This window comes from Geotrypetes seraphini, chromosome 1, assembly GCF_902459505.1.
Source record: "Geotrypetes seraphini chromosome 1, aGeoSer1.1, whole genome shotgun sequence".
NCBI classification, from domain to species: domain Eukaryota; kingdom Metazoa; phylum Chordata; class Amphibia; order Gymnophiona; family Dermophiidae; genus Geotrypetes; species Geotrypetes seraphini.
Window position 1 is genome coordinate 203267015 of NC_047084.1, and position 219986 is coordinate 203487000.

Below are 219986 nucleotides of genomic sequence, written 5' to 3' on the forward strand. Positions count from 1 at the left end.
ATATCACAACTAGCTGTTAGGAGAATATTCATGCCGCTGGCAAGCATAGTATGCTGAATATTCTCCAACCAGCTAGTTGTGATATGTTGGATTATACCCCCGTCCCTGAAGAAAGTTTTGAAACGCGTTGGAAGGGGTGGCGTTTTTTGTAAATACCAGAAATAACATAGATATAGTGAAAATCCAATAATATCAATATTTAACTCTTTCACATGGCAATGCAAGGTAAAAAGCAATGCTTATACACAGACCAGAACTAATGTGTCAAGGGTGGAAAAAGCCTCAGACGACAGACCCTCCCACTATCCACATAAGGGATTTAAGGTGTTCAGGCTAAACTTCATAGGCATAAAAAAAAAAACCACCCCTGACTATATAAAACTGGCTCTGTGTGGTGCAGAAAATAATTAAAGCTTTAAAGATAGATGAAAAAAAAAAATCAACTTATCTCACAAGACCGACCAGCTTGCCGACTATGCTTGAAAAGCCGTCCAAACCCCCAGACATCCTCAAAAGGAAATCTGGACGTCTGGTAATCCTATACTTATAGAATCTTGCCTAGATGTGCTTAGGCATTGCTAGGCATCATAGAGGTAGGCACCAGTACATTAGGCCAGGTTTTCCTTAACCTAATTCCTTAGCCTTGCTCTGCCGCCTAGTAACGCCTAAGTTAACCACACCTATTCTGCACCCTTTTCAGATAGACATCATTAGGCATCATAGGATGCACTGATTTATTTATTCAATTTTCTATAAAGTTCTCCCAAGGGAGCTCAGAATGGCTTACGTGAATTTACTTGGGCATCGCTAGGCATCCTAAGAATTCCATGCAGAACTCACTCTTAATTGGTATTTGTTTTCTGTTTTGGGAGATTTTTGTTTTGTTTTTTTTAGCTCTTTTGAGCAGAGACTGTCTTCTTTGTGACTCTATACAGTGCTGCGTATGTCTGGAAATAATTAATTGTAGTAGTAGTATTACTTCACGTTTATGTAGTGGCTCTCGGTGCTTGGGTACCAACTGCAGGTAGAATTAAGGAGCCCAGAGAAGTACACAGGAGGCACGCGGCCATGGGGACACTACCCATCTGTCTAGAACAGGGGTAGGCAATTCCGGACCTCGAGAGCCACAGGCAGGTCAGGTTTTCAGGATATTCACAATGAAGACGTATGAGATGGATCTGCATGCACTGCCTCCTTGAGATGCAAATCTACCTCATGCATATTTATTGGGGATATCCTGAAAACCTGACCTGCCTGTAGCTTCTCATTAGGTTTTCTGGTCTTTGGTAATAGCAGTTCTTCCCTATTTGCCATTGCAGCTTTCTTTTAACTGGTACTTATTGCCTGCATTGGATATCCTCTCTCCTGAAAACATTTTGTCATGTCTCATGCCTGTTTCTTAAAAAAAATTCTCCTTAGAACTTAATCTCTTGCTTCTTAGGAACTGGCAGTAGATGAGGTTCTCTTTCACTGAACTGTTATAACAACTCTTAAAGTCTAACGTATTTATTCACGTCAATTCGCTTCCTGTATAGATCACTATGAAAGGCTTTGTTTTCATAAATGATGTTGATATCTACAAAGGGACCACATACTCTATCAAAAGACATCTAGAATTTCAAATTGTCATCATGAGAAAGAAGTTTCAAGTTCTACTTGACTAACTTTCCAAATAAGAACAAAGTCATCAGTATACCTTCTCCATAGAAGAATCTTCTCTTGCTAATTTGACCCCTGAAAAAAAATCTTTCACAATCTGAAACATGCAAGTTAGCCACAGAGGGTACCATAGTGGCATCCATTGCTGTGCCTTTGATTTGATGGTAAAAAGTGTTTTCATAACTGAAATAATTCTTCTTATGAACTAATGATGCTAGTTTAACAATCAACATTAATAACAACTTTATTTTTCTATACCGCCAACACCCAAAGATGGTTTACAGGGTAAGAGGACTGAACAGGTCAGTGATACAACAATATACTTAAGAAAGCACAGTACAATATTCTTTTATAAAACTACAATATAAATGCTATGATGTAGCCATTGATCAAGTATCAAATTTTTTAAACAAATGTCTTAATAATAATAACTTTATTTTTATATACCGCAATACCACAAGCAGTTCAGAGCGGTTTACAGAGGAAGAGACTGTACATATACAGTGATGTTACAGAAAATATTGTCAAGTACATTGGTAAGCCGAGAGAGGTTAGGTATAACCAGAAATATGTCAGAGATATAACAAGTATAGTAAGATGCAGTCTGTCGAATCATATCATCTAACCAAGCTTGAACTTTACCTGCTTGATAGGCCAAAGATCGATCTAAACATTTTTTATAACAACAATTTTAGGATTAGGAAAAGTGAATAAACCAGAGCGTCGAGTAAACTTAATCAGACTATATAATTTGAAATGAGAGAAAAGATGAGATGGAGCTAATCCAAATAACAATTTATAGCAGAGAATTTATAGCAAAGAATGCGAGAATATAAGTTTTCTGCTCTTAATGCTTCTCTAATTACATGAATTGCTTGGTCCTGTGGGATGTTTGTATAAAGTGATCCTATATCCATGGTCAGTGGTGTACCAAGGGGGGGGGGGGGGCGGTCCGCCCTGGATGCACACTCTAAGGGGGTGCACAGCCGGCTAGATCTGGAACCTCCCGTGCTGCTCCAAACGGCACCTCAGTGCGGCTGCCATACTTATAACAGAGCAGAGTCAGCAGCTGCGCTGAAGTGAATGAAGGTCCCATGATGACTACACCATCTACCGCCTCTGTTCCAGAAGAGGTAAGTGACGTCAGAAGGGGGGGGGGGGGGACCGACAGCCGCAGTCATTGCGGGATCTTGCCGCAACTCCCTGCGTCTGCCGGCCCAGCCCCCTCTGACATCACTTACCTCTTCCATTCGGAGCAGAAGCAGTCATCGCGGGACCTTGCTGATTTGGTATGGAGAAAGAAAGGAGCATAGTAGGGTGGTGAAGTGAGAGAAAGGAGGTCAGGGTGTTATGGAAGGGTGTGGAGAGTGAGAAAGGGGGGTCAGGGTGGTATGGAATCATGGTGAAGGATGAGAAAGGGGGTCAGGGTGGTATGGAATCATGGTGAAGGGTGAGAAAGGGGGTCAGGGTAGTATGGAAACATGATAAAGGGTGAGAAAGGGGTCAGTGTGGTATGGAAGGGTGTGGAGGGTGAGAAAGGGGGGTCAGGGTGGTATGGAATCATGGTGAAGGGTGAGAAAGGGGGTCAGGGTGTTATGGAAGGATGTGGTGGAAGAGAAAGGGGGGTCAGGGTGATATGGAATCATGGTGAAGGGTGAGAAAGGGGGTCAGGGTAGTATGGAAACATGGTGAAGGGTGAGAAAGGGGTCAGTGTGGTATGGAAGGGTGTGGAGGGTGAGAAAGGGGGGTCAGGGTGGTATGGAATCATAGTGAAGGGTGAGAAAGGGGGTCAGGGTGGTATGGAAGTGTGGTGGAGGGAGAGAAAAGGGCAGATGCTGATGGAATTGCGGGGAAAGAGACATAAGGGGGAAGGATACTGCATGGAATTGGGTTGGAGAAGAGAAAGGGGGCAGATGCTGATGGAAGGGAGGGAGGGAAGGAGAGAGTGAAATGCCATACCATGTGGGTGTGGGAGAGGGAAGGGAAGAAGAGGAGAGGAGAGATGCCAAACCATTGGAGGAGGGAAGGGAAGAAGATAGATGCCAGACTAATGGGAGAAATAGAAGGGGGGTGCATAAAGTTTCTAGAATGGGAATAGAAAGAGAGAAGATGCCATATAGAAGGGGCAGAGAGAAGGTAGACAGTGGATGAAAGGAAGAGAGTGACAAAAAGATGAGGAAAGCAAAACCAGAGAAGACAAGGTAGAAAAAAAATTATATTTATTTATTTATTTTTTTGCTTTAGGTGAGATGCATCGCTGTTTCTGTGATGTTGTATGTAGAGTCCAGCTTCTTGGTGTTTCAGTTTAACCTTTGTTAACATATTTTTATTCTATCTCCCCATTTACAAAACTGTAGAGCGTTTTTTAGCGTTGGCATCTGAGCTGTTACCATCATGGCTAAAAATCACACTACAGTTTTGTAAAAGGGGGAGGGGTTAGTTTGTGATTACATACTAGGCGAAGGTGTTTTCTGTGTTCTGTGTGTTCAAAAAGACATGGTTTTCTGTTAGGATTGACTGTGTAGGATTGATCTGTACTAGTCTGGCTTGTTTAGTTTTACAATGGGTTTATTGATGTACTGCTCACTGCAATATGTAAGATGCTGCCTTTTCCTAGGTTTTCATATGTGACGTGGATTGTTACTAAAATCCATGTTTTTCATACAGATGAGGGGGGGGGGTCAAAAAATGATGGGCTCCGGGTGTCACATATGCTAGGTACGCCACTGTCCATGGTATCAAAATAGATTCTTCACCAACCTTCACAGCTTTCAAAATAGTAAGAACATGTGCAGAGTCCCTTGCATATGAAAGGATTTTTGGGATGAGGGGTCTGAGAAATTTATCCACAAAGTTTGAAAGTGGTTCAAGAATCAAACCAATTGGATGTTATTACTTTTTGCACACATTTTTTTACTTTCATTTGGGTTAACGTATGGTTTTTAAGGGCTGTACCACTTTTTATTGATTTTTTGTTTTGTTTTCTTCTACCTTTGTTGTCTGGATGTTTTATTTTTCCATCATATTGTTTCCAATTTCTTTTTTCTGCTTTTGTTTTGTTGATTTTTTTTAAATTGATCTTTTATTTTTTTGTTTTGTTTTAGTTCTTCTATATCATTACTTGTCTTTAAGCCCATTATATTAATGGGTGCTAGTATAGATGTGTGTGTCTTTCTTTCTTTATTTCTTTCTCTCTCTCTTTGGCCACTATCTGTCTGTCTTTCTTTCTTTCTGTCTCTCTCTTTCCTTAGCTGTCCACCACCATCCCTTCTCTGCTCCCCCTGTCCAGCAGCAGCCCTTCTCCCTTTGTTTTACCTCCCCCCCCCTGTCCAGCAGCAGGCCTTCTCCCTTCCTTTTACCTCCTCCTTGTCCAGCAGCACCCCTTCACTGATCCCCCTGTCCAGCAGCAGCCCTTATCCCTTCGTTTTACCTCACCCTGTCCCTGTATTTCTCTGTTGCGCCATGCCTGCCTGTCTCTCTATGGCCCCATTCTGTTTCCCCCCTCCCTCCCAAAGCAAAGCACTATTGCTGTCTGCCCCCCAGCACACCCCTCCCCCCCAGCACTCCCCTTCCCCCCAAAGCAGCCCCCTTTCCTTCTCCCCCTCCACTTCTTACTAGCACACCTCAGAGCAGCCGCACGACACCCTCCTGCCATTGTAGAGACAAACCGCTGCTCAATCCACGCCCCAAGCTTCCCCACGCACTGCAAGCGACTCCAAGCCAACACACGCACCGCATGCCGCCCCACATGCCGCAAATGGAATTCGGCACGGAGGCACAAATCATGGCGGCAGGGATCATGGCCTCCTAAGGGTGCATGCACGCTTAGGGTTTTATTATAGAAGATTATTCATGACATCAGTCTTCCTCCATATAAGCTTGGTTGTGTGCCCAAGCCTGCCTACTTGCCAGTTACTACTGACCCAGGACACTGTGAGTACACATTGTGGATATGTTTTTACTGTTGCAGCTTCAACTAAGTTTTTATCTGTATTTACTAGTGCTGCCCGATTCACCAATTCAAATCAATTCATTGATTCACTTTGGTGAATCGATTTGTTTTTTTAATAATTGGGCTTGCCAGTTTGTTGACCAACCCTCCTCCCTGTGCCTTCAGGCCTCCTAAAGCAGGAGCGGCAGCACTGCCTCATACTGACCGTCCACTGCCGCTGCCGCTCCTGCTTTAGGGGGGGAGGGTCAGTCAGGAAGTGCTGCATAGGCCTTTGTAGCATCCTCCAGCTTCCCCTCTAAACTATACAAAGCACACTCCTTAATGACTGAAGCATCCACTCCTGGTTAAATGGAACTCAAAGACATCACCAGGCTATCTGCCAAACTGCCATCCAGCTAAATAGCACTAAATATCAGGCCCTATATTTATAATGGACTATACTTACATCAGTCTTCATATAACTGTGCTGAGTTTTGTTTTGTTTTTAAACACATATATCTTCAAAATAGCACTGAGGACCTGATTCTAATAACTGCGCTGTAGGTTAGGTGGCGATGGGCACCCTACCATTGCCTAGCTTGTTTTAATTGGTTCAATTGTCACACTAATTGACTGCACCAATTAAAAACAATTAAATTGCTGTAAACCCCCTCCCCCCCAAAAAAAAAAACAGAGGCGCTGGAAATGTAGGTCTTTAAAACCCTGGCCTATATTTCTGGCGCCAACCTTTCATATAGCTATGATTCTTCAAACAGTGCCATTACATGGTTGACACACGATCAGCAACACTTTTGTACACAACATACCGAAAGCAGACAGGCTATATGCAAGAAACGAAGACAGGAAACTGACAGGGTTGAAGGTTAGTCTAGAAGAGGTATGCAGGCAGATTGATAGGCTTAAAAATGATAAATTCCCGGGACCGGATGGCATCCATCCGAGGGTAATCAAGGAACTGAAAGGGGCTATAGCTGAACTGCTTCAACTAATAGCAAATCTGTCGATCAAATCAGGAAGGATTCTGGAAGAATGGAAAGTGGCGAATGTTACGCTGATCTTCATGAAAGGTTCGAGGGGTGATCCGGGAAACTACAGACCTGTGAATCTGACCTTGGTACCGGGAAAGATGGCAAAGGCACTGATAAAGGACCGCATCATTGAGCACCTTGACGGACACAATCTGATGAGGACCAGCCAGCACGGCTTCAGCAAAGGAAGATCTTGCTTGATGAACTTGCTGTACTTCTTCAAGGGAGTAAAAAGGCAGATAGACAAAGGTGACCCAGTCAACATTGTATATCTCAGGGGTGTCCAATGTCGGTCCTCGAGGGCCGCAATCCAGTCTGGTTTTCAGGATTTCCCCAATGAATATGCATGAGATCTATTAGCATTCAATGAAAGCAGTGCATGCAAATAGACCTCATGTATATTCATTGGGGAAATCCTGAAAATCCGACTGGACTGCGGCCCTCAAGGACCAACATTGGACACCCCTGGTATATCTGGATTTTCAAAAGGCTTTCAACAAGGTTCCGCATGAACAACTACTTCAAAAAATTGCAAGCCATGGAATCGAGGGTGAAATACTCACGTAGATTAAAAACTGGCTGACGGATAGGAAACAGAGAGTGGGGGTAAATGGACAATACTCAGACTGGAAAAGCGTCATGAGTGGAGTGCCGCAGGTTTCGGTGCTTGGACCCGTGCTCTTCAACATATTTATAAATGATCTGGAAATTGGTACAACGAGTGAGGTGATTAAATTTGCAGACGATACTAAGTTATTCAGAGTAGTGAAGATGCAGGAGGATTGCAGAGATCTGCAACGTGACATAAACATGCTTAAGAAATGGGCCGCAACATGGCAAATGAGGATCAGCGTAAGGTGATGCATGTCGGTAACAAAAATCTTATACACAAATACAGGATGTCCGGGGCGGTACTTGGAGAGACCCCCCCCCCCTCAGGAAAGAGACTTGGGAGTACTGGACAAGTCAATGAAGCCATCTGCACAATGTGCGGCAGCGGCGAAAAGGGCGAAAAGAATGTTAGGAATGATTAAGAAGGGGATCACGAACGGATTGGAGAAGGTATTCATGCTGCTGTACCGGGCCATGGTATGCCCTCACCTGGAATACTGCATCCAGCACTGGTCGCCGTACATGAAGAAGGACACGGTACTACTCGAAAGGGTCCAGAGAAGAGCGACTGAAATAGTTAAGGGGCTGGAAGAGTTGCTGTACAGCGAGAGATTAGAGAAATTGGGCCTCTTCTCCCTTGAAAAGAGGAGGACTGAGAGGGGACATGATCGAAACATTCAAGATACTGAAGAGAATAGACTTGGTGGTGATGGGATAATCACGCGCCAGACGCCAGTGCGTGACAATCCAGCGCCGACAATTTGGCGCAAGACAGAAGCACGCGGGTGAAAAAATAATTTTTAAAGAGCTCTGACTGGGGGTTTGGGGTGGCAAACCTCCCACTTTATTGGTTAGTGTTCATGCTGCTGTTGCGGGTGGGGGAGGGGGGGTGAAACCCCCCACATTATAGAGAAAACGGAACTTTTCCTGAAAAAAATCAGAAATAGTTCGGTTTTCTCTATAATGGAGGTTTCCAACCCCCTGAACCTCCCTCCAACAGCAGCGCAAACACTAACCAATAAAATGGGGGGGTTGCCACCCCAACCACCCATCAGAGCTCTTTAAAAATTACTTTTTCCCCCGCGCGCTTCTGTCTTGTGCCGAATTGTCAGCGCTGGATTGTCAGCACGCTGGCGTCTTGCGCGCCATTGACCATGAACTAGAGAGTTGCGCGGGGACAGAAATCTCACCCATCCCCTCCCATCCCCGCCAGGATCCTCTCCGTCCCCGCCAGGATCCTCTCCTTCCCCACCCATCCTCGCAAGGAATTATCTCCATCCCCGCAAAAAGCAGCAATTACTTCTGACAGGATCATCAATTCCACAGTTTCTTTTGTGTTTGCGCTGCTGTTTTCCTTTTGGAATCTCTTTGGTGGAACCCTTTTTTGGTTTTCTGTTTAGGTAATTACCTTATAAACCCACTCTTTTACTAAGGCTGATATGTCCATTATATTATATGGATGAACCATGCTTCCAAAGCCTTCCATCCCCATAGGAGTCCCGTTGGCTAGAGGGGGGTACCCGTGGGAGTCTCGTGGGTTAGGGGGGGATTCCCGCGGGTCCCGTTCCCGTGCAGACCTCTACTATGAACCAGACTTAGTAGATAAAGACAGGTTGTTTACCCTCTCCAAGATAGGGAGAATGAGAAGGCACTCTCTAAAGTTAAAAGGGGATAGATTCCATACAAACATAAGGAAGTTCTTCTTCAGCCAGACAGTGGTGGAAAACTGGAACGCTCTTCCGGAGGCTGTTATAGGGGAAAACACCCTCCAGGGATTCAAGACAAAGTTAGACAAGTTCCTACTGAACCGGAACGTACGCAGGTAGGGCTGGTCTCAGTTAGGGCACAGGTCTTTGACCTAGGGGCCGCCACGGGAGCAGACTGCTGGGCATGATGGACCACTGGTCTGACCCAGTAGTGGCAATTCTTGTGTTCTTAAGTTAATTAAGGTGAAATTTAGAGAATCTGGCCCTGCATATATAAGTGCTTTGGGAATATTGACAAGTTTGTTACATTTGTAATTAGTTTGTATTGTTATATTGCAGTTTTCAATAAAACTACAGTTGAAAGATCTAATTTACTTGCCTTTTGAAATCTGAGCTCAAAGTGAGTTACCTAGTCAGACACAGTAGGATCCTGCCCTAAAGAGCTTACCATCCAAATTGTGCCAAAGGGAACAGAGGGTTAATCCCTCTATTACAAAACCACGGATGCAGTTTTTAGAGCAGGCTGGCACGTGGAATGCTGTGCGCTGATCCCGACCTTCATAGGAACTCTATGAGTGTTGGGAGCAGTGCAGAACATTCAGCGCACCAGCCTGTGCTAAAAACCACTTCTGTGGTTTTGTAAAAAAAAAAAAAAAAAAAAAAGGGGGGGGAGGAGGTAAACAACTTACTCAAGCTCACAAAGAGTATCAGCAGAAGTTCTGATTTTCTTGGTTCTCAGCCCACTGTTTTAAACTCCTCCTTTCCCAATCTTCCTAGGAAAAAGGTCTTTTTTGAATTGTCTGCCCTCTCATTAAAAAGCATCTACATTAGTCCTAATGTTGATGTAAACAATATCCATAGTTTAGCACAGGGGTAGGGAACTCTGGTCCTTGAGAGCCATAGTCCAGTCGGGTTTTCAGGATTTCCTCAATGAATATGCATTGAAAGCAGTGCATGCAAATAGAACTCATGCATATTCACTGGGGAAATCCTGAAAACCTGACTGGAATACGGCTCTCGAGGACTGGAGTTCCCTAACCCTGGTTTTAGCATTTCAAAACTCTGTTATTTTCCATGGCAAAACTAGGTATACATCTCTGCAGGTACTTTTCCCTAGGGCACGGATAGGCAATTCCAGTCCTCGAGAGCCGGAGCCAGGTCCGGTTATCCACAATAAATATGCATGAGATAGATTTGCATTGCAAGGAGGCAGTACATGCAAATCCATCTCATACATATTCATTGTGGATATCCTGAAAACCTGACTTGGCTCTGGCTCTCAAGGACCGGAATTGCCTACCCCTGCCCTAGGGCAATTTTCAAAGGGACAATATATTTACTCTTTGAGAACTGGTACAAAGTCTGCCAACTAAGCAGGTTCTTTTGAAAATTGCCCCACCTACTTCTCTGTGCCTCCTGAACTCAGTGAGAAAATAAAAGCCTTTCAGGTTGACAAATAAAAAGGTTAATTATTAGCTTGCATGAGAAATCTTTTTTTTTTTTTGCTTCCCTGATCTAGGCCATGCTTTTTTTCATATCTATGTTCTATTTTATTTTATTTTTCATTTTTAAACTCTCTTTTACTTTGAATCCACTAAATAGTGGCTAGACACTAGTTATAGGTCATACCAAAGAATATCAATCACTCAACAGCATCCCCGCATGTTAGCATAACCAAGTGCAGCAGTGCAGATCATATACAAAAGACTAGACCAGGGAAGAAATGAAGTAAAAAGAACCCTTAAATTTTCTCTATCTTCTCCTTTGAGACGACAGTTTTGAAATTGACTAATGATCAGTGAAGATGAAATTCACCATAATGGTATAATAAACTAAATAAGGGAAATAAGTCACTGTATTGAAGAAACTCAGAAGACACAAAATTACATTACATTGTGTCCAGTGGAGTAAACAAATGACTTCTGTACAAACCTTTGCTGAAACAGTAGCAGAAAGGGCAGCAGTGTTTGTGTTAGAAGACTGCTTTATGATAATTGTGCCTCTCTCATGATCTTGTGGCAGGCAGTCTAACGGCTAACAGGGAGTAAGTACAAAGAAATGTTGTCGCCTGGCGCCCAGCAGTCTAAAAAAGTATCAGACACTGTAATCCCTTTCCTGCTGATTGCTGGAGTTACAGGAGGTCTAAACAGTACTGCCACTCATAATCTGCAGAGCCGCAAGGAACACTGACTACAAATTCATGCTTCCCCAAGGATTTGTGCTAACAAAGTGCCATGATCAAAATAGATATTGCTACAAAATTGTTCAAATTATGCCCTGCCACAGAGACATCAGTGTAACACACACAACTGAAGACTTTTGTGCATCATCTGTAAGAGAAAATATAGAAGCCTCTTGACCTGCAAATAAAACTCCATTAGCTAATTAAGAGACACAGCCCTGGATACTGCTGTCTTCTGCCACTGAAAAATATCAATCCCTGGTTATCTCGCAATACTGTACCTAGGTTGATGTGTGAGGCTATACACAGCAAAACAAAGGTCAACAGACATTATGGAGACAATTCATCAAGTGGGAATAACTAGTGAAATAATTAAACTTGTTGATGATACATTGTCGGAGGCGGGTTGGCCTGGCGGGGATCCTGAGGCTGCCCGGTGGAACTGCATTTGGACTGACGCTGGCATCATCTGGGTGGAGAGATTGGGAGCACACAGTGAGCTGTTGCCAGGGGGAGGAGAGGAGCTGCTGGCAGGGAAGGAGGGAAAGGGAAGGGAGAAGACATACTCCTGGACTGGGAAGGGAGAGGTGCTGCTGGACAGGGGAGGAGGAATAGGGAAAGGAGAAGAGTACTGATGGACATGGGGAAGGGATAGAGAGAGGTGCTGCTGGACAGGGGAGGAGGGAAAGGGAATAGAGATGAGGTACTGATGGACATGAGGAAGGGAGAGGTGCTGTTGGACAGGGAAGGAGGGAAAGGAAAGGGAGAAGAGATGCTGCTAGACCTGATAGAAGGGGCAGAAGGGGAAGGGAAGGGAAAGGTGTTGCTGGATTTGAAGGGGAGGGAAGGAAGAGATGCTGCATGCTGGAGGGGAGGGGGAAATGGTGCATAGGGAGAGAGCATGTTTATTGTGAGTGAGGTTGGGGAGGAGGGAAGGAAGGAAAAGTTGCAGGAGGGATGACAGGTGAGAAGGAGAAATGAACATGAGGTGGAGGAGAGGTAGAAATGGTGCATCGGGAGAGAGCATGTTAGTTGGGACTGGGGAGCAGGAAGGAAGGGAGTAAGAAATGTTACACTAGGGGGGAGGTGACTCAAGGAAGGGAGAGATGTCAGGTATGGAGAAGGGTGAAGGAAGGAGAGTGTGGTGCATGGGGTGGAAGGGGATGTACACAGATGGATCAAAAATTGGTTGGCGGGTAGGAAGCAAAGGGTAGGGGTGAAGGGCCACTACTCGGACTAGAGAAGGGTCACGAGTGGTGTTCCACAGGGGTCGGTACTTGGACCGCTGTTGTTCAATATATTCATAAATGACCTAGAAACAGGGCTGAAGTGTGAAGTTATAAAATTTGCAGATGACACAAAACTTTTCAGTGGGGTTAGGAATAAAGAGGACTGTGAAGATTTACAAAGGGACCTGAACAAACTGGGAGAGTGGGCAGATAAATGGCAGATGAAGTTTAATGAGAAATGTAAAGTGTTGCATGTAGGAAACAGAAACCCTATGCACAGCTATACAATGGGGGGAGGAGGGTAATGGGTCAAAGTAGCCTAGAGAAGGACTTAGGGGTACTGGTGGACAAAACAATGAAGCCGTCGGCACAGTGCGCAGCGGCCTCTAAGAAGGCGAATAGAATGCTAGGTATAATCAAGAAAGGTATTACAACCAGAACGGAAGACGTTATCCTGTCGTTATATCGGACAATGGTGTGCCCGCATCTGGAGTACTGCGTCCAATATTGGTCGACGTAGCTTAAGAAGGATATGGCGATACTCAAGAGGGTTCAGAGGAGAGCGACACGACTGATAAAGGGTATGGAAAGCCTATCATATGCTGAAAGATTAGAGAAACTGGGCCTCTTTTCCATGGAGAAGCGGAGGCTTAGAGGGGACATGATAGAGATTTACAAGATCATGAAGGGCATGGAGAAAGTGGAGAGGGACAGATTTTTGAAACTCTCAAAAACTACAAGAACAAGAGGGCACTCATAAAAATTGAGGGGGGGACAGATTCAGAACCAATGCTAGGAAGTTCTTCTTCACCCAAAGGGTGGTGGACACATGGAATGCGCTTCCAGAAAGCGTGATACGACAGAATACGCTACTGGGTTTCAAGAAGGGATTGGATAATTTCCTGAAGGAAAAGCGGATTGAAGGGTACAGATAGAGGATACTATACAGGTCCTGGACCCGATGGGCTGCCATGTGAATGGACTGCTGGGCATGATGGACCTCAGGTCTGACCCAGTGGAGGCACTGCTTATGTTCTTATGTTCTTAAAACTACAGCATCAGCATCCTGAGGTTGTGGGTTCTTCAAATCCACACTGCTCCTTGTGGTCCTGGGCAAGTGACTTAATCCCCCCTCCCCCCATTGCCCAAGGTACATTAGATAGATTATGAGCCTGCCAGGACAGGGAAAAATGCTTGAGTTCCTGAATAAATTCATGTAAACCGTTCTGAGCTTCCCTGGGAGAATGGTACAGAAAATTGAATAAAAGTTGTTAAATTGCAATAGGATTGTGAAAAATTGCAAGAGTACCTTGGGAGTCTGGGCATCAAAATGGTAGATGACATTTAATGTGAGCAAGTGCAAAGTGATGCATGTGGGAAGAGCAACCCAAACTATAACTATGTTAGGAGTCACTGCCCAGGAAAAGGATCTAGGTGCCATTGTTGAGGATACGATGAAAGTCAGCTATGAATGCAAATTGATTAAGGAATGGAAAATGTTATAATGCCTTGTATCATTCCATGGTGCAGCCATACCTCAAATACTGTGCGCAATTCTGGTTGCCGCATCTCAATAAAGATATAGCAAAATTAGAAAAGGTACAGAGAAAGGTGACAAAAATTATAAAAGGAATGGAACAACTTCCCTATGAGGAGAGGCTAAAGTGGCTAGGACTCTTCAGCCTGAAGAAGAGATGACTCAGGGAGATATGATAGAGGTCTAAGCTGGCATAAGTACGGGTGCCTAAATGTGTCAGAGATGTGTATAACTTACGGTATTCTCTAAGTTATGCACATAAGTGAGAGCCTCATCTATATCATAAGAACAGCCATACTGTGTCAGGCCAATGGTCAATCTAGCCCAGTGTCTGGTTTTTAACAGTGGCCAATCCAGGTCACAAGTACCTGACAGAACCCAAATCATAGCAACATTCCATGCTACCAATCCCAGATAGGACAATGAGCCATCCATCTCCCTGTTTGGGAATTGAACCCCAGACTCCTGAGTGACAGGGCAGGGATACTCACCAGTATACTAACAAGGAGCTGATTTGACTAGCGCTGACCTTTTCTGCACCTCTCCTGAGCGGTGAAAGAGAAGGCAAGGGCTCATCTGGGAATTGAACCCAGGACCTCTCACACCTGAAGCGAGAATACCTCTAGACTAGTGAGCTATTGAGAAGGGCAAGTCTCCCTTGTACGCCAGAATGCCGCTCTACCACCTTGAAGCTACCCTGCAGAGCAAGGGACTTATCTGGGATTTGAACCCAGGATATCGTGCACCCAAGGCAAAAATCATACCCCTAAACCAACAAGCCACAGGGCTGCTGTGCTAAGAAAGTGCGGTGATGGAAGCAGGTTATTGTCTTTTAGTTTCTGAGCAAGTCTGCAAAGTACTGTGCATAATCTTTGCTCATGACTGTAGCAGTTAACTGACTCTGGGGCAGTGCAGGATGGGGTGAACTGCTTCCTGGGATGTAAACTGACTACCTCTGAATGTTGCTTTCTGTAACACTAGTCAATCGTTTACCCCCAGCACTTACCACATCAGTTTGAAATGACCCTCTTTAATTGGTACAGTCTTTAATTGGATCCGTGTTCTTCAATGCAAGGTGTGGGGGCCAATAGTGGCCCTCGGAGGCCTCTAGGGCAGTAGTTCCCAACTCTGCCCTGGAGGACCACCAGCCAGTCAGGTTTTCAGGATAACCATAATGAATATGCGTGGAGCAGATTTGCATGCCTGTCACCTCTCTCATGCATATCCATTAGGGTTATCCCCAAAACCCGAATGGCTGGTGGTCCTCCAGGGCAGAGTTGGGAACCACTGCTCCAGGGCACACTTATCATCATTTTGGGTTTATTTTTATGATACTTTCTGCCTCACTAACAAGTTCATGACAGAAAGGAGGAAATAGAGCCACATGCTTGAAGGACAAGGCATTTCTCAGCAGGTGAAGAGAATGCAATTGGAAATGTCCACCTGCTAAGGATATGCCCAATAAATAGTCTGAAGAAGGGTTAATGGGGTATATGTCACTGACACAAACTGATCAGCCATGCATGACCTCATATGAGAAGATAGTTGGCGGCTCTCCTTCAGCTCACTAGATCCAAAATGACCCCGACTTAAAAATTACTGAAGACCACTGCCCTAGATTCTCAGCTCTCCTTTTCTTCTATCATTAACAGGTCCTATTTTCAGGCTATCAGTTATATCCGCTTGCTACATAGCTATCTGGATGATTCTTCTTGTGCCACTCTCTTTTATTCACTGGTCTTTTTAAGATTAGATTATTGAAATATCATATGGCCTCTCTTAAGCAGCGACATAGTAAGGGGGTGGGGGAGGGGGGAGCAAACCACTGGCACCAACATACCTCTTTAAATATTTGCCAGCACAAGCAGCATTTTGCACCTGCTGCTTGCACTGGCCTCGGCTCCCTTAAGTTAGGTCCTAGTTGTGGGACGTGACGGCAGAAAGGAGCTGAGGCCGGCATGAGCAGCAGACGCTGCTCAATCCAGTGAACATTTCAAGAGGTACGTGGGGGCATGGGGCGCTCAAGGAGCAGGGGAAAGTGGGGGGCACACAGCATGGTGATGCCGTGCTACTGCCCTGGTGCCAACTAGAGAATGACACGGGGACAAAGTTTTTCCCCATCCCCCGCAGGAACTCATTTTCCTGTCCCTGCCCCATTCCTTCAAGCTCTGTCCTCATTTGCACAAGCCTCAAACACTTTAAAATCATACGTGTTCAAGTCTTTTACGGTTACAGCAGAGCTTACAGGAATGGGACAGGGACAGCAAAAAAAACAACAAAACAAAACCCAAAACTCATGGGGACGGGACGGGGAAACTGAGTTCCTGTGGGGACGGGGAAAAATTTGTTTCCATGTCATTCTCTAGTGCACAGGTGTCAAAGTCGGTCCTCGAGGGCCGGAATCCAGTCGGGTTTTCAGGATTTCCCCCAATGAATCTGCATGAGATCTATTTGCATGCACTGCTTTCAATGCATATTCATTGGGGAAATCCAGAAAACCCGACTGGATTCCGGCCCTCGAGGAGGGACTTTGACACCCCTGCTCTAGTGCCAACCTCCCTCGCTACGCCACTGCTTTTAAGCGCCTCCAAATTGTTCAGAACACAGCAATCTACATACTTTCTTATGCCCACAGGTCAGCCCATATTTCTCTGCTTCATGCATAACATTATTGACATCCTATATCAGGGGTGTCAAAGTCCCTCCTCGAGGGCCGGAATCCAGTCGGGTTTTCTGGATTTCCCCAATGAATATGCATTGAAAGCAGTGCATGCAAATAGATCTTATGCAGATTCATTGGGGAAATCCTGAAAACCCGACTGGATTCTGGCCCTCGAGGATCGACTTTGACACCTGTGTCCTATATCCTTCCACATTCAATTCAAGATTCTCACTCTTGCTCTCAAACTACTATTTTCTGGCAATCCTTCTTATCTCTTGTCCTTTATTCCCCATACCCCTCCCCCCCCCCCCACTAGGGCTCTGTGGTCTGCCCCAGCTTCCAGACTAACTCTGCCCCCACCCTGAGTCTTTAGTCCCTCCCTCCCACCTGCCCTTCAGCTTTTTTGTATAGCTCCCACTCTTTGGAATGGCCTCCCTGTTGAATTACACTCTACTCAATCCTATCTCACTTTTTGGGCCCTTTTAAAAACCCGTTTGTTTCTTTCAGCCATTCCTTTTTTATCACCAACCTGAACCGGTGTTGGTGCTTATCTTGGCCCAACTTACTGTTGTTTTTTTAATTTTCTCCCTCTTAATTTCCTTCTATGCTGTCCCCTTTCTGAACTTTCAATTATAGTTCTTTTCCTGATTTTTAATGTTTTTGTTGTACACCGCTCTGATTCTATTGAAGGGCAGTTTATCAGATTTTAAATAAACTAAACTTCTAACAACTAGGCTACCGTCACCCCCCCCCCCCCCAACATGTACACCAATCTTGCAAATATGCGTTATGTAAGTTCAGCAGGTATTTGGAGAATATTGCTTAGGTACCCTGCTAGAAGTGCGCACATGCTCAAGTATATGGCGGAATGCTAAACATTTATGTATGCAAAGGGCATGTAGGCCCGCATTCTCTAAACGGTGCCAGCTTTTTAGGCATCGGTAGACGCCCAAGCTCAGTGAAAAATTCATTTTAAATGATGTTCTTCACTGATCTTCAAGGCGCCTAAAAAAAATCAACACCAGAATCACACCTCCATAGGTGCTTTATGGCGCCTAGCGTGGCTAATGCCGGACGTGGCATTAGGCACCGTAAAGCACCTAGAGAGGCGTGATACACATCAAAGGAGCCAAAAATGTAGGCCAGGAAAACTATAGCCTACATTTCTAGCACCTACCTTTGTCGGAGGCGTGATTCTCTAACTAGCGCCATTGTGTGATTGATACGCAATAGAAATGCCCTTTTAAAAAAATATATATATATCTTTATTCATTTTAAAGCCAAAAATAAGTGCAACATATTCTACAGACATTTTACACTTTAACATCACTTAAATTCTATCAAATAATATTTATGACAAATACATATATCATCCCCCCCCTTTATATATATCCAACAATTGCACTCTAATTAAAAGTATCTCCCTCACCCACCCTGGACGTGTATGATCAAAGGGCAAAATCAACAATCACTCCTTACAAAATTCTGTCAATGGCTCCCAAACATCCACAATTTTCTTTGGGAAAAGTGTATACGTAGGGAAGGAGAGTACTTTGAAGGGGACCCAATGGAATAAATTGTAAGATCGTTTAATACATTTTTATAAAATCAGTCCTGGAACTTTTTGAACAGATCTCGTACTGTATAAGTAATAGAAGCTGTTTGCAAAAGGTATTACATTTGTCCAGTAAAAATATGACCTCATTGACTTGTACTCTGCATTATCTCAACCAAATCTTTTTTAAACATCATTATCGATCCCTAGGGATCCTCCCATATTTACTTGCGATACACTCAGGGTTATTTGTCCTCATTGACAAACAGCAAAAATTCCAGTTGTTCTAACCTGAAGCAGTCGAGATTTATGACCAAAAAGAGTTGAGAAATAAAATACTGCTAGGTACTCGCACAGTGTTATCATTAGGCGTCCATGCCTCATATATGCAGTACAGTTATGGTTAGCTTTATTTGATATGCTGCCTTCCTAAGCAGATATCAAAGCGGTTTACAATATATGGAATAGTAAGCAAGTACTCTAAGTAAGGATAAATATATATTTTATTGGTTAACACTATGATATTACTAACCTAGGGGCCCTTTTACTAAAGCTTAGAATGCACTAACAGAATTAGTGTGTGCCAAGTCCTAAGAAACCCGTAAGCATAAAATGGGCTTCTTAGGATTTAGCGTGTGCTAATTCTGTTAGTGCATACTTAGGGCTCCTTTTACTAAGCTGCATTAGGGCTTTAATGCACAGAATAGCGCACACTACAATGGCACGCCTGCTAGACGGTAACGCCAGCATTGAGCTGGCGTTAGCTCTAGCCGCATAGCGCAGGGTTAACGTGTGCGCGAATCTGCTGCATGCGCTGAAAATGCTTACACACCTTAGTAAAAGGAGCCCTAAGCATTAGCAAAAGGGACCCCTAGAGCTCAAATTCTATTGAAACATGTGGCAAAATATTTTACCTTGGGGTTTTATTTTTTGGTTGTATTCCTTTTTCTCCCTAATATCTTTGGGTGTGTATTTTCCTACAGTTAAGAAAAGAGATAACAAAAGGGAAATCCTTATAATTTTGTTGTACTTGCCAAGGCAATTTTCAAAGCTATTCAGCAGTATAAGTTAGCAGACTCAAAATTGCCATATCTTAGGGGTGTGCATTCGATAAAGTGATCATTCGGTTCATCTGCATGCCTTACAAAATGTAATGTGTACAAAATGGATTTAACGTGAGTTAACCTATTAATTAAATGTGTTGTTGATTTGTGCATATTGATTTTTTTTTTTAATTAAAATGAAGGTGTGAAATAAACAGAAGAATGAACCAAACCTTTTTGCCCTGGACACATTGTGATCCCCCTAATCTGGCTAAAAGCTATGTTGTCTTGTATAGTGTGTGCACTTTTGTTGAGACTGATGAGACATTCTCAGGGGCATGTTATAGGTAAAGGAAGGAAAAGAACTTGCCTAGATCTAATTTACAGATCTACAAACATCATTTTCTATTAAAATTGTACCCACATTAAAATCAGGAGCAAAGCTGGCAAATGCTTTCCCACTAAAAATTAGGTACAAAGTTGTACTCACAGACTTTGCATCTAGACCAGTGGTCTCAAATTCGCAGCCCACAGGCTGCATACAGCCGCCAGGTACTATTTTGAGGCCCTCGGTATTATAAAGAATGATTCTTTATGGAAAACGTATGCCTTAAGTGTCCGGCAGTCACTGTAACCTCACGCAAGCGCTTTCCTGCGTCTGTACGGGATTGAAAGGTGGAGTCCAATCACATGCAGACGCAGGAAAATGCTTGCGTGAGGTTACAGCAGTGAGGCGGACAATGTTCCAGAATGTAAGGTAACCATTGGAGGCAGTGCAGCTTGTGCATGTGTCCGGTGCTGGAAGAGGTGAGAGCTGAAAGCAGTTGCGGACATGACCGCCAGACACTTAAGGAACAAGTTTTCCATAAAGAATAATTTTATTTATTTAATCATTTATATACCACTTATATCCTAAATAGTTTACATTCAGGAACTTTATCATATTTCCCTATCTGTCCCAGCAGGCTCAAACTCTATCTAGTGTATCATTCTTTATAATACCGAGGGCCTCAAAATAGTTGGTCCAAAATTTTGTCTCTTGCAGTTAATACTTTGATAGATTTTCACTGTCTGCATGTTGCACTGCTTTCAGCTGTGTATAGTTGACTTATAGTTATAAGATTTATAAACTACTAGTGTTTAAGCTCGTTACATTAACAGGTGCTAGAATATATGTCTCTCTGTCTGTCTTTCTATCTCTCTCACTCCCACTATCTTTCCGTCTGTCTCTCTCCTTGGCCCCCTGTCTTTCTTTCTGTCTGTCTCTCTCCCTGGCCCGCTATCTTTCTCCATGCCCACTGTCTTTCTCCCTTCCCGCTGTGTCTTTCTTTCTTTCTCTCTCCCTGCCTGCTATCTTTCTCCATGCCCACTGTCTTTCTCCCTTCCCGCTGTGTCTTTCTTTCTTTCTCTCTCCCTGGCCCGCTATCTTTCTCCATGCCCACTGTCTTTCTCCCTTCCCGCTGTGTCTTTCTTTCTTTCTCTCTCCCTGCCTGCTATCTTTCTGTGTGTCTGTCTTTTGTTCTCGTGCGCTGAAAGCTCCAGGCCCCTTCTCCCACCTACCTTTAAATCACTCCTTTTGCCTCCTCCCCGGCCTGAACCACCACCAACCACAGTCTGAATGCTGAGCATCGGTATGCCTGCTTCCATTATTTTTGTGCTCTCCTTGGTCGTTAGACAGAGTGAGGGCAGGAGAGGGGGAATCGCAGCCACCGTGCATCCGTGCTTAAGTTGCCTCCGCATGCGCAGTAGGAGCCAGCGTCGCTGAGGGAGGGCGATGGGGAAACCGCTGCTGGCTCCTTCTACTGCGCATGCAGGGGCACGGCACCACGGAGGCGCTAAGGGTATTATTATATCGGATAGTTTAAACTTATGTTATAAAGTTCTATAAGTCAGCTATACACAGCTGAAAGCTTTATTATATTTATTATTATAAACTTATAGTTATAAGATTTATAAACTATATGACAACTTTACATGAGGTAAAACTCGTTATAGTTACTATAATTAGTTTTACTTCATGCAAAGTTGTCATTTCTTTAATAAGACATTAACTATTTTTTCAGCGGCCCTCCAAGTACCTACAAATCCAAAACGTGGCCCTGCAAAGGGTTTGAGTTTGAGACCGCTGATCTAGACCCTTGCTTTCCCAGTACTGCTGTCTAACGCAGCTGACTCTCAGGGCACTAAAAAGCCTCTGATCATCTAACAATCGTCGTTAAACCAGTTTGGCAGGTTTAGCAACCAATCATCTTTGCCAACCCAGTGCTCTAAATAGCTCACCATGTGGATTTTTGTGTGGCTGTACATTTTCCAATTCTGGTATGCAAATGAAGTCGTTAATATTAAAACAGGCATCCAATTAATGCCCTAACCTTGCATGCTAGAATCGGGTCGGTCCTAATCAACAGGTCTGCCTAGTTTTGTTTTTGTTTTCATTTTTTCCTGAGCTGAGAGTCAGTATGAGTGTAAGTGTGTGTGTGTCCAAAAAAAAAAATTGCTGTGCTGCTCCCTCCGATGACCCCCTCAGAGCCAGAATGGCATGAGGGATGCCCACTCCCTCCTACTACTGTGAAACCCTTCACCCCATGCCAGTCAAAATCGGCAGGAGGGATGTCTACTCCTTCCTGCCACCGTGAACCCCCCCAAGCTCCCTGAATCCCTCCCCCACACCCCTTAAAAAAAAAAAAAAAAAAAAATCGGCAGGAGGGAGAGAACACCCCTCCTGATCTTTTTTTTTTGGAAGGGGAGCAGGGGAAGTGGAGGGCTTGCAGTGGGGAATCAGTGCAGGGGGTTTAATGGTAGCAGGAGGGAGTGGGCATCCCTTCTGCCTATTTTGGCTGTTGTGAGGGAGTTCATGGTGGCAGGAGGGAGTGGGCATCCTTCCTGCTGATATTGGCTGGTACCGGGGGGGGGGGCTTTGTGGTGGCAGGAGGGAGTGGGCATCCCTCCTCCATTCTGGTCCTGGGGTAGGTTATCAGGGAGGGCCGTCATCGGCAGGGAGAGTGGGGGGGGGGTCAGCATGGCATTTAAAAAAAAATAAAAATGGGGCACATATTGTGTGTGTGTGTAACATACGCACATTTGTGCCATTAAAAAAAAGCCCCAACAGCTGAGTGACAGGAGGCTGCTTTGGGGTTTCCCCTGCCGCTCAGTTGTTGGGGCTTCCCCAAATCGGCTCTGCGCATGTGTCAAAGTAGCTTTCATAGCAACTGGTCGGACGGGATTACTGCAAACCTCCGTGCAAATCAATTGCATGGAAACTTGTTGGAACATCAATTGCTGTTCCATAATCAGTCAAAAAATTGGCCAACAGCAACTCGCATAGTGTTAGCAACCGTATTTAATGCTAGGTATAATCAAAAAGGGTATTACAGCCAAAACGAAAGAAGTTATCCTGCCGTTGTATCGGGCGATGGTGCTTCCATGTCTGGAGTACTGCGTCCAATATTGGTCGCCGTACCTTAAGAAGGATATGGCAATACTCAAGAGGGTTCAGAGGAGAGCGACGCGTTTGATATAAGGTATGGAAAACCTTTCATACACCGAGAGACTGGAGAAACTGGGGCTCTTTTCCCTGGAGAAGAGGAGAATTAGAGGGGACATGATAGAGACTTACAAGATCATGAAGGGCATAGAAAAAGTAGAGAGGGCGTGATAGGACAAAGTATGGTGGTATTAGGATATTGGACAATTTTCTGATGGAAAAGGGAATAGAGGGGTATAGAAAGAGGACTACTGCACAGGTCCTGGACCTGTTGGGCCACTGCGCGAGCGGATTGCTGGGCACAATGGACCTCTGGTCTGACCCAGCAGAGGCACTTCTTATGTTCTTATCTATCCCTCAGTCCTTTAAATAATCATTTTGACACATGAAGGATAAGTCTATAAACTTGAAGCTAACATTGATGCACATTACATGCATAATTGATTAGAATACTAGAACACATGTGTATGCCAATATTCTACCTAAGTATGTTCAATACTCATCTATCTTGCATTGGCAAAGAGAGCATATATATGGGTGTAGCATGGGCAGACTTCAGATTTATGCATGTAACTTATAGGATACTGTAAGATACGTGCATATCTGCCACACTTAAGCACTTGAACTTATACCAGCTCTATGGCTTACCTAAGTGTAGGCGCCTAGATGGTAGATGTGGCAATGCTGGGTTTGGTTTGTATTCTATCATTGAACCTAGGCAACTTGGTTCCATTATGTAGTCCTCTACCCTCTGTAGTCTTCTAGCCTCTTTACCCCTACATTCCTTTGTATTTTCCTACATGAGCAGTTTATATTGATTCACCATTTTGTGCATTGTGTCTGTCATAATTAGATTGTAAGCTCTTTCGAGTAGGGATCGTCTCTTGTGTGTTTAATGTACAGCATTGTGTATATCTGGTAGTTCTAGAGAAATAATAATAAGTAGTAGTACAACAACAGATTCTTACTGCGAGACTAGAGAATGACATGGGGAAAAAATCTGTCCCCGTCCCCGCCCCGTCCCCGTCCCCCCATCCTCTGCACCGCCCCGTCACCGCCGTTCCCTTCACCGCCCCGTCACCGTCACCGCCATCCCTTTCACCGCCCCGTCACCGCCACTGCCATCCCATTCACCGCCCCGTCACTGTCCCCGCAGCATTCATATAAGCCTTAGTACTGTAATATTTAGCTTATTCCTTTCTTATAAATCAAAGTTCCTGCTTCTGAACTAGAGAAAGAGATGTTCAGCTGGTAGGGCTTTGTTTATAAATTTTTATCAACACAATTAATATACTACTTTATCCTAAAGCAAAAAATAAATAAATAAATAGAATTTTTTTTTTCTACCTTTGTTGTCTGGTTTCTGCTTTCCACATCTTCTCATTCAATTCCTTCCATTCACTGTGTGTCTTCTCTCTGCGTCTTCCATTTGCTGTTACTGTGCCTCTCCCTTCACACCCCCCCCCCCAATTGGTCTAGCACCCATCTTCTTCCCTCCGCTCCCCCATAGTCTGGCATCTATCTTCTTCCCTTCCAGCATCTTTTCCCCACTCTGTCTTCCACATTTCCCTTCAGGGTCTGTTCCTCTCCACCCTCCTTCAATGTCTGTTCTATTCCTTTCCACCACCACCCTTCCCTCCCTCCTTTACCATCTGTTCCTTTTTACCACCCTTCAGCTCCTCTCATGTGGCCTATCTATCTACCTTCCTCCCTCTTATTTTCATGGCACGTTACAATGTAATTTGTGCAAGCCACTGGAGCCTGCGAGCTCGGTCCCTGTCTCATCCCCACAAACCATCTCGCTTCTGTGCTCCTATTTTCCCCATTTCTAATATCTCCCCTATATATGTGACATTGCCCCCCCCCTGTGTCCATATACCATCCCCATGGCATGTCCCCTTTATGTCTCTGTCCCTATGCCCCATGCACATAATTTCCCCTCTTTCTGTTACCTTCCTGTGTCCAGATTTCCCCTATCTTCCTCTTCCATACCAGTGTGTCTCTGCTTTTCAACCCCATCTAGCTTCTCTCCCTCTTTCTTCCCCCCTCCCCTGCTTCCAGCATCTGGCTCACCTGCCTGTCCTCCCCTTTCTTTCCTGCTGTGAGTTTTTCTTTCCATCTTCATCCCCTTGGCCCAGAATCCTTTTCACTTTCACTCCCTCCTTCCAGTGTGAGCTGGAACTGGCTGACAATATTATATTTTGAATAACTAATTTGTTTGAGGTGTTGGCTAAGGTTGGTTAACAGATCTTTGAGCAGGCCTGGTTCAGGACCTAAACGAGGAAAGCCTGTTCCTGCTTTCTGCTCGAACCCTCGTCTCACCATTATAAAGAGCACGTTGATTAGATAAAACTATTTCACAATAAAAAAAAAAAAAACCAAATACAGTACTGCTGTCACGCTGAGGGATGAAGGTCAGAGAAGGAATTATAGGATTCCAGAATCATTGGGGGGGTTATAAAAATCAGATCTCCAATCTGACCAAAATAAAACAACAAATTGGGACAACATACTCCTACAAGAAATGCTAAACAGAGGCAGTAACACGAGCGATCGCGCGGTCCCCACAGCCCCCACTCGCCCGATGGTAGCGTTTAGCCCGCTCACTCCCTCCAGCTCTCCTTAGTTTACAGGTTTTCTTTTTTGGCAACCTGCACGCTTTCAAAGAGCAGCGCACGCACGGCTGCTCAGTGTTCAATCTTCTGCTCTGCTGCAACTTCCTGTTTCCGGTTGCGTCAGAGCAGAAGATTGAATACTGAGCAGCCGCGCATGCGCGGCTCTTTGAAAGTGTGCAGGTCGCCGAAAAAGAAAGCCTGCAAACTAAGGTGAGCTGGAGGGAGGGAGCGGGCTAAATGCTACCATCGGGCGGGTGGGGCTGCGGGGGCTGCGGGGACCGTGCGATCCTTGATGCCTCACTGCGGAGACAAGACCATTCACCGCTCCATGGGGCGGTGAATGGCCTTGTCCCCGTCCCCGCAGCCACCACTATATTTCTTTCACCGTTTCGGCGGGTTACCCGTGGCTAAATGCGGTAGCCGCGGGTAAACCGCCACCGTGTCATTCTCTATGCGAGACCTCAGGACACTTAAATGGAGGCACCTCCATAGACCTTAGTAACCATATGAGGGGCTGCTGAAAAGTTCTCAGCCCAACCAAGAAGAGAATGATGTGGTCATGAAACTTACAAGTAGAGAATGACATGGTGACAAAATTCATCACCGTCCCCGTTCCCGCGGATAACCGCAGGAAATAATCCCATGTCATTTTCTAGTGTCTATTTCAGCCTCAGTCCTTCTACCCCAGCATTCTTCAAAGCAAAGCTTGCGGGTCAGTGGTTCTGGCCATTCATACTCTGATTCTTCCCTCTCTCCTTAAAGAATGACATGAAGATGGTTTCCGATGGGAACGGTGATGAATTTTGTCACCGTGTCATTCTCTACAAGTTACAAGTTATTCCATATTTTTCTCAACACTTTTCATTTCATATCATTGAAACAAAAAGTTTCAAGAAACGAGTGGGAGGACCTCAACTATCTAGTGCACTAGAAGATCCATGCTTCCCCAGCCCCTGCCTAGTACTAAAATGTGTAGCTGTCCCCTCGTCACCGAAGACCCAGACCCTTCTCTATCCCAGTCCTTAAAATCATAATATCTTGAGGGCTGTCCTCACCTGTTTACCTCACTGTCCCCTTCCTGGTACTTTGACTCGTGCATGTGGTTCAAAGATAAAGAATGGGAACAATCCTCACTTGTTCCTGCTATGGCAGTTCTCTCCAGCAAAATAGCAGCAGCCATTTTGATTGAGGAACTCGTTGTGCCATATATATAAAATGGAAAAAGTAATAGCTACACAGCAGGGGCATTTAAGGAAATTTCAAGATGTGTGGGAGCCGTTAACAAAATATTGTAATGAATAGATACAATTTTTCCCTTAAATTTATAAGCTCAATATTCAGGGAGGAGGATAATTTTTTTGTAAATTATCTAACTATATAGGAATGCTATGGAAAATTTTTTTTTTTTTATATGGTATTTATATTTTATATTTATTATGAAAGGGTGGAGAGGGAGATAATGTTATATGATATGAATTACCATTGAGTATTAAGTGATATATTTTGTTAAAATAACTTACTGTCACACTTATTGTAAGTTTTAAAATGAATAAAGATTTTATAAATATAATTAAAAAAAAAAGATTGAGGAAGCAATGGGGTAGAACAAGTGGCGATTCTTCCTGCCTCTCACTGGTAAGTTGGGATACTGGGTGGATGGGTAGGGAAGGGGCTGGGTCAGCCTTCAGTTATTGATGTAAAAGGTGGGATCTAGAGTAGTGGGGATGGGGATAGGATGGGGTTTAGCCTATATTAGGCTAGGGAGAAGAGGTTCCAGGTGACAATAGCCCACAGGACAGCTTCCATTTCAGGCCATGAAGGCCTTCTAACTAGAGAATGACATGGGGACAAATTTTTCCCTATCCCCATGGGAACTCATTTTCCCATCCCGTCCACGTGAGTTCTTTTCCTGTCCCTGCTGCATTCCTGCAGGTTCTGTCCTCATCTGCACAAGTCTCAAACACTTTAAAATCATAAGTGTTTCAGGCTTGGGCAGTTAAGGCAGAGCTTACAGGAATAAGGCAGAGCTTACAGGAATGGGGCAGGGACAGTGACAAAACTTGCGGGGACAGGACAGGGACATTGAGTTCCTGTGGGGACGGAGACAAATTCGTCCCCATGTCATTCTCTACTTTTAACTACCTGCTGCTGCCACATTAAAGGCTTTTATTTTTGATGCAGCTCTGAAAAAAATTACCTATACTACCACCACTTCTATCACTTCTTCTATCACCACCACTTCATTTTCAATTTTTAGCTATTAATGAGCATTTCTGCATGACTAGGCATCACAGCAGCTCATTAATGGCAAATTTAAATAAATTTTCGTGTCAAGTGGATTTTGCATGAAAGTTTTATTTCTGAAAAAACATACTTTTGTGAAGTAACTTTGTAAAAGTACACTTTGCACATAACAGAGAGCAACAGTGAAACAGTGGGTTTTTGGATATTTTACACAAGGAAAACACACTTTTGTGCAATCATTCACACTTCATGTTTTGTTGCCTCTGGTACCCACTTAAGATTGTGAATTCTTTGCAGCATTAACTTATTGCCATTGTACAGCACTGTGTACATTTAGTAACATTATTAAAAATAAGTATTATTACAAAATGAGTCATTTTATAGTCACAAATATGACCTATCCTAAGTATAGCTCTTGACCTCACAGATCCTGATCAAGTGCAAATGACAATGACTTTATAAAACAGGGTTAAGTATCAAAGTATGGTAGAAGCTCCCTTATCCGTCGTTATGGATTATCCAACATACCATGGCAACATCACAGCATTGTTACTGAGATGCATGCGGATGTCTGACTCTCTTTCCCGGCATCCTCCCCCCTTGGGGAGACAGTTATATGTATGCGGTCGGTGCCAGGAGCTGGAAAGCTTGAAGAAGGAAGTAAAGCGACTAGAGGACAAGATACAGGAGCTAGAAGGACTTCACACTACAGAGGACCCAATCAGGACAGCTATAGACTTCATGAATGAGAGACACATTGAGGAGGAGGTCAGGAAACTCGAGAAATTAATTGAAGAAGCCTACAGGAGGAACGAACTTCAAATGAACGATCAAGTTACACCAACAGTAACATGGAAGGGAGAACAAGAAGCAGATGACCTCATAGAAGACACCCACAGAGGAACATCGCACGAGGGGGAGAAAATGGCTAGTCGATGCCCAGGAGAGGAAGCAGCGAAGCACACCAAGGACATTGACCTCGGGCCTATACTATCGTCCACCTGGGCAAACCAGAGATATCGATGAAGAAATGGAAGCCGAGATGAAGCGAGAATGGAAAAGCGGTAACACAGTTATTATGGGAGACTTCAACTACCCCGGGATAGACTGGAGTCTTGGAAGCTCAAAATGCGCTAGGGAGACAGAATTCCTGGAGGCTATACAAGATTGTTTCATGGAGCAGCTTGTTAGAGAACCAACAAGAGGAAATGCCACTCTGGATCTAATCCTAAATGGGTTAAGGGGACCTGCAAAGGAAGTAGAGGTAGTGGGACCGTTGGGAAACAGCGATCATAACATGATCAAGTTCAAGGTTGAGGTAGGAATACCGAAAGGAAAGAGAACCATAGCGACAACTTTCAACTTCAGGAAAGGAGACTACAAAGCAATGAGGGAAATGGTAAGGAAGAAACTTAGGAACACTTCCAAAAAATGGCAAACGGTAGAACATGCCTGGTCTTTTCTCAAGAACACGGTGAGCGAGGTGCAAAATCTGTATATCCCCAGATTCAGAAAGGGGTGCAAAAAGAGTCGAACAAAAGACCCAGCGTGGATAACTAAAATAGTGAAGGAAGCGATAGGCAATAAAAAAAATTCATTCAGGAAATGGAAAAAGGACAAAACTGAGGGGAACTGGAAAGAGCACAGGAAGTATCAAAAAGAATGTCACCGAGTGGTTCGAAAAGCCAAAAGAGAATATGAAAAGAGGCTAGCCAGGGAAGCATGAAATTTCAAACCGTTCTTTAGATATGTTAAAGGGAAGCAACCGGCTAGGGAGGAGGTGGGACTGCTGGACGACGGAGACAGGAAGGGAGTGGTGAAGGAGGAGAAAGAAGTGGCAGAAAGACTTAATATGTTCTTTTCGTCTGTATTTACAAACAAAGACACATCCAACATACCGGAACCTGAGCAATTCTTCAATGGAAATCAAGCAGAAAAATTAACATCCATGGAAGTGAGCCTTGAAAATGTATGCAGGCAGATAGAAAAACTAAAAACTGACAAATCCCCGGGTCCGGACGGAATCCATCCAAGGGTTCTGAAGGAATTAAAGGAGGAGATAGCGGAACTACTGCAGCAAATTTACAATCTATCCCTGAAAACAGGCATGATCCCGGAGGACTGGAAGATAGCCAATGTTACGCCCATCTTTAAAAAGGGATCAAGAGGTGACCCGGGAAACTACAGACCGGTGAGTTTGACCTCGGTTCCGGGGAAAATGGCAGAAGCACTGATAAAAGAAAACATGGTTCTGCAAGGGGAGATCGTGCCTAACGAACTTATTGCACTTCTTCGAAGGAATTAACAAACGGATGGACAAAGGAGACCCCATAGACATCATATATCTAGATTTCCAAAAAGCCTTTGACAAGGTGCCCCATGAACGCCATGAAACTGAAGAACCATGGGGTGGAAGGAGATGTACATAGATGGATCAGAAACTGGTTGGCAGGTAGGAAACAGAGGGTAGGAGTGAAGGGCCACTACTCGGACTGGAGGAGGGTCACGAGTGGGGTCCCGCAGGACTTCGGTGCACAGGCCGCTGCTATTTAATATATTCATAAATGATCTAGAAACAGGGACGGTGCGAAATAATAAAATTTGCGGATGACACCAAACTATTTAGTGGAGCTCGGACTAAAGAGGACTGCGAAGAATTGCAAAGGGACTTGAACAAACTAGGGGAATGGGCGACGAGATGGCAGATGAAGTTCAATGTTGAGAAATGTAAAGTATTACATGTGGGAAACAAAAACCCGAGATACAACTATACGATGGGAGGGATGTTATTAAATGAGAGTGCCCAAGAAAGGGACTTGGGGGTAATGGTGGACATGACAATGAAGCCAATGGCACAGTGCGTAGCGGCCGCTAAGAAGGCAAACAGAATGCTAGGCATAATCAAGAAGGGTATTACAACCAGAACGAAAGAAGTTATCCTGCCATTGTATCGGGCGATGGTGCGTCCGCATCTGGAGTACTGCGTCCAATATTGGTCGCCGTACCTTAAGAAGGACATGGCGTTACTCGAGAGGGTTCAGAGGAGAGCGACGCATGTGATATAGGGAATGGAAAACCTTTCATACGCTGAGAGATTGGAGAAACTGGGTCTCTTTTCCCTGGAGAAGAGGAGACTTAGAGGAGATATGATAGACTTACAAGATTATGAAGGGCATAGAGAGAGTAGAGAGGGACAGATTCTTCAAACTTTCGAATAATAAAAGAACAAGAGGGCATTCAGAAAAGTTGAAAGGGGACAGATTCAAAACAAATGCTAGGAAGTTCCTCTTTACCTAACGTGTGGTGGACACCTGGAATGTGCTTCCAGAGAGCGTAATAGGGCAGAGTACAGTGCTGGGGTTCAAGAAAAGATTGGACAATTTCCTGCTGGAAAAGGGGATAGAGGGGTATAGATAGAGGATTACTGCACAGGTCCTGGACCTGTTGGGCCGCCGCGTGAGCGGACTGCTGGGCACGATGGACCTCAAATCTGACCAAGCAGAGGCATTGCTTATGTTCTTAAGTTATAAAGCATCAGTGCTAGGTAAGATTCTTGGGCACATTTTGAACTTTTTTACTCTTTTAATTTTTTGAAATATGCATTCAATTTTATTCTTCATCCACTTTTTTGTGTACGGGGGGGTGGGGGGTGGGTGCTGAAAATTTCTCAGCCCAATCAACCCACTTCCTAAATTTTGAGTGTTATTTTACCACTGTACCTGAAAAGAGTGTTATCTTATTTTGTTAAGTGCCAATTTGCAGAAACAAAATTCTATGTTTTGACATTGTTTCAGATCACTGACGGAACCGTGTCCACATCGTTCTCTTCTTGGTTGGGCTGAGAATGTTTCAGCACACCCCTCGTATTATTCAACTTTTTGATTATCCAACAACCTGTCGGTCCAGTCTACGTCAGATAATCGAGACTCTACTGTCACGGCCCTACCTTCACTGGACAGAACAAAAACAGCAGCACACCTTATTTCTCTGTCCCTTTCTATTTTCCTTTTTTGATTTCTCTTCCACTCCAGTAGGAACATGAAGCAGGCAGATAGCACAGTCTTCTGCCATCCTGAACATCAAGAGACTTCTTTGCAGAAGAACCAGGTGACTATACTGACCTGACGGGGTCAGCACCCGAAACACTCCTGAATGGCAGAAAATGGCACATATGGAAAAGTCCTGGACTCCAAAAAAATAGAAGGACCAGAATGTACTTACCATATTTCTTTCTATCCTATTCATTATTGTATTTCTACCCTCTAACCTACTGTTTCATACCGAGGTCCATTAATGTAACCATTTGTCTAGTATTGATACCAGTTTGTACACCCCGTAAATTTCATATTTAATCACTGTACGCTGCTTAGAAATTTGATAAGTTGGATTACAAATTTAAAATAAACTCAAAAACTTGAAACTTGAACAGGTGGGTAATTTGAGGGGTGGGGGAAAGAACAGAACTGATTTTTTTAATACACTGCTCTCTCTCCAATTACCAGGAGGGCTGGGGCCATTCTAAGTTGTGTCGCTCATGTCCCAGGAGGTGTCTGTGTTCCACGAAATGGCTTTTTGGATTCAGCCAAATGGCCAATGCAGCATACCAGTGCTTCCCCTAAAATGAGCCAGCAGCTGATTTGGGGCCAAACGCGATCAAGATGCACAAGTGTAACTCAAAATCTGTTGGCAGCAAATGTAGAACAACTTAGTGCAACGACTACATTCTGTCACACTTCATTACTTAAAAAGACACGCACACTAGAGCTTTGCAGTTCTTGCCCTGCAGGTCACTAACACTAGCATGTACTTGTCCTTTCAGATGAAATAAATTGATCGCTTTCTTTTGCAATGTCCGGGTCATCTTCTCTGTCCATGCATGCCTTTTCCTCCTCTCCACAATTCAAAGAATCTGAATCTTCGTACTGATCTTCACCTTTGCGACCTTCAAGACTATGTCTGATGCCATATGCAAAGTAAATCAGAAAACCTGAGAAGAAAGATAGCAGTCATTGTCAGTAAAACAGAAACACTAGAATAAAGGAATAAGGACTTATTAATGGGAGAAAGCAAGGAAAGATATTTCATACTTTAGATTGACTTATTGAATATACATTTTTAAAGTACAGTAAAACCTTGGTTTGCGAGCATAATTCGTTCTGAAAACATGCTTGTAATCCAAACTACTCATATATCAAAGTGAATTTCCCCATAAGAAATAATAGAAACTGCACAACCCAAAAAGTTTAATACAAAATACTGTATGTAACATAGAAACATGATGGGAGATAAAGGCCAAATTGCTTGTTTAGAACAGTCAGTACACTCTCCTGCAATGTCAGGGAGAGAGAAGAATCATCGGCTCAGTTGTGATGATGTGATGTGTGTATACTGTATGTACTTGTATTGCAAGACTTTGCTTGTATATCAAATTAAAATTTAATAAAATGTTTTGCTTATCTTGTAAAACACTTGCAAACCAAGTTACTTGCAATCCAAGGTTTTACTGTTTGTCTTCTGTTTTACAGCAAAGTCAGTTTTCATATTAGATGAGAGTCAAACAAAAACATTATAAAAAAATAAATACTCAAAACAAAGTACAAAAAGGTTAAGCTAAACCACAAAAATGTTCATAAAACTAGAGTACATACTGTATGCTGTCATCAAAACATCACAGAAAGCATATCAGAACTTAAGTGCTTCCTATGTGTGCACTGATATTCAAAGCTGCTCAGGCCTGAACCTTGTAACCATTTTTCTCTTTTTTCTCAAACATGTTAGCTCTCGTCTGCTTGCCAATGTTATTTATGTCAACTAATAAACATTGGTAAAGTGTCAGAAGCCCCTCATATAAGATTAACTGAGCACGTTCACATCTTTGCTATGTTGAGTTTAATGTTATTGACCAGGCATTCCGTTCACCATGTGGGAGTAATTTGGACCACATTCTTTTGCAGCATTCTTCAATACTTTGATCATTTTTACTGACCTACCGTATTTTTCGCTCCATAAGACACACTTTTTTACCACCCAAAATTGGGTGGAAATGTCGGTGTGTCTTATGCAGTGAAGATACTTTTTTTAAACACCCCGTCGTACCTTTTTAAATGCCCGCACCCAATACGGCTCTACCTAGCCTCTGTGAGCGCCCAGCTGTCTCAAGGTCCTTTGGAAGCCTCCTCTCACTCTCACTCCTAGTGTTCAGATCTAGCGTCCCGATGGGACCCTCGCAATGGGCGGGGCCTTACCTCCAAACTGATTACCGCACCCAGCGAGAGAGGTCGTCTCCGCGCTGTGACTGCCACTGAGCTAATTACGGCAGCCTACAGAGCGAACCTAGCAGGCTGCCATTGGCTTCCGAAGTATGTTGCCTCTGCTGCAGTCCTGCCCCTGACATCAGAGAGGAGGGACTAAAGTTCCTATATTGTTCTCCCTTTCTTCTCCAGAGAGTCTTTCTATACATTGGGAGCTAACATTTATGCTTGCCTTATGCGCATGGATGTTTAGAATACAAGTACATATGCAAGAATGTGCATACATGCCAAATTTCCATCTAAGGACTTTTCTGTACATACCTATGTTGTATAGTGGGAAGTTCACATCCTGGGCACAGCCTCAGCAGGTCTTACACAAATATATGTTATAGCAGAGGCTCTCAAGCAGATCCTCAGAACACACCCAGCCAGTCAGATTTTCAAGCTAACTACAATGAATATGTATAACATTAATTTGTAAGCACTGCCTCCATTTTATGCAAATTATGTCATGCATATTCATGGGGGGGGTTAAATCTTTATTATTAATGAAATTTTTTATTATAAAACAGCTCCTCCGAAACAGCTCTGGCTAGTTTTAACAGCTCACTTCAGGCTAAGGAGATTCAGCAAGTGGTTAGATGGTTTAAGAGGGAGACAGCACCCGGACTGGATGGTTTTGCTCCAGGATTTTATCAGATGCTGTCTTTCTCTTTGATCGCTCCGTCAAAAGCATACTATGATGCAGCTATAGAAAAGTGGGGTGGGGGCAGGGGCAATGTTTTGAAATTTATAGAAAACTGTTCATCGATGTTTGTTTTGGCTATAGTTTGTATTACATTTGAATGAATGGAATTTATGCCTTTTTCTTTGTACTATTTTTGTTTGAAGGAACAGAATAAAGATATAAAAATAAAAAGCTAAAGAGAAAGTACCATAACAATGTCTTTCTTATTAGACCACAAAGTCTCAAAGACCCTTGAGGGAAGGATGTTAGTCAGTAGAACAAGTAAATCCAGGTTATCTGATTGGAGTGTTTCAGTTGTGATCTGTGCTTCCACTTGATTTAGTGTTTTGTTCTCAGCTAAGCTCATTTGACCGTGCAGTGAGAAGCATGAGGAAACCCCCCACTCCAATCGGATGCATATTCATTGTTGATATATCTTGGAAACCAGGCTGGCTTTGTGTATCCCAAGGAGTAGGTTGAGAACCTTTGGCATTTAGGTGCTTCTAGTTACACCAGCTGTCGTGCCTATATACTGCATGGGTATCTACCTTGTTATGTAAGTATTTTATAAGGACTCCTATCAGGAACCCTGTTATACAACTGCCCTTAATATAACCAATATACAGTATTAAAAATGAGAAAACCACCTACCAAGTGCCATCCAGATGCTAAACCTGATCCATGTTTCACCATTTAACTGCACCATCAAGTAAATGTTCACCAAAATGCTGAACGCTGGCAAGAACGGCAGCAGAGGAACCTGAAAGGAGGGAGGGAAAACAGACAATGTAATAAGACATCGGGATATCATAAACATGGCACATCTTTCAAATTACACTAAAATGAAGACAGTTTTAAGAAAGATTTACTGCGTGCAAAACCCAGAAAGTGGGCTACACAAAATTCGCTCCCATATAAACATATAAAAGTCTATGAGGCAGGGAGAGCCAATGGTATGCTCAGTTACCCGAGAAGGGGCACAATGAGCGGGAAAAGGAGATAATATTGTCTTTTTATTGGTAAATAATGAGACCTTTTATTCAATACTTCGTTCAGTTCTGGAGACCATACCTTTGCTAAGGACATTAAAAGGATGGAAGTAGTCTTCCCTCATGAATTTACGGTTCGCGTATTGCAGATTCACTAATTTGAGGTATTCTCCGACCGCCTCTTCCTGTACTAAATTCAGGCTACACCAATCAAGAGCTGTGTGTCAAAGCAGCTCTTGATTGGTGTAGCCTGACTTTAGCAACAGGAAGAGGCGGTCGGAGCATACCGCAAGTGATTTTGCTCCTGCCTCTGCGCCCCAGCTGCCCTCTCCTGCCTATAAAAACCATATTCGTGGTTTGTCAAAATTTGCGGGGTTCTTGGAACTCCCCACGAATTTCGGGGGAGTACTGTAGTTCAGAGAAGAGCTATACAGAGTGTGCAATGCCTGTGCATCAAACTCTATAAGGGAGACCGAAAACATGCAAAATGTAGTCACAGGAGGAAATAGAAAGAGGGTCTAGATTCAGTCATGCCCTTGAGTTGAACTCACTCCTGGTAACCACAGAATGAGGGACACCATCAACCCTCTTGTGGTTTTCTTGGCTTGACACAGGAATGGTTTGCCATTACCTTCGCCTGGATAGTGTGAAGTCCCACTATGCTAATGTTAGGTGCATGACCCAGATTGGCGCTGCTGCTGAAAGCAGCCCAACAACAGACTCTATGCAATGGAGAGTTAAGTGAGTTGCCCAAGGTCACAAGGAGCAGCCATGGGATTTGAACCTGAGCCATCCAGTTTCTAGCCTGCTGCTTTGTAGTCCCCAGTTGAAATATATATCTAGCAGGATATATATTATACTACTCCATTATACTACTCTAGGATGAACAAGTTACCCATTCCAGAAGGGAAACACTCTGGCCAGTCCTGGATTTCTGCCAACCACATCTTGGTCGTTATGGGACCTGCAGCACTTATTTCAATTGATAGAATCACAGACTACAAATAGTACACTGCTTTGGGATGTAAGTTTAAAACCAGGACTGGTCAAAGTCTCCCTTCTGGAATGGGTAACCTGATCACCCTATACTACTTCTCTACTCCAAAGAAAGGACAAGATAAAGATTATTAAAACATTTTACATGTTAAATAATGAACATGAAGGTAAAATCTTCTACCAAAAAGGACAATCAAGGAAAAAAAATGTTATGATATGAAGTTTTAGGAAGGAAGGTTCATGAGAACCAGAAAAAATAATTCTTTAATAACAGAGATAGCATACCACCAGAGATAGACTGTGACAGATTTAAACAGGTTCAGGAGAGACAGAGTTCAAAGCAGGGGTGGACAACCTGCAGCCCATCACTAAATTCTAAGCAGACTCTGAGACCACAGGAAGTATACACAGAAAATGTCATTAGGCAGAGTTTTGGCAATTTTAAATACTGTATCTGCAAATATTTTCAAAATCAACTACTCCAGCAGTTTGTTCCCATCATTTTACTTACATTTTTACTAATTTATTTATCTGTGCATTTCTGGCTCCAGTGTTACATAATGTTGTGGTCCGCTAGGGATAGCACTGACATTCCTGCAGCCCTCTATTTGCCTATCACTGGTCTAGAGATTGGAATGGGTTGGTGGTCCACAGGCAGAAGAAATGAAGACAGCAACTTCAGTGTTGCTCAGTTACATGAAAGTTTAGAGCAGTGTTCTTCAACCTTTTTACACCCATGGACCGGCAGAACTAAAAGAATTATTTTGTGAACCGGCAAACTTCTAAGGCTGAAATTTTAAAAAACCATTTCCGCCCCGTCTCTGTGAGCTCGGTCCATGCAAACCATCTGATCCCATCTGCACAAGCCGCAGTTATGATTTTATATTGAACATATTTTATTAAAGTATAAAATGAAACAATATTATGTACAATTGTCATTTTATAAATACAAATATACAGAGCAATATACCAACAAAACCCCTGTCTCCCCTCCCCTTCACATATATCCCCTCTACTATCAAGAAAACTGAACAAGCCAAGTTATTACAGAATGCTACACTGAAATATCATGCTAACAGAATACGGCAGTCACATATGACAGGAATAGTGTTAGGGGGAGTGACCCCTGGTACGAGAGCACTCCAAGCCAGCTGGAAGCTAAAGAAGCACTGCCGCTTTGTAGTCCCCAGTTGAAATATATTTCTAGCAGGATATATATTTCAAATCTGATATATTCTAATGACAAAATAGAAATACAATTATTTTTTTTCTACCTTTTGTTATCTCTGGTTTCTGCTTTTATCTTCTTTTCACTCTTTTCCTTCCAGCGTCTGCCCTGTCTTTTCAATCCAGCATCTGCTCGTTCCATCCACTGTCTGCCCTCTCCCCCTTCCATATGTATCGGACTTCTTTCTATGCCCCTCTCCCCTTTCCATCCAGCCTGTGCCTCCTCTCTCCTTTTTACATCATTCATTCCAGCTTCACTGCTTTCTTCATTTTTATCTCTTCTACACCAGATCTAGCATCTTTATTCCTCTCTCATTTCTCTGCTGACCCCCTTTCTAGCATCAATTTCTCTACTTTCTCATTCCTCTCTCTCCCCTTTCCCTCATCTGATCTCTGCATTCCACCCTGACCCCCTTCCCCTCCTGTAATCTCCCTGCCAGCTGTTTCCTTCCTTTTTTCCTTCTCCCTTCCCTCCTCCCCCTATCCAACAGTAATTCTCTTCCCATCCCTTTCCCTCTTCCCCTCCCAGCAGCATCTCTCCTTCTACCTCCCTCCTTGTCCAGTAGCAGCTCTCCCTTTATCCAGCAGCTTCCCAGCCTCCAACAGCGGCTTACTCCCCTTCCAGCAGTTCTCAGTACTTGCCTGCAGCAGCGATTTACTTAGGCAGCCTTGGGTCCATTGCCGCCTCTGAGGAAAAAGGAAGTTGACAGTGAATCACTGCCCTGGCAAGTACGAGAGCTGCTGGGAGGGGAGACAGCCACTGTTGAAGGCTCCCTCTTGCTTCAGCGCACACTGATCATTTCCCTTCCACCTGCACCTGTACCTGCAGCTCTCTTCCCTTCCACCTGCACCTTCCCCACGGCCCTCTTCAGCGACTTGGCAGGGGCGGCTATCAAGACAGGCTGCCGATGTCCCTCTCTGAGTCCCACCTATTTTGTTTCAACTTCCTGTTTCCGAATAGGCGAGACTCACAGAGGGAAGGCCCCGACATTGGCAGCCTGTCTTGATCGCCTGAGGCTGGGTGGAACAACAGCCTTCCGCCAACACCACCGCAGTTGGCGGAAGGCTGTTGTTCCACCCAGTCTCAGGCGATCAAGACAGGCTGCCAATGTCGGCGCCTTCCCTCTGTGAGTCTCGCCTATTCGGAAACAGGAAGTTGAAACAAAATAGGCGGGACTCAGAGAGGGACATCAGCAATTGAAGAACACTGGTTTAGAGAGTCAGAGACGGGAGAATATAACTGAAGGTATGTCTTCCAATGCTGGGGTTACCAGCATGGAGCAACCATGGATGCAATCCTCACCACAGCATCACTACACACATAGGCCTGGATTCTATAAACAGCACCGTTTTTTTAGGCACCCAAGCTTAATGAAAAACGCCATCTAAATGACATTTTAAACTGATTTTGAAGGCGCCTACTGGCGCATAAAAAATGGCACCAGAATTGCATCTCCATAGATGCTTTACTGCGCCTAATGCATCACTAACGCCAGAAGTGGTGTTAGGTGTTGTAAAGCATTTATAGAGGCGCGCAGAAAATCCTGGCCTATATTTCTGGCGCCAACTTTGCACAGGCATGATGCTCTAAATAATGATTTGACATGTGATCAGCAGCCGCTTTTTAAGGTGGCTGCCAACAACGGCGCCGGTTAGAGAATCTGAGTCACAGGGCCTGATTCTGTATAATGCGACCAAAGTTGCACATGCAAATCCATGTGCATTGCCGATTTGCGTGCGCAACTTAATTTAACAAGTTAATTGGTGCCAATAATTGGCAATTAAATAATAACTGGCTATAATTAGAATTTATGCAGACAACTTTCTAAGAACCCCTTTTGCAAAGCCGTAGTAGCGATTCCCAAGCGGCAAATGCAACACATCCCAATCAATTCCTATGGGCTGCATCGCATTTGCTACGCCAGGGCTCACTACCATGGCTTGTAAAAGGGGCCCTAAGTGCATTCTATAAAATGGTGCATATACATTCTAGTGCACAAATCTCAAAAGGGGGCATGGCCAGGGGAAAGGCATGGGCAGGTCATGGGCATTCCTACAAGTTAGGTATCCTGTTATAGAATACACCCGATCCATGCACAACCTAGGTGCAGGTATATAGGTCTGGTTTTTAGGTTTTTATTAGTCTAAATGGGTGCATATACATGTTAGTCATGCATACGGCTGCTAAGCGTGATTCTATAGCGCATAACTTTGGAGGCATTTTATAGAATCACACTAAGCGCTGTCCTTATGGCACTGAGTTTTTAGGTATCTTATATAGAATATGGCCCATAGGGGGTAATTTCTGTACATTTAAGTTTGCAAAAAATGCACATCAACGTCAGTGTTCTAGTCATTTACTCATGTATATGGACACTAATTGGTGGATGATTTAACTTATGCAGTAAGATACAGACTTCCTCCTCTCTCCCTTTCAAAAGCCACTGCACAGTACACTTCAGTAGAAAAAGAAATGTTTTTAAATTCATGTTAATGACTGAACACTAGAACTCCAGAATACTAATGTAATCCCATATCGTCACCTTACCATAAAAGCAACCTTTTGTTGGTTTTGTGGCTGTCTCCAAATGATAAGTACTATGAACATTAAGAGTAATACAAATGCAGCAAGAAGGCCAATGCTCCATGGTTCTAGGTCAGCGATTGCTTGAACCCCAAAGGTCGCAAGGACGCTCAATCCACAAATTAGGAAAGCTGTTTAAAAAAATGCCAACAAGCAGGTTTAAGCTCTGTGTCAATTACAATCATGCAGTATCATCAATTACACCTCATAAATGCATAATCAGACAGGTGTGACTTACCTAGCAGACCAACCAAGAAACTAACTATAGAAGCAGACAATTCTGTAGGTAGAATGGAAGGATATAAAAGTGCATGAAGGGAAGAGCCAGATTCTTTAAATATACTTTGCGATTCACTTATCGAAGACTCTCTTTCAGATGCTGTCAACATCTCTTTCTCAGCAGAGCTGCTGGGTCGCTCATATATTAAACTGGGCTGATACCTTAGCAAAGACAACAACAAAAAAAACAACCCAAGTTGACTTTCCATCCACAAAATGATCTGACAACAACACATAACATGCACCAAGTTTGAAAACAATCCTAACAGAGTAATTCTATCACTGATGCCTAGAGGCCCGTGCCACTTATGTAGAAAGACACCATCTTTGGACAGTTAGGTGCCTATGTATACTGTGTGCTATTCTATAAAGGTAGCAACTAAGGCCCTGCTTTAGCGCAATTCTAATTCGCTTAGTGGTATCTAAAGTGGGCTTAGGCATCCTTATCTTAGGTGCACCCTGTTTATGCAAGGATTTTCTTGGCCTAAATGAGTGTACCTCAGTTAAGCGCCTACCAGTGCTAATGCGTAAAACAGGCACCTACATGACAAACACACCCACAATCTGTCCCCTTAATCATGTCTATTTTCTGGTAGGTGCCTTGGTCTAAGAGCCTGCCTCAAAGTGGTAGGCAACTACCTTCCAATTAAGTGCAATTTACATCACTTATAAGATGCTAATTGTTAATTATTTGTGCCAATTAAGCCTTTTAATTAAGTTAGGTGCTTATATCAGCTAGACACACTGATCTAGGCACCTAACTTTAGGGATCATTTATAGAATTAGGGCCCAAGTGCCATTGTGCCTAACTGCGATGGGACGTACACATGAGCGGAGCATGGACAGGCCAAGGACATGTCTCCCAGTTAAATGTGTAGTTTATAGAATAGTACAAATTATGTAAGACTCACAGACATGCCAACTTATGCCTGCCACTGGCATAAGCAGAAGTGCCTAAATATGGGTGCATCAATGCTATCTTATGTTATTATTTTATAACCATATCTTGGCGCCAAGATTCTATTATAGAATTAGTGCCATATGTAAGCATTGGGGCACCTAAACTGAAGTGCCAGTTTATAGAATTACCCAAGTCATTAAAAGAAAGAGGTTTTGCAATAATTGCTAATTTTGATGTGCATGGACAAAAAAGTAGGCGTAATCTGCTCTGGGTATTAAGAACTATTTAAGTAATATATAGAAATAAAACAAAAACAAAAAGGTCTACCTTTTTATTGGTCTCAATTCATTTTCTGACAAGCTTTTGAAAGCAGAACTTTTTTTCAGGGCAAGTATGAGCAAAAGATGACAATATAACCATTTATGTAAGTGAAACATGAAAATTATTCTAATAATCTCAAGAGGAAGGAAGAAGTAGAGAAAAAGTGGATGGGTAACCAGAAAGTGACAAGGTAGAATAATTTTATAGTTTATCTAATCAGGATTTCTTAATCGCACTTATCCAGTACAGGTTCAAGGCAATTTACAAGATAAGAGGCCCATGCAGCAACATGGGGGAAAAGTTACATCACATCCTACAGGAAGGTTACACTGTTACAATAGGGGAAAAAGTTACAGAGGGGAAGTAATTACATCATGTTGAGGAGGACTGTTTGAAACATTGTCATGGAAAAAGGGGGGCAGTTACTGAGCTGAAAGGAATTTATCAAATAGGAACGTTTTCAGTCTTTTCCTGAAAGTGAGGTATCAGTTCTGTTCTTATGGGTGTTAGAAGGGCATTCCAGGCTCTTGTAGTTTATAATATGATAGGAAACACAGATCCTTGTTAAGTCCTCTCAGGTGGGTGTCGAACTATTTCATCATTTTAACTTGAAAGTTACGAAAGGGTGCTGAAAAGTTCTCAGCCCAACCAAGAAGAAAATGACGTGGATATGGTTCAATCAATGATCTGAAACGATGTAAAAACATAGAATTTCATTACTACAAATTGGCACTTAATGAAATAAAATAACACTCTTTTCAGCTACGGTGGCAAAATAATACTCAGAATTTAGGATTTCATCGGATTTCATCTTCATACTTTTTATCTTAGATTTTGTCAAGATTTAAACCAATTCTTACAGTGGCCCTCTGGTCTCTTCTTTTGGTATGCCTAGATTATTGGAATTCTTTATTTCTGAGTTTCCCATATACCATGATAAAAGCACTACAAGGTGGTTGAAAATTCAATTGCAGGACTCCTGACTGGTTCTTCTTGTAATTACCATATTAGACCATTCTTTCTTCATTTCATTAGCTTCCTATTTATCAGAGTCACATTTAAAATCTTTTATTTGGTCTATAAGATTTTTTTCTGGAGAAGCTACAACCTATTTTATATCAACTTTAAATCCATATATTCTGGCCTGCTAATCACAATCACAAAATTCAAGAAGACTACAGCTTCCAAATACCCAACAGTGTCATCTTGTTCAGACCTCTAATTATCATTCTCAATGAGAAGCATACGTATTTGAATGGAAACAACTTATCTATACTTCCTACTGACATTAGAAAGATAGAAAAGTACTGTACTTTTAGGAAACAACTGAAGGTAGCTTTATTTATAGAGGCTTTTTTCGGTCTGATTCAGCCTAAATTTGATGTCTAAAAGAATGCAGATGTTAATGAATATTTTACAGAACTGGAAGCTTAATCTCTTTTTAGTGGTTCTCCATTGTTTAGTTTATCTGTATTGCTTTTTGATTTTAGGTTTTTATTGTTGTGTATGTTGAATTGTACTCTGCTTAGAATTTTGTGACAGTGCGGAAAATAGATTTTTAATATAACTATTACAGCTATTAAAGTAACCATATTTGTTCTGTTTTTTTCAAAGTGTTCATTTTTTATTATGCTAATGCTGCTTAAGACAATTCTAAATATACAAGGGGGTGCTGAAAAGTTCTCAGCCCAACCAACCAACTTCCTAAATTCTGAGCGTTATTTTACCACTGTAGTGTTACCTTATTTCATTAAGTGTCAATTTGTAGAAACAAAATTCTATGTTTTTACTTTATTTCAGATCATTGATTGAATCATATCCATGTCATTCTCTTCTTGGTTGAGCTGAAAACTTTGCAGCACCCCCTCTTAAGTCTCTCTTCACTCAATTATTTCAATGAAGAATAAGAGCATATCCCTATCCTCCCTCTCCCTTTTACTAAGCCACAGTAGAGGTTTGTACCAGGGCCTGGAGCACCAAATGCTATGATGCTGCTGCTCTGACACTCATAGCAATTCTCTGAGTGTCTGAGCAACGTTAGAACATTTAGTGCTCCAGGACTTGGTAGAAACCTCTACCGTGGCTTAGTAAAAGAGGGCTATAAGCCTTGCATATGGGATCTCTCAGAGAAAGAAAGAGATAATGGTTACTGCGGATGGGCAGACTAGATGGGCCATTTGGCCTTTATCTGCCATCATGTTTCTATGTTTCATACTAGGAGAGATCCAAGTTTCATTAAACCCAATATCCTGCTTTCAACAGTGGCCACTCCAGGTCACAAATACCTGGCAAGATCCCATAAGAGTAAAACAGGTTTTATGCTGCTTATCCTACGAATAAGTAGTGGATTTTCCCAAGTCCATCTGGCTTATGGACTTTTAGGAACTTGTCTAAACCTTTTCATAACCCTGCTAAACTAACTGTATTTATCACATTCTCTGACAACAGATTCCAGATTGAGGTATTTTAGATAGATTGTGAGCCCATCGGGATAGTACCTGTATGTAAAACTGCTTTGAGTGTGGTTGTATAACTACAAAAAGGTGGTATACAAGTCCCAATCCCAATATTTTCTCCAGTTTGTTGTAAATCTACTACTTAGAAACTTCATTATTAGGTCTAGGGGGCATGCATTTTTGGAAAGAGTAAACATGCAATTCACGACTACCCATTCTGCTCCACTCAGTATTTTATAAACCTCTAGCATATCTCCCCCCCACAGCCTTCTCTTCTCCAAGTTGAAGAGCCCCTCGCCTCTTTAGCCTTTCCTCACAGGGAAGTCATCCCTTTCCCTTTATCATTTCTGGCACTCTTCTCTGTATCTTTTTTTTTTTTTTTTTTTAATTCTTTATTCATTTTCAAAATTACATTAAGTGTTAAATATATTCATTAACATTGACAATAAATACATCACTTATAAACAATCATTGGTACATACATAAATTTTTATCCCTTCCCCTTTCCCATCCATATATTCCATTATCATAAAAAACATGTAATAATAAAATTTCCCCCTCCCTACACCTTAAATTGATAAATATAAGGGAAACAATTTCAATTAATCTTTACAATATTTTGTTAATGGTTTCCACACATCCTGAAATTTCTTAAAATATCCCCGTTATAATGCAATAAATCTTTCCATTTTATAGATATGGCATAAAGAGTTCCATCAAAAATTATAATTTAATCTCCTCCAGTCTTTCCAATTATATGTGATTTGTTGAATGGCAACCCCTGTCATTATAAGTAGCAATTTATTGTTGTTCGCAGAAATCTGACTTTTTGCTCTCATATTCATACCAAATATCACAGAATCATAGGATAATGCCACTGGGTTATCTAATAAATTATTAATTTGGTCCCAAATTGATTTCCAAAAATTCATAATAAATGGGCAATGAAACAATAAATGATCTAAAGTTCCTGCTTCCAGATGACAATGCCAACATCTATTAGACAAAGAACTATCTAATTTTTGCAACCTAACAGAGGTCCACAACGCTCTATGCAACAGAAAAAACCAAGGCTTCTCTGTATCTTTTCTAATTCTGCTATATCTTTTTTGAGATGCAGTGAACAAATTTCACACCGTATTCAAGGTATAGTTATACCATGGAGCAACATACAGGAATTATAATATTCTCTGTTCCTTTTTAAAATATAGATTTGGTGTACCAAAAAGATTCTGTGGCCTTAAGAAAATTGTTGCATCTGGAAAATCACAGAAAACAAGAACCCTGTTTTCATTTACTCTGCTTTAGTTTGCACAGTTTCTGATGAGAATGCAGAGGTGACTGGAGTAAAAGGAAGAAACGCTTTGCTATACTTCTTGCTCCATCTATACTGGAAAAGCATGGTAGCTATATATACCATATGCTTAGGAGGCACTGCAAACAAGAACTACAAGTCTTCTGAATACTTAGACAAAAACAAAAAAGCCATAAAAGACACCTACCTGAGAATGAGGACACATGCGGCCACAAGTGAGTAAGCAAGAAGTGTGCCAATAGACATCATGTCAACCAGAGCCTTTAGGTCAAAAAGAAATGCCATCAGCGCTACAAAAGAACAACAATTAGCTGAAACACCTTATTGAAGCAACAAGTAACATATCCACATTTTTAGAGAATTTAAAAGCATTAGTATGCATTAATCCAGTGAGGTCATTTACAATTAAAGACTGTAGTAGTATAGAATTCCAGTAGCTGTACTAGTCATTTAATACAGGATTCTTTGCAGCTTGTGATATAGTTTAGTGGTCAAACAACAGTTATAAAAAGCTGATGTTCTCATTGTGTCCAATTCCTACTGGGTTTTTTTTTTTTTTGGGGGGGGGGAATTCATCAAGTTAATAAATCTCAATAAATAAGGGGCACTGATGATTAGCACATGCTAAATGCTAAGATGCCCATAGGAATATGATGGGCATCTTAGCGTTTAGCACACGCAAACGTGGTTAGCACCTCTTGATGAAGTCCCCCCCTCTAGATTGTTAATTTCTAAAGTTTCTTTTTGTGCTTCAGTTGGAAATTGTTCCTCCATGATGTACTGGTGGTCTATGGAATTTCATGTGAAGTACAAATTGTTATTGATGGTTTATTTGAGCCTCAAGCAGCAATCACCAAAATATTTGCAAGATTGTTTAATGCCTTACGTACCATCAAGATTATTGTGCTCTGAGGCTCTTACAGGTCTGGTTGTTCCATCTCAGAAACAATTGCATTTAGAAGCAATAAGGAAGAGGGCAGGGCCAACAGAATGGAACAAACTTCCAGTGTCTCTGCAGCAGCAGAAAGACTTGTGTCAATTAAAAAAAAAAAACTTCTGAAGCGCCATCTTTTTTGCCAGATGAAATACGCACTCCAATGTCCGAGATGTTTGATTTATGTTATATTTGTATTATGTTTTAATTATATATGTTTTATTACAATCCACTTTGAATAAAAGCGAACTATAAATAATAAACTATAAACTATGATGTGGATTTGATGCTATTAAAACTGTAATTTTGAGGATGGGGAAATTTCTTTGTGTAGCAATATTTCTAAGGTTTGTTGCACTTATTATATAATGTACATATATGTGAATCATTATTGCGCATTTGTAGTTTGAAAATCAATTACTTAATTTTCCAATAGCATTTTCTATATGTATTGTGTATTGTGGGCTTGCTTCTCAAAATGGTACTGTTAGGCATAGAAGGATATAGGTGACTAAAAATTACGCCAGGTGTACGCCGCATGTGCAGATCGCCGGACTTGATGGACCGAAGGTCTGATCCGGAGATGGCGCTTCTTATGTTAGGCAGCAGTAGGGCACCTACTGTCACCTAAATAAACTGGTTTCATTGGTTTAATCAGAGCAGTAATTGACTGCGCCGATCAAAACCCAATTAAAAAACATTTAAAAAAAAAGGAAGCTCCTGCAGGCACCTCCCCAATCGGTGCTGGAATCGTGGCTAGCGAGGCACCTAAGAGCGTCTAAGGGCATTGTAGGCATGGCTTGCATGGAAAATGCCCTTAGGGACTCTTAGATGCCTCTTTAGCCATGAATCAAACCCTGGCCTACATTTCCAGCGCCTATCTTTCACGGCTGCTGTGATTCTACAAACAGTGCCACCATGTGACTGACATGCAACCGGCGCCATTTGTAGAATCTACCCCACAGTTCTCAGTAACATTTGAAGGATATTTATAGAATCTGAAAACATACCTATCACTTTACTTTTGGATCATCCATGTTAAGTCATAAAAGGCAATATAAGCTGCAACGAATCCATTTCTCAAAGGATTAACACAGCTACCCTAATTTTACGTTACACTCCTTGATTCAACTGTACAACCACTGGATTTGAAATCTAATATTTAAAAAAAATACCCTGCTGAAGGATTACTGGAAGTCTTCCTTCACTTCTGTATCTACTCAATTCCATTATCACATGGCAGGTAATTTTACTAACCCAGCTGTTCACTAACTAGATTAGTTCACAGAGGAGAAGAAATTATAAAAGGGAAAGTATATTACCCAATGGAAGTATTTTATATTTTACAAGATTGAATGAAACATGAAAACCTGATCACCAGTGAAAAATTATTAGTATGCACTATAAAATGACATGCACAATATTAGTACAAGGATCCACAGCCCCTTCCAAAGCTACAGCAAAAGAAATCGGGTGCATTTGAAAAAAAATTAAGTTAAAAATATCCTAAGTATTTGTTTTGCATTGGGAATGGTGTTCTTTCTATTCTGCTTCTCTTCCCTCCCTTCTGTTTCAACATTGGCACTTATGTTAGAAGATTCCCTGATCCACCTTTGTTCTTGTTCTAAGGCCAGCAAAGCACCTCAGTGGCGGTGCCAGCAAAAGGAAATTTCAGTTTGATTCATGAGCCCAGTTCTGCTTCTTGGTTTAGCCAGGACCATTAATGCAGTGGGAGGAATGTTCACAGCAGCCGCACTAGGAAGAGGAAGTCTCAGTTTTCATGCAAATGAACTAGCTAGTGACCAAACTCATGAAAAGAAATAATAGGTTCAAGAGGGAGTTTTCATTTTCAACCCCTGGCTGAGAATTGAGAATAAATGCAGGACTGGCTTATTTTTTCTCTGATTTTAGTGTTTTTAATAGTTTTATTTTTGGAATTCATTTTATATCCCAAATTAGACTGCTATTACTTCATCTTGGACCCCTGAGGAAGATTCCTTTAGCCGAAATGTGGACCATGTAGAGTCTGCATCATACATTGACTGTGGTTTATCCACTGGCATCTTCTGGGTCTCCGTATATATCTCTGTACTGATATCTGAAAGCTGTTCATCTACTCGAGTTCTTCATAATTGTATTTGACTCTGACTTGGTCATGATCTTATGTTATTTGTACTTGTATCCCTACCTCGCATGTATGGTCTTCTACTTAATTCCTGTTAATTGCATCAAACTTCATGGTGTATTGCGGCATACAAATAAAATTTTATGTTATGTTTATGTTATGTTGTCTTGGAATACTTATATTTTAGATCTATGTTGGTTTCAATAAACTTTTAACATCAAGAACATCAATTCTACAGTACTTTCCTGTTTTGGGTCAGAGATCTGGTCAATTACTGCAAACCAACTCTTAATTTACATCCGTACAGCCCAACCAACTAACTTCTTAAATTCTGACTGTTATTTTGCCACTGTAGCTGCCAATTTGCAGAAATGAAATTCTATGTTTTGACATTGTGTCAGATTATTGGTTGGGCTAAGAACTTTTCAGCACCCCCTCGTAGATCCCCTTCTACAAAAGTATCATTGGCTTCCTGTAAAACAATATCTTCTTTTCAAACTTCATGTACTTACTTTCAAAGCTTTCAGATTAGAGCTTGCTTCTCTCAGAATCTCATATTCACATGCCCATTTACTTTGATCAATACTGTAAATGACTATCACTTGGTTCTCCCAAGCCCTAGATTTTCTCATTTGTGCTTTTTCTTTGTGTCACCATTCTATTGGAATTCTCTTCCTCTTCTAATTCAGGCTGAATCGTCTTTCAAAAATTTTAAGCAGGCTTTAAAGACATGGCTTTTTCAAGAAGCATTTTCTCCTACTTAAAATGGTTAACCTTGCTGTTGAGTTTCCCATCTGCCTCCTTTTCTATTATGCTTTGATTTTCAATCTTCTCTTTGGCAGAGGCAGTAGAACAAGTTTAAATAAATTGTAAACTGATGGCAGGTATCAGACATGCCAGTATTGGCATTCCTTCCATGCACAAAGCTCGGTGTGCAGAGAGGCAGAAGTAGGAGGCAGGAAATCTGACCTGCAGGAGGTATGTGTCTGACCTCAAGGTTGTTTCTTTTAACTTTTTTCAATTAATACCTGATCTTGGAACCTCAATTAATGCCATTTACTTGGGCCAGGCAACAATTTGGTGAAGAGAACATAGGTAAATGACTAGGAAGAGCTTGAGGTTAAGTATTCTATACCTCTCTTGGGATGACAGGAGCCTGGCAGCTTCAGCCTTCTACCTGGCTAATATCTACCTCCAGCCTGGCTAATATCTACCTCCAGTATGGCTAATATCTACTTCCAGCATGACTAATATCTACCTCCAGCATGACTAATATCTACCTCCAGCCTGGCTAATATCCACCTCCAGCCTGGCTAATATCTACCTCCAGCCTGGCTAATATCTACCTCTAGCATGGCTAATATCTACCTCCAGCCTGGCTAATATCTACCTCTAGCATGGCTAATATCTACTTCTAGCCTGGCTAATATCTGCCTCTAGCCTGCTAATATCTACCTCCAGCCTGGATAATATCTACCTCCAGCCTAGCTTATATCTACCTTCTACTTGGATGTCTCTCCTCTTCTATTCACCTCTTCTTCTCCCTTCATTGATGTTAATCACTCTCCTCCATTCTCCCCCACTCACCACATGCAGATCTATAAACCCCCCACCCAAATCTATCACCTTTACACACACAAATTAAAACTGATAGCTAATGACCAGAAAATTATCTCAAATCTACAGAAAAAGGAAGCAGACCAAACAGAATGGAGCCAGGGAGGAAAAAGGCAAAAAAACAAGATCAATAATTGTAGCATATGTTTATGAACAGCGGTGGGGCCATTGGATGACCATGGAATAAAGGGAGTACTAAAGGAAGATAAAGAAATCGCTGAAAAACTGAACACATTTTTTTGCGTCTGTATTTACCAAAGAGGATATACGCAACATACTGGAACCCATCAGGCTCTATGCTGGAAACGAAGAAGGGAAACTGACAGGGTTGACAGTCAGTCTGGGAGAGGTATACAGACAGATTGATAGGCTAAAGAGCGACAAATCCCCGGGACCGGATAGCATCCATCCAAGGGTCATCAAGGAACTGAAAGGGACTATAGCTGAATTGCTTCAACTAACAGCCAACCTGTCAATCAAATCAGGGAAGATTCCGGAAGACTGGAAGGTGGCAAATGTTATGCTGATCTTCAAAAAGGGTTCAAGGGGAGATCCGAGAAACTACAGACTGGTGAGTCTGACCTCGGTACCGGGAAAGATGGTAGAAGCACTGATAAAGGACCACATCATTGATCACCTTGACGGACACGATCTGATGAGGACCAGCCAGCACGGCTTCAGTAAAGGGAGATCTTGTCTGACAAACTTGCTGCAGTTCTTCGAGGGGATAAACAGGTGGATAGACAAGGGCGATCCAGTCAACATTGTTTATCTGGATTTTCAAAAGGCGTTCAACAAAGTTCCACATGAACGACTACTTTGGAAGATTGCGAGTCATGGAATCGAGGGTGAAATACTCACGTGGATCAAAAACTGGCTGGAGCATAAGAAACAGAGAGTGGGGATAAATAGACAATACTCGGACTGGAAGAGCGTCACCAGTGGGGTGCTGCAGGGCTCGGTGCTTGGACCTGTGCTCTTTAACGTCTTTATAAATGATCTGGAAATTGGTACGATGAGCAAGATGATTAAATTTGCGGACGATACTAAGCTATTCAGAGTAGTGAAGACGCAGGAGGATTGCGATGATCTGCAACGTGACATAAACATGCTTGACAAATGGGCTGCGACATGGCAAATGAGGTTCAATGTGGATAAGTGTAAAGTGATGCATGTCGGTAACAAAAATCTCATGCACGAATACAGGATGTCTGGGGCTGTACTTGGAGAGACATCCCAGGAAAGAGACTTGCGAGTTCTGATTGACATGTCGATGAAGCCGTCTATGCAATGTGCGGCGGCGGCAAAAAGGGCGAACAGAATGCTAGGAATGATTAAAAAGGGGATCACGAACAGATCGGAGAGGGTTATCATGCCACTGTACCCGGCCATGGTGCGCCCTCACCTAGAATATTACATCCAGCACTGGTCGCCGTACATGAAGAAGGACACGGTAGCAACTAAAACGGTTAAGGGGCTGGAGGAGTTGCCGTACAGTGAGAGATTGAAGAAACTGGGCCTCTTCTTCCTTGAAAAGAGGAGACTGAGAGGGGACTTGATCGAAACATTCAAAATACTGAAGGGAATAGACTTAGTAGATAAAGACAGACTGGTCACCCTTTCCAAGGTAGGGAGAATGAGAGGGCACTCTCTAAAGTTGAAAGGGGATCGATTCCATATACATAAGGAAATTCCTCTTCACCCAGAGAGTGGTGGAAAACTGGAACGCTCTTCTGGAATCTGTTATAGGGGAAAACACACTTCAGGTTTTCAAAATTAAGTTGGATAAGCTCTTGCTAAACTGGAATATACGCAGGTGAGGCTGGACTCATTTAGAGCACTGGTCTTTGACCTGAGGGCCACCGCATGAACGGACTACTAGGCAGGATGGACCACTGGTCTGACCCAGCAGCCGCAATTCTTATGTTCTTATGTCTATCTCAGCCTCAGTCCTTCTGCACCAGCATTCTTCAATGCAAGGCTTGAGGGTCAATGGTTGTGCCCATTTATACTCTGATTCTTCCCTCTCTCCTTAAAAGAACGACATGTGGGTCCCAAGCTTCTTGTGTGGAAGCATGACCACATTTAGGTTATCATTTCTTATCCAGTCTGTTTTTGTTTTCCCCACTTTGGTTCTCTATTCTTTCCTCAGCAGATGAGATATAAGACCCCACATTTAAGTGATATTACCTGCTATATAGCACTCTAAACAGCTACCAAAACTAGAAGACTGTTACTCATTTTTTCCTGTTTACAATGCAAGGATTTATCTCAGATTTCAACTATGGAAGCATGACCCATTCTTGCTTCATTCCTTTTCTAGTCTTTCTCCTTGTTTATATCTCTCGGTAGGAGAGCTGACAAGATTCAACACTTAATTCAAACATTTATCTTCCTCCACAATGAAGCACATCTGTTGATGGGATCTCCAGCTTTAGAATGCATCACTCCTAGTCTTTATGTATGGCACTAGCTTTGCATCACCTTTGGTGTGCCAGATTTGAAATGGTTTGTTAATTTTTTAAGGGGCATTGTTGCATTTAAGATAGGCTCAGTATATGCAAAGTCAGTCATTGCGTTCCACAGATCAGAAAGGAGTTGAACACATCTTTGGTTGGAGAGGCCAAACAAACCAAACTCCAGCCCTGTCCCCAAGCAGATGCTGTGTCGGGCAAAATATTATGAGCAAGGTTTATTAATAGTCCCATCTGTGAAGTTGGGGCACTGAGCAGTGTCCAGACCTCAGACCTTTTCAGTATCTGGACAGATTTTTCTTCCTGCTGATTTATGGCTGGAACCAGCTGCTCCATGCTTCAGGAAGGCAATGAAAACAGAAGCATAGCTAGGTTTTGATGTCATGCAGAGAAGACTTAGTAAAACAGGAGTCAGTGTGAAGCTGAAGGGCTGATTTGTTTAGACACCATTTTATTCAAAATCTGTTTGAGGGAGCAACTGCTCCTCTTGCACCTCACCTAGCTACACCTGTAGGTGAAAACATTTCTTCAAACAAGTTTTCCCTTTGGCGACAAAGGCTTACATTACTTGTGTTAAGTTAATGTATAAGTCTTTATATGATAACTTATGTTATTTCTCCCTAATATATCTTATGTTTTATTATAATGATCCTAGGATTTTTACATCCAAGCTTTCTAATAAACCAAAACTAGAGAAACTTGTTCCTTGAATATCCAACCTCCTATGTGCCTAAAGTTATAGTTTGTCCAGCAAACCTTTCAAGGCTTGCGTTTCATCATAAATTAAGGTTATCACACCAAAAAAAGAAGCCTTTGAATAGTACAGTATTTTAACCATCAGCTTATCAGACTCTAACCTCCTGATTTCCTAAGTCATATTTACTAAGGAAAAAAATCTTTAAAACAGAACCTCAACATCTCTCCTGGGCCATCAAGAAAATATAAACACTAAGAAAAAAAAAATGTTTAAACCACTAGCTCTTTCAGTGCTATCCCTAGTGCCTGGTTCTTAAGATGCCTCAAACCAAAAAATGTACAAGACCTTGTGTGCATACTTTTTGTTTACCACCTTCTTTTCCTGCAGGGGACATTTAACTTATAGGTTAATTCCATTCAGATTTTTAAAAAATGAAAATATTTAGAAACCTAATCAGAGCAGATCAAAAATGTCTTTTCTTTCTGGGACAAAGCAAAATGTGAACAAACTTAGGTGATGTCTGATTGATGGCTAGAACTGCTAAACTTTTTGATCGGATTACTTTGAAAAAAGGAGACTAAAGCCCTTTTGAAAAATGTGAAAAGCTAGACTTCTTAATCCATTTCAGGCACACATCACAAGATTCTGTAGTAAAATTCAAATAAGTCTTAGAAAAGTAAGCAGCCTTTTATATCCTCATCAGCTTAGCACCATATGTGCTATTTCACTGAACTGCTTTGAAGGACTATTACAGGGGTTAACATTAGTACATATAAGGAAATGGTGATATGGTGGCCTAGTAACTTGTATTGGAAAAAATCCCACAACTTAATCTCCTTAACAATATTCAGAATCTAAACTTTGGTAGGAGCACCAAGTTACTTTCACCATCATCTAATATAGCCACAAGTATCAAAATATGAGAATTGCAAATGGGCAAAATGTAATGATCTATTCTAAGGCACTGATGAGCTCAGGCAAAGGCTTATGGCATCATGCAGCTGCCCTTTATGGCTCCCAATGTCTCTGTGGCTATGTTGCCAAAGCCAGAAAGATAAGCAGGTACTTACTTGGCTTACAAATGCTATTATCATTATTTTAACAAGGGGTGAAATGTGTGCTTTTTCTCTTTGATGCTCAAGCAGGGCCTGGTACATAAACAGATCCTTGGAAGTTGACGTGTCTATCATTGGATCAATGTAAGAGGTTATTGTGAGCTTTTGAGCCCATGTAGGTCAATAAACAAACTGCTTTATCACCTTTATTTGGAACGACAAGCTCCCCCCCAGAATAGTATTAACAAAGATGTGTTTCTCCAAAGGACGAGAGGTTTTAATTTTCCTAACGTGATTCAATATCATTGGGTATATATACTTTCTCAAGGTATGAAAGGGCTTCATAAATCTGATGTAATGCAAACTCCTAGTTGGATCTAACTTGAAAGTGATTTTATATATCCGATATCACTTCAGAATGTAGTAGGAATGACATCTCCTACATATATTCAAAATAATTTGATCCTAACATCTACATTATATGCATTAATAAAGTGGACTCTATTCTTCCAAACAAAATAATTGACTCATTATATTGGCCCATATGGGACAACCCAACTCTCAAACCTGACGGCAAATCCTCTATATGGCCAGATTAAAAAAGGCATACATGTACTTGCAGACATATTAGGAAAACCAATCACTATCTTTTACAGAAATCAGGAAAATATCTCCTTCAGGCAATAAAAAGCTAAGTTCAAAATGCAAGCACCAAAAAATAAAGAACCAAGTATAAATGCAATTTGTCTTCAAATCTCCGCCATTGGTCATGAGGCCTCCCATTGTTACAAAATCCTACAAAAACACGTAACCGTAATAAATCTAAATGGTCTACAATCTACATGGAAAATGAAAATAAAATTACAGATTACAGACTCACAATGGACAAATTTTATGGATAGGAGGATATGTATATGCAGATCAGCATCAGTTCATCAAACACTGGAGGAAGGATTGTGATTCTTTAATATCACCATGTCAGAGATATCAAAGAACAGCAATCCCTCCAGCACTGGATTTTTAATAAGCGATTGCTGTTCTTTGATCTCTCTGACATGGTGATATTGGTAGATTTCTAATGCTAACTTGAACACTGAAATGGTTTATATGAACATGTAATTGAGAAGACAGACATATAATTGAGGAGATATATTTGAAGGTGCTTATGATTGAATTCATAATTGATGGTCGTGAGCTGTAATGGTTGTGCGCCACAAGAGGTCTTTTGACCTGTTCAACTAAGTTGCAATACTTATAATGTTCTCCTTTTACTACTACCGTGTGTGTGTTCATATTTTTGATGGTTGTTAATTTTATCATTCTGCGACTTACCTTGTTCTAGTGGACTGTAGATATGCGGGTGATCTTTTTTTGTTGCCCTGTTTCTTTTGACTATATAAATATATTACCTTAATGCTCTATATATCAAGTCAGATCTTTACCAGAAAAGGATGGACCGTCTCTATAACATTGCCTACATATCCTCTAATATAAAAATATTTAGCACTAGTAATCAACTTCCATGTTGCATTCATCCGCATCATAAAATTTCTACACTGCCACAGGTCAGTTCCACAGTTCTCAAGATACAGCCTTATAGAAATGGCCAGAAACAATTAGTGATTTTGTTTCTTGCCATTTATTTGCTGAAAAAAGAAAGTGCTACTTTATGACATCAATTTATTATTCTGCAAAATAGCTTTTTTTGGGGGGAGGGGAGGAAACTGCCTGGAATTGTTTCTAATAAATGTTCAGGGTGAAATTAGTGAGTGGATGAATCTAATGGTTATGAATAAGCTGAGATGACCATAAACTATCTTAGAGGACTCGCCTGAGTGATAATTGACGTTTGAGTTCTGAAAACCAAAATTGTACATATATGAATGTTCCTGGTATGGGATTGGAAAGAAGGATTTTGATAGGTTCCCACCACCTGGATGTTGCAACCTGATTCAGACTTCCTTTTCCCTCGATCAGTTAAGCCAAGAGAACAGCAGACACAAGTCGCATTTAGAAGATACCTCTGTTTTCACAGCTTACCGGAGATGACCCCTGCAGTCAACGTGGCAGCATATGGTGACTGCCGCTTACTCACTTTGGCAAGAAATCTAAACAGTAAACCGTCTCGTGCCATGGCAAACAGAATTCGGGGCAAAGGGAACAGAGAGCCCAGCAGACTAGAACAGAAAAATGTTCAGAGTTCAAGTAAAAGTTACTACAAGCACTAGTTTCTACTGACATACCATTAGTAAACACAAATCTATGAAAAGACAAACAGAGTTTAGTGCTTAGCACTTGAGAAAATCTAAAAGCAAAAGTTTATGTCACTGAAATTTTCTAAAGGGTTAAATGCAGATTAATACATTTAATAGACCTTACACAAAAAGGAAAAAACATATGATATTACCTGACCATTTTTTTTAAATACTACAGGTGCCTTCTCCTTCAAAATACCTAGTTTTCCAATCTTACCTGTCATTGCACCAGATGACAGAGTAGCAATAACTGGGGTCTTTGTCTTGGAATTGATCTGAGCTAGAGATTTGAAAAGCAACATAGCATAGCTATAGCATAGATTACACGAGGCATTGGGAAAATGGATCCAAGAAAACTAAATAAAAAGCAAAACACATGCAACATGGCACACACAAGGTCATGCAAGATAATGTCATTGGAAAGAGAAATTAACCGATAACTACAGTAACAGCATATCATTTCACACCAAGCTAGAAATTGTAAAGCCATGAAAAGAAACAAAAAATTAACCCAGACCTCTAATATTTAGGTGCTGGAAAACTAGGAGTGCATGTCTGCAGTATTTGCTGCAAGCCTGAATTTAACATTTATTTAAAACAAAAGCTTTTTAATATAATTTATATATGCCTTGTATAATCAGATTGTTTCATGTTTTATTTAATATTTGTATACTTTGTTATAAAATCAATAAAAAATATTTGAACTTAAAAAAAAAAAAACACCCCAAAAGCTGTTCTGTTAAGTGTAAACAGCAACGGAAATTGCAATTCCAGGAGCATGCCGCTTATTTCCCTAAGCCACTACGACTTCTCTCCCAACCCAGCAGCAACCGATATGCTTTCCATTTCGAGAACAGGAGAGAATGCTGAAGAGGTGCAGGACAGTGAAACAGAGCTCCATGGTGAAAAGTCGATTTATATTGCCAGGTTTCAAAAAAATGCCGTATTTCTAATGGGTCCAAGCTGTTACTCATGCTATATGGTAGCACCGAACACTATCTTGGGCACAAATTCTTTCCAACATATCTATTTGAATGACCTTTTGTATACCATCTTGAACTGAAAAGGTATGACGGGATATAAATAAAGCTATATTATTATTATAGTATTATTATTAAGTCTCTTTTTCAGTCTTTTGAATTACCTGTACATAAGAATAGCCTTACTGGGTCAGACCAACAGTCCATCAAATCCAGTAGCTCGTTCTCACGGTGGCCAATCCAGGTCACTAGTACCTGGCCAAAACCCAAGGAGCAGCAATATTCCATGCTACCGATCCAGCAAGCAGCATTTTTGTGATTTGGCAATTTTACTATTTTGCTGAAATGAGCAGCAGTATTTTTTGGTACACACCAGCATATAAAAATACTTTCCTTGCATTTCAAGATGAGTGCAACAGTGCTTGAGCCTCTACTGCCCAGTCTGTAACAGGTACATATAAATGGGAGAACAGTGCAAAGACACTGAACATCAGGCAGGATTTCTCTGGCACACTGGGGCATATCAAACCTTGAAAGGCTGACTATGCATACACATGATGGTGCCGGGTACAGAATTACACCCCTGGCAAAGGTAAGCAAGGGAAATATAGGCCTGGGCTTTCCAGGCCTAGATTTCTGGTGCCTACTTTTGATGTGAATCATGCCTCTGTAGGCACTTTAGGCCGCCTAACACCAGTCTTTCTCCTTCCAGCATTAGCCACACCCACAGTGGCGGACTAAAGCGCCCACGAAGGCATGATTCTGGTGCTAATTTTTTAGGCGCCTTGAAACTCAGTTAAAAAACATCATTTAAACAGTATTTTTTACTGAGCTTGGGCACCTACTGGTACCTAACAAATATACATATATATCAAAAATCAGTGCTGTTTAGAGAATCCAGGCCTTAAATTCATGTTCTATATATGCAGCAAAATATGGGTCCTTTTATTAAGGTGCGCTAACCAATTTAGCACGCGCTAAAGATTAGTGCAAGCTAAATGCTAAGGTATCCATTATATTCTAAGGACACCTTAGCATTTAGCATGCAATAAATCAGTTAGCGCACCTTAATAAAAGGACCCCATGTGCCTAAATTGGACAATTCTATAACTGGGCGCCCATAAATCAGTGCCCAGAGGATGCCTGAGCCTATTTTATAGAAGAACATAGATGCCTATTTTCCTTTACAGCAGGGGTTCTCAACCGAGCCCTCAGGATATACCTAACCAGTCAAGTTTTCAGGATATCCACAATGAATATGCGGAATAAACATTTTTAAAATAAATAAGATTTGCATAGAATGGAGGCAGCATATGCAAAATGTATCTCATGCATAGTTACTGGGTATTTTGAAAATCTGATTGGGTTGGGAAGCTCTGTTTTACTGAATGCTAGCATAATTGAATAAATGTGCCTATAAGTTAAGCATCTATAAGCCTATATGTTCCTATGTAAAAGGAAAAAAACTGATATTAACTGACCATTTTTTGAATTACGTGTGCACCTAAGTGCCAGACACATGTGTATAATTTGCAGTACTCTGTAATTTATGCATGTTAGGCCCATCTGTAAAATACGCACTGAGCACGACTTAGTAAAGTGGCACTCAAAAAAAGTCAGCACTCAATGCTATTCTATAATGGCACCCAAAGATGAGCACCCATTACAGAAAAGCTTTGGGCACCAGGACTACTGAAACCAGGTGTAATTCCTAGCATACAATTTGAACACATATCCCAAGGATTCTCTAACACTGCACGCAAATTTTAGGAATGTCCCTGACCCTTCCATCCATTTCCCATGACCACACCCCCTTTTGGGTTGCATACTCTAGGATTGAGTACACATTGTTACAGAATAGCGTACAGGAAGATACATGCGCAAACTCAAACTGATGCCAATTAACACCCAATTATTGGCATTGATTGACTCATTAGCCAATGACTGGAGCCCAATTTTGGGCGTCATATATAAAATCCAGGAGTCTATGTAAAATATGCACATATTTACAGAATAGCACTTTGATGGAATTTAGGCACATGCATGCGTATATTCCATTATGCTAATGAAATAATGTGCAATCGGTACTCATCCCTCTCTCTACCCATTAGTGAAAAATATCACATTTAGAATAATGATGTAATATTTATTGTTGTAAATCAGGGATCTCAAAGTCCTTCCTTGAGGGTTTTCAGGATTTCCCCAATGAATATGCATTGAAAGCAGTGCATGCACATAGATCTCATGCATATTCATTGGGGAAATCGTGAAAACTTGACTGGATTGTGGCCCTCGAGGAGGGACTTTGAGACCCCTGTTGTAAATGGACTGAGCAGCAAGCAAAAGGCTGAATAACTAAACACCCCCCCCCCCACACACACACACACACACTTTTTTTTTTTTTTTTTTTTTTACAAAATTGTAGCACCGTTTTTAGCGCCAGGCGCAGCAGTAACAGCTCAGATGCTCATAGGTATTCTATGAGCATTGGAGTTGATGCTGCTGCAGCTGGCGCTAAAAAATGTGCTACGGTTTTGTAAAAGGGGGTTTTGATAAGCGACAATCGAATTTTAATAAAAACTTGAAACTTATAAGAGTCACATTAATTAGCCTGAAAGCAAGATGGATAAAAATTAGTGATTTAAAATCTTTATTGAGTTTTCAAGGCTAATAAAAAGTGTGGAGCATTATACATACATTAATAATCAGAGTAAGCACTTATAATCATTCAATAACAATACAAAAAGAATAACCTCCCCTCCCTTCCAATACATTCAATCAAAGAATTAAGCAAAAGAGATAATCACCCCCCTCCCTGGATGTGTGCATGAATCTAAAGAAAAAGTAAGGATGAAAGACAACTATATCAAAATAACAAAAGACGTCAATGGACCCCAAACTAAATTTAAATCAGATTTTATTTTTTAATTTAAATTTGATTTTTTTGTAAATAAAATGCTTTTTTGAGGAAAAATCTATCTAAAGATAGTTTTCTATTTAAGATACATTAAAGCCCATAAGAACATTAGAATTGCCATTCTGGAACAGACTTAAGGTTTCATCAAGCCCAGTATCCTGTTTCCAACAGAGGCCAACTCAGGTCACAGGTACCGGGCAAGATCCCAAGGAGTCAAATAGATATGCTGCTTATCCCTAAGCCATCTCTCTAATGGCCTATGGACTCCACTTTTGGGAAACTATCCAACCTTTTTTAAACCCTGCTATGCTAACTGATTTCACCAGCAACAAATTCCAGAGTTTAATTACACTTGAGTAAAGAAATATTTTCTCCAGTTTGTTTTAAATCTAAGAACATAAGAATAGCTTTACTGGGTCAGACCAATGTTCCATTAAGCCTGTAGCCCATTCAGATCCCTAGTACCTGGCCAAAACCCAAGGAATAGTACTTAGCAGCTTCATCACATGCCCCATAGTCCTAGTATTTTTGGAAAAAGTAAAACAAGCAATTCACACCTACCCTTTCCATGCCACTTAGTATTTTATAGACCTCTATCATATCTCCCCTGAGTCATCTCTTCTGCAAGCTGCAGATCCCTAGCCGCTTTGGCCTTTCCTCATAGGGAAGTTGTTCCATTCCTTTTATCATTTTTGTCGCCCATCTCTGAACCTTCTCTAATTCTGCTATATCTTTTTGAGATGTGGCAACCAGAACTGTACACAGTACTCCAGTTGCAGCTGTACCATAGATCGATACAAAGGCATTATAACATTTTCATCTTTGTTTTCTATTCCTTTCCTGATAATTCCTAATATTTTATTTGCTTTCTTAGCTGTCGCTGCACACTGAGTGGAAGCTTGCAACATATCCTCAGTGATGACACCTAGAAACCTTTTCCTGGGCGTTGACTCCTAATGCAGAACCCTGCATCATGTAGCTATAGTTTGGGTTCCTCTTTCCCACATGTGTCACTTTGCACTTGTTCTCATTAAACGTTATCTGCCATTTTGATGCCCAGTCTCGCAAGGTCCTCTTGCAATTTTTCAGAATCCTCTTGCAATTTAACAGCTTTGAACAACTTTGTGTCATCAGCAAATTTAATTTTCTCATTAGTTATTCCCATCTCCAGATTATTGATAAATATGTTAAAAAGCAGCAGACCAGCACCCCACTATTTACCCTTCTCCATTCAGAATATTGACCATTTAAAACTACTCTCTCTTCTATTTTTCAACCAATTCTTAATCCATAATAGGACGTTACCTCCTATCCCATGACTTTCTAATTTCCTCAGAAGTCTTCCATGAGGTACTTTGTCAAATGCTTTTTGAAAATCCAAATACACAATATCTACCAGCTCACCTTTATCAATATGTTCATTCATCCCTTCAAAGAAATACAGTAGATTGGTGAGGCAAGATTTCTCTTGACTAAATCCATGTTGGCTTTCTTTAATTAATCCATGCTTACGTATACGCTTTGTTATTTTGTTCTTTATAATAGTCTCTACCATTTTGCCCAGCACCGGTGTCAGACTCACTGATCTATAATTTCCTGGATCACCTCTGCAACCCTTTTTAAAAATCCATATCACTGTGACCACCCTCCAGTCTTCTGGTACTATGCTGGATTTTAAGGATAACTTATACTAATTACTAACAATAGCTCTGCAAGTTTATTTTTCTTTTCTATCAGTACTCTGGGATGTATACCATCTGGTCCAGGTGATTTGCTACTGTTCAATTTGTTAAATTGGTCTATTACATCATCCACTGTTGCATAGATTTGTATGAGTTTCTCTGATTCATCAGAATTGAATACAATTTATGGCATTGGTCGTCTAGCAGTCCAACTGATTCTTTTCCTGGTTTCATGCTTTTAATATACCTAAAAAGGTTTTTGCTGTGTGATTTTGCTTTGCCTTCCTTATTAGCACCTTGCATTTGACTTGCCATTCCTTCTGATGTTTACATTTATTTTCAGTTAGATCCTTCTTCCACTTTCTGAAGGATTTTTTTTTTTTTTAATCTCTAATAGCTTCCTTCACATAAGAACATAAGAATAGCCTTACTGGGTCAGAGCAATGGTCCATCAAGCCCAGTAGTCTGTCCTCACGGTGGCCAATCCAGGTCACTAGTACCTGGCCAAAACCCAAAGAGTAGCAACATTCCATGCTACTAATCCAGGGTAAGCAGTGGCTTCCCCTATGTCTTTCTTAATAATAGACTATGGACTTTTCCTCCAGGAAATTGTCCAAACCTTTCTTAAAACCAGCTACTCTATCCGCTCTTACCACAACCTCTGGCAACGCGCTCCAGAGCTTAACTATTTTCTGAGTTAACCACGCAGGCTGCCATTTGATCTTCCTTTCTCCTTTTTTAATACATGGAATGTGAAGACAGACAATTAAGTTCAAGAACTTGCCTCCATGTGCTTATGTCAGCAGAACTGTACAAACAATTCAGTAAGGATTCATAACCTTGGTACATCAGTGTCTTACAACTGCGTTCATGTTGACATATGGCAGTGTCTTGCTGAGTGACATTCCTTATTGTTGTTGCATGTTTTTCTGTGCCATCACGAGAATGTCCAAGCTTGAATTAGAGCAATGAACAAACATTAAATTTCTTGTTAAACTTGGCAAGAATGGAAGTGAAATCAGGGACATGTTAGTCCAAGTTTATGGGGATAATGCCATGAAGAAAATGGCAATGTACAAATGGATTAAACATTTTTCTGAGGGGAGAGAAAGCATCACTGAGGAAGAAAGGTCAGAGATGCCAGTAACGAGCAGAACTGACAATAACATTGCAAAAAAATTAATCGAATTGTGTGTCAAAATTGTCAGCTGACTGTGAGAAGCACAGCACACCAAGTAAACATCAATAGAGAAACAGGAAAATCTTGACTGAAAATCTTGGCATTAGAAAGGTATGTGCAAAATTGGTCCTGAAGGAGCTCAGCAATGAACAAAAGCAAAGGAGAGTCGAAGTTTTATCAGCCATAAGCCTGAAGTCATAATGCCGTTGTACAGGTCGATGGTGAGACCTCATCTGGAGTACTGTATTCAGTTTTGGAGGCCACATTATCAAAAAGATGTGAAGAGAATGGAGTCGGTTCAGCGTATAGCCACTAAGATGGTCTCAGGACTTAAGAATCTCCCATATGAAGAATGTCTAAGCAGGCTGCAGTTATATTCTCTCGAAGAACACAGAGAAAGGGGTGACATGATAAAGACATTCAAATATCTTACGGGCTGTATTGAGGTGGAGGAAGATATGTTCTTCCTTACGGGTCCGACGGCAACCAGAGGGCATCCGCTCAAACTCAAGGGTGGGAGATTTCATGGTGACATCAGGAAATACTTCTTCACCGAAAGAGTGGTTGATCAATGGAATGGTCTTCCATGTCAGGTAGCTGAGGCCAGTAACGCACTCGACTTCAAGGGACGATGGGATAAACATGTAGTTTCGCTCCGGGGAAATGCTTAAAAAGAGGGTTCTTGTTGAGGAAGGGTTCTTGGAGTGGGTTCGCTCCAGGAAATTCTTAGAGGGAGGGTTCTTGTTGAGGGAGGGTTCTTCGAGTAGGTAGACTTGTTGGGCCGACGGCCCTTTTCTGCCGTCATACTCTATGTTTCTATGAAGTTTGCCAAAACCTTTTGGAGAAGCAGACAATGTTTTGGGCCGTGTTATCACTGGTGATGAAACACGGGTGTACCAATATGATCCTGAAATAAAGCGTCAAAGTGCACAATGGAAGTCAGCCAATTCTTCATGACCAAAAAAGTTCTGCCAGTCCAAATCAAGAGTCAAAAAGATGTTGATAGACTTTTCCTCCAGGAATTTGTCCAAACCTCTCTTAAAACCAGCTACGCTATCTGCTTTTACCACAATCTCTGGCAATGTATTCCAGAGCTTAACTATTCTCCGAGTGAAAAAATATTTCCTCCTATTGGTTTTAAAAATATTTCCGTGAAATTTCGAGTGTCCCCTAGTCTTTGTAATTTTTGATAGAGTGAAAAATCGATCCACTTGTACCGGTTCTACTCCACTCAGGATTTTGTAGACTTCAATCATATCTCCCCTCAGCCTTCTCTTTTCCAAGCTGAAGAGTATAAAGGAGTTGCTGTAAGATCCAACCAAGAAATGTGTAGTTTAACAGTGCTGAGCCAACCCAGAAGAATAGCAGAATTCCTCTTAGCTACAGAAGGAGCGATCAGTATGGTGGACAATAGATGAGTGAGGAAAAACCTTGCTCATATCAGACACTAAGGGGAAAAAATGCACCAGTGTCTAGTGAGACTCAAAGGTTAACTTTCAAATACTCTGCAGAGAAACACCAGCGTGTTTTTGCAGTGGATTATGAAGAGCATATGAAAAACTGGGCAAATGAGCATAAGAAAAACTGAGAAACAAGTATATGTAAATTCTATAAGAAAGATCGGGAAACAATTACTCATCTCATAGTTGGCTACAAAGTTCTGATGCTAGAAAATATCTATACAGAAAGGCACAATAAGGTATAGAGTCTCATTCACTGGAAACTCTGTAAACATTATATTACAGTACCCCAAAAAACTTTGTTAGAGATTTAAGTGACAACTGCATGCAAACATACCAGTATTCTAGTAGTTTATGAACATTTGGACTAATCTGTGTGTAATGAGTGGTTTTCCATTGTGTGCTATTTTGTAAGTATATGTCAATACTTGATGGTACATATTTTGTAGGTGGGTGTTCACATAGGCAGAATGCACATTTGCATGCATAGATTATAAAATTCTATAACCATCTTCAGAAAAGCAAATTTGGAAGAAGAGAGTGTCGGTTTCAAAGTTGGTGGCCGAAATATAAACAACCTGCGCTATTCAGATGGTACAACGCTTATCACTAGCAACAAAGAATACATGCTGTATCTACTGAGAAAAGTCAAAGCCGAAAGTCTGCAATGAGAGGGCATAGGATGAAGTTAAGAGGTGATAGGCTCCGGAGTAATCTAAGGAAATACTATTTTACAGAAAGGGTGGTAGATGGTGGAACAGTCTCCCGGAGGAACTAAAGAAATCAGATGATTCAGCACGTTCTTTTAAAATTGACAGCAGTCAAATTTGTCCAATGGAAATCAACTAAATCATGAACATCCAATCTATCTCCTCATTTAACCCTGCAGGAGCCAATATATTAAAATAAAAAAATCCAGCGCTGTCTTTCCAATTCAGTAATTTTTCTTTATAACTACCCTTCCATCCAACATGCACAGTGTCGATAATACACCATTTAATATCTCTCAATGAATGACCTTATTGTAACCAATGATTTACTAAAGGTGCTGTATCACTGGATTTATGTTCAGTTAAAACTAACTTTGATGGAATTAATTGTACATAATAATAATAATAATAACAGCTTATATACCGCAATACCGTGAAGTTCTATGCGGTTTACAAAAGATTAAGCAAAGGTACAAATTGACTGACTTCAAGAGGGGAAGAAGAAAGAGAGGTAATTAGACAGGAAATTCATTGTTGAGGAGAAAAGTGATCAAAAGGACAGTAGGTCGCTATTGAGGGGAAAGAGATAAGTGGATCAGTTGTCAAGATGTTTTAGGAACAGGTGTGTTTTTAGACGTTTCCTAAATTCCCCGTAAGTAGAGGGCGAAAGTAATTGTTCTAGGTCTTTACCCCATGATGCTGCTTGGTGTGAGAGAAGGAATTCATGGTGTTTTTTCAGTTTGCAACCTCTCACTGGGGGGGAAACGAAGTTGGAATGTGAACTTCTCTTGTGTCTGTACATCTTGTGAATTGTACATCCCACATATAATTTCAGGCATGGGCACTGAATCAAGTATATAAGATGAGTAGTATCACAATTTATGAAATCCATTGCATAAATTGTTTTGTCCATCTGTGGATGTACCCAGCTTGCCCCTGTCATTGCTAAAGGACACCACTGACAGTGTCCACATGTACTGTGATAACTATTTTGGCTTCATCCATTGAGCCAATCTGGAATGAGTAGTCAATAGTTCTCCTATATTCTTCATTCTTTGATACGAGAACATACTGTAGGTTTTTCCAGAAAATCAGTACTTGCCAAGCGTGCTATATAACAATGATTCAAAATATGATTAATTTGGCGTGGGAGGGGGATAAAGTTTTGCACAAAAATCAAATCTGGTTAGTTCTTATCCTGTTGATACTAGAAGATTCCTTTGCACAAATGTAGCTTGCTTGCACTAATTTTTTTTTTTGGGGGGGAACCCTCAACACAAAATTCTATTTTTAAATGCCCTTGCCTGAATTTGATTTCTATTCCTCAAGTGAAAAAGAGATTCTTTGAAGTCTTAAAAATTGGCTTTGCCTCAGACGGTAAGGATGAAAACTATGAAATTGTAGCAAACTATTCCTGAAGTAGCTTTATGATATAGTGTGGGAGCTAGAACATTGTCAATTTTGAAAATATGTAAATCCAAAAAATTTATCCTGATTCTATCAATCGTTGCTGTAAATTTAATATATGAATCAATTGTGTTTAACCAATATAAATTTATCTAAATTTTCTTGAGATGAGGTCCAGATGAAAAAAATATCCAAGAACTACTTTTTGAAACCATTCTGATAGATATATATATATATGACCCAGCAGCGGCAATTCTTATGTTCTTATGAAATTTAATGTGGACAAATGCAAAATGATTCACATTGGGAAGAATAATCCAAATCATAGTTACCGGATGCTAGGGTCCATACCTTGGAGTTCAGCACTCAAGAAAAAGATCTGGGTGTCATCGTGGACAATAAGCTGAAACCTTCCGCCCAAGAAAATCAACAAGATGCTAGGAATTATTAGAAAGGGATGGTAAACAAGACTAAGAATGTTATAATGCCTCTGTATCGCTCAATAGTGCAACCTCACCTTGAGTATTGCATTCAGTTCTGGTCTCCTTATCTCAAAAAATATATTACAGCACTAGAAAAGGTTCAGAGAAGGGTGATCAAGATGATAAAAGGAATGGAACTCCTCTCGTATGAGGAAAGACTAAAGAGGTTTGAGCTCTTCAGCTTGGAAAAGAGATGGCTGAGGGGAGATACAAAATCCTGAGTGGTGTAGAACGGGTACAAGTAGATCAATTTTTTTTACTGTATCAAGATTTACAAAGACTAGGAGACACTCAATGAAATTACAGAATAATAGTTTTAAAACCAATATGAGGAAATATTTTTTCTCTCAGAGAATAGTTAAGCTCTGGAATATGTTACCATAGAATGTGGTAAGAGCGGTTAATGTAGCTGGTTTTAAAAAAGGTTTGGACAAGTTACTGGAGGAAAAGTCCATAGTCTGTTATTGAGAAAGACATGGCGGAAGCCACTGCTTGCCCTACATCGGTGGCATGGAATGTTACTACTATTTAGGTTTCTGCCAGGTATTAGCGACTTGGATTGGCCTCCATGAAGATGGGATACTGGGCTAGATGGACCATTGGTCTGATCCAGTAAGGCTATTCTTATGTTCTTATATTGCGCCAATGTATTAGCATGAAGTTCCACTCATATCAACTGTTTCTCTTGATTTTCCAATTCTATCCAATACTGCTGTTACTAACACAGAGTGTTTTTATCAATTGACACCTCTGTTGATCTGAGAAGCTGTAAATATGCTTAGTAGCCTGTGCTTGCGCCATCTTATGCTAAGAAATTATGATAACAACCTAATATTATATTTGGCCAATATAAAAAAAAAAAATACTAAATTGGAAAGAACAGTGATGGATCTTTTATTTGAATACATTGGCTCCTGCAGGGTTAAATGAGTAGATAGATTGAATGTCCTTGATTTAATTGATTCCTATTGGACAAATGTGAATTTTAAAAGCACCTGTCAAATCAGCTGATTTCTTTAGTTGCAACGGCAAAAGAGATGCCAAGGTTGAATCACCTCACTTAATGAAGCGCTTTATACTAATAGTAAAACTATTAGATGTTGAAAAATTTGTTACGCCAATGCTTGTGCCAAATATTACTACTTATATTATACAGAGAAGAGGAGCTCTTATAAGGTGTTTATTTTTGTAGATAACATGCCATTTTGGAGTATCCCGACCCTGATGAAGAATGTACAATTTTGATTCACATTGGGAGGAGTGAATGAATTAATATTGATCATTTTTGAAGGAAAAAAAGATAAGTGCTCAAATAAGCTTATGAAAAAGTGATTAAAAACAAAACTTGAAATATATATGTTTCATAAGGATCGATTAGGATAAGGGCTGGTTCCAGCAAGAGTAATATACGTACTCTTACAAGCTGTCTGAAGATACAATGAAAAAATTGTAAAATATTTATATATTGATCAAATTATATGTTGTGACAAACCCTAGACCAATCCTGGATGTGTCCCAGAGGGATTTGGAAGAACCACATGTCCCCAGGTCAGAAGAGCTGACCAAGTTTACACCAGAGACCATGACACAGCTGCCTACTCCTCTGAGAGTGAGGGGCAGCAGGATAAGGTCTGGGCCAGAAATGACAGTCAGGAACTTTCTTACCAGAATAATCCTGTTAAAAAGCTTGACAAGTTTGCAGTGTTTAAAAAGAAACCTGTCTCTTTAAGGCAGCCTGAAAGCAGAAAACATAGGAAAAGCCATACTCTGAACTCTAGAAAGCTAAGTCCCATCTCTCTTCCCAGGAGTTATGGGCATGGTGCTGAGAGTCTGAAGGAGGGAACCCTGAAGCAGAAAAGGAGGCAGGAACTTGAGGAGTGGAGCAGGCCACTGAAGAATGGTGTGTCAGTGAAGTAGAAATGGCTGAAGAGGGAGAGCAGCCATTGCTCCAAACCACTGATGAGCCAGCTGGAGTGGAGGAAATGGACACACTAGAGAAGCCAGTTGTGCTCACGGAGCTTCAAGAGAGCATGGAGGTGGGTCCATAGCACTGTGAGAGGAATTGAATTAAGAACTGCTGTGTTTTGTTTTGGGTTTTTTGTGAAGTTAGTTTTGCTGAGGTGGCAGAGATTTGGGAGAGAGAGAAGTTGTTTTTTCCCTCTCTGAGAGACTGACAAATAAGTGGCTGCAAGGTTCAGCTAGGAGCCTTGGGGAGAAAGATAAAAGGACTGCGTTTAACATGGATATTATATTTATTTTTGTGTTTGCTACTATTTTTGCCCAGCCATGCTGAGAACTCACAAAAGGTGAGAAACCAGTACCACAGGTCAGTGAATTGATGTAACATCTAGTACAGAGAATTACTACTGAGTGTTCTGGGTTCGCGGCATACCTGTAAAAAGCTAGGACTTGTAATTGCCCAGCATGAGCTTCACTCACCTCCTGCAAGGCAGACAGCCATTTTGAGATGTGCCTAAAGTAGTGGGTTTTTCTTGTATGCTGTGATTTTTCTGTTTGCCTTTTCACATAGGGAAGTTTGTGGTATACTAGACTAAAGGCTTTAGTACACGTTAGCCGCTAGCGCCTCCTTTTAAGCAGGTGGTAATTTTTCAGCTAGCACGCGCTAATCACTAAAAACGCTAGCGCACCTTTGTAAAAGGAGCCCTAAGATTCCTAGAGTGATAAGGCCCTGGTGAAGAGGACTGAGCTATTTGAGATTGAAGTCCAGATGCCATGTAAACGATCTATGCTTTATGAAAGAACTGACAGAAGAAAACAGGGGGGTTTTTTTTCCATGTTTTATTTTTCTGATTTTCATTTCTATGAGAAATTGGCTATCCTGACTAGAGGCTAAGAAGTCAGAATAAAAGTTTCAGAACTAATAGTGAGTGTTGTGCTTTTTCTTAAGGTGACACACTTGTATCAGTTACACTAGGCTTATGCCTAGCCGAAATCTCTCTGAAAAGGTTTCCTGGTTCCAGAGGAACATACCCGCTCCTAAGTTAGTCGCTGCTAACACCACCTACAGGCCTACACAGGGGTCTAGCAATTGACAATGTATATTGATTGGACATGTTTGAAGTACTGGTCTATTACTTTAGCCAAATATTAGGTTGCTATTACTATATTGTAAAGGGCACTCTGTGCAGAGTGTGCTCTACAGAATACTATCTTAGTTAACTTTGGGCACCATTTACCAATTGGGAACAGTTATATTCTACATTGTAACTTTGAAAGGGAATGTACGTATTAACACATTCCCTTACAGGTTTTCCTTCTTTCCTGGCTAGCCTCTTGGTTCACTATTTCCCCCAGAGGGTGCTTCATTCTTCCCAGCAAAGTCTATTAACAGTCCCTTCCCTTCAGGTAAGCGTTATATACATAAAATTCCTGTTTTTCAGTCATGGCTGAAACTCTCTCTCTGGAATTCTCCTCTCTATAACAGGACTAAGCAATGAAAATCTCAATTAAAAGCTTATTATTTCTTACTGGCTTTTGAATCTAAGCTTCCTTTGTCCTATGCGTCTTTGCTTTTTCTGGTCTAGCTCCTCTCCACTGGAATTATTTCCTTTATCACCTCCCCCTTGTCACTTTCTTCCCCTTTATAATCCTCAACGCATATTGTAACCTCTCCTGCTCCTCTTTTTGTTTCTGTAATTCCTGTACTGTTAATTTTTTTGTCTCATGTATTTGAGAGTATAACCCTTCCCTTGATTTTTACTTTTCTTAAACCACTTTGATTTAACTTTATTTTATATTTGATAAACTGAACCGAAGCAATTGGGTAATCTGTTATACATACACCGAAGCTAAGTTGAAGACATAGCAACCTGTCCAAAGCTAAGTTGAACATTTATTATAAAAGTATTTATTGTTGAACATACAGAATAATTGAAATTTCAGTAATGCAGTGGAAATTGAGAGAGCTTTTTCTGACTAATGATAGCTCAAAAATCAGAAGCAGGGTAAGAATGTTCTAAAGCGCAGCTTCCTTAGGCACTTTAAGTATTTTTCTCCCTTGGCTACAGGGTGGAGTGAATTTCAGAGTCAGGCTGGGTTTCAGTGTTGAGCTGAGTATAACTCAAACAGATGGCCAATATTTTTGTGGTATTAGGTCATTTACTGACATTTGATTTTTGGTGTTTTGATACATACACTCCAAGTCACGTCTGCTAATTTTTGTGCACTACTGTGTGTGGATCTTTTCTGAACAGACTCCTTTAATTCCCCAAGTGTATAGTACCTACAAACTAATAATTATATTAACAAAATTATATAGTTATGATAGTGTTGTGCCATTGACAAACATTTGTTTCTTATGCTTACCTTGTTGAAAGAGCACATAAAGATCCAACTGCTACAACGTACTTTGCTGGTCCCCATCCTACATATTCAAAAGCTACAGGAAGAGGACTTCTTGCATCAAGACGGTAATATGGCATCATAAGGGTTAAAGCTGCAGAAACCCCAAAATAAGCCATAAAGCAAACAAGCAAGCATGTCACAATTCCAATAGGTATGGCCTTCTGTGGGTTCTTGACCTCTTCACCTGGAAAAATAAAATGTCAATCTGGTATAAGTCTCTGAACTTTCTATTCAATAAGATTATTATAATGTACTAGTCTTCCCCATACCAGATGCTGCTGTTTTAGAGACATTTTGTTCTCATTTTTGTGTGGTGGAAGGGGGTCAGTGAGCAATAGGGGAATGTGTGTGTGTGTGTGTGGGGGGGGTGTCTTACCTTGATGCAGTGGTCATCTGGTCTGTTTGAGCACCTTTGTGACACTTAGACCCTTCTAAAACAAATCTAGTTCCAAACATTTAAGTTCTGTCCAGGATGTCTTGCAAAATGTTTATCGCTGCAAGACGTCCATGTCTAACTTACCTTTGAGACCACTCAAAGCCTGCCCAAAACATGCGTCCACCATACCCATCTCATGTTCTGGCTGTAGAGAGGCTAGAACACCTCACTAGCCGTAGAGAAAGACAGTTTTGAATATTAGAACGTCCAAGTGCCAATTTAGGATGCTTTTTGGAAATCTATGTTTTTTTGTTATGAGCCTGATAATTATCTCCCGCCTTTCCTCCAAAGTATACAGATTGGAAACACACACACCACCTTTAATCTTAATACCTTTAATCTTAGGCAATTAATTTTATCAGTCACAGCCAGGTGAAGTTTGGGAGTTTTATTTGATGTGAAGTTATCAATAAATACATAAGTTTCATCTCTTGCAAAAAAAATAAAAAATAAATATATATATTTTAGCCCATTACATTAACGGGTGCTAGAATATATGTCTGTCTGTCTTTCTGTCTCTCTCCCTCCCGCTGTCTTTCTTTCTGTCTGTCTCTCTCCCTGGCCCTTTGTCTGTCTGTCTTTCTGTCTCTCTCCCTGCCCATGTGTCTTTCTTCCTTTCTTTCTTTCTTCCTTTCTTTCTTTCTCCCTTCCGCTGTCTTTCTTTCTTTCTCCCTCTCGCTGTGTGTCTGTCTTTCTTTCTCTGTCTCTCTCCCTGCCCCCTATGCAGAAGCAGCATTTCTCTACCCCCACTTCCCTGTGCAGCAGCCACAGCAGCATTCCCTTCCCCTACATTTCCCTGTGCAGTAGCATTTTCCTCCCCCCACCCCATGTGCATCATCAGCATTTCTCCCCCCCCCCCACTTCCCTGCACTACCTCTTTCCATCTCCCCTCCTCTCCATGGGCAATATCTCTTCCCTTCCCTCTATCTATGGTCCACCACTTCTTCCTTTCTCTCATTTCCACTGCTGTCACAATTTATGTCCTCCCTTCCATCCATGGTCACCATCTACTTTCATTGTTTTTATATCCTCTCCCTCTCAAAAATCCTGCCAAGTCCACACCTATTCCAGCATCTTTTCATGCACTTGACTCTTCATCTCCACCCCATCCGCGTACTCTGTCTCTCCTACCTGGCCTTCAAATGCCTGCTTCTCTGCACTGCCTGGGGTTAAATTGTACTGTCTCGGTTTAGTTTTCAGCCCATGGCGCAGCGGAGCATTTGGAGTTGGGCCTCATCCATTCTCGGCTGCCATTGGACAGTGTGCTCTACGCGACGCTCCTAGTTGGCCTTCTATTGGTCGCGGCTGCTGCCTGTTTTTTTCAAGCTTTCCACACGCCTGTATTAAAGTGCGCATGCGGAGGCACGGCACTAAGGGTTTTAGGCAGAGACTGAAACTTCCAGCCGGGTCTGGGTTGAGGAATGGCCAGACGGGCACTTTAGGCCACCCCTAGCTGAGGATTGGGCTACCCCTCAGTATGGCCACTGCGCTTGAGGTCCCGCATAGGACCAGACACTCGGGAGAGCAGCATGCTGGAGGCAATTTTGGCCTCTGCATTGGGCTACAGACGGGGCCCGGGGAGACCGGAGGAGCGGAGTGGGCTTGTGGAGGTGATCGGCGGCTGGCTGCAGTATCGGCTGGAGTCCTGGTGACATAGTAAGCGCGCATGCGCACTCTCGCTGGCACATCCTGACAGATCAGATCTCAGGGAACACGCAGCGAGAGTGCGCATGCGCGCTTAGCATATTATTATTATAGATGAGCTATACAGGCAACTGTATGTGATAAGATTCTGTTACCAAGCAGGGAAATACCTCTATATCTTAATTTAAGTTGGCATGAGTTACCAAATAAAAGGCATCAGTTAAATTCTAATACATAAAATAGTCACAGAAACAAAATATTTGAGTTTCTGATATCAAAAAACATTTAATTACCTCATTGTTTATTTTTGTCTTTATGAAGTATATTATTGTGTGACGCTTTGAAGTAAAAGCCTTTCTTTTCGAAATCCTTATTTAGTGAGCCTAAGTTCCTTCAATATTCCCAGGGAACTCTGGGGTTGCCTACACTCCCTCATTTCTCCAAAATGATTCCCTGCTCTAATTTCCTTGGTACCTCAAGAGTCACATATGTAGTAGCAGCCTTACTTTCAGAGATAATTGTAGGCTCACAGGAGAGTTGAACACTGCTTCATCTTTAAGCCAGCAGCCCAGAGACACAGAACATGTGACCATCCTTTCCCTGCACCAGCTCACCTCCATCCCTGACATGTGCTTCCTTTTTAAACAGGAAACATGTGCCCAGTCTATTCATTTACAAAGTTGAGTGTGAATGCTTGATTGCTTATGTTAAATTAAATTAAATTGGAGGCAGCTGTTTCAATTTCCTACTTATTTACTCTGCATGCAAGTCTGCAGCCATGACTGACTATTCCTTGAGAAAGGATGCGTTCAATAGAAGAGTGATTGCTGGAGGAGAAGTATACTGTATGTTTGTTTGAAAAGTATATTTAGTTATCTATTTAATTCAGTTCAGTTCAATTCATTTTATTAATTGCATCCCCTCTACACTTGATGTGATGTATACAAAGTTTAAATATGACTTATTCTTGCTGTACAAAACAAAAGGAAGGCAAAGCCAATGTCACAATACAACACAAGGAAAGTCCCAACGGATCCTGGTTTCGGCAGAACACTGCCTTCCTCAGGGGCATACCAAACTGATAACAGGATATTACAATGGTATCTCTATTTCATGTAGTCTTGAAAAAGACCTTTAGGAATGTACTGAAAGAATTGCTGATAGCCAAACTTCTAAAGAAACTTGTCAAAGAACTCTTTTTCAGGACTACCTGAAAGAGAGATACTACTGTAATATCCTGTTATCAGTTTGGTATGCCCCTGAGGAAGGCAGTGTTCTGCCAAAACCAGGATCCTAGTTGGGACTTCCTAAAGGAACTTTCAATAAAATCCCTTGTGTTGTTTATTGTGACATTGGCTTTGCCTTTCTTTTCTTTTGCTTCGCTCTGTGCTGGGCAAAGGAAGACTTCTTTTTCTGTCGAGTTTTATTCTTGCTGTACATCATCAAAAACAGGTTTCAACATCCATGAATTGCAAGCCCTGGATTGTCCTTACCAGTTGTTGCAATGCAATCAAATCCTACAAAGGCATAAAAGCAAGTTGCAGCACCAGCCAATGTGCCTGCAAATCCAAACGGCATGAAACCACCAACACCATATGGGCTTGTTATGTTCGCAGAAGAATGGTTTCTAAAAACAAAAAGTTAACACATAAGAGAAGTCATTTTAATTATTTACCACTATTTATTTATTTTGTAATAGTTGATTACTTGCTGGGGGTACAGTAAAATACACATACTACAACTTAACATTTCTATGGTGTTAGTAGACATGTTGCCCCTAATTCTATAAAAAGTGCAAAAAAAATTGCAAGCGCAATTTAAATGTAAAAGCTAATTAGTGCTGATAACTGGCATTTTAATAAGCAATTACTGGCATTATTTATTTATTTGGGATTTATTAACCGCCTTTTCATGAAGAGATTCACCCAAAGCGGTTTACAATACGTCGGTACTCTTAGATATTTGCCCTATCTGTCCTGGCAAGGCCACAATCCAACTTTGGTACCTGAGGCAATGGTGAGTGAAGTGACTTGCCCAGAGTCACAAGGAGCAGACTGGGATGGAACAACCTCAGCTGAGGCAGCAGCTCTTACCACTAGGCCACATTCCCCTCCTATTAATTAGAATTCATTAAGGGTTACATGCTGTGCGATCTACACCTAAATTTTATGCACGAGTTCAAAAATGGGGACGGAGAAATAGACAGGTTATGAGCAGATTGGGGGCATTACTTTAAGTTACACGCATCATGTAATTATAGAATAAGGGCATCTGGGCCTAAATTTAAGTGCAGGCATTTGCACCACATTTTCATTGGTGCCAATGACTCTGCCTAAATTTTGTTGTCATTCCGCTGTTCTATAAACCATGCTTAAACTTAAGCGCAGCTTATAGTTTTTTTGGATGCCTTATACAGAATTTAGACCACAGTGCTCTCATCTACCTGCCTCTTTCTTTTATGCCACCTAACCACTGTTTCCTCATCCCAAATGCAACAGGTAAACATATTCTGAAGTGCAAGTTAAAACTCTCTGCAATAGATTGACCTCAAAATCATAGTTTATAGGGAGAATGCAGTCCTGGGAAGAGTAAGCATAATCCAGAATACTTTGCAGGCCCAATAGAAACATTGCACCTGAAGGATGCCTTATAGAAACTCAAGATCCAAATAAATCAAGTCAACCGACATGCAAAATTTAAACTGGAGGAAAGCATGCAACTTGACCCGATAGTCCTGTTAGAATTGGGCCAATTCTGCATTAAGGGCCATATTCTCTAAGCAGTGCCGTTAGCGGTAGCCACTTAGAAAAGTGAAGCCGATCGCTTGTCAATCACGCGATGGTTTCATTTAGAAAATTGCAGCCACATCGAAAGTAGGCACCAGAAATGTAGGCCAGGGTATTACAGGCCTACATTTCTGGCACCTATTTTCACTGAGAATCGCTTCCGTAGTGGTGCTTACCAGCACCTACATCCACTTCCAGCATAAACCACGCCTACTTCAGACGTAGGTGCCACTATGGATAGCAGTTGGATGGTCGTTTGTAGGCACTTGTAAGCGCCTACATTTTTAAAATTAGATTTAATTGGTTTTAAACAATGCGGTCGATTACGTTGTTTATCGCCAATTAAAACAATTAAGTCAGGTGGTGGTAGGACACCGCCTCCAAATTTATGGTGCACTATAGAGAATTTGGGCCTTACTACTGAAGTATAAAACAGGATCTTGGGCACTAAAACGAACTAAAAATGGGCCACCATAGACACTAAAACTGTAAAAACTTCATGAACTGTTTGACCAAATTTTAAAAAGTCAATCAATATAGTAAATTGTAATACAAGTGATACCTTTTTCACTGAACTGATACACTTATGACAAATCTTTGAGATCTGTTGCAAATTTAGCAAGTTAGTCCAATAGAAAAGCAACACTTGCAATTTTCAGAAGTTCTGTTCAGGATCCTTACCTGATCTTCATTGAGAATTCTGGTGGGAGGACAGCCAGAATAATGCTAGCTAGACCACAGAAGTGCTGTGCTTGGATCTGCTGCCTGTATGTGGAATCTGTGTAATGCTCCCTCAGAACAGCCACACATCACCTACAACTTGTGTGGCGACTTATGCATCTTGCTGGAGTGACACAGCAACCATACTGTTTCATTCAATTTGCCTAGACAGTATAGCAGGAGAGTACTAAATGTCTTACAGCAGGGATCTCAAAGTCCCACCTTGAGGACCACAAACCAGTCGGATTTTCAGGATTTCCCCAATGAATATGCATTGAAAGCAGTGCATGCACATAGATCCCATGCATATTCATTGGGGAAAGCCTGAAAAGCTGACTGGATTGTGGCCCTCAAGGAGGGACTTTGAGACCTCTGCCTTACAGGGATGAGATACACAGTGTACCAGCACTCTTTATTCCCTGCAAAACACAGCAGAAAGTATCAGGTTGTAAAGAATAAGGACACCCATTAGAGATGTAAAGAATCCCAGGATTTAACATGCCATTCTAGTAATGAGTATTTGAATACAGATTTATTTTAAAATGGTAGAGGGTTTTGGTTTAGGTCCTTTACTTTAATTCAGAGTTATACATAACTCAGAATTCTTATTGGGAAAGTACAATAATATACAATACGGTTAAGGTTATTTCTCTGATATTTGAACATGTTATTTATTCAAAATTGATGTTTAAAAATAATTTGGCAAAATAAAAAACAAAAAAACCACAAAGGGTGGCAAACTTCAAACTAATCAAAAAGCTAATCTGTTTGCTAAGTGACTGGTACTGAAATATGTCCTAACATATCTTATAGAACACATCAGAGAGTCTAATAAACCTTGCAAACACCTGGGTTGGCCACTGTTGGAAAACAGGATACTGGGTTTGATGGACCTTCAGTCTGTTCCAATATGGCAACTCTTATGAGACCAGTAAGGATCCAATTCTATATATACTCATTCTGCACCAGGACTAGCTTATCACACATACTAACTAAATCATTTTCTTATATATTGTTTAACTGTATAAACAACTTATCTAGAGTTTAGCATCCCATCTGTTTATCCCAAATGGTGTGTTTTGTGCACATACTTGAGAATTTTGTTGTTTGTTTTGTATTATTTGCTGGCACTTTATTGCAAACTTTTAATAAAAAATATTTAAACATAAAACAGCTTCATAGTAGTCCTATTATTAAATTTCAATTTAGTGATTTTAACTCTACCTCATTCATTGTATTTATGTTTATACTGTATTTGGTCTTTTTACTATTGTTATGCTGTCAACAAAATTGTTAAGTTTTATGTTGAATTATACCTGCTGTACACCAATTTGGATGAATCTCTTCAAAAAGGTGGTTAATAAATCTTAATAAATAATAACCCCCCCCTTTCTACAAAACCATAGTGCATTTTTTAGCGCCGGTCATGGCAGTAACAGCTCCAATGCTCAGTGTTGGAACTCTTACCATCATAGCCAGCACTATAAAATGAGGAGTTAAATAAAATATCATAGGTTTTATACCTCCCCATTATGAATGTGTCTTTAAGCAGAAGATAAGAACAAAAGAGTTGCCATACTGGGACAGACCAAAGGTCCATCAAGCCCAATATCCTGTTTCCAAAAGTGGTCAACCCAGGTCACAAGTACCTGGCAAGATTCCAAGGAGCTAAGCAGATTTTATACTGCTTATCCTAGGAATAAGCAGTGGATTTTCCCAAGCCATCTTAATAGTAGCTTATGAACTTCTCTTTGTTGATTGGAGCAAAAACAGGTGACAAAAAAACTCTAATACCCATGGGGCTTTTTTTGGAGTAGAGGAGTAGCCTTATGACTACAGCAGTAGCCTGAAAACTGGGGAAACTCGGTTCAATTCCAACAGCAGCTCCTTCTGACTTTAGGCAAGTTCCTTAACCTTCCATTGTCCCAGGTACAAAATAAGTGCTTCAAACCCTTCAAAATACAGGTATAAGACTAATTTTCAATCTGAAAAAGAGCGATAGGATCACACCTTATCTATTTACAAAGTTCACAATGTACCTGGCAATATGGCTGTAAAACAAAGTGTGCAGATATAAAAATTCATTCTAATTGTACTGTTCTCCACTCTAAGTCCTAGGAACATCCATCCCCCTTCCAATGTGACTAAAAGCACATAGAAAACAAAATATTTAGCATTCATAAGCACAAAAATGTCCATTACTCTATTTGGGCAGAATAATTTTTGAGAACTTCTTCACTTATTTTCCAGTTTTCAATATTGCCCTTCACAAAACCAGAAATCATGACAAAGAGAAGAACCAAGATATTGATGGCTGTGAAGACTTTGTTCACCCAAGCTGACTCCTTTACTCCAAAGGATAAAAGACCTACAGAATAAAAGTAAAAGTCATTAAAAGTATTGTTTGCACTTTCAATAAAGAATACAAATATAGCAATAACCAATCTCTTCAAAATGAAAATTTTAATTACAGACTCTTCATGCAGTAATAAATCACAATACAGGCTTTTACAATTGATCTACGTATGCTAAACTTTTTATAATCATATAATGAATTCTAAACATACTAAATAGCATACAGAGGAATGGAACAGCAAGGCATAAATGATTCATAAGATATATTAGACATTACTGATAAAAAAAGTATTTATATGGGATAAAAAAATACTGAAAGCTGGTACAAGAAAAAAAAATATATGGGAGGCATATCTGAATATCTGGCTTAAACCATATATGCATTATTAACATTAAGAAGTCAAGAGATTAAGGCACACAGTATGAATGGGTATCATTATATTATGAGTGTAGCCAGAAACTAGAGCCGACTGAGACAGCAAACATATGACATATTTGATATTGAAATTTCCAAATTAAGTCACTTCCTTAAATAGGAACGTTGGTAATGAGCCTTCTGCCTCCCAGTATCCTGAAAAGGTCACAAGCACAAATTGATGGAACCAACTCCACACAAAAGTATCAAACAAGCAGTTATAGACCTCCCAACTGATCATTCCAAGGGTCTCTGGGAAGAAAAATGCAAAGAAGGCATTGGGTAACCTTCATCAGCAGTCATAAGAATGTGAGCAATATAGCCTCAATGATCAGTTGAATATACCATCAATTCACTTAGTGGGACCCATTATTACCAACAAGTAGGGGGTAAGGCCAACAAATGGAGGCAGGGCTAGGCAGAATTGTACTAATGATCTACCACAAGAGTCCATTGGTCATGAAGAGTAGAAACTTGGGATCCAGTGAATTACTTAATCTCCCCTTTCTCATATCATAACAAATGGAGCTATTCCCACAGTGCCTTATATTTCCAAAGGAAGAAACACTAGCTTTTCTCCTTCCCAACATTCTTCAATAAACTTCTTATAGATCTTCTTACTGGACTTCTCAGTGTGCTTCAGAGGGAAGCTTCAAAGAATTGCCGCTGCTTAGTCAGACCAGTGGTCCATCATGCCCAGCAGTCTGCTCCCGCGGTGGCCCTTAGGTCAAAGACTAGTGCCCTAACTGAGACTAGCCTTACCTGCATACGTTCTGGTTCAGCAGGAACTTGTCTAACTTTGTCCTGAATGTCTGGAGGGTGTTTTCCACTATAACAGCCTCCAGAAGAGCATTCCAGTTTTCTACCATTCTCTGGGTGAAAAAGAATTTCCTTACGTTTGTACAGAATCTATCCCCTTTTAACTTTACAGAGTGTCCTCTCGTTCTCTCTACCTTGGAGAGGGTAAACAACCTGTCTTTATCTACAAAGTCTATTCCCTTCATTATCTTGAATGTTTCAATCATATCCCCTCTCAATCTCCTTTTTTCAAGGGAGAAGAGGCCCAGTTTCTCTAATCTCTCACTGTACGGCAACTCCTCCAGCCCTTTATCCATTTTAGTCACTATTCTCTGGACCCTTTCAAGTAGTAATATGTCCTTCTTCATGTATGGCGACCAGTGCTGGACACAGTATTCCAGGTGGGGGCGTACCATGGCCCGGTACAGCGGCATGATAACCTTCTCCGATCTGTTCGTGATCCCCTTCTTAATCATTCCTAGCATTCTGTTCACCCTTTTTGCCGCCGCCACACATTGCGCGGACGGCTTCATTGACTTGTTGACCAGTACTCCCAAGTCTCTTTCCTGGGGGGTCTCTCCGAGTACTACACTGGACATCCTGTATTCGTGTATAAGATTTTTGTTACCGACATGCATCACCTTACATTTATCCACGTTAAACCTCATTTGCCATGTTGCAGCCCATTTCTTGAGCGTGTTTATGTCACGTTGCAGGTCTTCGCAATCCTTCTGCGTCTTCACTACTCTGAATAACTTCATATTGTCTGCAAATTTAATCACCTCACTGGTCGTACCAATTTCCAGGTCATTTATAAATAGGTTGAAGAGCACAGGTCCAAGCACCGAACCCAGTGGCACTCCACTCGTGATGCTTTTCCAGTCCGAGTATTGTCCATTAACCCCCACTCTCTCTTTCCTATCTGCCAGCCAGTTTTTAATCCACGTATTTCACCCTCGACTGCATGGCTCGCAATTTTTTTTTAAGTAGTCGTTCATGCGGGATGTTATTAAACACCTTCTGAAAATCCAGATAGACAATGTTGACCGGGTCACCCTTGTCTATCTGCCTGTTTACTCCCTCGAAGAAGTGCAGCAAGTTCATCAAGCAAGATCTTCCTTTGCTGAAGCCGTGCTGGCTGGTCCTCATCAGATTGTGTCCGTCAATGATGCGGTCCTTCATCAGCGCCTCTACCATCTTTCCTGGTACCGAGGTCAGACTCATCAGTCTGTAGTTTCCCGGATCTCCCCTCGAACCTTTCTTGAAGATCGGCGTAACATTCACCACTTTCCAGTCTTCTGGAATCCTTCCTGATTTGATCAACAGATTGGCAATTAGTTGAAGCAGTTCAGCTATAGCCCCTTTCAGTTCTTTGATTATCCTCGGATGGATGCCATCCGGTCCCGGGGATTTATAGTTTTTAAGCCTATCAATCTGCCTGCATGCCTCTTCTAGACTGACCGTCAACCCTGTCAGTTTCCCGTCTTCATTTCGACTTCCGGTATGTTGTGTATATCCTCTTCGGTAAATACAGATGCAAAAAATGTGTTTAGTTTGTCAACAATGGCTTTGTCCTCCTTTAGCACTCCCTTTATTCCATGGTCATCCAACGGCCTCACCGCTTCCTTCGCGGGTTGTTTCCCCATAATATATCAAAAGAACCGTTGTAAGTTTTTTGCCTCCTTGGCTATTTTTTTCCTCGTAGTCTCTTTTGGCCCCTCTTACCACCTTATGGCACCTGCTTTAATGTTATTTGTTCTTTTCCCAGTTTTCGTCCATTTTTTACCTTTTCCATTCCTTAAATGAAGTCTTCTAGTCTCTGATCGCTTCCTTAACCGCTACAGTGAGCCAAGCCGGTTCCTCTTTGAATATAACCCTTCAAACACATGCCCATAGACAAGCATCTGTGGCTACATTCCGCAGCACACAGCTTTTAAAGAAACAGGAAAGGCACACCCTAACAATCTCATCGCCACTCACAAAGCTGTTCCAGCCCAATAGCCTACCAGCTTTTATAGCAGCCATGCTCCAGTGTCTTCTCCACCCACTGTATGGCACACCAGTGTTTCTGAAGGGAGCAGGTAGGGCAGATCCCAATGACGTAACCAGCCATGAGGTCAGAGGGGCTTTTCACTCACAATATTGTTCTGCCAGTCTGCCAGTTTTTACTGTACCTATACTCCAAAGTTTTCTCCCTTTATTGATTTACACTTTTATTCACATTTTTCATATTATTTCGGTCACTGTGCATTTAAATGTACACTCATTTGCAACTGTTTATTCACCAATTTATTCAGTTCATTTACTCATTTGTTTTTTATGGTCAAAAATAAATACATTTAAATAACAATGCATAAAAAATTATGTACATCTATCCTCCTCTTCTACAAAGCCGTGCTAGGGGCTGCCGCGTGGTAACAGCTCCGAAGCCCATAGAGATTTAAAGGGCTTCGGGGCTGTTGCCGCGTGGCTTTGTAGAAAAGGAGGAAGGTCTTCATAGATGTTTCTAAACCCTTGTTGCAGGCATTCACCAAAATGTGACTACATCAGGTATTTTTTTGTAGGTTTTACATTGCTGAATAAATAATTGTTCACATGCCGTACTGGTTGTGTACTATTCTTTTGATCAGGTGCTATCTTCTTTTCAGCACTCTCTTGGATTTCTGTACACTCAAATGCACAACACTGCATTTTTTTTTAGCACTGAAAATGAGCTGCCAAGCAGCCAGCTTCTGCACAAGTTTTCTTATATTGCTTCTCATATTGCTTACTTCCTTGCAGATCTTAGCCTCTTCTACAGAAGTACATTTTCATTCTAACCCTTCTACAACAATATGTCCAAAGATACTGAACATAATTAGACTTAGAACAAAGCCTAGAGGCTGTTCATTCATTGCCTGTCTTTCAAGTAAATGTCTGGTTTACTATCCCTCTTTCTGCCAAAAAATTAAAGCCTTTGGTGCTTTAACAAGGATATAAAATCCACATGGTCCTTACCTGACAGAAGCAGTATAAGGCAAACTGCAAAAAAGTCTGGATACTCTGCTAAACCAGTAGAATTCATCCTTAAGTGGGTACAGAAAAACTGGCCAATTCTTTTACCCAGAAGCTCATCAAAGGTACCACTCCATGCCCTTGCTACACTGGAAGTACCTGGAAAAAATACCAAGTTACTTTCTTATCAAATCTTTTTTCAATAGAGTAAAATGGGTAATGTGGAGGTGATTTCATGTGTAGTTTACACAGAAAAATGGTATAATCACAAAGAGTAAAAATATATGCTCCCCAGAATTGTCACCAAACTGAAAGTTCCAATGTATAAAAATGTGCTCCTACATTTGGAGCTCCTTTTACAAAGGCGCGCTAGAGCCTTAACGTGTGCTAAATTGCCGCGTGCGCTAGCCGCTACCGCCTCCTTTTGAGCAGGTGGTAGATTTTTGCCTAGCGCACGTTAATCCAGTGCATGCGTTAAAAACGCTAGTGCACCTTTGTAAAAGGAGCGCTTGCTTATGTAAATTTAAAAAAATCAATAAAGTAAATAGAGTAGAGCATTAAGGGATTACGTCAACAAAGGAGCTGCCTGTAAATGGTGATATTCTAGTCCAGGCGTTCTCAACTAGTATGTCATGGAGCACCTGGGAAGTGTGTCACAGGGCTGGCCAGTGCAAACCACAGAGCTTGGGAGGGGAAACAGCCCAGTGGCAGGAGACACGGCTACACAAACCCCAAAGTTGCACTCCCTCTTGGGCTGTACATGCTGCAAACCATGCTTAGAAGGCTTTCACTTCAAGCATCTCTGTACAATGGAATCTGAGTAAGCAGACAGAAAAGAAAACAAGAATAAATATGTCAGGGACAGATGTAGTGAGAAAATGTAAGATGACAGGAGGAAAAAGGACAAATTGACAGCACCTACTGGAAAGAAAGCAGAACACGAGGGACCAACAAGCTTGGAACAATAAACTGACTTTTATTCAAAGCGAGTTAACTGACCTGGAATAACTACCAACCAGTTAACTCACTTGTATATGGTTATCCAGTCATTTTCAGTGGCACTTAACCGGTTAATGGCACTGAAAATGACTGGTTAGTGTCAAAATGGAAGGTGGCTACTTTGGGGGCATTTCAAGGAGTCTGGTTACCTCCCAATATTCAGAACTAATTGTTCATGTCCTCTTAGGCCTCTGTGGCCAGCGTTGCGATTGTTGTAGTTGTCCGAGCCTTGCCGCATCTGGGTAGGTAGAACTGACATCTCAGTCATCATGCTATAGCTTTCTTCAGGGTGTGCTGTGAGGTCTGCAGTTTGTTTTTATATATAGTGGGTCAGATCTGATTGGCTGGGGCTTGACGTGATTGAGGCAGTAAAGTCCATTCATCATGAATTTGAATTTTGGCAGGGGATTCTGTTGGTCAAAAATTTGAATTCTAGCAGGAAAGTCCATTGACCGCATCTTTAAAATTCAAATTTGTGAACAATGGACTTTACCACCTCAATCACCTCAAGCCCATGTCAATCAGGTTTGAGGACCCACTATATATAAAGGCAAACTATAGACCTCACATCATATTCTGAAAAAACCCACAGCATAATGGATGAAACATCAGTTCTACCTACCCAGATGCAGTGAGACCCGAGATAACTGCAACAATCAAACCAAATGACCATGTTTAGTGCATAAATACAATTACATCGGCTACCAAACACTGAATACAATACAAAGTTTTGGTTTTGATGTGTCAATGTCAATTTTGTACTGCTCCTGAGAAATGTAGTGCAACTTAATAAATCTAAAGATTCGCTAAAATCAAATGATGAGAGGAAGGCAATGGTTCCAGACCTGAGGCAGATACATTACACTGTTACAATCTAAGTGCTTTCTTCATTGTGGAACCTTCATTATGGAATGCTCTTCCTGGTCCTTTGCATTTTTGTGCATCTCTTTCACAGTTCAAAAAGGTATTAAAACATCTTTTGGCAGGCTTTTTAGACTGTGTAATATATTATTTTGTTACTTTTAAAATTGTTTTTAAATTTATAGTCTGCTCTGATAACATAATGATGTGTTTAGTTAAATTTGTATAAATTTATTTTGTGTTGCGTATTGCTTATTATTTTTGTTTTTTAATGTATGTTTATAATATTATGATGTGTCTAGTTTATTTAGTGTAGTTATAGGTGGGGTATTATTTTTAAAAAAATACTCCGTCTTTTACTAAACCGTAATAGCGGTTATTAGCACAGGGAGCCATGCTTAATGCTCAGCACTGCTCCTGATGTCGGAAGCAATGCAGAGCAACTACTATTGCGGTTTAGTAAAAAGTTTGTAGTTTATTTAAAAATTTGATTTAATCGCAATATCATAATCCAATGCAATTTACAAATAGTGATAAAATCAGGGTAAGAAAAAAAACAAAAACAACAAAAACCAAAAATCACACATCTGTTAAAAATTAAGACATTACAGGACAAAAGAGGCAGGTAGGTTTAAATACAATTCAAAAACAAAAATGAAAAAGGGGTTAAAACTATAGGTTGGGAAAGAGTTACCTACTTAATTTTCCTTTAAAGGAGTTTTAGTCCGCTATAGGATGTTTGCGTTATAAAGAATTTGAGTAGCACACTAAAAAGCATCCTTAAAAAGCTAGCTCCTGATTGGATAAGGCCCGACTTAGTGCAGGAAGAGGCGGTAGGAGCATACCGCGAGTGATTTCCTGCACCCGCGGCGCTCCGGCTGCTCTCCTGCTGCCCTCTTCAGTCTTCCCATGAAAAACCGTATTTGCGGTTTTTCACGATTCGTGGGGGTTCCTGGAACAGAACCCCCGCAAATATCGGGGAAGTACTGTAATATATTAGCTTTAGGAAATGTGTATCACAAATGTCTGTGATTTTTTTTCATCGTAAGAAATTTTTCCCATGTTGTGGTACAAGCCTAGTTTGACTTCATGGGGCTCCCAGTTTAATTTTTGTATTCATATTTCTATTTCTAATCTGTAATCCCTTGTTCTGTGTTTGGTGAGGGTCTGTTTGTCTTTTGCCTGTCACCCAGGTGTGGTACTCTGTTTTCATGCAGTTTCTAAGTAGAACTCTACAGCAGTCCCCTGACCAGTAGTAGATGTACAAGTATTGGTGTTTTAGAGCTATGTGTAATATTTGTAGTTTTGTTTCTTGATAGGAATCCGTGCAACTGTTGTACAGTAGGTTTGCTATATGTATGTTGAATTAGGATTTTTTCAGTTTTTGTACTGTATTTAGCAATATGCCCAGTAGTATAGAGATTTATATTGCTACTAGTCTTATAGCCCGTTAAATTAACGGGTGCTAGAATATATATGTGTGTGTCTGTCTTTATTTCTTTTTCTCTCTCCTTAGCCACTTTCTGTATTTCTATCTTTCTTTCTTTCTTTTTTTTCCTTGGCTGTCCACCACCACCCCTTGTCTGCTCCCCCTGTTCATTCTCCCTTCCTTTTACCTCCCCTGTGTCCTCCCCCACCCCATCACTGCTCACCTTATCCAACAGCAGCCCTTTTCCCTTTATTTTACCTCCCCCCCTCGTCCATCAGCACCTCTTCCTGCTCCCCCTGTCCAGCAGTAGGCTTCCCTTCATTCCCCCCCTGTCCATCAGCACCTCTTCCTGCTCTCCCTGTCCAGCAATATGCAGTTCAACAGCAGAGAAAGAGAAAAAACACTATACACTTTGGAATATGAAAAGAAAGCAGTCTACTTTTATTGTCTGGCCATTTTATTCATGTTTATCCCAGTTTCTGCTCTCTTCTCTCAATTTTCTTACCAGGGTTTGCAGTCTATCTGGCTCTGCTCTCATTCCTGTCTTCACTTCCTCTCCTACATCCATCTCTGACTTTAACCTTATCTTTCAGTTTTCCTCCATTTATTTTTCTGCATCTCTATATGCTTCTATTTCTCCAGTTGTTTGTTTTTTGGGGAGTATTTTGGGTTTTTTTTGTTGTTGTTTTTTTTTTGCTAACTCCTCCCTTCCAGCTTCTTCTCTTTCTCTCTCTTCCCCCTTTATTTTCAGTCTTCTAACCAGTATCTGTCTTGCTCCCTCCATCCAGCATATCCTCTCCCCTCTTTCCTCCAACACCTCATCTCTCTCTCTGCCCATCACCTTTTACTCCTTGCTTCTTCCAATGGAGTCGCGAGTCAGGCCTGACATATAAAGCTGGAAGCCGATTCCTCCCGGAAGCAGTCCTCCATGTTGTTTGCCGGCCGCTGGAAGGAGGGGGGAGGGTGTCAGGTCAAAAGCGCGCCAGGACAAAGGCTCGCCCAGACAATTGAGCGCAGCGCGGAGGCGCGCACCGGGTTCCCCAACAAACCCCCCCCCCCCCGTCGGAGCCCCTAAAAACTGTAATTTTCTTTGGCGCGCGCCTCCATCTTGCGCTCAGTTGGCGGTGCGCGCCTTTGTGAGCAGCCCTGCCTTCGGTCCTGTCTCAGTCCCACTAAACCAGCTGGCAATAACGAAGCCAGACATCACGGGGGCTTTCCCTCTTGCTAAATCGCTATAGGCTTTGCCAGTCTCGATCCCGCCCCTCAAAATCAGGAAGTAACTTCAGAGATGGACAGGATCGAGACCGGCAGAGCCTTTAGCAATTTGGCAAAAGGAAAGAACCCATGGCATCTGGCTTTGTTATTGGCAGCCGGTTTAACAGGGACAGGACCGAAGGCAGGACTGATGAAGAGCAGAGGCTGGAGTCAGGCAAAGGAGGAGACTTACGTTTGAGGGACGGCAGGACTCCGCGTTCACTCCCTCTGTGACGGTTCGTCTTCTGACAGTGACCTAGTAAGCGCGCATGCGCACTCGTGCAGCCACATCCCGAAAGAAAAGGGATCAGGGAACACGTTTCGCTACTGCGCATGCGCGGGCTAGCATTTTATTATTTAAGATTAATCAGATGACATGAGAATCAGAATATTTATACATATTTTTCATGGTTACTTCCATGGAGAAAAGTATTAGTTCTGATCTACACCTTTTGTTGGGGGGAAGATAGGATTTTGGTGGATGCAAAACATGTTTACATTTAACTCATAAGAATTGCTATAGTGTGTCAGAGCAAAAGTCTGCAAGGATCATGTATGCAGTATGTCACATATGCAAGCATTGCCCATTATGTAAGTCCCAGCTGGGGGGAAAAAACCCTCACTGTTCTGGATGCTTATGTATATAAATTGCCTCTTACAAAAAAAACAACTAGCAGAAAAATATATGCTTTGCCAGTGGATGTGCATATGGGAAAAGAGTGGGAATAGAGCATACGGATATACAAATAAACTTTACAATTCTATCATTTACATGCATATGTGCTAACATCTAGGCATAAGCATTTATACCATAGGGCTGGTGTAAGTGATTATGTCTTTAAAATGTGCATGTTTTTGGCTATTTGTGCTAGTTCAGTACAGTCTTGATTATCTGACCTTTACTCATGCAGCATATCCAACAGACCCCCCCCCTTTGGTAACATCTCTGTGTTGGCATTAAGAAGTGCACAGGCTCTCTTCCTGTTTTCCGGCTTCACACACTGCAAGGAAACCCTGCTTTCGAGCCGAGACCATGTTTTTCCATATGTGCAGCAATTTTTGTACTTGGGTCCCCACTTTTGCAGATACCCTATGCCTGTTCTTTATGCATAAAGTACATTTTCTGTGTATTTTTAAGGGGGTTATCATTGTTTTCTGTATTATCTAACTCTTCGCTTTTCAGACAATGGGTCAGTCTCGATACGTCAGATAATCAAGATTATACTGTAGTCTATAAAGAAAACTGGGGCCTACTTTTCTTTATAGAATAGGCTTAAAATAGCCACCGTAGCCAGCATCTATAATGGACATATGGGCATTCTGTTTTAGAATTACTCTCCCACGATTTTACTAGAGATAAAGATTAAAGGAACACATCTCAAAATCTTGTTTTTAGACATGAATACTCAACTCTTTTCTCTAGACAAGTCCTGATTCCATGCTGAAAACGTACATAATGCTCCAAACTAACGGAGAATATCAAATTAAGAGAATAGCAAATTAAGAGTTTCATCAACAGAGCCAATTTTTCTGATTAACAAATTTTTCCCCTCGATCTTGATTTAGACTCTCTCATTTAACATGAAGGTTTTTATTTGTCAAATTCATATATATCTCTTCAGAAAACTTACCTATAACATATGACAAAATGAGGTTCCAACCAGTGATGAAAGCCCACAGCTCCCCAACAGTAACATAAGTATATAAATAAGCGGAACCAGTTTTTGGTACCCGAGCACCGAACTCAGCATAGCAAAGACCAGCCATTACAGAAGCCAATGCTGCTATGAGGAAAGAGATTACAATACTGGGTCCAGAGTCGGCTTTTGCTACCTCTCCAGCAAGTATATAAACACCCGCACCAAGAGTACTCCCTACTCCAAGGGCAATAAGGTCCACAGTAGACAGGCAGCGGCATAATTTTGAATCTTCTAGACTGTCCAGAGTCACAAGTTTTCGTCGCAGAAGACGCTGAAGAAATGACAAAACTGGTCCACAGGTCATCATCTTGGATTGAGAAATCTAAAAAATAAATAAGTGAAACTTTCAAAGTAAACAAGGTATCAAGGTATTTGCAACTTAAAGCATTAATCAATCACTTTTATTTTCAGATTTGGCACAGTCTATAAAAACATTAAGCATTAAAGAAACAGTCCTCAAGATAGAAGGTTTACATTTACTTTTGTTCTTCATCCGTCCCAATGTTCCACCACCAAATCCAACATTTCTCCCTCTCTTCTCTCTCTTCCCCATTTATCTGTACCTCATGACTCTCCCACCACCATGTCCAATATTTCTGTCTCCCTCCCTATGCCTCTTTCTTCATTTCCTCATGTGCACCATCTCTCTTTCCCTCTCGCTCAGATAACCATGCCCACCAATTCTCCCTTTCTATTCCCTCCCCAACTCAGCATCTCTTTTCCTCACTCCCTCCATTCTTCCATCCTATGTCCCAAGTTCATGCTCCCCTCCCTTCTTCCCTATATTCTGTGCTCCAAGTTCATGCTCCCTTCCTCCTTTCTTCCATCTTTTGTACAAAGTTTGTACTCCCTCCCTTCTATGTCCCAACGCAATCCTGCTTCTCCCTTCCTATGCCAATGCATCCCCTCTTCCTTCCTTTCTGTCCCAACGCAACCCTCCTCCACCCATCTGTGTCCCAACATGACCCTTGTAGTCCTTCCCCCCCTCTATTCTGCGTACCAAATTCGTGTCTCACTCCCTCCCACAGAGGAGGTAAACACCCGTGGGAAGAAGGCATGAATTTGGGATGCAGAACAAAGGGAAGGACGATTAGAGGTGCATTGGGACACTTTTAGACTGAAAGAGAGAAAAAGGGGGTGCATTGGCACAGGAAGGGAGAGGCAGGACCCCAGTTCATAAGTATGAGTCTGACATAAGTTGGATGTTCTTAACCTAGGGACTGCCTGTATTAGCATCCAAAACACATCCACAACAGCATAGGAAGGTATAAAGAGTAAGATGGCCTACTTCAAGTTTTGTAATATAGCCCAGGATCCTCAGCTGCAAACATGCTCTACGATGGGCCACTGAAAAGTTCTCAGCTGAACCAAGAAGAGAATAACATGGAGCCATAAAAAATGCAAGTAACTGCACACTTTTCTTGACACTTTTCATTTCAATGATATAACATTAAACAAAGTGTCAAGAAGTGTTTGGAATAACTTATAGATTTCATGGCTCCATATCATTCTCTTCTTGGCTGGGCTGAGAGCTTTTCAGCAGTCCCTCGTATATTTCATTTTATTTTGGAATTTATATTGCATAACAAACTCAGCAGCTGTACAAATAAATCATATATAAATAAAATCTCATCCTTAAAAAAACCCTTAGGGGCCCCTTTACCAAACAGAGGAAAAAAGTGTCTTTAGCATGCCCTTACATGGGGCATTTCCACATGCTAAAGACATTTTTATTGCTAGGGTAAAATTGGCAATTTTTCTTTTTTTTTTTGTATTAATAACTAGGCACTAATTTTCCCACTAGCGCATGTCCATTATCATATGTCACTACCGTCACTTATTTTGTAGGCAGTTGGAACTCATGTGCTAAACCTGCACTGATTGGTTAGCACACAGCAATGCCCATATGCTAACCAATTAAAACAGAACATGCCCGCTCTCAGCCCCCAGGAGTAAACTAGCATACTAAAAATATATATATATTATTTTTTAGCACAGAAGAAGAGAGTGGACATGCTCTGAATTAATTGACTAGCACAGCTACATTGCATGCACTAACCTATTAGGGTCAGATTCATAAAGAACGCCTACACTGGGCATTGTTGTGCGCCTATTTATAGATGCCTAGCAATGCTTAACTAAAATCTGCATGCAACCCAAATTGTTTTAATTAGTTTAAATGGCATAATAACTGACCGCTCCATTGAAGTTAATTAATAAACTAAAAAAAAACCAACAAAAAACTAATTATCTGTTCCGCAAGCGACAACTAATCAAGGCACCCCCTGACAGCACTTACCTGAAAAGTAGGTGTGGTTGGGGGTAGAGAACAGGCATGGTTGACTTAGGCATTGCTAGGCATCTAAGTTAGGTGCCAGTAAACTAAGCCAAGTAAAACCTGACCTAACGTACCAGCACCGACATCTAGGACACTTAGCAACACCTAAGTATACCTAGGCACCACTATAGGGGATTCTATAAAGGTCGCCTAGCAGTTGATTGACAACTGCGCAAAGCAGCACCTGCAATGTAGGCACACATAGGTGTCCTTTATAGAATCTGGCTCTTACTGCTTACATAGGAGGTATTGATGCCTCTGTATGAGACTTTGGTGAGAATTCTAGAGGCTGCACCTTCAAAAAGATATAAAAAGGATGGAAACAGTCTAGAGCAGGGGTGTCAGAGTCCCTCCTCGAGGGCCGCAATCCAGTTGGGTTTCAGGATTTCCCTAATGAATATGCATGAGATCTATTAGCATACAATGAAAGCAATGCATGCAAATAGACCTCATGCATATTCATTGGGGAAATCCTGAAAACCCGACTGGATTGCAGCCCTCGAAGAGGGACTTTGACACCCCTGGTCTAGAGCAGTGGTTCCCAACCCTGTCCTGGAGGACCACCAGGCCAGTCGGGTTTTCAGGATAACCCTAATGAATATGCACAAGAGAGATCTGCATATAATGGAGGTGCCAGGCATGCAAATCTGCTCCATGCATATTCATTAGAGCTATCCTGAAAACCCGGCTGGCCTGGTGGTCCTCCAGGACAGGTTTGGGAACCACTGCTCTAGAGGAAGGCTACTAAAATGGTATGTGGTCTTCATCATAAGAAGTATGGGGACAGACTTAAAGATCTTAATCGGTAAACTTTGGAGGAAAGGAGGGAGAGGGGAGATATGATAAGAGACATTTAAATACCTATGTAATGTAAATGCGCATGAGTCGACTCTCTTTCGTTTGAAAGGAAACTCTGCAATGAAAGGGCATAGGATGAAGTTAAGAGATGATAGGCTCCTGCGTAATCTAAGGAAATACTTTTTTACAGAAAGGGTGGTAGATGCATAGAACAGTCTCCCAGAAGAGGTGGTGGAGACAGAGACTGTGTCTGAATTCAAAAGGGCCTGGGATAGGCACATGGGATCTCTTGGAGAGAGAAAGATAATGGTTACTGCGGATGAGCAGACGAAATGGGCTATTTGGCCTTTATCCGCCATCATGTTTCTATGTTTCTATAATGGGTAGAAAAAGGGCTCACACACTAATCTTCTTTAATGGCTACAAACCAATGGCAAGGTTGGCTTACATTACAAGAAGCTGAGCCAATTACCTAGGAAGTTACAATGACATGGGCATGGGAATTCAACAGAGTTGCTAGTCCAGGTAGATCAATACAGTTACTAACACAGTTAGGTCCTAATTAAAAAGACCTAGTTAGAAGTTCAAATAGGTCATCATTGGCTCATTGTTATGTCCCAGGAGTTGCATTAGACAGTCTAGAAATATACTTCTATATTTACCATTTTAGTTACTTCAGGGTTGGCTCCCTGTCTTGGTATAGAAATGCTTTTAAAAGTTTTATGAATCTGAGATAGGGGTCACAAACTCATAGTGTAAGTGGTAGTTGATTAATTTGCCTGGTAGACATAATATTATTGAATGCTGAGAATTTTAAGTGAAAAATATCTGCTAGAGGTTCCCTGGAAAGGGATGGCCAACTCTGTTAGGTAGTTGGGGGCATTGCCTATCAGGATCTTAAAGGTAGTAATGCCTAATTTAAATTTGATCCTTGCGGTTATAGGCAGCCAACGTAGTTTCATATAGTAGGGCTGTAAGTGTTTGATTTACATAGGCCACATGAATCTTACTGCTGCATTTTGAACTAGTTGTAGATGTGATTGCAAAGTTTTAGAGCAAAGTACTCAGATCCCGGAGGGGGGGGATCTGAGGCTTTTTCCTCCTCTTAATAATTTTCACAGAAGCGTTGCTGATGTGCGAATTGTGGGTTTTTCTGCCTTGTTCTGGAACTCTATGCCTGTGGAATGTTTAGTACTTCTCTTTGTGGACTCTGCTGATCTTTCATGAGTAGTTGTGCTGTGCTGTAAACCAGGTCGAAAGTGTAGTGAGATTATTTTGATGACCTTTAAACCAGTACATCATAGCTTCCTTTAAGTCTTCATCACTTGAAAACCACTGTCCACATAGAGATTTCTTCAAAACTCGGAACAGGAGATAATCTGAAAGAGCCAAGTCAGGTCTGCAAGGTGGATGGTTCAGCTGCTGAAATCCACATTCTCAGAAGACAACCTGTGATTCTTGTGATATGTGCACCAATGCATTGTTGTAAAAAAGCAGCATGCCTGCTGTGAGTTTTCCTCGTCTTTTCTCCTTGATTGACTCCCACAAAGTGATCATTGTGTTGGCATAACCCTCCCTGGTTATGGTTGTCTTATATGGTATGAATTCCAGAAGCAAAAGTCCTTCATCATCCCAGGAGAAAGCTGTCATGACTTTGCCTGCAGATTTTTCTGTCTTGAACTTTTGGGGATGGAGGATGACTTGTGCTTCTACTGCATTAACTTTGTTTTGGACTCAGGATCTCTGTGATAAACCCAAGTTTCATCTTCGGTCACCAAATGATGAAACAAATTCACTTGGTCTTCACGGAGCATCTCCAAATTCTCCTGAAAAAACTGAGCCTCCTGACATGGCAACAGCATTCTTGGAACCCATTTTGCAATAACCTTGGACATGCCCAAGTTTTCATGAATTATTTTCCAAACTGTACCTGCCGAGATGCCCATTTCTTCAGCTATTTGGGAAACCTTAATTCATCTGTCTGAAAAAATTAAATCCTTGACTTTCTTACACATTTCTATGGAAGTTGCTTCCATAGGCTTTCCAGTGTGAGGGTCATCTTCAATGGAATCTCTACCCCAGTGATCTCAAACTCAAACCCTTCGCAGGGCCACATTTTGGATTTGTAGGTACTTGGAGGGCCGCAGAAAAAATATTTAATGTCTTATTAAAGAAATGACAATTTTGCATGAGGTAAAACTCTTCAAAGTTTATAAATCTTTCCTTTTGGCCAAGTCTCCAATAATAATATTGTCATTTATAGCTAAAGAGACATATGATCAAGAAACTGTTTTATTTTACTTTTGTGATTATGATAAACATACCGAGGGCCTCAAAATAGTGGCTGGCGGGCCGCATGTGGCCCCCGGGTCGTGGGTTTGAGACCACTGCTCTACCCCACTTAAACTGCTTGCTCCAAAATTTTATTTTGTAAAATGATGGGGCAGATTCACCATAAACTGCGGTCATGTGTTCATGGATCTCCTTTGGCTTTTCCCTTCTTTTGAGAGAAATTTTATCATTGAACGGTGCTCCAAATCTAGCAATTTCTTAAGATTCACATAAGGACTATCCTGACATCCTGTCTCTTGGAATGTTAGACTCGCACTGAGACGCAACTGTACATGAGTATTCTTGAAACATGTCACAACACGCACAGACTTGTTTCAACATGCTTTCCACTTTCTTTCATACTCATGTAGATAAATTATTGAACGCCCCAGTATATAAAACAATCTAGGCACAAGCACATGTTTTTTAAAATGTTTATAAATTACAGTGCTTCTCAACTCGATCCCAGAATACCCCCTTGCCAGTCAGATTTTCAGGATATCTACAATGAATATGCATAAAAGAAATCTGCATAATATGGAGGCAGTGTATGCACATCAATTTTATGAATATTCATTGTAGATATCCTGAAAACCTGACTGACAAGGGAGTACTCCAGGACTGAGTTGAGAAACACTGTTCTATAATTTACCTAGGCAATTATGCACCCTGCCCTGGTTGCACCCATATGTATGCCCACCTTCAAGCTATGTACCATTGCATATAGGAACTAAGAAAGAATAGAGCATGGTTGAAATATAGGCATTTACACTGTAAATGAACACACGCACATGTATACATTGATATTCTTGTCATTTACATGTGCTCTTGGTGCCTTCTTATGAAATTATCCCATATGTGCAACATCACAGTTCAGTAAATTGGTTACACTGAGGTGGTTTGGATGTCTGAGAATCCATTTCCTGAAGTGTTGCCATTTATTACAGAACAGAACTCCCTGCACAGACATACTAAATGCATATACAAACATTTATATAAATGTCAAAATAGAAACTTAATATTAAAGCAAACCAGATTTTTCAGTATTCCAAGGACAAATGAAGCAGCTCTAACTGCAGACCAGATTCAAAGTTTAATGCAACAGGAATTCTTAGACAAAATTCTAACACATACCTTCATAACAAATAAATGATTTTATGCAGTTTCTGAAGTGGTTTATTCCAAATTATTACTGCAGCCTTAACATATTTACTGAGTGCATATACTCTTCAAAGCTGATAAACACATTTACAGAAGTGACAAACTGACTCTTGCCAATTATTCCAAAAGTCATATTTTGAAAACTAATCAAAGTGCAGTATGAATCCCAGTACTTTTAACGCAAAAATGCAAGCTTTCTAATCTTCTCTGTGGCACAAATACAATAAAAACTCAACAAGATAGCTAGAATCAAGTTCAAAAGTAAGTGACATGCTGCCTGTAGGAGTGTGTGTGTGGCATTAAAGATCAGAAACTTCACAAACCTGATTTTTAGTTTTGTGTCTGTCATCTATGGCTCACTGACACTCTGCAGGTCTTCCATTTACAGTACAGTATATCCTGAGGTGCACTCGGGAAGAGGAAGAACACTAAATAAAAATCTGTCCTACAAGGCATGCAGAGCACACTGAATTGGAGTGCAATGCTGTCTCAGTCTTTCAGGCTGGGGGTGGAGGCATTGAAGCCACAGGTGATTGGATGATGATTTTCCCTGGCTTCTTGCTACTCCTGTCACCATAAATCATAGCCAGACGTTTATAGTGAAACCATACATAAGGTTTATCATCATTTAACATGACAATATTAATCTGGATAGATTTCTGAGTTACACTGAAGTTTTATTTTGTCTCTCGAAACAGTGTCAGGAATCCAATTCAAAACTACTCATTGTAATTCTTAAAAGAGAAAGGCAAAAAAAAGATCTATGCAAACTTGCCGCTGGACTTAATCATAATCTGCTTTTCATTGACTGTACAAAGACATACAGGATTACAATTAACTTGTAACTTGAGTCTGAGCTAGAGTAAGGACTTTCCTTTGACAGGACCAAGAAAGTAAATCTATTACATTATTCCGTGTGCATCAGCAGCAAAAAAACCATTAAACTCTTGTTCATCGACCTCAACTATGACAGTAAAAGCAGCTACAAGAAACCATGATCCAGCCTCTGTGCAAATCTGATTATTTCATATTCTATATCCTGTATGTCAGGGAAGGAGGGGGGGAATATTGTCACCATACAAGTCTCCACATTTTGAGGGGAATTGTATAATAGGACACCAAAAATAGTTTCACAATCAAAAAAAATCATAACAATGAACTGGGACCTTCAAATTTAGGAATCCAGTATACATAAAACCAAATAAAATTATACATCATAAATAATTTTCCACAAATATCATTATCTGTCCAAAAGGTGCAAAATATATCCAATCAAAACATACAAGATTCAGTTCTATAAACAGTACTCAAATTTGGATGCCAAATTTAAAAAAGACAAAAAACATGCTAAGTGTTATTCTATAAATGGCGCTCAAAGGAGTCCTTTTATTAAGGTGTGCTAAGGCATCCATTATATCCTATGGCCATCTTAGCATTTAGTGCGCGCTAAATCGGTTAGCATACCTTAATAAAAGGACCCTAAAGTTAGGTGTTGTATATAGAATAGTCCTTGGCGCTTGGATCTGTGTTGAATTTTAGGTGTAAGGATTTACACCAATTGTACTCTGATGTGAATTCCCACACCTAAATTAGGCATAGATTTCCCAAATTCTATAACATTGCATGCAAATCCTAGAAATACCCCTGACCCGCCCATGCTCCTCCCATGGTCATGTCTTCTTTTCTGATCCACATGGAAAATTTTATGCACATGTTTTTATAGAATAGTGACTATAAAGATGCATGTGTAAATTCCCATTATTGCCAATTAGCTCCAATAATTATCAGTGCTAATTAGCTCATTAAGCAATTACATTGCTTGCAGAAGTTTGAGTGCTGCATGAAGGGCCACTGAAAAGTTCTCAGGCCTATCAACAAAGTTGGGACAGTCTCCATTGAGGGCTATACACTTAGACCAATGATTTTCCATTTTTTTCATTCCATTGAAAAAATATGGAATGAAAAAAAGTGGAAAATTGTTGAACTAAGTATATAGACCTCAATGGAGACTGCCCCAACTTTGTTGGCTGGGCTGAGAACTTTTTAGCGGCCCCTCATATACCATACAATTTCTTATATCCCGCAAAATTTCTACAAGGATTTGTTGTGGCTTATAATAAGATTTTCCAGAGGTTTCAGAGCAATTAAAGTAAGATTCTGGATCTACAATTGGATGGTATTCGTGAGAATGACAAAGAGAAGAGATATGTCTAACATTTTCTTGAAATGACAATAGATTGAGGTCTGTCGCAAATATAGTGGTAGATTATTCTAGGTTTTGAGGCCCTGAAATTCGAAGGTAGTTTCGAATAGCTTTTTCCAATGAACCTGTTGGTGAGCAGGAAATGCCGGTTTAAAGCGTTGTGTGGTTCTGGAGTTATAGAAGGACAAGAAACTTAGTGTCAGATATTACTCCTTGAGAGTTCTCAATATAAGGCCTTATGGACCATACAAGCAATCTTAAATTGTGTTCTTTTCTTCACTGGCAGCCAGTGTAGCTCTTTCAATAGAGGGCTTGCCTTCTCAAAGTCGAAAGATTAATCTGACTGCCGTATTCTGAAGTAGTTGTAGTCTTTTGTATTCCTTCTTCATGATACCTGAGTACAAGGAATTGCAATAATCTAAGTAAGGAAGTAGGACTACCTGAATAATTGTCATAAAGCTATTCTGCCTTAAGACAGTTCTAATTGTTCTTAACTGTCCAAGTCTGAAGAAGAATACTTTACCAAGAAATAAATTTGTGTTTCAAAGGTTATGTAGGAGTCCAGAAAGATGCCCAGAACTTGGATGTTTTCTCAATTTTCAGATGTTCTCCTGAAATCAAGACCAAATCTGTAATGAGTATACAAGGGGTATTCAATAATTTATCTGAGTAAGAAAGAAAGTAGCAAGTGTGTTGAAACAAATCTGTGCATGTCTCAAGATTACTCGTGCACAGTGGCAGCTCAGTGTGAGTCTAACATTCTAAGAGACAGGATGTCAGCAGAGTCCTCGTGCGAATCAAGTAAGAAACTGCTAGATTTGGAGCACTGTTCAATGATAAAATTTCTCTTTTTTCTGATATTTTGTGCAGGGACATTTTTTTTCCTTTTCTTGTGGCCCAAGATTAAGTGCCAAGATAGTCTACATTAAGCTAGCATTCTGTAAAGAGTGCTCTGTGAAGCATCCTTTATAAAATACTAGATTACTGCGTATTTCGACCCAGATTCTATAAAAGATGCCTAAAGCTACGCATCTAGATCAGCATGCCTAGCCAATCCTGATGCCTAATTTAATTATTTAAAAAGCTTAATTGGCACAGATAAACTTAATTGGTTTAATTGTATCAAATTAAAATCAATTGCTTTTTAGGCTATGCAGGTGCCTACTACTTTCAGCTAGGCGTTTAGTCTAAGGCACCTACCAGAAAGTGGATGTGGTTGAGGGTGGATTGTGGGCAAATTTTACATGTGGGCAACTAAATCGGACTTGGGCGCTGGTATTTAGACAAGAAAATCCTGGCATAAACAAGGGGCACCTTAGATTTTGACTTCTACCAGAACCTAAATACAATTTAGTAATCATCATAATAATAATTTATTTTTGTATACCACTATACAAAAGAAGGTTCAAAGTGGTTCACAACAAAAGAAAAATTACATATAATCAATGAAATTAAAAGATAACATAATAAAATTGATCAATTAAAAATTGGAAGACATCTATTAAGAGACAATGATGAGTTAAACAGTAACACAGCTAAGATATAATCATGTCAAAAGACGTGTCTAACGATTTTCTAAAATTGGAATAGGAAGTAGCCTCTAGTATTGGTTTTCCAAGCCACGTATTCAGTTTAGTGGCCTGGAATGAAAGAATTCTGTCAAAGAACTTCTTATATTGACAGGATTTTATAGAAAGGTAATTGAATAGACTTGTTCTACGCATGCTCTTGTTGGAATAGTTAAAAAAAAAGTGAGAAGCAAGATAGTCTGGTAGCATCCCAAAAACTGCTTTATAACAAAAACAGGAAAACTTAAATAAAACACTGGACTCTATCGGCAACCAGTAAAGTTTTTGATAGAAGGGAGAAATGTGCTTCCATTTTTTTTAATCCAAAAATGAGGCGAACAGCAGTGTTCTGCATCAGTCTGAGTTTTTTGAGTATTTTTTGTAAGCCCCTAGATATACAATATTATAGTAATCTAAAATACTCTGAATAGATGACTGTACCAGCAAATGAAAAGAAGCTTCATAAAAAAACTTCTTAATGGTGCAGAGCATCCAGAGGACCAAAATACATTTCTTAAACAATAGGTCTGTATGTTTTTCCAGGGTCAGATGTTTAACCAGCGTTATATCCAATATTTTTATGGATTGCTCAATGTTATATTTCAGCCTGCTCACGTGAATCGTGGTTTCTTTTATCTTTTCATTGGGTATTTAATTTCAATTTAAAAGCAATCATCCAATGCTCGATCTGATTTAAAATATTTGCCAAAGAATAAAAAAAAAAAAAAAATCAAATCAGATGACAAACAGGTTAACGGAATAATTACTGTGATGTTATCTGCATAAATATAAGAGTTAAGCTTTAAACTTTGCAACAAATTACCCAATGAAACAAGATAGATGTTAAACAGAGTTGGGGACAGAGGGGAGTTCTGTGGCACCCCGCAAGAATTATCCCAACTGTAGGACAAATTGTCATCCTTAAAAACCTGATAGGATCTTTTGCCCAGAAAACCCTGAAATGAATTTAGAACATTTCCCGCAATACCAATAGATTCCAGACAATCCAGAAGAATGGCATGATCCACCAAGTCAAAGGCACAGATTAAATCCAATTGCAGGATCATAGCACTAGTGCCTTGACTAAAAAGGGAGTATAAATAACTAAGAAGCCATAACTGTTTCAGTACTAAAACCAGACCTGAAACCTGATTGGTTATTATGCAGGATACTAAACTTGACTAGATAAGTAGTCAGTTCAGCATTTACCACCCCCTCCAAGAGCTTAGTGACCAACGGAATACTGGCAATGGGTCTAAAATTTGATATGTTATCTGATGATTCTTTAATGTTTTGTTCTGTTTTTATTGGTGTTATCACAATTTGGCCCTGTTCCTCTGGGAACTTCCCTAAGGATAATTGAAAATTGACCCAAACTAGCAAGTTGGCCTTGAAGTTAATCGGGGCTGCTTTCATAATATTTGGAGGGCAGCTATCAAGTCTACAGAACGATTTAATATACTTGTTATAGAACTTATTAAATGTTTGCCAATCTATAGAAGGGAAGTTGGTCCAATTCAAGTCTACTCTAGGGGTGTCCAGGTCCTGGATAGTAGTGAAACCCCAGTGATAGTAGACAGGGTCAGATAAAGAATACCTTAGTTTTTGTACTTTTGAATTGAAGTAGTCAGCCAAATTATTTGCGGTCACAATGGATTCTTCTACAGGATCAGTAAGTGTCTGAATATCATAAGAGATCATTGACTAATTAAAAAAAAAAGACTACTACTGTTTGTTCATAAAAGTTTTTTCGCTTCTCCTTAGTCAGATTTTTATAACTTTTCAATTTTTGACTCCAAACCTCTCTATGCTCTGGAGTTCCTGATTTTAACCATTGTCTTTCTAATTTCCTTAATTCCCTTTTTATCACTAAAAGCTCTGCGTCAAACCAACCCTCTAGGTTTCTAAATCTCTTTCTTCCTACTTTCATGGGATCCATTTCATTTAAAATTTGAGTGTTAATACTAGTCCATGTATCCATAAATTGATCAATTTCTTTATCTTGTTTACAAATAATATCATGATGGGACCAGAATTCCGTGGGATTAACCCTACCTCTACTAGTGTGAAATTGCTTATTTCTTTTTTTGATATCTTTATTAGTAGCTTGTGTTGTCTTTGATTGCCATTCAAAATCAAAATTGCAAAGTTTATTGTCAGACCATAAAGAATCCGTCCAATTCGCTTGTTTTCAACGAATTTTGGGATTGCTCAAATTTTTTGATGAAAATGTTATCAGATCTAGTTGGTGACCTTTCTGATGAGTTATTACTGGGGACGATTTAAGATAACCTAGTGAGGATAGGAAAGCCCAGAACTCAATAATTTCTAGTTGGTCAGCTTGTTCAACATGTAGATTAATATTCCCACTTAATAAGTTATATGAACCAGTTAGGGAATTAGTTAGTAAGAATTCAAGAAAATCCTCTTTCGCCAAAATCCATTTTTTCGGAGGAACATAAAATAAAGTAATAGTTAAGATGTCCGCTAATGATTTAGAAGTTAATGTAAAAGATACAATTTCTAAATTAGAAGTGGATTTAGAATTTAAAACAATACAATTTAATTTATCTCTAAAAATTATGGTCAGTCCTCCACCCCTTCCCCATGCTCTTGCTAATGATAAAATTTTAAAACCAGGGGGAAGACATTCTTGAATAATGATATCATTATCTGATAGTAACCAAGTCTCAGCAGAGTATGATTTCGGGTTTTAAGAAAGGGTTGGACAGGTTCCTGAAGGAAAAGGGGATTGAGGGATATAGATAGAGGGGGTACTATACAGGTCAAAATGTCTTCAAAAGAGGATAATTTTCAGGTCACTGACCTGGGGGGCCGCCGCGAGAGCAGACTGCTGGGCATGATGGACCTGTGGTCTGACTCGGCAGAGGCGATGCTTATGTTCTTATGTTCTTATAAATCAGGATTATTTTCTCTCAGCCAGTCATTAATTAGCAGGGATTTATTTATCATAGATATTATATTTAGATAGGACCCGCTAAGGTTTAAATAATAAGGGGGAACTGTAGGAATAAGAAGGAAATAAGTCAGATATTTTAAAAGTTCATTGGTTTTTAATGTAGGGCCTATTTAGTCTACGGGATGCTGGTAAAACTGGAATTGAGAAAGGGCCAGATTCTGTATAGTCATACAAAAACTGATGCTGAGTCGTTGGAAATCTAGTCTTAAGGACACGAGTTGTCGAATAATGTACAGGAATTGGGGCAGTATATGACAGAACAATTTAGGTGCTGCTGGCTCAAATTTATTATAAACGGTACCTAACTCATGACTGCCATGCGTTATGTGCCACATTCCTCAGTCCTTATGTTTTAGATGCAGTGTATAAAAATTGAGGCCTTCATGCCTAACTTCGGGTGTGAACACTTATGCCTTCCAAAGGCTGATGTAAACACTGACATCCAACTGATGGCAGTTAGGTGCACAAATGTAGGAATTCTATAACATCACATTTAAATTCTGTGAACACCCCTGACCCGCTCATGCCCCTCTCATGACCACACACCCCTTTGGAGTTGCGTGCTGTAAAATTTAGGTTTGCATGTTATAGCATAGCTTACAGAGTGGATCCACGCAAATTCCTAATTGCTGCCAATTAAGTGCTTCATAACTACAGTTATTACGCAGATATAAAGGTTCACTTCTAAATGCAAGAGATACATGTGTACCCTATAGCAGTGTTCTTCAACCTTTTTACACCTGCGGACCGGCGGAAATAAAATAATTATTTTGTGGACCGGCACCAGTCCGCGGACCAGCAGTTGAAGGAAAATGGGCTAAGTCTTGGGCCAGACCCCGCCCCCATAATAGTACTAATTCTAACACTATTTTTTCCATTCAATTTCATATATATACACAATATAATTTTATTAACAACACACAATGGTTAACCACAAAATTAAACTACACAAAGCACACTGTATGCACAGATAACCCCTATGCAAATACAGGACCACAAATTAAAAGTACTAATATATACAAACAAACCCTAAGATGCAACACTCTGCATGCAATACAACCCCAGAGAAATAGAAACAAATGCATTTCTTCCTGAACAGTGCAAAATACACACAGCAGATGTAAATTCTCAAAATTGACACAATTCAGTCACTAAATTCATAAATCTAGGCAAATGGATGTCAGGTCTCAGATTATAAGGATAACTTTTAAGTTTCTAAATTCAGTTTGGCACAAATTTAGGGGGGACACCTTAGAATATGCTGCTGTATAATATACAAGTATTACAAGGAAAGAGGCACAGTCTTGTACAAGCACCTACTTTATGCATGTGTGTGCTAGGGAAATTTGTTACCTCCCTCCCTCCATGCTGTGACTTACCTTCTAGCCTGCTCCTGCCTGGCCGTTTTATGCCGCCACCCCCGATGTTATCTTCAGGCCGGCTCCCTCTTCTTCACTGCTGCAGTGCGTCCCACGCTTCATCTGGAAGCCTTCCCTCTGACGTTGCAACGTCAGAGAGAAGGCTTCTGGTTCAGGTACAGGACGCCCGTAGGAGCCGCTGCCCATGTCTTTGTGCACTGCAGCAGTGAAGAAGAGGGAGCCGGCCCGAAGATAATGCCACATCGATCACACCGTGGACCGCCGGTTGAAGAACATTGTCTCGGGCCCGATGCACATGCTGGCCCTGAGGACAGGCACTGGTCTGCAAACTGGCAGTTGAAGAACACTGCCCTATAACAGCAATAACAACCGATGCACATGCTGGCCCTGAGGACAGGCACTGGTCTGCAAACTGGCAGTTGAAGAACACTGCCCTGAAACAGCAATAACAACACGACCTCTAAATGCTCTTAAGATCTACAACTTACCTCTCTAGCTAATCATTGTAATTATGTCTTTTTTAAATTAACCTTTTGTAATCCGCCTTGAACCGCAAGGTAATGGCGGAATAGAAATCCCTGATGTAATGTAATGTAATTTAAGGTACATACAATTCCTGTCCATACTCTCCCCAGACTCCACTTATGTGTACACCACCTCGAAAATGCACACTTTGCATGATATGTATTTACAGAATATCACATAAGCAGATTTTTAGCATTTACACACACACGTATGTCAGGGATTCCCAAACCTTTCCTGGGGAATCCTGGCTAGTCAGATTTTCAGGATTTCTTCAACGAATATGCATGAGATCAGTCTGCATTATAAGCACACAGTGTATGCAAATCTATCTTTTGCATATTCATTGTGGATATTCTGAAAACGTAAAAGGCTGGGGGTCTCCCGGTACAGGCATGGGAATCACTGGTGTACCTATGTACATGTATATGCCTGTATTCTAGCCAATTTTGTATCTATTTACTAAATAAATTAGTATCTTATCTATAGAATTATCCCCTTACTGCACATCAGTTACAAAACTGAATATGCAGTAACTGCAGCATTAGAACAGCCATACTGGATCATTTCAATGGTCCATCTAGCACAGTATTCTGTTCCAGCAGTGGTCAAGTCAGGTCATAGTACCTAGCAGAAACCCAAATAGTATCAATATTCAATGCTAGTGATCCAGGGAAAGAAGCGGCTTCCCCCACATCTATCTCAATAGCATGCTATGAACTTTTCCTCCAGGAACTTGTCCAAACCTTTCTTAAAACCAGCTATACTAACCTCTATAACCTCAACTTCTGGCAACAAGTTCCAGAGCTTAACTGTTCTTTGAGTAAAAAATGATTTCCTCCTAATATGTTTTAAAAAGTATTCCCATGTAATTGAGTGTTCCCTGGTTTTTGTACTTTTTGAAAAAGAGTGAAAAATTGATTCATTTGTACCCATTCCACACCAATCAGGATTTTATAGACCTCCATCATATCCTTCACCAGCCATCTCTTTTCAACCTATTTAAACCAAAGAAATCAGGCCTAAATACCTGCACTTAAGTTGTGTGGGGATCGGGTATATTCTACAACAATGTGCATTAATTTTAGAAACACCCATGATCCGCCCATACTCCTCTCCTGGCCACACCCCTTTTCAGATTCGTGCACTGGAAGATACATATCACTTTTTAAATTGTGTCTACCAATTTGTATGTGTAATGTATAATTAATGCCAATTAGCAACAATTAATTGGTGTTAATTGGCAATTATTGGTGCCAATTAAGATTGTTAAACAATTAAGTTATGTGTGCAAGCCAGATGTAAATACTCATTTGTACACACAACTTAAAGGTACTATATACAAAATTTTGGGGGTAGGAGGGTAATTTTATAAGGAGGTGCCAAGTTAAAGGGCCATTAAAGGCATCTATGTGAAGTCTATTTTATAAAGGCAAGTAACCTCCTATAATTATAATCTATGCACATACTTTTGCATTCCACCAAACTTCACCCTTGTGCATACCCACTAGCAAAAGTACACACCATCATTTTAAAGTGTGTACTTTTACACCAGTACATATTTTATATGAAGTCAATAACACAGGTATATGGCTATATCTATACATAGTGGATTTGATTTCAACCAAACCGATTTAAATCACTAGTCAGAAAGACTTAGATTTAAATCATGGTTTTCTACAGACTCATTCTTGCTGGTATAATCTTAATTTTTACAACCAGATGTCAACAGTTATTTATTTATTTGGTTTTATATTCCATCATCCTCAAAGAGCTCAGAACGGGTTACATTTCAACAGTTACAATATTTCAATATGCTGTTACATAAAAGTATTCTTGGAACATTGCATGAAGTTACAGCTTTTCTGGATGGGGGAAAGATAGTGTACACTTACAAGATAACAACATTACAAGGGCATCATTTGTACGATCAAGAATCTCTAGTATCATAGTCTATAGCATACTGCTTTTTATGTATGGGGAAACAATTGTACAAACTTACAAGATAACATTACAAGGGCATCATTTGTACATAAATGATGAAGAATCCTCTAGTATCATAATCCATGGGGAGTTCAGCTGAGGCAAATGCAGAGGGATATATTGCTCAAAATAGTCTACTACAGAGTTCTATCTAACATCTTGAGGGAGCATTAGCTTGGTTCCACCCATTCTTTTCAGAGCTGCTGCTACAAAATTATAGTATTGAAGTATTTAGCAATTTCAACAGACTTAGTCTTTGGCTAGGAGGTGCAACAAATGAACATTGCAACCATATGGTATTCGTTTGGTATTCTCTTCATGTTTTAAATTTTTTTCTCATCTTTGACATATTTGCAGCATTGTCTGTGACTAAACTGTGTGTTAGACATTTGAATTTTGTTCACATTTTATTATAGCTTTTGCTGCTACTTCCTGTTAAGTATTCTGCTGTATGTGCATTTCCTGAGCTATCAATTGTTTCTGCAAGAAACACGTTCCCTTCTTCTGTTATATAAGTACATACAACAGGATCATTATGAACATTACTCTACCCATGAAGACTTACCCAAAAATTTAAACATTGCATGAATATACAGCCTCATGCTACATAATTAAAAATTAATCCTTATTTCATGATGAATAATTTTTGGTCTATAATATAACTAAACCCCTCCCCTCCCCTGCCCCTTTACAAAGCCATGGCCTTGCCTCCATTATGAGAATCTATTTCAAGAAGGGTGTAATCCCTTTTTGTGGTCAAAGAATATGAATATATCCCAATGTTGCAAAATCAATTCAAGAGAGACGCAGAGAGTTTCTTATAATGAGAGAAGAGACAAGAAAATTAGGAGCTACTTTTTTATTAGCATATCCCTTAGGACTAAGATACGTGTTTTTCTTCCCTGAACATCTAAGATCCGTTAGGTTCTTAAAAGGTTAACCAGTGGGTCCGGATGAAGTTAAAAAAATTTGAAGACCGAGGTTTAGCCGCTTAAGCTTAATTTCTTTGAATTGAATTATGAATAACGTCTCTCAGTAATCTAACTCCTTATTCCAAATCGGTATTTTCTAATTTTTTTTTTCTTTCCCTAGATTGTATTTTTCTTTTTTTTTCTTTATTTATTTATAAATTTTCAAATATACACAATCAAGTTTAACTTGTACAGAAAGCAAGATTCAAGAAATAAAGGAAAACCATCTAAAACAAGATATAGAAATTCAAGACATAAATCCTATCTTAAATCTCGCTCAAGTCCTCATATAGGATCCAAAATTGAATTAAACGGAATGTAAGCAATTAATTATTAAAAGAAAAAACAGTTATAGGTTGATCTGTGCTAAGGGCAGTCATCTATCCTTCATTGAGCATTCTCCAGCCTCGACAGAGACAGGAATGTTATCAGTTGTGAGGGCTCAAAAAAAACAAATTTTACAGGGATATCGAAGAAAAAAGGTAGCGCCCAAGGCTGTAATAGCTGGTCTTAATAAAAATTATTTCCTACGCTCTGTATGTCCCTGGCTAAATCAGGAAACATTTGAACTTTCAGTCCTAAGAACTCTTTATGTTTGTTTTTAAAGTATAATTTCAATAGCCACGTTTTGTCTAAGGTAAGGGCGACTGAAAGAAGCAAGGTAGCCGGGGTGGCTACTTCCCTATCAGAAGTCTCTAATAAAGCTGATATATCCAGTGGATCTTGAATCACTTCTTGTGGATTCTTTTGGTCCTTAAGGTCTTTAACAGGAAGATAATAAACCTGTATAAAAGGTGGAATAGAGGACTCAGGAATTGCCAATATTTCCATTAAATACCAGTTTAACATTTTCCTAGGAGTTGTTGTAACAACTCCTAGAGAAGTTAATTAGTCTAAGATTATTACTTCTTGAAAAATTTTCAAGTGATTCAAGTTTTCTTCTTAATTAGTGTCTCCTGTATTAATTTAGAAGATTTAATGTCTTGTTGATTTTCTACTTGTGATTTAAAATCACAAGTAATTTTCTTCAATCCAGAAATATCTTTATCATGCTCTTTAAGTCGTTCTTCCACTTGATAAATTTGAGAGGCTATAGTTTTAGGAATAGTAGCTACCAAGTCCCACAGGGCGTCTAAAGTTACTTCCTGGGGCTTTTTAAGTTGAGGAAATTGTAAATGTATAGTTTTATGCTCACCCACTGGCAAATCTTCCCACTGCTGTTCTGGCTGGACCGAACCAGCTCCCATAGCTGTTGAAGCATCCAACTCCATGTTCAGGCTCCTTTGAGAAAGCTGGGAGCCCGAATCTCCATTCCCTGTACCAATCTCTACTGCCTCCAGAGGAGGAAGCACTCCGGCTCCCGGAAACTCCTCCTCCCTCGGGGAACTGGTTATCCGGGGATGCGTGGACAGTGCTCACGTGTCAGGGCTGAAGGTCGTCTCAAGCCCAAGGAGGATTGCTGTATGCCGCTTCCCTGCAGCATCTCCAGCAGAGAGTAACTCTGACACTGTCGGCACGCCCTGCATGCGCCGGATGAGCTCCTCAATACCGCCGACCACGGGAGTCCCGAAGCACTACGAGGCCCTAGCGACGCTTCTCCCTCTCCACTTTGGCATCCTTAAGGTAGGAAATTGCATTAGAATACCGAAAAAGTAACTGTCAAGAGGAGACTCTCAGGAGCAAACGCACAGCCAACCTATGCTGTCGCCATCTTGGATCCTCCTCGTCCCCCCTAGATTGTATTTTTCTTTTGGAAATGGCTCTGTATTTCTGTGACGAATGTTTGTAACTTGTAATGATTTCATAAATGAATTAAAAGAAAGAAAAAAAAAATAGTACATGTTCCTGAAACAACAAAGTTTTCAGAGCTTTCCTAAACAGCAGATAGTCATTCAACAATTTTAATCACCTTCTCAAAAACTTATTTTGCAAAAAATTTTAACACATCTCAATGAGGTGAGTTAGAATTTTTTCCAAAATAAAAAAAACCCATCACAACAAAATATTTGGTATTGATTTGTATGCAAACCCAGGTAGAAAATTGCAAATTTATAACAATAGTACATTATCATTTGTTTTTCCATGTAGCCTCAGGTACTGGAAAATAGGCTATTCACAGGAATGCATCACCATGTCTGAAATCCCAAGGCAATTTTCCATAACACATACTAGTCAATAGAACTTTGTGTTCTCAAGATATTCAATCTTTCAGATGGGTGACATTGTGAAGAAACATGATCCAGATGGAACTAAAACCAACAACCAACTATTGATATAATTCGTTGAAGTTATACCCACAACAAACACCTCCCAACACAAATCTACTGAATACACTGAACCCATAAAAGCAGACCGGATCTGGACTTCATTCACTAACCTTTCCATCCCCAATACCAATAAACTAATATCAAAGCTAGCCTTATGAAGCAGCCCCCTAGACAACTGTCCTCTATACCTTCTTTCAGCAGCTCTGCATCATATGGGAAGATAGGACTTCGATGAGAAACCTAGGGGGCAAGGGGGCCCCTTCTGGTGATTAAGGCAGGTCATGACCTGTTGGGCCGCCGCGGGGGCGGACTGCTGGGCGGGATGGACCTCTAGTCTGACCCGGCAGAGGCACTGCTTATGTTCTTATATCATTAACTGGCTCACCAACCTGCTAAATAGTTCCCTGAACCAAGGGCACCTACTAAACAGTGGCACTCGTCGGCTCTAGGGGGTGCTATGGAAACGATAGTGTGAAGGACATGAGGGTGCAGTATTTTGTGGAGTTTTTTCTACAAAAACTCATATGGTTCTGGGTAACTCTAGTTATGTGTTAGTTAAGGCCACACCCAATAGAAGCATACAAAAAGTTGGTGAATAAAAATCTGAATATTAATATTAAGGAAAAGTATAATAATATTCTCTTTATGTATTTTGCTATTAAGCCAGATTATAGAGGAAATCAGGTATAGATATACATAATCAAAAAACAGCAAGGGAATTTGTTTATCCAAGGTGATACTTATAAATCACTGTTGTACTAATCATCTTTGTTTTACTTCAAGCACTAATTTCAACACAAAGCTGATGTGGTTAAGTGAACACTCAGACCCGCAGCTGAGGTCCGGTGAAACAAGTTCACTGAGCAGCTGTTAAGGAGACCATCATAGTTGTTCACAGTCTCCTCCACCAAACAACGACTAAATAACAACAAATCAAACTTAAATAAAAATAAAATAATAAATTTAACAACAACTTAACTTTGAATGGTGTAGATGATAAACATAACTGCTCCGGGCTCCTCCGTTATTCATAATACCGACCCCCCCAACCTAGGTTTCACCCACTGGCTTCTTCAGGAGGGGTACTAAAATTACAAGATGACTCAAATCAACACTACACCACACAGCTTGCTTACTTAATAAACACTACATTTTGAAATACTCAATGTACACACTCTCTCTGCGACTTACCGGCACAAACACTCCATACTGCACACACACGCACTGCTGACGAGAGGAACTTCCCAGCAGGCCACGCTTTAAATACACTCCCCTTTTACTACCTACTACGTCATCACTCCTTACATCATGAGTGAAAGATTATAATTGAAACCATTCAATATCATTATTTAATCCTGCGGGGGCCAGGGTATGCCATTGAAATATAAACTTCTGCTCCAAATAAAGAAGATGTTGAGTGATATTTCCAGAATCTTTATAAGCACACATAAGAACAGTGTATTGTAATTCCTCAATAGAGTGCTGTTGCTCAATCCAATGGCTCACCAGGGGGGCAGTTACTCGTTTGCATCTTATATTGCTCAAATGTTCGGCAATGCGAATTTTAATAACACGCCGAGTATGTCCTATGTAATATAGCCTACAAGGGCAAATAATGCAATATATTACTGCAGATGACAAACAATTGGTGCCTGTTCTTAGATAGAATTTCTTACCCCCTGTGTGAGGAATTACCACTTGGTCAGTGTTGAGGACATGAGGGCAATACACGCACTGATGACAACGTACATGAGGACCCTCTCTGTTCTGTTTAACAGGGTCACGATGTTTCAAAATCTGACCTAAATTCCGGCCCCTAGTGTGGGCAAATAAAGGAATGTCATTCAAGCTCTCATGCACCTGCAGCACTGGCCAGTGTTTCAGAATAATTTTTCTGATTTGTTGACTTCGATTGGAATAAGGCAATACACATACCACAGCCCCACTGTTCTCCCTTTGTTGGGGATGAAATAGCCACTCCCGCTGACAGTTACGGGCTCTCTTCCATGCCCGTTTGACTACCCGGGGAGGGTAACCTCTCTCCATAAACTTTGTGTATAAAAGCGTGGCCTGCTGCCGAAAATCCCACTCGTCAGAGCAGATCCTCCGCAACCTTAAAAATTGTCCCACCAGGATACTGTCCCTGAGGGGTTTTGTATGGTAACTATGATAGTGTAGGAGAGTATTCCGATTGGATGGTTTCCTATAAAGAGTAGTATCATAATACACTTGAGAATTAATCTGAGATTTTACTACTTGGATATCCAAAAAGGATACCTTATCACTACTTACTTTGTGAGTAAGAGTTATGTTGGAATCTGCCTGATTCAACTCATTAAGGAATTCCTCCAATTCGTCACGCTCCCCATTCCACAAAAAGAAGATATCGTCTATATACCTTCTCCATAGACCAACTTTACTAAACCATCTGGAAGTATAGACGTATTTGTCTTCGTATTCAGACATATAGAGGCAGGCGACGGACGGGGCCACCGTGGCCCCCATCGCCACCCCTTTGGTCTGAAAGAAGAACCTATTTGTGAATTGAAAATAATTTTGACACACCACAAATTCAGCTAAAGTTCCTACTAACTCCTTCTTTTGAACTGAAATATTGGATTTACTAACTACCTGCTTGATAATTGCCAGGGCCGCCGATTGTGGCACGTTGGTATACAGGGCGGAAACGTCTGCAGTTACTAACAATTTACAATCTTGACCCTCACATCTCTGCAAGCATTGCAGGAAGTGAGAAGAGTCCCGTACATAGGACTGAACAGTACCAACGTGTTTATAGATGAAACTGTCTACAAACCTTGACAGAGGTTCCAGCACTGAACCAATCCCAGCCACAATCGGACGGCCCAGAGGGCACGTGAGGGACTTATGGATTTTGGGGATGAAGTATATATATAGAATTTCAGGAAATTCCACATTCAAACATTTAAACTCTTTAACTGTGATAACCTCAGCTTGACGTGCTGTATTTAATATGATATCAATTGCATTCTTAATATCCTTAGTGGGATCGATGTCGACCTCCCTATAGAAGCTTACATCTAATAATTGCCTTAAAGCTTCCATACAGTATTGGTCATGGTCCTGTATCACTATCCTACCGCCTTTATCGGCGCGTTGGATAATGATAGTGGGATCCTGCTGTAATGACCGTAACATGCTGAACTGCTGCAATGATAGATTAGAACCGCATTTTAGTTGTGATTTTTCAGCAAGTTCAACGTCCCTCAATATTTCTCTCTCGAAGGCTGCTACAGAGACATCAGGTGCTCCTGGAGGAATCCACTTAGATTTTGATTTCATTCCTCTTGCTTCTATGGGGTCTATTGTGGATGACTTGTCTGCAAAAAATGTTTTTAACCTTAATATCCGGAAGAATCGATATAGGGACGCTCGGGTCTGAAAGGCGTCATACTTGTTAACAGGTACAAATGAGAGTCCCTTAGTTAACAAGTCCTCCTCCGCCGTAGTGAGGACTCTCGAGGACAAATTAAACATGCCTGTGTTTACTTGCGTGTTGATTTCTTCTCTTTGGGTCGATTGACCTTGGGTCTCACTGGGTCCACTGTCTCCGTCACCTCTGTTGGTAGTTGAGTGGGTAATCGTAAAAAAGAATCTGATAGTGTAGTTTGGAATTCTACTGGCTTAACTGGGATCTTTCCTTTAGATGTTACATGCTCATCTGTATCTGTGGAGGACCCACTAGTGGACAATTTAAACAGCACCTTCTTTCCCGTCTGTCGACTCCTCCGTATGTTAACTTTTTTATTCATCCAAGGATATATCCAAGGATTCATCCAAGGAAGCTTTAAGGCAATTATTAGATGTAAGCTTCTATAGGGAGGTCGACATCGATCCCACTAAGGATATTAAGAATGCAATTGATATCATATTAAATACAGCACGTCAAGCTGAGGTTATCACAGTTAAAGAGTTTAAATGTGGAATTTCCTGAAATTCCATATATATACTTCATCCCCAAAATCCATAAGTCCCTCACGTGCCCTCCGGACCGTCCGATTGTGGCTGGGATTGGTTCAGTGCTGGAACCTCTGTCAAGGTTTGTAGACAGTTTCATCTATAAACATGTTGGTACTGTTCAGTCCTATGTACTCTTTTCACTTCCTGCAATGCTTGCAGAGATGTGAGGGTCAAGATTGTAAATTGTTAGTAACTGCAGACGTTTCCGCCCTGTATACCAACGTGCCACAATCGGCGGCCCTGGCAATTATCAAGCAGGTAGTTAGTAAATCCAATATTTCAGTTCAAAAGAAGGAGTTAGTAGGAACTTTAGCTGAATTTGTGGTGTGTCAAAATTATTTTCAATTCACAAATAGGTTCTTCTTTCAGACCAAAAGGGTGGCGATGGGGGCCACGGTGGCCCCGTCCGTCGCCTGCCTCTATATGTCTGAATACGAAGACAAATACGTCTATACTTCCAGATGGTTTAATAAAGTTGGTCTATGGAGAAGGTATATAGACGATATCTTCTTTTTGTGGAATGGGGAGCGTGACGAATTGGAGGAATTCCTTAATGAGTTGAATCAGGCAGATTCCAACATAACTCTTACTCACGAAGTAAGTAGTGATAAGGTATCCTTTTTGGATATCCAAGTAGTAAAATCTCAGATTAATTCTCAAGTGTGTTATGATACTACTCTTTATAGGAAACCATCCGATCGGAACACTCTCCTATACTATCATAGTTACCATCCAAAACCCCTCAGGGACAGTATCCCGGTGGGACAATTTTTAAGGTTGCGGAGGATCTGCTCTAACGAGTGGGATTTTCGGCAGCAGGCCACGCTTTTATACACAAAGTTTATGGAGAGAGGTTACCCTCCCCGGGTAGTCAAACGGGCATGGAAGAGAGCCCGTAACTGTCAGCGGGAGTGGCTATTTCATCCCCAACAAAGGGAGAACAGTGGGGCCGTGGTATGTGTATTGCCTTATTCCAATCGAAGTCAACAAATCAGAAAAATTATTCTGAAACACTGGCCAGTGCTGCAGGTGCATGAGAGCTTGAATGACATTCCTTTATTTGCCCACACTAGGGGCCGGAATTTAGGTCAGATTTTGAAACATCGTGACCCTGTTCAACAGAACAGAGAGGGTCCTCATGTACGTTGTCATCAGTGCGTGTATTGCCCTCATGTCCTCAACACTGACCAAGTGGTAATTCCTCACACAGGGGGTAAGAAATTCTATCTAAGAACAGGCACCAATTGTTTGTCATCTGCAGTAATATATTGCATTATTTGCCCTTGTAGGCTATATTACATAGGACATACTCGGCGTGTTATTAAAATTCGCATTGCCAAACATTTGAGCAATATAAGATGCAAACGAGTAACTGCCCCCCTGGTGAGCCATTGGATTGAGCAACAGCACTCTATTGAGGAATTACAATACACTGTTCTTATGTGTGCTTATAAAGATTCTGGAAATATCACTCAACATCTTCTTTATTTGGAGCAGAAATTTATATTCCAATGGCATACCCTGGCCCCCGCAGGATTAAATAATGATATTGAATGGTTTCAATTATAATCTTTCACTCATGATGTAAGGAGTGATGACGTAGTAGGTAGTAAAAGGGGAGTGTATTTAAAGCGTGGCCTGCTGGGAAGTTCCTCTCGTCAGCAGTGCGTGTGTGTGCAGTATGGAGTGTTTGTGCCGGTAAGTCGCAGAGAGAGTGTGTACATTGAGTATTTCAAAATTTAGTGTTTATTAAGTAAGCAAGCTGTGTGGTGTAGTGTTGATTTGAGTCATCTTGTAATTTTAGTACCCCTCCTGAAGAAGCCAGCGGGTGAAACCTAGGTTGGGGGGTCGGTATTGTGAATAACGGAGGAGCCCGGAGCAGTTATGTCTATCATCTATACCATTCAAAGTTAAGTTGTTGTTAAATTTATTATTTTATTTTTATTTAAGTTTGATTTGTTGTTATTTAGTCTTTTTTTGGTGGAGGAGACTGTGAACAACTATGATGGTCTCCTTAACAGCTGCTCCGTGACCTTGTTTCACCGGACCTCAGCTGCGGGTCTGAGTGTTCACTTAATCACATCAGCTTTGTGTTGAAATTAGTGCTTGAAGTAAAACAAAGGTGATTAGTATAACAGTGATAGATATACATAATACATACATAGAAATATTAATGATTCCATTTTGGTTCTCTGTCTTTCTGTAAGTATCTTCTTCTTGGCTTTACTCCATTTTGTGTCAGTGTCTGTCTGTTCTTTGTTCAGTTTCCCGCTTTGAGCCTCAAGGTCTAATTGATAACTGATGTGCTTAAGCTGGATAGGAAGAGCATATTAGACTCCATATTCCAAAATGGGGTATAACAGAGAAATGAGCAGAGTTTTGGTTCTACCCTGCCCAAAGGTGCACTGAAATGATAATTGTACAAATATTCCAGATAAAATCTTGTTTTATTAAAATTCAACAGACAGTCCTGTTTCAAGGCATTCATTTGTACAATGGAGGAACATTACAGGTCAGAAAGTGTAAATGCAACTTCCCTGACATAACACCCTCAAAATTCTGTTCTGCTAGGTTCACTTAAATATACCTAATAACATGATGACATTTTACTGCCTGCATCTAATTGGTCATGAATACTTGATACCATATAAGGCGCTTTTATGCATATTGGGGGAGTGTCCATCCCCCTCACACAAAAATTCTTAAAAGTTACATTTTAATACTAGCTTATCTAATAAAGAAAAGGTACAGAAGAAACCAGGAAAAAGTATTACAATATACTTACAGAGGAAAAATTATCCATTCACATATTATCCATTTAAATTATTTCTCTTTAAGAGTCAAACTACTGCTCCCATATTACTGAGTCATTTAAGAGCATTCACTGAAAATCCCGTGTCTCAGTGAAAGAAAAGGGGAGTGGCCAATCCAATCCCACAAACCCTACATTTTCCTAAATGACTCCTCCAGTACAATTGCTAGAAGTAATTATATTTCAATCTGAACCCTTAAATATGACAGTCCCTATGTTTAGTTTACTAAAATTTAATTCATCATTTTGTATATCCAATTAGCATTTCTAACTTTACCCTGCAAAAAAGGAGAGGGAACCCCGTCCCCTGGAATGTAATCTCTGTAGTAAGAAGAAAAGTCCATCTCTATAGCAACCAGGTCAAAAGCCAAACCTGATTGTAAAAACCGCTTAGATAACCTTGATAGGCAGTATATAAAATCCTAATAAACTTGAAACTTGAAACTTGTTCTGCAGGTCTCTGGAGACTGGACACACATTGAAACAATGGGACTTCACAAAACTAAGCTACAGCCTGTGTGTATCTTCTCTGGTCTTCAACGGAGCTTATATATTAATTCTAGTGACATGAGAGAAGGCCTACTCCTGTTTCCAGTGACCTCAGCACAAAACACATATTTAGGTCAATATATTATCCCCTGTTTGTTTTATCTGGTTTGTGTTCTGGCTTCTCCAATTGTAATTTTATCTAGACATTTAAACCCTCCTCCTTTGCCCTTGGATAGGTCCTTATCTTATAAACAAACCCTAACTAGTAAATCCAGAGCAATGGAAGGAAAATATAATGGCTATTTTATTTTTCATGCTTGCCCATTCTACCACATAGCTGTCCATTTTTAATAGGCTGCCACGCCCAAGTTCAAAAGAGCCTCATCAGTTAGTTAAGGCCACACCCAATAGAAGCATACAAAAAGTTGGTGAATAAAAATCTGAATATGGATGTAGCCAAGGACAGAAAAACACACTACAGATTAAGGAAAAGTATAATAATATTCTCTTTATGTATTTTGCTATTAAGCCAGATCATAGAGGAAATCAGGTATAGATATATATAATACATACATAGAGATATTAATGACTCCATTTTGGTTCTCTGACTTTCTGTAAGTATCTTCTTCTTGGCTTTACTCCATTTTGTGTCAGTGACTGTCTGTCTGTTCTTTGTTCTCTTTGTTCAGTTTCCTGCTTTGAGCCTCAAGGTCTAATTGATAACAGATGTGCTTAAGCTGGTTAGGAAGAGCATATTAGACTCCGTATTCCAAAATGGGGTATAAAAGAGAAAAGCTTTCTTGCATTAAATATGAATGAAATATATTGTGTAGATCTATGGATGAAAGGGGCCCCGAACGAATGTATGTGATTATGTGTATGAATATATATTGAACATAAGAATTGGTTTTGCAAAACATATTTTATATATTTTAAACCTGAAGAAACGTTAAGGAAAAATCCTGAGAACAACATCTGGAAATAGTTAGAATCATAAACACTGTACCAGTCTTTGAGAGACTCAGAATAGGGGAAATAGCCCCTCCTCCTTTCTCTGGTGCTGACAGGGACATGAACTTTTCAGCAGATACAAATACAGGCTCTCTTGAAACAGATAAGCAGTTTTGGATTTAAAGTTTTCTTTGGATATGCTATAATATGTTTATGCATATTCAGAAATTAATGTAAACAAAAATATGACTTTAAAAACTTTGTCTTTGAGTTTGAAAAATTTGTTCCTATGTAAAGGAATTTCCTTTGTCCAAATCTAAGGACAGCCTCTATTAGTGGATTGGCTGACAACCATTGATGTCAAATTGGACTGAAGTTATATATTGATGAATAACAGTTATAGGGTTGGGATTCTTTGAGAGACATGCCAGCGTTTGGCGTCTGTAAAGACTCCTCCGATGACGCAAATAATCATCTTTTGATAATTAATTATGGAAAATAAACTCAATAATTTTTTTGGGAACCTTTTGAGTCATGTGCCATTTTTCATGTACCCCTTATCCACCTATGAGCAAACCTGGCTGCTCACTACCCAAAGAAATGAGTAAAATAGCCTTAACCCCTATAGCGAAAACAGCCCAAGCAGACCTCTCCATAGCATCTAACTACAGACCGATTGCAGGCATTCCAATCCTCACTAAAATACTTGAGTCCCATGTCAGCAAGCAGCTAGCTTCATACCTAGAGCAACACTCCTGCCTTCGTACATCCCAATATAGCTTCCGAAAAAAGCACAGCACCGAGCTCCTCATCATCACGCTAATCAATAAAATCAAACAGTTGCTAAGCTTGGGTCATCACGCAATATTACTCCAATTTGATATTTCCACAGCCTTTGACTCAGTGGACCATCAACTACTCCTAACCAAACTCTTGGAAATCAGAATAACAGGGCCTGTACTGAAATGGTTCGCCGACTTCCTACAAAATCGCAACTAAGAATAAAGTTATTATTATTATTATTATTACATGGTCAAAAAGCAAGAATCATACTCCAACCCTTGGAAGGCCTTCTGTGGTATCCCACAAGGCTCCCCATTATCCCCAATCCTATTCAATTTATTTATGAGCTCACTAGGACACATCAAATGGAAAATGAAACTATACTATCCTATGCCGACGAAATCCTCCTCCTCCTCATCCCCATAACCAATAACCATCCTAATATTGCCAAAAAAAATCTCAAATATAGATAAAATCCAAACCTGGACAACGAACAAGTTAAACTGAACGCCACCAAGACTAAAGCCATTGATATCTGCACCGCACAACAGAATGTCATATCTAACCTCACGCTTTCATCAGACATCACTCTCACAATGGAAAAAACCATCAAGGTACTAAACTGCTTCTTAGACGACACTTTCAGAATAGAACCACAAATCTCTAATCTTTGGAAAAAGACCATCTACATTATGCGTCAACTGCGACTCACAAGATCATATTTTCACCCTCATCACTTTTCTCTGATCATTCAGATGATGGTTTTACCTCAACTGGACTATTGCAACTCTGCCTACCTTGGCATCAACACTACTCTTATCCACAAACTGCAGCTCATCCAGAACAGAGCCATTAGACTAATCTACAAATTAAAGAAATATGATTCAATCACAACCTTCATCAGGCAACTACACTGGCAACTACCGAATAATTTTCAAAACGTCATGTATCCTACACCAGATTCTATACAGAAGCTCAGCAGCCCCTCTCATCCAATTATTCTCTAATGTTTGGTCAACATCAAAAGGAATCCTTAACAGAATCCAACTTAACCTGCCTTCTACAAATTACCTCCATTACAAGCGAATGTTCCACTCTATGCTAACTTATATGGGTGTAAAACCTGGAATGACCTACCAGAAGCAATCAGGAAAGAGACAAACTACACCACATTCAGAAAAAACCTGAAGACTCACCTCTTTGGCAATTAACTGTTTTAGTTTCTGTATAGCAACCCCTACTTCTAGATTCCTCTTCTTGCTTTTCCATGCCCCATCCCCTACTACTTTCCCCTTCCTCTTTGATCTGTCGCCTTGAGCTTGAATGGGTTTTTGAGATTCACAAATGGAAGATTAGATTAGATAGAACTCTAAGCGATGAACAAACTCCAATGAATGAGGAAAGGCAGGAAAGGGGACGATATGATAGAGACGTTTAAATACCTACGTGGCATTAATGTGCATGAGTCAAGTCTTTCATTTGAAAGGAAGCTCTGGAATGAGAGAGCATAGGATGAAGTTAAGAGGTGATAGGCTCAAGAGTGATCTAAGGAAATACTTTTTTACAGAAAGGGTGGTAGATGCGTGGAACAGTCTCCCAATAGAGGTGGTGGAGACAGAGACTGTGCCTGATTTCAAGAAAGCCTGGGATAGTCATGTCAGATCTCTTAGAGAGATGAAGAGATAATGGTTACTGTGGATGTGCAGACTGGATGGGCCATTTGGCCTTTATCTGCTATCATGTTTCTATGATCAGTCAAGTGAAAAAGCCCACAACTAGATGGAGCTCGCCTATTCTGAACAGACATCACAAACTGTGCATAGTTTTGTCACGTGAAAATTCTATTAGGAACAAAGTAGACAGCATACTTGGGATCTCAGCCAAAGATAGAGAATAGCTCTCAAAATGAAAAGGGTAAAGTAGCAACTCATGTCATTAAACCCTCTTGCACTACATATTACTTTTCATGCATAAGGAGTTCTTGTTTACTCAATAATCAATGAAATTACTAAATATTGCTCTTGCTAAAAACAGGAGGAAATGATGGCAAGGGAAGGATAGCTGCACTTATTCTCTACAGAAATGTGAAGTCTAACAGAAAAGAAATATGCTCTGCACAGAAAGACTAATGTGTATAAGATATCTACTTCTATGAATTGTCCCAAAGGCATAGCAGTCATAGACTGTATACAAAAAGAGTAAGGTAGGTGTTTAATAACACTACTAACTGAGCTTAGCAAAAATGATACACGGCACTTTTCAAAACTAAAACGCATTAGCTAAGGAACCCAAATGGCGTTTATATAAACTTGATTAAAAGTTAATCTGGAAAACTTGCAATAATGCATTTTGAAAATGCCGCTAACAAGTTCATGCACGCACCATTAAGGTCCTGTTTTGTCTTATTGGATTTATTTTCTGAAGAGTATTATCACATCTTTCTCTCTTCTAGTAAAACACATTTTATGTACTTCTAATAAGACATTTATATTTATGTTTTAATGGAACTCTTGTCTCTTTTGAGAGTAATTTTATTTTTTAATTTTATTTTTTATTGAGATTTAACAATTTCAACAAGATAAAATAAGCTCTTGTACAAAAATACAGAAAGAAATGCAAATAATTATAGAAATTTTCAATTCACATAAAAATTGCTATCTTCCTAGACCCCCAATAACAGGGAGGGCGAATCTTGGTAAAGAGAAGAGATTTATATTTAAGACCCCCCAAAAATTAAGGAAAAGGCTTAAAGGAAGGTCCCAATATCCTTAAAATCGCTTCTTAATCTCTCTCAAACATTCACGTCACCAACTTCTTCCTATCCAAGAATGTTCTCAGTTGTTCTGGTGCATAGAAGACATATTTCATTCCCCGGACATGCCAAATGGAATGAGGCACCATTACTCAGTGCCTCAGATCTCATTGGCGAGTTAAATCAGGAAACATCCAAACTTTTTTGCCATAGAACAATACTTGTGAATTCCGATAATACAATTTAAATATAGCATTAACATCTTGCTCGAATACTAGGGAAACCAATAAAGTAGCTCTTTCAGTTGCTTCTGATATACTCATTTCAAGCAAGTCTGTAATATTTAAATGTTCCTGACCATTTGAATTAACTTGTCCCATATCTGGATTTACTTTTTTTAAATGGCACATAATAAATTTGATTTAATGGGATTTAAATTACCCTCCCAAAATGCAAGACTATGAAATATATTCAAAAATACTCTTTTTGTTCTCCAATTACACTGCATGGAATTGTAATGATAGGATATTCTGGCCATGAAAGAACCAGTTATGATTCAGTTTTCTTATAACTGTTTTTTCTACAATGGTTAGTTTTAAGCTTTCCATGCACTGTTTCATGACTGTAGCATACTCCAAACTGAAGGGAACTGTTATCTTATTTCATTCAGAAATACAATACAGAACGGTATATATCATTAGCAATGATATGAAGGCTGCCAATTATGTGGAGAAGGCTTCGTCCAAGGCAAGACAAATGATGGGTTGCATCCGTAGGGGTTTGTCAGCAGAAAACCTGAAGTCATAATGCCACTGTACAGATCCATGGTGAGACCTCATCTCGAGTATTGTGTTCAATTCTGGAGACCACACTACCGGAAAGATGTGTTGAGAATTGAATCGGTTCAGCGAATGGCTACCAGGATGGTCTTGGGGCTCAGGGATCTCACGTATGAAGAAAGGCTAAAAAAACTGCGGATGTACTCACTGGAGGAGCGAAGAGAGAGGGGGGACATGATTGAAACCTTTAAGTATATCACGGGGCGTATAGAGGTGAAAGATGATATCTTCAGTCTTACAGGGCCCTCGGTAACCAGAGGACACTCGCTGAAAATCAGGGGAGGGAAATTTCAAGGTGATGCTAGAAAGTACTTCTTCACCGAAAGGGTGGTCGATCATTGGAACGAACTGCCTCAGCAGGTGATTGAGGCCAACAGCGTGTCAGATTTTAAGGGAAAATGAGATATTCACGTGGGATCTATAGGGGAGTAAAAGTCGGGGAGTGGGTCATTGGTATGGGCAGACTCGATGGGCTATAGCTCTTTTCTGCCGTCAATTTCTATGTTTCTATGTTTCTATCAGAGGATAGAGGGAATGAATGATACAAAACTAGATGCCCTGATTCAAGGTAGCTAAGTTCAAGCACAATACCTTTTAGGATCAGTAAATACATGTATAGGCAGATGGCTCAAGCATGTTCCTAAACTGGTACAGGATATTATTTCTAAACTTCGTCAAATGACTTGCAAAACATTTACCCTGACATAAACCCTGCTTACACAGGCTTGATTAAATTATCTTGACCAGTTCTATCTGCTTTAAAAGCCAGAACTATTGCAGAAACTTCAGTAGGCCTCCCTAAACTTGTTCTCATAGGTAAGTAAGTCTGCTGAGAAGACATTTTACTACTCTACTGGAAACAGACATAAGAGAACTGATATTTCATTAATCTGAATGCTGAAAACCAAATGGAGTCATGAGTGGCTAGATAACTTGAACTGAAATAACTGAATCACGTGAACTGCAAAGTAAACAACACTGAAAGAGCAACACAAGCTATGGGACAAATGACACAACTAATGCTTTTGTAACTTAGCTATCAGCAGGTTCAATGTTCAGCATCTAGAAAAGACTGGAGACATGCTTGAAGAGGAAACCTCTACAAGAAAAGTTCTCTACATTTCAGAGTCTACTTTAGTTTCTTTAAGTTTCAAGTTTATTAGAATTTTATATACCGCCTATCAAGGTTATCTAAGCGGTTTTTACAATCAGGTACTCAAGCATTTTCCCTATTTGTCCCGGCGGGCTCACAATCTATCTAACGTACCTTGATATAACTCTTTGCTGGTGCACAGATCAAAGCAATTTACACAGCAAAGTAAAATCAGTAACATTAAAATGAACAGGAACTATACATTAAATAGACAATATCATAATCATTTGAGGGGGTGTTGAAAAGTTCTCAGCCCAACCAAGAAAAGAAAGACATGGATATGGTTCAATCAATGATCTGAAACAATGTCAAAACACAGAATTTTATTTCTACAAATTGGCAATTACAGTGGCAAAATAATGCTCAGAATTTAGGAAGTTGGTTGGTTGGGCTGAGAACTTTTCAGCACCCCCTCATACAGAAAGTTTAAAAAGAAAGAGAGAAGAAACAGGTAAACATATCCCTGATCTCCAAATGCTAGACAAACAAATGTGTATTTATTTAGGTTAGCTTATTTATGACTAGATAACTCATATCTTTAATGCAAAAACTTTCAACCCAAAAAACACAAGTCCACTTTGAAACAAGTCAACTCCTCACTTAAGATAATATTGGGGGGGAAGTTCTTGAGTATGTTGCATGTCAAAAAGGATGTTAATGTCCAAGTGGCAAGGCAAGCCATGAAATAGAAGAACCACCAATCACACTATAAAGATAAGTATACTGTGTGTGGGTTGTTGGGACACTGATGTGGCTATGATGGTCCCATTGTAACCCTTGCCTATCCTGTGGCATTTTATTTATGGGTCTGAGCATATTATTTTTTTCAATTATTATCTTCCTAGGAGGGGCTTTAAATGCCTGGGCCAATCAGAGCCATAGGCCCCTCCAAGGCACATCCCAGGATGCACCAGGAAGGGGAAGGCCCACCATTTTGTAAGAGGTGGGCCTTCCAGCCAGACTCTGTGAATAAGGTGTGGGGGGGACGATGACGGGGGCAAAGTGGGGGGGAGTTGTTGGGGAGGAGCATCTCTCCCTCTGCAGGGTGAGAGGGTAGTAGTGTCAATGGATTGTGTGACATGGCAGAAGATAGTGGGCATCTCTCCTGCTGCGGGGTAGGTAGTAGTGCTGGGGTATTGTGCGACGTGGCGGGGGAGAGAGTGGGCATTTCTCCTGCCAATCTTCAATTTGGGGTTTGTTTTTTTAATATGCGTTGGGGGGGGGTCAGTTGTCAAACCTTATTTTCCTGTCAGTGCCTGAGCCAATCAGCGCTCAGGCACTGATCAGTAAGTAAGGCTACGACAGCTCAGACCTGTCGGTAAATTTTGGATGCAAATGTAGCACAACAAGGTTAAGGAATCACTTGGCGATGATAGAGAATCACTCAGGGTGCTCATTTTAATATTAATGACCTCATTGTACTACATTTACATGACAGTATTGGAGACTACAAGGAAACTCAGAAAAGACCACGGTAAGCCATTTTGATAATTCACCACTAAAATACATGTACACTAAACTTGCTGGAACCAGTTTAGCAAGCACATTAAAGACACATTTTGGTTTTGAGCATCTTCCCCTTAGTTCAGGGAATTTCCACTTTTTTGTTCTGTCAGAGAAATACAGAATGAAGAAAATGGAAAATCTCTAGACTAGTGTGCAGCCCTCAATGGACACTGTTCTAACTTTGTTGGTTGGGCTGAGAACTTTTTCAGTGGCTATTTGTTCACATTATTTCCTTCCTAATATTTAAATAAAGAAGTGTTATTGCCATGTTAGTACACCTTAGAAATTAATAGAAATAAAACCAATTTTAAAAAAGATGTTAGTCCAATAAAAAGGTGTCATTTTTCTTTTATGTTTGTTTTAATTCTATTTATTAAAATTTAGATATCCGAGTCTTCCAGCATTTGATCTAAGTGTATGACTACTCAGGATTTTATATTTTTTCAAATTTAAATCAATACTATATACCTGGGTTAATCATCAAAAACCTCCCTGTAAAATTTTCCAGAGCAATTTAGGGAAAATAATGGTACAAAATTTAAAATATTTGTAGGAGAGCAGATGATTGAGAAGATATGTGACAGAAGGTTATCAAATCATGAATCAGTTTCCCGGCAAATTATGAGGTGTTAATTGGAAATTATCAGCACTGATACTCTGCTTAATGGACATTAGTCTCATTCAGCCTAGCTTCTCTCATATTCTTATGGTCTTAGGTCCTAACTGATTGTTGAAAATAACTGTTCTCTCTCTATATGTATAAGAAAATGTTTCTAGTCACTATTCAAAACGAGCAAACATTTATACAATTCTTGCATTTTGCAGAACTGAGGCCAAAAAGTCAATATCTCGGACTATAACCCTAAGCCTTAATTCTGGGACTTTTCTATGGATGGAATGCATCACCTCTTTTGTAAAATATATTATATTAGTGCACAATCTGTTTGTCTGCACTCTACAAAAAAAAAAAAAAAAAAATTAAGGTAGGCCAAAATCAATTTAGTAGATGAATTAATGTATGTAGAGTTGATTTGCACAGATTATAAAGCTCTACTAATGTTAACATTTTTTATTAAAAAAAAAAAAAGTTAGAAAATCTGGAAAGAAATCCTAGACTGAACACAAATCAAATCATTTTCCCTGTACGTATCCCTGCAGCTCATAACTGTGGTAAAATTATCTCTGAAAAAAATCACAGGGCGAGAAATGGCAACATTTCCTATTACTCTATGTCTCCTTCATTTTTAGGGATCTTCCTAGCATAATTAACAATCACAGATCCAAAAGCTCATACCTATCAGAAAATCTCTGGTATTGGCTTCTCTGCTCTTTAAGAAAAAAAATGTAAAATACTTTAAACCACTATCTTAACACCATTATAGTCACATGCTATGGGGCACCTACTTTAAGTATGAATGTAGGTGCCTTTTTAGGCACCATCAAAGAACAACGCTCTTGAGCAGATCAGTAAGCCTTTTGGGAACCCATTGTGCGCAAACTTTCTTGTTTCCCATGTCATCATTCATTATGGCAAATGCAAATCCATAGCTGATATCCAAATTTGCAGCCAATTGAGACATCGCTATCAATCGGTCTTCTCTAATCAAGGCCCTGTCAATATGCTCTTGTGCCCACGATGTTGATGGGCACAAGTTACATCAGTTACACCTGTTCTTCCCACTTTAAACCTTTTTACCCACTCATAAACCTTTTGTTGATTCTTGGTGCTATATCTATACTGAGTCAATATCCAATGGTGAGTTTCCAAGGGTTTCACTAACTCTGCCCAAATAAAGCACTCTACTGCATGTTGTTCTTCGATGGTGCAATTTTGCAAAAGAGTGTCCATGTTTCTGATCTTTTAGCTGCCAAATAACTAAAGGCCGAGCGCTGCACTGTGCATGGATGAGCTATCCAACAGGCAATGTATCTTAATCACTTATCTTAATCACATTGGGGGATATACGAGTATTCTAGCCAACATGAAGTCATGTTCCACCAGGAAAAGGCTGTTTCAAGACGAATTCACCCCTTCACTATAATTCTCTTATCTACATTATAGGATATGTGATATGTTTAGATTTTTCTGAATGGAGAAGTGTTGGTATATGTGAATTAAATAGAGTACACTAATTACTAACAATAGTATAAGGCCATTAATACAAAAAATACACAGAAAGACCATTTTTATGGCTTTGGTAAAAATAACCTTAGCGTGTGGGAAAACCCCACATAAGGTGAGCTAAGGCCACTTTAAATCACAGCTTAGCTTTTAAATATTGTATTGTTTATGGTATTATGTATGTATTGTGATATGTCTAGGAACAAAGTAATAGGTGGGTTAAACACTTATTAAATAAAATAAAACATGAAATTGTATGCTAATGGAATTTTATAAAATTATTTCATAGTTCTTTGTATATGTAGTAGAATACATAAATTATTCTAATATATATCAATGCATTTCGTTAGCTCTGTTCGGTTATCGCACAATTTAACAATTGCCTTTAATTTTTGATTCGCCCTCGTATACAGAAAAATGGATGCATATTTTCTTTATAAAATACTAGAGAAGCAGCAGAGTCCAAGTGAACCCTTACTTTCTACAAAATGGGTAAGTGCGCAAACGGTAATTGTTTTTAACGGCCACGTGCTAATGGTAACATTAGCACATGGCCATTAAAACAACAAATAGAAAACCAGCTATTTACTGCTATGATAAATATAGCCTTAGCAGGCAGGAAAAACCTTGCTAAGGGCACACTAGGCCACTTTCAACCGTAGCTTAGTAAAAGGAATCCTTTATAATTTGTGCGTATACGTGTGTGCATCAACTATGCTCTGCACCATCATGTGAAAACGTGCAAAATACCATTCTGCTCAGTATTTTGTAAGAGACTATTTATGTGCATTGGTAACCATATATGCATGGAAACGATTAAAATAGTGTCAAAACAGGCATGTACTTCCCTACTTTGGGTGCAAGCCCCATATAAAATTACCCCCTTTATGTCTAATGTACACTAATTTCCTCATGCCTGCATCTACATCAGCCATCAAGATCCTTGCAATATGCATCTTCAAATCTGTTAGATCAGTGTTTCTCAAGTCAGTCCTGGAGTATCTCCTTGGCAAATCAGGTTTTCAAGATATCCACCGTGAATAGGCATGAGATTGGTTCACGTTCATTGCCTCCATTGTATGCAAATCTTTTCTATGCATATTCATTTTAGATATCCTGGAAACCTGACTGGCAAGGGGGTACTCCAGGACTGGTTTGAGAAACACTGTGTTAGATGTTCCCTCTTTTTGTTCAATTTGCCTAGATGAATACAGAAATTGTATTTTTTATGTAGCTGGTCCAAAAATTTGGAATATATTGCCTTTCTCTTTAAGATCTTTGAGGAATCTACTGTAGAATCATTTAAAAAGGCTTTGAAAGCTGTTATTTCAGCAGGCATTTGAAACTGAAGGTGATTATTGTGGAAAGGGGTACATAATATGATCGTTAGCAGATTTTGTTTTATCAAATATTACACGTGATCATGCCAGACCGATATTGTATATATTTTCATTTATTGTTACCAACCAAGGATTGTAGATTGTGTGGAATAAATTTTTTAAATAAATATTTATTAGGCAAACATAACCTATCCCTTAAATTTGCAAAGTGGTCACAAATGTTTCCCTGGTTAACAATTTACTGTGCTTTAGGAAAAAAAAAAAAAAGAAAGAAAGAAAGCCGATAGAATCATTTAAAACAAACCTGATGTGTCCTTCACCTTTTGCAGTCAAGAGGATATCAAGAATTTATGTCACAAGATTACGGCAAATATTTATTTAATTGTACATGTTGATTAAACTTACATTTGATGATCTCATTTACCCCCCCCCCCTTTTACAAAGTCTTGCTAGCGGCTGTCGCATGGCAATAGCACCAAAGTCCTTTAATCCCCATTGGACTTTGATGCGATTATTGCAGCCCGCCACAATTATCGGCTTTGTTAAAGAGGGCCTTAGCTTTCAGCAGATCCCTAGGTGATGCCATCCTTAAGCATTACAGAAAAAACATTGGCAGAGGAACAAAGTATCATGAGCCCCACTCTCTAGCTAATATTCTACCAAATATGCAGTTTTTTGCAGGATCTGATCAAATTTCATGCCATTTTCTCAACAGATTTCTTTCTACTCATGCCCATGACTGTGCAAACTCTCTGACCAGTGATATCAGGATAGCATGCAGAGTTTTAGAATGAAAAAATAATTCTAACTTCAAAATAAACAATAATAAAATAAAAGGGGCTAAAAAATTAATTTCTCGATGGGGTGTGTCAGGAGAGGAAAAGTGGGAGTTCCTACAGAATCAGTTAGTGCAGCTATGTTATTGCGCACTGCACAGATAGTACGTGGGCCCTTGCCACCTACAAAATGGATGTCAGGATGTGTTCATGTGGTAATTTTTTATTTTTATTTTTTTTTTAATGGCTGCGCACTAATGGCAACATTAGTACAAGTCACATATCCTGTAACAATCCTTGTTTTCTTAGGGCCAGCAGAGGTGAGATTCCTCAAGAAATGGCGATGAGAATGCTGTTACACCAAAAATTCATCAGTTCTAATTTCTGATTTTTATACTTTTGATATACTGAATAACCATTTTTTTCAACTTAATTTTGATTAATTAATATTAGTAATATTTTCTTCAATTCAATGACTTAAATAGCTTAAATTATGAAGGTGATCTGAAAATCCAATCACTTATCTTAATCACATTGGGGGATATATGAGTATTCTAGCCTACATGAATTCATTTCCACCAGGAAAAGGCTGTTTCAAGACGAGTTCACCCCTTCACTATAATTCTCTTATCTGCATGATAGGATATGCGATATGTTTAGATTTTTCTGAATGGAGAAGTGTTGGTATATGTGAATTAAATAGAGTACACTAATTACTAACAATAGTATAAGGCCATTAATACAAAAAATACACAGAAAGACCATTTTTATGGCTTTGGTAAAAATAACCTTAGCGTGTGGGAAAACCCCACATAAGGTGAGCTAAGGCCACTTTAAATCACAGCTTAGCTTTTAAATATTGTATTGTTTATGGTATTATGTATGTACTATGATATGTCTAGGAACAAAGTAATAGGTGGGTTAAACACTTATTAAATAAAATAAATCATGAAATTGTATGCTAATGGAATTTTATAAAATTATTTCATAGTTCTTTGTATATGTAGTAGAATACATAAATTATTCTAATATATATCAATGCAATCTTATTCTATGCAACTGAATAGAAACGGTAGCTAAAGTCTTTGAAACATATATTATAATAGCTAAATAAAATGCTCTTTCCATATACAAAGCCTTTGGAGTGATATTATTAGGACTCATAGAAAACGTGCATTATGTTTCAATTGAGTATCCAAAATGTTACAAAACATGGAAACATTACTTCACATTGGTTCCAATCAATACAGGGTTTATATGGGGGAAAAAAATTCTTTATATAAACGCCATAACCTTGTAGACAGGAAAACACACAGTACAGTCATCACTTACCAGATCTTGCAAAAATGGTTCAAAATCTTGTGGGGGGTTTTTTTTCAATTCAATTTTCTTTCTGAAAACAGAATGTTATAACTAAGTTGTTGTACTCCAAACCTTCTGCAATATCCAGTTTAAAGTGCATCAGTGACAGCTGTGCACAGAGGTTAAGAAGTTTAATGTGGCTTTTAACTTGTAGTGGAGTCAACAGAAAGAGGCAGGGTCCAAGAGCTACCGACTGACAATGCAAGACAGCTCATTCAACCCTTCAGAGCAATTGAGGCCCTAAATTACACAAATGAAGATATGTCCTGGTGAGAGTACTCCAAAAGAGCTTGCAACTGATCCACCCACTCCCATCTTGATGTATACCCAGTGGGAGGAACAAATGGATTTCAGGCAATTCTTTTCATGAAGCACTATGCAAACACTGAAAGCCAAAGTGGCCTTAATTTTCACAGCTGTAACAAAGGCTTGAAAGCTGCAGGTCTGTTCTATTTGCTGAAGTGACATTTCCCCAGTGTATGTCAAGAACATGAAAATGTTAGGTTTGTGTTGGATGTTTCCTCTTCTTCATATTTTGGTTCTCTCAAAAACTCAAACTCAACATAACAAACATCAGAGTTTGCCTCTAAAATCTTAGGGCTCAAAATCTGGATGTAAGACTTCTTAATGCATTTAAGTAACCAATTTACTAAGCTTTGTTAGGTGTTTAAAACCTCTTAATGCATAACACCTGTCATGTTAAACAACTAATTCTGAACTTCATGCTAGAGGCCAAGTAAGGGGCAGAGAATGTTCTGTGTCTTTACCATGCACTAGGTACTACTGGCACAGCTGACTTTCCCCGAGTACTTACTGTAACGTGTTTTAACCTTGGCTCTTATATGCACTAAATGCAAAACATTTTCTCACCTCCCCCCCCCCCTTTTTTTTTTTTTTTTTAACAAAACCATAGTGCAAATTTTAGCGCCAGCCACAGTAGTAACAGCTCCAACGTTCATATGAATTCTATAAGCATCGCAGCTGTTGCCACCATGGCTGGCGCTAAAAAAGATGCTACAGTTTTGTGAAAAGGGGGCTCAGTTTCTTAACCATATTTTGCATTTTGAAGTGCATTCTTCTATTCAGTGGATAAACATTCAAAAATGTCCAGGTAACCACCACAAACAAACCAGAAAAACATCTAAATTTTTGGTTCAATTATGGCTTTGAGCTAGATGTTCTCACGCTGATCATGTCAACCTGTAAATACCATTTTGTGGGGGGGGGGGGGGGAAATGTTCCACGGAAAAACACAAAAACAAGCTATACAGGCATCTGTCAACATTTCAAGCAAAGTGGTCAGTAAGAGCATCTTTTTCAGACTAAGGGGTCCTTTTACAAAGGCACGCTAAATCGGTAAGCGCACATTAGTAAAAGGACCCCATAGTTTTGACTGAAACAATTCTAGATAAAAACATACTTATTTTCTGCCCTGGACTTTTTTCTTTTCCATTACTGCAAAAAAGCATCCAGATCATAAGTCTGTCCAAATCCCACCCAAAATATGCCTCCAAAACACCCTTCTGCGTTTCAACAACTTTGAACAGTTTAGTGACCTCTGCAAATTTAATCGCCTCACTCGTCGTTCCAATTTCCAGATCATTTACAAATAAGTTAAATAGCACCGGTCCCAGTACAGACCCCTGCGGCACTCCACTGTTTACTCTCCTCCATTGAGAAAAATGACCATTTAACCCTACCCTCTGTTTTCTATCCGATAACCAATTCCTAATCCACAACTGAACTTTGCCACCTATCCCATGACACTTCAATTTTCTCAGGAGCCTCTCGTGAGGAACTTTATCAAAAGCTTTCTGAAAATCTAGATAAACTATATCAACCAGCTCACCTTTATCCACATGTTTATTCACACCTTCAAAGAGTTCAAGTAAATTTGTAAGGCAAGATCTCCCTCAGCTGAACCCATGTTGACTCCGTCTCATTAAATCATGTTTGTCTACGTGTTTCATAATTTTATTTTTTATAATTGTTTCTACCATTTTGCCCGGCACCAAAGTGAGGCTACCGGTCTGTAATTTCCCAGATCTCCCCTGGAGCCCTTTTTAAAAATCGGCATAACATTGGCCACCTTCTAATCTTCAGGTACTACAGACGATTTTAGCGACAGGTTACAGATCACTAACAACAGGTCAGAAATTTCATGTTTGAGTTCTGTTAGTATCCTGGGGATGTATACCATCTGGTCCTAGTGATTTATCACTTTTTAACTTGTCAATTTGACTCAGTACATCTTCCATATTCACAGAGTTTTTTTCAGTTCCTCCACATCATCACCCTTGAAAACCATTTCCAGTTCAGGTAGATCTCTTACATCTTCTTCCGTAAAGACCGAAGTGCCTAAGTGCCTTCTACTTTATGCAATTTGTTGGTTTATTATGTTGTTCTTCTTGCTGTACTTATATTTTTATAACCGCATCAAAATGAAAGGAATTTTGTGGTATATAAAGTTTTGTGTTATGTTAAAAGTGATGATTGATAGAAGGGGGCTGGGACAGAATTTAAAGGTGTCGGGGGGGGGGCAGGGGGGCTGGGATGGAATTTAAAGGCGCCAGGTATTTATTAGTATACAATTTGGTTCAGAATGGTTTTTTTCTTATTTTACTCCTCTAAATCTAGGGTGCATCTTATGGTTAGGTGCGTCTAATGGAACAAAAAATACAATAATTGAAATCACCCATTATTATAGTGTTGCCCATTTCTCCAGCTTTCCTAACTTCTGAAAATATTTTGTCATCTGTCTGCTCATTTTATCCCGGGGGACGGTAGTATAACCCTACCTTTATATTCCTTCCATTCACACATGGAATTTCTATCCATAAGAATTCCACACTGCTATCTAGGTCATACAGAATGTTTATTTTATTTGATTCAATTCTCTCTAACATATAGCGCAGCCCCCCTCCAATTTGATTTACTCTAGCCTTGCGATATAATTTGTACCCAGGTAACACAGTGTCCCATTCATTGTCCTCCTTCACCAGATCTCCGAGATGCCTATTATGTCTCTCTCATTATTCACTAAGGGCTCCTTTTACAAAGGCGCTCTAGCAGTTTAACGCACGTAAAAGCGCGTGCTAAACCACCGGATGCGCTAGCCGCTACTACCTCCTCTTAAGCAGGCGGTAGTTTTTGGCCAGCATGGGAGTTAGCACGTGATAAAAAGTCACACGCGTTAACCCCACTAGTGCGCCTTTGTAAAAGGAGCCCTAACTCTCCTATTTTATTTTTTAGGCTTCAAGCATTTGTATAAAGACACTTCAAATTGTGTTTTTTCCTTGCAACTACAGTCTGCTGAGAAGACAGGGAAAATTTGAGTCTTTTACTCTGCCTTCCTCTTAAACCCTCCTGGCTTTCTTTCACCATTATTGGAAATTCTCTACCGGGACTCCCTAAATATCCTGTTTCAATAGTATCCTCCAAGGATACTTCACATCAAACCATCCATTCCTGAGCAACTGTCGGCTTTCCCCACATCTTAGTTTAAAAGATTTAGACATTTCAACCAGAAAAACATCCATCAGCTGCACTGTGTCACTTTTAAGACGATTTTCTCTTTTGAAAATGATCATCATAAATTAGTAAAAAATGTATTAAAATTAGTCCAATAAAAAGATTACCTTATTTCCATTTTCTATTTATAAATGTTTATCAATACAGCTACAATACTTTTTTCTAATTCAACAACAAAAAATATCTTTTTTTTACTTTTTGTCATCTCTGGTTTCTGCTTTCCTCATCTTCTCTTCACTCTCCATGCCATCCAGCATTTGCCCTCTTTTTCTATGTCTTCAATTTTTCTCTGTGTCCATTCCCTCCTCCATGCTCTAGTTATCTCTCTCTTCTCCTTTCCTTCCTTTCCCTCTTCCCACCCCAACTCACCCCATATTTAGGCACCAGCTTTCCTTCTCCCATACTCTGGGATCTCTCTCCTGTCTTCTCTTTCCATCTCTCCATTTCCCTCCATGTTCTGGCATCTTCTTTTCTTCCATTCCCTCTTTTCCTTCCCTCCCGATTTGTCTGGCATCTCAGTCTCCTTCCCGCCTCCCATGCCCTGGTATATCTAGCCACTCCTTCCCTTCCATCTCTCCCTTTCCCTCCATACTCTATCTCCTCTCTTTCCTTTCCCCTTATTACTACTACTACTACTACTACTACTACTCATTTCTATAGCCCTGCTAGACATATACAGTGCTGTACATTAAAACATTCAAGAGAGAGTTCCTGCTCAGTGGAGTTTACAATCTACGTAAATAGATAACAGCACAAGTAGGGAGTTGGCGTTTCTCGGGCTTGGTTACTTTATAGTGAGTGGGAGTTAGGAATACTGCTATTACTGTACTACTTATTTCTTTAGTGCTGCCAGATGTACAAAGTGCTGTTCATTACAATAACCATGAAGAGAAAATCCCTGCTCAATAGAGCTTACATTTTAATCGGACACACAAAAGAATTGGGGTAGGGAACGGAGCTTGATGTATTGATTTGGGCAGTCTGTTCCAGAAGTATGGTGCAGCAAGGGAGAAAGAATGTAGTCTGGAGTATCTTGAAAGTGTAAACTCATTTCTCAGCTCCAATGCTGTAGTTTTGGTGCTGAAGCCCTGCCCATGCTGACTGAGAAGTGGGGAAACAAATAAGCCTCAAATGCCAGCACTTCCTCATGTGTTCACTTCAGATACATGAACCAAGCATATGCTGGCATCAGTAGCTCTCTGGTCTGGCATCGCTGTCTCCTTCCCTTCCCTCCTCCCATACCCTGGCATTTCTTCCTCCCCCTCCATAGCTTGGCATCTCATTTCCTTCCCCATGGTCTGGTATCTCTCTTTCATCTCTTCTCCCTCCCTCCCTCTCCCCAATCAGGTGCAGCATTTCTCTCCCCCTCCTCTCCCCCCACTCCCTCCCTTTCTCCCTTTGTCATCCTCCAGTCTAGCCTTCTTCTGGATCAATTCCTTCCTGTTTAGATCTTTTTGAAGGTGAAGTCTTTGAAATTGTTCTAAATGAGGTCTCACCAGAGTCTTATATAGGGGCATCATTACCTCCTTTTTTCTACTGGACATTGCTCTCTCTAAGCCCCCAAGCATCCTTTTCTGAGGGATGTAACAAAAGTAATGCAAAAGTGGACATGACGTTTTTATTAACTGGCATAGGTTGTTCAAATTACACCACCATGTGGTGTAAGTCTTCCTCTATACAGGTGTTTCAGAATCTTTTTCTTCATTGCAGGTGAATAATGGATTCCAGGCAGAAACAATATGCCATCATTGAGTTCTTGATGAAGGAGGGGTGCAGGCTGTCTGACATCCACAGAAAGCTACAGAATGTTTAACGGAGATGGTACCATTGAAAAAAGTAATGTGCACAGATAGATGAAGAAGTTTAAAGAAGGGGAAACCAGAACTGAGGACAATCCATACAGTGGGAGACCATCAACTGCAACCACTGACATGAATCATACGCGAGTGGACGAATTGATTCGCACAGATAGACAAGTCACAATCCATGAGCTTGCTGCACAATGGCATACAGAAGATGGTAGAAGACTTAGGGTATCAGAATGTGTGTGCAAAGTGGGTACCTGGGCAGTTGACACCCAATTTGAAGGAGAGAAGGGTGGAAGTCTGCTCTGATCTGCTGGAAGCATTTGAAACCAATGAAGACATGTTTGTTTCCGATCTTGCAATCAGAGATGAAATGCGGGCATATCTTTATGATCCAGAAATGAAGAATCAGACCTCTTCTCCAAGGCCCAAGAGGTTCAAGAGCCAGCGATCTGTATGCAGAAGCAACATGAAAGCCTACACCCAAGTGCCTTCCTCTATCTCCATTCCTTTATTAGATTTTTTTTTGTCTGTATGTGAATGGGATTTATATGTAATGTTTTTGTGTTGACTGTTGTAATATGTTTCTATTATGATATATGCTTTTGTCTCGAAGCACACACATTTTATTCGCTTTTCCATCTACTAAGGGTTGTAAATACAAGAAATATCAGCATCTTTATTCTTATCAAGAAGCATTAAGGGATAAGGATCTTAAATCTATGATATTGGCCTCTAGCTCTTATCAACATTTCAGGAAACAATTAAAACCTTATTTGTTTACTAGATTCTTGGGTAACTAAGCCATTTTATCTGATTGTATATTTACTCTTCTTTGTAAACCGCATTGAACTTAATGGTATTGCAGTATAAAAATGGATTTTATGTTGTTATCTATTGGGTTATCTTCACTTGGATTATAAACTGTTTTGAGATAGTCTTGAAAAGGACAATATGAATGAAATTATCACTTTGGCCCTCTTTTACTAAGCCACGAGAGAAGATTCTAATGTGGCCCAGGGCGTTACAATGCCCCAACGCTCATATGAATTCTGAGTGTCAGAGCAGCTTTGGAGCATTTAGCCCTCCAGGCCTTGGTAGAAACCTCTACCATGGCTTAGTAAAAGGGGTTGTGTTATACATAACCAGTTGAACAAGTAACCAGCTCCAGGACAAAGGATCTTGGAGAATCCATATGGTAAAAATCATGCACCAAAGAAATGTTGACCTTTAAAAAATGCATGTGAAATCCATTTTGAGTTTAAGATACTGTTTTGTTAGATATAAAGAAATTCTTAGAACTAGACTGCAGGAAACATTTATAAACTTGAGACCACTAAAACCAGTGAAGTCTTTTCTTGTTATTCTTTGCCTGAAATAGTATCTCTGTATCAAACATTCTACCATAACATTAATTTTATTGAAATGTATGCACTTCCATTTTGATCAATTTTATTGAAATGTATGTACTGCCTTTTTTGCTATATTTTATCAAGATGTTTTTTTATTGAAATGTATATATTGTTCTCCATGCTGTGAGATGCTTAGAACCTCCCCAGTATGGCGGCATATAAATAAATTATTATTATCATAACATTAATTACAGCATACAATAAGACTCAGAAGAGAGTTTGTGAATAATTTGCCCATATAGAAGGAAAATTACTGTTTTGTAATCTTTTACAAAAAAACTGAACAAAGTTAATTGCAAAATGTTCTTGGCTTCTCTCATACTACAGTCCCTCCTCAGATAAAGGTTTGTAACCTGAACTTTGATTGCTTGGAGGTCAGTAATGGATCTGTCTGACCAAAGAAAACAACTGATGCAACTTCTCACATGTCCTTTTATTTCACGATTCTAAAAAGCTTTTAGTTCTCCAACTCTCACTATATTATTGGCCAGGTATATAAACAAGTCTTGGTTCTATAGAAAAATAAGCCGTTGTAGTGAACCTGAGCTTTACCTTCCTGATTTTGGAACTGCAAACATCTGATTTATGATCACAGTGATTAGAGTTGTGGGCTGAGAATCAAGTCAGTAAGGGGGACTCTCAGCAGAAATGAATGAATCATGTTTTGCCTGACAGTCCTTGTTTACGTAACAGTCCTTGAAGAAGACTCAAGCGAAACATGGTTTTTACTGACATGGATTGTGAAGTTTTGGACTAGAAGAAGCTAAGTAAAAATATTTTATTTTACAAATCAAGACTATCACTTTACACTATTGCTCATGGCATTACACTGGCTCCCCATAGAAAAGCAAGTTGAATTTAAGTTACCGTATTTCTCGCTCCATAAGATGCACTTTTTTCCCCCCCGAAAAGTGGATGGAAATAAGGGTGCGTCTTATGAAGCAAATGCATACCACCACCACCCCCCCCCCCCCTCCTACTTTCCTTTCTACCGGGCAATTTCTCTCATCAATTCTCTGATGCTTACCAAATTGAGGGCAGAGCATTACGGGGGTTGTGCGTCAACAGAGGAGATTTAGCTTAATGGAGGAGACGATCAGGTAGTGATGGGCAGTGGCATACCAAGGGGGGGTGGGGGGGACGGTCCACCCCGGGTGCAGCCTTAGGGGAGGTGCACAGCTGGCCCGGTCCCTATCGCACTCCCTCCCTTCTTACTTAAGGTGACCAGCGAGATGACCGAGCAGCAAACCTCCATCCAGTAGCGTTGGCACCACAATGCTAAATAGGCAGCTTCGCGATGACGTCATCAGTGACGCTTCACTGCCAGGAGAAAGCCATGAAGCAGCCTGTTTAGCGCAGCGGCTGCCGACGCTACTGGAGGGAGGTTTTCTGTTCTTGCTGGGAGGGTCGGAAGGGTTCACTTGGGGGAGAGAGATAGGAGGGTCAGCGGGGATACGGCTGGGAGGGGGGATAAGCGGTCTGCCTCGGTGCTCCAAGGCCTGGCGCCATTACCTTCTTCGGGCAGCAGCAGCGTTTACAATTCGCTGCTGTTGCCGGCTTCAGGCCTTCCTCTCTGCTGGGTCCTGCCTACTTCCTGTTTTCATGAAGACAGGACCCGACAGAGAGGAAGGCCTGAAGCTGGCAAAAGCTGTAAATTGTGAATGCTGCTGCTGCCCAATGAAGTTCAGGACACCAGGCCTTGGGTGACAGAAGGAGGAAAGGGAGCAGAGGGGGAGAGAATTGGGGAGAGTGTTGCTGTACCCAACTGGAGAGAATGAAAGGAGATGCCAGGGTTTAGAGGGAAGAAGAAACACCAGGGCATGGAGGGAAGGTATGCCAGACCAAGGGAAAAGGAAGGTGGAAAGGAAGGAGGAGATGTCAGAGCATGGAGGGGGAGGGAGAGATAGACGAAAAGAAAGGAGAGAGATGCCAGGAATCAGGGAAAGGATGATGCCAGACCGTGGGGTGGGAAGGAAAGAAAGAAGAAGAGAGAGATGCCAGAGTATAGGGGAGAGAGAGGTGACAGAGTTGAAATCAATCATGTACAAAGGAGAGAAGGGGCACAGGATAGATAGTTTATGAAAGGAGCATAGAAAGAGGGAAGAATCCATATGGAAGAGAGAGAGAGAGGGTGGGCACTGGATGGAAAGAGCACAGAGGGCAGTGAATCGAAGGGGCGAGATAGAGGGTGAGCAGTAGATGGAAGGGGTACAGAGAGGGAAACAGACACTGAATGGAAGTGTGGGGGAGAGGAGGGACAGCTGCTAAATGGAAGTGTGAGGGAAAGGGGGAGCAGATGCTGGAAGGAAGTGGGGAGGAGAAAGAAAAAAGGGCACATGCAGGATTGAGGGAAGAGGATAGAGTTAGTTACTGGAAGGGGTGAGGGAAAGAGGTGGCAAGCTATAGGTAGACACAGTGAAGAAGGGCAATTGAGGACTGAATAGTAAAAATAATTTAGACACAGGCAGAAAATAAATTGAGAAGGAAGTCCAGGGAAGAACAGGAGGAAGGGAGCGGAGAGAGAGATGCCAGAGCAGGGGGGAAGGAGAGGAGACAGATACCAGACCAATGGGGGTGAAAGGAGAGATGAAAGGGGGAGTCATACAGTTTCTGGAAGGGGCATAGAAGGAGAGAAGATGCCATATAGGGGCAGAGAGATAGTTGACAGTGGATGGAAGGAAGAGAGTAACAAGAAGATGAGGAAAGCAGAGACCAGAGAACACAAAGGTAGAACAAAAATTTTCTATTTATTTATTGCTTTAGGAGACATGTGTCACTGTTTCTGTGGTGTTGCATTGTATGCAGAGTCCAGCTTCTTGCTGGTTCAATTTAACCTTTGTCTATATATTTCTATTTTATTCCCCCCCCCCTCCCCTTTTACAAAACTGTGGAGCGTTTTTTAGCACCAGCCGTGGTGGTAGCAGCTCTGATGCTCAGAATTCTATGAGCGTCAGAGCTGTTACCACCGTGGCTAAAACCCACACTACAGTTTTGTAAAAGGGGGAGGGGTTAGTTTGTGATGACATTCCATACTAGGCGAAAGTGTTTTTTGTGTTCTGTGTGTTCGAAAGACATGGTTTTCTGTTAGGATTGATTGCAGGATTGATCTGTACTAATCTGGCTTGTTTAGTTTTATAATGGGTGTATTGCTGTTGTACTGCTCACTGCAGTATGTAAGATGTTGCCTTTTCCTAGGTACTCAATTGTGATGTGTGGCTTGCTACTAAAAATCATGTTTTTCGTACAGATGGGGGGTGCCAAAAAACAATGGGCCCCAGGTGTCACACATGCTAGGTACGCCACTGGTGATGGGAGGGAGGTAAGGACACAACGCTTTTGGACACCAAGCATGAGCTCCACCTTTTCTACTATGGGTGCCTTGTTCAGTCAGGGCCCTCCTCCCACCTCAAGTCCAGAAAGGGGGAGAAGGACAAGCGCTAGGCGCCTAGGCAAAACACCTGACAGTTTGTTCGGTGTGCTCCATCCCGCCCCTTTTCCTATAGCAAGAGGTAGTGAAGGGGGAAGTAGCAGTAGCAGAGATGGCCATGTGCACAGGGGTGGAGCTGTACACCTCTAAATACCTGTGGCCCCACCGGCCCTACAGCGTGAGGAGAGTCCTTTCGGCTCTGCTCTCCTGCTGTGCAGTGGCCTCATTCAGCTCTTTGGCCTCTGCCCGATGGTGATGTGATAATTGATGGAGGGGGGTTGTGTCAGAATTTAAAGATGCCAGGGGGTGGGGGGAGGCTGGGATGGAATTTAAAGGTACCGGGGGGGGATGCTGGGACGGAATTTAAAGGTGCCGGGTATATATTGGTATACAATTTGGTTCAGAATGGGGTTTTTTTCTTGTTTTCCTCCTCTAAATCTAGGGTACATCTTATGGTCAGGTGAGTCTTATGGAGTGAAAAATACAGTTAGCTTTTTAACATTTAAGATCTTATATGAAGATGCTCCTGATAGCTTGTCCAGATTTAATAAATTAGGCAGATCTGTAGAACATCGTAACTCTGATCATTTGATACTATCCTGTCCATCTCTGAAAGGTGTACAATACAAGTCAACTCCCTGCAAATCATTCAATTGTCAAACTACAAAAATCTGGAATTCATTTCCTATAGAGATCTGTACTATTCCCATGTAAGCTCTTTTTCACAAAAACTCAGAAAACATGGCTTTTGCAAAAAGTCTATGTTAGAGATTTAGTTTGACCTTGACTCTGCACTGTATGTTTATCTCCGTGGAACGAAAATATTGTTTGTAACATGTTATTTTAGAATTCTCAGTTCAATTTGTTTATTAGAACTTTCAGTAATATAAAAGAGAACAGTAATACCTTTGAGCTGGTTATACTTAGGTTTACAGACAGAATCTTCAAAACAAGGATGTAAAGATCAAAGAATTATGATCTCAAAGTTGATCTCAGCTGAACAATTAGTACCGTAATCTGTTGTAGAGTACCAGAAAATGAATGACCATGCTATTTTAGAATTCTGTTGGGAATTTAGACTTTTTGATTTTGCACTGTATGCTTACCTTTATGTAGTGATAATACTGGTTGTATCCTGCCTTGAACTCCTCTTGGCAAGGATTTGGTGGAATTATAAAACAACATAACATATTTTACTATTTAATAAATAAGATAAGCATCAATTTAGAGTAAATAAAATTTTGGATAAGTTCTTAGAAAATTTTCAGTAAATAATAGACTAGTGATAATGTGGTGCTCAAAGTTTAGCCAGCAATGAGACTGCGAGCTGCTGAAGTGATACTGCTGAAATCTGAATATATATAGAGAGTGAATTAGAAACAAGAAGTATCAGTAAATTAGGATCATCTGAGTTTGATGAAGACTGTTTGTTTACATGGATGAAAACTTTGAAATTGGTCTATTATTGCGCATCCAAGAGAGAAGAATACTGAGGCTACTGAGAGATCACCAGACTTTGCTTTGGAATTTTGACCATTTAACCTGTTTTGTTTGAAATTAATTCATCAATATAACCAGTAAAGTCTGTTCATTTTGAACTAAGCCAGTCTAGACAACCACATTATTGAGGGTGACTGTGCTGCTGAAGAAAAAGTTGATGTGAGACAGAGTTAGGAGCTTGTATTCCACCCACCCACCCTCAACATGGGCCTTAGTTGTATGGATTGTAGAATGTCAGTACCTACTCATCAGTAACCCTAGTTCCATTTCAGGAGATAATGGATGGGAGGGGCATTTTCAATAGGACACCTAAGTCTGACTTTGGACATTTCCCACAAAATGTTCAAAGTCAGAGGCGGAGAAATGGCCATTTTCAAAACTGGCACCACTACAAGACATCTTTTTTTTAAACATTATTTTATTGAATTTTCAACCATACAATGCAAATAACACACTTCAACAATAAAACATCTTTTTTTTTTTTTTGCCTAGACATCTTTTTAAAAAATGTATAGTTTATTAATTTCTTAATACATTACAAAATTAAAAACAGGCAATTGGCATAAAAAATATACAAAAAGAAAACTATCACATTTCAATTCCAAACAGACCCACATTTTGGGAGAGGAGAAGCATAAAATAATATAGGAAAAACAACTAGGCTAGAAATTTCTTTTTAAACCCATTTTACCTAAAGAGTGGTATGAACTAATTTTTTTCTCAGGATTATTCAGAAGAAACAATTCAAGCTGACTTGGCTTCCAAAAAACGTAAGAATTGTTTTCCCATGTAACCAGACATTTTGAAGGAAACTATGAAAAAAGTACCTCCTATTGCCAAGACTTTGGGTCTTACCAATAAAAGGCTTTACGTCGCTGCTATGTCTGCCTGGATACAACTGGGAAAATGGAAATAGTTTGACCATAAAATAATACTGATTTTTGAGGAAAATATGCTTTCATAATACAGTGGTACCTTGGATTACGAGCATAATCCGTTGCAGGAGCATGCTCGTAATCCAAAATGCTCGTTTATCAAAGCGAGTTTCCCCATAGGAAATAATGGAAACTCGCTTTGATAGGTTCCCCCCCCCCCCACCGAGGCCAGCAGCGCTGCTCCCCCCCCATGAGAACTCCCCCCTAAAGGCCCCGTGATCCAACACCCTCCCCCCGGCGATCCGGCACCCCCCCCCCCCCGCCGCCACCATCGAGCATCCCCCCCAACCGCAACCTGAAGTCCCCCAGAGCCCTCTTCTTACTTTAATGTAGCACCGGCATGTCGGCCTCTTCTTCTGTGCTGGCTTTGAGCACGGGCGCATGCTCAAGGCCTGCGAGAGAGAACGTGAACACAGCACAGAAGAGGAGGCCGACATGTCGGTGCTACATTAAAGTAAGAAGAGGGCTCTGGGGAACTTCAGGTTGCGGCGAGGGGGTGCCCGATGGCGGCGGGGGAGGGGTGCCGGATCGCGGGGGGGAGGGTGCTGGTTCGCAGTGGGGGCACTCGCAAATCGAGGCGCGCTCGGTTTCCGAGGCTCCGATTTTGCAAATGTTTTGCTCGTCTTGCAAAACACTCGCAAACCGGTGCACTTGTAAACTGAGGCACCACTGTACTTCTCTTTTTCTCCAAAGAAGATAATGTTACTAGCAAAGTTGATCTTTTAGATATGTTCTTGGGTATTCTTAAGAAATCTCATCAGATCTAAACTATCTGGAGAAGCAACAATATCAATGTCTCCTTCAGGTTTTACTTCTCTAATATCAACTGGAACATAGTAAACGTTAGTGAAATCCCTGTCTTCTATAGCGGTGGCCTCAAACTCAAACCCTTTGCAGGGCCACATATTGGATTTGTAGGTACTTCGAGGGCCTCAGAAAAAAATAGTTAATGTCTTATTAAATAAATGACAATTATGCATGAGGTAAAACTATAGTTTATAAATCTTTTCCTTTTGGCTAAGTCTTAATAATAATATTGTAATTTATAGCTAGAGACATATGATCAAGAAACTGTTTTATTTTACTTTTGTGATTATGATAAACATACCAAAGGCTTCAAAATAGTACCTGGCGGGCCGCGAGTTTGAGACCACTGTTCTAAAGTGATCTATAGAACTTCTTTAAGATAAATTTTAAATAATTCTCTAGGTGACCAAAAATGCATTATTGGAAAATTCAATAACCTCAAATTAAGCATTCTCATTGAATTTTCTAGAACTTCAAGTTTAGAATGGATAAATAAACGTCTTTAATCATTGAAGTTTGTTCAGCCTGAGAGAGCTTTACCTGAGCATCCATTTTCTCAATTTGTTTCCCCACTAATTTTAACTTGTTTTCTTGCTCATTAATCTTTACAGATACACTTTTAGAAAATTTAGTAAAACTCTGTAGGTTGTCCTGCAAATTACCATCCATCTTAACAATAGCATGCATAATATCTTTCAAAGTTATATCACTTCCCCTCTGAAACTGATTTACCTATATATTGGCATTTAAGAGAGACAGGTTTTAACACTTCAAATCCAGTGATATCTGAGTCCTGAGATATGTCAGTTACATCCAGATCTTCTTGTGACTCAGATTCTACCACCACCCTGGAATGACCCATGTCAGTTGATCCGAGTCTACCTCCTGTCGGTTGAGGGGGAGAACCCCCTATTGATAGGGAAAATTCCAATCGTGATAAAGGACCAGCTGCAGATGGTAATACTGGAATTAGATGTTTGTCCATAGGACCTTGAGTTTGAGAAAATTCAAACTGCTTCTTAATGCATCTTTTTCTTTTCCCCATCGAAAATCTTGAACAAACTTGTTCAAGAATCCGGAGACTCCAAACGTCTACAAACGTGCTCCGAAGGAGCGTGTCCAAAGGAGCACGCACTCATGGTCACATACCGCAGAGCGGGCGCTGCAGATATTCCGTTCTCCGGGAGGACTCCGCACATGCAGGTAGAGGGCAACTGGCCAAGTGCCTGAGATTCACTGGCTCTCCATGCTCCCCCCTACTTAGACAGCTTGACTGCCAAGCCATCCAACCTTAGGATATCTTAACTTTTTTCACCATTTTCAACCACAAAACCGTCCAAATTCAAAACATCCAAATCCAGACTATTTTGATATGGAAGGGGCCAGCATTCTAATGGACTGGCCACATAGACATGCTAATAAAGCAGTGGAGCACCTTAGAGGGCACTCCTATGAACTTCACATAAAGGGTGCCAGAAGTACATCTCATCATAACCCCCTTATAATATATGGTAAGTCCACCAAAAACTCCCCCAAAACCTACTATGACCACCTATCTACCACTCCAATAGCCCTTATGGCTGCAAGTTGCACCTATAAAGCAGTATAATAGGATTTTGGTGGGCTTACACTTTCCACTATAAATTTAATGGTTAGAGTGGCTTATCGGCCTCCTCTCTATGGCTCACTAGTCCACTCACCAGGCTACTTAAGACACCTGTGTGATGCTCTACTAGGATTTTGCATACTAGGTGCTTCTATTCTAGAGAGAGGTATGTACTGTTTCATTCTGATTCGGGGGGGGGGGGGGAGCTGTGGGGATCATAACTTAATCCCTCCAATGGTCATCCATTGGGTACCTTTTAGACACTTAGATGCTTTTAAAACAGGTCTAGCTCAGAATGTCTAAGTTCCGTCCAGAATATCTTGGGCAAAGTTTGATTATTACCGCAAGATGTCTATGTCTAAGCATGCCTAAAATCTACCCAAAATCAGTCCAGAACATGCCTCCAATATGCCCCATTTTAGCTTTGGACCTACAGCTGCTAGGACACTTTGCAAGATGTCCAGAAAGATGGTTTTGAAAATTGTCACTTGGATAACCTGATGATTTAAGACCAAGTGTCGATTTATGCCGTTTTTGGATGTCTTAGCTTTTTAAAAATTCCTCTAATAGTTACATATTACTGATCAAAGTCCCTCTGTACCTTTCAGTTTTTGTATTCCCATAGAGTCTCCTTCACGTTCTCATTCATCTTGGTATGGTGAGCACTAGGCTTTATGTTCTCACTTAGAAGTGACATTGTCTTCATCTAACTATACCTGATCCTTATAGCTTTCTCTCATCTGGGCTCCATTTCTCTGTTCCTATCTAATTTTGCAGCAAGTAAACTCTAGCCTTCAGTCTAAGTTTCCTACTAAAATAGAGCTTTCCCTTTCTGCACCATCCTGGTGATGTCTCTTATGACCAGGGCCAGTTTTAGACATGCTGGGCCCAGGGCAGAAATTAACGAGGGGGGGGGTCCCCATCTTCTACCTGCTCTTTTCCCAATTTCCCCATATACGTATAAAACAATTTTAAATGACTTCTTCACACCAAAACACAGACAGACCTTCATCAAATACAGAACAATGGATCACAAATTAGAAATAGAAATATGAATACCAAAACTGAACTGGAAATCCCAAAATGCTAAACTCACCAAGAACTTTGATCTGTGCTAAACACAATCAGTGGCACACCCATGAAAAGGGGCTGAGCTTCCCACTTTAAGCTTAGGCCCCCCTCAAAATGAACATCTCCCTTGTTGTAACTGATGACCTCCTCCTCCCCCTCCTCAGGTCCACTGACCAGAACTTTCCAAGTTCTGAAGTTTGCAACAGTATTTCAGAGCTGCTGCTGCCTCTCCACCCCTTTGGCTTTCATGCATGCATTAAAACAGTGACAGCTTGAGGATAGAGCCACTAGCTGCAAAGCTTGGAAATTTCTGGTTGCTGGACAAGAAGAGGAGGTCTTCAGTTGGCAGGGCTTGGGGGATCCCCACCAGCTCAAGTATTTATATTTTGCATTCAGGTGGGAGAAAGTCTGGTGCCCATCCACCCATTTTTGGGCTCCAGCTCCACTCCCCCACCCCAAATTAGCCATGTGGTTATGCCACTGAATAGGTACAAATATATTTGTACATATCCCAAAACTAACATATTCTAGTTAATAAATTCAAAATAAAACACTTTTTCTACCTTGTTGTCTGGATGTTTTGTTTTTCCATCATCTTGGTCCCAGTCTCTCTTTCTACTTTTTGTCTATTTTCTAATTCTCTTTCTGGTGTCTGCTATCCATTTTTTTTTCCTCTTCTCTCTTGCTCCATTCCATCGAAGGTGGCGAATGTTACACCAATCTTCAAAAAAAGTTTGAGGGCAGACCTGAGAAACTACAGAGCTGTCAGAACTTCCCTAAATTCCTTTAGTACCCTCGGATGTACACCATCTGGCCTCATCACCGAATCTCTGCCCCTGACACACCCCATTCACCAAAAAATAAATTTTATGCTTTAGCATGTGGATAGCATGCACACATAGCAAAATGACATGACACCTCAGTATGCCCCATGGGTGCTTATCACAGCTTTGTAAAAGGACCCCTAAATATCGTTTATACTCAAATATAAGCCAAGATTTTTAGGCAAAAAATGGCCCCAAAATAGGGAGTCTCAGCTTATATTTAGGTCAGCCCCCAACCCGGACCTGCTGCAGTCCTCCGCTGGGTCTGCTGTAAGACCTGGTGGTACAAAGGTGATGACTTTTACTTGCTCCCACCTCCCCCGCATACCTTTGCAATCCCTGGCAGGACTCATGAGAACTCACAGCAGCCATTCAGCTAGCAGCTCAGCATGGGGCAGGAGCACAGGAAGACCGCTCCTGCTCTGGCCTACTACTGGACCACCAGTGATTTCAAAGGTATGCAGGAGAGGCAGAAGGGAGTTAAAAATCATCACAGTTGGGCAGGACAGGAAGCTGGAGGGATCTCTCCTGTCCCAGCCCACCGCTGGTCCACCAGGTATTTCAAATGTACACGGGGAGGCCTGAAAGGCATCGGGAGGGAGAACAGAGTGCAGAACCTGGCAGGGCAGGAAGGAAGGGAGGGGGACTGGGTGCAGAGCCTGGAAGGGCAGGGTAGGCATGGCAGGGCACTTGAATATTAATCCCCCAGTTTATATTCGAGTCAACCTTTTTCTTCCTTTTTGGGGCATATAAGGGGAAGAGAGTGGGCATTCCTGTGTCAAATAGCTCATCTATATTACCACGTGCTAATTGGTTAGCCCACTTAACAATGAGTGCTCACACGCTAATAGAAACATCGTCATTAATGAAAATAACAGGAAAAAAGGGTTTCTTTTACAACTGTAGTAAAAAATGGTATTAGCATGTGGGAAAAAACTCACCTTAGGTCAAACTAAGGCCAATTTTAACCACAGCTTAGTAAAATGGCCCCATATCTCTTTCTGCATAAAACATATATTGGAAAATTTTCTGAAGGAGAAATACCTTGTGAATTTTGTTATTAGAGATAAATGTGCTTATGTCAATAAACAAATCAAAAATTAATATTAAGATAGTGAAGCAAATAGGGTTTTTTTTTAAATCAAATAGCTGAAAACACAGAGTGTGAGCCTGTTCTAATAGATTCAACTTTCACACTCATATGAAATAATGGCCCTCTTTTACAAAGCAGTACTAGCGAGAACCACGCGGCAAAAGCCCCGAAGCCCTTTAACTCCCTATGGACTTCAGGACACTTACTGTGCCAGCTCGCAATAAAATGCTTCGTAAAAGGAGGCCAAAATCTTTTGACTTAGGAATGCTGAAAAGTGTAAGCTTCCAGAATACAGCACATTAACCCTCATATTATGATTGCATAATTAAGCTGTAGGGTGTGGTGCATGAGAAAAAACAATCAAATTATAAATGCACAATATTAATTCAACTATATTTAAGGATACTTTTCATGTTGATGGGAAAAAAAGAAATCTATCTTGCTCATAGATTAGGGCTGACATTGAAGTGTAGTCCTTTCAGAAAAGAGGGCTGCAGTGTTGTAAATGTATTTTATGATGTATTTTAAATTTTGTCATTTACTCAGTTATTCTTGGATCATGTGAGGATAATCACATTTTAGTAAACACAAAACGTAACATACGGTACACATTTTCCCACAGTTTCTATATATGATGCCCAAGCACAATATGCACACAAATTGATTAACAAGTCATTAACTATCAATAATTGGGTACTAAACCAATTATTGAAGTTAATATGCACCACTTATGATTTACGATTGCATCTGGCTGCACGCTATTCTATAAGGCAGGGCACCTAGCTCCAATAGTGTGTAACTCAAATGGGGGTGTGGCCATGGCAAGGGCATGGGTGAAGTGGCATAGTAAGGGGAGTGGACCGCCCCCGGTGCAGTCTTCATGGGGGTGCCTGTACTGGTACCTTTCCTACTCTCTGACCCCTCCCACATAACTTTTGAAACGTTTGCTGGTGTGTGCAGCTTCTTCCACTTGCTGCTTGCACCAGCCTTGGTTCACTTCTGATGTCACTTCCTGGTCACAAGGGAGTAGGGACACATGGAGCAGCTATGCCCAGTGCCAACCTCCCTAGCAATGCCACTGCATGGATGTGTCAGGTACATTCCAAGCCGAGTGTTTACTTACAGAATACTGCCTCAGTGTGCCCAGCTTGAGTACCAGCAATTACACCAAATTTCAACAGGCATAAGTCTGGCGCCTAGAGTTAGGCACGGGAATTGGAGCTAAGCGCTGTTCTATAAAGGGTACATGCCTTTACAGAACAGAGCATAGTACCAATTTTTTCTGGCATCCATTTTTGAACGTCTTTATAGAATTCTGCCCTTCCCTACCAGGCTCTGCACCCAGCCATTTTCCCTCCCTGCCCTACTAGGCTCTGCAACTAGTTCCCCTCCCTGCCAGGCTCTGTACCCTGTCCCACCGCCCAGCCCTGTGCCCTGTCCCCCCCTCAGGTGGTCTAGTGGTAGGCCGGGACAGGGTACAGGGCAGGTCTAATGGTAGGCAGTTCTCGCGGGACTTGCGAGAACTGACGACAGCCAATCAGGGAGCGGTGCAGGGCAAGGCTGGAGTGTGAAAAGCTCGCTCCTGCCTTGTGCGCCACTGGCCACAAAATATGATGAGGCAGCCATCCAATGAGGGAGGGGTAGGAGCGCAGAAAGCTCACTCCTGCCAATACACCGCTGGACCACCAGAATTTTAAAAAGGTACCGGGGGAGGGTGTGTGTATAAAAAATTGTTATATTCGTTCCATTTCCACCCACTTTGAGGGGGGGGGAATATGCATCTTATGCAGCGAAAAATATGGTAGGTCTAGAGAAAAAAAGTGCTTAAATGGTTCAAAGGATTTCTCTCTTTACATTCCTATGTGGTGAACTTTGAGGGCACATCTTCTACATGGTCATCGAACTGCGGTGTTCCACAAGATTCCCCATTGTCTCCTATTCTGTTTAATATCTATATGACTACACTAAAACTCTATAAACTAAGTCCAATTGAATTGATGTTTAATTATGTGGATGATATTTTCATCTTGCTTGAAGCAGACCCTAATTTGAGCAATTTTAAAGTTAACTCAAATTCTTGCATTTTTAAAGTACAGTCTTGGTCGTTTCAGGTCCACATGAAACTTAATACAGCAAAGACAAAATTACTATGGGTTGGGCCCTGAAACAGCAAACCTGCCGAGATCAGTTATTCTTAATTAAGGGAATGTCCTGCCAATTGAGTCCACTTCTAGAGTGTTGGGAGTCTTGTTAGGATTCCTCTCTTTATTTCCATTGTCAAGTTCTGGAACATGTTGACAGAGGTTGTGGTAAAAGCAGATAGCGTAGCTGGTTTTAAGAAAGGTTTGGACAATTTCCTGGAGGAAAAGTCCATAGTCTGTTATTGAGAAAGACATGGGGGAAGCTACTACTTGCCCTGGATCGGTAGCATGGAATATTGCTACTCCTTGGGTTTTGACCAGGTACTAGTGACCTGGATTGGCCACCATGAGAACAGGCTACTGGGCTTGATGGACCATTGGTCTGACCTAGTAAGGCTATTCTTATGTTCTTATAAGTAAGTCATCTCATAAAGAAATGGGTTTTTTTTGGTGACAGGACAAAAGAGCGCCAGACAAAGCCGCACCGACATTTCGGCCCAGACAATTGCATGCAGGATATCTTGGGCAAGACTCCAGCTCGCCGCTGTAAAAGTTAATTTTGAAGAGCTCCAACGCGGGTGTGGGGGGAACCCCCACACTTTACTTAATACTGTTTGCGCTGCCATTGGGGTGGTACAACCCCCCCCCCCCCACACACACACACACACATTATACAGAAAACTTAACTTTTTCCTGTTTTTTTTTTAAGGGAAAAGTTAAGTTTACTCTATAATGGGGGGTTCCAATCCCCCAAGCCCCCCCCTAATGGCAGCGCAAATACTATTAAGTAATCTGGAGAGGGTTTCCCCCCTCACACACCCCGTCGGAGCTCTTTAAAATTAACTTTTCTGGCAGCCCAGTTGTCTGGGCTCAAATGTCGGCACGGCTTTCTCCCACGCGCGAATGACTGTGAACCTTTTTTTTTTTTTTTAGCTTACATACATTGAAAAGCATCAAGATTTGGATTAGATTAAGAAAAGGCAGCATCTTACATACTGCAGTGAGCAACAGACTATCAATATACCCATTATAAAACTAAACAATCAATTCTGTACAGTCAATACTTACAGAAAACTATGGGCCTGTTTTACAAAGCCGCGCGGCAATAGCCCCAAAGCCCTTTAAATCTCTATGGGCTTCGGAGCTTTTACCGCGCTGCAGCCGCTAGTGCGGCTTTGTACAACAGGCCCTATGTCTTTCGTACACACAGAAACACCCTTGCTCAGTATGGAATATGCAATCACTAACTACAAATAGAAATATGTAGATAAAAGTTAAACTGAACCACCAAGAAGCTAGACTCTGCAAACAATGCAACATCACAGAAACAGTGATGCATGTCCCCTAATATTGTACAAAATATAAAGAAAGCAGATGTAAATTTGAAAAGACTGAGAAAGAGCAAACATCACTTTACAAATTAACAAATAAATATAAAACAAAAAATGGAAAATAAGATAATGCTATTTTATTGGACTAATATGATTCATGAGAACTGACTGCAGCCATTCAAGGGAGTGGCACAGGGCCAGGCAGGAGTGCAGAAAGCTTGTTCCTGCCGATACACCGCTGGACCACCAGGATTTTAAAAGGTAATATTTGCTCCATAAGATGCACAGATATTTCGTCCCACTTTTGAGGAGAAAAAAGTGCATCTTATAGAGCGAAAAATACAGTAATTAGAAAAAGAAAATACTGTAGCATTATGTAATCCTTAAACTTCCTTGAGATATTTCCTCAGTAAAGTTTCAGGTGAAAGCAAATAAATCATCGGAATATTAACAAAACACAAGTTTCTAACCCAAGCTGCATTTCTATCATCTCTGACAATCCCATCATGGGGAAACTTTAACCTAAAGCGGAGCACCAACAAAAAAGAGTGCCACTGTGTCAGACAGAGTAAGATCTACAGCCTTTTCATTCCCCTGAAGAAGCCGTTGGTGAAACGGAGACACTCCATAAGGATCTAAGGGGCTGTATTTTTCTCTGTGGTATATAACATAATTAAGGACATTGGAGGGTTTTTGACCTATGATTGAAATCGGATATGGGTCAGTGATACCGCTCAATCAATATTGTGGCCTGTCCCTTTCACTGAGGTCTTTTTCCTCCATAAACAGTATTCATTTACATAATTATTGGATTACATTTATAACAAGTGAATTGGGGTCACCACGTTTCCATTGCCGGCTTGCATAGATATATAACTGTTGTGGATTCTTCCCCATTTTTGTGACTTATAGTTGATATAATCCCATCATTTAAACAGATTCACCTTACTTCTATTTCTAATTCCATTTTTAGTGACGTCGGACCCACATTGTGCATCACTATGCCACAACGTCTGTAACTGGAGAGTTCCTATGCCAGATTTAAAGAGAACTTGAAAGCATATTTTTTGAACAGAAATATTAATTGATCCAATCTCGTTTATGCTGAGATTTGGCTGGATTGTGACTGGATCTGTGGCATGTACAATTGTTGGACTTTCTTATCTCTCTATCCTATTGATTTTATGGCATTCCTTTTCTGTTTTATCATTAGTATAATTTTATCGTAAACTATGTAGATACCTGTTATGCAGTATATCAAATTCAATACACTTGAACTAAATTGATTCTGTTTATATTTCAGTAGAGAGGATGCCAAGAAGTATTCAACTTTTTGAAGAATAAGAAGCTCTTGGTTGAGATTGAGTTTGTTTATTTATTTATAATTCATCAGACAAGTTGCCCGATCAGTGTTTCCTTTATAGCACTGGAATGTTGATGTATAAGAGCTTTTTAAATTAAATATCTTGTGTTTTACTATGTGAGAGGGCTGGAGGGGGGTCAGACATCCCATGTTAACTGATCAGCTTCCTTTGCCATATAAAGTCTCCTGTAGACCGTGATACTTGGACACATTTGTTGGGGGCCAATTTACATGGATTGCTGGGCATCATGCAGAATGCAATAGTGTTAAACTGGACAAGGTTAATGCTACCTTTTTAATACTGTTCTGATCTGCTAATCATTTATGGTATACTCTTTTTTATTGAAAAAATAAAGTTCAATATAGTCCTCTGAACATGCCTCATGGTCACCACCGGGTCTTCTGGACTTCATTCTTCTCCGAGTCCACTCCAATCCTTTATTGGCTCTCCGGGTCTTCAGGCAGCTCTTGGTACCATTTATCGGTCTCTCTGCCAGTCACTTGCTAGTCACCTTTGGCCAATGGTCTCAGGGTCTACAGGCTACTTCCACTTGGGTCTTCTGGCAGTTTCTGATACCATTTACCGGTTTCTCTGCTGGTCACCACCGGTTCCTCTGCCAGTCACTTGCCAATCACCAACCGCCTCAGACTACATACTGTTCAGGCTGCTTGCGAGGCCATTGCCGTTCCCTTACTCCCTAGCCTTTTGGGTCCCCATAAATCCTAGACAACCTTAACTGGATCCTCCGCCGGTCGTCAAGCTTGAGTCCCTCCCCCCCCCCCCTGAACTCCAAGCTCTACTGGGCCTTCTGGCTACTCCTTCTTCCAGACCCTTCCAGTCTCTCAGGCGTCTTTTCCTAAACTTACACCCTGATGACTCCTTCCAGTCGCTCAGTCTTCACACACCTTGAGGACTCTCCCGGTATCTCAACCACCCTCTGTGAGGACTCTCCCAATCGCTCACCCTGGTCACTCACACCTCCAGGCCCCCTGCCAGTTGTCAAGCTTGAGCCTCCTCTTGGGCTCTAAGTTCTACTAGGCAGGCCAGTCTATCAGGGTTACTAAGGGTTAGGCCAAAGCCAGCATTCCCCCCCTTGAGGGTCGCCTAGCTTCTGAAACAGCTTCTGCTTTTGTCATCTCTTAGCTTGGGAACTGTCCTTTTCAGCACCTTACTTCACTCAGGGTGAATGGGCAGCTCTCAGGTGCCTTTGCAGGATTGTATGCAAATTAGCTCCATCTTACAGCTGCTCAGATTCCCTCTGCTGGCCAGTGACAGGAACGTCACCCTGTCACAGTGATCCAAACTAGATCCACTCTTTAGTCAATTTGATAAATCTTCGATTATGAAGCTTTATTTCAAGAAAAAAAGATGTGATTTTTTTTGTGGACCGAAAGTGATGTTGTCAGGGCCACTCAGTTAAGGTGAAAGACTTTTTTAGCTTTGAAGCCTAAGGTGCAACTTTTTAAAAAAATTTCCATGCAAATGTTTAGTTACTTACCAGAGTAAAGATTTTATTTTTATTGATTCTTTGCAACTGGAACAATTTCTCGAGGCTCTTGCTTAATGATTGGTATAAGAGGAGTAATAAGTACATATTGTACCTTGGATATTAGGAAATAATTTATTTTATTACCTAATATTATTGCTTAAGGATAAGATAAGATATTTTTTCTTCCTGGTGAGGGCTAGATGGAATTGATAGTGTTATTTGTTTCTTATTAATTACTGTACAATTTCTATATTCTGTATTTCTTTATGTAAGATGGTAATTGAGAGGAACAAAGGGCATGTAACCAGGGATAGAGTAGAAAAAGTCGAGAAAAAAGGGGCATACAAGCAGCATGAATTCTGTGGACTAAGGACAGAATTTTATCCTCATCAACAAAAGAAGCCAATATTTGGTCTTTAAAAGAGGGGTAACATGATCCCAACACTCGCTCTTGAGATCATTCTGATGGCACTAATTGTAACGTCTTTATTTCAGTCAACTGAATTTCATGAAAGGCAGCATGATTCAGTGATGTCAGCACATCAGTAGTTGCACATTGGGAGAGTTGCACACTATCCTTATGTTGATCACAGAGTAACTTTGGTATCAGTGCATCTGTCAACACCAATAAGATACAGCATTGACATCTCTGCTGCTGCACTGTAAATAGAAGTTCACAGTCCAATGATGAGAACTCTTGTCTCACCATTTCTACTTGCATTATGAAATCAGCACATCTGCTGAGGCTGTTCCGAGGCCAGTACTGTCACAGCAGCAGTCTGGTCATGAGTCCTAGCACCTGTGTGTTAGTTACTCTGGCAACCACAATGCTGAGCTTTGTTCGGTGTTAGTCCACAGCATCAGGAGAAATAGAAATAAAACTGAAAAAACAGCTAGCAACTCAACCATGCAAGAAACTAATTATACACTGTGAACTGAAAAAAAACCACACCAAAATTTTTTGGTTGTATCATCCACAGAACTCGACCAATTCTTATGAAATTTAGGGCTCCTTTTATCAAGCCGCGCTAGCGGGGTTAACGTGCGCGATGTTTCATCACGCGCTGGCCAAAGAACTACCGCCTGCTCAAGGGAAGTGGTAGCGCCTTTTTTCAACATCACGTGTGTAGACCAAAGGACTCAGGCACTGCACACTGCAAATAAAATCAATATAAAAAGCTCATCCTTCCGGCTTCCTGATGTAGCGTAGCGAAACACAGACTGTGTTGGAGCCGTGAACTGACCTTTTCAGATAAGTGGTCTACTGTTAAACAACTTTTGTAGAGCCATAACATTTGCCACTCCAGTAGAAGCAAGTATCCTTGCTCCATCCAATGTGTTATGATTAAAATTCAAGCACCTTCTCAGTGGCGCCTTGCTGAAGAGCTTATGAGCACATTTAAATATCTAAAAGCCTTTAAATGTTATATGAAGATACTATTTGAGAAACTTGCCCAGTATTGATGAGAGGGTTTTTTTATGTTTTGTTCTATTTTGCATCCATCTTTGGCATTAACTGTCTAACCAGCCAATCGGGACGCACTTTGAAAAAAAAAATTTTAAAAAAACCCACCCCGAGGCAGGCAGCCTACATTTTAGGCATTTTTGCGAATCTAGGAAAACATGTAGAGCCACCTAAGCTCGCCAAAGGCTAGGCGTGGGCATGGTTTTGCCTAGAAGTGGACCACCCCCACCCAAATGTCCGTGGCAGGTGTACAATTCCTTCTGCCGCCATCCCCCAAAGATCACCAGTAGGAAGGATGCCCAGTCCCTCCTGCCGGAACACTTCCCCCCCAAAAAGGATGCTCAGTCCCTCCTGTCGGAACACCTCCCCCTTCCATGAAGTTCACCAGGAAGGGGCCTAAGGTCCTGAATGGCCCAGGTGCCTAAGGCCCCTCATGATACTGTCTTAAGAGATCTGACCAATTGGAGTCTTAGGCCACTCCCAGTGCATCCCAGAATGCACTGGGAGGCCTAAGATTCCAGTTAGTCCAGGCACCTAAGGCCCCTCCTATGGGAGAGGCCTTACGCGCCTGGGCTAATTAGGGCCTTAGGTCCCTCCCTGGTGTATCCCAGGCCTAACATTCTGTGGAGGCAGGCCTGCCAGTTGGAGGGAGTATGCATCCCTCCAGCCGGCTTACAAGAGAAAGGTACAAGTGGGATCAGGGTGGGCTTTGGGGGTGTCAGGGTGGAGGCATGTTTTAAGGGGGGGGTTCCGGCAGGAGACAGTGGGTATCCCTCCTGCCATTGATCTTAGGGGGTTGGGGGTTCCAGCAGGAAGGCCTGGGCATCCTTCCTTCAGGTGATCTTCGGGGATGGCGGTAGGAGGAATTGGGCACTCCTCCTGCCATGGATGTTTGGGGGGTACTTCGGAGGTTCCAGCAGGAGGGACTGGGCATCCATCCTGCTAGCTGACTTCATGGTTGGGGGTTTCCTGCCGCAGCTCATCAGCAACATAGTTGTTTAACCGGTGCCTGCGACATGGATGCCGGTTAGAAATCGGAGTGGTTAGGCAAGGTTAGGCATCTGTCTGTCAGGACAGACAAAATTCTACATAGGACGCCTATGTACAATTCTTAAAAGTCACTTAGGCGGCTGCTGAGACTGGGTGTTCTATACAGAATCGGGCCCTTAAGCCTAGTGATTTTCCACTTTTTTTAATTCTGTTGGAAAAATACGGAATGAATAAAGTGGAAAATCACTGGACTAAGTGTATAGTCCTTGATGGAGACTGCCCCAAGCTTTGTTGATTGGGCTGAGAACTTTTCAACGGCCCATTCAAATGCCTCTGTAACGCTCCATGGTGTGTCCTCAACTTGAGTATTACGCACAGTTCTGGTTGCCGCATCTCAAAAAAGATATAGCGGAATTATAAAAGGTTCAAAGAAGAGCAAATAAAATGATAAAGGGGATGGAACTCCTCTCATACGAGGAAAGACTAAAAAGGTTGGACTCTTCAGCTTGGAAAAGATATGGTCAAGGTCTACAAAATCTTGAGTGGTGTAGAACAGGTAAGAGTGAATCGATTTTTCACCCTTTTCAAAAAGTACAAAAACCAAAGGAAATGCAATGAAAATTACATGGGAATACTTTTAAAACAAATAAGAGATTTTTACTCAAAGAATAGTTAAGCTCTAGAACTCGTCAGAGGATGTGGTTACAACAGTTAGCATAGTTGGGTTTAAGAAAGGATTGTACAAAAGTACCTGGAGGAAAAGTCCGTTGTCTGCTATTGAGACAGATATGGGGAAAGCTACTGCTTTCCCTGGATTGGTAGCATGGAATGTTGCTACTCTTTGGGTTTCCGCCAGGTACTGTGACCTGGATTGGCCACAGTGGCAAGAGGACCATTAGTCTGACCCAGTATGGCTAGTCGTATGTTCTTAAAATTGTAACAAACTAATCATCTGATCTGTGTCAAGGTCTATCTTGTCAGGTGGGATAAGATATGAGCAGCTCTATCAGTTCTAAGTGACCCTGGCAGAACAGTAAGCATGATCCTTTAACAAACAAACAGTTTTGCACAATTGCCAACTAATCCTTGAAAATGTTCTTCAGTGACCAATGGATCAGAAAAGTACACTAGTTGTGTTCTCAGCTGTGGGGAATGAAGGCTGCATGATGCAACCAAAACTATTTTTAAAGTTTTCACAACTTACAATTGCATTTACTCACTTTGGCTTTACTATGGAACCATTTTCCAAAGCTGTAATAAGCACTAATGAATGCTTACCTCAGCAAAAATGGCATAATGTGGTACATACTGAAGCATCCTGCGATAATTTTACCAAGTACACACACTACCCATATGCTAAAAATAAAATTTATTCTTTGGTGCATGGGTTGTGTCTGGTTAGCCAGTGACACCTATACAATAAGGTGGCAGTAAGAGCTCATACGCTAATCTACTTTAATGGCCACATGCTAATGGCAAAATTAGCACATAGCCATAAATGCAAAAAAAAAAAAAAAAAGGGAAATTCAGCCACTTTACCCCAGTGTTAAATATGACCTTAGCACATGGGAAAAATCTGCATAAGAGTGCATTAGGCCTCTTCTTACCACTGTTTGGTAAAGGGGCCCTTATATTTGTAAACTGTGACAGGTAAAGTCTCAGGGAGGGGACACTCAATGAAGTTACATGGAAATAACTTTAAAACAAATAGGAGGGAATTATTTTTTTTACTCAATGAATAGTTAAGTTCTGGAACTCATTGCCAGAGGATAGCATTACAGTGATTAGCGTAGCTGAGTTTAAAAATTGCCATACTGGGACAGAAAGAAGGTCCATCAAGCCCACTATCCTGTTTCCAACAGTGGCAAACCCAGATCCCAAGTAGTACAACAGATTTTATGCTGCTTATCTTAGGAATAAACAGTAGATTTCCCCAAGCCATCTCAATAATGGCCTATGGACTTCTCTTTTAGGAAATTATCCAAACCTTTTTTTAAACCCCACTAAGCTGATTTCACCACATTCTCCAGTAATGAATTCCAGAGTTTAATTACACATTGTGTGAAGAAATATTTTCTCCAGTTTGTTTTAAATCTACTACCTCCTAGTATTTTTGGAAACAGTGAACAAGCGATTCACATCTACCCTTTCCACTCCAATCAGTATTTTATAGACCTCTATCATATCACCACTGAGCCATCTCTTTTCCAAGTTGAAGAGCCCTAGTCATTTTAGCTTTTCCTCACCTAGATCCTTTTCCAGGGCAGTGACTCCTAACATGCTACCCTGGAGGATCTGGATTTCAGCTTTCTACCTAAAAGCCTAAAATTTGGCTTTCAGAACCTCCCTCACATATTTTCCTATGTCATTGGTACCTACATGTACCAAGACGGCTGGCTCCTCCCCCGCACTATCTAAAACCCTATCTAGGGTGACACATGATGTCTGCCACATTCGCACCAGGCAGGCAAGTGACCAGGCCATCCTCATGCCCACCAGCCACCCAGCTATCTACATGCCTAATGATCGAATCACCAATTACAACAGTTGTCCTAACCCTTCCTTCCTGGGCAGAAGCCCCTGGACACACATCCTTGGTGTCCTGGCTACAGGATTATTTCTTACTTCACCAGGGTGATGCTCTCCTTCTAGGAGACCTCTCTCCTCCAAGGCAGCACAAGGGCTACCAGACTAAAGGTAGGACTTCTCTACAACACCCCTCTCCTCTATGTACTTCTCTGTCTCCCTCAGCTCCTCCAAGTTCGCTACTCTAGCCTCAAGGGAACATACTCGTTCTCTAAGAACTAGGAGCTCTTTGCAGCAAGCACACACATATAACTTCTCGTCAACCAGGAGAAAATCATATACCGCATATACTCGAATATAAGTCAATCCGAATATAAGTTGAGACACCATTTCCCCCCCCCCCCCAAAAGGAAGAAAAATGGTTGACTCAAATTAAAGTCAGGCGGCTTAATATTCAAGTGCCCTGCCTGGCTTTGTAGCCAGCTCCCTTTCTGACAGGCACTACACCCAACACCCTTCCCTTCCTCCCCTGTCAGGCATTGCACCCATCCCCCTTCCTTCCTTCCTTCCCTCCCTCCTCTGTCAGGCATTGCACTCAGCCCCTTTCCTTCCTTCCCTTCCTTGTCAGACTCTGTACCCAGCACCCTTCCTTCCCCCCCCTCCTTCTCCTGTCAGGCACTGCACACAGCCCCCTCCTTTTCTTCCCTTCCTCCCATCAGACTCTGCACCCAGCACTCTTCCTTCCCTCCCCCATCAGACTCTGCACCCTCCCTAACTCCCAGGCTCTGCACCCTGTCACCACCGTGCACCCTGCTGCCCTCCCTGTCCTAGACTCAGGCTCATACCTCTACTGATGATCGTCGGTGGAGGTGCAGCGGGCAGGAGCGAACTTTCCAAGTTCCTGTCCCGCTGTTAACAGGCTTCTATGAATGTCTTCAGCCGCACTGAGAAGCACATGCAGGCGTGCAATTTTGCACTGCTGCTCAGTGTTGAGCAGTTTCCTTAATGGCTCCTGCAAATTCTCACGAGAATATCTTCTTCCTTCATAGCCAATTGGAAGTACCCCAAGGTTAAGTCAAAATAAGAAAACAAATTGACTTTTCCTAGAACATAAAAGCTTTCTTCTGTACTAGAAGTGGGTACCCATCTTTTATAGTGATGGTATTTAATTTTCAGTACTCACAACAGAACTCCCCACTCCATCTATCTTACGAATCATCACAGCCGGTGATGCCAAAGGGCTCATGCTATTCCTGAAGATTCCCTGAGAAACTAGATCATGGAAAAAATATATGGAGAAACTCTTCTATCAGTCACATGTTGGATAACGTTAGAGTAACCAATGTCTATCTCAGAGACAGAAAGTACTTATGGTACTTGTTCAATAATCCTACTACAGCCTGTTCTGCCCTTCTGTTAAATTAGAGTTTTCATGTTGATTATCAGGAGTTAGGTTTAGCATTAACCACACATATGTGATGTTCTTCTGATGAATTAAGATTAAACTGGCACACTTCAGGAAAAGCACAGTTACTTACCATAACAGTTGTTATCCAGGGACAGCAGGCAGCTATTCTCAACATATGGGTGATGTCATCCACGGAGTCCAGATGCGGATAGCCTCGCAAGCACACTTGCTTGTAGAAATGTAGAACTTTGAGTCAGCCGCACCACGTATGCGCGAGTGACTTCCCGCCCAGCACAGGGCAAGTCTCCTCAGTTCAGATAGCTAGCAGAGAAGCCAACCAGGGGAGGTGGGTGGGTTGTGAGAATAGCTGCCTGCTGTCCCTGGTTACGGCAAGTAACTGTGCTTTATCACAGGACAAGCAGTCAGCCTATTCTCAACATATGGGTGACCTCCAAGCTAACCAGAATGGGATGGTGGGAGCATTGGCAACTTAGGAGAATAAATTTTGTAATACTCTCTGGCCAAAATGGCCATCCCATCTAGAGAAAACATTCAGACAATAGTGAGAGGTGAAAGTATGAACCGAGGACCAGGTAGCAGCTTTGCAAATTTCCTCAATAGGTGTAGATCTGAGGAAAGCTACTGAAGCTGCCATGGCTCTGACTTTCTGGGCTGTGACTCGACTCTGTAGTTGTAGTCCAGCCTGGGCATAGTAAAAGAGATACAAGCAGCCGTCCAGGTGGAGATGGTACGCTTCGAGATTGGATGTCCCAACTTTGTTTGGACCAAAGGAAACAAAAAGTTCTGTGTGGTTTGGTGCGTTCCAAGTAGAAGGCCAAAGCATGTTTACAGTACAGAGTATGAAGAGCTGATTCTCCAGGGTGAGAATGAGGCTTTGGAAAAAAATACACTGGAAGTATATTAGATTGGTTGAGATAAAATTCTGAAACCACTTTAAGTAAGAATTTAGGATGAGTACGGAGGACCACCTTGTCATGATGAAAAACTGAGAAAGGTGGATCAGCAACTAACGCTTGCAGCTCACTGACTCTTTGAGCAGATGTGAGGGCAATGAGAAAAACAACTTTCCAACTAAGATATTTCAGATGAGCCATAGACATTGGTTCAAATGGCTGACTACAAGGAGGAAGTAGAGAGACCGGTGGATCTTATGATCAGACAGCGAGGGAAACATCAGGTAAGGGGAACTTGCTGGGAGGAGACTAAGGGGCATGGAGACACAAGGGGACTGGGTGGCACGAGGGCAAAAGCTGAGGGCAATATAGAGGTGCCACAAGGCGAGGGGGATCAAATGGAGGCTCAAGGGATGATAGCCCAGGAGGGGGCCGGTAGGGCTAGAAAACCCAGAGGAAAAGCGGGGAAGTGGGGTGGCGGGAATGTGGGGAAACCGAAAGCTACGAGGGTAAAGGCTGAGGGCAAAGCAGAAGCACAGGGAACAGAACTGCCCAAAATTCAAGGGGAGGCGGCCCAGGTAAATACAGAAGTGGAGGAAAAACAACGGGACCTACGGTGCTTATACGCAAATGCAAGAAGCCTCATGGCCAAGATGGGTGAACTAGAGGTCATGGCCAAGGGGGAGGACCTGGATATAATTGGAATTACAGAAACATGGTGGACAGAGGAGAATCAATGGGATGTGGCGCTGACGGGGTACAAGCTCTACAGGAGGGACAGGACCCACAAGAAGGGGGGAGGCATAGCAATATATATAAAGGACTCTATCTACTCGGTCGGGATGGATATGGCAACGAAGGCAGAGGGGCTGGAATCACTATGGGTCAAATTGCCGGGAAACAAGGGTGCAGGCATAAAACTGGGGCTGTACTATCGCCCACCTGGTACGCCAGAAGGAGTCGGACACGACTTGGAAGCTGAACTGAGACAAGAATGCAGGACTGCAAGTGTAACAGTGATGGGGGACTTCAACTACCCGGGGATTGACTGGAGTACGGGTCACTCCAACTGCGCTAGGGAAACAAGATTTGTAGAAGCTGTGAGGGACTGCTTCATGGAGCAACTAGTCAGGGAACCGATGCGAGGGAGTGCTACTCTTGACCTCATCCTAAATGGATTAGGGGGGCCTGCAAGAGGGGTAGAAGTGGGAGAACCACTAGGCAGCAGTGACCACAATGCGATCAGATTCACATTAGAAAGGGGGACACCCACAGTAAGGAGGACCGCAACAACTGCGCTCAACTTCAAGAAAGGGAACTATGCTGCTATGAGGGAAATGGTGGGGAGGAAGCTCAGAAACATCCTTAGGATGGAGACTGTAGGAAGCGCCTGGACCCTATTCAGGGACACCCTGCAGGAAGCACAAAGAATGTATGTCCCCAGTTTCAGGAAAGGCGGCAAGAACAAGCGATCAAAGGACCCGGTTTGGATCTCAACAGAGGCAAAGAGGGCAATAAATGACAAAAAAAGGACCCAATGGAGGAAAATCACCAGGCGCACAGGAAATGCCAAAAGGAATGCCACCGGGAGGTTAGAAAAGCAAAAGGGAACTACGAAGAGGGGCTGGCCAGGGAGGCGAAGAACTTCAAGGCATTCTTCAGTTACGTAAAGGGGAAGCGACCAGCGAGAGAGGAGGTGGGGCCGTTGGACGATGGGGATAGGAAGGGAGTGATTAAGGAGGATAAAGAGGTAGCTGAGAGGTTGAACACGTTCTTCTCATCGGTTTTCACGAGAGAAGACACATCTAACATACCGGATTCAGAGGAGCTCATAAGTGAACAGGCTGAAAAATTGGAACACATAGAGGTAAGTAAGGAGGATGTCCTCAAACAGATAGACAGGTTAAAATGCGGCAAATCGCCGGGCCCAGACCGGATCCACCCAAGGGTTCTGAAGGAACTAAAACAAGAAATAGCGGGCACAATCCAGCATGTTTGCAACCTATCCTTGAAAACTGGTGAGGTACCAGAGGACTGGAAACTGGCGAATGTCACACCTATCTTCAAGAAGGGATCGAGGGGTGACCCCGGAAACTACAGGCCGGTGAGCCTGACTTCAATTATAGGGAAGATGGTGGAAGCTATGATCAAGGATGGTATTTGCGAGCACATCGAGAGAAATGGCCTACTGAGAACAAGCCAGCACGGATTCTGTAAGGGAAGGTCATGCTTAATGAACCTTTTGTACTTCTTTGAGGGAATAAGCAGTCGGGTGGACAATGGGGAACCCATAGACATCATCTACCTCGATTTTCAAAAGGCTTTCGACAAGGTGCCACATGAAAGGCTGCTTAGGAAGCTGTGGAACCACGGGGTGGGAGGGGATGTGCACAGATGGATCGAGCACTGGTTGTCGGGTAGACTGCAGAGGGTCGGAGTAAAGGGACAATACTCTGACTGGCGGGGAGTCACGAGCGGTGTGCCACAGGGATCGGTGCTGGGGCTGTTACTCTTCAACATATTTATCAATGACCTGGAAAAGGAGGCAAAGTGCGAGGTTATAAAATTTGCAGACGATACCAAACTGTGCGGCAGAGTTAGATCCAGGGAGGAGTGTGAGGACCTGCAAAGGGACCTGGACAAGCTGGAAGACTGGGCAAACAAATGGCAAATGCGCTTTAACGTGGAAAAATGCAAGGTCATGCATATAGGGAAAAAGAACCCGTTGTTCAACTACAAATTGGGGGGGAGATTGCTGGGAGACAGCAGTCTAGAGAGAGACTTGGGTGTGCTGGTGGATGCATCAATGAAGCCATCTGCTCAGTGCGCAGCAGCCTCGAAAAAAGCCAACAGGATGCTGGGCATCATAAAGAGGGGCATAACAACCAGGACGCGGGAAGTCATCATGCCATTGTATCGAGCAATGGTGCGTCCACATCTGGAATACTGCATTCAATATTGGTCGCCGTACCTCAAGAAGGACATGGCAGTACTTGAGAGAGTCCAAAGAAGAGCAACGAAACTGGTAAGAGGGCTGGAACACTGCCCATACGCCGAGAGGTTGGATAGGCTGGGGCTCTTCTCTCTGGAAAAAAGGAGGCTCAGGGGAGATATGATAGAGACCTTCAGGATCATGAGGGGCATAGAGAGGGTGGATAGGGACAGATTCTTCAGGCTGAAAGGGAAAACAGGTACGAGGGGGCATTCGGAGAAACTGAAGGGAGATAGGTTCAAAACAAAGGCAAGGAAGTTTTTTTTTCACCCAAAGGGTCGTGGACACCTGGAATGCGCTACCGGAGGAAGTGATCAGGCAGAGTACGGTACAGGGATTCAAACAGGGATTGGACGGATTCCTGAGGGATAAAGGGATCGTGGGATACTGAGAGAGGTGCTGGGATGTAACAAAGGTATAGAAAGCTAACCAGGAAATAAGTATAGAAACCCAACCAGGTCATGCATGTGCAAGACCGGAGGGTTAGGACTTCGATGGGAAGATAGGACTCAATGGGAAACCAAGGTGGCAAGGGGGCCCCTTCTAGTGATTCAGACAGGTCGTGACCTGTTCGGGCCGCCGCGGGAGCGGACTGCTGGGCAGGATGGACCTACGGTCTGACCCGGCGGAGGCACTGCTTATGTTCTTATGTTCTTATGAGGCTTCATCAATTGAGCAAGAACAACATTGAGATCCAAAACCATTGGAGGAAGTTTGACATTGAAAAGTCCTTTCATAAATCTGGAAACCACCGGTGACCAGAGAGGGGTTTCCCTTCAATAGTCTGATGGAAAGCAGCAATTGCACCAAGATGGATTCAGATCGATGCAGACTTGAGGCCATAGGTAGATAAGTACAACAAATAATCTAGAACAGAAGAAGGAATCTTGAGGCTCCTTATAATTATTTTGTGAACCGGCAGTTGAAAAACACTGGGCTAAGTCATGCCCATCTCCACTCAATCTCTGCCCCAGACCCCGCCCCCATAATAGTACTAATTGTAACACCATTTTTTCCATTCATTTTTCATATGTACACACACAATATAATTGTATTAACAACACATAATGGTTAACCACAAAATTAAAATACTCAAAGCACACTGTATGCTTTTTAACATTCATACCTACCAGAACACATATAACCCCATGCAAATGCAGGACCAAAAACTAAAAGTACAAATATTTACAAACAAACCATAAGATGCAAGACTCTGCAAAGCAGTACAACCCCAGAGGAAAAGAAACAAATGCATTTATTCGTGAACAGACATATCAATCACTAAATAAAAAAAAATAAAAGCATTTCCCCTACCATTGTGGTCTCTCTCCCTCCATGTTGTGCTTTGCCTTGCCTTCTGGCCTGCCCCCCCCCCGGTGTTATCTTCGGGCTGGTCCATGTTGCGATCAATGCAGCATCTTCGGGCCAGCTCCCTGAGTGCTGCATTACACAAAGCTGTGGGCAGCAGCTCCTTGCGCGCATCTCGCCCCTCATCTGGAAGCCTTCCCTCTGACATTGCGATGTCAGAGAGAAGGCTTCCGGTTCAGGTGCAGGCCATGCATAGGAGCCTTTTCCCACGGCTTTGTGCACTGCAGCACTAAGGGAGCCGGCCTGAAGATGCCACTGTTAATTGCACCGTGGACTAGCAGCTGAAGAACACTGTCTTGGGCCCGATGGACGTGTCGGCCCTGTGGACCGGCAGAAATTTTCTGCGGACCAGCACCGGTCCACAGACTGACAGTTGAAGAACACTGCTCTAGAAGGCCCTGCCTGACATATGGAATTTTTCAAACCTTGACTCAGAGAAAAGACATAAAAATCCTGAACTGGCACTATTGATTTTCAAATAGGAAAGAAAGGTGAATCACCAGCAGGAGCCAACTCACTTGCAGATTAAACAAATATTCTGGCTCAGAGAAAGGGGCACAGACTGAAGCAGACTAGTTTAAGCCAGCCAGCAGGAACAGAGTAGGTACTATCAATTACTTCAGAAACCAAAATGTCTCCACAAAGCCAGGTCTCAAAAGTATCTGCTTTCATGAGGAGACTGCTCACGTCACGCCAACATTAGTATGACTTGTAAATCATCTCTTGAAGAGCAACCTGCAGAGACTCAAGAAGGGAGTATAGCAAACTGTCTTCTTGCAGTTTGGGAGGGGAAGTAGCAAAAGTAAGTAACATTTTTCACTCTACAGTTCCTTTCAGAAGATACAATGAAAGAAGTAATAGAACTTGGTGTTACAATGAGTTACATTCATGTGATTTTTATTAAGGGTGTAATTATCAAACATGGACTACAGTTAAAATGTGTTATTTTATTACTAACTCATGCTATTTTAGCATGGGCCTCGTTTTAGGCAGCAAGACCTAGTTACTAATAATAACTAAGGTTAACAGTAAAATAATACATCTTAATAGCTGCCCATGATGGTAACTTTCCCCCTTTACCTTAGCAAATCAGAATTAAAGCACTAATGATTAAGAAATTAGGGAATAATAGTATGACTAGGTACTTTCATTTAGGTACCCTGAACCAGTAGCACAACCATTCAAGATGCATGCATTGTGTACGCACTCCTTGTCAGAGTGTCAATTGATAACTATTAATGGTGCATTGCATTTCCCTCCCTTCTCTCTTCTACCCTCCATGCATGGTCTTGTATCTCCCCCCTTCCCAGCCATAGAAAGCTGTTGTGGGACACACATATTCTTGCCTTAAAATAAACCTCCATTCTTCACCCAGGCAACGCCAGTGGCAGTCATATGCTTCCTGCACTGGGGCTCTCTCTCTGAACCAACCCACCTCTTCTGACACAAGTCCCCATTTTCTAAATGGCAGAATGGTTCAGAGAAAATGCCTCAGTGCAGGCTGCAGTCATCCTATTCATGCTGCTCCTGCTGGCTGATTTTAAGGTACGGGGGTGAGGGGAGTGAGGAGAGGGAAGGAATTGCAAAAGTTTTGTGGGCCGGGAAGGGGAGAGTCGGGTGCTTGTAAGACATGTACTAGTATTGATGGAACTCATATACATTGTGGTGTTTTCTCGGATATGGAAATTTTGGAATGCATTATGTGCACTTCTGGAATGCTTGATGGGGGAGGGGTATCACTGCTTGGGGCTCCAGAGGTATATCTTCTGTACCACAGTGATTATCTTGAGCTCCAGTCCACATTGCAATTATTGTTTGTCTGGAAAGCTTGTTTTAGAGCAAGAGTCACCAGGAAATATAATGTGGAGAAAACCAAATGCCTGAGCTCTTATGGATGGAGCATATGCCTGTGCTCCAAGCTGGGGATAAAGAGATTAATACTAGAGAATGACACGGTGACAAAATTCATCACCGTTCCCGTCCCCGCGGATAACCGCGGGAAACCATCTTCATGTCATTCTTTAAGAAGAGAGGGAAGAATCAGAGTATGAATGGCCACAACCACTGATCCACAAGCTTTGCTTTGAAGAATGCTGGTGTAGAAGGATTGAGGTTGAAATAGACACTAGAAAATGACATGGAATTATAACCGCAGGGACGGGAACGGTGATGAATTTTGTCACCATGTTATTCTCTGATTAATTCATATTTAATACATTCTCTTGGATCCTAATTCCCTCTGTTCTGGATAAAAAGGAAACAATACAAGGGTTAATTTTTAAGGAAATTGGGAAGAAAAAAAAATGTTTGGGATATTTTTTTATGAGGACATGGAGGGTGATAATGAGAAAGAGGTATGCTTTGGAGGCGGGAGATACACTCCCTGTTAAAAATTCCTGGCTACGCCACAAGGTCACATGTTGAAAGCCTATTCTATTATAACTGCATCTGGGTGGCCAGATTCTGTTATAGAATAGTAGGGTAACATTGGTGTGTCTGTAAGTTACATGCAAAACCCCTACCCATTACATTAATCATAGAATGTTCATGGGTTGTTTGGGGGTTTTGTTTTTTTTAAATTCTGAAATGGCAGTCCTAGTGCAGACAATTGGTTGTAGAGCAGTGGTCTCAAACTCAAACCCTATGCAGGGCCACATTTTGGATTTGTAGGTACTTGGAGGGCCTCAGAAAAAATAGTTACTGCCTTTTTAAAGAAATGGCTATTTTTTATGAGGTAAAACTCTTTATAGTTTATAAATCTTTCCTTTTAGCTAAGTCTTAATAATAAAATTGTAATTTATAGCTAGAGAAACATATGATCAAGAAACTGTTTTATTTTACTTTTGTGATTATGATAAACATACCGAGGGCCTCAAAATAGTACTTGGCGGGCCGCATGTGGCCCCCGGGCCATGAGTCTGAGATCACTGTTGTAGAGGGACTGGGGAAGAATGCAACAGTAGATGTGGTAAGGAAAGGAGTGGGGCATGGGCAGGATAAGCGAGAACGGAGTAAGGCAGGTTTTTCTGTCAAAATGTTAGCAACTCTAAATATTAGTAATCTATAACCTATCATTAAAATCATTTTCGGTAGCTGAAGTTCTGTGGTGTGGCCAACATTAAACCAAATTTTTTAAAGGGGTCTGTTTTTCGCAATGCAGGATGAACAGTGTACCACCACAGAGATCTGTACTGGACATGTTGCTTCCTAATGGTGCTAATAAATTATCTTTGGAAATGGGAACACTGTGTGATGTGATCAGATTTGCAGATGACACAAGATTATTCAAAATTGTTAAATCTTTTGAGGATTGTAAGAAATTGCAGGATGATATTTTGAAATTGGAAGACAATATATTTGAATGATAGATAAACAAAGAAACATGATGGCAGACACTACTACGACTATCATTTCTATAGCGCTGAAAGGATATACAATAGACAGTTCCTGCTCAGAAGAGCTTACAATCTAATTTAGACAGGACATTTCAGGATTGGGGAGGGTATAGTGGGTATAAGTATCTGACAGCAGCAGGGTTGGGGAGATTATAGTGGTTATAGATATCTGAAAGCAGTGAGGGGGAGTTAAGAGTTGAAAGCAGTTTCAAAAAAGTAGGCCTTTAGCTTGGATTTGAACACTGCCAGGGACGGAGCACGACGTATGCCCATCTGCAGTAACCATTATCTCTTTCTCTCGCTGAGAGATCCCACGCCTTCTTGAATTCAGACAAAGTCTCTGTCTCTACCACTTGTTCCACGTATCTACCACCCTTTTTGTAAAAACGTATTTCCTTTGATTACTCTGGAGCCTATCACCTCTTAACTTCATCCTATTCCCACTCATTCCAGAGCTTCTTTTCAATTGAAAGACTCGACTCATGCGCATTTACGCCACTTGGGTATTTAAACATCTCTATCATATCTCCCCTCTCCTGTAAAGTCTACATACTGAGATCTTTAAGTCTGTCCCTATTCATCTTATGATGAAGACCACGCACCATTTTAGTAGCCCTTCACTGGACCGACTTCATCCTTTTTATATCTTTTTTTTTTTTAATTCTTTATTAATTTTTAAAACTTTCAATAAGTGCAACATAAGATACAATCACTTTACACTTTAACATCACTTAATATTCCATCAAAATCCAATTCACATCAAATATCCCTCCCCCCCCCCTTTATACCCAACAATTGTTCTTAAGCATATGAAAACATAAAGTATCCGCACTCCCCTCCCCACCCTGGACGTGTATGAACAAAGGGAAAAAATAATATTCATTCTGTACAATATTTTGTTAATGGCTCCCAAACATCCCTAAAATGCCCCTGCTGTATGGTTATTACCCACTCCATTTTAAAGATTTGACATAACGAATTCCACCAAAAGTTATAATTCAGCTGATCACAATTTTTCCAGTTTTTTATAATTTGCTGTATGGCAACCCTTGTCATAATGAGCAAAAGTTTATTATTATTAGAAGATATTTGGCTCTTAGCTCTCATTGATGTACCAAACAACACAGTATCATACGATAATGCCACTGGATTTTCCAGTAAATTGTTCATTTGACCCCAAATGGATTTCCAAAAGCGAAGTATCAATGGACAATAGAATAGTAAATGATCTAATGTCCCAGCTTCTATTAGACTTAGAGCTATCTAATTTCTGTAAACGAACTGGGATCCAAACTGCTCTATATAACAAAAAAAACCCAAGTTTGTCTCATAGATGCCAACGTCATACATCTCATCCTCCAAGCCAATATTTGTGGCCATTGAGACGCAGTAATTTTATGCTTTATCTCAATGCTCCATATGTCACGCAGACAAGTCTTTGGTTTCTTATTCAAAAATCCAGATATTAAATTTATACCACTGAGCGGCCTGGTGTCCTAGGAAGTCCACCTGAAAACATAAGACCGGCAAACTATGCTGATTATTAAGATTTTTCCATTCAGGGAACCCCTCCTGAATGGTCTACTTCAACTGCAACCATCTATAATTTTGCGATTTGTTAAGACCAAATTTATGTTGCAATCGTGAAAAGTCAAGCAGCTTACCATCAAATATAACATCATCCAAAGTACGTATACCTGCCTTCATCCAGTGTTTCCAGATGACCTTAAACCCGCCAATTTGAATCTTGGAGTTCAGCTAGAGAGACTGACACGTGGATTTATGGATTGGAATAGATGTTAAATTATTGATAAATTTTAAACTTTGCCACTTGTCTAGTAAAATTCTATTGTCCTTATACAATCTAGGTAACTTGATACTTAGAACGTGACCTAATCGCAGTAGAGACATGAGTTGCCATTCCAACCATAACCAGTCTGGAAGATTTTCCATGCGCTCAGGAAGGATCCAATACCTTTTTATATCTTTTTGAAGATGTGGTCTCCAGAATTATACACAATATTCTAAATGAGGTCTCAGCAAAGTCTTATACAGAGACATAAGTACCTCCTTTTTCCTACTGGCCATACCTCTTCCTATGCACCCTAGATAAAATGTAATAAGAGCGTTATCAATCCACTCTTTAATTAACTGTTACCAGTTCTTATTCTCTTAATTGATATGTGGTTACTCTCAAGCAAAGAGGCAATCTGGGTTCCCACCAGTCTTTCCTTTCATACACTCCAATCTTCACCCAGTCTCTCACTACAACCTCCAGTGGTCTTCACTAATTTTAAAGTCAGGGCCACTTTGGACCCAAATGAGCTGAAAGAGAACTGTCAATTATCTTCCCATGCAAGGCTGTGACACTGCTGACCAATGTGTGTCAATGACATTTGCCCCACCAAACCACCTTCAAATTTTTTATTGGGGGTATCCTCAAGGAGGTAGGCATTTTAAGATGCACTCTGTTTATCTATTGAGAAATGCAGTGTCTTAAGCAGGCAGCTTTTTCTCCCATGAACTTGGATAGAGAGACAAAGAATAGTTTGTCAATTTCCCTGATAGCAGGAGGGAGTTGGTTCCATAGTTTAGGCATGCTATATGAGTACGATCGCTTCCAGGCTGTTTCCAGGTAGAGGTGGTTTACTGGAGGGTTGAACAGACTGAGTTCAAGTTGCAATTGCAAGAGCCACTGAGGTTGGTAGATTGGGAGGTTCCTTGCTACATATCGGGTGTCATGCCATGGAAGCGTTTAAAGGCTAACATTAGTTGTTTGAAGATGAAGAGTTGATGTATTAGAAGCCAATGGGCCTGGTTCAGTGCGGGGGTGATATGGTCAAAAGGGCCACGATTTTGTAGGAATCTCACTGCTGCATTCTGGACTCTCTTTAGTCAGTGTTGTTCCTTGGTCAGTAAACCTATGTAGAGACCATTGCAATAGTCCAGGTTAGAGGTGTAGAGACCATTGCAATAGTCTTGGGTTACAGTGAGTATAAATATGTCCTTAGTGATTTCCTGAATTGAAGTTTGGAAAGGTTCTGTTGCAAGCAGGCTGGAAGGCAGTTCCAAATCTTAGGGCCTTGGAATTTGAAGGTAATCTCAGAGTGTTCTCAAGTAGAAGGAATGCATGACCTGAATGGCAGATATTAGTCCAGCCAAATTTTTCACATATATAGCCTTGTGGACCATACATTCAATTTAAATTGGATTCTGCTCCCCACTACAAAAGCCCTCAAGTCTGAAGTATCTCCTATCTATAGGTACAGTTATTATATTGTGGTTTTGGGAGAGTCACAATTTCCACCACGGTGTACTAGTTAGAGTGGGATAAGAATAACAATACTTGGTCAGACCAATGGTCCATCTCGCCCAATATTCTGCTTCCAACAGTGGCCAAGCCAGATCACAAGTACCTGGCAGAAACCTGAATAGTAGCAACATTCCATGCTATGAATCAGGGTCCCTTTCTCTACAACACTGATCACTAGTCTACCCCTGGGACCAGCCTGCTTCTCTAATAGGAATGGCCATAATATCTGAAGCTATCTGAAGCTGTCACAGAGGCTGGTGTGTACTGACACATCTTTGTGGTAAGTTGGTCAGTTAAGACATTTTTTGTGACTTAGTCATGATTGAAACAGGTCCAGATAAAAATGTCCCAATTTTTCCCCTAGACATCTATCTTTTTCCAAGCTGCAAATATTAGCTGATTTCTTTAGGAAATTCTATAACTCTTTTTGAGGCAAATATAGATTTTGCTCTTCAATGAAATTCAAACTATAGTTAGATTGCATACTTCTCATCAAACACTGCAATGTCTGCTTTGCCTCTGGCTCTAGTGTGTGCAGATGTTTTTCTAAAAGCTTTCCTTGACACAGTTTACGTGGAGGGGCATAATAAAAAAAACAAAACATCTAAGTCCCCTTTTGGCCTAAACCCCTAAATGCTGAAAGTAGCAGCAGGGAAATGTCCATTCTTTAAAAAAAAAAAAAAAAAAAAAACATCCAAAATGAGGGCTTTTTTTGAGAATGGCCTACCTCTACGTTCAGCAGTTTAATCGCCCAGACCACCACAACATCTAAAATTAAAACACATTCCAAACCAAAAAATTGCCCAAGTCCCAAACGCCCCAAAACAAGACCTTTTAGGCCAAGGAGGGGCCAGTCTTTCACCTAAAAGCTGGATTCTGTAATCAGCATCAGTCAAAAACAACACCGGTTACAGAATCTCCCCCCACCTCCCCCCACCTGCCATGATCGCGATTCCCCCCCTGAACGGCTGCTTACAGGTAGGAGAGATCCCAAACCCTCCTGCCGACACCCCACACCCCTGAATGGCCATGATCGCAGCAGGAGGGATCCCAAGCCCTCTTGCCGACACCCCCCAAACCCCTGACAATACCGGCAGGAGGGAGCCCACGCCCTCCTGCCGAAGACGCAGCCCCCCCCCCGAGCAATTTAGGCCACGTTTTGAACATTTGGTTTTTTGGGGATTATGAGCCCCATAATGTTTAATAAAAATGTAAGTCTTTGGCTAGAGTTCAAAAACACCTCTTGGGAACTGGTGACAATAGCATTTACATTGGCCTGCATCTGCTCTTTTCCCTTTGAATAAATATTGTATATGTAAAAACTAATTTATCAGAGTTCATATAAGGCATTGCAAAAAAACTTTTAAGTATCTGATTCCAATATTATTAAAACATTTATCACTAGCACAAAGACAATGCAAACAACACACAAAGTTTCAATATTGAGAAGGTGTATTTAACTCATTTTGATGTGGACACCAATGTAATATCAACAGGTAATTTGGTACAAATTCTGCTCCTTTTTGATTTGGTTCACTGAACTAAGTGCAGTCCATCTGTTGTAACCTATTATGAGAAAACAGAAGCTCAAACACTTCTGGGTGATTTATTTCTATATTCAGCAAGACTGAATCTGCAAAGTCATTGGGCCATTACAAAGTGCCTGTGTCAGCAGAAATAATTTTTAAATTAAAAAAAAATTTATTTTGAAAAACCAGTCAGTTCCATTTAAACTTAATGTTGCTTATTGAAGTAAAGATTCATTCAAAGATTCTTCATAGTGACCCATGAAATCTGGTTTTGGTTTCATAAAATATCAACATACAGGCAATATTTCATGACAAAGGGCTAGATTCACTAAGCAAACCGATCATATACCGATCGGTTTGCGAACCCTTTATGACCAGATTTCGATCCTGCACTATTCATTAACGCCTGTAGCGATCTGATCCCGATCGTCCCATGCAAATTAGTAAAACTCCATGCAAAATAGCCAAGCGATTGATTCACTAACAATTGCTTGGCTATTTTGAGTTGGGTTTAACTATTGGCAAACCCGACTGCTGCAGACCTGTTGGTAACTGAGTTACCGTCAGGTCTGCAGGCTTTTTGACAGGCCTGCCTGTCTTTTTTATTCATTTTTTTCCATGGCACCAAAAAGTTAGGAGCAGGATGGGTACTCAGTCCCTCCTGCTCCTAGGCCTCCCATCCTCCAGCCCACCCCCTGGTCGGCCCCCACCCACCCAAGTACCTTTTTAATAGTTGGGAACAGGAGGGGAGCTCCCACTCCTTGTAGGCTCCGAACATCTTCGGGAGCAGGAGCGGCGCCCGGACCCTCCTCCTGCTCCTACACACCGCCAAAATCTTCGGGAGCAGGAGGAAAATCCTCCTGCTCCTACTCTCCGGCCGCCCGCCGCCCAATAGCGCCTTAGGCCCTGCCTCGGTGCATCATCTGATGCACGGGGAGAGGCCTAAGGCCTTGATTGGCTGAGGTGCCTCAGGCTCCTCCCTTTGGAGGGGCCTGGGGCACCTCAGCCAATCAGGGACTTCCTTAGGGAGGAGTTTAAGGAAGTCCCTGATTGGCCATTGTTTTGGCCAATCAGGGACTTCCCTAGACTCCTCCTTAAGGAAGTGGGTGGGCCGAGGGGTGAGAGGCCTAGGAGCAGGAGGGACTGAGCACCCCTCCTGCTCCCAACTTTTTACTGCCGGGGGTGGGCCATGCTGCATGCATACAGCATTTCTTTTTAAACGTTGATGGCAGAAGGGAATTGGCATCCCTCCTGCTTTTTTCTCCGGGTTGGGGGGGCGGCAGGCCCTGCCGGGAGTGGGGCGAGGGCCAGTGTCGCAGCAGGGCTGGTGTGTCGGGCCGGTGCCCGATCTCTCTTCCTTGCTTGCCGGATTCTCCTGCTCTCTGCCGCCATTCCCCGCAGTGTAGGCCCACTTTAAAACCACGGGCTTGCACTGCAGGGAACAGCAGCAGAGAGCAGGAGAGTCCGGGAGCACACAAGAGAGATCTGGGCTAGGCTGAGCCCTGACAGCAGTGACAGGAGGCCGCTTCTCGTGTCACTACTGTCAGGGTGTGCGCATGAGTGGGGATCGCTCTGCCCGTGGGTAGGGGGGCGTGTTAACGATTGTCCCCATTTGCATGCAGGCCTTTACTGAATTGGTCGGCCGCCATGTAAACGGAATTGGATCGCACACGGTTTGAAGGTTTAGTGAATCTAGGCCAAAGTGTTTTGTTCTGGTTCCAGTGGCTAAAGCTACTTCCCCCAACCAGATTCCCCCCCCCCTTTCTTGGTTCATTACAGCCACAAAAGCAATGTTAGTGATAGGGCTACATTAGTATGTAACATAGTAACATAGTAGATGACGGCAGATAAAGACCCGAATGGTCCACCCATCCTCATAGCTCTTTTTCACCGATGTGCTTTGTTTTCAAAGAGGAAGTGTATTAGTGAAGGAATCACAAGGAAGATGGATGACAGAAAGAAGACACATGCCAAACTAGCATCTCCTCTTATTTTATTCAGCTTCTGGTCCTATTTGCACAGAAAACAATACCCCAAGGATATTTATAAGGGTCTTGAGCAAGTCTGCACATATTTAAAGGCCACCTCTGTATGTTTTTAAAATGAAATCATAATATTATTTCTCACAGATGAGCTGAAAACACATTTAGGTCCCCTTTTATCAAGCCGCATTAGGGTGTTTTTAGCCTCACAGCATACCCTGAAGAAAGCCACAGCAAGATGGCTGAAACGTCGATGCTACCTACCCAGAGACCCGGACAATAGCAACAATCACTTCTAGCCTTGATTTGAATAGGGCCAGAGACAGAATATGGCCTACCAACTCAGATAGTCTATTCCAGGCACAGAGTGCAAAAAAATGGAAGGAACAGAGCACAGAGTAGGCATTGAAGGAGAAGAGTCCAGACAAGAATAACTTACCTAAAGAACAGAGTACCTGGGGAAGGTTGTATGAAGAGAAGAGAGGAGAGATACTGAAGACCTACAGAATGAATACACATTTAAGACAGTAAGAGAATATGTAACTGTATACCGAAAATGTATAGGGGTCTATTGAAGCAACTTGAGACGAGGGGTTATACGAGTATAGTGACTCTAGTAGAAAATAAGCCCTGCAGCAGAATTTTGGAATAGATTGAAGAGTTGATTCAGTAGGAAACCTGTGAGGATTAAGTTGCAGTAGTCCATGTGGGAGGTGAGGACAGTGGGACTTTGGTAGTGTATTCAGAAAGGAAGTGGTGAATTTTGGTGATGTTACAAAACAATAATTCCCAAACATGTCTGGTTTGGGAACTCCTGTTACAGAGAAAGAAAGATAGGTTTATCACTTTGTTGGATATGCACATAAAAAAAAGAGGAGAATCAAAGATTACCCCAAGGTTACAAGCTGAGGAGACAGGAAGGATAACAATGTTAGCCACAGAAATAGAGAATAGGACCAGAACACAGTTCCACCACTTATTGTAGAAACTGCCTAGGTAGTTACACTTACGAGGGACCACTTTTTTCATTCCGTATTTTTCCTGATGGAATGAAAAAAATAGAAAATCACTGGACTAAGTGTATAGCCCTCTAAGGAGGCGTCCCAACTTTGTTGGTTGGGCTGAAAACTTTTCAATTGCCCCTCGTATAGGCAGTACAGCACATGCTAATAAGCTTGAAACTTAAAATTGAAAGTTGAAACAAAGATGAAGATTGAGTCTGGCCAGAAGGGTCACTGGAGACTTTGGCAAGGGCTGTTTCTGTAGAATGTAGAGAGCAAAAAAATCTAGACTGTAGTGGATTAAGAACATCTTGAGATTTTAAAAGATAGAAATGGTTAATAGCACTTTCAAGTAGCTTGGATACAAAAGGAATGAGGGATATGAGGCGATAGTTAGAAGGGCAGATAGGGTCCAGCAAAGGTTTTTTTGAGGAGTGTTGTAATCGCAGCATGTTTGAAGGCATCAGGGACAGTTGCAATGGAAAGTGGCAGATTAGGGATATGAGAGATGGCAAAGATGACAGTAGGGAAGATGAAGCTGAGTAAATGGGTGAGAATGTGATCAGAGAAACAGGTAGTGAATATGAGGATTGATAGAAAGCTGTGAGAATGAAGCAGGGGAAAGAGAGATGAAAATGAATTGGCAAAGAGATGGTGATTGTCGGAGGCAAAAAAGACTTAGTATTCTTGTTTGGCAAGGGCAGACTGGAAAGAAGTCAACAAAATTTTGAAATGTATGAAGTTAGTATGGGCACAGTATTTTATTTAAGTAGGCAACAGATTCTGAAGGTCAGTCAAGGTTGGGGTTTAGTATACTCACAGAAGAGAACTGGAGGAGTGAAAGTGTTGAAAGCAAAGGAAGGTATAATGTTACAGAAAGAGATTGCCTTTATTAAAAGACTTGGATAATATGGTAGATGAGCAGAAACAGTGCCTGAAGATTCCTAAATGTGTTGTTGCTAATTGGACCACACTGTGGGGGAGGATGATTATGTGCGACAGTGATCAAATGATGTCAGAGAGGGGAGGAACCGAGATGGAGAAGATGGATATTGAATAGTTGGAGAAGACGACCAAATCAAGGCAATGGCCATGCAGGTAAGTAGAGAATTACAGTGGAGCCTTGGTTTACGAGCATAATTCGTTCCAGAAGCATGCTCGTAAACCAAAATACTCGTATATCAAAGCGAGTTTCCCCATAGGAACTAAGGGAAACTCGCTTGATACAGCGAGAGGGAGAACTAGAAGGGCAGGAACTTCTTCGAGCGGCACTGGCACGTCCTGTGGGCTGCGTGCCGGTGCTAGACAGGGGTAAGTTTGAAGATGTCCGGTGAGCGGAAGGTAGCAATGCTGTTTATCGGGGGGGGGGGGTAGCAATGCCGGTTATCGGGGGGGGGGAGGCTTGCAAATCGAGTCAACACTCGGTTTGCGAGACAAGATTTGCGAGAATGTTTTGCTCGTCTTGCAAAACACTCGCAAACCGGGTTACTCGCAAACCAAGGTTTGACTGTACTGGTGAATGAATAAGGAGATTAAAGCAAAAAAAAAAAAAAAAGAGAGAGAGGCATAAAAGTAAGAGGATTCATCAGCATAAATGTTAAATTCCCAAGTAAGAGGGAAAGGAAGATTGTTTGAGAAAAAAAAGAAAGCCAAGAGTCAAAGTGACTGTCCCAAATGGGGCAAATTGCTCTCATGCCGATCCCGAAAGCCCAGAACGTAGACCTCTCTAACCCCTCCAATTACAGACCCACAGCAGGAATCCCAATACTATCCAAACATTGAAACGCACGTCAGCAAACAACTCTCTACCTACATTGAACAACACACTTGCCTCCATCCCACACAATATGGATTTCACTCAAATCACAGCACGGAAGTCCTGTTATTGACAATAACCACCAAAATCAAGCAATACTTCAGCGTAGGCTGCCAGGCAAACCACCTTCAATTTGATATATCAGTAGCCTTCAACTCAATTGACCACCAACTATTACTAGCCAAACTCAACAAAATAGGCATTGTAGGAACCATCCTAAACTGGTTCAAAGACTTCCTACAAGAAAATATCTTGTTTACAAAGATGAAGTGTTTCAAACAACTGGCAAGCATTCTGTGGTATATCATAAGGATCACCGTCATCACTGATTTTCTATAACCTTTTTATGAGCTCACTAGGCCATATCAAATATTATAACAATGAATGCATATTTTTATATGCAGATGACAATCTTCTACTTGCCGTAACCATTTTTGCCAAGTCGTGTCTCACTTTGTCAGCCATGCTTGTAATACAATGACTGCCATGTTATGCTCTGCTATTCTAAGCTCACCATGCTATGTCTCGCCCTACCATGTTTCTGTCATTTTATGTTTTACCATGCTTTGTTAACTATGTTTGCCATCTCTATCGGACAATGGTTGCCCTTTTATGTTATACTATATGATATCCGAGAGTGTGGTGCAGGGGTTATGACTACAGCCTCGACACCCTATGGTTGTGGGTTCAAGCCCACGTTGTCCTCTGTGACCCTGAGCTGGCCTCCTAGTATCCCATTGTCCCAGGTACATTAGATAGATTGTGAGCCCACTGGACAGATAGGGAAAAATGCTTGAGTACCTGAATAAATTCATGTAAACCATTCTGAGCTTCCTGGACAGAACTCATATGTTTGAAACTAGACCTGTTTTAGAAGAGTCTAAGTGCCACAAAGGTGCCCAAACTGACCAGCTGACCACTGCATGCATCAAGGTAAGATACCCCCACACTCCCCCAGTGCTCACAGACCCCCTCACACTCACAAAGATCAGAATATAAATGTATATATCTGTCTCCAGAACATCAGCATCTGCTATAGGAAAGACTAGTAGAGCTGCACACAGGTGTCTTAAGTAGCCTGGTGAGTAGGCTAGTGAACCATAGAGAGGAGCAGCAAGTACCATAAGCCACTCTAACCAATACATTCATGGTGGAAAATGTGAGCCCATCAACCCCCCCCCCCAAACCCTACTCTACTGCCAAATAGGTGCCACCTGCAGCCATAAGGGTTGTAGACCGGTGGGTATAGTGGGTTTTGGGGGGCTCACCATAACCTATAAGGGAGTTCTGGTGAGATGTTTATCTGACACCCTTTATGTGAAGTTCATAGCAATGCCCTCTAAGGTGCCCCACTGCCCTGTTGCCATGTCTGAATGGCCAGTCCATTACAGGACTGGCTCCTCCCACGTTCAAATGGACTTATTCTGGGCGTTTGGGACTTGGACAAAATTTTAGTTGAAAATTTAGTCTAAAGATAGACATCCTGGCAGTCTGTGTCCCAATGGCCTGGATGTCCAGATAGAGGATTTTAAAAATATACAGTATATATTTCTAGAGACATATGGTAGTTTGCCTTTAGAAAATAGACATTTTTTTTTTACTGCCGACCTTGGACATCTAGCGCCATACATCCAAACTGGACTTAGACGTATGCTTTAAAAATGCCCCACAGTATAGTTTAATTATATGGTTAACCATTATGTATTGTTAATAAGATTATATTGTGTGTATATGAAAAATGAATGGAAAAAATGGCATTATAATTAGTACAATTATGAGTCAGGGTCTGGGGTGGAACTTTTGAGCACCCCCAATCATTTTGAAAAGTTGGCTCGTATGATGACAGCAGATAAAAGTCAAATGGACCATCCAGTCTGCCCATCTACAGCATCCACTATCTCCTTCCCTCCCTAAAAGATCCCATGCTTTCTTGAATTCAGACACAGATTTTATCTCCACCATCTTTACTGGGAGACTTCCATGCATCTACCACCCTTTCTGTAAAAAAGTATATCCTTAGATTACTCCTAAGCCTATCACCTCTTAACCTCATTCTACACTTCTCCCTCTGTATTCGCGGAGGTTAGGTGTAGAGCCAGCCCACGAATAGGGAAAAATCGTGAATAAGTTTTTGGGCCGGCTCTGACCCACCCCTGCCTCCCTCCTGTGTCCCCAGACCTTACCTGGTGGTCTAGCAGTGACGCAGGGCAGAAGCGAACTTCCGAAACTCCTGCCCCATGCAGAGTTGTCATCAAAATGGCTGTCATGTGTTTGAGACTACAACGGGAACTCAGAGCAGCCAATTTGATGATGGCTGTGCATGGGGCAGGAGCGTAAGAAGATCGCTCCTGCCCCACGTCATCGCTAGATCACCAGGTAAGGTCCGGGGAGATTTGGGAAGCCTGCAAATAGATGAAAATTAGAAGAAACTTAGAAGCAAAAAAAAAAAAATCACAAATAATCGAATTCGCAAATAGGAAAACCGCGGATAGTGAGGGAGAGCTGTATGCCCTCTCACTCTGGAGTTTCCTTTCAAATGAAAGATTTGCCTCATGTGATTTAAGCCACATAAATGTCTCTCAAACAGGAAGCGAGATGGGACAATAATCTTCCCAAGTGGAAAAAGAAGAGATAGCCAAAAGGGTCGTGCAAAACACAATTAATTTTGTCCATCCACAAAGGTATAGACCCGACACAGCACTGTGTTTCAGTGTGTAATATACCTGCCTCAGGGGTCCAATACATACAAACTTGAGTAAAGATAAATAAATAAAACCGAAACTGTCATAAAAGGGGACTTTGTTTACCAATAGTGTTATAGGCATGCACTAAATCTCATTGCCAACATAGACCCCGAACTTAGGTGTCACTAGGCAGCTGCAATTGGAGCACCTAGTGGTGCCTAATAAGAACAATCTTACTGGGACAGACCAATGGTCCATCTAGTCCAGCAGTCTCAAACTCACGGCCCGCAGACTGCTTACGGCCCTCCAGGTGCTACTTTGCGGCCCCTGGTCTGGACGTGATGATCAACTACTCCCTTGCTGCAGTTGATTGTTCCGGTCAAAGCTGCGGCCGGCGGTTGCTCCTCACGCCATCCACACCAGCATTTCTCTTCCCCCTTCCCTTCCTTGTGGAGCAGCAGCATGTCTGGCCGGCTCCCTTGCTCAGTCGATCGTTCCGTTCAAAGCCACGGGTAGCGGCTCCTCGCACTATCCACTCCTGCATCGGAAGCCTCTCTGATGTCACAACATCAGAGAGGCTTCTGACGCAGGCGCGGATCTCACGAGGAGCCACCACCCATGGCTTTGAACGGAACGATCGACTGAGCAAGGGAGCCGGCCAGACATGCTGCTGCTCCACAAGGAAGGGAAGGGGGAAAAGAAACGCTGGTGTGAAATTAAGTGGACTGCCTTTTTGTGATCTAATCATAACATCTGCATTTCTATAATGCTTTATACTCATCCAGCATTGGGGATCATTATGTTTTTACTGTGACCCTTGAAACGTTTTTTCAGTGATATTTACATTTTCATAGCAAGACAGTGCAAATGCAACTTGATTTATTATTACATCAGCCATCTGATGATGTCACATTAGTCACATGTTTACATTCAGCCTCTTGGATCTGTATTTAAATCGGGAGGGTGATGCTGTGTTCTTTCTGGCAGTTTGAGAATAACTTTGTGAAGAGAGAGCAACTTCCAGCAGTGGTTTGTACATTGTAAAGTTCCTCCCGTAGTCTTAGCCTTACAAGTCACTATGAGTTTTGTCGTGGTGTGGGTTGTGGCATTTTCTCTCACACCCGACTTTATGTTATTTTTTGTCTTGTAGAAGCAATTATACATCACCAATTCTAATATTATTCAGAGTTTTAAAGGACTTTTATCAAATTTATGATTGGGTCTCCTGAGGAAGAAAGCGAAACGGGGCCACGTTGGGACCCCAAACCCTTCATAAAGTTAAGTTATTATTTTATAACTTACCCAGTTTCAGTGATGTTAACTTAATACTATTCATGAAGAAAAGAAAGCCATGACACATTGAAGCATTGAAAAATTGTGATACATTCTTTATTTATCTGTATCCTATGCTTGAAGTGTGATCTTTATTGAAACAGTTACAATGATTGGAAAGTGAACTCTGTTCCATTCTTGGGAGAGTTTCATGCCTCTGAGTAACCTGGAAAAAATCTTGATCACACCATAGATAGGTTACTATTGTAACAGCAAAGTCAGTTCACATTTTTGACTAAAGTAATTTCTGACTTTTCCTAGTTTTTACTAGTATTAACCCCGTGATATCAGAAGGAAAGATGGATGCAAGGCAGAAAGTGAAGACGGAGAGAAAAACAGTCAAAGGACAAGAAGGCCCTGGAAACAAAGTTAAAAGCACAGAAAAATAAAGTCACCAGCCAACTAAGGTAGGGAAAATGATTTTATTTTCAATATAGTGATTGAAATGTGTCAGTTTTGAGAAAGAAAAAATATTAAACTTTAAATGTGAGGGCTGCAGAAAAAATAGAGTACTGGGAGGGCCGCAGAAAAAATAGTTAATGTCTTATTAAAGAAATGACAATTTCGCATAAGGTAAAACTCTTTATAGTTTATATATCTTTCTTTTTAACTGTTAAAGAAAAGTTTTATAAACTATAAAGAGTTTTACCTCATGCAAAATTGTCATTTCTTTAATAAGACATTAACTATTTTTTTCTGCAGCCCTCTAAGTACCTTCAAATCCAAAATGTGGCCCCACAAAGGGTTTGAGTTTGAGACTACTCTAGCCTAACATCCCATCTTCACAATCCAAGTCACAAGTACCTACCACTGATCCAGGGCACGCAGTGGCTTCCCCATGCCTGTCTCAAAAGCAAACTATGGACTTTTTCTCCAGAAACTTGTCCAAACCTTTTTTAAAACCAGCTACATTAACTGCTCTTACCACATCCTCTGGCAATGCATTCCAGAGCTTTACTATTCTCTGAGTGGAAAATTATTTCCTTCTATTGGTTTTAAAAGTATTACTCTGTAATTTCATTGAGTGTCCCCTAGTTTTCACACACACACACACCTGTTGCAGTAAAAAAAAAAAATCGATCAACTTGTACCCGTTCTACACCACTCAGGATTTTGTAGATTTCAATCAAATCACCCCTTTTCCAAGCTGAAGAGCCCTGACCTCATTTATAGAATCCCCCAGTTAGAGCCCTGTTTCTTCACACACACACACACCCCCAACAACAAGCTCTGAACCTATTAGTCATTTCATCAGCTTCTAGTCTTAAGGATATTCTCTTCACCCCTCACTGCAGAGCAGAATTTACCATCTTGTACCTAAAAGCAAGCTGTCCTCTATTCTGTCCTTCTCTCAACCCTGAGAATGCATCATTTTTCTCACTAAAAAGGCCCATCCTCTGCATTGACACCAATATCATTTTACAAGACCCATATCCGTACTGCATCAAACCTACATCTATCCAGTCAATAGGCAGAAATTATTTTCCCACTTATTTAACTTCCACCTACTACTACTACTATTCTTCAACAATTCAGAATTCATCTCTCCTGACATTCAGCATCCTCTCCTTCAGTCTGGCAGTCTATCATCCAACTGATCAAAATCCAGCTTCAAGGACATAAGTATCTAAGTATTGCCACACCGAGTCCATCCAATCCAGTATCCTGTTTCCAACAGTGGTCAATCCAGGTCACAAGTACCTGGCAGGGTACCAAAAGCATAAAATAGAATTCACGCAGCTTATTCTTGGAATAAGCTGTGGATTTTCTCCAAGTCCATCTTAATAATGGTTTATTGACTTTACTTCCAGGAACTTGTCCAAACCTCTTTTTTTTTTTTAAAGCCCTGCTACTCTAATACCTTTTACTACATTCGCTGGCAACAAATTCTAGTGCTTAATTATACTGAAGAAGAAATATTTTCTCATACTTGTTTTAATTGAACTACTTAGTAAAATCATTGCAAGCCCCCTATTCCTTGTAGTTTTGAAAAAACTAAATAAATTCCTGGCTATCCATTCCACTCATCATTTTATAGTATTACATTTTGTTTCTCTTCAGCCGTCTCTTCTCTAAGCTGAAAAGCCCCAACCTCCTTCTTCACTGGGGAGTCATTCCATCCCCATAATTATTTTGATTGCCCTTCACTAAGGTATATCTTATCCTGCCATGGCAGAACTCTTGTTTCTCAACTATCTACATGAAATAAATTATTTGTTTCACTTAGTTATGATAAATGGTTGAATATTAAGGGCCTGATATTCAACCAGCAGTGATCAGGGTTTTGCTGACCACCACTGCCATTATACCCAGAAATGTAATGCTGGGCCATATCTGGGCTGCAGCATTTAATTTCTGGGTATATGGAGCCAGTGAAAACAACCAGTTAAGCATGATATTCACACTTAATCAGCTATGAAGAAACGCATAAAGATAGGACTACAATTTATGTGGTTCTATTTATGTGGTTATCTTACTTGGCTATGTGCTGGAAATTGCTAACTCTGCCCCGGGATGCCCCAAAATAGCTGGTTTCAGCTTGGTGCTAACTGTATTTTCGGCAGTATTATCCTGTTAAATGACACTGAAAATGTCTGGTTAGTCCCAGACAGGCAATTTAGGCTCCTGACCATTTAAATCATTTTGAATATTGGGCCCTAAGAAAGCAAGTTTTCTTTTGGATTTATTTATCTACGTAAAAAATCTATCCCAAATTTCTAGAAGTCTTTGTAGGCATTTAATCCGCTGTGCATCCAAAGTTTGAGGGGGCATGTTTGAGGTATGTTATGGGTGAGCTTAGTGCAGGCCTAGCACTTGGATGTCCTGTGGTGATAATCGAACCTTTCCTAAGATGTCCTGGATGGATCTTATATGTCCATAGCTAGATCTGTTTTAAAAGCATCCAAGTGCCAAAAAGATACCAAACGTAAGGTTACCATATGGTTCCAGAAAAAGGAGGACGGATTAAGATATCCGGGTTTTACGTCCATTGCTTTCAATGGAAGTAAAACCCAGATGCCTCTATCTGTCCTCCTCACTTCCTTTGCTTTCAGTGGAAGTAAAACCCGGATGTCTCGATCCATCCTCTTTTCCAGGAAGTTCTGTTTCTCACAACGAGTGGTGGGTGCTTGGAATTCTCTTCCTGAGGATGTTGTGGCGGAGAATACTCTACGGGGTTTCAAGCACAAGTTGGATATACACCTTCTTACAAATCATATTGAGGGATACGGTAATTTCAGGTTTTCATAATAGAGAACCTAAATGGGCCGCCGCGTGAGCGGATCGCCGGACTTGATGGACCTTGGTCTGATCCGGTGAATGCATTTCTTATGTTCTACCCAAACTGACCACATTCCCCCCAGTGATCACTTTGTGCCCTCCCACCCCACAAAGACATGAATGAAACAGTACATACCTGTCCCTAGAACAGCAGCACCTAGTAGAGCCTAGGGAAAGCCTAGTAGAGCAGCACTCAGGTGTCTTAAATAGCTTGGTGAGAGGGCTAGTGAGTCATAGAGAGGAGGACCCAGGTCCATAAGCCACTCTAACCACTACATTAATGGTAGAAAGAGTGAGGTCACCAAAACCCTAGTATACTGCCATATAGGTGCCACCTGCAGCCCTAAGTCTTTCCGAGAGAAGCAGAGGACATATTTCTTTCTGAGAGGAAAGGAGAGGACACATCTTTCAGAGAGGAGAGGAGACGGAATATTTCTCTGGGTAAAGTATATATTATTTTGCTCTGAGTTTTGCTAATTTGGGGGCTAAAAGCTAAACTGTAGGTTCATTTATAAAGATAGTTTAAGATCTTAAAAAAGCAAACTTTACTTAGCTAGTTTCCATAGAGTAAAAGCTTGCTATAGTTTTTAAACTTGAACTTTCTTGCAGGCAGGGTCTGTCTTAGTCTGCATTAAAAAAGGAAGGCAAACTTTAGAACTAGTTAATATTATAGTATAGAATTCTGTTTCCATAGTTTCAAATGTGAAGTGTTTTATCAGAAGTAGAACCTTATCAGTAACAGTCAAAAACAAAGTTAGAAGTAGAGCTCAAACTTTGTTTAAAACAAACAGAGGCCTAGATTCTCAAAAAATTTGCGTTAAAAACCGACGGGCCGCTATTGCAGCCGTTATAGTAGTGATTTTATTAATTTTTTTCTTTATTAATTTTTATCAAAAATAGTGTCATACAAAGGACAGAACAGTATGTATTACATACATTACACTAAAATCCTTACAGGTAACATAAATATCATTCAATAATTTCAGTTTTTTTACATATAATAATAGCAGAATATATCCTAATATCTAATACAAATGAAGAATAAAGTTACCCAAATGTCACTATCAATATTTATTCCCCACCTTCCAACCCCCCACCCCCCTGGATAAATATATATTATTATATATTTACAAATTTAGTCAATGGGCTCCAAATTTTATTAAAAACTTTGCTAAAACCCTTACACTCTGCAGTAATTCGTTCATATCTCTTTTTTTTTTTTAATTCTTTATTCATTTTCAAACTTACAATAAGTGTGACATATGTTCAAACAAATTAACAATAAATACATCACTAAAAAATCATCATTGGTACAAAACATAAGTGCATACATTCACCCACCAAAAAGTATAATTTATTCTATCATGGGTTTTCCAATTACTGGTAATCAATTGAATGGCTATTCCAGTTAGGATCATAAATAGACGACTCATATTTATCTAGGGTTTCACATGTAAAATCGTTCCACAAATGCCTCATATGATAGTGGAACATTTGAATCCAAAACTAGATTTATGTGTCCCCAAATTGACTTCCAAAATATATTTATAAACGGACCAAAAAATAGCAGATGATCCAAAGTCCCTATATCCATATGACAACGCCAGCATCTATTAGACTTAGAACTATCAATTTTATTTAATCGAACTGGGGTCCAGAAAATCCTATGTAACAAAAATAACCATGTTTGTCTCATAGATGCTGACGCTGTACAATTCAATCTCCAAGTCCAAATTAGTAGCAATTTTAAAAAAGCAAGTCATTCTCCAAAAAACACTAATGCAAATAAGATTGTGAGAGAGTGAAGATTTGCTAAATTTGCATGTGCCATTCACTGGTGATAGTGATGGGCACATGCATAGAATAAATGCAAAAACCCCACAAAAAAACAACAACAAATCAAGCCGGCAAATTCAAGCAAACCTCTACCCAACAGTAGGAGAGAAGCTCACTCTCTCCCGCTGCCAAACAACACTCCCTCGACAGGGGGAGAGATGCCTACTCTTTCCCGCTGTAAACAACCCCCCCCCCCCCAGCAGCAGGAGAGATGCCCACTCTCTCCCACCACAAAGTAACACCCCCCAATACAACCTCTCGGCAGCAGAAGAGATGCCCACTCTCTCCCGCTGTCAGGCAACCCCCCCCCCCTCTATGCCTCTGACAACCTCCACCCGCTCCCCCTTACCTTACTTAGATGCCTACTCCCTCCAGCCAGCAGGTCTGCCTCTTCAAAATGGAGGGCCTTCCCCTCCCCAGTGCATCCTGGGATGCCCCGTGGAGGAGCCTAAGGCTCTGATTGGTCCAGATGCCTAAGGCCCTACCCATTAGTGGCCTTAAACAACCTGGCCAATCAGAGCCTCATGCCCCTCCCCGGTGGGCCTACTGGCTGGAAGTCGTAGCATCCCTCCAGCCAACCATCTAAGTAAGGGGGAGAAGGCGGGGGTCGTCAGAGACATGGGGGAGGGGGGTTGCAGGCGGTGGGAGAAAGTGGGCATCTCTCCCGCTGCCAAGGGGGTGTTGGAGGTGTGTTGCTTGGCAGCGGGAGACTTGGGTATCTCTCCCGCTGTTGGGGGGGGGTGTTTCTTGGTAGCAGGAGGGGAAATACAATGTTGGCTTTTAACAAGCCACATAAGACATGCCTTTTCTCTCACAAAAACTACTATAATTCATAAGACACAGCTATAATACATGCGCTCAAGAAATGGGCTTTTACCACTTCTCTTTTTTAAAAAACAAACAAAACGAAACTATGTGAAATTATGTGAATCATGTAATTTTTAAATTTTGTTTCATTAGCCACAGTCAAAACACACGACGCAAGATGCACTTTTAACAGTGCTGGCACTGTACCAATACCCCCGGACAAATTACAGATTTTTTGTCGCCAAAAGCCAACGCCGCACTTGAACAATGACTTGGCAATGTTTAAGAATCCAGCAGAGTGCTCATTTCAATATTCAAAAGCTCATTTGCATGACAGTATTGGAGACTGCTAGAAAGTTCACTAAAGACTGCGATAAGACATTTTGATAATCCACCACAATGTATGCAGGCTGAACCGGCTGGAACCGGTTTAGTGACCCTGTTAAAGGCAACCTTAAGTTTTAAGAATCTGGCCCAGAAAGTTTCTGCCTTTGCCATAAGGAGCAGAAGCAGAGCACCTGACCTGAATTAGGTGTTAAGGATTCGGGGGGTGGGGGGGGAGGAGGTAGAATAGCTCTAAAGTTCACCAGGATAATCCGATAACTGAGTTAGCTTCAAAGGGCCTGTTGTTGCAGTCCCTTACAATTCAGACCTGCAGAGAGGAATAGTCCAAGGTAAGTCTTTCTGAGAGGAGCAGAGGACATATTTCTCTCTGAGAGGAAAGGAGAAGACTTGGATATTTCTCTGGGTTAAGTATACATTATTTTGGCTCTTCCCACTGCCCTCTCTTTTTAAGTTAATATATTGTATCCCACCCTTTTCCCTTCCGTCACATATTTTGTCTATAAGGACTGTGTAATTTGACCATTGTTTCCTATTTTTTATATTTTCATTTATTTAAACATTTTGCAACTGTAAACCACTTTGGTATTAAAAGCGGTATATCAAGACTAAATAAACTTGAAACTAATTTGGAAGGTAAAAGTTAAACTGTAGGTTCCTTTATAAAGATAGTTTTAGATCTTAAAAGAGCAAGCCTGCTATAGATATTAAACTTGAACTTTCTGCTAGAGATAGTCTCTGGCAGGCAGGGTCTGGTTTAGTCTGCGATAGCTAGCTCGTTTCTTTTACTTTAAATAGTCAATTATCCTACTTAGGACAACAGATGAACAGGCTATTACATATTCTTATTATAATTCATTACTTGCTAAGTCTCAAACACTAAATAAAGCATACAAATTCTTAAGGCTCTCTTTACCAGACTAACATATCCAGTACCTGATAGGATTTACCATATTTTTTGTACTATAAGACACACCTGACCATAAGACGCACGTAGGTTTAGAGGAGTAAAACAAGAAAAAAAAAATATTCTGAGCCAAATGGTGTATTAATATATTTCATAAAATATACCAGGCTCTGCACACAGCCCCCTCACTCCTTGCCAGGCTCTGCACCCTGCCCTACCACCCTGCCCGGTACCCTGTCCCCTCTCTGGGCTACTGGTAGGCTTGGACAAGAGGAATCCATCCCAGCCAACTAATAATTTTTTACACACACACCCCCGATACCTTTTTAAATCCCCCTTAAATCCTGGTGGTCCAGTGGTGTATCGGCAGGAGCGAGCTTTCTGCGCTCCAGCCTGGCCCCGTGCCACTCCCTGAATGGCTGCCATCAGTTTTCATAAGCACCGGGGACAGGCCTAAGGCCCATATTGCACAGGAGGAGGTCGAAGGAGCAGGAGGAACCGAGCACCCCTCCTGATCCCAACTTAAAAGGTATGGGGGGAGGGCGACGGCAGGGACCCAACTGCAGGGGGATGGACGGCAGGAGAGAATGGGCATCCCTCCTGCCATATCTAAGTTCTGGGGGGAGTGGGCCAATGGCAGGAGGGAGTGGTCATCCCTTCTGCCATAAGTTCGGCGGGCAGGAGGGGGGTAAGTTCAGCGGGGGGAGTAGGCATCCCTCCTGCCATATTTAAGAGCGGTGGGGGACGTCTGGTAGCAGGAAGGAGCGGGCATCCCTCCTGCCATTTTTTGGGTTGGGGGGAGGAAGGGGGCTTGTCGGGAGGCTTTTTTTTTTTTAATTGGGCAGATATTTTGCGTGATCAGACCAGAGTACCGGTTTGGTAGTGCAGTTAGGAATTCCTATTGTGTATGGAGTATCTTTTTTTTTAATAAAGATTAGGTCTAGGATGTGGCCTGCAGAGTGAGTCAGTGAGGAGACCATTTACTTGAAGCCTAAGTCTGATAGTGAAGTGATGAATTCTGCCGGGGATCCAGTCTCGTTTGGGTAGTTTGCAAAGTTAAAGTCTCCAAGTATGGATGAAGGCTGATGGGAGTGTGATTGATAAGAATCATAATGAGAATAAAACGCCAGTGCCTTTCAATTATCGTCGGGAGGTTCCAATGGGAGTGAGAATGTTTCCCAGCTTGAAGAGAACACAGTAGGGAAGATGAGGAAGAAGAAAGTGGGCCATCAGAACAGAGGGAAGGGAGGCAGAGGCAAGAAACCACAAACTCGGGCCCAAATCAGGTTAGATCAATTGTGGTAAATATTTCTGAGTATTCCCTTACCCCTATGGAAGAATCACTGTTAGATAAGGGATTGTCTTTTGTTCCTTCTGCAGATCATCAGTCTTTTCAATTTAAGGCAGAGTTAAAGAGGTTTATTAGGACACTACACTTAAGGTTGCATTTTGACCAGAATGATGGTGGAGGATTGGATCACTCTGTAGTAAGGGATATATCTGTTTGGGTACCACCTGGTCTCTTAGATCCCATGTTAGCTGCTTTAAAGCTGGCAGTTTTAAAGGATATGGAACATCTGGAACAACATGAATTTAAGTACGACTGAACAAGCAGCCCTGGATACATTGAGGAAGGAGAGTTCTATAACGATTCAGAAGGCTGATAAGGGGGATGCTTTGTGATTTGGGGTAGACAAGAATGTTTAGCTGAGGCTTGGTCCCAAGTGAACAATATTAGTCATTACACCCCTTTAGAGAAAGATCCATCAGATAGTATACAGTATATAGTTCGGTTCTGGAAATAGTCAATACAGGGAGGAAATTAGGTTTCCTCACACAGCACGAATACAGCTTTTTCACATTCCAACAGTTCAAGGTACCATTGTTTTATCTTCTGCCAAAAATACACAAGAATTTGTTTAGACCTCCAGGTAGGCTGATTGTGTCAGCACAGGGAGAGTGTGGCACAGTGGTTAAAACTACAGCCTCATGTCCTAGGGTCATCAGAGTCCAGACCTTGGGGGGGAATTTGGTTTGTGCCTTTCTTTTTTCTGCCTGGCGTTCCACTTCCTTAGGGGGTGGGGGGGGGGATTTTGAGGTGGTTGGGTGTTTCTGGGCAGTTATATTTGACATGCTGGTGTATGGTTGTCTTTGTTTATGCAGCCGCTGCTTCTTCTTTCTGTGCTGACAGTTGTTGTTGCTGTGTTCACTTTTGCGTGTTTTTCTTTCATGTTAATAAAAATTGTTACAACCTAAAACTACAGCCTCAGCACCCTGGGGTTGTGGTTTCAAAACCCACACTGCTCCTTGTGACCCTGGGCAAGTCACTTAATCCCCCCATTGCCCCAGGTACATTAGATAGATTGTGAGTCCATCAGGACAGACAGGGAAAAATGCTTGAGTACCTGAATAATCTCATGTAAACCATTCTGAGCTCTCCTGGGAGAACGGTATGGAAAATTGAATTAAAAAAATAAATTATTAGAGAGATCCTGCAAATTTGTGGATGTCCATTTGTAACCCTGCTTGGAGGAAGTTATGGTAAGTCCCTGCTACAGGATACTACCCATTTTTTTACAGATGTTACAGGGTTGAGAAAAGAATATTAAATAAGTAACTTTCCTTGTGACCTCTGAGGTATCCTCACTCTATACATCTATTCCACAAGGTGAAGCCATGGCTGTGTTCCAGCCAATGCTGGATCGCCGCCCACGTCATTTGATTCCTACTGAGTTCTTAGTTGAACTCAATTATGTAGCAACGAGTAAGAACTATTTTCTATTTGAGAATTGCTTCTTTCAACAATGTTTGGGTGTAGCAATAGGTGCATTATTTGCTCCTTTAGTAGCAAATTTGTTCGTGGCATCTTTTGAAGATGATTATGTCTATCCATCAGAGTTTGCACAGAAGTTAGTCTGTTGGCAACGCTTCATAGATGATATTTTTTGTCTGTGGAAGGGTACTCAGGATGAACTGTTGCAGTTTAATGACTATATGAATTCTCGCCATCCTGCTTTGTTATTTATTTAAAAATTTATATACCATATATTAGATAAAGTTTACATAATCACAGTCATAAATGCTAGAACATAAGAATTTGCCGCTGCTGAGTCAGACCAGTGGTCCATCGTGCCCAACAGTCCACTCACGCGGCAGCCCTCTGGTCAAAGACCAGCGACCTAACTGAGACTAGCCAACCAGACATTTTAAATAGTTACAAAAACTATACCATAAAATTTGATCATTAATCAGATAATACGTACATTAGCAGGAAAATAATATTAAATATTGAACTAAGACTAGTACGGGGCAGACTTGCATGGTCTGTGTCTGTATATGGCCGTTTGGGGGAGGATGGGCTGGAGAGGGCTTCAATGGCTGGGAGGGTTTAGATGGGCTGGAGTAGGTTTTAATGGAGATTTCGGCAGTTGGAACCCAAGCTCAGTACTGGGTAGAGCTTTGGATTCTTGCTCAGAAATAGCTATGAAGAAAAAAATTTAATTGAATCAGGTTGGGCAGACTGGATAGACCATTCAGGTCTTTATCTGCTGTCATCTACTATGTTACTATGTTAATACAAGAAGGCACTTACAAACAATTATGTTTCAACATTTTCTTGAAACCCAATCTGGCAAAATCGCAGAACACCTGGCAAAGTATTCTAAAGTTTTGCACCTCCTACCAATAGCATAGCCACACCAATTCTGGAGTAAGAAACTACTACTCTCCCACCAAACAAACTTTCATGGTATTTTCTGACCTCAAACTCCTCCTTGGTTGATAAATATCTTTTCCATCATTGGTTTCTTACAACTCTCTTGTGCCCAGCAACACCACTTCTAATCCAGTAGACAGATCCTGGACTACCTTTGAGTATGTATCCAAGGCTCAGGTTTCAAACTGTGTCACAAATTAAGATCTTGTAAATGCGTCTTTGATCCATTTCCCTCATATCTAGATGAGAAAATTCCCACTCAGGCTATCTCATCGCTCACCACTTATAAATTCTGCCTTACTGTCAGATCTGTTTTCTGAAGAGATGGGCCACATTGCTCTGTCCCCACTACTGAAAAAAAGTTGACCTAGACCCTTCCTCACCGTCTAGCTACCGACCCATAGTGAACATTCCCCTCATGACCAAAATATTACGAGTATCATATCTACGTACTCAATTTTCATCATATTTAGAGAGATTTTCCATTCTGTTACCTTGCCAATATGGTTTCAGCCCTAACTTCAGTACTGAATTTCTATTGGTTCAGTACTGAATCTCAAAGGTTCAGCAACTACACTCTTGTAATAAGTTTTCTATTCTATTACAATTTGACCTGTGGCCTTTCGCGTAGTTCACCACAACATTCTGATCTACCAACTTTCTGAGATAGGTATTGATTTTACTGTCTTAGACTGGTTCTCAAAATTCTTATGATCTTGCTCATACATTGTTAATATGAATGGCACCAGGTCATCACCCTGGAAGCCGCTATGCAGAATCCTGCAGGGATCACCTCTGTCCCCTATTCTTTTCAATAACTATATGTCCACCTTGATGCTTTTCCATCTCTCCCCCTTTGAAACACTGTATACATATGCAGATTACATCTTCGTCCTTCAAGAGATTCAAATCTTACTAACCTCACCAAGATTATTATAGAATGCATAATGAAACTTCAATCTTGGGCCCTTACTGTACAAATGAAGCTAAATGAGTCCAAAACAAAACTACTTTGGCTTGGCCCAAAGTTAGATCAGCTACCTCCTTTAATTTCACTGCCTTCTGGACCTTCACTGCAGATTGAATTCTCAAGCAAAGTTTTGGGCATCATTATAGACTCAACACTTTCATTTACTGATCATCAAGTTTCAAGTTTATTAAAAATTTGATAAAACGCTAGTCATAAATTCTAATGCTTTTTTAGCCTCCATGTGTTGAGGAAAGCGAGATCCTGTTTCCACCAACAACATTTTGCTGTCCTTGTTCAATCAATCATTCTTTCGAGGCTGAACTAGTGCAACTCGATCTACTGAAGTCTGACCAAGAAAAGTCTTCAAAGACTTCAGCAGATCCAGAATACTGCAGCTAGGTTGATCTTTGCAAAGAGCAAAATTTGACCATATTTCATCGCTCTTGTTACAACTCCACTGGCTCCCAGTAATTTCCAGGATCTACTTTAAATGAGCCTGCCTAACTTTCAAGATCCTCCATGGCATTCTTACCCCTTTAATTCCTTTATCTTGGAATGCTGCGAGACCTGACATCACCAGATCTATCCAAAAGCTCAAATTATCTTTCCCCTCACTAAAAGGCGTTACCTACATTGGAAAACTAGGATAATTTCTTCACTTCAGAGCTCTGGAATAATTACCTTGCCCAGCTGCACAACCTGGGCTCTTTGCAACTATTGCGTAGACACCTGAAAACTTGGCTATTTTCAAAAATGTAAATTTCCGCTTCCCCCTACCACCAACTCCCACTGTACTTCCCTTTTAACTTTTGTAAACAGTGTCGAGCTCTACATTTATAGCGAAGATGAAATATATAAAGTTTAGTTTAATATAAAAAAAAAATCCTTTCAAAACAGCAGGAGCTACATGGTACAAAATCTGATGTATTATAGACAAAACTTTAAAGTGCATTCTTTGCTGCATTGGTAACCAGTACAACTGTTTTAAAACTGGTGTTATACAAGACATTCTGGGGATACCTGTAATTAATCTTCCTGCAGAGTTAATCAACGTCTGCAATGCTCTCAATTTTCACTTTAGAAACTCTCAGAAATATGCATTACAGTAATCTATCCTACTCAATATCAGCACCTGCACAACACTGCAAAAATCACAAATTGGTAGCATTTGTTTTAATCTATATAACATTTTCAACTGCATATAGCCCACCTGGATTGTTTTCATTATTTGTTTTTCCATGGTCAAGCAACAGTCCAGACACACCCCTATCACATTTGTCTCCTTTTTAAACTACCAAACACTCCCCCATCACAGTGACATTTTCTATCTCAAAAGTATTCTGTTGATTTTTCACAATTACCACCTCTGTTTTGTTCACATTTAATTTCAAATCATGTTCATCCATACATATCACAATCCTTTCCATATATCCTTGTAAACATTTGCCTTTTTGGATGTATTAGTAGTAAAGGAGAAGGACCACTTTCTGACAACAGTGTTTATAAAAGGGATGGATAGAAATTTTCCACTGGAATTTACAAGCATGCACCCATATCCAATTAAAGCCAGTATACCTTATGCTCAATGCTTAAGATATCTCCGGATCTGCAGCAGCCCAGTTTTAGAGCACTGCCCACAACCAGTAAGGAGAGGTGATTGGAGACGACTGCTGCAACAAAAGGAACAGAGATGGATTCACTTTCTGGATAGTGTGCAACCAAATGGTTTGAACATTAAGATTAAATGGAATGCTTTTTTCTAATCCCTGGAGATGATATTTTTGGCAGATGCATGCTTTTGCACAACGATGTCATCTGTGAAGTCCTGTTTTTTTCCTCCATGGAAGATACTGAGCAGGGTGCATTTTTTCTGTTGTTTTTTTCCGATAGTTTTTTTTATCCCTGCTCACCTTTTGAACTCTTTAGAACATGGCTTTTGATTGCTCTAAGGAAGAAGCTGTTTTTTCAACATGCTGTTTTGGTGGGAGAGCAAGAATGGACACTCATGGGTTAAATTTGCTTTTTTTAAGAGCCAAGTCCAGATCCAGATGTGAAAGATTAGTTACACTGACTGGGTGGAGAGAGACTGTGATTGGAAACTGGAGCCTGGAGCCAGCTGGTTGGTTGAAAGTGTACTGGGGGCAGAGGTTTTCTTCTGGTTTAAGCTGTTTGGAGAATTGTGAAGACGCCACTGCAATAGTGGATATGATTTTGAAGCAAGGGCATTGATAAACCCCCAATGCAGCCAGTGGCAAAACAGGGATTCTCAATGTGTTAAGAACATAAGAACATAAGAACATAAGCAGTGCCTCTGCCAGGTCAGACCACAGGTCCATCCCGCCCAGCAGTCCGCTCCCGCGGCGGCCCAAACAGGTCACGACCTGTCTGTATCACCAGAAGGGGCTCCCTTGCCACCTTGGTTTCTCATTTAAGTCCTGTCTTCCTATCGAGGTCCTAACCCTCCGGTCTTGCACATGCACGACCTGGTTTGGTTTCTATACTCATTACCTGGTTAGTTTTCTATACTTGTGTTACATCCCAGCTCCTCCCTCAGTATCCCATGATCCCTTTATCCTTCAGGAATCCGTCCAATCCCTGTTTGAATCCCTGTACCGTATTCTGCCTGATCACTTCCTCCGGTAGCGCATTCCAAGTGTCCACGACCCTTTGGGTGAAAAAAAACTTCCTTGCGTTTGTTCTGAACCTATCTCCCTTCAGTTTCTCCGAATGCCCCCTCGTACCTGTTGTCCCCTTCAGTCTGAAGAATCTGTCCCTATCCACCCTCTCTATGCCCCTCATGATCTTGAAGGTCTCTATCATATCTCCCCTGAGCCTCCTCTTTTCCAGAGAGAAGAGCCCCAGCCTATCCAACCTCTCGGCGTATGGGCAGTGTTCCAGCCCTTTTACCATTTTCGTTGCTCTCCTTTGGACTCTCTCAAGTACCGCCATGTCCTTCTTGAGGTGCGGCGACCAATACTGAACGCAGTATTCCAGATGCGGACGCACCATCGCCCGATACAATGGCATGATGACTTCCCTTGTTCTGGTTGTTATGCCCTTCTTTATGATGCCAAGCATCCTGTTGGCTTTTTTCGAGGCTGCTGCGCACTGTGCAGATGGCTTCAGTGATGCATCCACCAGCACACCCAAGTCTCTCTCAAGTCTGCTGTCTCCCAACAATACCCCCCCCAATTTGTAGTTGAACAACGGGTTCTTTTTCCCTATATGCATGACCTTGCATTTGTCCACGTTAAAGCGCATTTGCCATTTGTTTGCCCAGTCTTCCAGCTTGTCCAGGTCTCTTTGTAAGTCCTCACACTCCTCCCTGGTCCTAACTCTGCCGCACAGTTTGGTATCGTCTGCAAATTTTATAACCTCGCACTTTGCCTCCTTTTCCAGGTCATTGATAAATATGTTAAAGAGTAATGGCCCCAGCACCGACCCCTGTGGTACACCACTCGTGACTCCCCGCCAGTCAGAATATTGACCTTTTACTCCGACCCTCTGCAGTCTGCCCGACAACCAGTGCTTGATCCATCTGTGCACATCCCCTCCCACCCCGTGGTTCCACAGCTTCTTAAGCAGCCTTTCATGTGGCACCTTGTCGAAAGCCTTTTGAAAATCGAGGTAAATGATGTCTATGGGTTCCCCATTGTCCACCCGACTGCTTATTCCCTCAAAGAAGTACAGAAGGTTCGTAAGGCACGACCTTCCCTTACAGAATCCGTGCTGGCTTGTTCTCAATAGGTCATTTTTCTCGATGTGCTCGCAAATGCCGTCCTTGATCATAGCTTCCACCATCTTCCCTATAATTGAAGTCAGGCTCACCGGCCTGTAGTTCCCGGGGTCACCCCTCGATCCCTTCTTGAAGATAGGTGTGACATTCGCCAATTTCCAGTCCTCTGGTACCTCACCAGTTTTCAAGGATAGGTTGCAAACATGCTGGATTGTGCCTGCTATTTCTTGTCTTAGTTCCTTCAGAACCCTTGGGTGGATCCCGTCCGGGCCCGGCGATTTGCCGCATTTTAGCCTGTCTATCTGTTTGAGGAAGTTAAAGCTGTTGCAGGAGATCAAAAGTTTGTACATGAATCCGCAGGCACGCAGAATAAAGTAGCGCAAATTTGACTTTATTGGTGAATAAAGCTGAACAAATAGGTGTGAATTCTCTCCAGCGCACCGCCATAGCTGTAGAATAAACCTGGAAACACAAGATATGCTTATGATATTCTTATTATTTTATCGCAGTCCTTTTCCCACACGGTTGCCTCCCAAGCAATGCACTCTAAACTTTCCCAAACAGGGATCCAGGGAAAGCGATTGAGGAATCCAGGTCTCCAAAAACAGTTCTGCATCCCCAATCTTCTCCAGGAGACCAACCAGGCACAAATTATTTCTCCGGGCTTGATTTTCTAAGTCATCAACTTTCTGAGTCGGCAGCACAATTTGTTTTTCCATCCTATTTGCGCTAGTTTCCATCGGAGACACCTGATCCTCCAGCGCACTCACCCAGTGTTGAATGTCATCAAGTATGAGGCCCATACTGTCCAATCTCTCATGGGCTGTTTTAATTTTATCAAAGAATTGCTGTAGCTTTTTATCAATCGCAGCCTTGACTGCCGCCGTAACTTCTGCGATGATTTCAGCTGTCCACATGGAGCAGATCGAAGGGCTAGGAGGATTTGGTTCCGATGCCATCTTGGAATCAGTGGACTTGCTATGGTCACGCTCCTTGCAGATCAGGTTAGAGGCCATGGAGAAGGTCATGCTCCTTGCGGATCGGTTTGGAGGCCATGGAGAAGGTAAAAAAAATGTACCAAAAAGTTGCACTTTACAGGTTAGCAAGAATCACTACCCCAGGATACAAGTCCCACACCAAAACACAAAGTAAATCCGATGATAGGTGACTCGAGGACGGGAGCAGAGCTTCTCAGTGTCTGCTCAACCTCATGATGTCACCAGAAGTCCCACCATTAGTTTTTAAATCAAAAGCAATCATACTTTTTTTTATTTGCAAAACAATAACACATGTAATTTAAGTTTCTAAATTTATATCCTGGATGCGCTGACTGAAAAATCTCACTCTTTGGGATGGTTTGCTCTTGGGAAGTAAATTTTACAGTGTCATTATCTACTGTCATATTCTATTTTTCTAAGCTGGCCTACTTTAATATTTTTTAAATAAAAGGTGTATTCCATGAATTAAAGCTGCACCCTTTATCATTTCAAATACTTCACATCATCTGTTTTGATAGTCCAACAAAAAAGGTGCCACATGCTAAAAATCCAGTTTATCCAAGGCCAATAAAGCTACTTAGATCTCTGTGCTTTTTTTTTAAATGGAAAATACTTTTGTACATATTAAGTTTATTTTATTTAGTTTATTTATTAGGTTTTTTTTATACCGCCTATCAAAATTATCTAAGCGGTTTTATAATTAGGTACTCAAGCATTTTCCTTATCTGTCCCGGTGGGCTCACAATCTATCCAATGTACCTGGGGTTATGGATAAATGACAATATAAGCAAACTCGTGTATATGAACCATGAAATGGATTTTTTATGGGCTAATCTCCCTGATTTTAGTTTCTAGCCCAATTACCACCTCATAGTCTTCATCAGGGTGCTATGCACCATAGATCCTCTTGCAACCCTTCAATCATGAACACTAAATCCAGCCATTCCATTGCAGTGGAAAACTGCAACAGCACTGACCAAGGAACTGTCAAAGAAAGCTAGGTCCTTGGACTAATGAGCAGGTCACTATTTTAGTGTGGTTTGTGCAACTGCTCTGCGACTTACAGTTCATATCAGATAACTTTTCTACTTAAAATACAATTTTCACATCCTCATTTATGGCACAGAAAATATTAAATAAAAACTAAGGCTCTCTTCTGACAAATTCACAGGTGAGCAAAAACATGCTGCACAGTGTACAGGAATATATCTCCACAGGACAAAGGTAAATGTTCTTAAATAGGTCCCAATATATTTTTTGGCAGCATGGAAAAAATTATTGTAAACTGAATGGTATCAGATATTCAGGAATTTACATGACCCATGAATTTTCAGAACTTAGGCCTTGGTGTTTTCTGTTCCTAATGTCATCAGACATCTCTGATAACTAGATAGTCATTATCTCATGCTATCTTAAAATAATCCGATAAACCCACTTTCACCTCTCCCAGGCCTTCAGAAAACTACTGGATTAGTACAGAGGTTTCACCATCTATGGTAATCCTCAAGTATCCCAATCAGGTTAGGTTTTTAGGATAACCACAAAGAACATTCATAAGGACATCAGGTCTCAGCACCAGGTTCATTTGCACAGCTCAATCCCCCTAAAAGAATAATCCACTGGAGGTGCTCAAGGACCAGATTTGAAAGCAAAAGGCTCACTTACTGTGCTGTTTAAAATTTAAAGATTTCTGAAGTTCCTGTTTGGGAAAGCAGCTGCTAAATATAGGGTTACTAGATTTTTGCTAAAAAAAAAAAAAAAAAGAGAGGACATGTGGCCCCGCCTGTTCTGCCCACAGCCCCTCCCCGTTCCGCCTCCCAACCCTGGCTCCACACATATTTCATCTCTTTGGGGGCCACATCTGGAGGACATCTGTGCATGCGCTAATGTGGCTTGATGATGTCACATGCAAGGGTGAATGCGTGCGACGTCACCACTTGCATCTATGCATGTGCAGATGCCCCCCAGATGCAACCCCCAATCTCAATGCTTTTCAAAACCCAGACAAAGTGGCAGGTTTTGAAAAGCCATCAGGATGCCTGGACAGTCCTCTAAAAAGAGGACATGTCCGGGTAAATCCGGACATCTGGTAACACTAGATAAATATCTGTTTTTGAAAATCCTCTTAGGCATACTGCTGAATGAAAACTCCAAGCAGGCCTGGGGCCTTGCATCAATGGCAGAAAAAGAGAAGCAAGAGTTCCAGTACATTTCTCCCTCCTTATTCGCAGTTTCAGCAATCGCAGTTTCGATTGTTCGTGGTTTTTCGCTTGCTGGCTCCTCCCCCCAAAATTACATCAGAGAAATTGCTGATTCACAGCGTTTACAGATAAAATCACTGATTCCCACATCTCCCATCATGGCTACAAAGCACAACACTTCAGAATGTTACTGAAAGTGCTCCCAAGAGGGGAAAAAAAAAGTGAAAACCTTACAAGAAAAGGTTGAATTATTGGATATGCTTCAGAGACTAAAGTCTGCTGTTGCTCGGCATTATGGCATTAATGAGTCTACCGTTAGGTGCATAAAGAAGAATGAAAAAGCAATCTGTAAAGCTGTTGCAGCAGCTACTCCTGCAGATGCTAAAACATTACATGTTGTGCGAGATGTCAATCTCTCTCGTATGGAAGCTGCAACATTTCTATGGGTGCAGGATTGCTACAAGAAGAGAATTCGGTTCATAGACAAAATCGCGCAAGACAACGGCGCGCAGACAACTGAGCGCAAGGTTGACGGCGCACCAAAGAAAAGCACTATTTTAAAGGGTTCCGACGGGGAGTGTTGGTGGGGAACCCCCCTACTTTACTTAACAGACATCGCGTTGGCGTTGTGGGGGGTTTGGGGGGTTGTAACCCCCTCATTATACTTGAAACCAAACTTTTTGCCTATTTTTTAGGGAAAAAGTTCAGTTTTAAGTATAATATGGGGGGTTACAACCCCCCAAATCCCCCACAATGGCAGCGCGATGTCTGTTAAGTAAAGTGGGGGGGTTCCCCCCCACACACCCTGTCTGAGCCCTTTAAAATAGTGCTTTTCTTCGGCGCGCCATCAACCTTGCGCTCAGTTGTCGGCGCGCCATTGTCTCGCGCGATTTAGTCCCGTCACCAGAGAATTCCGGTAGACTCTGTGATAAGAAGAAAGGCAAAGTCTTTGTATGATACCTTGAAGAGCAGGGAAGGCAGATTGTCACAATCCATCGACTTTCTGGCCAGCAAAGGGTGGTTTGATAAATTCCATCACAGGTATGGCCTGCGTAATGTGAGAGTGGCAGGAGAAGCAGCATCTGCCAACCAAGAGGAAGCTAGAGAGTTCCCTGCTACTTATAAGGAAATTATTGAAGAGAAGGAATATGAACCTGAGCAGGGATTCAATGCCGATAAAACTGCTCTATTTTGGAAGAAAATGCCACAGAGGACTTTCATTAGCAAGAGGATAAGGGAGCACCAGGTTTCAAGGCTGTACGGAATAGCGTAACCATGCTGCTTTGTGCAAATGCAGTAGGCCATATGATAAAGCCAATATTGATTTATAAAGCAGCGAACCCCCAAGCCTTGAAGGGAAAAGATAAGTTCCAGCTGCCTGTTTACTGGATGAGCAACAAGAAGGCTTAGACAACCAGAGCACTGTTCCTACAGTAGTTTCATCAGTGTTTTGTGCCTGAAATAAGAAAATACCTGGCCAATAAAGGAATGGAATTCAAGGTTCTGTTGATATTGGACAATGCCCTTGGACACCCAGACCCAGATGAGTTCCACAATGAGGGTGTTAAGATTGTCTACATGCCCCCCAATACAACATCTCTCATCCAGCCTCTTGACCAAGGGGCAATTAGGACATTCAAGGCATACTACACTAGGTATTCATTGGAGAGGATTGTGCATGCGATGGCCGAAGGCACAAAAGCGGATAACATCATGAAAATGTGGAAGGACTTCACTATTGCCGACGCCATCAATATTAGTGAAAGCTGTCAAGCCAGAGTCAGTGAACTTGTGCTGGAAGAATCTTTGGCCTGAATGTGTAAAAAGGGAGAACACTGTCAATATCACAGAACCTGTCCAAGAAATTATGGAATACATCCCAAAGCAGGTGGGTGGGGAAGGCTTTGAAGATATGGATATGGAGGATATTCAAGACTTAATAAACACCAGAGCAAATGAACTAACGGAAAATGACCTAATTGACCTGACTGCTCCTGAAGGAGAGGCAATATCAGATGAAGAGGAGGAAGGAGTAGAAGTAGAAGTGCTAGAAAACAAGTTTACAGTGGATAATATTGCAGAGGACACACGCAGGTTCAATGGTGTGATGGACTTTTTCTATGACATCGACCCATCCAAGGTACATGTGTTAAAGGTGAAGGAGTTAGCAGAAGCAGCAATTTCTACATACACAAATATATATAAAGAAATGAAGAAGCAGAAGAGCCAGACAGAAATCACAATGTATTTCCAAAAGATACCTAGAGTCACTGCCTCTCCATCCACCTCTTCCACCCATGAGGAGGCATCCCCTTCATCTCTTCGTCTTCCTCCTATACCTGTACTGCATACTGAAGATCCACTTCCACTGCCTGAGGAGGCACCTGGTGCTCACTTATCCTCTTTTTCTCCTCCTCCACTGCATGCAGTACATGTACATGAGGAGGAAGACACCGACTGAGTAAGAGATAAGTACTGTACAGTAATCTATACTGGTTCACCCATGTTTAATGTACAACACTGTGTTATTCAAAAACTGCAATAAATACTATAAATGTTTTCAATTTAAATCGCGAATGTGGTCTTTTTTATTATTCATGGTTTCACCTTATCCACAATGGTTTTTAATAGAAAAGCACAAATAACATATGAAAAAGTTATTCGTGGGTCTGTAAATCCCCTATTACCGCGAATACAGAGGGAGAAGTGTACAGTACTTCTTAGTTATTTGCTTCTCAAGACATTCCTGGAGTACATTCTAGTCCTTTAGCCTTTACTTCACCAATAGGCCAGATTTTCAAGACATCTATAATGAATGTGCATGAGAGAGATTTGCATACCTATTATTTCTTTTATATGTAGTTCTCTCCTGTATATTCTTTACTGCCCAAGTTTACAATAAAGCTATCTTATACCTAATACTTTCAAACATCAATTTAATTATTTGTCATCTTTCACAAAACTCTGTAGCATAATAAAATACAAAATATTATTAATAATCACCTTATAATAACTTTTTTATTGGCCTTCATAGCATGTACTAGCACCTAAATTTAAAATTACCCCCCTCCCTTTATGAAGCTGTGTTATTGCCAGTCGCAGCAGTAAAAGCTCCGATGCTCATAGAATTCCTATAAGTGGCCAGCGATAAAAAACCTAATGTGTCTTCATAAAAGGAGGCCTATAAATATTACAAACTTTAAACTATATATGCAACTTTTACCACAATCACTGTTTGAATACAATTTCAGTGCAATATAAAGTGGACAGATTAAGAAAGAGAACCTCAGCTTAAATGAATTGAAAAAGCATGTCAGCCTACAAAAAAATTCATTCTTTCTATTGCAAATTTTAAGGAACATACGATTGTGAATTGATGTTTGAAAGTATTCGGTATAAGACAGCTTTATTGTAAATTTGGGCAGTAATTGAGGAAGCTGCATCATAAATTCTCACATTTTGTATATATTAATGTACATTCTTTAGGTATATCCTGAAAACCCAACCTGTTGGCAGCAACTTGGGGCTGAAGACCAAGGCTCTATCCAATCAGGTTTTCAGGATATTCACCATAGAAACACATGAGATAAATTTAACTACATCACCTCTATCACATGTAAATCTATCAACGCACATTCATGTTGGTTATCTGAAAACCAGACCAGCTATGGAATACACTAAGAGTGGATTGAGAAACTATTGGTGGGGGGGCAGGGCACTTTTCACCTCCAGCAACTGCCTGTTCAAGGGCCATGGTGCACTACACTAGATAAACCAATGGAAGCTCCGGCCCAATTTGCACCTGTCATTTTGAATTATTCTAATATGTTAGGTGCCATCGACTCATATTCGAGTCTTACTGACTTGAATTCTACTGAATTGAGTCCTACTGACTTGATAATACAGAAGTAGATTGCTGCGCAGTATAAATTCAACTCCAACAATGCCCATCTGCTGCTGCTGCCCAGATGGGTGGTACATCGTTAGTCTGACATCTCCACTGAAACCTGTCCGCCTTGAGAGACCCTGATAGTAGTGAAACTACCGACCAAAACAAAGAAATTTACCCTGGGAGATCCACAGAAAAAAATCCAAGAGAAACCAAAAAACACTGTGGAGTGACGATGTTCTTGAAAAGGACTTTATTGAAAATTTAAAAGTTCCAAAAGTCAACGTGAACAATCCACATAAAAGTCTTAAGGACCTAGTCCGCTGAGAGCGTAGGACCCAACATGGTCTGTGTTTCGACAAGATAGTCTTCTTCAGAGGTCCTATAAAAGGCTCCTGCCACGTGCAGATCACTCATAGGAAATGGCTGCTGTGAGCTCCCGTAGTCTCTTGAGAGACTACGGGAGCTCACGGCAACCATTTCCTATGAGTGATCTGCACGGGACAGGAGAGTAGGAAGATCACTCCTGCCCCGAAAACTCACTAGACCACCAGGTAAGGCTTAAGGGATTCCGGGGAAAAGTGGGAGGGAGGCGGGGAAGGTCCGGAATACAGCTTTAATTCCGGGGGAAAGCTGGATCAGAACCGGCCTAAATATTATTTGCAGTTTTTAATATTTGCAGGCTGGCTCTGCTCCTAACCCCCGTGAATATTGAGGGAGAAGTGTATATAGCTATTCAGTTTCTTCATATTTCTTTCATTGAGTGGTCTTTGGAAAGATTTTCACTTGTGAAGGAGTCTTACTTGCTTGGCACTCCTTTACTGTTTACTACCAACCCTGGGGTTTTCTGTCACTCTGTGTAAATGGTACTAAAAGAAAAACCTGAATGACCTGTCTGACATGATCAAAAGTAATCAAATCAGTGCTCATGATCTGTAAAAGTTGTCTAAACTAGTATATCTTAATCAGACCATGAAAACTGTAATGGCCTACAGCAGGTCAGAGATAAAATAACATTAGGAAAATGAACAGGGAACCAACAGGTGAGTTGGTCGGGAATAGGATGTGAATTTGATTTGCACTTTCTGAAACTTTGTACATGTAAACAACTAGGGGGAATAGCAATATGGAGGAAACAGTAAGCTATTACCCACATGAAAGGGTAAACTCACAAATAATGCAAAGAAAGATGAATATATGACATACAAAAACTATAATAATAATTTATATACATATACACACACACATATACACACACACACACACACACATACATATTGTATATAAATAAATGGTACAGTATATATAGGAAAGATATACATGCAGTCATGTGAAAAAATTAGGAAACCCCATGAAATACAGTGGTGCCTCGCATAACGGCCGCCTCGCACAGCGAACGCTGCGCACAACGAACTTCTTGTCTTGATCCGTACAACGGACTTCGTTTCACACAACGAAGTCGCCCGAGCTGCATCGCTTAACTGGCGCTACATATTTTAAACCTCCCCCCGCCGCCACCGCATATTTTTAAACCTCCCCCCGCCGCCACTGCATATGTTTAAACCTTCCCCCGCCGCCACCGCATATGTTTAAACCTCCCCCCGCCGCCACCGCATATGTTTAAACCTCCCCCCGCCGCCACCGCATATGTTTAAACCTCCCCCCGTCGCCACCGCATATGTTTAAACCTCCCCCCCGCCGCCTCCGCATATTTTTAAACCTCCCCCCCGCCGCCTGGGCCTGCGCTGATCTCTGAATGGCTGCAGTCAGCTCTCGCGGGACTCACAAGAACTAACTGCAGCCAGCTCTCGCGGGACTCACAAGAACTAACTGCAGCCATTCGGAGATCGGCATGGGCCCACACAGGCGTGCAGAGGAATTGCTCCTGATCTCTGCGCTTCTGGCCTGTACGCCACTGGCTGGGAAAGATGGGAGGAATTAAAAAAGGTACTGGGGAGTATGTGGGGGGTGATTATAATACACAGCAAGGATCAACAAAACCCCTGTCTCCCCTCCCCTTCACATATATCCCCTCTATATCATGCTAACAGCTCTAACAAGGTAAATTTATCTTTTTTTATGTCATCTTAGCATATTTTATGCTACAGAACGAATTATTTTTTTTTACATGTATTGTTATGGGAAAATGCGTTTCACATAACGAACTTTTCGCATAACAATCTTGCTCCTGGAACGAATTAAGTTCGTTGTGTGAGGCACCACTGTACTCAGTTCTTTCTTAAGAAATGTTCACGTAGGGCTCCTTTTATGAAGCCGCGTTAGCAGCTTTATCGCACGCACCTTTTTAGCACGCGTTAACCTCCACGCTAGCCGAAAAACTACCACCTGCTCAAGAGGAGGCAGTAGCGGCTAGCGCGGCCGACAAATTAGCACACGCTATTACGCGTGTTAAACCGCTAACGCAGCTTCGTAAAAGGAGCCCATAATGTCAAATCTTTTTTTTTTTTATATCTGGAAAATAAAGTGATGTAATTGCAGGTAAACAACAACAGATTTCCTTGATTTACTCATGAAACTAAAGATATCCACAAAAATGTGCATTCTGAGGAATAAATTAGGACACCCCCACATATCCTCTCACTTAAAGTGGCTCAAATCACACACAGGTGTATCACATCAGGTGCATATGATAAGAACATCATTACTCAGCATTTTGAAAGAGGTTTGCCCTACTTAAACCATGGTGAGATCAAAAGAGCTGTCTGAGGCCTTCAGAAAGAAGATTGTAGCAGCTTATAAGTCTGGTAAGGGATTTAAAAAGATCTCAAAAAAATTTGACATTAGCCATTCTACGGTCAGGAAAATAGTGTACAAGTGGAGGGCTTTCCAAACAACTGCCAACATGCCCAGGTCTGGTCATCCAAGCAAGTTGATCCCCAGAGCAGACAGCAAGATGCTAAAAGAAGTCTCCAAAACCCCTAAAATGTCATCACAGTACCTACAGCAGGCTCTTGCTACTATTGGTGTGAAAGTGCATGCCTCTACAATCAGAAAGACACTGCACAAATTTAACTTGCATGGGAGGTGTACAAGAAGAAAACCTTTGCTCTCTAAGAGAAACAACAAGGCCAGACTGAAGTTTGCTAGAGAGAATATAGACAAATACCAGGACTTCTGGAATAGTGTTCTATGGACAGATCAGTCTAAAATTGAATTATCTGGACACCAGAAAAGAGGACATGTTTGGCATACGCCAAATACAGCATTCCAGGAAAAGAACCTCATACCAACTGTGAAGCATGGTTTGGGGATGCTTTGCTGCAGCAGGACCTGGCCAGTTCACCATCATAGAATCCACTATGAATTCTACTGTGTATCAGAGGGTGCTTGAGGAACATGTGAGACCATCTGTAAGAAAATTAAAGCTGAAGCAGAACTGGATCCTGCAACACGACAATGACCCAAAACATACCAGTAAATCCACCAAGGACTGGCTGAAAACTAAGAAATAGAGAGTCCTGGAATGGCCAAGTCAAAGCCCCGATCTTAATCCCATTGAGATGCTGTGGGGTGATTTGAAATGGGCTGTACATGCAAGAAACCCCTCAAACATCTCACAGCTTAAAAATTCTGCATTGATGAGTTGGCCAAAAACTTTCCTCAGACCGATGTCAGAGACTGGTAGATAGCTATAAGAAGCGTCTCACTGTAGTTATTTCAGCCAAAGTGGGTAACACTAGCTATTAATGTGTAGGGTGTCCTAATTTATTCCTCAGTTAGAATATACATTTTTATGGATATCTTTTATTTCATGATTAATCAAGGAAAAGTTTTGTTGTTTACCTGAATTACATCACTTTCTTTTCAAAGATAAATAACATTTCTTAAGAAAGAACTGAATATTTCATGGGGTGTCCTAATTTTTTCATGACTGTATATTTAACTCATGTATTTTAACACCATTACTGAAGCCCATGCAAACCATTCCGAATTGACTCCCCAGTCATTAGTAAAATGCTTTTCAGTACTATGGAAACTCTTTAGGAAATGTCTAAAAACACACCTGTTCCTAAAACATCTTGACAACTGATCCACTTATCTCGTTCCTATCCTTTTGATTACTTTTCTCCTCACCAATGAATTTTCTGTCTAATTACTTCTCTTTCTTCTTCCCCTCTTGAAGTCAGTCAATTTGTACCTTTGCTTAATCTTTTGTAAACCGCATAGAACTTCACGGTATTGCGGTATATAAGCTGTTATTATTATTATTATTATCAGAAAATACTTTGATACAGCTTTCTTCCGCTTACTGACTCAATCTTCCATCCTAAGCTTGCTCGATTATTGCAACATCATTTACTTGGGATCCTTAAAAATAAAACCATTCTAAGGCTCAGAGTCATTCAAAATTCGGCAGTTCGACTGATCTTTGGACTGAAGAAATGGGAACACATAAGCCCCTACTTTTTTTTTTTGGTTTGAAACGCGTTTTTTATTAAGAAGCAAAGACAGACAAGGCCAATACAATCAAACAGTAGCCAAGGACATAGCAAATACGATACATAGTCCAACTCATAAAGGCTAGAAAGGGCAGAGGAGGCTAGAACCAAAGTACCAGCCAATCAGAAGGAGTGAAAAGCCCCCCCTTTCCCACCAAGAAAAAACAGCCAGTACCCAGCAGGACCCAGGACCCACAGAACAACCATGTAGAAGAACCTGGAGAAAGCAACACAGTCTGACCGCGTACTCCTACTATTGACCCCAGAGAAGAAAACCCCCCCACAACCATACCAGACAGAAATCCCACCACACCCCCCACTACACCCCCCCATCCCCTCTCCCACCCTCCCAGCGACGGGAAAAAGAAAGAAAGAATGAATAAAGAAGAACAACAAAGAGCATTAAAAAAAAAAAAGCCCCTACTATCAAAAACTCCATTGGCTGCCCCTAGAGGCACGAATCCTGTTTATGTTCTCTTGTCTGTGTTATAAATCAATATTTGGTCTGGCCCCCACTTACCTAGTTTCCCATTTTAATCTGGCAAGTTCTTTTTGGCCCACACGAAGAATACATCTGTTCACCTATCCGACAATAAAAGCCTGCTACTACAAAAGATTCTTGGACAGAACTCTTGCCTTCCAGGCAGGCAAATTGAACGATTGGCTTAGTAACGTTATCACGCTCTCCTCATCCTACTCAGTCTTAGATGTCATATTGCCCCTCCACATGTAGTGGATGCATAGTGGGAGGATGCACAGTGCGGCGATGCTGGGTGCCACCGCCCCAGGTGCCAACCTCCCTCGCTATGCCACTGAATACTTTAGAAAACAGCTCTGGCTCAGTGATTTAAAGCGCTGCTTTCGTTGTCCAAAAATCAGGGTTTGAAGCTTAAGTATGGTCTAACAAATGTGACAGAATCAAATGTTGGGTTTTTTTGGGGGTTTTTTTTACAGAAAGGGTGGTAGATGCATGGAACAGTCTCCCAGAAGAGGTGGTAGAGACAGAGACTGTGTCTAAATTCAAGAGGGCCTAGGAAAGGCATGTGGGATCTCTCGGAGAGAGAGAGAGAGAGAGAGATAATGGTTACTGCGGATGGGCAGACTAGATAGGCCATTTGGCCTTTATCTGCCATCATGTTTCTATGTAAGTAGCTAATGAGGATCCCCAAGACTTTCTCTAAAGGTGGCCAAAACTCCCTTTTACTGAGCTTGGTAGGCATCAGCAATGTCCCCAAGTCACAGATGCTGGCACCTCAGTTGCTCAAGGAAGCTGCCAGTGACTGTTACGCTTGGTAGAAGGGAGTTCTGGCCACCTTTGGAGGAGGTCCTCAACCTGCAGTGTTTGGGATCTCCACCAGCTATAGCAAGGATCTGCAAGTACTTCAACAATGAAGAAATAAAACCAGAAATGCATTAAACAACCTAACACTGAACTATCGTATTTGATAAAGGAGCAACTGGAGTAGGTGCATGGCGTATAGAAAGAAACTCGACGCCGACATGTCTGGACTGCAAGAGGGAGATTGCTCATTTGTCCGCCAGCCACGTGGTGGTGGGATGTTGGCTGGAATGACTTCACCTCTGGTGCAGGAACCGATGGAAAATGAAGAGACGATAGAGCCAGAGGTGGCGGATGGACAGTCAGACTTGTTCACCCGGTCGGACATGTGAACATGAATCGCTGAAATTAAAACTAAGATTTTGACAGCAGTTATACAAGAGTTACAGCAAGATCTGAATGATATGAGTGTCCATATTAATACTGTGGAAGCCAGAGTTGATACCTCTGAGGACACGGTATCGGGAGCCCAGCGTGGAGTGGAGGATGTGTGGGCAGAACTTGCAGACTTGGTTACTACGATGGAGGATCTTGAGAATAGGGACCGGAGGAATAACATCCACATCAGAAGGATTCCCGATACCAATGAGTATGGTGAGGCAAGGGAAATGGTTACAGGATTGGGGCGCTGGCTGCTAGAGGATGACTCTCTTGATCTGGATATCGAGCAGGCCCATAGATCTTTGGGGCTCCGCATGGCTGACAGACCCCGTGACATCATCGTTTGCCTTCAAAGCTTTACCCTGAAGGAGCGCCTCTTGCATTATGCTCGTGAGTTTGGCATGGTTACTTGGAAAGGATGTCGCCTAGAACTGTACCAGGATCTGGCAGCCGGCAGACTTTGCCCATCTGGGGGGATAAAAATGCGCTGGATAGAGTACAGAGGGCATGGTAGGATTTTATTTGGGGGCATCGGAAGCCTAGAATTAGTCAGAAAGTTCTGTACCTTAGTACACTGTTCTTCAACCACCAGTCCGCAAACCGGTGCCAGTCCGTAAAAAATTTCTGCCGGTCCGCACAGGGCTGGCAAGATCAAGTCGGCAGTTAAATTTCCTACCGACTGCAGATCAAGACAGGCTGCCGACGTCGGGGCCTTCCCTCTCTGAGTCTCGCCTGTTCGGAAACAGAAAGTTGAAACAAAATAGGCGGGACTCAGAGAGTGAAGGTCCCGACGTTGGCAGCCTGTCTTGATTGCCGCCCCTGCCGAATTGCTGAAGAGGGCCGCGGGAAAGGTGCAAGTGGAAGGGAGAGTGCTGCAGATAAAAGGGAGATGGTCAGCTTGTGCGAGCAAGATCCTGGGGAGCCTACAGTGGCTATCTCCCCTCCCAGCAGCTCTCCTACTTGCCAGGGCAGTGATTCACCGGCAACTTCCTCTTTCATCAGAGGCGGCAACAGACCCAAGGGTGCCTAAGTAAATCACTGCTGCAGGCAAGTACTGAGAACTGTTGGAAGGGGAGGAAGCCACTGTAGGAGGCTGGGAAGCTGCTGGATAAAAGGAGAGCTGCTACTAGACCTGGAGGGAGGTAGAAGGAGAGATGCTGCTGGGAGGGGAGGAGGGAAAGGGATGGGAAGAGAGTTAATGTTGGATAGGGGGGAATAGGGAAGGGAAAAGGAAAAAAAGAAGGAAACAGCTGGCAGGGAGATTACAGGAAGGGAAGGGGGTCAGGGTGGAATGGAGAGATCAGATGAGGGAAAGGGGAGAGAGAGGAATGAGAAAGTAGAGAGAGATTGATGCTGGAAAGGGGGTCAGCAAAGAAATGAGAGAGGGATAAAGATGCTAGATCTGGTGTAGGAGAGATAAAAATGAAGAAAGCAGTGAAGCTGGAATGAATGATGTAAAAAGGAGAGAGGAGACACAGGCTAGAGAGAGGGGCATAGAAAGAAGTCAGATACATATGGAAGGGGGGAGAGGGCAGACAGTGGATGGAACGGGCAGATGCTGGATTGAAGAGACAGGGCAGACGCTGGAAGGAAAAGAGTGAAAAGAAGATGAAAGCAGAGACCAGAGACAACAAAAGGTAGAAAAAACATTTTTTATTTCTATTTTGTCATTAGAATATATCAGATTTGAAATAGACATAACTGGGAACTGCAGTATTCTGTTAGCATGATATTTCTGTGTAGCATTCTATAATAACTTGGCTTGTTCAGTTTTCTTGATAGTAGAGGGGATATATGTGAAAGGGAGGGGAGACAGGGGTTTTGTTGGTCTGTGCTCTATATATTTGTATTTATAAAATCACAATTGTTCAGAATATTGTTTCTTTTTATACTTTAATAAAAAGTTCAATATAAAATCATAACTGCGGCTTGTGCAGATGGGGATCAGATGGTTTGTGGGGACCGAGCTTGCGGAGACGGGGCGGAAACAGTTTTTTTAAATTTCAGTCTTAATAGTTTGCCGGTCCACAAAATAATTCTTTTATTTCTGCCAGTCCATCCACAGGTGTAAAAAAGTTGAAGAACACTGCCTTAGTACATCACCTTTTTGGCCACCTAAAGATCATCACACAGCACCTTCCTCTTCATCACCTAAACCAGGGGTAGAGAACTCCGTTCCTGGAGAGCCATATTCCAGTCGTGTTTTCAGGATTTCCCCAATGAATATGCATTGAAAGCAGTGCATGCAAATAGATCTCATGCATATTCATTGAGGAAATCCTGAAAACCCGACTGGAATTCTGCTCTCGAGGACCGGAGTTCCCTACCCCTGACCATTCTCTTGTTTTGGTTTTTTGCTGTCCACATGCATGACCTTGCATTTCTTAGCATTAAAATTTTAGCCGTCTAATTCTTGGTGTTTGCTGCTCTGCACCTGATAACTATAAATCTGATTGGCATTTACCTAGTGTGCATACGCATTTCAATTTCATATAACTTTTCTCTTCATTTTAGCCTTTAACCAGTTATTTACTTTCAACTTTTACTTGAATATGTTAAAACAAACAAAAAAAACAAAACAAACCAGCGTCTGCAGCGATTTCTACCGGAAATAAAAAGCTCCATAACATTCCAAGGACTGTTGTTCCAATTGTTTCAATCTAAAATTTCATCATACACATCCTATTTCCACTCAACTGTATTGCACCCGCCTTTGTAGCACTAAACAGTACTGGAATTAATCTTAGACCGATTAGGGGGCTCCGAAAGTGCTTCATTTTAGCAAGTCCAAACTCAACTACGGTACTTACCGTTCCTACAGCTTTTATTTCTCTATATAACGCGACGGTTTAAATCCTGTTTTCTTTTCTAGCAACACAAGCAAGGCGACTACTATAAACTGCTTTTTGGCAGAAACGCAAACGTGGTTGAGAGGAGACGCCTCCCAGCTACGGCCGAACAGTTTGGTTTTTTTTAAAAATGTAACATCAAACACTGCACAAACTTAATTTGCTCACCCTGCTTCCAGTCCAATTTCCGCTCCAAAGCTCAGCAGTTTGGCTTTCCCCCGTACTAGGTTGCAAGTTGCACGCAAGCTTCTGCTTTACGTTTTAGAGCTGGCAATAAATAAACAAAGCTTCTGACATCTGCAAGGCGCAGAGCGCGGCAAGCAAGCTCTAAATATAAAACTCACCTAATATGAAACCACTCCGCGGCAGGGAGGGGGCGTAGGGGCTCCTGATGGAAAGGGGTGGGAGGAGGCGATGTTGCAAAACTAAAAGAGAGGTGAAGGGGGGAAAGTTTCTGCAACTGCAGAAGTCACCCTTGCCTGAAGGGTTGGGGGGGGGGCGGCGTCATGTGTTAAAGGTTTTTGTTTTGGGGATATTTTTAACGCTATTTTGTGTCTATAGGAAAATATACTGGTAGCTGCGCTAAAACATTCCTGGAAAGCTTTCCTAGCATAGCTGTTAGGAAAGTATGCAACAAGTATTTTCCTTTTCCACTGTGACTCCTGAAGGCAATAAAATGAACTCCACCCATGTAAATAAGTGCAGTTATGGGACTGATGCCCAAATGGGGCTGCCGAGGTTTTCCCTCACTCCCACTGCCGGAGGCAGAAATATGGCCATGCTGGCAGGCAGCAGCTGTGCAGGTCGGGGAGTGAAACAGGGCGGATGTTGAAAACCCAAGAGCAGCGCCCGGCCTGACTTTTTCTGCCCCTGTAGAGAGATTCTGTTTTCTCTGATCGGTTTTCATGGGCCAGAGGAATGGGAGCAGCGATTGCAGCTTCTGGAAACAAACCAGACATATAAAAAAAGACCAAGACCCACTTTCTACTTCTGATTTGTATTTCATACCTGAAGAAGAGGTGTGGTACCAGGTATCCTTGTGAATCACAGGTGTGGAGAAGCTGTTTGTGTAAGGTCACCTAGGTTTGCTTACTTCTTTTACAAGCAAACGTTCACACCCAGGAACAAATACAAAAATGGAAAATAAGAAAATAGTGCTATTGACTTACAAAGATATTGAAGTCAAACTCAACACAGTGTAGGCAGTGGCTAATGCCAGGGCAGGATTAATTCATCGGGGGCCTCTAGGTACACAAGTACACTGGGCCCCCTGCCCTACCCCCATGTATTTACCCATTTTCTTATTTACTTCTTTATTTCAAAATTCAAAACAAACAACAAAGATTGCCATACCAGTGCCAGTGTACAGTTTTTCTTCTATGCAACCTCCAAACATCTCTGAACAAATCCCCCTTTCCTTCCTAGAGAAGAGATCTTCAGCAGGCAGGGCTTTGGGAAGCGCACCAATTTTTCTCTCCTTTACTTTCTGCCCTACATCCATCTTTAGCATTAACATTCAACTTTCTTCAATTCTACTTTTCTATGTCAAAATCTTCTTCAAAATCTCAGTGGCATACTTAGCATATATGACACCCGGGGCCCATCATTTTTTGCCCCCTCCCCCCCCCCCATCTGTACGAAAAACATGATTTTTAGTAACAAGCCACACGTCACACATGAGTACCTAGGAAAAGGCAGCATCTTACATATTGCAGTGAGCAGTACATCAATACACCCATTGTAAAACTAAACAAGCCAGACTAGTACAGATCAATCCTACACCGTCAATCCTAACAGAAAATCATGTCTTTCGAACACACAGAACACAGAAAACACCTTTGCCTAGTATGGAATATGTCATCAAAAACTAACCCCTCCCCCTTTTACAAAACTGTAGTGTGGATTTTAGCCACAGAGGTAACAGCTCTGATGCTCATAGAATTCTGAGCATCAGAGCTGCTACCACCATGGCTGGCGCTAAAAAACGCTCCACAGTTTTGTAAAAGGGGGATAAAATAGAAATACATAGACAAAGGTTAAATTGAACCAGCAAGAAGCTGGACTCTGCATAAAATGCAACACCACAGAAACAGTGATACATGTCTCCTAAAGCAATAAATAAATAGAAAATTTTTGTTCTACCTTTGTCTTCTCTGGTTTCTGCTTTCCTCATCTTCTTGTTACTCTCTTCCTTCCGTCCACTGTCTGCCGCCTCTCTGCCCCTCCCTATATGGCATCTTCTCTCCTATGCCCCTTCCAGAAACTGTATGCCTCCCTCTTCCATCTCTCTTTTCACCCCCATTGGTCTGGCATCTCTCTCCTCTCCTTCCCTCTCCCAAACCTCTCTTCTGGAATCCCTTTCTTCCCTCATTTTCCTTTGCAGTTTATTTTCTGCATCCATCTAGATTAAGTTCTTACTACACTCTTCAATTTCTTTTTTACTGTCTACCTACAGCTCGCCATCTCTTTCCCTCACCCCCTCCAGTATTTCCCTAACTCAATCCTTTTCCTCATCATCTGTCCTCTTCTCTCTCCCCACTTCCATCATCTGCCCCTTCTCCCCACTTCCATCATCTGCCCTCTTATCTCTCCCCTTTCTCCCCACTTCCCATCATCTGCCCCCTTCTCTCAATCTCTCCATCCACCACAGGCCCATCTTTCTCCCTTCCTCACCTTTCTCCCTTCCTCACCTTTCTGATTTTGGCAATAAGATCTGCAACCCCCCCTCCCCCCCCGCGATGAGACTTAAGATCTGCAATGGGCCTCTTTCTACCCCTGGCATCAACAGAACTTCAGATCGGCAACACGGTGCTCAGTCAAAAGCGGAAACAGGAAGCTGAGTCAGAGGGAAGCTTTTGACATGAGCATTAGAGAATAGCACGGGGGAAAAAATCTGTCCCCGTCACTGCACCGTCCCCTTCACCGCCCAGTCACCGTCCCCGCAGCATCCATACAAGCCTCAGTACTGCAATATTTAGCTTATTCCTTCCTTATAAATCAAAGTTCTGGCTGCTGAACTGGAGAAAGAGATGTTCAGCTGGCAGGGCTTTGTTTATAAATTGTTATCAACACAACTAATATACTACTTTATCCTGAAACAAAAGAAAAAGAAATAGAATTTTTTTTCTACCTTTGTTGTCTGGTTTCTGCTTTCCTCATATTCTCATTCAATTCCTTCCATCCACTGTCTCTCTTCTCTCTACGTCTTCCATTTGTTCTGTTACTGTGCCTCTCCCTTTCTCCCCCTTCCAAATTGGTCTGGCACCCATTTTCTTCCCTCCGCTCCCCCCATAATTTGGCATCTCTTTCTTCTTCCCTGCCAGCGTCTTCTCCCCACTCTCTCTTCCCCATTTCCCTTCAGCATCTTCTCCCCACTCTCTCTTCCCCATTTCCTTTCAGCGTCCTTCTCCCCCCGCCCCTGTGTCTTCCTCATGTCCTATCAGCGTCCTTCTCCCCCTCTGTCTTCCCCATGTGCTTTCAGCGTCCTTCTCCCCTCTCTGTCTTCCCCATGTGCTTTCAGCATCCTTCTCCCCACTCTGTCTTCCCCATGTGCTTT

At 41.3% G+C, this 219986-nt stretch overlaps 1 protein-coding gene across 7 annotated transcripts; it reads right to left on the bottom strand.

Moving 5' to 3' along the window:
* Nucleotides 1–31839: 31839 nt before the first annotated feature.
* On the bottom strand, nt 31840–217373 carry SLC7A2 (solute carrier family 7 member 2). Of its 7 annotated transcripts, none has more exons than XM_033944272.1 (14): nt 216599–217373; nt 99640–99727; nt 99433–99510; nt 90217–90607; nt 84046–84201; nt 79683–79848; nt 75468–75601; nt 71856–72078; nt 56497–56633; nt 45742–45844; nt 40521–40723; nt 40247–40413; nt 35138–35246; nt 31840–32495 (listed from the first exon to the last, which is right to left on the bottom strand). In XM_033944272.1, the coding sequence occupies exons 4-14, from the start codon at nt 90590–90592 to the stop codon at nt 32305–32307; spliced, it is 1965 nt and encodes a 654-aa protein (XP_033800163.1). In that variant the 5' UTR covers nt 90593–90607; nt 99433–99510; nt 99640–99727; nt 216599–217373; the 3' UTR covers nt 31840–32304. The 7 variants fall into 7 exon arrangements, with proteins under 7 accessions (XP_033800163.1, XP_033800132.1, XP_033800150.1 ...); XM_033944241.1 differs by having other exon boundaries at nt 97237–99510; XM_033944259.1 differs by lacking the exon at nt 216599–217373 and adding an exon at nt 216392–216558 and having other exon boundaries at nt 97237–99510.
* Nucleotides 217374–219986: the final 2613 nt, after the last annotated feature.

Bases quoted from the DNA above. Each gene is read 5' to 3' on its own strand.
- SLC7A2 (XM_033944290.1), bottom strand. From the start codon at position 90,592: ATGATGACCTGTGGACCAGTTTTGTCATTTCTTCAGCGTCTTCTGCGA. The intron at 84,202-90,216 runs GTAAGTTTTCTG...TATTTTTTCCAG, and splicing joins CATTTTGTCATATGTTATAG to GTACTTCCAGTGTAGCAAGG. The intron at 35,247-40,246 runs GTAAGGTGACGA...CCCTCCTTTCAG, and splicing joins AACAAAAGGTTGCTTTTATG to GTTCCTCTGCTGCCGTTCTT.